Genomic DNA, 255,702 nt, shown 5'->3' on the forward strand with positions numbered 1-255,702 from the left:
CTTTACTTTAATTTGAAAATTGCTACAGAAGGCTGCATCCATTTCTCTAACACGAAACAAAAATTATGATGTTAGTACTAAGTAGCTGTTAACTAGTACTAATCAGCAGTAACGGTAACTTGTACTGTTTGCCAATTATTTACTAGCCACCTCTTCCCCTTCCATACTGATGGCATCACTGCAAGAGAAATGTACAATACTAAATTGCCTCCCAATAAAAGCCCAACAATGTATGAGAAGTTACTTTATTTCCTCTTTTAAATATACATATACAAGATATTTTATTTCAAAAGCACAATAACATTATACAAGTTTCAAATTTACATTTTTGCAGTTAAGGATACCGATATACGCATTATTCAAATAACTTCTTCAGTTTATCTTGGATGGAATTCAAATCAGTGGCATAAGTATCTTGCAATCACTAAATACAGAAAATACTCACAGTGAACCAAACTGCATAGTAATTTATGAAATGAGAAATAACCACACTCATTAGTGATGATCTGGGAGCCCATTCGCTAGAATAAGTGCAAATGTACAGAAAACGATGCAACATTTCTTTCTTTGCCCTCATTTTCCTACCTCTCCCAAGTACTGAAAGACATTTGGGAATGTTAAGCAAGAGCTTGCCTGCTCAAACCAGCCCCTGCCTCTGTATAGCAGTTTAAATTGCTCATTACCAACACTACAAAATAAAGTGATCTTGCTGCATGTCTGTTAGCTGAACTTCATGAGTACAAATTTCTTGCATCATTGAAAGTGCAGGGAGTACTGAAAATATCTGATACATGACTAGATAAACCACAAGGAAACAGTAAGTGAACACAGCTATGAAGTCAGTGCTGAACTTTGTGAAGCACATTTGCTAATTTCAATACAGTGCTTCGGCTGGTAAGCAGTATTATTGGTAACCTTTGAACTAGCCACTGCACGCAAGTCTCCATGGAGCTGGTTTTCCTAACCCAAGGTTTCAATCACAGATTAGACAAGACTAACAGAACTGTTTCTTTGCAGAGGGATTTACCTTCAATTTAAAAAACAGAAAATATCAAAATGAAGAGAGAATTCTTCATTGCAATAGAGGAAAATAGGAAAAGATACTGAAGATAACTATTTACACTGTTTGGGGAAAATAAGCTGAAAAATGAGCAAAAATGTCAAGGACTATTTGAACACTAGAAAATAATGATTTGATATTCCAACTCATTTGAATTTCACTTTTAAATGAGTAGTGACTGCTGTTCACTGAGGACTTCGAGAAACTAGGAGGAGGATTATTATACTTAAGCATGAAATCATGATTTGTGATTCTCCCTCCCACCTGGCATGTCCCCTCACTGCACCGTTTGCATTCTTTTCTTAACGGTGCAGTGAGGGGACATGCCAGTTGGGAGGGAGAATATATATATATATATATACACACACACACACACACAGCGGACCCTTGCTAGAATGTGCGTCCATATAGCGCAAATTTGGTTTTAGCGTGGGACCGCGGATGGATCCCAAATTTAATTACCGTGCCATTGAAATCCATGGTAACGCAGTCCCTGCGTTAACACGGGACCATACATGGATCCAAAATCCCCACGTTTTAGCAGTGTGTGTGTGTGTGTGTGTGTGTGTGTGTGTGTGTATATACACACACGTAAACATGTGCTCTCAAACAGCAGGTCACAAAATTCTTTATAGTCCTCCCTTTCTAAGCCTTAACAGAGCATTAAAAAACAACTCCCCCCTCCCCCACAGAACACACACACACACACACACACACACACACACACACACAAACAGCAAGAGGGGAAAGTAGAACACACAGATCTAAAATGCATTCTCTGGATAGTTCAGCTTTTCAGACAGAGATGGCATTGCCTGGAAAAGTAATAGTTATAGGGAATTTATGTATTTAGAACTTTTACCTGACACATCACAAGATCCCTTCATGTAAATTATTATGGCTAAAATCTGGGAAACAGAACAATGAGCTAATGAAAAATGGTTTAATCACAATATGCCATTAGTTATTGAAAAAGAGACAGACAATTATTTTTTTCCTTTAAGTTACAACGAGCATCTGGTTGGCTTGACTCCAGAAACAGACAGTTTATGGACAGCGCCAAACAGATAACACAAGAATGAAGAGTGGGAAGCCCCTCCAACATGGAGATACAAAGTATTGATTTATGCCTGTGTTTAGTGATTCTAAATAGATAATATTGCCATGCTATCTTCTACAGGATCTTGCTTTTTAATTCAACTTTAAATGGCTTTTATTTTACTGCAGTTTATGTTTTTTGTAGCGGACAGATGGCTAAACCACTGGATCAGCAGTCTAGAGTTTGTCTCTGCACAGACTGTCGAGTACTATTACAAACATAGTAAAGCTGATCACAGCCACACCACAGAAGTGGGGTGCTGGACTCCTTGGGGTAGTCTCCAGAATTCGTAGACTAAAGCTACATTATATAAGGTGCAGTACTGGCAATGCAACAAGCACACACAGTTTAATTTTACATGCACCAAGCAAGATGGAAATGCCCCCACACAATTCACTCCTTCTGCCCCTCTTTTAAAGATTGGATTAGTGGAAACATTATTCCTCTGAAAGCACTCTCCAATAAATCTCAGGGTCTGGCACAGTGCAGGTTTCTGCTGCACCACTTAATGCTTGCTGAGCCTCTTGCTATGGATTAGTAGAGGCCTGGCACCACTTTGCCCTCCGAAAAATATGCTACAGACCTTGGCCATTTTAAGTTCTAAGCCAGGGCTAGGAACCCAGACACACAGTAAGGAGAAGGAGAGGTTGTACATAATTCCAGCTAGACTGTTGTAATTTCAAGACACAAACCATTTCAGACATCACATCACATCAACCCTCATATACCTATTGTACCACATGACTGGAAATATTAACAGCTTCTCTTACTTGGTTCTTTCCTAGCAACACACCTCCAGGTGTATTCCCAGTGCCAGTAAATGACAGTTTGGGACTTCTGATGTGTGCATATGGAAGGCAGGTGAATGTGGGAAGCTACACTCATCTAATCAGTAGAGCCTACAACCTTTGGAAAAAGATATTTCTGTTCCTGAATATTCTACAACAGTCACCACATAGGGTGTTTTTCTTTTTTTTAAAAGGTAAAACCTGTGAAATGAGAATTATTTTGTTTCAGTGCATCAGTCATGTGTCTGAACCCTTAGAGAAGGCTCTGTAATACTCTCCCTTTTCCTTTGTCAAAACATCATCCATAGTCATCGGGATTTAATTAAAAGCTAGGACTCAGAGAAGATGCCAGTTGAATCCAAAGAAGATTTGATTGGTTTCCTGGCTCCTGGCAATCTCCTCTATGATGCAGTGTTGCTGCCATAGAAGATGGAGTTTCCGGTAACGTTCATGACATAAATGCAGGGGGTTGCCTCTTCTTCATGGGAGAAATAATGAGAACATTCATTAGGCACGTTACAACATTACATATCCCCATCTTTGGGCCTTTTCTTTTCTTCTCTCTTTCCTGGTTGACTCTATGACAATGTCAAGTGCAAATAAGTCTAGGCAAAGTGTCTATTAACAGTCCCAGATTAACTACCCATGTTAATAACCATGGAAAATACTGAATGACAGTGTGATTGGCAACCATTTTTCACCACCGGGCTATCAGAAGTGGGGCTGCTCAGAACTATGCAGGAATTGCATGCAGTATAAGGGGAACAACAAAGAAAGGGGGGAAAATTAAGACTCCTAGCAAGTAAAAAGTTAAACATGCACTTACTTCAAGCCTGGGTCTGTTTCTCCATATTCATCGAGATAGGGAGCAGGATATAAGCAGCCTCTGGTTTTACCTTCTATCAGGACTACTTTGCACTCCCTGATTCTGAAGGCAAAAATAATCACATTAAAAATATTATTAACCATATCATTTTGCAGGTACTATTTATAAGCAACCTTAAAGAAAGCTTAAACTTTGACAGGTCTACACACAAAGTTGCACTGGCTTAACTAGAAGTGTTGCTCTAAACAGATTTAGTTAAACTAGTGTAACCCCCTGGGAGAACACTCCTATATTAGTTTAAACCTGGCTTATATTGGTTTAGTTGACATCTGTAAATTAGCTGAAAGTTAAACTGATATAATCCAGATCTAAACCAACATAAAGGAGCATGCACTCAGGGGGTTGCAAGAGTTTAAATTTAAAAAATCTTTTTGAGCTAAACTGGTTCAATTTTTGTGTTCAGATAAGCCCTTACAGACTTTCACAAAAAGCAATAAATATGTAAGTGATTATATTGTATTAGATACCCATGACACAAGGGGCCTTACCATCAGTAAGAATAAAATGGTTACTAACCTGTCCTGTAACTGTTCAAGATGTGCTGCACATGTCCATTCCACTTTTGGGTGTTGGTGTGCCCACTGCACAGCCATCACAAACGTATTCCTCAGTGGTACCTGTTGGGCAGCTCAAGCTCCCCCTGCTGTAGTGCACCATTGCATGCAGGTATAAAGAGCAGAGCTGCCCCTAGCCCCCCCTCAGTTCCTACTTGCTGGAACTTCGATGTAGAGGGGGACAAGAGGGTGGGTCATGGAATGGACATGTGCAACAATAGTTACAAAATAGTGATTGTACATGTGCATTCCAAACTTGGTGACTCACAAGCCATAAGAACAGGAGACGGGATCAGAGTCTATTTCAATAAAGACTCTAGCATCCTCTCTGAAGTCTTGCCTCCCACTGTGCTGTGGCTCAAATGTGTGGACTGAGGTGGCTGCTGCTGTACAAATGTCAACAACTGGAACTTGTGCTAGAAAGGCCACTGAGGCCAACTGCAACCTCACTGAATGAGCTGAGACACTATCAGGCAGAGCAACATTAGCCAAGTCATAGCACATATGTACACAGGATGCGATCCAGGAAGAAATTCTCTGGATGGAGACTGACCTCTTTTTCTGTCTGCCACTGCTATGAACAATTGGGATGATTTAAGGAAGTGTCTGGTTCTGTCCAGGTAAAACGCTAAGGCTCTCCTCATGTCCAAGGTATGCAAATGCTCTTCTCCCTTGCTCATGTGTGGCTTTGGGTAAACTATGGGCAAATAAATTGGCAAGTTTATGTGGAAAGAAGAAACCACCTTTGAGAGAGAATGCAGGTCCTTAAAAAAGATCATATACGGGGCATTAATGCACATAGAGCCCCTATTCTTCTGGCAGAGGTAATGGCCACCAAAAATGCCACCTTAATTGATAGATGCAGCAGAAAGTGGGTAGCTAAGGGCTTTAATGGGGAACCCATATATCTTGACAATACTAAGTTTAGAGCCCACAGGGCAACTTGATCTTGCACCTAAGGGTTTAATTTGACTAAGCCTTTTAAAAACTTTATTGACATATCACTAGAGAAAATAAAGTGATTGTCCACTTTAGGATGGAGTTCTGAAATAGTTGTTTTATGTACCTTGAAGGAACTTGCCCCCAAACCTGGTTTTATGTTTCAGGCCCAGAATATGTTGAACTGTAGAACTTGTCAGTGATAATTCACACTGGTGAGAACAGATGGTAAAACACTTCCATCAACAGAGGCAAGTTACTCTTGTAGAAGGCTTTCGGCTATTCAGCAGGATCTCGATGTCTTTCAAGTAGGCCTGCTCTCTAGTGCCTAGCGATGGAGCATCCCTGCAGTTAAGTGAAAGGACTGTAGGCTCAGGTGGAGTAGGCAACTGTGATCCACTAGACTTGGACTTAATCTCCCAGGAAGTGAAATTAGAAGTTTCACTGATAGTGCCAGGAGAGTGGAGAACCTGCACTGATGGGTCCATGCTGGGGCTCTATGTGTGATTCTGGCCTGACCCGGTCTCATCTTTAGTAACACCTTGTGAATGAATGGAATTGGTGGAGAAGCACAGAGAAGCCTATCACCTGTTATGGAACCTGGACTGACTCTGTAGGGAGTAGAATTAGTGGACACTTTCTGTTGGACTTTGTTACAAATAGGTCTATCTGGGGAAGCCCCCACTGCTGGAAGATGTACCTGGCCATATCTTGCAAAGACATAACTCGTGGTGACTTGTAAATGATCTGCTCAGGTGGCCTGATAGGATCTATCAAGCTGGCAATACAGAGCTCACAGAGTAAAGTCGCTTCTGGACAGAGCGGAGAAGAGCAGGCTCCCCGTTGCTTGTTGAGGTAAAACATTGCCATTATGTTGTCTGTGAGGACTAACAAGCTGCTTCCACTGATCTACAACAGAAATAATTGGCATGCTAGACTGACAGGTTTCAGTTCTCTGACACTGATGTGTAAAGCTGAGTCTTCTGAGGACCAGAGACTCTGAGTCTATTGAGAATCCAGGTGGGCTCACCACCCCAGATCAGAAGCGTCTGTCATTAGCATGAGAGTTGGCTGTGGGTGGGTAAATGGAACGCCTACACATACATTGGCAGAATTTGTCCACCAATCTAGGGAGGTGAGGATATGTGAGGGCACTCTTACCACCGAGTCTAACTGATGGCAGCTTGGCGAGTAGACCAATGCCAGCCTACCATGCAGGGTTCTGAGGCACAGTTTGGTGTATTGAAACACAGAGGTGGAAGGGGCCATATGACCTGAAAACCTCAAACAGTTTTGTACAGTTATGACAGGGTAAGCCTTCAAAGTCTAACAACAGAACAGACTGCCCGAAATCTGGATACTGGAAGAAAGGCCTTGGCTTGAGAGGAGTCCAATACAGCCCCTATAAACTTTATCCTCCGGGCCTGAGAAAGGAGAGATTTTTCTGGGTTGAATAACAATCACACTGCATTGAACATTGATTGGATCAGGTCAACACTGTTCTGTACTTGCAATGTAGACTGGGCCTCTTACAAGCTAGTTGTCCAGATAGAGGTAAATCTGAACTCTCAGTCTTCAGAGTAATGCAGCTACTACTGCCATGACTTTTGTAAAGACTCGGGGAGCTGCTTACTCACTGAAAGCAGTACAGTGAACTGGTAATGATTTTGGATTTACCAGAAATTGGAGGCACTTCCTCTGACCCTGATTGATTATTACATGGAAATACCATCTTTTAAGTTGAGGATGACATACCAGTCCCCAGGATCCAGGGAAGGGATAATAGTTTTGCATGATCATCCTAGCTTCTATCTTTTTTTAAAAGTGACAGAGAGTCCTCTGGCACCTTATAGACTACCAGATCTATCGGAGCATAAGCTTTCGTGGGTGAATACCTGCTTCGTCAGATGAATGTAATGGAAATTTCCAGAGGCAGGTATAAATATGCAGGCAAGAATCAGTCTAGAGATAACGAGGTTAGTTCAGTCAGGGAGGATGAGGCCCTCTTCTCATTGAAGAGAAACTGCTGAGCTTCAGTTCATTTGCAAACTTGACACCATCAGCTCAGGATTAAACAAAGACTGTGAATGGCTAGCCAACTACAAAAGCAGTTTCTCCTCCCTAGGTGTTCATACCTCAACTGCTAGAAGAGGGCCTCATCCTCCCTGATTGAATTAACCTTGTTATCTCTAGACTGATTCTTGCCTGCATATTTTATACCTGCCTCTGGAAACCTCCACTACATTCATCTGACAAAGTGGATATTCACCCATGAAAGCTTATGCCCCAATACGTCTGTTAGTCTATAAAGTGCCACAGAACTCTGTTGCTTTTTACAGATCTAGACTAACACAATTACCCCTCTGATACTTATCTTTTTTAAGAATTTGTTGAGTGGATGCAGGTTTAAGATTGATCTGAAATCCTCCTTCATTTTTGGGATTAGGAAATATCTGGAATAAAACCCCTTCCCTCTGTGACTACATGGAACCTCCTCTATGGCTCCCAAGTGAAGGAGCTATTGTACTTCCTCGATAAGGAGTTTCTTGTGAGAGTGGTCCCTGAAGGACGGGGAGGGAAGGTGGGAGGAGGGGCAGAAACAAACTGGAGAGTATATTCCACTTCCACAGTGCTCAGGACCCTATGGTCTGAAGTAACTCAGGCCCAAGCACAGTGCAAGTGGGACAGACGGTTTGCAAGGGTGAGGTAGTTAGGATCTGAAGAGATGGAGACTGGTATGTCAATCTCAAGTGACCATCAAAATGATTGCACTTCCAGGCTATCTTGAAGGGCCTGGAGCTGGAGCCCTAAGTTCCCTGTAAGCTGCATGTCCGCACAGCAACCTATTTAGCATCACACAGGCACTTAGGGAACCTGCCCAGGGACCTGCTGCAGCTGGGGAAGAGGCGTCCCTCCCCTGGCCCCAACTCACCCTGCGGCCCTGACCTGCTGTGGCCAGAGCGGCCCCAGGCACGGCCCTCCCCTCCCCTCCCCTGGCCTGGGCCTGGGGGAGGGGCACCTATCCTGCAGCCCCAGACCTCCTGCAGCAGGGACAGGTGCCTCTCCTCCCCAGCCCAGGTGCTGCTGCAGGGAGAAAGCGCTGGGGGGAGTCCTCTCTCTCCGCATAGCCCCAGAGCACCCTACTGCACCCCAAACCCTCATCCCCAGCCCCACTCCAGAGCCTGCACTCCCAGCTGGATCCCTCAACCCCTGCACCCAACCTTCTGCCCCAGCCCTGAGCCCCTCATCCCCAGCGCCACCCCAGAGCCCACACCCCCAGCCGGAGCCCTCACACCCCCGCACCCCACCCCTCTGTCCCAGCCCTGAGCCCCCTCCCACAAGAGCTCCTCGGCCCCACCCCACCATATGATTTTTGTTATGTGCACCAATATGAGGGTGATGTGTCACACATCACCTCCATATTGGTGCACATAACAAAATTAATTCCACACATGGGTGGGAAAAATTAGAGGGAACACTGCTGGAGCCGAAGCAACAGGATGGGGAGGCCTATGCATATAACCCCGAACCACTTTTTTTGACAGGTCCTGTTGAGAAGGAGAAATGGAATATCTGTATGTCTGCTGGGGCCAATAGTGCTTCCTGACCAGGGCAGGTGTGTATAGATCTATGGACTTCAAGGGGCTCTAAAGTCTTTAAGTTCATGGAGCTTGCTGATGATCTGAGATAAGAGAAGGACCTTTAAATGGCAAGCCCTGGATAATATTCTGGACTTCATAGGGAAGACCAAAAGACTGCAAACAGGAAGATCTACGCTTGGCAACTGCAGAAGTCATGGCTTCTGTTTGCTGCATTCAGTCCCACCTGCAGTGACATTCTTGCGACTAGTCTGCCTTCACTGACCAGGGGAGAGAATTCCTGGCTACTGTTCTCCAGGAGAAACTCTCTGAACTTCTCCATGGAGCCCCACAAATTAAAATTATACACCCCAACAGAGCCCAATGGTTAGAAGTATGCAGTTGCAGCCCCCATCAAATAAATCTTTCTGCTGAATAAGCCTTGCCTCTTAGCATCTTCTGACTTGTGCATGGCAGCCTGGTGCTCCTGTCATGCCCTCTCATGTGATGACTGATGAGCCCAGAGGTGGGTGAGTCTAAAGGTACTCAAAACGTTGGGCGACTACATTGTACTTTCTTTCTGCCCTTTTAGAGGTGGGAGCCAAAGAGGATGGAGTCTGCCATAAAGCCTTTATAGGCTCTAGTATAGCCTCGATTAGGGACGTGAGGACTCCTTAACCCCTCGACCTGTACACTTAAGTCTTCAGCCACTTTCTTTAACAACTCTTGATAAACTTTAAAATCCTGAGGAGGAGGAGGTGAATTTATCCCAGATAAAACAGCCTCATCTGGAGAGGAAGCCAAGACCGAAAGGGGTAGAATCTCTTCTAATGGCTGTTGCTCTGGTTCTGGAACCTCTTCTTGGTATACCTCTACCCTGATATAACACTGTCCTCAGGAGCCAAAAAATCTTACCGCATTATAGGTGAAACCGCGTTATATCGAACTTGCTTTGATCCACCAGAGTGTGCAGCCCTGCCCTCCCCACAGCGCTGCTTTACCGCGTTATATCTAAATTCATGTTATATCAGGTCGCGTTATATCAGGGTAGAGGTGTACTTCATACTAGGCCTGTTACTGGACTCTGGGGACGGAGCCTCTCGGTGTGCAGATTCTGCCCTTCTAGATGAGGATCTCAAGTACACATGGTGTGGGGAAGATCTGAAAGTTGGGAGAAACCTCCAACTGTTCCAAAACAACCAGTGGTACAGGACAAGGCCCCATTGTACTGGCCACATTCTCATGGCAAGTCCCACTCAGAGGTCATGGTGGTAGGTCGGAAGAGAGGATCTTTGAGGGGCCCGGAGGGTCTTGCTTTGGGGATGCGAGACATCAAATCCCACCTCTAAGCCAGACAACAAAGATTCCCCTTCTTCTGACAATGGCAAGGCTGATCCAGTCGGTGCTGGTGACCAGTTCTAAGAGACTGGTGATGGATGAAGCGACACCATCATTGCATGCTTCTCCTTGGAGGGTACCAAGGGCCCATCTATCCAGAAAGCAGGCAACTGGGGTACTGGAGGTTAAATCGCTGGCAGACGGGGCAGCAATGCAGAGGGATTGGACTCCTATGAGGAAGGAGACAGTCACCGAGAGGCAGAGCAGATTTCTTGCTGCTGCAAGTGCTTCCGGGGTAGTTGACATGGAGGTGATCTCCTGTTGCAGTGCCCAAGAAGTTGACAGTGCCGCTTCTTCCGGCAGGCTTGACAATGCTCCTTGCGGTGCTGGAGTCAACTCTGTCAACTTAGGCACCAATTTGGGGGAGGAGTGTTTAGGTTTCAGGTGTACTCTACTCGACTCCTCCTCGCCCCTCTCATCAGACTTAGAAGGTGGACACCTTCTCCTGGTTGGGGTTTTTCTGGAAGTTTGTATTTCTTCCTCAGTGTGGGCAACGTAGAATGGTGCTGGGATTCCTCTAAAGCTGGAGGCGCTTTTCTCAATAAAGCTGGAGCACTCAGCACTGAGGCAGACTGGGACAGCTCTGACAGAGGCCTGAGCACTGCCTCCATCAGCAAGAATTTCGGCCTAGCCTCCCTATCCTTCTTTGTCCTAGGCTTGAAATCCCCTCACAAGTCCATTATGTGCGCCTCCCCAAGCACTTCAGGCAGCTATTATGCGGCTCGATCACTGGCATAGTCCTTGAGCATGAAGTGCACAGCCTGAAGCTCCATGATTGGGGCATACTCCAGTACCACGAACAGAAGACCCCACAAATGAGGAAATCAAGTTTGAAAAGAAGTCTAACTATCATAACTATGCTGAAGACTGGACTAACAATACACACATGCAAAATATTCACAAAGGCCGAGAAAGAGAACTGTTCTGGTGTTGTAGAGTTCCAACGACTGGCAGAAAGATGGAACTGAGTGGGGCTAGGGGCAGCTCTGCCCTATACACCTCTGCATAATGGTGTGCAGCAGAAGGCTGAGCTTGAGCTGCCCAATGGGTATCACTGATGGAAAAAGTTTCTGACAGCCATGTGCTGTGCACACTGACACCCAAGAGCGGAATGGACATGTGAAATCACTTGAAGAATCATCAGCTATTACATTTCTTTATTTTGTGGACTGCAGTATTCTGTTATCTGGGTATGGTCAGTCAACTGCCTCTTCACTTGGCTACTAGACCATTTTTGACATTTCATAGTGACCCCCCTATGCTAATCTTCACTAACTGGGAGGATACCACTTATACAGAGACTGTGCTAAGTGCTAGCCATGTTTATTAAAACTGTGAAACTTTAGTTAATTACTGCAGTCTTTTAAAAAAATAAATACTGCTCTCCTTCCTTTTCTGTGTCTATGTGTGAGCAAACTCACTCCTGATGGGCAGTGCAAGGAGGTAAAAGCTCAGATGCCAGTTAAATCTGTTTTGAAACCTCCAGGAAATAATTTCCTACTCCTCCAGATGCTCTTGGAGTTCTGTTATTTCTCCCCCTTAAGAGCGCCACACTACAGCAAACCTCTCAGAGGAGGTGTGCATGTTGCTTCCTCCAAAACCACTCGATCCCATGCCTCAAGCCCACTGAACAAGTTGGTCCCACCCCAATGTCAATTCAGCCATTTTTAAGCTACAGAGAACAAAATAGACAAACAGACAAAATAGACAAAAATCAGATTTAGCCCCTTCACAGTACTCAACAATGTAGAAAAAAAGCTGCATTTTTAAAAGTGTAAGTAATTTGTCCATTACATACACTAACAACTTGGCACTAAACATGCATAAAAGGCTAGGATTTTCTAACAAGCCTAAAGGAGTAGGGTGCCTAATACTTTGAAAATGAAAGCCAAATGCAAGATCCTGCAGCACAGACTTGTTATTTTACCTGAAAAGTAGTTACTGTTAATATAGACTTATTGGTTTTGTGGTGTTCTGTAAACACATGACAAAGGGTGCACTGGACATCTTCAGACTATAGCACTGCCCATTGACCAACATTTCAGTTTTACTGCAGGGTGATTTAACCTTTTGGTGGCTTAGAGCTGTGGTTCTCGTACCCCTGGAGGTACACAGAGGTCTTCCAGGGGGTATATCAACTCATCTAGATATTTGCCTGGTTTAATAACAGGCTACATAAAAAGCACTAGCAAAGTCAATACAAATTAAAATTTCATACAGACAGTGACTAGTTTATAGTGCTCTATATACTATACACTGAAATGTAAGAACAATATTTATATTCCAATTGATTTATAATTATATGGTAAAAAGAAGTAAGCAATTTTTCAGTAATAGTGCGCTGTGACACTTTCGTATTTTTTTGTCTGATTTTGTAAGCAAGTAGTTTTTAAGTGAGGTGAAACTTGCAAGACAAATCAGACGCCTGAAAAAGATACAGCAGTCTGGTTGAGAAACAGTGTATGTCAAAATGCTGGCTCTTTCTCCCCAGTCCCAAAGCGTATGAGGTTTTTTGCCCTTTTGTGTCATCTGGCCTTCTTAAGTTATTTTCCTCTCCAAAAAATTACCTACTGGCCAGTTACCTACTTGAGGAACATACACACTCCAGCTCCACACTGGAGAGCATGAGAGGTACAGGCTCCCAGCTTCTCCCCATTCACCAACTCCTGGCAGCAGGTATTCTGGGAGCATAGCATGGTGCCACAGAACAAACACAACATTGGGTGCTTTTGTTCATCGTCAAAAGACCGTGGGCACCTGTAAAGAGAAAGGTGGTAATTATTAAGTGCAGTATGGAACCAAAATAGTTATTGCAAATACATTGAAAAGTTTTTTGTTTTTTTAAATAAATAGGATCAGGTATGCTGTTTTGATCAGAAGGCCTTTTTCAGAAAAGAGGCACCGTCAATCACAATGCTTCCTCATAAGCTATCTGGTAAAATTCGTTCTCATTTTTCTCATAGTGCTTCTCTCTAGTATAGATCAGCTTGGGAGGAGGGGAAAATTGGTATAAATCCAATGAAAGCTTTTCTAAAGTAACTGTCAATTTTGTGATCACATGGGACATTATTTTTCCCAACATTACATCTACCAAGTGATGTTGCAGGGGTTTTCAAGCTAAGGTCTTGCAAAGCATTGCTCCAAGTCCAGGCCTGCTCACATCATAGGAAATGAAGAAGAGAATTACTAACTGCTAACACAACTAAAACTACATTTAATATTTTCCTATTAATTTTCCTATGTAATCAATGGCTGTAGTTGCCATTGGGATCTTATTCAATTGCAAATGGCAGATAAGGTGACCCATACAATTGTGAATGGAAGGGAATGGTTGGCAACAATCTTTCTGTTAAGATGTGGATCGCACTATAAACATTGAGAAACTCCTGCTGTATTTAATGGAAACAAACAAAAGGAGAAAGCTGCATCAGCATATAGACTCCAACAGGACCCAAAGACTGCTAAAATGCATATTAAATCAGCATGGAGTGAGAAAACCTCCTCCTCTCCATGAATAATGTACCTCTCTCCAGTAAATCATGAATGCAGATACCCAATTCAAGAAATGTGCCTCATTAAAACTAAAAACTGAGAAAATGCAGGATTAGGAACTCAATCAAGTCAAAAGTGGAAGTAAATTCAGCTAAATTCTAGCCCATTTATACAAACAACAAAACTGACACACAGGCACAGTACTAGGATGCCAAAGAGGGTAAGGTGATGTCGGTTAGGAGCAGCACTGGCAGGGTGACATAGCATAACTTGCTCGGAGTCTGACTCCTCACTATTCACAGTGGTTCATTTGTGAGCATTAAGTTCACTACAGTTAAAATACAAAACAAACTTCCATGAGCAAAATTCTCTTTAGAAAGAATTAAAAAGCACATTGGACTATATCCATGTTTCCATGCTTTTCCACAGGAAGAATAACTAAAGTGAAATGATATATTTTCACTCTGTCTTCTCTGCTACCAACACTTCATCTGTGGGAAAGGTTCAGTATTCCTATTCAAAGCCGGTGGCAAGCCTCTGGCCCTGGAGTGAGCAATGGTGAAAACAACTGTCAGCTATATCAAACCTACATTTGTTTACTGAAGTGTGTCAGTGCTTTAAGCTGTAATATTTTATATGTGGTCATGATGTGAAAAGTAAGTAGCATCATACTTAAAATGGACTGCTGGTTATTGATGGTTAGGAACAAAACAGTATGTTCACTTCAAATTTTGCAATACCCTTCCCAGACAACAGTTCTTCCTGGATTGATGAGGTGGCAGCATTTGATTTCCATCCCAGAATTGTTTCTGTAACAGTGTAACCCATGTGACACGTGGCAAAACTAACTGCAAGAATATGAAAAGGAGAAAACACTGACAAGATGACAGATCAAACTGCTACTTTTTACCTAAACTGAGAGGCTTGATTCAGGAGGCAGCTGTAGTCTTCTGGAAGCTCTATCAAATTATTTCTTTTCCTTGGATATCTAGTAAATAAGTGGAAGAAGAAATACTGTAAAAAAAATTAATGAAGGATACAGACACACAAGATCACAGCAAACAGAATGGACACATACTGCCAATAATTCACCACTCTAGTAAACTTCCTGTCCTCTCTTTCAAACTCCCAGGGCCCAGAATCATGTCACAACCTCTAACCGACAAAATAAGAGGTACAAGACAAACCATACAGGAAACGTTTCCACAGTAAATGTACAACCAAGGTAAGAAAACTAAGTTTGCATGGAATGGGCATGTATTTTACAACCCAATGAAGGTTATCTCATGTTACCAATTGTTACATTAGCCCACCCCAGAAAAAAGCTGATGTCTGGCTGGAGTGGTAAAATGTTTGATGTTCTGAGAGAATAGTAATTGTTTAGGCTTGATAAAGGAATCCTGTAAAGTCATTTGAAAAGGCGGGTGTGTTTATGGCAAAGGTGCAAGAGGAAAAGACGGTTACTCACCGTTGTAACTGTTGTTCTTCGAGATGTGTTGCTCATATCCATTCCATGTAGGTGTGTGCGCGCCGCGTGCACGTTCGTCGGAGACTTTTACCCTAGTAGGTCGGCTGGGCGCCCCCTGGAGTGGCGCCACTATGGCCGCGGATATATACCCCAGCCGACCCACCCACTCCTCAGTTCCTTCTTGCCGGCTCCTCCGACAGTGGGGAAGGAGGGTGGGTGTGGAATGGATATGAGCAACACATCTCGAAGAACAACAGTTACAACGGTGAGTAACCGTCTTTTCTTCTTTGAGTGCTTGCTCATATCCATTCCATGTAGGTGATTCCCAAGCCTTACCTAGGCGGTGGGGTCGGAGTGAGACGTGGCCGAGTGCAAAACTGCTGAACCGAAGGCGGCATCGTCTCTAGACTGCTGCACCAAAGCATAGCGCGAGGTAAACGTGTGCACCGAGGACCAGGTTGCTGCTCTGCAGATCTCCTGGATCGGTACGTGCGTCAGGAAGGCGGCCGAGGAAGCCTGAGCTCTCGTGGAATGGGCAGTGAGGTGGCCCGCCGGAACATGGGCCAAGTCGGATGCAGGTTGTGAGCCACCATGAAATCCTCTGAGTGGAGATAGGGAGGCCTTTCATACGATCAGCTACTGCCACAAAGAGCTGGGGGGACTTACGAAAGGGCCTGGTGCGATCGATGTAGAAGGCAAGTGCCCTGCGGACATCTAAGGAATGTAAGCGCTGTTCTCGGGGAGATGCGTGAGGCTTTGGGCAGAAGACCGGGAGGAAGATGTCCTGATTAGCATGAAAGGCCGAAACCACTTTAGGCAGAAAAGCGGGATGCGGCCTTAGCTGCACTTTGTCTTTATGAAAGACCGTGTAAGGAGGGTCTACAGTCAGGGCCCGTAGCTCGGAGACCCTGTGGGCCGAAGTAATGGCAACCAGAAAAAAACGTCTTCCACGAAAGGTAGAGAAGAGAACAGGTTACCAGTGGCTCAAAGGGTGGCCCCATGAGCCGGGTCAGTACCAGATTGAGGTCCCAGGTAGGGGCGGGGCGAATGACCGGAGGATAGAGGCATTCCAGCCCCCTGCGGAATCTAATGACCACCGGGTGAGAGAACACTGAGTGTCCACGTTCGCCAGGGTGGAAGACGGATATGGCCGCTAAGTGCACCTTCAGGGAAGAAATAGCAAGGCCTTGTTGCTTAAGGAACCACAGGTAGTCCAAAATGGCCGGAATGGGAACCTGCATGGGTACCAAAGTACGTGACTCACAACATAACGAGAAGCGCTTCCACTTGGCCAAGAACGTGGACTGCGTGGAAGGCTTCCTGCTGCTGAGCAAGACGTGCTGCACAGGGGCGGAGCAGCGCAGCTCAGAGGCGTCTAGTCACGCAGGAGCCACACCGTGAGGTGGAGAGCGGGGAGGTCCGGCTGGCGAAGAGTCCCGTGCTCCTGTGTTATGAGGTCCAGGCAGAGCGGGAGAGTGATCGGTGGGGATACCGAGAGGCTGAGCAACGTGGAGTACCACGGTTGCCTGGACCATGCTGGGGCAATCAGGATCAGGTGAGCCCCGTCTTGCCGGAGCTTCAACAAAACTTTGTGGACTAGAGGGAAGGGGGGAAACACATAAAGCAGGTGGTGCGTCCACTGGATGAGGAACGCGTCTGAGATCGACCCTGGAGAGTGCCCTCGGAACGAGCAGAACGTTTGGCACTTCCTGTTCGCGCGTGTTGCGAAGAGGTCCACCTGGGGAAAGCCCCACTTGCGAAAGATCGTGTGGATAATGTCCGGTCTTATGGACCACTCGTGGCACAGGAAGGATCTGCTCAACCGATCCGCGAGAGTGTTCCGAACTCCCGGGAGAAAGGAGGCCACCAGGTCGATCGCATGAGCCAGGCAAAATTCCCACAAGTGGATGGCCTCTGTACAAAGTGGGGAGGAGAGAGTCCCGCCCTGTTTGTTTATGTAGTACATGGCCGTTGTGTTGTCTGTCAGGATGGAGACACAACGGCCGGACAGAGGCCTGCAGAATGCCTGGCAGGCTAGGCGAACTGCTCTGAGCGCCCGGACGTTTATGTGGAGGGAGAGCTCCTCTGGTGACCACAGGCCCTGGGTGCGCAGATGACCTAGGTGGGCTCCCCAGCCGAGAGAAGACGCGTCCGTCGTCAAGGACAGCGTTGGTTGGGGCGGGTGAAAGGGCAGCCCCGCACAGACCGTGGAGGGGTTCAGCCACCAGTCGAGGGACTGAAGTGCACTCAATGGAACGGTGACCAGGGTGTCCAGTGAGTCTCTGGCCGGGCGGTACACCGAATGTAACCATGTTTGAAACGGGCGGAGCCGAAGCCTGGCGTACTTGGTGACGAACGTACACGCCGCCATGTGTCCTAACAGAGTGAGGCAGGTGCGGACCGAGGTCGTAGGGAAAGCCTGAAGGCTGCGGACAATGGACGTCAACGCCAGGAACCTTGGCTGAGGGAGACAGGCTTTGGCCTGAGTGGAGTCCAAGGTCGCTCCTATGAAGTCCAGCCTCTGTGTGGGAACCAGGGTGGATTTGTCCGTATTGAGCAAGAGGCCGAGGTTCGTGAACAGGGCCGATGCCACTCGCACATGTTCCGCGGTCTGTTCTCGAGAGGCCCCCTTGAGGAGCCAATCGTCCAGGTAGGGGAACACGTGGAGCCCTTGGCGACGGAGGTGGGCGGCCACTACCGCCATGCACTTCGTGAAGACTCGAGGTGCTGTGGAGAGGCCAAAGGGTAGGACTGCGAACTGGAAATGGCGGTGGCCCGCTACGAAGCGGAGGTATCGTCTGTGTGGAGAAAAGATGGCTATATGAAAGTAAGCGTCTTTCATGTCGAGGGCAGCATACCAGTCCCCGGGATCCAAGGAAGGGATAATGGTACCTAGGGAGACCATGCGGAACTTTAACTTTACTAGAAATTTGTTGAGGCCTCTTAGGTCGAGAATCGGTCTGAGACCCCCTTTTGACTTTGGAATCAGAAAGCAGCGGGAGTAAAAGCCTTTGCCCCAGTCGTTCCGTGGAACCTCCTCTATCGCTCCGATATTGAGGAGCGTTCTGACCTCTTGTAAAAGAGGTGCTCGTGAGAGGGGTCCCTGAAGAGGGACTGGGAGGGAGGGCGGAAAGGCGGGGGTGAAGCAAACTGGAGGTGGTATCCGTGCTTCACAGTGTGCAGAACCCAGACATCTGAGGTCAAGAGGGACCACGCCGGGAAAAAATAAGAGAGGCGGTTGGAGAACGGGGGGGGGGGGGGGGGGGAAGGTACATAGACAGGAAAAGGGATGCTGTCCCCGGGCGCGCCTTCAAAAGGACGACTTCGGGTCCGACTGCGGCTTAGAGGAGCCGCGATTCTGGCCGGACTGAGGGCCCGAATACCGTCTACGGCCTCCTCGCCCTCGGCGTCTATTGAAATCCTGACCCCGTCAGGGTACAAAGTACGGACGGAAATGCTGAGGGCGGTAGGTGCGTCGCTGGGTTACGGGAGTGTGCATACCCAGGTTGCACATCGTGACTCTGCCATCTTTTAAGTTCTGGAGTCTAGAATCTATTTTGTCCGAGAACAAGGCACCGCCCTCGAAGGGCAAGTCCTGCAAGGTGTACTGAAGCTCGGGCGGAAGAGTGGAGGCCTGGAGCCAGGCAATGCGCCGCATGGTGATTCTGGTCACTATAGACCTGGCCGCGGAATCTGCCGCATCAAGGGAAGCCTGCAAGGAGGTCCTTGCCACCTTTTTCCCTTCTGCTAGGAAAGCTTTATACTCCTGGCGGGAGTCTGAAGGAAGCAATTCCTGAAACTTGTCCATTTCAGTCCAGGTGTTGAAGTCGTAACGACTCAGCAAGGCATGCTGATTGGCTACGCGCAGCTGGAGGGCGCCCGCCGAGTATACCTTACGGCCCAGAAGGTCCATACGCCTGGCCTCTTTAGATTTTGGCGCGGAGGCCGGCTGGCCATGACGCTCCCTGTCGTTAACCGACTGAACGACCAGAGAAGAAGGAGGCGGATGCATATAAAGGTATTCATACCCTTGGGATGGCACCATGTATTTTCGCTCGACTCCTTTCGCCGTCGGCGGAATAGAAGCTGGCGTTTGCCACAACTTATCCTTTTTTGCCTGGATGGTCTTGATAAAAGGTAGAGCCACCCTGGTAGGCGCGTCTGCCGACAGAATGCTGCAGACCGGGTCGTCGACCTCTGCGACCTCCTCCATCTCGATGTTAATGTTGAGCGCCACTCGTCTGAGGAGATCTTGATGTGCAGCAAGGTCCAGTGGGGGCGGGCTCGTGGACGACGCGCCCACCACCGCCTCATCCGGTGAGGAAGAAGAGGAACCACCGGGTCGGAGGACCTCCTGGATGAGCTCCTCCTGTTGGGGCTCCTGCCCCAGGTGTTCAGGCAAGGTGGTGGTAGGAGGCGGCTGAGCATCCGTACCAGCTGGCGGAGGGCGACTCACTGTTGCCTCTGGGGCCCGACGTTCGGCAGGGACCGTCCGAGATGGAACTATGGGAGCCCCTTGGGCCTGGTGGTAAGCCCAAGGTGTCCAAAAAGGCCACTGCTGAACCGCTTGCGATTCAGAGTGGGAGTCCTGGAATAAAGCCTCCGGCACATCTGCTTCCCGATCTTGGGAGTAGAGGCTACCTGCCTGGGATGAAGCCGAGGGGTGTCAAGAAGGCCACGGTGGAGCAGATAGGCCTTGGGCAGATGTTCCCACTGACCTGGTGCTCTTGCGCACTGGGGAACGGTGCCGTGAGGTACTCCGGTGCCGCGATCTGGTCCGGGACCTGTGACCCGGACGGTGCCGGGAGGTCGACCGTGACCGAGAGCTTTGGCGTCGAGAGTGGCTCCGAGTGGAGCAGTGCCGGTAACAGTGCCGAGACCTGGAATGGTGCCGAGAGTAATACGAAGGCGACCGGGAACGGTGCCGCGAATCCAACCGGCGTCGTGTCAAGGAGCGGTGCCGAGACTGCGAGCGGCGGGACGACTGTGAACGGTGCCGAGATCTTGAACAGCAACGGGACCGTGATCGGGAGCGGTGCCGGTCCGGGGCGCCGACTGATGGTGGACGGATCAGGGCCGGCTTCCCAAGCTATCGGACTACCCGCACCGGCGGTGCCGGGGGTGGCGGCGGTGCCGCATCCGAGATCGCGATCAAGTCCCTCGCCACTTCACAGACTTCTGGCGTGGATGGGACCATCAACTCAACCGCGGCGGGTGCCGGGGAAGATAGGTGCCGGACTCGACGGCCCTTAGCGAACCGGAGTCGATGGCAACGGCTCAGCAGACAGTACCGTGGCTGCAGGCACCGGCCGGTGTGTTGGAGCCGTGCCCTCTTGCCGCACCACGGGCGGTGCCGGGTCGGCAGGGGTCTTAGGCTTTCTCGCTTGCGGCGAGAGTTAGTGGCTGTGGCCTGACTTGGAAGCAGGCGTCCAGTGCCGAGTAGACAATGCACCGGTTCGGCCTGGTGCCGAAGAGCCGCTTTTCAGTTCCGAAGGGGGAGCGCTCAGTGCCGAGGACGGAGGGGTTAGAGCCGCCTCCATGAGGAGTTGTTTAAGTCTAATGTCCCTCTCTTTCTTTGTACGAGGCTTGAACGACTTACAAATTGGGCACTTAGCTGTTAAGTGCGACTCCCCCAGGCACTTCAAGCAGGAGGAATGTGGATCCCCTGTCGGCAGAACCCGCTAACTAACTAAACTATACTAATCAACTAAAACTAACTACTCTATCTAAATTAACAACTTAGAGAACTATATACACAAAGAGAATAGAAAATTGAGAGAATGCTAGGGAGGTGGAGGTCAGCTACGCTGCACTCCACAGTTCCAACGACCGACACGGGCGGTAAGAAGGAACTGAGGAGTGGGTGGGTCGGCTGGGGTATATATCCGCGGCCACAGCGGCGCCACTCCAGGGGGCGCCCAGCCGACCCACTGAGTTGCTAGGGTAAAAGTCTCCGACTAACGTGCACGCGGCGCGCACACACCTACATGGAATGGATATGAGCAAGCACTCGAAGAAGAAGCAAGGAATCCCTAACTGCAAGACTTGCCCTCCTTTAACTACCCAGAGCCCAGCTCCTTCAGCTGTTACAGATCAAAAACAAAGCCCAGAAAAAAATGAAACTAACCTTACTGAAATGTTTTTCCCTTTCAGGAAACTTAGTACAGCAGGGTCAGCACACCACCTATTTCAGACAAATAGACAGATTACATTGTATGAACACTATATATAATTAATAGGCATAACTACACAGATCTAAAAAGAAGTAGTGAAAAATCTTGAAAGTTTATGCAAGAGAGAAATCTGTTTTTAGAAACACAAATTATAAAGATTTCACCAGAATGAAACACACTTAAAAGATGTTCGCACCATCTGCAAATACTGATTCTCTCAGAATGTGAAAGTGGACTATCACACACTGCTTCCCTTGGAATATCTATTGATGAAGGTTGTATATTAAAATATCCTACATTTTAAATGTAGTATTTATTGCTTCTAGTGATTGCTTTTCAAACACTTTTTTAAAATGCACCATTGAAAAATGTTTACTGTATTTATGTTTATAATGGCAAAACATATCCATTTACACAGTGTAGTAAGCTATTGTACCGCCAAGCTGCTGATCACAGGAATGAAATGACTGCTTTGGTATTCTTGCTGAGACAGTTATTTTATATTAAACTTCTACGAAGCAGAAGAGAGAGGGACCTCCAGCAACTGGTCATTTTAGCTGATGTGTATCAGTGGCATTTCTCAAAAACAACTGATTTTATAAACATAAAAACACACAGGCAATAGCGTTATTACGACATAAAAGATCTGGTCTCACATTTGGAATCCTTCTCCTTTGAGTACTATTATGGGGATAATGTGTTCAGCCTCAGCTGGAAGGAATGTCTTGTATTACATCACACACACACACACGCACACACTTTTCCTTATAAGCAACCACTTAATGGACTTAAAAACCCAGTTGCTTACGGGAGGTTGTTCTTCAAATAAATGAAGCAAAATTATATTCAGTATATCTGGGGATAATCTGAGGCAGTATTGAGACAGAAGGTTGGAGTCAATAGGCTCAAAATATCTCCTTGGTTGAAGTATGCTGGACAACACAGAGGCCTCATGATGACAGAGGGCAAGAGAGAAAAAGAGAAGCAGAGAATTTCTCCAGGAACCAAGAAAGCCAATTACTATAACAGAATATATTAACTTTAATATTACACGCAGTGTACTCAGCTGAATGTGGACATTCTTCAAGACAGTGATGTGGAAGTTTAAGTAGTTTTTCTTAGTTTTAACCAATCTTTCCTTTACAGATAGATTTCTACATCCATATTGTTGGGGTAATACCCTACTTTTAACTAGTAGCTCAACTACGGCACCTAATCAGACTCGGTTTTCGAAATCAAGCAGGTATAGCCCAAAGCTAGAACTGGCAGGCTATACTTAATGTCATACTAAGAACCCTGCTTTCAGATACCATCACAGTTGGTGCCTGTCCTGGGGGCAGAGAGGGCTGACAAGACAGACCAATGAGCAAGGAATTGTGTAACACAAAAGCAACGCTCCAGGATAACTTCCTTCATGAATGCTGATCGCAATCCCCTCTATATGCACCAATTCCAAATGCGTCATTTATTCTGGTTTAATACAGCCATGATAAATTATTCTAAGATATTCAAACTGCTTAGTCAGAAGGGACTATCATAGTCATCTAGTCTAACCTCCTGCACAACACAGGCCACGGAACTTCACCCACCCACTCCTGTAATAGACCCATAACCTCTGGCTGAGCTACTGAAGTCCTCACATCCTGATTTAAAGACTTCAAGTTACAGAAAATCCACCATTTACACTTGTTTAAAACCTGCAAGCGACCTGTGCCCCATGCTGCAGAGGAAGGTAAACCGCCCCACGGGGTCTCTGTTAATCTGACCCAGAGGAAGTCCTTCCTGACCCCCAATATAGCTTAGCTGGACTATGAGCATTTTGCCAAGATCTACCAGCCAGACACCTGGGAAAGAATTCTCTGAAGTAAATCAGAGCCTTCCCCTCTAGAGTCCCATCACCGGCTGTTGGGGTTATTTGCTACTAGCAGTCCTATCTCATAGAACTGGAAGGGACCCTGAAAGATCGAGTCCAGCCCCCTGCCTTCACTGGCAGGACCAAGTACTGATTTTGCCCCAGATCCCTAAGTGGCCTCCTCAAGGACTGAATTCACAACCCTGGGTTTAGCAGGCCAATGCTCAAACCACTGAGCTATCCCTTCTCCCCAACATCTTCAGTCTCACTTCTTTTTTCCTTGTTTTCTTTTTATTTAGATGACTACAGAACTTTTTACTATTGGTTTTAATTTCCTTTGCAACATTTAACTGTGCCTGGCTTTTGGCAGTTCTCATTTTTTCCCTACATTTCCTGACCTCCAAGAGGCAGCCTTCCTTGCTGATCCATCCCAACTTCCTTTCCTTGTAGGCTTTCTACTTTCTCTTAAGAACCTGTTTGAGATGCTTTCTCATTGCATTTGGTCTGCACTCCTTCCCTACAAATTTCTTCCCCTTGCTTGGGATGCAGGCTTCAGATATTTTAAGTCAAAGTTGAAGAAACTAATTCCAAGCCTCCTCCACATTCAGATTCTTTAGTTCTTCCGTCCAATCCACTTCCCTAACCAATTCCCTTAATATTTAAAGAAGTTTTCCCTTTTGAAATCAAGGTCCCTAGATGCAGATCTATTTTTGTTTATCCTTCCATTGAGTTTAAATTGAATTAACTCATGATCACTCAAACCAAGGTTGTCCCCTACAGCCAGTTCTTCTATGAGATCCTCACTACTCACCAAAACCAAATCTAAAGTGGCATCACCTCTCATAGATTTGGTGACTTTTTAGTGAAGAAATCTGTCATCTACCACATCCAGGAAAATCTGGGCCCTATTATGACTAGTAGCACTTGTCCTTTCCATAACCACACAATTCCCAGTAGTATTTATTGCAATAAAATTTTAAGAAGGTCTCTATCCATATCCAAATTGGATACTGGGGGGTCTGTAACATACCCATGAACTACCACAGGAGAGCCTCTGGTAGCTTTTTTCCCCATAGTGATATTGACCCCAACTAGACTCTGTGTTATCCATTATATCACTTCTAATTTCTTTATGGTCTACCTCATCATTAATACACAATGCTATTGCACTACCTTTATTTTTATTTCTGTCTTTCCTGAACAGCACATACCCTTCGATATCTGTAATTCAGTCATGACTACTACTGCACCGGGTTTCTCTTATCTCTATAATATCTGGTTTCACTTCCTGCACCAGTAGTTCTAGTTCCTCCATTTTGTTACCGAGGCTTCTTGCACTGGCGTACAAACACCTTAGTTGTTTCTGCTTAGTTTTGCCCAGATTCCTCACCCAATTAGATACAGTCATTCTACTGCTAATATCGCCTACCTGACTGTTAGAATCATTGGTATTGGCACTCTTTCCTCTTAATGTCCATTCTTATACCCATGGCTGTATTCTCTCTCTCTCTCAATTTTCTTTCTGGTCAATATTAGAATCAGGTGTAGAGATTACATGACCATCTCCCCCGAATTCCAAACTCTGTAAGTTGTTCATCAAGCCAATTCTTTTGCAACTGCAATATGGTATTGGTCAGAGCGTAACCAATTATTCACTAATTTCATCTGAAATTCCCTTACAACCATCACAAAATAGAAGGATGGTTTCATTCGCTCCCCCAACTCCATCAAGTACCTTTGGAGCAAGGGGCTTACAGTGCCCCAATATTCCTCGAAAAGCAGGAACAGATTGGTGGGTAGAGATAGATAACTACAGAGTGCCTTGAACTCTCCTTCCTCGGAAACTGCAAAAGAAGGAGGAAGTATTAGAAATACATCAAACAGTTTCAGCCAGTCCATTTTCCTAAAGGTCTTTCTGAACAGGGCACACAATCAGCAGCAGACATAATGGAAAACCAGAATTCTTCTGATTCCATTTGCAATTTATTCATATGACCATCTTAAAGATTTAGGGCAACTTTTCACCTAGTAGAACTAGATGTAGCACCACTGACTTTAAATGGAGCTATGCCAATTTACACTAGTTGAGGATCTGAGGATTATTGTAGAATACACAGTTTATTGTACATACATTACAGCAGCAGGATTCTGCTATTTGAGTATGAAAAGAAGAAGCTACTTACCTTGTACAGTAATAATGACTCTCAGAGTTATGTCCCCATGGGTGCTCCACTATAGGTATGTTTGCTTACCTGTAGTGCTGATGATCAGAAAACTTTGATAGTAGTGTCCACACATGCGCTCTCTCCTTATGCTGCGCCACGAGGCTAGTCAGCGCACATGGGCTAATTCTCCTCTGTTCCTTCTCTACCGCAGAGATATAGACAAGAACTCAGAAGAAGAGGGGAGGAGGGTGGGTTGTGGAGCACCTATAGAGAGACATCTTGAAGAACCATTGTTACTGCACAAGATGAGTAACAACTTTTTATTCTTCGAGTAGTGTCCCTATGGGTGCTCCACTGAAGGTAACTCCCAAGCAGTATCCCTTCCGAAGGGCTGGGGCTTCAGAGTTGGGTCAATTATAGATAACCGTACTCTCAAGCTGAAGATGGCTTCCAAGGTGGTGTCCCCAGAGATCACAATAACATTCTGCAAAAGTGTGGACTGACCTCCATGTCGTTACTCTACAGATCTCTGAGAAAGGGACATTCTTGAAGAAGGCGACAGAGGAGGAGATCAATCTTGTGGACTGTGTATGAATCAAATCATGTTGTGAATTTGGTAACATTGTTGGATGCAAATTTGAGACCCCTTAGAGTGTCTTTGGGCTGATATTGCTGACCCCTTAGATCTTTCCACAATGGATAGAAAAAGTCTAGGGGACTTCCTGAAGGTTCTTGTCCTATGAAGCTAGAAAGCCAGGGCTCTCCTGACATCTAGGGTGTGAAATATAGCCTCCCTGTTGTCTTGATGAGTCTTGGGGGTTAGAAGATTGGCAGGTGAATCAATTGATTCATGCGAAATGGAGAGGTTACCTTGGGAATAAATTTTGGATGTGGCCTGAGCGTAACCTTGCCTGGAAAGAATACTGTGTAAGAGGGATGCACGATCAGAGCTGCTCTCTCTCCTATTCGTCTGGCGAAGGTAATTGCTATTGGGAAGGCCGTTTTCATTGACAGGTACATCAGTGAACAGGTGGCCATGGGTTCAAAGGGAGGTCTAGTCAACCCTTTCAGTACCTTGTTTAGGTCCTACATAGGGGTAGGAAGTTGGGTGGAGGGAAAAGTTTTATTATAACCTTGAAGAACCTTTTAATGGTTGTGTGTGACAGCACCGAATCTCTCTCTACAGCAGGGGTCAGCAACCTTTCAGAAGTGATGTGCTGAGTCTTCATTTATTCACTCTAATTTAAGGTTTCGCGTGCCAGTAATACATTTTAATGTTTTTAAAAGGTCTCTTTCTATAAGTCTAATATATATAACTAAACTACTGTTGTATGTAAAGCAAATAAGGTTTTAACAGTGTTTAAGAAGGTTCACTTAAAATTAAATTAAAATGCAGAGCCCCCTGGACTGGTGGCCAGGACCCTGGCAGTGTGAGTGCCACTGAAAATCAGCTTGTGTGGTGCCTTCGGCATGCGTGCCATAGGTTGCCTACCCCTGCTCTACAGGTTGGTGAATGCTACAGCTGCTAGATGGACCCTAAGAGAGTTTAGGGATAATCATGACTTTAAGGGTCAGAGCATAGTCCAAGGTGTGTGGAAGAGTTGCGGATGTTGGGGAGATTTGTTGTAGTTTGTATAATTGTATTTGGCCATGAGCATCTGATAGTTGGCAATACGGAATTGTAAGGTGGCTGAGGAATATGCCTTTCTGTCAAAGATCAAGACACTTCCAATCCCTGTTGTAGGGCACTGCCCTGGATTTGTGCTGTCGGCTATGGGAATTGACAGTGTCCACCACAATAGAATTAGATGGCGGTGAGAGAAAAAGGAACTTTGATTCCTATTTGGGGACATCATATTTTTTGTCCATTACACATCAGAGATGCCAATTCCAAGGCTTGCCACATCATTTTAGCCAGGTCTAAGATGGCTTCACTAATTAGGAGGGCAATCTTTGAGGACAACGAAGAATGGAGGATATCAAGGAACTGATGATGGGTGTCCTTGATCTTCTCTAGTGGCATGTGGGAGTGTCCACCACACTCTTTACCAGCTCCTGAAAAAGAGGGAAATCGTCTACCAGAGAAGGTGGAGAAGGGATGACTGCTTCATCCAGGGAGGAGGAGGAGATGGCCTTTTGTGTGACATCCTCCTCAGTACCAGCTTCTTGTTCCTCCATCTCCTGAAGCCCTAGATGCCATGGTTGAGGGAGTGTGCTGGGAGGGTTCTCGGGCGAGGCTTGAAGCTGTTGGTGTGCCACCCAAGTGTCCCAATATGGCCATTGTGTTTGCATAGGGCCTGGTGGAGGTGCCCATGTGTGGCTGTACCAAGATGGCAGTGGTGGTGGAGCCATCTGTGGGTACATTCTCAACCCTGTTTTTATTGGGTCTCATATGGAGCTTGGGAGGTGAACTGTGAGACCACCTCCTCTGGCTCACTGTCCAACCCCTCAGTAGACAGTGGAGGGGCATGGCATGGTTGCAGGGATATCCCATGCCCTGTAAAGGCTCAGAGCCGCAATGTCAGTACTGAGAGGCGGGGACTTGGGTGCATCTGTCATGCAGAAGGCTCTGATTTGGTGGAATTCTGCCGGTGCCAAGCTCCCGGTGGTGGTGCCAAGGGAGATGGAGCTCTTCTCTGGACTGGTATTTCTGGTGCTGGGCAGGCTGCCATTGGTGGTACCTAGGATGACTCGAGTACCGGGAGTGTCTTCTTAGGGTGCTTGCCCTTATCTCTTGGTACCAAAGATTCGGTGCTCATGCCCAAAGGATCTGTGGGCTGTAGTGGCTCAGTGTAGGGGCCCTCCCACTCCAGGTCCTCGGGAGGCCACCCCGCCTCACTACGTCACTGATACGTCGGCTGCCGTGGGGAATGAAGCAGTCTCCCCTCGTAGCTGGGGCCCAGGCCTGTGCTCAGGTTGGGTAGGAAACAGTCTATTAGCCCAGGCCCTGGATCAAGGCGGGGCAAAAAGAGTCTGAGGCTCAGGCTTCTGGCCTGGGGAAGGGGAGACTGTCACCCCTGCGTTGGAGTGGCAGTGGTGATGCAGGCCCACCCACTTCACTGTGTCCCGGCCCAGGGCCCTAGCAGTGACAAAATGCTTTGTCACTGGGTCAGCCAGGATCCACGCCACAACATGCTGACTCACTCTCTGTCAGCCTTGCAACCAGATGTGTCTGCTACCCCGGGCCACTTCCAAACTCCCTTTCTTGATGTACCTGTTGCCGTGCGAAGGGTTGATGACAGCTTCCGGGACTGTGAGCAAGTCTTCCGGGGTCTGGTCCATCGGCGGTCTGGGCCAGTTCTATGCTTCCTCCAGGTCTGAATCAGCTAGTGGCCCTGGTGAGCCAGGCCAGTCCTCTGCTCCCTTGGCACACTCCGCCACTTCCCAGCTCAGGAGGCCACAGGAGGCATCTAGTCTCTCCAGTGGTTGCCTCCCTACTGAGCTTTCTGGGCCGCCTTTTATACTTCCTGCCCCTCCCACCCACTTCTTTGGGGAGGGGCAACACTACGGGGCCTGTCAGCAGCACCAGTTACCGATAGTTGTGGTGAGGCATGGGTGCCTGACTGTGGTCTTGGTGTGGACGGTGCCAAGGATACTGAGCGACATGGTGATTGCTTGCGGCTATCTTTAAGCTTACTTAGGGGACTTCCCACTCTCTCTTTACACTTGAGAGAGGAGTCACCAGCCTGCTTCTTTGACTTATTGGCCTTAGAAGTTGAAGGTTGTGGGGAAGACTCACATCCGCCAGGAGTTAAGGTCGGAGAGCTGCCTCCATGAAGGTAATTTTTTGGCAGAGCTCTCTGTCCTTGCGGGATCTTGACCAGAGCTGCTGGCAGAGGGTATGCTTTTGCTGTATGTGGTCCTTGATGAGGCAGGGGATGCACTGAGAGTGCGTATCCACAACTGGGATTGCCTTATTATAGGTGTGGCGCTTCTTGAAGCCCAGGGAGGTGGGTGTACCCCACTATGAGGACGGGTCCCTAGTGGGGAAAGGCAGGAAATGGGTTTTTTTTCCGGAAGGGTGGGAATAAACAGAAATAACTAAAGCTATAATGAGAACTGTGGAAAACTAAGTGTGAATGCAAACAGGAGAAGAATTAGCCTTAAAGGATTCCTAATGGCTCCGTCTTTAATCATGGGCAGTTAAGAAGGAACTGAGGAGGGTTAGCCTGTGCGCGCTGACTAGCCTCATGGCACAGCACAAGGAGAGACAATGCATGTGTAGGCCCAATGGACACTGCTACCAAAGTTCTCTGATCAGCAGCACAGGGATGCAGTCACACCTACAGTGGAGTACCCATAGGGACACTACTCAAAGAAGAACTTTATACTGTGTTTCTAATCATTATATATTTCATTACGTTTTTGGCTTGCAATCATATTCAATTTTGCTATGATCCAGTCAGAATTTACAGGTTAAACAAGCCTGTGTCAGATCTGTACTTGATTGGGAGATTTCTTTGGGCTTGTCTACACAGTAGGGTAATGTACACTATGGGGGGGATAAGATTTCCGTAGCAAATGAACATGTTGCGCATTAATTGGTTGGTGTAGACTCTGCTAGTGTGCATAAAAGGTTTCCTAGTGTGCTTTAACTGTTTCAAACAGCACTACATTAAGATGCTCTATGGAACCTTCGGCACACACCAGCAGGGTCTACACAGACTGATTAACGTGCAGCACGTTAGCGCTCTTTAGAAATCACACCCCCGTAAAGTGCATTCTCTTCCAATACAGAAAAGTCCTCAGTGATAATTAGGGACCCCAGAAAAATGATGCTAATGATTCACCAGGGGACACTCCTTTCTACAGAACCAGTGCTCCAGACTGGTGTTAAGAGGCAACGGAATGTACCATAAAGCTGAGCTCCTGACTTCTAGGCATTATATAATGTTTTTCACAAGCATCAGCGTGTGGTAGGACAGCATGCTAACCACAGTGTCCTAGCCAAATTCAAACTTGAATCTTTAGTTTAAGATTTTATACTTAGTTTCAATAGTTTATAGCACTTTTGTTTTTCACCTCTTTTCAAAATGCGGTGTGGCAGTGCTGCATACGTTTAGATTGTTGCTATGTTTCACTATATTTAAGTAGTGGATGATGTAATCCCTATGTAACATTTGTGTAGTGCTTTAGGATCCTTCAGAGTGAGAGTCAGCACTTTTATAACACAAGATAATCTTACTTTCTAGCTTCTTTATTGGATTTCATTCTGCTCTATCTGCACACCTCTTAGGGGATAGTCTACATGGGAAAGCCTTACAGGTTATAGTAACAGATCTACCAGCATAATCCAAAATGGCTTTTTTCAGTATACCTCAAACTCCTTCCCAAGAGACATAAGCTGAAATTCTTTAGTATAACTAGACCAATTTAAATTCACACATTTGCTTATATTAAAAGAAAAACTTTTCCATATGGGCAATGCCCAGATGATCTAACTCCTCGCTTTTATCCCTTCCACATAAACTGTTTAGTTTTTTCTTTTTAAAGCAATACTATAATGGTATAACTAATGTTAAGAAATCATTCTAGTTCTATTTTGAACATGCTTCTAAAGCTACTGTAAAAACATATATACCTCGTACCTTGAACATTTAAGCACTCCACTATGCAACAAGGAAAATAAGTAAGCAAAACTAAACTTATTACCCTCTTCTACTTACCTAACAGCAGGTCCTCAGGTGGAGACACTCTCAGCATGTAATGGAAAAACAAAGCAGCACAACGAAGGTAAGGTGTGATCCCTTTCTTAACACAATCCCACAAATGCCAGCCTGGAACATCACGGCTAAAGCAGCTATAACACACAAATCAGAAATATCTGTAAAAAGCTCAGTGCACATACCCTCCTGGGCCATAACTATACTGAACATTTTTGGCAATTTTCAAAACAAGGTTAGTTCTGGGTGTTGGTCAATGGCTAGTGCTCCCACTAGGGATGTAAAATGTTAACCAGTAAACTGATTAACCGATAAGCATCAGTCTTATCGGTAAGATATTCCGGTTAACATTTAAACTCTGGCTGCGGGACTCTGCTTCCGCCCCGCCCCTGGCTGCCATCCCCTTCATCCTGGGTCCTGGCTGCCACCCTGTCCCCAGGGTCCCAGCAGCCGAACATGCCGGCAGGGGGCCGGCAGCCAGGACCCGTGGCCAGCAGCAAGCGGAGTCTCCAGGCATGTGGGGAGGAAGCAGAGCTTAACGGTTAAACTTTTAATGGTTTAAACCTTTACTTTTTTTTTTTTAAAGACGTTATTTACATCCCTAGCTCCCACCATTGTTAACCCTGGTGGAGCTGCAGTAGTGTTAGCGCAACAGTAGGAAATTGCTTAAACCCCTCAGTCAGACACAGCCCCCAAGACCTAGTTTCTAATTTTATGAGAGTTAAATTTGTTTAGAACATCTTTGTTATCTGTCAAGTGCTTGCTATTGTTTCTACAAATGTGTTTTTAGTTTTATTAAAAACAAGCAGATGTCCATCTCTAAAAACTGGCTCAAGATAGTTTCATTTAGTTTCTTCACTTTTTTTCCTGGGATTGAGGAGGATGTTGGCAGCTCCAAAGCATGTCATATACCACAATTAAATCATATCATTGTTTTCCTTTTCTTACAGAAAGCCAATGACTTTTTATTGCAAAATTAAATTGGTTTCCATATGCATACACTTAACTTTTTGAAATTCTGTCCAAAACCCCTCAAATCATCTTAGAGAGAAATGGGAATAAGTGTGAAGAAATCAATACCTTAAACTTAATTATGGCAGAGTCACAACTGACAATACAATTGTAGTAGACATGGAGACAAAAAGGAAAGGCTACTAATATTATATGTGAAAAAATCTGGATTATAATCAGCACTACTAACATTCTTGCAATGTATGTTATCAAAATTTAGTCTGGATACACCACAACTCATTTTAAATGTATACAATACCCATATTTTCTTGGGAAAAACACTTCACATTCAGACAGAAGATCTAGATCTTTTCCAGTTTTTAGGAGTGCGGGAAACATTGCTGACGCAGCACATGGATTCTTGGTCTAACCCCCTATAAAGTATGTCTAACCATTTTCTTTTGTATTTCTCAGGTGAATCTCCATGTATTTTTCAAGGCATCTTGTAAAACATTTATTGTTACAACTGAAGTGTTACTTACCCACTCGTGTACTGGCAAACTTCTCTACAGAAAGACTCAGCAGTACGAGCCTCCTCACTGTTATCTTGTGATTGAGCAGTGGGGGATTCTGTGCACACAAAGATTAATCCTGTTGTAAATGCACTTTGATTCTATGTATACAGAAAACAAATCTCCATCTCCATTACTTTCAACTTTGTATATACTAGTTACAAAAAAATGTACATTTCATTTTATTGGATTATTTCCTATTTGTGCTCAACCCAACAAACAAAAATATCCCCCCACAAAACTGCACGATGTAAATGTGGGGACTGCTCATCCTCATTACAGAACTGCTTCCTCTCCGTTATCTTTTGACATTACTCCCTTACATTAGTAATCACATAGGATTCAATATCTTCTTCTTCCATGATATGATGACATTAAATGGGGGTGGGGTTTCTTGGGAAACATAACAAGAGGAGTCCTGCGAGACTACTGTTAGTACTGTTCCATAGCAGTGAGTACATAGAGCAGTGCAACTCCCATTCTAATCAAATTATCAAGTTTCATATTTCACCTCTAAATTCACAGGTCACCACCATGCCAGAAAACCAGAGTCACCAGGTCCCTTCTAAACCTTTAGCTCTGAGCTGTCTGCACTTTGTCAATGCTTTGTTTTCTCTAGGGAGCAAAAAGTATGTGGAATGCTACTAGTCTCATATGGCTGCCTCAGTTAGTTACTGGTATATAAATGGCTACTTTGTTTTGAGAGGCCCAATGCACAGAAGTGATGCATAAACAGAGCTATGCAAGTGAAAAGACTTGGGTTTTTTTAAGGAAACAATTAACACTGAATGTTTATTATTATGATGAAGCTCTTACAACTAGAAGACGTTAACGGTTTTCCACTAAATTGTCGACCAAGTCATTTTGCAAAAACTGAATAAAATGCCTGAAAAAATCTAAAGGTGGAGGTACCCTTACCTGTTGCAGAGGTCAAAAGGATCTGTGTTATGTGTGCCATAGTGACCAAATGGAAGAGGTAGAGGTGATTATAGGCAGAGCTAATAGATGAAGGTTGCAAGTCTACAGTATCCTCCCAATATAAAGATGGGAATGATAACACAGCACCTACCTAGAGTGGAAAAAGACAAAAACAGCCAAAAGTATTGGTGAAATACCAGACTCAGTAGTTCCAGGGGCAAACAAACACCACAGAAACCTGATGAGAAAATAAGTTAACAATCACCTAGGCTTATTCATTAATCCTCTCTAATGGTGGGGTAGTTATTTAGCACAAACCTGTAACATCTGAGACCATGTTTTCAGTTAAATTAGTTTGATTATCTTTCTAGCTCTAAGTCACAAACAAAGCCTACTCATGGAGGTGACACAAAAATACCTATTAATTGATTACAAAGAGCAGCAATTGGATGTGGATCTACAATGGTATTCACAGATAATGCATCAGAGGCAAGATGGTTAAATTGCAAAAATAAACTGAACATGCTTACCAAAATGTGAAACATATCTACATCTAGAATGGATGGCGTGTCTTCCATTTTTAAGTTTGGTAGAAGAACTACAAGAACAAAAGTTAATTACACATTTGATTAAAAATGTTAATTGCTTTTTTTATTGGAATTATAATGGCAGGCTGAGAGGCCATTGTTTATATAACCTCTACCATTCTGAAGGGCTCTGCCTGGTCAGCTACAAAAGCAGTAAAAGCCTCCCCGTGCCACTTGAGTGGGCACATTTTCTGAACTGTGTAACTATCAACCTACCATTACTGTAGTATCTGAGCACCTCAACCTTTAATGAATTTATTGTTACAATTGTGAGGTGAGGTGGTGTTATCCCCATTTTACAGATGGGGAAAGGAGGCACATAAGAGACTAGGTGATGGGAAGTCTGGCATAAAAGGGAATTGAACCCAGGTCTCCAGAGTTCCAGATTAGAACTGTAACCACTAGAACATCCTTCCTCTCTATGCTATATTATTGGCGTTTGCCATTTCCTAAGGAAAGTTTACATGAACATTACTTAAAATCACTGCAGAGATTGGCTAGAAGGGGGTGGAGAACAAAAACAATGTGTTACCTGCTAGGAGACGAACCAGATGTGTCTGAATCAGGCTTTGTGGTGATGTAGTTCTCTGAGCAGCTGCAAACTGCACTAATGCTTTAAGGCCACTGTGCTAGAGCACAAGAAGAGAATGTGGGGCGGGGAAGGGGAAATAAATAATTAATGAAACACAATAGTGCTAGAATACCTCCCCTTTCAAGTCCAAAAGTATAAATGAATCAAGTATGAACCTCTATGCAAGAGTTAGGAATGTATGCTACATCAGACCCATTTTTCAGTTATCAGTCTATGTGGAAAGCACAAATTTTAAAAACTCCAGAGATCATGAGAGAGAATTTCTTTGGACATTACTACTGTATTTGGTGCCAGCAATTCCAAATGTCCAGTGTTTATTAACATTAATTACTTCTTGGATTATCCATACCTGTCTATTTTGCAGAGATCCAAATAAAGATTTGCCCTCATCTTCTAGAAGGTTTTCTTAAAATTAAAACAGAGAAAGTAAGTGGTAAGTTATGGGCTCTTATGCAGACTATTGTAGCTGCTTTAGCTGGTCTTCACATATTCCATCCACTTGTGCTAGTCCAATATCAACCTGTCCCCAGTTACAGGGCTGCTATTAAAATGCAATTTTACTCTGCCAAGCAACTCTGTAAAATTGCTATTGTAAGGTTCCACGTTTATTGTCTTTCCAGGATTTCCACATAAATGTGCTTAGTTTAAAAGTAAAACTAGTTAGAAAAATGAAAGAACAAACCATCTTTCAGACCTTGCAAACTTAACGTAGACTCTAAGGGTCACACCTGGGTTTTTTCCATTTTGTGCGTCAACATTGGTGATAGGATTCTACGGGTCAAACCACATATTCATTACACTTGTGCAATCCCCACTGCCTTCAAAGTATACCCACATTGACTCCTATGCAACCACTTTGCCTTCAATGGGTTTGCGCAGGTATATTTGCTTGGAACTTATGAAAAATTCTTTGTACACAATGGAATAGATTACAGTTTCTTCTCTCTCACAACTGTAATAGGGTAATAGGAGTAAAATAACCCAACCAAAACAAAACAAAAACACTAAAAATCCAACATATTTTTGTCACTAATGCCTCTGAATACACACAGGGAGCAAACCTGTTGAGTGAAGAGGTGACATATTTTACATAGTCATTTTTTAGAGATGATCCACACTTTAAAACCTTTAAAGTGTGAACAAAATTTTCATTTTTTTTAAGACCAAAAGCATTAATTTAGATCTTGTCATCTATGGTTTATTTAAGTTATCTTTACATCCAAAATGTGAAAAGGGGAGGAAGGGAAGAAGAAAACAAAAATGGTTACTTAACTGTTGTTCTTTGAGGTATGTTTGCACACAAGTATTCCACTCAGCTGCGCATGTAGCCCAGCATGCCAGAGCCAGAGAGTTTTGTGCAACAGTATGTGTTGGGGTGGTGCATGTGCCCTGCGCATCCTTGTGGCCCCTCTTGAGACCATAGAAGGGCCATGCCATTCCAACCTCCCACCTCGTTCCTTTTGCACTGGACTATGTTGGCCTCAGGCCTCCTAATGCAGAAGGAACAGAGGATGGGTCATATGCAACCACATCTGGAAGAACATTTACTGTCCAGATATTAATTTTTTCTTTTTCAAGTGGTTGCACACGTGTATTTCACTCAGGTGGCTCACAAGCAATACCATTAGGAGATGGGGCTTGGGGTATATTTAAATAGTGACTGCAATATTGCTTTCCTAAAGTTTGCATCAGATCTTGAAGTTGTCATGATTATATAATGAGTGAAGTTATGCATGAAGGACCAAGTAGCAGCCCTATGAATATCCAGTATAAGGATTTAGCTTAGAAAAGCTACCAAAGTAGTTTGAGCTCTTGTTGAACTGGTCTATAGTCTGTGGAGAAGGGGTGTTTGCCTCCCATACACCGTCATAATACAGAAAGTAATCCATCTAGAAATTGTCTATGGTGAAACTGCTTGCTCTCACTTTCTTTCAGCATACGAAACAATGAGCCGAGGAGACAGCCTGAAAGACTTGATCCTGTTCAGATAAAAGGCCAATGCTCACCTTAGGTCCAAAGTATGCAGATAATCTTCATCCCTACTTGAAAGCGACTTCAGGAAAACCAAAACCAACCAAACAAAAAAATGAATAGTTTGTCTGGTTCAAATAAGAAGCCAATACTGCAACAGTCAGAAATTTAGGATGTAGCCTCAAAGCTACTTCATCTTTAAAAAACAGTTTATATAGAGGTCCAGCCATCAGAGCCTGAAGCTCACTCGCTCTTCTGTCTGACATAAAGGCAATGAGAAAGAGTGCCTTCTGACAGAGGTGGTGCCATGAACAGGTGGGCAAAGGCACAAATGGGGGACCCATCAAAGCAACTAACACGATGTTAAGGTCCAAAGTGATGGGAGGAAAAGGCTGAGCAACCATTTAAAAAATCTAGAGACCATGGGTTGGGAAAAAACAGTTGCTCCTGAACGGGAAGATGGATTGTTGAGATTGCTGCTAAGTGAATTCTGAGGGAGCTTAGAGAAAGACCCAAGGATGAGAGATGTTACAGATACTCTAAAATGTACTGAATCTTAGCTTCTACTGGCTGTATTCACTGAGGAATGGACCAGATTGAAAAACACTTCCACTTAGTGTTCAAATAAGTGGATCTAGTGGTCTGCTTTCTAGCATTAAGCAATAGTTCCTGAACGGTTTGTGAGCAGTCCTCCTCAACTTGATCTAACCACTCAACAGCCAAGCTGTGAAGTGCAGCCTTTTGGGATGTGGATGCAATATCCACCATTGTTGCTTAGAGAGCAAGCCTGGAAGAGGAGGCAGAGGTCATGAAAGCTGAATTGAGAGACTCTGAAGATCCAAGAACCAGCACTGTCTTGAACACGCTGGTGCAGTGAGAATTGATCTTGTTTCAATTTGAGGATAACTTGTGGGATAAGTGGAATAAGGGGTAATGCATACGTGAGACTCAATCCCCACCTCAGAAGAAAGGTACCAGTCAGGAAGCATGGATTGTAACCCACTTCGGAGCAGAATTGATGGCATTTCTTGTTGTCTTTTGTTGCAAATAGGATGCCTGCTGGAATACGTCCAACTTGGAAGATGGTCCTGAATACACTGCTCTTGTGGGACCACTCCGGATTCTGGGAGAATCTCCTGTTGAGGTGATTGGCCAACTGATTCTAGGAAGCAGTTATGCAAGTGGCAATGGAAGTAATGCATTCCTGGATGCAAAAGTCCCACAGATTCATAGCTTCTCAATAAAGATGATTGGATTACGTCCCTCTCTATCTGTTTAGGTAGTACATTGCAGTTGTAAAGTTGGTCAGTATCTGGACCAACAAGCCCTTAATGTGAGAGAGAAAAACACAGCAAAGTTTTGTGAACTGCCTGGAGTTCAGGTGCGGTGATATGAAAGAGTCACTTTGTGCTCTGTTCATAATGCTTGTGTTCACAACCCTTCTAGGTGAGCATCCCAACTTATCAAGAGAAGTGCTGGTGGTAATAACTGTCCTGGATGGAAGCAGGAAGAAAAAGGTACACCCCAGCATAAGTTGTTCTGATCCATCCACCACTCTAGGAAATGTAGGACTGCAGGAGGAATTCAGATCAACTTGTCCAAGGGAATATCTGTTCAGTTGATTGTTACATAAGGGAAGATGTGAATTCCCGTTCTCCTCAAATAGGCTATCATCATCACCCTTCACTTGGTGAACACGGTCAGGACTGACAACAGGCCAAAGGGAAGTACTGTGTATTAACAGCGTTGGGCCTCTACTACGAACCTCAGACTTTCGATGACTTGGCGGCACTGCCACAGGGAAGTAGGTTCCATGGAGATCAAGGGCAGAAAACCAGTCATTGAAATTGAAGGAAGGTATGACTTATGTTAAGGAAACCATACAAAATCTTGCATACATGATGTGCTCGTTGAGATTTCAACAGTCCAATATGGGTCTCAGAGCCTGCTTGAACTTGGGGGATCAGTAAGTATTGAGACTAACACTTTTCCCTAGTGATAAAGTGGAACTTCTTCAATGGCCCTTAGAGTGAGCAGGTGTGATCTTCTTGCAAGAACACTGACTTGTGAGAAGGGTCACTGAAAAGGGATGGGGTAGGAGGGTGGGAAAGGGGTGTGGAGAAAAATTGGATACAATATTTAAGGGCTTGTCTACAGTGGCAATTTACATCACCTCAACTTTCTCACGTAGGGATGTGAAAAAACACCCCTCCCCCCCCTCCGAGTGCAGCAAGTTGCAGCGCTGTGAAGTGCCAGTGTAGACAAGCCCTTAAATATTGTATCCAATTCTTCTGGTAGCTTTGCCCCCTCATGGAGGTGGGTTTTTTAGAGTGCTGGGAGAGCTCTCTCCTAGCTCTGCACTGCGACCACACAAGGCATGTTAAAGCACTGGTGCAGCAGCACTTTAGCATTGCCAGTGTCCCAATGCTTAGGACATATTTGTTAATTGTTATGGTTTGCCAAGCACTGAGGAAATGGGACAATCGGTCCCAATATAGGGGGGAGGAAGGAGATAATAGGAAGATCACTGACACCTGTATTGCTGTCCTCAAAGAAGCAGTCAAATAGGCTGTTTCCCACAGCTGACTGAGGACAAGCTGGAGTTGGAGTGCCTCTTTCTCTCTGATTTGTGCTTCCTTCTAGAAAAATCATGCTGCCTAGGTGGGTATAAATGCTACCTATAGTACTGATGTTGATATTGTTGCAGGAGTCTGTACTGATGCCTCTTGGAGGTTGGGGTATAGAACCCCCACGAACAAAAGGGTAGCACAAGAGTCTAAATGACTGTCAAGTTTCATCAGTTTTATCTGAAAACAAGAACCTATCATCAAATGGGAGGTCCTCTATGGCAGTGGTTCTCAAACTTTCCAGACTACTGTACCCTTTTCAAAAGTCTGATTTGTCTTGCCTACCCACAAGTTTCACCTCACTTAAAAACTACTTGCTTACAAAATCAGAGATAAAAAACACAGAAGTGTCACAGCACACTATTACTGAAAAATTGCTTAATTTCTCATTTTTGCCATATAATTATAAAATATATGAATTTTAGTATAAATATTGTACTTATATTTCAGTGTATAGTATATAGAGCAGTATACACAAGTCATTGTCTGCATGACATTTTAGTTTGTACTGACTTTGCTACTCCTTTTTATGTAACCTGTTGTAAAACTCGGCAACTAGCTAGATGAGTTGATGTACCCTCTGGAAGACCTCTGCGTACCCCCAGGGATACATGTACCCTGGTTGAGAACCACTGCTCTATGGTTTGCTGGATGTCAGAGTTAATGGCCAGAAAAGACCACCAGATCATCTAGTCCGACCTCATGTGTAACACAGGTCCCCAAAACCACTCAGGAGTTGTACACTAAACCCAACAACAGAAGCGAGACACTGTCCAAGGCTACGCCCAAGTTTTGTACCCATGAGGCCATCACTGTACTGCACATGCCATCACTCTAAAACAGTGGTTTTTCAACCTGTGATCCACTGACCCCAGGGGATCCACAGACTGTGTCTAAGATTTCCAAAGGGGTCTGCATCTTCATTTGAAATTTTTTAGGGGTCCGCAAATGAAAAAAGGTTGAAAACCACTGCTCTAGAAGTGTCTGCTGCATCAAGTGCAGACTGGATCAATGTCTAGGTCACCATACAACCTTTTGCCTGGAAAGCCTTATATTCCTCCCTTGCATCTTCTAGTAGTCTGTTAGTAAACTTGGACATTATGTCCCAGTTTAAAAGTTATATTTTGCTATCTGCATCTGGACAGAGGAGGTGGAATAAATGTTTCTCCCAAACAAATCAATTATCTTGGTCTCTTTTTTGTGGGGGATTAATTTACATCCCCCTTGACGTGATCTCCAATTGGCATATGTAACTACCAGGGAGTTTGGGGCAGGATGGGAATAAAAGTACTCAAAGCCTTACATAGATAAATGATATCATATCTCAGTGTATATAGCTAAGGAGGCTGGTGTGTGCCATAAGGTTTAGAAGAGCTTCATAATTTGGGAGGACTATTCTCCCAGAGGTGCCACCTGGAAAATATCCAAAAAGCTTGTGAACATTCTCTTGCACAAACTCACCTTGAGTGCCTAAAGTCACTGCCACTCTCCTCAGCAGTTCTTGATAAGTCTTGAAAATTCCTAAGAACTGGAGTCTGGGATCACTGAGTCATCAGGTGATGAGAAAGACAGGGTGGATCCTCTTGTAGAAGAGCTGGCTGCTCCTCCAGTGGTTCCTCCTGCAGCACTGGCTGCTCAGAGGGAACGGTGTGTCTGCATGCTTCCAACTTAGGTGGTTCTGGAACCTGCTCTGAAACTCTCTGGGAACCTTCCTCTCAATTGGGCAGGTGATTGAGATCTGTGGGATTGCAAAACACCCCAGTAATTCCAAAAAGGCCACTGAGGGAGAGCACATGTCACAGATGTCCAGTAGGTACCAGGCCACAACAATTGGTCCCACTCCCGGTGGTGGGTACCGATGCTCTCCTTCAGGAGGTGACTAAGTGCACCTCAGAGGGGTTGGCAAAGTACTGGAGGATTCTGAAACAGACTTCGAGGAGCCAGAGTATCCAGTGGGCATCGGGAGGTGCAACGCCTGATGAGGTGACTATCTACAGCCCATTGTGAAGAGGCAACCTCAATACTGAGGCAGGGAAGGTAGATGGCACTGCAAAAGCATCCTGAGGTGTTGAGGCGCCATAAATTGATGCTGGGAAAGATGTTATAATCAGGGCTGAAGCACAGGCTATAGTTGGTATCAACTCAGCTGAACATTCTAGCATCAAGCCACAGATGCCAAGCCAGGTAGCATAACTGATACCGATGTCAAAGACTGTACTGGTGCCAATGCCAAAGATGGTACCGTGGAAGAGTCTTTGCAATATTTCTTAGCTAATACTAACACTAAAGTGCTGCCAGTGCAGTGGACTCCTGCACCATAGGAGAGGCCAGGATGGAGAGGCAGAGCAAGTCTTTTACTGCTTCATAAACTTGCGGGGCCACTGATACCAATAACGTCGGAGCTGAAACTGTGTCCCCATTGGTACTGGACTCAGTGGCTATCTACCAGCACATGGTAACAGTCGTCAGGATGCTATCAATATCTTCTTGCCACAGTACTGAAGAGATATAGGCTGATAAGCCAGCCTGAGTACCCGAAGACCCTCAATGATGTTCCAAGTCCTTTTCTCAAGAGGAGGAGCCTTAAAAAAAAAAAATTGAGTGGTTCCAGTCTGTCTTATGGGTCCTCTTTTGGGGAGGTCATGGAGAAGACTGACTCCTCTTTCCCTGGAGAGAAGAGTTGGAGTCCAGGGGTCTGTCTGAGGCCACAGCAGCCATGGTAATGGACTGCATGTGTGCAGTAGGACATTCACTCGAGGGCCCTGGGACCAAAGCAAGTCTCATCACCTGCTTCATAAGATGGGGTTTGAGGCACAAATCTCTGGAAATCTGCATTCTTTTCTTCAAATAATAGCAGATGCACCTGTCAATGTGTCCAATGCTATGGCAAAAAAGGCAGTGCATGTGTGTGTGTCTTGGGAGTCACTATTCAAGATAGACATTCCATATGACGGGCAATGGTTAAAGACCCAGCAAGCACTGCATAACACCAGTGCCTTGCACCAAAAGATAACTATTAAAATAACTTTATTTTATTTAAAGATGAAACTTAACTACTGGGTACTAACTGCTGACTAACTACTTACAGGTAAAGTAGTGAACTAACCTTGCTGACTATGCAGAATTAAAAACCATATGGGGAGTTCTAGCTCTGGTTACAGGTGATGAAAAGGAACTGAGGGGATTCAGGTTGGTGCCACTCTTATATAGCCTTTGGAGGGACCACAAGTATGTGCAGGGCACATGTGTGGCTGACACATATCTGCAGAAAATTCTCTGGCTCCAGCATGCACATACCTGTGTGGAATACATGTGTGCAACCACTCACTGAAAATGCATGTTATGACTAGGTTAAAAAATAGCATGTGTCCCAAGAAACCAAGTAGATAATTTTATTTTACAACTGCATCGAGGCCTGCAGTAGTTTCCCTGTGTTTTACTGCTGGATGTTCCCACATATACTGATCTTCAGAGATTTATGAGAAGGAGGAGAGAGCTTTCAGAAAGGTTGTAAAAATTTATATCTGCTTTGCCTGATCATACATCTGATTTTCTCACTTTACTCCATAGCCTGTTCTACCACTAACATCTGTGAATAACTACCACTTCACTTTATTTCTTTGTTGACAAACAACATGCTTCCTCCTACATGGAGTGTGTCAGACCACTATCCTATTTTGGAGATCAGCTGAATGCAACATGCACAGTAGTTAAGGAGGCACGTTAATTCTAACCCAGTTGCGGGGCTCCCAGTGCTCCACATTTGAAAAGCTGTTGCTCCAGGTGGATCAAGTCCACTATATATTTAGAGTGGACTGAATTTGCATCTTACCAGCTACGTTGAGGCAAAATGGCACATCCAACTAAATATGTTTATGGTGGATTATAGCTATGCAAACAGTGCTAACAGATGAAGTGAGGCTGAAAGCTGAACAATAAATACATTAGCCAGGCAATGCAATACTTTTTATCGGTACAGATTATTTCATCTTTGTAAAAACAGACCTTCCTTCAGGGAGAAACTAGACATCATTTTTAAAATTGCTACAAGGCACCCTCTTAGCATCTTTGCCAGAGAGCAGTTTCAAGGAAAGTTAAGGCAAGTCCACACTGCTTCAATTCTGAGAAAGTTCCATTGGGACTAACACCAAGGAAGTAATGAAAAATACCCTACAATTCATTCAGGGATGATTAAGTGTCATTTTTTGCAACCTAACTCAAAAACTGGTCCAATGAAGAGTCCTCAGGATTTCCCTGTTGTTTCAATTCAATTAGGCATCTCTATCATCCCCACAATTTCTTTAACTATAAAGGCAACCATCATGAAATTCTTCCTTTGGGCAAAATCGAGGGGAAGAGCACTCAACCTCATTTTTAATTCTAACATATTTTGCTAAAGAGCACAAGAGACTATACAGCTTAATGAACCCTGTTGGACAGCTGTCACAGTGTATGTCTACACAGCAATCACGAGGCACAACTGTAGCATGTGCATGCAATATCTGAGCTAGCTTTGATTGAGCTCATTTGTAAAAAATAGCAGTGTAGCTGTAGCAGCATGGGGGATGGCACAGGCTAGCCACCTGTGTACATATACAGAGTTGCGGGTGGGATTGTACTCTGGCAGATCACCTTAGACATTTATCATGACTGGGACTCCAGCTCTCACATTTGAATAAACCCTTATTCAAACTAAAACTTTACCTATACATTGGATAGTAAAAGCACACGTGCTCCAAGTCATCATAGGAATGCGAGGATCAGCCTCATTGGGAGCAACTTTTAATCCAACTCTGTAAACAGTGGTGGCAAAGAGAACCAGCATCTCCTTAATACTGTTTGAGTATTTGGCTCTGTGAAGGAAAGCAAGGACAACTTCAGTTGATGAACTAGTAACAGTGTTTGCAACTTAAAGGTCAATGGCTAGCTAACAAGGTCATTAATAATAAGATAAATGGTTCCTTGTGAAAGAACTACTGAACACCAAGACTGCTTGTCTGAAACAAGGAAGAGACTGTACCCATAAAACAAGTCCTAATGCATCATGGAGAACCAGTACAGATTCTTGCACTTTAGTTTTCTCCTTGGTATACACATGCACTGATTTAGTGACCTCTACAAGCAAATGTCTGAGAACCAAGAAGGATGAGAGCTAATAAGCTGGGGGCAAATTTGGGGAAATATAGGCCTCAGTATTCATGGCATATTATACCCGTATTCAGGAAAAGAGCACAAACAACTATTTATTACAAAAAGTGATACATTGGGGAAATTAACTCACATTGTGGGGAAAGAGAAACTTAATTGTCACATTGAAAACATCTCTCCTCTCATTCATCTCTCATAAAGGACTAGCAATGGGGAACAGAATTTCAAATCTAAAATTAAATTTAAAAATTCTGAAATTTTACTAAAAGAAAGGAACTCCTTAAAGTTAGTATCTGCTTAGTCCTTAAAAGGGACAACTCTGATCAGAAAAGTGACTATGCAAAACCAGCACAATCTGAATGAACAGATCTGCTCTGCGTGTGTTCAAAGTGTAAGCATAAAGTATAACTAACACAACTGTGACACAATGATCTGGACTAAGTTCCAAACAGAATATTTCTTCCTGAAAATGATGCCTGAGCCTGACAAAGAACCCAATTTAGCTTTTTGACCAGAATGCATTTGCTGCAGCAGCAGCTGGGGAAAAAATATTTTATTTGTACTTCAAGCAATTCTGATATGGAACAACATAACAGAAATATGGAACTATTGATGCATTTTTTTTACATTTTTCAGAGTATAACCACACTAAGCTTGGATAGCAGAGATAACACAAGGGGTGAAGAACTGTTACATTATTCAGCATGCTGTGGGCAGTAGAAGTACAGTGGGCAGGTTAGCTGGAGCAGTATATGGAGGGGAGGGAAAAGACCAAGGCATACTGTAGAGAGATCCAAAGCCAAAGAATCTGTCAAGTCAATCTCTCTATCCCAACGGGCAGACCATTTTCTTTTCCATACAATATTAGACATCCCAATCCCATTCCCCACAGTAAATCTGTAACAAACAACTTCACCAATGAAGTACTTTAAAAACATTAATTCTTACAAAACAGAGAAACATGATGCCTGAGAAAACTAAGGCACAGAGCAGTTAAATGCACATGGAGTCAGCGGCAAAGCTCCAGCTACAAGTCAGGAAGTTCTTGGCTCCCAGTTCTGTGCTCAGAACACAAACAACTCTTTTTCCAGTACAAAGATCGAAGGCAAGTTCCAAAATCTTGAGACACATTTATATCATTTTAGAAAACACAGAACAGAGAACTTTCAGATTCCTCCAGCAAAATACAAATGATTGGCAACACTTACGAAGGCTGAACTCCAAAACTAAGGATGGAATGGAATTCTGAAGTAAAGTCTCCCATTCCTTTGTTGATTAAAGATGGAGCATTTTGCTTCTCTCCTTCCAGAAAAAAAAAATTAGATCATATTAAAACACAATTGCATCAATATACACAGACTTCCCTTTTCTTTTAAACTGCTTTTGAAATAATTATAACAGACCACTGCTTTCTCACCAGCCAATCTGTGTTCTAAACCTCCTTCCTAAATAGCATTTTCTTCTAGTCTCAAAAATTTAGGGCACAAAAGCAGTGATTGGCTGGTAAGAAGACAGTGAGAGAAACAGCCAAAGAGAACTTTCCTGCTAAGTATGGGTCCCTGGAATGTGTCAATATTCTATAACTAAGCATATTGATGTTTTCGGCAATATTCATAGATAGATTTATTTTTGGCCTTTCATTTTAAATTCCCCTCTTCATTTTCATAGAATTCCCAGTAAAATATTTTAATCCAAAAAAGCCTGATAGGGTCTTTGGGCTGTGTTCCTGCTGGTCCTGCCAAGTGCATGTTATATGGTCTTCCAAGGGGGTCAGGGAAAGGAGTTATTAAATTTCTGGAAATGTCGTAAGCATAAATATCTGGAAATGTCAGAAGCTTAGCAAAGGCTATGACTTTGCTTCTCAAACATATGGCACCATAAAGCTGGTGATATCCATTGTGGGCACATGGATCAGAGTATGATCTAAGGGGTATCAGGTCTTTTCACATAAATCAAAAGGCTCTAGGGCAATGCAGATTCCTGGTGTCTCCTGGACACCAAGACTTGTTGATACCAGAGCCAGAGTTTCCAGAGTTACTGTACAGGCATTATACATTTTTGCTTCGCTGTGGGTAGTGATGATCTCTAGTTCCAATGAGTTAATGTTAATGTTCTTATTTAAAGCAACAGAGTAATAAGTGTGAAGCTCTATGCATAAGTAGACCTATGCTGCACTACGCGAAAGCACCTCTCCTTTTATTCTGACTGAGTGATTACTCAAACAGAACAAGGTCAAGTTTCACTTTACAGTTCTCAGCACAGTCATATTCACTGAATACCTTATTGTAGAAAGTCACAGTCCTTCCAGTCATAAGAAAGTGGAAGTACACATGAAGATGCCACTCAATAAAGTAAATAGCTGTGCCACTGTGTAATGTAACCTGAATGTTTTTACATAGTGAGTTTCAGTTTTAAAATACTTATCTCACACTGCAAGAGAGTAACCCAAAGATGCCCTTCATTGGAGTGCTGCTTTTAAAGACCTAGACCATGATCTCCTTGAATGTTTTTGAGATAGCTAGGAGATAGCCATGATTGCAGCTAATAACACCTTATTGGAGCTCTCTTCTTATGCTTCAATTAACTAGTGCAGACACATGGCTGGGTCAAAAAAGGTCACTGACTTAAGGGTACTTTGAAAAAGTACATCCATAAGAAATGAATGTATCTAAAAACAGTTTGTTGTATATTACTGACAACTTATGCATGACAGTTACACAGTCAGACTACGACAGAAGTCTGCTCAGATTAGGATTGCCCAGAAAATTAACTGAAAATGACCTCTGTTTCTTTTTGGGATGAATAATTACTTTTTAAGGGGAAAAATGTCATCATCCGCTTTAATAAAATTGTTCAAAGATTTAATGTAGTTGCTCATTTATTTAGAGCTATTTTTAAAGTTTAAGGGTAAATTTCTCAAAAGTATGGAATGACTTAGGAGCCTAAATCCCCTGTAAGACTAAGGCCTGGTCTATACCAGAAAATTTAATTGACTTGACCGTGTCACTCAGGGGTACAAAAAATCCACACCTCTGAACTATGTAGTTAAGCTGACCTAATCTCCAATGTAGACAGTGCCAGTTTGACCGAAAAATTCCGTCCAACTATTTACCACCTCTCAGGGAGGTGGACAACTTATGCCCATGGGAGAAACCCTCCTATCAGCGTAGGTAATGTCTACACTGAAGTGCTATAGCGGTGCATCTGCAGCAGTGCAGGTGTAACATTTCAAGTGTAGACAAGCCCTTGGGCTGCTATATCACCTAAGCATTTTTGAAATTTTTTCCCTTGATTACCATTTTTCAGAACAGAGGCCTTCAGAGACGAGAAGAGATCGTACAATGTGTTTGAATCCTCAGTTCACAAAGGAAAAGTATACTAATACTTTAATTTCTTTTATGTATTTCCTTACAGTGAGACCATATCACTGAAGAATCAAGTAGCAAACTCTGTACCTAAAACACCAGCTGATTATTCTGTATTCAGAACACTTTCTGTTCTACATAAATATTTAAATTTTCTTGCTATAATAATGAAAAATTCAAAGGGTATTTTTCTGGAAATGATCTTAGCGTAAAGCTCAAAAGCTAAGATAACAAACCTTTAGTGTTTTTTGCACTATACCCCGATATCCTGGCCATGACAATCTCCAACCACCTAGCCAGGGACAGAATTTGAGCTACTGCCTCTGCATCCTCACTGAGAATACAAATAAAAAAACAGTGGTTACGTTAAAACATAGGCAAGCAGATGACGTGACGCCTAATCTTTGAAAAACATATAGCATATCTCTGTGACAAAGAACAAGTTCAGAGTTAGCATTTACACAACTATTTAGATAGCCTAAAAGCAAGCATTAAACTAAACTTTAGAATTTATATTAAGTACTAGAAATACTCTCTCATTGGTAAGAAACCTAAGTGGTCTATAGTATTAGAAATTTTTTCCCAAGAACAGATTTTGGATGCCGGAACAGACAACAAGGTGGGCAATCAGTAAGGATTTAAGCAGCCCCATATAGCAGTTGGAAAGATTATTCAAAACTTTCTATCAGAGGTTGGCTCCCCTACAAGCACTAGATAACTTCTATTCTTAGAATCATGAAATAGACTGTCCCTGGAGTTCACCTGTTTATTTTCTGAGTCTGCAAAGGAATAATGGGAATCACAGTGTTGCACAGAGACTTGCAGAGTGGGCAGAGGTACTCGCCATTCTCTAAGTCAAAAATCTGTTCAACATGAAGACGCTGTCGAGAATTCAGTTGTATGGCTTCAAAGTACCTGCAACATTAAAAAGAAAAATCAGCTAGCAAGGAGAATTGCCTCTGTGCAATAGAGAAACAAGAATTTAAAGAGCAAAATGGTATGTCTGGTGTGTACTTTTCTATGCCAACAACCAGACTCCTCTTCTGCTACACAGCTAATACATAGATGTTCCACATGCTTGGACAGCAAAACAAAACTAAATCTTTGAACAGGTATGTGAACCAGGTAATTTCAGAGCACCTTCCAGGCAAGAACAGCAGAGAGCTTTCCCTACTTTTAACCTCCATATAAGTGTGTATTTTATTTAATATATTTACACTCAAGCAATTCTGAAATTTGCTACCCCCACCCAACATTTTAAACTAATGCTACACCATAAAGCACCTCACACATATACACATATTCCTAGATTATAAATTTAAAATTAAGCCACAGCATTCAAAGGTAAATATATAAATATCCTATAAATGCTATTTTAACAACTAATAGCATTTCACGGATAAACGTCCATAAGTGACTTATCTGTTGTGAGGATCCAGTCTCACCACCAGATATAAAAATATATCCTGTTTTTTTGATGAAGTAAAATGGAAGTGGATTATTTATATTATATTTCAAAGATATCCTTACAGAAAATTCATCTTGGATAGACACAGAACTGTGGTAAAAGTAAATTTAAAAACAAAAAACACAATGAAACCCACATTAATTATGCGGTCAAAGGAAAGAAAATCAGTTGTTTAATTGAGATAGTTTTCCCAATAAAGGGTGGGAGCAGATTACTTTTCAATATATATGGGAATACTTTGAGACAGTCTATTAAAATAGGAGATGGTATAATAAGCATGATCTTTTCCAGGTTTCATTATAAATTTTCTCTATATATGCAGTAAGCCTGCAGATTTCACCCATGGTCTCGATGGCCTGGATACCGCCATTAGTACAGAAAGAACCTAATTTTCAAATCTGTTTGCCTAAAGCTGAGCATCTAAAATCAGCACCTATGTGAAAACCAGATACACGAGCAGCTTACAGATGGATGTGTCTGTCTAACTTTAGGTCTAAATTTAAACTAAAAATCTTCTAATTAAAGGATGATTAAGAGCAATGAAGGAAAAGGCATGCAAATCTAACAACGGAAAGATGAAAAAGATCTGAAAAAAATGGTCTCAACATACAAAATTTTTATGAAACTACTCTCTACAAAATCAAAACACATTTTATCTTTCCAAATTATACAACAGGCAGAAGAGTTGCAATAAATGTAAAATGGAAATTCCATAGGTATTCCATACATTCCAAACATAGTCTGTCAGATAAAGTGTATTTTGCAGTATTTTATCTGCTGTATATATATTCCTTTAAAATGTAAGTGGCAGACATCCTTTTGAGTAAAACTAATATATTAATATATCAGTTATGTAGTAAGCAAAAGATTATACTCAAACCTTTTGCAAAATCTAGTATAAGGGAAGAGTCTTCTGTCCATTTCTTTTAATCCTATCTACCCACAGAGTAAGTATCAGACAGACAGCCGTGTTAGTATGTATCCACAAAAACAACAAGGAGTCCGGTGACACCTTAAAGACTAACAGATTTATTTGGGCATAAGCTTTCATGGGTAAAAAACCCACGCGTCTGAAGACGCATCTGAAGAAGTGGGTTTTTTACCCATGAAAGCTTATGCCCAAGTAAAACTGTTAGCCTTTAAGGTGCCACCGGACTCCACAGAGTAAGCTAATTTTTTCTTAGTAAGGGCATGGAAACTGGGTTCTAATGTTTGTTGTTCTATTTAGATGTATGTGGATAGGATCTGCCAAGAATAGAAGTCATTCATGTATAATATTCAAGAAACATTTTTCCATATGATTTTAGGGTGCTTATTTGTTTTATGCTGATATTCACCATAAAAACATTAAAAATAGATAAGCACTGAAAGTATAACTAGACTATTTATAGCCAACTGACACATACAAATATAAAAATCAAAAAGCCTCCAAGATATTGTCTGTATCATGTGATATCACAAAATAACTTATAATAGGGTGATCCAACTCTTCACATCTTTCTGGTACCTCATTGTGATGAAATTTCTAACTTTATTTTTCACAGCTTAAATCAATCTAAGGCTTTTTATCAATATTTGTGTCTCTTTCTAACCAACATGTTACTCATTGTGATATAAAAGCACTGATAGACAAAAAGCCCTTCGTAGTCGTGTCCTTAAGTATTTCTGTCTAGAGGCAATTGCAGTGTCCTGACTTGACAGTTATGATTGGCTTGGGCAGGCCTGCTTTGGTCCTTAAGTGTAGTCAGGCCTGGTCTAGTGACATGCATACATGGTCAAAGATTATGTGCTGTGTAACTCTCCTGGAGATTTATCAGAGTGCCTTGCTGGATACCTTAAGGGCATGATGCAAGTCCCATTTATGAGAGGTGGCTTCTTGCTCTTGACCAGTTTTACCCCACTTAGACTATTCTTTAGGCCAATGGGGACTTGGCTCCTCCTGTTGGTTTTTGAGACTGCTCTTGTACCAGATTTCTTTGATTTTTTCTGGTTGAGTACTTGGACTCGCTGACTTCTTATTTGAACGTCAATATTTTGTACTGTTGTGCTGGTATACTCTTAGAAACTTTAGACACCAATCTGAGATAAAATATGAAAGAGTATTGCAAAGATATCCTCTTACTTCTGCCAGCAGGCTGCATGCATTACATGACCACAGCTTCCTGTATGGGTTCCACATGACAAATCTGGATCCATGAAAAGAGGATCTAATGTATCTGGAAAGACAGAAGGGGAGCAAAAAGATTAAAAGAATACTAGTGTACATTTGGTCAATACAGACAAAAACCCAGCTACGTTTTCATTTTTCCACAGTAAGCACATTCAAGTTAAAAATCTGGTTGTGCAAGCTTCTTTATAATAATGCCCTGACAGGTGAACACTTGCAAAACTATGCTGCCACAGTTCTACTCCTTGTTCCGTCAAGCCCTATCTTAATGGGAAATTACCAAAGAAAGAAAATTAAATCTGAAATCAATTAAATCTGGTCAGTCAATAAATGAACATCCTTCTCTGTTGAATTATCTTTTGGAAAAAGGCATCAGTGTGTTCAATCACTTTATCTGCCTGGGATTTCAGCTGTACTGTCTTTGTTCCAGTATTTGGTGATGGAGGCGCTTTGCTGACTAAGGTCAGCAACAGAAGATTCTCCAAAATGATTACCTACACTTTCAACAGTAGATATCACCAAGTTGATGTGAAAAAAGGGTTACTAGCCTTCCAGAACTGTTGTTTTTTTGAGATGTGTTGCTCAAGTCCATTCCAATGTAGTTGTGTGCTAGCCCCGAGCACTGCCAGCCAGCAGCAGCTCCAGGCACCAGCACTCCAAGTGTGTGCCTGGGGTGGCAAGCTGTGGGGAGCGCCCTGCCAGTCCCTGTGAGGGCCGTGGGACCGGGGATCTACCGCAGGCAAGCCACTGAAGGCAGCCTGCCTGCCGTGCTTGGGGCGGCAAAAAAGCTAGAGCCACCCCTGCCGCCACCAGAAAGTATTTCCCTCAGTGGTATCTGTCGGGTCAGCTCTGGGGCCCCATAGAGTCACTGTTATATAGGGCCCCACTGCCCCCTCAGTTCCTTCTTGCCAGCTAAGTCCAAGAGAGCAGCAGGCGGCGGGGGGGGGGGGGGAACGAGCAACACATCTCGATGAACAGTTACAGAAGGTTAGTAACCATTTTTGATTTTTCGAGTGCTTGCTCATGTCCATTCCAACGCAGGTGACTCCGAAGCAGTTGCACCAGTGGAAGGTTCGGAGTTAATTGGCATGCTGACTGCAACACCACTTGGCCAAAACCCACATTGTCTCTGGCTTGTCGGGTGATGGTGTAATGCAGTGGTTTTCAACTAGGGGTATGGGTTTCTCTAGGGGACTGTGAGCAGGTTTCATGGGGTCCACCAAGCAGGGCCAGCATTAAAAAGCCAAGGCAGAAAGCTGAAGCCCGACTTTATGGGGCTGAAGCCCGGGGCCCTGAGCCCCACTACCCAGGGCTGAAGTCAAAGCCTGAGTAATGTAGCTTTGCAGAGCCCCCTGTGGTGTGGGGCCCCAGGCAACTGCCCTGCTTGCTATCCCCCAATGCCAGCTCTGGCTTTTATATGCAGAAAACCAGTTATTGCTGCACAGGTGGGCTGTGGATATTTTATAGTATGTTGGGTGGGCCTCAAAGAAAAAGGTTGAGAAGGTTGACTGACTACCACGTTGCTGCTCTACAGATGTCCTGAATTGGAACTTGCGCCACAAATGCCTCAGATGATGCTTGAGCTCTTGTAAAATGGGCTGTCGGGAAGGAACCGGGACCTTCGCTAGGTCGTAGCATGTGCGGATACAGGAAGTGATCCATGATGAAATTTCCTGGGCCAAGACTGGACAGTCTTTCATTCAGTCTGCAACGGCTATGAAGAGCTGAGTGAATTTCAGAAAGGGTCGTCCTTTCTATGTAAAATGCTAGTGCATGCTTGGAGTCTCTGTTACTCCTTTTTAGCATGTGGTTTCAAGTCGAAGATTGGTAGGAAGATATCCTGGTTACTATGGAATTGTGAGATCACCTCTGTCAGGAAGGCCAGGTGTGTATCTTGTTCTTGAAGTCGATAGTGTACGGTGGTTCTGAATTAAGAGCTTGGATCTCTGAGACCTTTCTGGCAGAACTAATGGACCAGGAAGGCCACTTTCCAAGACAGGTAGAGCAAGGAGCACCTTGCCAGAAGTTTGAATGGGGTACCTGTTAGCCTTGCCAGCACCAAGTTGAGGTCCCAGGGATGGAGTGGGTGGTATACCTGAGGGTATAGGTGCTTCAACCCTTAAGAAAATGACAACAGATTGCATTCAAGAAGATCACCCACAGGTGAAAGGCTGAGTTTGCAGCTAGGTGAAACCTAATAGATCAGGGGTTCTCTAACTGTGGTCCACAGATGAATGGACCACTCGTGATGGTGGGAAAAGGATCTGCTGATATGATCCACTAACTCGTTCTGCAACCCTGGGAGGTAAAAGGCTTTGAGGTGGATTCAGTGAGCTATGCGGAATTCCCACAAGCAAAGAGCTTCTTGGCATAGGAGAGAGGAGCGCGCTCTGCCCTGTCTGTTTATGTAAAATATTGCTGTTGTGTCATCTGTAAGGATCGACATGCAGTTGCCCTCCAATTGGGCTTGGAATGCCTGGCAGGCTAGGCGCACGCCCTCAGTTCGCTCACACTGATGTGTAACAACAGCTCTTCCATGGACCACAGGCCCTGAGTGTCCTCAATTGGGCTCCCTCTTACCATCACTGATGCATCTGTAATGAGAGACATTGACAACTGGGATCTCAGGACTGGGATTCCTGCACATACTGTCCGGGGTTCTAGTCACCAAAGGAAGGTGGAAATCACCAACGGGGGAAGCGAGACCACCCTGTCCAGATAGTGTCGGCTTGGTGCGTAAACAGACACTAACCAAGCCTGGAGAGATCTGAGCCATAGACAGGTAGAGCAAGGAGCACCTCACGTGATGCCATATGCCCCAGGAACTTTAAGTAGTTCCTTGCTGTGGTGATGGGGTGATTCCTCAGGTGCTCTCTGAGGACCCCCCGAGTTCTGAACTAGTTTTCTGGGGAAAAAAAAAAAGCTCTGGCCTAGGTTGAGTCAAGGATTGCCCCAACAAATTATATTCTTTGAACCTGGGAAAGGATGGATTTCTGCATGTTTATTAATAGTCCCAGATCCTGAAAAGTTGATGGTATTAACTGCACATTTGCCTCCATCTGGGCCTTGGACTGACCTTTGATCAGCCAGTTGTTGAGGTAAGTGCAGACTTGAACCCCTTGTCTTCTCAAGAAGGCTGCAACTTCTATGCGCTTCATGAACACCTGAGCGGCCACTGACAGGCCGAATGGGAGCACAGTAAATTGGTAGTGCATGTAGTTCACAATGAATCATAGGAACCTGCTGTGTCCCCGAAAGATCGCAATATGAAAATATGTATCCTTCAAGTTGAGGGCAGCGTACCAATCTCCTGGATCCAGAGAAGGGATAATGGCAGCCAAGGAGACCATATGTCTCTGCTGTGGCGAGTAGAAGCGGGTCGTCAGTTGGAGCTTATAGTGCTTCCCTGGGGTTCCATAGACTGGCTCCCACCAGGATTTCAGGGTGGCTCTTGTCTTTCAGAGTCTGTTTGCTCAGAAAAGAGTGACTTGCCTTCAAATGGAATGTCCTGCACAGTCTGCTGCACATCATAGGATAACCCCGAGGACATGATCACAGCTGAAGTCATGGATCAGGTTGCAGAATCTGCCATGTCCAAAGCTGCCTGAAGGGATGCTCTTGCCACTGATTTCCCCTCTTCAACTAGGACCGAGAACTCACCCCTGAACTCCTGCAGCAAAAGCTCCTTGAATTTTGCCACTGCGCTCCAGGAGTTGAAATCATACTGGCTCAGGAGCGTTCACTGGTTTGCCATCCTGAACTGGAGGCTGCCAGTTGAGTACACCTTCCTGTCAAAAAGGTCTAGTTTATTGGCATCTTAGGCCTTGGGAGTCAGCCTTTGCTGCTCCGGCTCATTTTCCGCTGAAACAACTGAGCCAAGTGGTGGTGGTGGTGGTGGGGGGAAATGTGTGGACATAAATTCATACCCCTTGGGAGGGACAGAATACTTTTTCTTCATCCTCTTTGCAGTAGGTTGGAGGGACACAGGGGTCTGCCATAAGGCCTTGATGGGGTCCAAAATGGCATCGTTCAAAGGCAGAGCCACATACAATGGCCCTGAAGCTGCTAAGATGTCCACCCGGGCGTGGAAGGATAGTGGGATCTCCTCCATCTGGATACCCAGGTTCTGGGCTACCCTCCTGAGGAGCTCCCGGTGCGCCCTGTAGTCATCCTGGGAAGGTGCTATACTTGTTCCCACCACTGCCTCGTTGGGAGAGGAGGAAGAGGATGCCTTTACCGGTAAGGAGCCTTGTTCCTCAGCCTCTGCACCAGTTAAATACTGTGATGCTGGTTCTTGCAGTTCGGTACCGGGCTTGGTATCGAGGCCTGGTCCCTGCTCCAAGGTAAGTGGCACAAGAGCTCTTGACTCCAATGCAACGGAGTAGGACCTCCTCAAGTGTAGAGCCGGGACTGGCTGAAAAGCCCACCAATTCCAGAATGGCCACTGTAGTGGCATCTGCCACTGCCCTGGTGGTGGGATGCCCTGGTGGTGGGATGCCCTGGTTTATCTCAGCCATTGGGTATTGGCTAAGGCTAAGATTATGTCATGGAGGTTGTGGAAGTCACAGAATCTGTGATTTCCAGTGACCTCTGTGACATTGGGGGCCCTACAGCTGACCAGCCGCTGCCCACAGTGGGGGACCCTCAGCAGCCTGGCTTCCACTGGTGGTGACCCCTGAGCTGCCCAGCCATCGCTGCTGGCAGGGGGTCCCCACTGCAGCAGCTCAGCCCCCATGAGCAGCCAGGGCCCCCCTGCAGCTCCCAGTCACCAGCTGCAGCATCAGAGGGACCCCCGGGCTGATCAGTGGCCGCAGGTGGGGGAAGGGCCCCACAGCTTCCAACCAGCGAAGGCAGAGGGACCCCAGAGCTGCTCAGTGGCCAGGGGGCTCCCACAGCTCCCCAGCCTCTAACCTTGGCAGAGGTCCCCACAACTCCCCTGCTGAACTGGGTGGCAGGGAACCCCGCTCCTCCCGCTCCCAGCCCCACAGGGTGGCAGGGGGACCCCTCCCAGACACTGGGCAATGGGGTCCCTGCAGCGTCCAGCCACTGGAGCCTCTTTCTTCCCATTTTATCATGGATGTTTTTAGTAAAAGTCAGGGACAGGTCAAGGCTTCCATGATTTTGTGTTGACTTTTACTAAACATATCGATGATAAAATTGTAGACTTAGGCATTGCTAAATCGAGTGGTTTCTGCTGCTGCGGGAAGTGTACAACTCCACCTCAGAGTCCAACTTTGAGGAGTCATTTCTTGGTGCCCAGGTGCTGACCAGTGCCAGAGAACAGTACCAGGAGGGAGGAGATCAGTGCAGTGACATTATGGCAGGCTTGTCCTTTGATGGTATATGAGGTCTTGGTGACGTGGCAGTCCTCGCCTCTGGTACCACCGTTGTCAGCTCCTGAATGGCTGGGGATGGTAGCACCAGGGCTGACAAACTCCAGTAGCTCTCTCTTGGTGGAGAGTCCAAAGGTGCTGGACTCAATGGTGTCCTTCCCAGGCTGGAGTCAATTGTACCATATGTACCACTGGCATCTCTGAGTGGCCCAGCACGGGTTGCACTTTGTCAGCGCCTCCATGCCCTGCAGAACTTGGTGTTGGGGAATGCCCCAAGTCAGTTTTTCTCTGACTCTTTCTTGGCACTGGCGATGGAGAGTGCTGCTAAGACTCCCATGCAAGAGTTGGCACCAAAGATGAGTGTCAGTGCTGGGAGTCCCAGGCCATAGGTGCAGAGTCCTCCCTGGGCCCCAGAAAAGCAGAACAGTGCTGCATCCCTCTTAGAGACACCAGGACACTTCTTACTGAAGCCAAAGTACTCAGTGTCAGGTAACATGATTCAGTGCCAAAGGGGGACGAAGTGCTGCTTCCATAAGGAGGAATTTGAGTTTAGTGTCCCTGTCCTCGTTCATTCTGAGCCTGAGACTCTTGCAAATCCTGCAATGCTCCTGCATGTGGGCTTCCCCCAAACACTTGAGACAGCTGGAATGTAGGTCACTAACCAGTATCAGCTTACGGCAGAACGCACACCGCTTGAACCCTGGGGACCAAGGCATACCCCCGTGCCAGGGAAGGGCTAATCTGCTAAACAGAATCCACTACTAACTGAAACTTAAACTCTAGATAAAGATCTATCTACAGATAATCAACAAAGTCCACTGAGAGAGGTACATGCGGGAAAATGCAAGGACAAGCAGCAGTTCCAGCGACTGTCCCAGGCGGTAAGAAGGAACTGAGGGGGCGGCAGGGCCCTATATACCAGCACTATGAGGGTGCGACTCCAGGGGGCACCAGAGCCAACCCGACAGATACCACTTAGGGGAAAACAAAAAAACCAAACAAAAACCACACCACTTTCCAGTGTAGGTGTGTGCTCACCCCGAGCATTGCCACTGGAATGGTTATGAGCAAGCATTCGAACTACTGTACCAAATTCAAAAGCAAAGACTATCTTTTGCTTGCCTTATGCAATTCTTAATATAAAAGAAATCATTGGCAACACCATTATGAAAACTTAACAGATTCTGTTGTGTTGCAATATGCAGTCTGGACACGATTTAATTTTTCACAAAAAGGTGCATTGTACAGAATTGAATGGCAATAGTTCTACCCAGCTTACATAAGGAGTTCTTTCTGTTTGAACACATATGCTTGTACTATAACATGAACACAAAAAGTAGAAAAGAATTTGAAGTAAGACCTCTGCTTGCATGTAATAGTAAATTACACCTTACAGGTGCTAGAAGTCAAGTGAAGAATGTGATAATATAATGCACCCTGGTGTCAGACCACTTTTATACTGGTGTGAACATATACACAGGCACATACACTTTCCCCACTCATGCAGCTCTCCAAGTGTAGGGGGGAAGAGGGGAATCACTTAAAGACCTGTTCCTTTAGGTGAGCTACAGAAGAACTGAATATGCTGCTAAAGGGGAGCTAAAATATCTATCTGCAAGTGGCCTGGGGCAAGTGAAGAAGATTTGTTTCCTTTCCCCAACTACTTTGGTAACCTGGCATCCTATTACAGGAAGGATTTGAGAAAAGTTAGTAGAGATGAGCTTCACTGGATACAATGGCATCTTTATTGGTGATTTAACCTAAATTTTTGGTACCAAGATGTGTTTGTACAGCACCTGGAAAATGGGGTCCTTATCTATGACTAGGGTCCCTAGGCACTAGCATATTACAAATAATAAAGAAAAAACAATTAAAAAAAAGATGTTATTGGTTCATCTTTCTACACACTCCAATGTCTGGGCCATTCTTGTTGTATTTATGATAATAAACTTGAATAAGCGGGATTTGTACAAATGACTGGTTGGGGTTTATAACAAGACAGGGACAGCTAATTAGAAATCAGTTTCTACAGTTGGATCAATATACAATAGGAGAAATAGCCACTCATTTTGTATCTTCAGAGCTAGAATACATGCTCTTTGGTTTAAGGAACAAAACTCAACTGCTTCAGCAAATTAACCTGGAAGATTAATCTGTACTATTTTATTTACTCAAAGTAGAAGTCATGTACACATGGAATTCATCTTTGTTTTACAAGGGAGAATGGCAGTAAATTCTCCTCCACAGCTGATTTTTAGTTTTATGGCAAAGATTTTAAGCTCATCTAAAATACATGACTAAAATTCTTAACTAACTTTTCATTAAAAAAAAAGTAACTATTCAGTAGTCTGATTGGCTGAAAGTGTTAATTAAACATCACTGAAGTGAGTTCTAAGAAGAGAACAGCAACAGCTGATGTTCTTAGCTGAAGAGATATACCTACCACCTGAGAGTTCAAGAGTTTCCCCCCTGTGCTGAGTTAAGGCAGTGGATTTCTGGACACAAGCTGATAATACCATCGCAACACTCTCCAGCCTCACTTCCTGCTCCTCCTGACATAGAATACAGGTCAACACTTCCTTTTCAGTAATAGATGGACCTCGCTTGGGTCCCAAGGCAATTTTAGAAGAATCAATGGCCAAAGGTATGCTGTAAGAACATCAAAGACAAAGATCAACAAACGATTAGCAGACTCCCTGTAAAGAAATAAAGATCCTCTTGAAGGCATCTAAAACTAAAATGTACTGCGTTTATTTAACAGTAACTTTACTGCAAAAACCCTTACATAAACGTACCAGAATTGCTTCAGTCACCACTGAAATGCAACCATCTTTAAGATGGAATGTGGCAGCTTTCTATTATGGTATACTGAAATAAATCCCATTTATTGTTTGATGATACCACAAATTTACTTCCATTTTTCAGGCAAGATGCAATGAGAAATAGTTAAGAGGGTGCTTCCTTACATTTACATGTTTGAGGATGTCTTACAGAACTTGAATTTTTAAATGACAAAGCAGGCAGAAATTACTGTATTGGTTTTTGGTTGTTCATCTGAGTTATCTTGTTCTCTTCCTTTAATCTTATGCACCCTCTTTTTCACAAATCATACATTAGGCTGGGTCTACAGTAGGACTGCTTTGTCAATATAGCTATGCTGGTAATAGTATAAAAGTGCTCCTGGTCTGGACATAGCTTATACTAGCAAAATTGTATTTTTACTTGCATACTTTATTCCAGGCCCTCCTCCCCAAGCAAAATAAGCTACATTGGCTAACACATAGTTTTGACTGTTTAACTGCATCTACAGCAGGAACTTTCACCAGCACAGCTATATCAGACATAAATCATGTCTCATTACAACCCAGATTGACAAATTTTGTAGTGCAAACTCGAAACACACTTTCTCTCTCTGTCTTGCACATGCAGTCACCATTGCTCCTATTCAAGCCTGACAATTCTACTCCTAGCATCAACTAGACACAGTCACTCATGAATGACAAGAGACGCTTCCTATTGTGATTGAATCTGAATTTCAGTCCCCTGACTTGGAGCACATTTTGTTCCCACTAGACCCGCTTTAAAATAATAAAACAAAACCCTCACACTTCACATGACTAAAATTTAGCAGATAGACTATAATGTAACCAGATAGCCAAGATAACACAGGGACTAAAAGAGATGGATAAGTACGAAGTGTTTATTATAAATACTACAAAATGAGGAACAAAGATTGTGCAGTAAAAAGCAGGATTTGCCATACTGGGTCAGATCATTAGTCCATCAAATTCAGAAACTAATGTGGCCAGTATCTGATGCTTCAAAAGAAGGCAAAAGAAATCCACAATGCACCTGGCACCTAGGCAAATAAATGCTGTACAAGAGGACTTTTTTCCTGAACCTTATAGTGATCAGTCTGTGCACTACAGCAGAGGATTTGAGTATCTCTGTCCTGGGATATGTAATTACATGTGATTGCTGATCATAACATTTAAAATATGACTTTTTTTTTAAAGTCTTTATTTCTTTTCCTTCTATAATTATAAAGAGACCAAACAGTTCTGGGGATTAATGATGTACAAAATCACATTCTGAAAAAAAGCAGTTTGGGTTATGAGCGCAATAAGTTTTTTTGTTTGTTTGTTTGTTTGTTTTTTTTCCAATTTACCAGCTTTTGGGCAGGACCTTGTATGTTAAGATTCTGCTGAATTAAACACTCAAATTAGGTCTTCAAAAAGAAAGCCCATTAATCACCTAAACCATAGTAACATCAACTAGAGGTGTTTTATAATGAAGTCATTGTTTTCTGAAATGTTAGGTAACATATCATCTTTTACCTGAAGAATATTTTTCCATAATTCATCTTATGTAGCAAGCAGGTCTGGTGTCTCCCTAACTGATTTGGCCTTCTGACATTAGCATTTAGCTGCTAGTTTACACAGGATTCTCTAATCCAGGGCATTGAAAAATATAAGTAGCAAGAGATACAGGGTTACCGATTGGGATGATGCACTTTATCCATCAACTGTACTATTAAACCTTATGTAGCTATAACCCCTTTTTAGGAAATTAAATTTTTCCATCAGAACTCTGGATATCTGTCTTATCTCACCTCTCCTCCTCCATAACAGAGTCCTCTCTTCCCTGTGTCTCTTGTGTGTTTTCATACAGGAGTTTATGAGTTTCAATGAAATTTCTCTGTAAAGCAGACATCTGGGCCATTATCTTCTGGCGATGCAGCCTGGCAGCTTCTGCCTTCCTCTTCCGTTCAGCCTTCTCTTTGTCTTGAGTGCTCTGAGTCTTATTAGGAAACAGTAGTAAAAATTATAGACTAAGAAGAACAACTAAAAAATACCAAGTAGTATTCTCAAAAGTAGAATTCTAATTGTTCCCATCAAATTTCCCAATAAACTGGGCATCCCATGATGATAAAACAAAATACAACCAAAAAAAACACCCCAAAACAATCTACAAGTTGTAAAACAAATCTTAAAAGCTGATTAGGCTCTCAAGGCATTAGTATAGCATGTCTATGAATTCAAAAATACAGAAAGTTTTAATTAAAACATCTGAAACACCGGTCATCCTTTATTTACTTAAGACCCAAATTCAAAATTACACAATACCCTTGCAAAAGATGAAGTCATCAAAATAACCCGACTTATACAGTGTAATCAAAGCAGCCCAATTCTTGTTCACCCTTTTACCAGCGTTAGCCAAATGTTGAGTAGATCTTACAGTTTATCAAGTCAGAGCTACATTTTGATAGTCTGAAACAGATTAGAAGATTGACCTGCTGATGGCTAGCGTAAATTTTACAACTGTTTTTAAGCGGACCTGTATTTCTCAGCATTGGACAAATACACCACGAAACCAATATTTATTTTCATCCTCTGGACAGATGACTTAAGCTCCCTCACAAATTTCTATCACAATTTCAACAACAACCACCGTCCATTAAACACTCTCTTGAACACTTCCACATGAGCATCAGCTTCAATAATAGAACCCTACAGACAAAATATATACATAAGAAGCCCATATATCACCACACCTACCTTCACAGATCCAGTAACCACCCCCAGAAATCAGTTATCTACAGCCAGGCACTCTGAGCAGAAAGTCCAGGATATACACCTTAATAGCCTCAAAACCACCTTCACCAAAGAAGGCCAATCCACCAGAGAAGTAGATTGCATCATGGAACAGGCCACCCAAATATCTCAAGAGAACCTGCAATACAGAAATAAAACTCCCTCCAACTGCACACTCCAGTTATCACTTGCTACCCCAAACTGGGGGTACCCATATGGGGTATCAAACAACTACAACCTAAACTCAATAGGGACCCCATAATGAAAGAAATCTTCCCCTCTTCTGGCCTTCAAACAACCTCTTGCCCCAACCTCTCCAAGCTCATCATTAGAAGCAAGCTCCCCAGAGATCAGGACGCACCAACTCAAAGCATCAGACACTGCCAGAATAGATGCAAAACCTGCAGCTGTATCTCCACTACAATGATCAAACACCTTCTACAACGCACCTTTCAAGATCCATGAGTCCTACACATGCCTATCACAACATGTGATTTACCTCATCCTTTGCCCTAAATGCCCCAATTACAACTATATAGGTGAAACCAGATCTTGAATGAACTTACACACAAAAATGATAAAAGACAAAAACCATCACATCACCTGTGGGTGAAAATTTTTCACAAAGTGATCATGCTACATCTGAGATATCAGTCCTCATCCTCAAAGAAAACCTGCACAATACTTTCAAAACATGAGCCTGGGAGCTTAAATTCATAACCTTGCTAGACACTAAAAATTATGAACCAAAGAGAGAGATTGGATTTATGGTTTATTACAACAATCTATAACCCACTAACAAACCCCAGCTGCTTCCCCCTGCCCCTCCTTTCCTCCCTATGATGGGAGGGGTTTCAGCAGGCCACTTCAGTTTGATTGGTCCCTTGAAATATGTGTTAACTACTATGCTAAGTAAACTGTTCCATCTTGTATTTAGCTGTGACACTCTGAGTACATTTTCCAGACCTGAAGAAAAGTTCTGCGTAAGCTTGAAAGCTTCTCTCTCCCACCAACATACTACCTCACCCACCTTGTCTTTCTAATATCCTGGGACCAATACGGCTACAACACTGCATAAATCAAACCATACACCACCCCTTACAACTCCACCTATGGCCCAAGGAAACACACATTAAATATCTATCAAATTCCAACTAAATGTTGGCATGCAGTAGAGTTAGTGGTAAGAGGAAAGTGATTTCTTCTTGTTCTTTTGCTGTTGTTGTACTGTAACAAATTCTCTATGGAAACCATGTAGCTATCATTATCAGGGTGAAACAAGTGAACAGTAATCACCTACTTTTCAAACTTGCGTATCTAACTTTGGATTTAAGTACTTAAACCACAGAACCGAAGGGACCTAGAGGAGTCATCTTATCCAGCCCACTGGGCTGAGGCAGGACTGAGTATACCTAGGCCATCCCTGATAGGCATTTGTCCAACCAGTTCTTAAAAACCTCCAAAGATGGAGATTTCACAACCTGTTTCAGTACTTAACTGTCCTTGTACCACAGTTAGAAAGTTTTTCCTAATATCTAACCTAAATCTCCCCTGCTACAGATTAAGCCCATTACTTCTGGTCTTACCTTCACTGGACAAGGAGAACACTCACTCTCCTCTTTATAATGAATCTGAACTGTTTTCAGGTCCCCCCCGCCCCCCGTCTTCTTTTCTCAAGACTCTTTTTTTTTTTTTTTTTAAACAATTCACCATAGGTCAGGTTTTCTAAACCTTTAACAATTTTTTTTTTAATCTTTCTGGATTTCTCCAATATGTCCACATCTTTCTTAAAGTGTGGCGCCCAAACCTGGGCACAATACTTCAGCTGAGGCCTCACCAGTGCTGAGTAGAGCAGGACAATAATCCCTCATATTTTACTGACAACACTCCTGTTAATACACCCCAGAATACCAGTTTAAGACATTATATCATCACTTAATGCCTAAAACTGGTATTTAGATGCTCAAATATGGATTTAGGTACCTACATTTACGCACTTATGTTTGAAAATTGGTCCTTAAAAAACTGTAAATACAAATGTCTCCCTGTGGAGCATTTCATCAGTTCCTTCCCTGCTTGTTATTACCTCATCGCTTTTTGTAGTTTCTGATCCTGATGTAGTTGCTGCTGTTGCCACCAAACTTGATTTTTCTCTCAATCGTTTCACTGTGTCAAACATCTGGGAATAGAGATTTAGGTGTTAAGAGAATATACAATGTGACTGGATTGTGCATGCCGTATAACTGAACCTAAGGGCTGTTAAAAGGTTAAACATTTTTTGAGAATTTCATGTTGGTAAAAATGTACTTGGAACTATCAGAGTATTAAAAGCCTCTACTGAGTCAGTGCAAGTTTTCCCACAATACCAGTGTGCCTCCAACCCCACAATTGGGGTCTATTCAGTCCTTAGCCATTGCGAAAACTACTAACAAGGATGCTAATTAGTGGAAATTAGTGTGATGTTCTGTCATAAGAATCTCTATTCTCTAAGAAATGATCACCAATACCAAATCATTTCATATAGGCTACTAAAGGGACATCATATGGTAATGTTCAGTCACTACCATCCAGCGCATTATTTAAACTAGCAAACCCAGAGGTGAAAGGCTCTCTTAAGAAATTTGTCATGGGTTAAACAACCTCTTCCCTAATCCTCATTTTGCATAGTAATCTCAGTTATTCAGTTTTGGAGAATTAGCCTTAACTTTAAATATCAACGCTATGCTTCTGAAACACTATCAAAAGGATCATTTGATAGACATCCTCAACACACCTTAATATTAAACTACTTTTCCCTTTATGAAACTTGATGCATATTTCTTCTTGCTACTCAATTTCATAAAAAGAATACCAGCTGCTTTCTTTTTGTGGAATGTCAGGTTAGGTTAATGTTATGTTAAAAGAATTTTATAGCAAAGTTTTTTTTGGGGGGGGGTGAGAAGAGGGGGGAGATTACATCTTCAATTTCACATATTCCTAACTTGGAGACATTAGTCTTTTGGTCTGACAATTTCACAGACTGACATTTGACTGAAGGTGAATTAGACAACACTACAACAACAACAAAGAAGTCTACAGTTGGAAATTGCCTCTGAACGGCAGCCTCAAATTTTCGTCTTTTAAAAAAATATATATAGAAAATTAAACGCAAAAAAAACCCCATATATTGATCCAAAATCCCATTAAAAAAAAACAAAAATTGTGAAAGTTAAGGTTGTACTTTTAAGTTTGGATTTTTTGTTCCAACAATTTTCTTATCTTATCAGAAATCTTGAAAGCTCTAATTTAAACACTTTAAATTTAATTTATACACCATTTAAAAACATTGTGCTTTTTATAAAGTAATTTTCCACTTTAGCCATTTAATTTGAAGACTGATTCTACAAAAAGTGTTTAACCCTCTAAAAAAAAAAAAAAAAAAAAAAAGATTTTAACAGACCTTAAAAAAAAACTTTCCAATTTTACTAATACAGACAGATGTCACCAAAGCTTCTTTTTACTTCTCTACTATTTAAAATATCTTGAATAATGAAGTTACAGAAATATGAATACTGAGTTATTTAGGGCAATTGGAAAGTTTTTTTTAGAAAGTCACTACTAAATATTATTTAGCTAAAATTTTGACTTATGCACTGGATTCTGTATTAGCACAAGGTTGTACCTAAGGAAAAAATCATCTCATCTCAGCAACTGAAAAAATAAGCTTTTCAACACAGTAGGATACTGAAGAGATCACGGCAGGTGTGAACAGTGTCTACTGCATTAGCTAAAGCAGTCACAAACTTCTCTCTTTTAAAATGCTGAATTATTAAAGCCAAATCACACTTGGCTTCTGCATTGTTTACCTGCAGTATCCAGTTGATCATATCCTTCTGTGCTTCTAACTGAGGAACTGATTTTAGTTTTTCCAGAAGCATTAGTATGTTCAGAGCATTCAAGGCTGAGCTTCCCATTCCTTCACAAAGAGATGTAGTGTAAATGCGCAAGTTTTCAGAAATACTGGCTAACATTTTTGCTACTATAAACATGATTTAAAATATTGGCAATACACATTATAGTCACTGTGCTGCCTTAGATTTGCCTCAATTCTAGACACATGTAGCTAAATCTTTGTTCTACATAGATCAAACACAGCTTACACTTTAATTTAGGTTCCTTCCAAAAGCAGAAGTATTGATAGCACAGACCTGACTTTCAGATCTATGCTCCTTCCTGTTATTGTAAGTCACGTTTTACCTAATTTGCTGAAAGCTCATCTTATAGAAGCCCATTTCTGTCAGAACAGGTGGTTATAATTCCAGACCTCTTGGTCAAAACTCTGATGGTACTTTGTTGCTAAAAAGTAGCTTTTAAAGAACTAAGAACCACTCCCTTCATTTGAACTTTTCTTACAGCACGTTACAGGAAAAATGAGCAAACTGAATTCTCACAACTTTAAAAAGAGACTATGTCAACCCAATATTTTTTTTCCCAAATCCAACAATTTTGAAATACTCCAGCTTCCAATAGAGCACCTTTTGAATGGTAGGCTCTGGAATTTAAAAAAAAAAAAAAATTAAGAGGATTTTTTAAACAAGAGATTCTGTTTCCCTAATGATGTTTATTAGCGACTTTTCAGCAGGAAAGAAGCTGACTAAGGCCAGCACTGATCTGACAAGTTGCTCAGTTCAGGTGAATCCTTGCATTCATACTGAACTCCATTGCCTTTAATGGTGTTCAACGTGCTGCAGGAGCAGTTTGCAGGATCACAACGTAATTGATTATGCAGGGGAAAACAACAGAATTCACTATACAAAATATGGGGTCATATACAAAAATATGCTGACAAAGAATTTATCCACTGACATTTTTCAGTAATAGTAATCTTTGGTGAAGTTGTAATTACAGTAGGTATTAAAATTTTCCAAACAGAAATGTGATGTTCAATTTGATTGTGTCCCTTTAATTTGCTTGACAAACAAAAAGACATGAATGATAAAAAATGGGGATTAAGAGATAGTGAGTCTGAAAAGTACAAATATTCCCCCTTTTACTGCATATTGTTCATAAGATTGTGATTCTGTCACGGAGGTCACTGAAGTCATGGATTCCATGACTTTCTGCAACCTTCGTGACTCCACAGTTGCAGCGGCTGGTGCAGCTGACCCTGAGGCTAGCTGCTCAGACACCCCAAGGCGACTTCTTGGGCCACACCAGTCATATGGCTGGCCCCAGGGAGCTCCTGAGAGGCAGCGGTCCCAGGGGTGGCTGGATAAGTGGCCCCAGGGAGTGCCCGAGCATCGGTCCCAGGGACCGCTGGAGCAGGCGGCCTCGGAGGCTGTTGGAAGAGTATTCCCCAGAGGCCTCGGAGCAGCAGGCCACTGGGGGCTGTCAGCCTCCACAGCTGGAGCAGGGGCCCTCCAGAGCAATAGTGCCCTAGGAGCAGAGATTTAGTCATGGGTATTTATAGTAAAAGTCATGGACAGGTCCCAGGCCATGAATTTTTGTTAATTGCCCACGACCTGTTGGGATAAATCAAGGGGGGAGATAGCTCTCTTTTATGGACACCCAGCCAGCCAGTTAGCTACAAAATACCTGTTAGTAGCTGTTCTCTACTTGCTTTACCTGTAAAGGGTTAAAAATGCCCATAGGTAAAGGGAAGGGGGTGGGTGCCTGACCAAAAGAGCAAATGGGAAGACTAGAACTTTTAAAAATTGAAACAAGACTCCTCTTTTGTCTGTCTGTTGTTCTCTGAAGAGAAGGGACAGAGCAAAAACAGGGCTGGAACTATGCAGTAAAAAGCTTTAAGCAAGGTATGAAAAATCATTAAATTATACCTAGAACTGACTCATTTGAAACCCCAGACCCGTAAGTAGATCAGGAAATGTCCAGAAAGACGCAATTAGGTTTATCTCCTTATGGCTTGTGCTTTCCTCTGTGCTAACCCTCAAATGCTTTTGTTTTGTTTATAACCATTAAGCTGGACTCAAGAAAACCATTCTTGATGCTTAATTATTATATTTGCTCTTTTAAAACCTAGCAATAGCCTAAGTTCCAGATGTATTTTCTTACTTTTTGGTTTTAATAAAATTTACCTTTAAGAACAGGATTGGGTTTTTGTGTCCTAAGAGGCTTGTGCATATGTTGTTTAATTAGCTGGTGGCAACATCTGATTTCCTTTGTTTTCTTTCTCAGCGTTTCCCCGGGGGTGTGAGTGAGAAAGGGTTGGAGGAATTCCCAAGTGCGCCTTCCTGAATTCAAAGGGTTTTTTTGCATTTGGGTGGTGGCAGCATCTACCTATCCACGGTCAGAGAGAAGCTGTAACCTTGGGAGTTTAATACAAGCCTGGAGTGGCCAGTATTAATTTTAAGAATCCTTGTGGGCCCCCACCTTCTGTACTCGAAGTGCCAAAGTGGGGAATCAGCCTTGATACCTGTCTATGACTTTTACTAAAAATACCCACGATTAAATCTTAGCCTTATTCATAAGGTCAGTGTTTTCAAAAGCTTTAAATAAAAGCCACTTCAGTGGCTTGGATTCATATTTCTAATTTTTGATCCATATCACAGGAGGTAATAATGTTTAGCTTGCAAAAGAGACTCTCTCTATTTATTCTTACACAATGTAGTAGCAACTCTATACAAGATAAAAAGAATTTGGACTCCACCTTCAACCTAAGCAGATTTTACTGCAAGCCAAAGGATCTTCTGGATACAAATGATAAGCTTTAGAGTCAAGGGAAAGAAGCACAAGAGCATGCTGCATATAGCTTATAAGTGAAATCTTGGCTTTTTTCCTGTTGTCACTAGAGTAATAAAACCCCTTAATTCGGAGACAAATTAAGATCTGTCCAAGTCAAAGGGCACAAAAATGTGTGGTTACTTTATTTTTGTCATTTCTCAAGGAATTTCCGTCTTCTCCTTCATGATAATCCTGTAGTGGAAGGAGGATGCCATGACCCAGGATGCCCTCAATATCAAGTGGCAAAAAGTTTACCAGAATATCCTGATTCTGGTATGTACATTCTGGTTCACCAAAGAATATCATGGGAGATCTTAAATGAAAGCCAGAATCACACTGGTAATTAATATCATTGTGAAATGTATGTACAGATGCTATGAAAGGAGTTACGTATGTATGCTGAAAATACGTTCCTATGGTTTGCATCAAGGCAGAGTTGACAAACAGATTTACTGTCAGATAAAAGATGTTTATTCACTTTACTCTCTGACAGCATGTAAATTAAGCATTTTAAGCCAACATAATGGATGGCCTATTTACATACAAAGTCAACAGGGAAGAAGCAGGACTCAGTAAAACCAGGGGGGTAGGGGGAAGGGGAGGAGTTACTGTCCTGAGGACAGACAATGAATGTTGGGGAATATAAGTAGAAGGAAAGGAGACCCTTATTTCATTCATGAAAACAGGCTCACAATCAGACTGGGTTGAAATACTGCAAGAAACATTTGGGTGAGAAAATTCTTTAAGGCAGGTGGTTAGCCTGCTAAATTAAGTTTAGTTGCTAGAAATAGTTTCATATGTAACCTTTTTGTTTTCGTTATCCTTATTCACTAGTTCATGAATCTCAAACCACTGATAATAAACGTATCATTGTTTTCACTATAAATATATCTCAATGTTGTGATATTATACAAGGAGCTGATCCTTAGCTGAATCATTCAAGCTGATGTGTATACTGTTCCCTTGGGGACAGCAGAGATGATATTTCTGTGAACGTTCAGTGGATAAGGGGCTGGACACTACAAGGAAACACTTCAAAGGGCCTTGGAGACTGGAGTACACCTATAATTCTGCAAGAAAAAGTAAGGGCTGGCATAGCCCAGAGGAGACTGGGTAGCTAACAGGTTGGTGAAGTCAGGGAATGGACACCCAATTAAACGCAAGCAAGTCTCTCCTTCACTGGAGGCAAGGGGGTATCAAGGTGACTCATGGTCCTGAACACCCCAAGAATCTAAACAGAGTAATGGAGGCCATTAAGAGGCAAAAAAGCATCCTTTAAAATTTGGAAGTCAAAGCCTAATGAGGAAAATAGAAAGGAGCACAAACTCTGGCAAGTAAAATGTAAAAGTATAATGAGGCAGGCCAACAATGAATTTGAGAAGCAACTTGCTAAAGACACAAAAACTAACAGCAATTTATTTATTTTTTTAAAGTACATCAGAAGCAAAAAGCCTACCAAACAGCCAGTAGGGCCACTAGATGACAAAGGAGCTCTCAAAGAAGACAAGGCCATAGCAGTGAAGCTAAATTAATCCCTCGCATTGGTCTTCACTGCAGAGGATGTGGGGGAGATACCCACATTTGAGTTATTTTTTTGGGTGACAAATCTAAAGTACCGTCCTACACTGATGTGTCTACGGAGTAGATTTTAAAACAAACTGATATTACTGTTTAGTTTAAGTCACCAGGACGAGATGGTATCCACCCAAGAGTTCTAAAGGAAGTCAAATATGAAATTGCAGAACTACTAACTGTAGTATGTAACCTATCATTGAAGTCAGCCTATGTACCAGATGCCTAGAAGGCAACTAATGTATTTTTGGTTTTTAAAAAGGGTTCTAGAGGCAATCCTGGCTATTACAGGCTGGAGAGCTTAATTTCAGTAACAGGCAAAGTGGTAGAAACTATGGTAAAGAATAGAACTGTTAGACACAGACAAACACTATTTGTCGGAGAAGAGTCAACACAGCTTTTGCAAAGGGAAATCATGCCTTACCAATCTATTGGAATTCTTTGAAGGAGTCAACAAGCATGGGGATAAGCAACAAGCATGATCCAGATGATACAGTGTATTTGGACTTTCAGAATGCCTTTGACAAAGGTCCCTCATCAAAGGCTCTTAAGTAAACTAAGAGGATCTAAGAGGGAAGGTCTCATGGATCAGTAACTGGTTGAAAAATAGAAAACAAAGGGTAAGAATAAATTATCAGTTTTCACAATGGAGAGAGATGAACAGCAGGGTCCCCCAAGGAATTTTATTGGGACCTGTCGTGTTCAAAACATTCATAAATCATCTGGAAAAAGAGGGTAAACAGAGATCACAAAGTTTGAAGATAAAAAAATTATTCAAGATAGTTAAATTCAAAGCAAACTGCAAGAAGTTACAGAAGGATCTCTCAAAATTGGATGACTGAGCAAGAAAATGGTAAATGAAATTCAATGCTGATAAGTAATGCACATTGGAGAAAATAATCCCATCTATACACATATAGTGATGGGTTCTAAATTAGCTGTTACCATCTAAGAAAGACATCTTGAAGTCACTGAGGATAGTTCTCTGAAAGTTCCTCTCAATGATCAGCAGCAGTCAAAAAGGCTAACAATATGTTAGGAACTATTAGGAAAGGGATAACAAAAATGACAGAAAATATCGTAATACGGCTTTATAAATCCATGGTGCACCCACACATTGAATACTGTGTCCAGTTCTGCTTGCCCCATCTCAAAAAGGATATAATAGAATTGGAGAAGGGCACCAAAGACCATCAAGGCTATGAAAATTACTTCCATAAGAGGAGAAACTAAAAGGATTAGGGCTGTTCAGTTTAGGAAAGAGATGATTAAGTGAGGATATGATAGGTCTATAAAATCATGAATGGTCCGGAAAAAGTGGAGAGGGAGAGGTGTTATTTATCCTTTCCCACAAAACAAAACCCAGGGTCATCTGATAAAATTAACAGGCAACAGATTTAATACAAACAAGAGGAAGCACACTTTTTCACACAATGCACAACTAACCAATGGAACTCATTCCCATGGGATTTCATGATGGCCAAAACTATAACTGGGTTCAAAAGAGAACTGGATAAGATCATGGAGGACAGGTCCATCAATGGCTATTAGCCGATATGGTCAGGGTTGCAATCTCATGGTTGAGGTGACCTTAAACCTTTGACAACCAGCATCTGGAAGTGGAAAACAGGGTGGATCACTCCATAATTGCCATTTTCTGTACCCTCCCCTTGAAGCTCTGGTATAGGCCACTGTTGAGATAGGATACAGGACAATGGTCTGACCCAATATGGCACCTCTTCTGTAACCCTCACAGAGGGACACAACTATCTTCAATAAGATGGCACCAATATTACTCTTAGCACCTTCTTTGGGACCCAGCACATCCTGTCCTCACTATGCTTGTTAAGACGGAGCATAGACATGTAATTCCTGATCTGGCTTCTCTATTGTTGCAAAGGAGAACTCTAGCAGTCTCACTTAGTTTCTGAATGCTACGATGAAAATAAAGATAAGATAAATCCTTGCTGAACACAATGATTTAACTTTTCTTTTGAGGCTAATATTGTCCTTATAATAAGAAGTTAGCATAATTCATTCCCCACTTCAGAGGAAGTGAAACATACTTGATGCTTTGTGATAGAAGTCAAAGGTCACTTCTTCCTCTGGAGCCTTTTCTAGCTGCTGCTTCTCTTCCAATAAGCCCAGAGAAAGGAGGTGAAGTACCTGTGAAAGATGGAAATAATAAAACTCAATTGCTACTAGAGGGCTGTAAAACTGGACATATTGACAGAACTTAAGGAATATATCACACAGCGCAATAGTGCACGGATCTCAAACAGAAGATTCAATAACCATACACAGAATATACAAGTGTCCTAACTATGCATGACCCCTGCTTTTTCCTTGCATTAAGCTTAGTTGATCCTTACATGTTTCACATCAGCCATATACAAGCTTTACAAGTCATCATCAGCAAAAGTGCACACTCTTAATGAATTAATGTGCCTCAAAGCATTTGCAGTGATGCTCAAACAGCATTATTAAAACAGTAGGGTTTATTAGTCAACTGAACACAACAGAGGAAGTCCTTAGGTTAGCATAGAGAAAAGAAAGTTAAGTCCATTCTGGTTAGCCTACAGCCCGACCAAGCTGTAGCGAACCCCATTGTTCAAGATGTCTGACTCCTTCCAGCAACCAATTCTTATCCTCCCAACCTCACACCTTCCCATTTCTTTGTTCTCAAGCTGGGGGATAGTGCTCAGCTTCCCTGCTGAGAGGTGGAAAAATCTATCACCCTCGGGTCACTGATTGCTAGATGTCCCATCCAGGCTCAGACAGCTAGGTGACATTCATACCAATGTCTCTTGGTCTGCCCTGAGAGTAAACAGTCCTTTTCCACACACTGGGTAACAATGCAGCATACAGGGGAAACTGAGGTACACACACAGGTCATACAAATATTACAGAAAATTCCCACTTCATCACAACATATCAGTGTTACAGAGCCAAGTTATCCCACCTTGCTTCTTTAGCAAGCTTGTTTTTACATGCAGTTGTAAGTCAGAAAACCAGACAGTGCAACTGTCTTGAAACAGCTTTCAGAGATGAGACAAGGCAAGACTGTTAAACACTTCAAGTTATGTAACTGCAATACTTATTTTTGCAAAGTGCTTATTACTACTGTAAATTACATTTAAAGTTTATAGAGGAGGAGGCAGATAATGGGAAACCTTTGCTGGATCAGTAAAATTTATAAAAACAGCCTTTTGGATCAAAGAGGTCCCTTTCTTCCAATTAAAATATTGGTTAACCACATTTATAAGTTTAGAAGTATTAACACAATGTGCCTTTAAAATAAAACTAAACCATGTACTGGAAATGGTAATACTATAAGAGAGAAAGAAAGTAAGATTCTGTTTATCAAGCCTATGCTTATCTACCAAACACCACAAATAACTGACTTTAAAAGTGTCATCCAGTGCCATTTCATTAAGGTGTAATGTAGAATGATTTTCAAATCAAGTCTAGTACGTTATGCTAATGTTCAAGAGATATGCAAGATTACAGTTTACTGTAGTGTGCTGCGTGTTTACATATAAATGGACAAGAGTATTTTAGCATTAATAGTTAACCCAAATTAAGGAGGAAAAATACTAATGCAATCCATACCATCTGGATCATAGCTTCAGTCCATAAGTGGGTCTCCAGTTGTACTGCCCTTTGAAGGATAGTCCTGAGGATATACATCATGATATCACAGTTCAGAACTTTCACCACATTGCTGAATGCTGGGCTGAATTCAGGAGGGGGAGGAGGTGGCAGTGCTAGAAAAGAAGTCACATGCAGGCATATTAATAACGTCCTAATATTTCCTACCAGATTGTGAGCAGGAAGTGGAGACAACAGGTAAACTGCTACCAAGTGCGGGGGTGGGAGAGTCTGAGTATATTTCAGTCAGTGAGCAAGTTTCCGACCACATGCACTAGCCTTTTCAATGAAGTTTTCACCGTTACCTCCATTTAGTTTGTATGTAAAATACAGCGTTGGAAAAAAGTGAGAGTGCATGAGAGACAAACAGTTGCAGATGCTTAGAAATCACAGCTCTGAACTTCTGAAAGTTTCACATAACGATCTTTATAAAACTCAGGCTAACGAAGTATAAAGTTTTAAAAACATGTGCATAATGGTCTTCCAATACATCTGAGAACCAGAATATTTTACCTTTTCACAAGCAGCAATATGGTATACAGAACAGTACAGTTCTTCAGTTCCTTTGCTTCTGTAATATTTGACATTAAGTTCTCAAATTTTTATAGTAGAAATTTGCATGCAAAGCACTAAACAGAGCCTGACACATGCCAGTGAAGGAATAGGAATACGTATTACCTTAGAGACATTAAACTTTACATTTATTTGAATTGCCCAATTTACATGAAATCCAGTTTGACAAAGCACTATATAAAAGTTAGGATTTGAAAAAAAAACATCTTACAAAAATGTATAGTTGTTTTCTGCACTCCTGCTATTTCCAGTAGTGGGGGAAAGTGAAAGCTATTGTATGTAAATGTCAATGTACAAAGTAAACAAACAGGGGGAGGGACAGAGGAGAGGGGACCAACAACAGAATTTTCTCTTCACTGACTTTCCAGTTATATGGATTTTGGGTGTTACTTATAAACAATGGAGATACAAAATTCAGACAGAATGCAATTTCCAAGTCGACTGTGTCCTTTAAACAAGTGTCAGGTTACTTTTCTTCAATCAGCATTTTTCAGTTGAAAGGAAATTGTATAGTGTGCTTTGGGAGCCTAAGAAATAATTTCACACACCGCTGATATAGAACTCTGCAGAGCTGCTTAACAGTACACAATATTAAACCACAGTTTAGAATGGAAAGTGAAGACCGGTGTATCCAGTTGAAAACGTGGGGAGAATAACTAGCCAAATACCATTTTATTACTATACTGGAATTAACAACAGTGGGCAAGACGTTGGTCTTAAACATAATGAAATTGTTCATATGCAAACAACAGCCCAGTGCACCAACAGTTTTTCCCAAAGCTCTTCAATTACAGTTCATGACTTAAATGGTGATTGTGGAATTAAAAAGGGAGGTTAGGGAAAGAGGGGATAATAGTTCTGTTACAACTGAAACATTAGAGTCTTATCTCTAAGTTTCTGACACATGGAGTTTGTGACTTTTAAAGTGAGTTTTGATTGTTTCTGAAAGATATCAGATTTATGGTAGTTTACAATGAAGTCATCCATAGAACAGGCACAGCACTGGCAGCAGCAGTACAATCTTCCCTACACTACCCTACCAACCCTATTCCAGAAGAACCACCTATAAAAGGAGAAAAATTACTTTAGTCTCCTTGGTCTCTCTAGATTGTCAACAAGTTTGCCTGTTTTGACAATGAGTTGAATTTGTGGACATCTGTCCACTAGAAACTGAACTGAGAGCCCTCCCAACTGTTGGAAAAAAAAAAAACCAAATCACCAAAAAGATGTCTGGTGGTAACATGTTATGGTCAATAAAGATTTAGGTCTATTTCCAACCTGTGACCCTGGATTCAACACAATTTCTATCCCATTATCAATCCCTGAGCCACATAAAGTTTTTATTTTATAAGCACAAAGGAAACTGGTGCACTGAACCATAGCACTTGGTCTATCGTCCAGTCCAACCTTTTACCTTCATCTCTGTTTTCTTGTTTTCTTCTCTTCTTCTGCATATGTTCAGCCTGTAAGAAACTTGGCCTAAGTTATTGTACCAACAGCACTGGAGGATTCTTCAGTGAAACCATCAGGGACAGTAGACTAACAAACATAGCAAGATCCACAGATTTACTTTGACACTCCACCAACATTGTATAATACATCAGCACATGAAAACATGTTGTGGGCCTGGATAATAAAACTAGTGCAAACACTACAATAAACCTATAGTAGGGATAAGTTTAACTTTTCTTAGTACTTTTTATAAGTGTGTGGAAAACTACAATTATTCCCTTGAAGTTCTGTGTATATTACCTATCCATTTATACAAATACAAATTCAACATATTCTCTTGTGAACATCTATGAGGAAGTCATTTTTTTTTCCAAAAGAGCCTATGCATTTAAACTCTCCCCTATTACAAGAATGTAAAAAATGTGTTGATCCTGTGTAGTATTTCTTTTGATCAGCACATCTCAAAGAAGGAAAAAAAAACTTGTGAAGATAGCTCTCCACCTAACAAAATATCTTTATGCGTAACCATATTTAATATATTTTGCAAATTTATATTAGTTAGATTTTTTTTTTTTACTTCAATACAATACTGCTCATCCAGGGAAGTCTAAAAGATAGAAAAAAATTGAAAAATAATTTGTAAAGATCAGCTTTGACTTGTAGTGTACTACAAATGAGCAACGCAATTACTTCACTTTGCCCAGTGGTCCCCAAACTTTTGAGGGTCACACCCTCCCCCTTACCTCTGTCCATGTTTCCCCACCGCTGGAGCCAGGGCCAGGTGTGGGGCTGCAGCTTGGGGTGAGGGGTGGATAGGGGTAAGGGGACTGAGGTTGGGGCTGCAGCTGAGGGTGGGGCTGGGAGTGGGACTGAGGCTGGGGCAGAACCACAGCCAGGCTGTGGTGAGGGCTGGTAGTTGGGCCTGCAGCCAGGTTTGGATCCACTCCTGGCCTTGCTCCCAACCTCTGCCCCAAGCTGGGAACAGAGTTGCGGCTGCTGGGGGCTTGTGTGGGGCTGGAAGCGGAGCCATGCCGAGGCTGGGGCCAGGGCCAGGGCCAGGAACTGGGGATGCTGCTGGGAGTGGGTCTGGAGCAGAGCTGGGGGCGGGGAGGGGCTGGATGATGCTCAGTCCTCCACGCCCCCCCTAGTGAAGCACACCCCATACTTTGAGGGCCTCTGGCCCAGGACTAGATAATATTTAAAAAAAAAAAATCTTTTAAATGCACTGTGGAACTATGCACATTTATTTAGGGCCAAATTATGCTTCTCCCCCTGTTTGGATGAGCTAGTATTTTGTCTCTTTTTGACTTGGCATCTTATTTTTCCTAACAGGTATTTTTTACTAGAGCTTAACAGTCTTGTGTGACATCTGGCATCCCAAAGAGAACTAAGTCCTTTTACTGCCATACACAAAAGGAAGCTGTAGTGTGCAACTATAGGTTTAGCTGAACTTAAAACATGAAGAGAGTAAATGGAGATTTCAAACTTCATAGCAGAAACAGAGGGAAAAAAAATACCTGTAATGCGGGGGTAGAGAAGGGAAAACCACATAGGTACTGCTCTTAAAATGCATTGGGGTAGATCCTTAGCTGGTGTAAGTTATCATAGCTCCATGGATTTTCACTGGCAGAGGAGCTGTCCCATCGTGTCTTCACTACACTTACTATAATTTGTTCCCTAGATGGAGTCTGTCTCCAGTATGCAATCTGATAATGCTTTTATTAACCTACATTGCTTGTCACCTGTTAAAAAACTGAAAATTTAGGCTGGAGTTTTCAAAGGGATCCAAGCGAGTTAAGCACTCAACTCTCTCTGAATTTCAGTGGGAGACAGGCACCTAAATGCTTTAGGCGCCTTTCAAAGTTCCCAGCCTAAGTGTTTTGGACTCACAGCATGCATTAAAACGGCTGTGGTTTTTTTTTAAAAGCTACACATACACCAAAAAACCCCACACATTGGTATTTTCCCGTGCTGCATAGGAGCGGAGATTCTCAAGATTATCGTTGTGTTTGTTAATCTGAATAATGTTTTATTAGAAGACTGATGGTAGCTTTTTACAGCTTAATTACAGAAGAACAGTTTTTGTCACATGAAAAATGTCTTCGCTGTCTCCTCTGTCAAAAAAACAAAAGTTAGCTTCCCTATGAGTATGGTTTGAGGGTTAAGTAGAATACATTAATATATCTCTGATTTATTTCTTTTAAGCAGACTCCATTACATCCCTCCCTTCAGTTCACCAGGTTTGTTTAGGCAGAGAACAAAAGTGCGTGCTCTCCTCTGCCCTTCACATTGTCTACCTTGCTGTGCTGGGTCTTGGTATAGTGATAAAAGAACATATTGAACTCTTTCATGCATTCATCCTTCAGTTCATAAACTCCATGGCCTGACACACCCGGTTTCCTAAAAAAACATTTACAATACACAGATTAACAACACATCCTCAGTGCTTATTTATAGCACAAGCAACAAGTAATGTAATTACTTCCTAAGGGAATGTTAAGAGTGAAATAGAACACAACTGGACCTGGCTCTGCATATTTAATCAAGGATGGCAACTTCATTATATTACAAAGTACAAACAGAATTCAGTTACCAGTTTTTAACTACCAGCAATACACTTTCCTATGGATCCTGCCCATTGCTCTCTGACACACGGCACCAGGAGATTATTCACAGATGAATTAATTAAAATTTTCACCTAGAATTTCAGGCATTTGGCCTGCATTGTGCCTCACTGTATAATCTTCAATTCCTTTTCAAGCTAGGCACTAATCTAAGTAACATAATGATATGCTTCCCAGTGAAGTACACTGAAAGGTCTCTTCTTTTAACCCTCATCCTACCCTCAAAACAAAAATCCTAGCCATATTTATGGTTCCCTTTGGTTAAATGTAAAAAGAGAAAGCCACACGCAATTTAGAATAAGGGAGACTACAGGAATTGAATTGGAAGTTTTTGTTGTGTGGGGTTTTTTTTGGGGACTGAATCATAACTGACCAAAATCAATTCAGATGTCAAAGTACCATACACAATGGTTTCCTTGGTTGCCTATGAAAAGGATCTTTTCTACCTACAGCTGGTAGCCAACAGTTTTCTGGCAGAAAAGCAAGTAAACAAGTAAAGAGCAGTCTAAACCAAACATTAAGGGAGATTTTCAAAAGGTAAAAAGGGCAAGTAGCGGTATGGTGGCCAGCTACTACAAAAGAGTTCTCAAATTGAATTTGAAAAAACCCTCAGGCCTTCCATATCCCTATTTTACACTTACATTTGCTTTCATTTGTGTATAGAAAAGTATTTCAAGCTTACAAAACAGGAGAGGAGTTTGTGTAGCATGACCAACAGTCTAACTAGGGTACGTCTATACTGCAATAAAAGACAAGCAGCATGGTTGCAGCTGGCTCAGGTCAGCTGACTCAGGCTCATGAGGCTGACGTTCTGACTCAGGCCAGAGCCTAGGCTCTGAAACCCTGCGAATGCGGTGGGTCTCAGAGCCTGGACTCCAGCCCAAGTGTCTACCCTGCAAATTTTTGCTCAGCAACATAAGCCTCACAAGCCCAAGTCAATTGACCCAGATTCTGAGACTCAGTGCCGTGGATTTTTTTTATTGCAATGTAAATAAATCCTTACAGCTCTCATCCCTTCACCTGAATGTTATCTATAAAGTCATATTAAGAACTTACTTGAATACGGCCACTTTGTTTATTACTTTCTCCAAGCCAGTTTCATTGTTTTCCTGTTAAAACATTTAACACAGAGCATATTTTTACACACACATATATACTACAGTATTAGGTTACAGTCTAGAATATTAGGACTGAAATTTGACAGTTCATAACATGCAGGACTAACCTATCAGTATCAGAATCTATACCAGCCTGTATCTACTCTAATAAAATCACCTCAAATCGATCACTTGTGAAATACGCCATTATTAATGCAACAAAAACCCACGGACAGTTTGCAAGGTAAAGTGTGAAGAGCCATCTAGATCAATTCCATATTTAAACTATGGACTAATGTATTTTGTCAATGCTCATCCAAAATTCAGATATTCAAATTACAAATTTGGTGATGAGTAAAATAATAAGTACTCCCACCCCTGGAATGGAAAATGTAAAAGGATGTCCAAGAGAGAACATCAAGACTCCTTTGCTCACTGAACTACCTTCAGACATAACTTTTATCAGAGTTGTGCCCCATCCAACGAGCAAATTTTTCAAATTTTACTATTAAGGGAAGGCAGGCCACACAGTTTTTAATTCTGAAAGGTTAGTCTCTAAAAATGGCATCCATGGAATCTATGTTTAGGGCTTACAATAATTTTCATAATATACTCAGTTTGAAAGCAAAATGCGGGTTTTTTCTCCTAACTGCCAGCCCTATAAAAATCAGTCTGGGCTATGACAGTTGAAATGAATTCTTTCCATCTTGTTCTTTATCAGAAGTAAATTTTTCAACAGGACAAAACTATACTTTCAACTACACCTGTGCAATTGTTTTCAAATAGATTTGCACAATGGTAATTGATTAGAATTTAGTAAATACTGTTGACGCATAAGATAGAATAGAATTTACCCCTCTTTCAGCTGCACTAGCTCTGCAGGTCCAACAGAAGAAATCATTTAAAAAAAAAAAATTGTCATTTAGGTAGTAGCCAGGGCCGGCTCCAGGCACCAGCTTAGCAAGTATTAGCCGGTATTCGGCGGCTATTCGGTGGAGGGTCCCTCACTCCCGCTCAGAGTGAAGGACCTCCCGCTAAATTGCCGCAGATCGTGGCTTTTGGGGGGGAGGGGGGCGTTGCTTGGGGCGGCAAAACCCCTGGAACCAGCCCTGTTAGTAGCTATGACTAAGAATAAACTCAATAGTCCTGCTCCCTGAGTACCAAAATGCAATCCTTCTACAGTAGTTTTTCAGATTAGAACCATACTATGAATGTGTATATTGTACTAGGACAATGACTGGTTCTAAGATGTTCTTGGCTGCAGGCTGCCAGTCCGAAGGACACAGACACACAAGTAACTGTGGACTGTTACATTTCCCTTGAAGAGCACCATGCATTTATCTTTAACAAGCGGGGGGAAATACTCATCTTACCAAAATGTAGTCATACTTCACTGTAACTCTAAATCCAAAATCTGTGGTTTCCATCAAAAGCAAAAGTAAAACACTTTAATCTAAAGAAACAGGGAGTAGAAAAGGAAAAGAAGAGGGAAGGAAGCAAAAAAAAAAAATAGACTCACATTCTCAGGCAAAGATTTGGCAATAGCACTGTGAGCCATTGGTTCAATGCAGAGCAGATGAATAATTTCTCTCATAGTAATTTCTTCTTTTGTCACACTACTCACTCCAGGCACGTATCTTTCCCCTATCAGGAAGCCATAAAAAGAGAAAAAAGGAAAACACAAAGGTTAAAAATACACTTCTGATTCACTCATACAGAAAAACAGTTACTAACCTGCTCTGTAATTGTTCTTCTTCAAAATGTGTTGTACATGTCCACTCCACTTCAGATGCGTGCATGCCCAGTGCATTAGCGACCCTCAGCTGTACATCAGGTCAGTGCATGCCCTCTCTGATGCCTCCTACTGTTACACAGTGTTACAAAAAGGTGGAGCCACACTCTACCCCAATGGTCCCCAAACTGTGGGACTGCGCCATTCGGGGCAGCAGCCTATACTTGTGCCTGGAGGTCATCTGACCCAGGTTCTGCTCAGGGATAAGCTACTTCAGCATACCTGAGGGCTGAGTCACTGCAGGCTCTGCTTATAGGATGAGTCAGTGAAGCTGAGTTCCTGCAGCAGGTCTACACTACAGCTGGGATCAGTGCTCTGAGATCGATCCACCAGCAGTCAATTTAGTGGGTCTAGTGAAGACCCGCCAAAATCGACAGCAGATTGCTCTGCAGTCAACCCCGGTACTCTACCCCCGACAAATGAGGTAAGTCGATAGGAGCGTTTCTCCCGTCGACCCCTCGTGGTAATTCGACCTAAGGTACATCAACTCCAGCTATGTTATTCATGTAGCTGGAGTTGCGTAGCATAGGTCAACTGAACACGGTTGTGTAGACATAGCCTTAATGATGAGTCACTGCAGGCTCTGTTGGAGGGGCGAGTCTTGGCACCTGAGACAGAAGCTCTGGTCTTACTGCGGGTTTGCCTCACTGGGGTGGGGGGAGCTGTTTAAACCCCTGGAAGGGGAATGATATCTCCACTCAGCACTTTAGGAGGCAGGGGAGATGGCAGCTGCCATAATACAGAGGTTCCAGAACAGCCTCCTTTATTGGGAGCACTTCTCAAGATCCCAAGATATTAACCAATCTGCATGAGCTCTCGTGAATTATTTCCACTTGAATATTTAGCAAGGAAGCCACCCTCTGCAAGAGGTCCTGGTGGGCCCAATAATTGTCTGAAGCAGGTGAGGAAACACCAGATACTACTCGGACAATGAGGAGGAGGAACCAACACTAGTTGGCCAATCCCTCCAAATGGAGATTCACTGAGGCAGGTTCCCCATTTTCAGTACTGGGCTTGGCACTGGGATTGGCTTCCTGCAGTTCTTGCCATGCAGGTTCACAATGTCTACCGGAGAATGTAGAAGGGGAAGGGTATGGAGAGGATTGGGAGACAGCAGGAAAATCCATGAGTTCCAATACAGCCACTGATAGGGCACTGGAGTCCAATTTCTTCCCAATCATGGCTCCCTACTAGCCAGCCAACAGGGAGACTCTGCTAGATACCAAAAGTGAAAACTTCTCACAGGAGACTGAAGGCCTATGTGACGCAGCCATGAAATGCAAGATCCCACTTCTAACTTATCTAGCCAGGGAAGAGAGGTGTCTCTTGGTTCCAGGAGTCTTTAGAGGACAGCACTGGGGAAATCATAGCTGGGTTGCGTATGAGGGGGTACCGGAGTGTCCACAAGGTACCCATGGTATTGGGTACTGAACACGAGTAGCCAGCAAATCCGTGACATTGTCCATCGGTAATGGTCGAGATGTCTGCTGGACTCCCAGAGAAACCAGCACCAAGAGACTCAGAAAATTGCATGCCGTGGCATATCCCTTGGGTGTTGATGGCATCAGGAGGCTCTCTTGATGCTGAGGGTAGAGTGCGCCTGGTGCTGAAGCACTCTGTAGTGCAGATACTATTCTCCTCTTCTTCCCAGTCTGATCACTGGATGTGGACCTTGCTCTCCTGGGATGACAGGTCTCCAATGCTGTTTCTTAGGCACTGGAGAAGGAGATTGGAGCTGAGACTCTCCCATTGCAGTGGGATTGCTCCTGACCAAAGCAGAGACACTTGGTGCCCACCCTGAGCAGGAAGACTCCAAAGGTGAGAACAAAGCTGTCTCCCTAAGATGCTTAGTTTGACCTCCCTGTTTTGTTTTTGTTTTTTTCAGTTCTGGCTTAAAGTCCCTGCAGATTTGGTACCTGTCTCTAATGTGAGCTTCTCCTAGGCACTTCAGGCACCCATAGTGTGGTCGCTGACTGGCACTGGTTTCTTCCATGCATCGCAAAGTTTGAAATCTGGGGACTGAGGCATGCCCTAGCCCTGGGCATCAGAACCCAATCTAGAGGAAACTAGTTATACTAAGTAAACTAGTAAAAAAAGAAACCTAATAGTAGAAAATTAAACTAAACTAAGACTATAAAACAACTACTAAACAATAAAACACTAAGAAAAGGGGAAACACCTACAACAGCAAGATAAAAACACTCCAACAATCATCACAGGCGATAAATAGAACTGAGATAGGTTGGCTCCACCCTTTATACTGTTGCACAGCAGCATGAGAAAAGATACTGATGGGTACATTGGAGGGAAAAATTTCTGATGCTAGTGCACTGGGCGTGCGCACACTTGAAGTGGAATGGACATGTGCAATCAAAGAAAAACTACACCCCTGTACAGATATTTCATAGGACAAGATTTGTGAAACTATCCCCTGAACGATATTTGAGGGCAAAAAGGAGAAAGATTTTTTTTTTAAACTGTCAATTTTTTTTGCTACCCATAAGAACTCCATACTGGTTCAGACCAGTGGTCCTTCTAGCCCAGTATCTTGTCTTTCAACAGTGGCCAGAGTCAGTGGCTTCAGAGGGAATGAACAGTACAGGACAATTATTGAGCCACTGATGGAACCTGTCCTCCATGAACTTATCTAATGCTTTTTTGAACCCAGTTATATTTTTGACCTTCACAACATTCCACTAGCAACAAGTTGCAGAGGTTGACTGTGTGTTGTGTGAAGACGTACTTCCTTCTGTTTGTTTTATACTTGCTGCCTATTAATTTCATTGGGTGACCTCTGGTTCTTGTGTTATGTGAAGGGGTAAATAACACTTCCCTATTCGCTTTTTCCACACAACTCATAATTTTAATCTATCTGTTGTATCCCCCTTCAGTCACCTCTTTTCTAAGATAAACAGATCCACTCTTTTTAATCTCTCCTCATATGGAAGCTGTTCCATACACCTAATAATTTTTGTTGCCCTTCTCTGTGCTTTTCCCAATTCTAATATATTTTTGGAGACAGGGAGATCAGAACTGCAAACAGTATTCCAGGTGTGGCTTAACCATGGATTTTTTTTTTTATCATCAATCCCTTTCCTAATAATTTCTTACATACTGTTAGCCTTTTTGACCACTGCTGATCATTAAGAGAACTATCTACAATGACTCCAAGATCTCTTTCTTGAATGGAGACTTTTTTTTTTTTAAATGGTGTTACATTTTATCTCTGCATCCCATCTGGAGGTGACATATACCCAGTCAATATGGCAACAGTTGAAGTCCCATATTATTACTGGATTTTCTGTTTTTGTAGCCTCTCTAATCTCCCAAATGGTTCCTCAGTTCCTAATACACCTAAATCCCTCCTCCCAACACCATCATCTCATACATGCATTGAATGTTCTGCCTGTCTAACTGGCCCTGCATGTGGAACTGGAAGCATTTTGGAGAATGCTACTATGAAGGTCCTGGACTCTCATCTCTTGCCTCACATTTGACCTCCAATTCTCTCTCCTACCTTTCCCTAAGTATTTATACCTACATGTATCACAACCACCAGCTCCTCCCCAGCACTACACAAGTCTGTCTAGATATCTTGAGAGATCCGCAATCTTTGCACCCAGCAGGCAATTCACCATGTTTCTCCCAGTAGGGTTGCCATCCCTCCAGCATTGTCCTGGAGTCTCCAGGAATTAAAGATAAATCTTTAATTAAAGATTATGTCATGTGCTGAAACCTCCAGGAATACATCCAACTGAAATTGGCAAACGCTATCTCCCGGACATCACAAACCCAAATATTCAGGGTTATTAGTGTGTTCTTATAATAAAGTTTCTGTGGTGAGGTATAGGAATTTGCTTTGCTTTCTCAAGTAGTGTCGTCTATATGGTACAGCAATGTAAATAACATTAGAAATATTTTTAGTTAGTTATATCACATCAGGATAATGGATATCAGGCATAAAGTTAAGAGAGAGGTTCTTCTCTTCACAGTATACCTGAATAACAAATTGTGGAATTATCTAACAGCCTATACTGTATACAAGACACAGTTTCAGATGTCATGTTTGCGTGTCACAGAACCACCTACTTAAGAGTTAACCAGCATCAACCCCAACCATTTAAATTAAAATACAGAGAATTGTCTAATGGAAAAGGTCATCCATCAAGTCTGTCCTTTCCAGCAGCAAATATCCATAACTTTTTAACTACTGCCCTGTAAAGAGGAAAGAAGCTCAATTACAGCCAATCCAAAAAGCAAAAGAAATCCCAAACCACAAAAAACAGATTTCATTTTTACTGTAAACAGAGTTTCTTACCCACAACATAGATGAGAACCTGCAGCATTTCTTCTATTAATATATTATATTGCTTGGTCAAATCCTATAGGTTTATAAAAAAAACAAAAACAAAAAAGTTGCTGGATCAGGGAATAATGCAGTTAAGTGGGAAACCCAGACTTGAAATTAACTTAAGGGTTTCCACAGATGACATTGTGAACATTTGAGCTGAGACCAAATTACTGTTTTAATAGAAAAACCACCCTCCAACCTGAAGCATTATAATCTGGAGAGACTGCCTAGATGATCATCTGTGGGTATTATTCCGTGAATAAAATGCAAATTAACATAGTAGGAAGGGATGTAACTGGGAAAATTGTGTCCTGAATGAAGAGGTAGGTGAAAACCCTACACATCCTGAAGAATTGACAGGAGAAACCAGAAAAACTGCATTCAGAATAAAAAGATACATGAATATGCCTTAAAGGACACAGACATGTTGAGGGGGAAAAGCTTCCTGATTTTTATCAGACAACCTATGAAATAACAGTACTGGTAGAGAGACCTGTTCTATATACAAACAGTAATCCTACTTATTGCATACAGAGGATAAAGGATGCAAACCAAAGACATCCTGAAGCAAGATATTAACACAGAAAGTGGAGAGAATTAGATGAGAAAGACACATTGCTTTTCTTTGATAAAAATCATATGCCATTCCAGTATTAACATTCTTTGAATTGCAGAGTAACTAGCAAGCAATTTGGACAGAGACACTGAAGACAGCAAAACCTATTTGTTTTACACGAAGAACAAGAAAATATCTACAACAGAGGGGAAAAAAATTGTTTAGCTAACCACTGGATCACTTGTAACTTATGTTACTATTTTTGGTATGGTCTTATGATTGCAGTGAAACAGCTACAGCTAGTTTCCTTGCTGATGTTCTGTAACCTTGAAAGAGGAGAATTCATGAATAGTTCCTTTCTGTTTACCTGGTCTTTGGTGGGCATGATCTTCTTGAAGGCATTGACAAGCTCATACCTCTGTAGTATCAGCAACAGGAAAAGGTTTGGATCCATAAACGATGCACCAATCTGCCAGATACCCCACATCCCAAGAGCTTTGGTTAGCATCAAATTTATTCATTAAAGTATGAAAAATATCCCTCTTTCAACATCAATGTTAAATAGGAAATAAAGCTAACAAATTCAGACCTAAGTACCACAGTGAAAGCAGTTCAAGATTTAAAGCACAAAATTATGGGATACACAAATTAATGTTATAAAGTGTTTCAGTTTAAAAATCAAAGCATAGCTTCTTGATATTTTTGGAAGTCTTAACTCTTGAAAGGGAGCTAACAGACACTAAAAACCGCACCCAAAAACAGAACTAAAGAACTGACTTAAATATCTTATCTGGCCATCTTTGTAAGTCACTCATAAGTATATCGTTTTCAACTACTAGGCAAGGAAGAGGATCTGTGTTTTGGGCAAACATGAAATGGGGAAAGTGGGGCAGAGCATACAAGTAATGACAATAAAAATAAGAGAAGAATTTCTACATCGTGTGACTTGCAATGTACGGCTGGGTACTATTGTGCAATCGGTACTATCCAGATATAGGGAAGCTTATTATAATTTGTGTTGCTACACAGCACTAATTAAAATTAAAAGCAAAACCACACAAAATTTGATGAATGAGACAAGAAACTGGAAAGTACTTTGTGTCAGCAGTAATTTAAAAGGTTTCTACCTGCAGCATGATGATGTCTTTATCATACATCTCTTCTCTACATTTAACATCCTGGTAATAGAAAACCTGTGTAAACAAATAATACAAACAAGGCTTCACTAGAGAAACAGTCATCTTAAAAAATTCCTTTATATTTCCTGCACATTCTATTTTCACAAAAAAAAAAAAAAAAAAAAAAAGCTTCAAACATTTGTTCCCAGAAGTTTAAAGTGAGCCTACACTGGGATACTGTGGCTTTCAAGTCCTTGTACAATCCATTAGATTACACATATACTGCTTCTCTCGTTTCAATTCATAGTCTTAGATTAACATGCACCCACTAAATAGGGAAAATAAGGTAAATGTAACATCTTCTGCTATTAACCACTTACTCCTCACCAGTTAAACATCCCAGGTTCTCCAAAGCTGTGGGCATTCTTTTTTCACACTGAAGCAAAAGGAGATTATATCCATGTATCTAAAGGGCAGAATTTTGCCTTTAGTTTTCCATGGCATCTACAAAATACAATGCACTACAGAAGTGATTGTTATTGATAATTAAGAGGTACTCCATTAAGAGTCATTTGGGACTTGCAGATCTTCATTTTTTCACACAATGATAACTCTAGGCTAAGTAGTACCCTGGTATTTACATTTATTATGACTGAGGGTATTCTGTGACAAAAAATAAATAAATCAAGTTTTATTTGTCAATAAATAAATGCAGAGGCTCCAGCATGGCAGTGAGGAGCAAAGGACACTGGCTGCACAAAGGTGGGAGATCACCCTGCAACCTTCCCACCCCTGGGACACAGACTCAGTGGTGAGGCTGCACCCAACACTAACACAACACAAGGCCTGGACTTGCCCCACAAAATCCCTGAGGCCCTGCCCCTCTGTGCCATGTGCAACAGGTGTGGGGCAGGCCGGCTCAACCAGGCAGGATCCAAGTGTGGAGGGGGATCACTATGGGGGAGATCCAGGTGTGGGGTAAGAGGATTCTGTGTGGGACAATCTGGGTGCAGGCAGCTCAGTGGGAGGTCTGGGTGTGGAGGGATCTGGATGCACAGAGGCTCACTGGGGGGGGGGTTCCAGGTGCAGGGGCAATGGGACTCTGCAGGGGATTCTAGGTGAAAGTGGTTGGGAACTCCGTGGAGGGCTCTGGGTGTGGGGTTCTCAGCAGGGGGGCTGGGTGCTAAGGCAGTGGGGCTTGGTGGGGGTCTGGATGTGGGGGTTCAGGGTGGTGCAGGGAGGTGGGGCTTATCAGGGTGGGGATTTGAGTGCAGGGAGCTCAGTTGGGGGTGGTTTGGGTGCAGGAGTGGGGGTCCAGAGGCATGGCGTCTGGATGCAGGAGACTCCAGATGCAGGGGCAAAGGTTCAACGGGGTGGGGTTTGGGTATGGAGGACTAGGGGGGTTCTGGGTGTACGGGGTGAGGCTTGTTGGAAGTGTCTGGGTATGGAAGGTCCAGATGCATGGGGGTTGGGCGGATGGGTGAGCAGCTCCCCGTACAGTCACCCTCCTCATGCAGCTGAGGAACTATGGAGAAAGGAAGCAGGGGAAGATGCTGAGCTTCCTGCAGCTGGGGGAGGTTTCTGGGGGTAGGTCTGACACAGCCTCAGACATTCCTTGCAGGGGAAGAGAAAGTCCCATCCTCTCCTGCCTCCAGCCCAGCTGGGACTAGCAAAGACTCATAAACTTTAAGGTCAGAAGGGACCATTATGATCATCTAGTCTGACCTCCTGCACAATGCAGGCCACAGAATCTCACCACATCCACTTTGGGGGAGGGACAGCTCAGTGGTTTGAGCATTGGCCTGCTAAACCCAGGTTGTGAGTTCAATCCTTGAGGGGGCCACTTTGGGATCTGGGGCACAATCAGTACTTGGTCCTGCTAGTGAAGGCAGGGGGCTGGACTCGATGACCTTTCAAGGTCCCTTCCAGTTCTAGGAGATAGGATATATCCATTAATTTAATTACAAACCCCTAACTTATGTCTGAGTTACTGAAGTCCTCAAATTGTGGTTTGAAGACCTCAAGCTGCAGAGAATCCTCCTGCAAGTGACCCGTGACCCTTGCTGCAGAGGAAGGCGAAAAACCTCCAGGGCCTCTGCCAATCTGCCCTGGAGGAAAATTCCTTCCCAACCCCAAATATGGCGATCAGTTAAACCCTAAGCATGTGGGCAAGACTCACCAGCCAGCACCCAGGAAAGAATTCTCTGTAGTAACTCAGATCCCATCCCATCTAACATCCCATCATAGACCACTGGGCATACTTACCTGCTGATAATCAAAGATCAATTGCCAGATTAATTGCCAAAATTAGGCTATCCCATCATACCATCCCCTCCATACATTTATCAAGCTTAGTCTTAAAGCCAGATATGTCTTTTGCCCCCACTACTCCCCTTGTAAGGCTGTTCCAGAACTTCACTCCTCTAATGGTTAGAAACCTTAGTCTAATTTCAAGTCTAAACCTAGTGTCCAGTTTATATCCATTTGTTCTTGTGTCCATATTGGTACTAAGCTTAAATAATTCCTCTCCCTCCCTAATATTTATCCCTCTGATATATTTATAAAGAGCAATCATATCCCCCCCTCAACCTTCTTTTGGTTAGGCTAAACAAGCCAAGCTCTTTGAGTCTCCTTTCATAAGACAGGTTTTCCATTCCTCGGATCATCCTAGTAGCCCATCTCTGAACCTGTTCCATGTTTAAGAAGGATGAATTCAAACTGGGAGACCAGAACTGCACACAGTATTCCAGATGAGGTCTCACCAGTGCCTTGTATAACAGTACTAACACCTCCTTATCTTTGCTGGAAATACCTTGCCTGATGCATCTTAAAACCGCATTAGCTTTTTTAACGGCCATATCACATTGGCGGCTCATAGTCATCCTGTGATCAACCAATACTCCGAGGTCCTTCTCCTCCTCCGTTACTTCCAGCTGATGTGTCCCCAATGTATAACAACTAAAATTCTTGTTATTAATCCCTAAATGCATGACCTTGCACTTTTCATTATTAAATTTCATCCTATTACTATTACTCCAGTTTACAAGGTCATCCAGATCTTCCTGTATGATATCCTGGTCCTTCTCTGTGTTAGCAATACCTCCCAGCTTTGTGTCATCCACAAACTTTATTAGCACATTCCCACTTTTTGTGCCAATGTCAGTAATAAAAAGATTAAATAAGATTGGCCCCAAAACTGATCCTTGAGGAACTCCACTAGTAACTTCCTTCCAGCCTGACAGTTCACCTTGCAGTACGACCCATTGCAGTCTCCCCTTTAACCAGTTCCTTATCCACCTTTCAATTTTCATACTGATCCCCATCTTTTCCAATTTAACTAATAGTTCCCCATGTGGAACCGTATCAAATGCCTTAATGAAATCAAGGTAAATTAGATCCACTGCGTTTCCTTTGTCTAAAAAATCTGTTACCTTCTCAAAGAAGGAGATCAGGTTGGTTTGGCACGATCTACCTTTTGTAAAACCATGTTGTAATTTATCCCAATTACCATTGACCTCAATGTCCTTAATTATTTTCTCCTTCAAAATTTTTTCCAAGACCTTACATACTACAGATGTCAAACTAACAGGCCTATAGTTACTCGGATCACTTTTTTTCCCTTTCTTAAAAATAGGAACTATTTTTAGCAATTCTCCAGTCATACAGTACAACCCCTGAGTTTACTGATTCAATAAAAATTCTTGCTAATGGGCTTGCAATTTCATGTGCCAGTTCCTTTAATATTCTTGGAAGAAGATTATCTGGGCCCTCCGATTTTGTCCCATTAAGCTGTTCGAGTTTGTCTTCTACCTCGGATGTGGTAATATCTACCTCCATATCCTCATTCCCATTTGTCATCCTACAATTATCCCTAAACTCCTCATTAAAGACTGAGGTAAAGTATTTGTTTAGCTATTGGGCCACGCCTAGATTATCCTTAGCCTCCATTCCATCCTCAGTGTTTAGCTGTCCCACTTCTTTCTTTGTTTTCTTCTTATTTATATGGCTATAGAACCTTTTACTATTGGTTTTAATTCCCTTTGCAAGGTCCAACTCTACATGGCTTTTGGCCTTTCTCACTTTATCCCTATATGTTCTGACCACAATAAGGTAGCTTTCCTTGCTAATCCTTACCATCTTCCACTCCTTGTAGGCTTTCTGCTTTTTCTTAATTACCTCTCTGAGATGCTTGCTCATCCAGCTTGGTCTACAACTCCTGCCTATGATTTTTTTCCCCTTTCTTGGGACGCAGGCTTCTGATAGTTTCTGCAACTTTGACTTGAAGTAATTCCAGGCCTCCTCCGCCTTTAGATCCACAAGTTCTTCAGTCCAATCCACTTCCCTAACTAATTTCCTTAATTCTTTAAAGTTAGCCCTTTTGAAATCAAAAACCCTAATCCCGGATCTATTTTTGTTTATCCTTCCATCTAGTTTGAACTGAATTAGCTCATGATCACTCGAATCAAGGTTGTCCCCTACAACCATTTCTTCTATGAGGTCCTGACTACTCACCAAAACCAAATCTAAAATGGCATCCCCTCTTGTTGGTTCAGCAACTACTTGGTAAAGAAATCCATCAGCTATCACATCCAGAAAAATCTGAGCCCTATTATTATTACTAGCACTTGTCCTCCAGTCTATATCTGGGAAGTTAAAGTCTCCCATGATCACACAATCCCCATTAGTGTTTACTTCATTAAAAACATTAGAGGTCTCTATCCATATCCAAATCAGATCCCGGAGGTCTGTAGCACACCCCAAGCACTCTCTCAGGGAAGGCTCTAGTACCTTTCTTTCCCAATGTGATTTTTGCCCAGACAGACTCTGTCTTATCCATTCCAGCACTTCTTATTTCTTTACAGTTAACCTCATAAAATAAAAAGGTAATAATTGGAGACATACCAATCTCCTAGAACTGGAAGGGACCTTGAAAGGTCATCAAGTCCAGCCCCCTGCCTTCACTAGCAGGACCAATTTTTGCCCCAGATCCCTAAGTGGCCTCCTCAAGGATTGAACTCACAACCCTGGGTTTAGCAGGCCAATGCTCAAACCACTGAGCTATCCCTCCCCCCTCATCATTGATATACAATACTACTCCACCACCTTTGCCTTTATTTCTGTCTTTCCTAAACAGCACATAGCCTTCAATACCAGTACTCCAGTCATGACTACTATTCCGCCATGTTTCTGTTATCCCTATAATATCGGTTTCACTTCCTGCACCAGTAGCTCTAGTTCCTCCATTTTGTTACCTAGGCTCCTCGCATTAGTGTACAGACATCTTAATTTTTGCCGTTTGGCTTCACTGACATTCTTTACCTGGTTAGGCACAGACATTCTACCACCAGTATCACCTATTAGACTGGTATCTACACTACCCTTCCTCCTTATGTCCATTCTTCTGCCCACGGCTGCATCCTCTCTTACTTTGTTTTCTTCCCTCTCAATGTTAAATTCCAGCGTGTTGATTATCTGGACATCTCCCAACCATCTCCCCCAAATTCTTAGTTTAAAGCTCTCTTAATCAGTTGTGCCAGCCTCCATCCTAGAAGTCTATTTCCCTCCTTACTCAGGTGAAGTCCATCCCGAGAGAACAGTCCTCTGTCCATGAATGCTTCCCAGTGGCCGTACATCCCAAAGCCCTCGTTATAGCACCACTGCCTGAGCCATCTGTTGATCGCCATAATCTTGCCACACCTTTGTTGCCCTTCTCTAGGAACAGGCAGAATCCCACTGAAGATCACCGGAGCCTCGATTTCCTTAAGCGTCTTCCCCAGTCTGGCATAGTCTCCCTTGATACGTTCCAGCAAGAATCTAGCCGTATCATTCGTTCCCACATGAAGGACAATCAATGGATTCTTTCCCACTCCAGTTAGGATCCTTTTCAGCCTCAGGTCCACATCCCGTATCTTAGCACCCGGCAGAGAGCACACCCTTCTGTTCTCCCGATCAGCTCTAGTTACAGGCCTGTCTATTCTTCTCAGTAAGGAGTCCCCAATCACGTGGACCGGCCTTTTCCTGGTGACAGTGTGATTCTCTGGTCTATCCCCTGCTCCCACTGGCTGCAAGTCCTCTCAATTCCTATTCATCCTTGCAATCCTCCGCAACCCATCCTGTATCCTCTTGGGGCTCATATTTGGTGTTGTCTCCATTGACTCTTCCCCTCTTCCTGTAGGATTAGCTGCTCTTCTCTTCTTCTTTGCCCTCTCACCTTCAGCGACCACCTGCTGTGCCCCCTTCACTTTCCAACTCTGCAAACCTGTTCCTGAGCTCTATTTCTCCTTCACTGGCCCATCTTTTCCTCTGCCTGGTTCTCTTCGTCACATGCTTCCACTGTCCACTTTCTTCACCCAGCAGTCTCCCCTCAGAATTCTTTGGTCCTGCTTCCATCTGCAAGTCTGAGCTTATCCCTTCAGCCTCCTTATATCTTTGCTCCATCATCTGCTTGGACCCCCTTCTAAACTCTACCAGAGTTTCCACCTGCATCTCCAGTCCTCGGATCTTTTCTTCCATCAGCTCTATCAGGTGGCACTTCATGCAGACAAAACTCTTTTCAGGTACCCCCTCCAGGATCATGTACATGCTTCAGCTTCCACATCTAGTCATCCTCATTGTGTCTTTCACTGTTGCCTCTGTATCGGTCATAGCCTTCCCACCTAAAACCTGTTAGTCCAGGAAACACAAACCAAAACAAACCCCCAACAGGCACCAGAACACCGGCAGAACACCACCCACTCCCTTCACTAGCCTGTCAGTTCCTTTGCCTAGGTCTCTAAGTCTCCCCTGCAACCTCTCCCTGTAAACTCCCACTGAAACTCCCCTGTTCACAGCTCTGTTTGCTGGCGCCTGTGCTGTTGCAGCTGTCTATGCCGCTGCCTGACTGGCTGGCTACCTTTATAGGACCCCTAAGCAGAGAAGCCACACCCCCTAATCAGAGTTCAGCTTCTCTCCCAGCACACTGCCCCTACCAGCCTCCACACATATAAACTACAAAATACAACAACAGCTGATCCCGGCTCAGGGTAGGAGCCACTGGCTGGGGTGTCCCCATCCCTGTGGTGATTTACCTCTCCACCAGCTGCTCTGGGTGCCTGAAACAATGCATCTGCACAGCTAGGAAGTGGTGCATGACTGCTCTTGTAGCTTCCCTTTGCTTCCCTGTCAGAAAGTCATTTTTCTGCGAGGAAGCAAAGAAATCTGCAGAGGACGTGAATTCTGCGCACGTGCAGTGGCACACAATTCCCCCAAGAGTAATTTATACTTATGTTGTGCAGGCTTACCACATGAGCTTCTTCTGCATCAGGTAGATCAGTCATCCTTAGTATCCTTGGGAAATGTTGGCACAACCTAATAGGACACAATCACGAATACATATTACAGAGAGTACCTGGCTTATTAGGGAGAGCCCATTCCTTCTCCACATCTCTGCAGCAACCTGAGCAACCAACACTAGACAGCGCAAAGGGTATTCCATTAGCAGCTCCACTTGGAATTGTTCCTAAAAAGAAATAAAAAAATAAAGAATCAAATTAGTTAAAACTGTCAATAGATTTAAAATAGTAGAAATCTTGATGAATAAAAAAATAAAAATCAATGATTACAATATAATACAAAAGACCTAAACTGGACACAAAAGAAAATAGTACTTCTTAGCACAGAGGGATATTTTGAACTCAGTTTTCCTTTTGGTATCCCCTTTTAAAGCCTTCTGATCTCATCATAATTTATTTTCTACTCTGGTGCTCACCATAGCCCTGATCAAGCAAAACTGAACCAGGTAGGTGGTTATGTGAAGTCTCATAAGTTTAAATGGACTTCACAGGATTGCAGGGGCTCTGCAGCCTCTCTCTAGTATCAGTGCCCATGTTACATTGAGACAATTGCTGTTCTGTAGAGTGAACTAACTAATCAATTCATCTATGTAATCCGAACATCAGCCCCAAAGCAGCCACTGTAAGGAATCCGTCTCTTACTAGTAGGAAAGATAACGCAAATAGGAAAGTAACTCTGAGGCAGACCTTTAAAAATTGTTCCAGGAAACACTAAGTCCCACTCCTACCCCTGAGTTTGGCCACATCACACCCACTGAAGTTCAAGAAACCCACAGAAATATTTGAGCCACCACCTGCAAAGCAGACCCATTCCCTTTCTGGCTGGGAAACCCAGGGAATAATAATATTGCCCACTCCATGGAAATTTTCAACATTATCTTCCAAGAAGTGAACCTTTCAACCTTCCTGAAAAATGCAATAATCTACTCAATCCTCAGGAAGTCAACATTTAACACAGACCAGCATTCTGAATGCTACTCAGTTAGGCTTCAAACCAAGGGACAAGATAGAGGCAGCACTCATAGCACTAAAAGATGTCTTCCTTCTGGCAATAAAGACCACATCTCAATGCTCATACTGCTTGACCTCTCTGCAGCTTTCCATAGAGTTGATCAAAACATATTACTGACCTGCCTACAACATGTCTGGAGTAGATATCTCAGCACTACAGTGGCTCCAACCATTCCTCTCCAAGAGGCCCTCAAAAGGTACACAGAGATCCCACAGCAATCCTTTCCTTCTTCAAAGTCTACATGGAACAACTTGAAAAGGTGGTAAGCCATCACATGTTCCAGTTGCAAAAACATGCAGGTGACACTCTGCTGCATACCTCACTTTCAATATGTAATTGACACCATTGCAAGACTGTACAAGAGAGCAGTTCACAGATGGGGAACAGCTGGCTCAAACTAAATCCAAAAGTGAAGAAATACTGGTCAGAAGGACAAAAACTTTTGAAGACCTAGCTGGGACTTTGGTCTCCGCTTGCATGTAAGGCGTTTGCTCCACACTCCCCATTGATAAAAGTGGTGTAAATCCTCAAGGTCATTCCTAATTATATATAATCAGGCAGCATCAGTGGTGAAAAGTGCCTTCTACCTGCACCTTGATAGGGAACATCACTCCTTCTTCCAGGACAAGCTGGTCACAGTGATCCATACTTTCCTCATGTCTAAACTAAAATGCTGTAAATCACTATCTGGTTGCAAGACAGAAGCTCCAGCTTATACAGAACGCAGCCTCCTCAATAGGAAGGGCCAAAGTAAGCTCATCTCCCCAGTATTCTGATCCCGTCAATGGTTCCTATACATTTCCACTGATGGTTCTAAGCCTCGATCTTCATCTTCCAAGCCATCAAGTCAACCCAGAGACATCAGCAATTTTGTCTCCATCTGTGATCTGTCAAGATACGTGCAATCCTCACAGACCTTGCATCTTATAAAATTCAAGAAGATTTTAAGAGCTGTAAGTAAAACATTTGCAGTTGTTGGAATTCAGCTGTGGACTGAACACACACAGATCAAACTAATCCAGAATGTAAAAATTTCAGGTCACAATGCAAGTCTCTCTTCTTTGACAAAGCATCTCCACCATATTCAACAGTGTTTCGGGCCTCCCTTGGAAATTCTTAAAACATGACCACTGCAGACATAAGCTGTTCCAATAAGCCTCTCCTGGTATATGCAGTCAGTACCGATGAGGATGTCTTAGAAGGCACTGAGATTGTATGAGAGGCACAGCATTTTCCTGGTACTGAGAATGATCCGGAGAATGACGTTGGTACAGACATTACCGGAGGAGTTATAGGTACCACCTTCTTAGAAAAGGAGTGCTTAAACTCCTGAGCTCTGCTTCTGCAGTATAGACAGTCTTGGTATGAAAGCATGTTTGGTGCCTCTGTTCTTAGAAGAGCCTGGAGCCACGCACATGAGGTTAATACTGATAGTACCTGGAGACTCAACAGAACCCAGTTGTTGAGTTGCAGGACACCAAGACTTCTTTTAAGTAGACTCCTTCTGGGGAGAATGGTCACCTTTTTATGGGTCGAGGATTTACCTCAAGTAGATCTAGGTGAACATGCCAAAATCAAAGGGGCACGGTGTTCACTCCCAGGCTGATGTCAGGGGGGTTGTCCTGGCCTAGATCTGAAGCTGGGTGGAGAAAATGCTCCATCATTAAGAGTCTGAGCCTTATCTCATGATTTCTCTTCGACCCTACCCTTAAAAGCAGAACAGCAAGAGCACTTTTGAGAAATATGCAACTCCCCCAGGCAGTGGATATACTGGAAATGCCGATCACTGACCAGGATAGCTTCTCAGCAAGTGAGGCACCATTTGAAGCCTGGAGAGCAAAAGTGATCTGAGGAAAAAGCCCCTCCCCTCCCCCATCCTATAAGGGGGGAAAATGATTGAGACCGAGACCGAGGGAGACACAGAATTTTATTCCTATTTAGTGCATCCTTTAATAAGTGAAAATATAATCACATATTATTAAAACACTGCATGCAACTGAGGAAACCTCCTCCACAAATGATTTCATTAATCAGTGAAGAACCACCTTTAGGACTATATTGGCCTACATGCACCCCACCAGCCTAAGAGTATCGGGGAAGGTCTTATGCATTCTCAGATGTTTCTCCTGATCAATGAACAGAGAGTTAGCTTTGACAGCCAGGTCATGCTCCATGTTAGATTTGCTGTGAACCAACACAGAATCATAGAATATCAAGGTTGGAAGGGACCTCAGAAGGTCATCTAGTTCAACCCCCTGCTCAAAGCAGGACCAATCCCCAGACAGATTTTTGCCCCAGATCCCTAAGTGACCCCCTCAAGGATTGAACTCACAACCCTGGGTTTAACAGGCCAATGCTCAAACCACTGAGCTATCCCTCCCCCCAAACATCTGCAAGGTGTCCTCTGCATCCCTCAACGTTTGCTAAAGGCTCTGGATGGTGTTATCGATTTCATGGACTTTGTTAACAAGCCATAACTGGGTGAATCCCAGCTCAGCTCAGCTCCATGTTTGACTTCTGTGTGAGTTCAGCGACAACGGGGTGGGTGCAGGAGATAGTGTATTTTCAAACAGAAAGGCACTCTAATGATGTGTTGCAGGCAGTAGCAGTTGAGAAGGAACTGGTGTTAGTTCGACCACACGGCCCTATATAGCCTTGGCGCAGGGCACAATGATGTATGGGACACATGACTACTATCAAAAATCTCCAAAGATGCAGCCTGAAGTGGAGCACCCCTGGGGACATACTTGAAGAAGAAAAATTAGTGCCAATTGCTGTAGTAACAATAGAAAATAGTGTAGTACCATTGATCCCGCTACAGTGGAAGGATTTTACTAGGCATTGAATCAGACAACGCTAGGGGTACAAATATAAGAACACAGAGGGAAAAGCAATACTTGTTCAAAACATATAACAGATATCATCTCTTGAGAAAGAGAACAGTTTGAACTCTGAGTCAAAACAGCAGCACATTGTAATGCCATACAGAAAACCTGGGATCAAATGTCATCTAAGGAATTCTAAGCTGGTACAGACAGAACAGTTGACAGGTGGGATACTATTATTTTTCAGGGACTAAGTTAACCACAGAGGATTTAGCACTCTCTCTTGAACATTAGTAATGCCTCTAAGGTAAGGTTGTATGTCCTTTCCTTCCTATAATGTTGATTTAGTGCAGAGGATTCCTAGGGAGCTCTCTGGTATTTAAAAATAAACCAAACCAACCATTTCTTTTTTCTGCACAATTTGTTCTAGAAAACTATTAGAAATAGTGTTTAACCGTCTTTTCTCTTTCCTCACTATTAAGATGCTCACCAGAAAGTAATTCAGCAATAAAAGCCAAGCTCAGTTACCATCTGAAGCAGACACTTACAGAAGGCACAAACTCCTGCAGTCTTGAGATTGCTCCAGTCTTGCTTAATCGTACATGTAGGCCTATAGAACAAAGAGGAGAAAAGTCAACATAAATCAAAGGCAACCAAATTAGCTTTTCAATCAGATTATAAATGCTAGACCAAAGTGTCACAAATCTGAGACAAACCTGACAAGCTATAAGCAGAGTTTGCTAAATAGTATTTACAAACTTACGATTTCTTGTTTAAGTGACAATCTGTGGTCACGTATTATGTAATCAAGGGAGTATTCTCACTAAAGATTACAAGATCTGATACAAGTTGCCTTCGTGGCCAGTGCAGTGACAAGTAATACAGTTTAAGAACGGCATCTGGTTTCATTTGGATTTTACGGACATCAATAGCTACTCACTGCATAGGTCCTTCATGTTCAACCTGAAAATCTGGACTGGCATGAAAAATGGTGGCTTTTTTTTTTTCTTTTTGCAATGGGGCGGGGGGAAGAGAAGAGATGTTGATGGTAGAAAGATATAGGGCAGTGGCTGATACTGCTGAACTCTTTTTCCTTCTCTTCAGCTAGGCACTCTGCAGCATAGAGCTAAATGGTGGTGATGGTCAAAAGAATGTGTAGCTCTGCTGTTTGCATGCAACCTAAATGTAGGAAGAATCTTCCCTCAAAACTAAGTCTGATAGGGTAAATCTATTTGGCTTGTAAATCCTGTGATAAAGATAAGACTGTACAAATGCTCAGTGCATAGACTGCCCTGCTGCCCCACAAAGTCCCTGTATGCGTTGATGAAGTTCCTCTTGACTTATGGGAACATGAAATCCTCAAGGCCAATAGTGCCCAGGAATTTTGCAATCCACATGAATGATTATTCTGAGTTAGCCCAAGACATCCTGACTATCATGACCATAAAGGGATTATCCCAGGTAGTTGTCTGTGCAGAGTCTGCAGATCAACTATGTGTGGCCAGCTTGTGTTTGGGTTACAATAAAAGACTGCAGGATTGGATGTTATACATGCCATGGACTAATTGCTGCCTCCTGTGGTCTGAAGTCAGGGCTGCAATTTCCCTGTCACAGTGAGGGACCTGTTCTGAGGATCTTCCCTCAGGAGTTAAGGAAGTGCTATCATGAATAGAGAGAGTTCCATTCTCCTAAAATTCCCAGCTTTACATCTCCAGTTTATATGGCCCAGAGGATGCAGTTGAGCATCTGTCAGTGTTTAGCAGCAAATGGGGCACAGAAAGAAGTACATTAGCCAAGGCTCAGTCCAGAGAATGGTATGGCGATAATGGTTGAGTGGGGAAAGCAATATGGATGTCTTAGATTTTCAGTGGCTTTTAAATGATCATGTGCACCTAGGATAGCTTCCCCTCACCACCCTCCAGATTAGCACCTAACCACTCCTCTATTTTAAGTGTGGACATAGCTACTGTAATCTTTGTCACTTCAAGATCAGCCTACTGCAATATGCTCTACATAGGGCTGTATCTTAAATCTATTTGGAAACTGAAACTAATGCAAAATGCAAGTGCTTATTTGTTAGGCAGAGGATCTGGTCATGACTATGATACTGGTGCTCCAGCATCTATACCAGTGGAGGGCAACCTGCTGCCCATCAGGGTAATCCACTGGCAGGCCGCAAGACAGTGTTTACATTGACCGCCTGCAGGCATAGCTGCCTGCAGCTCCCAATGGCTGCAGTTTGCTGTTCCTGGCCAATAGGAGCTGCAGGAAGTGGTGTGGGCCGCAGAGACATGCTGGCTGCCACTTCCAGCAACTCCCATTGGCCAGGAACAGCGAACCACGGCCACTGGGAACTGCAGATGGCCATGCCTGTGGACAGTCAGTCAGTGTAAACAAACTGTCTCACGGCCCGCCAGCGGATTACCCCAATGGGCTGCGTGCGGCCCACGGGCCGCAGGTTGCCCACCACTGATCTATACTATTTACCTGTTAGCTTCCGAGGAGAGTTTACAAAGTTGTTGCTTTTGACCTTATGTTCTTATTTAGGGCTGTGTAGAAGAGCCATACTGTGTAATGACAATGATCATGTAGCCCTGTTGTCTGAAGGGACTTCAGTGGGAATGAACAGAACAGGCGATCGAGTGATCCATCCTGTGTTGTCCATGACCAGCTTTTGGGACTAGCTGACTTGAGAGATTGCCTCTTGTTCCCCAATGAAATATGGCTACAGTTGGGTCTATGGAAGTGCTAGTGTCAGTTTCCCCTCAGTTTAGGAGCAAACTGCCAGCACAGCATTCCCACTGCAGTTCATGCTCTCTCCCCAAATCATTTCATAGAATCATAGAACTTAAGATCAGAAGGGACCATTATGATCATCTAGTCTGACCTCCCGCAAGATGCAGGCCACAAAAGCTGACCCACCCACTCCTGAAATAATTCTCTCCCTTGACTCAGCTGTTGAAGTCCCCAAATCCTGATTTAAAGACTTCAAGTAGCAGATAATCCTCCAGCAAGCGACCCCTGCCCCATGCTGCGGAGGAAAGCGAAAAACCTCCAGGGCCACTGCCAATCTACCCTGGAGGAAAATTCCTTCCCGACCCCAAATATGGCAATCAGCTGAACCCCGAGCATGCGGGCAAGACTCTCCAGTCAGACACTCAGGAAAAAGACTTTCAATATCCCAACATTGACCCTCGGTACTAATTACCAGTGGTCGCACGTTATTGACCTATTGACTAAATCACGTTATCCTATCAAACCATTCCCTCCATAAACTTATCAAGCTTAATCTTAAAGCCAGAGAGGTCCTTCGCCCCCACTGTTTCCCTCAGTAGGCTGTTCCAGAATTTCACTCCCCTGATGGTTAGAAACCTTCGTCTAATTTCAAGCCTAAACTTCCCGACTGCCAATTTGGGTTTAAAATAACCCAGACTTCTTGACCTTTAGAGTACAAAGCCCATCTCTTTGTATAGGTCAAGGGGTATAAGATTTGAGATGTTTATGGAAGGTGAGAGAAAAATTTGTTGTTGTTGTTTACTGACTAGGATTTTGTGTGTGCCAAGACTGGCCACTGATCTGTTCATGCTGTTTTTGTCTGCTATGGACTGAATTTTTAACTGCAGGTTAGGGCCCCTAGTTCCTAAGCAGGTGCTCTTTTGAGTTTGTATGTTCATATTAAAATCAGTATTTTTGATTTGCTAACTCTTCCAAACCATCAAAAACCATCCTCTTTCCCTTCCCCCCCGTACACCCCCCAAGACTCAATGTCACAGCAACCTTATAGGGAAGAAGGCTCCCTGACAAAAGAGGGTGATGCAGAACAACGGGGGCAGGGGGCGGAAATTATCCCCTTCTCCTTCCCACAGGTCAGTGTTTCCCAAAGTTGGGACACCACTTGTGTAGGGAAAGCCCCTGGCAGGCCGGGCCGGTTTGTTTACCTGCCGCGTCTGCAGGTTCGGCCGATCGTGGTTCCCACTGGCCATGGTTCGCTGCTCCAGGCCAATGGGAGCTGCTGGAAGCAGCGCCAGTACATCCCTCGGCCCGCGCCGCTTCCAGCAGCTCCCATTGGCCTGGAGCTGCGAACCGCGGCCGCTGGGAGCCACGATCGGCCGAACCTGCGGACGCAGAGGGTAAACAAACCGGCCCGGCCCACCAGGGGCTTTTCCTACACAAGTGGTGTCCCAACTTTGGGAAACACTGCCATAGGTGATAAGCAAGTTGCACTCACTCGCTCTGCAATTTGAAACTCAGGGTGGAGGGGACCAGAGCATTGCCTCTGAAAAAGTTCAAATAACTGTTTTTAAAGTACAGTAAAATGTGAAAATCATTTCCTATGTAGTGAGCTTTCCCCCTCTTAAAAATATACTATAGTCACATGATTTATTCAATATACTTACTCTGATGCTATAAAAACACTAACTTGGGTAACAATTTCCAGAGAAACCACATTTAACTTTTAAACCCAGTATAAAGCAATGGCTATTTTAACAAATTTTAGACTACTTTTCCACATTTAAACTATAAATACATTTTTGGACAATGCCAGAGATTAAATAAGAAACCTGAAGAATGACAAAGAGGAGGTGGAAGATGAAACTCCAATTACAAAAAGCAATTCAAAATATAAAGCAGGTTGACTCTCACCTGCAAGCGTCCTGGACAGTGGCAGGTGTATGCTGACAGGGTCTACTGACACTCTGTAACGTTTGCTTTCCAGAGTGTGCCCACATAGCTGAAGCACTGTCTTCTCCCGTGAATGGGTACTTGTGCTGCACCTCATCACAGCTGTATGGCACTCTTTGTAAGCCTCTAACAACAGGTCTTCCTAGAATTGAAAAGATTTTTATGCAGTTCATTAAACAAAACCCACACACAAATACATCCCTCATCCTCCTGCCATTTGTTTTCATGGTTTAAAGGGGCCACTAAAAATCCATGACAGTTATTTCCTTATGCCTTAGTACAGGTCCATATATTAATGTACATGTAGAAGGCTACAGAAAACAAAGTTTTGCCTGTTTGTTAAACCTATATATTAATCGTTACTATTTACCTGCATAAAATTCCCCACCCTCCTCCCCATCAAAAATGTTGTTTCATCAAAATTTTCCAAGGAAAAATGTGAATTTTTATAAAATTCTTTGAATTTGACTGTCAAATCTGAAATGAAAAATTTCATTTCAAATCCACAATTCAAAGTAAAAATTGTCCATTTTGTTTTGACTTAAAATCTCATTTGGTTTTGATTTTTGAAAACAAAGATTATGACTTTCCCATTTTCAGTTTTTGGATTCCTCCCTCGCCCTTTAATTTTTCATCCCCTTCCCTTCCTGCACTGCTAAATAAAATCAGACAAATAGCAAAGGGCCCATATGTACTATATCTTTCAATGTACTCCAGTAGACTATTTCCAACCTCCACTGTTTGAGAAACTAATTCTTTTCCTGACCCAATATGTTATGTTTCAACCTGAAGTGAGTTTAGTTTTAGTCAAGTTATAAACTGTGAGAAGAGGAGATTACACTGGAAATGCTTAACAGACTTCACTATGGTGGTGCTTAATATCAGGTACAGCTAGAATATATACAGATAATTATAAACTAGTGTCTAAATACAACTATGCTCCCTAACTAGGTTCTTGTACCATACCCACCGTGGTATCAGATTATATTACTATCCAGAAGAGGAATGGGACTCTTTTTTTTTTTTTTTTTTTGCACAGGAACTTAAGTCTCTGCAGGCCTGAAATTTCCTTTCAAAACAAACAAGTAGTCAGGTAACCACGCTGTATGTACTTCATAAAAGAACAAACTGCAGATTGTTAAAAAATAATCTGTTAATAGGTTGGTTTTTTAAAGAAGGGGAACGATAAGGTTCTGTATCATGAATAGTGCAGCTTTTCAGAAAAGCTTCTAGTTCACTAAACAATATACTCAACAGCCACAAGCATAAGAACCACAAATAGTATTTCCTTACATCACAGGCACACCACTCTTGGAACATCAAAAGAATGTTCTTCAGCTGCATCTGGATAGCAATGGCTGCTTCCCAATCCGGGTCCACCTCAATATGTTGACCAATCTGTCTCTGTATCTCCTCCATCCCCTGCAGAAGGGCCCCATAGAATATTCACCAAGGTAAGTGATCAAATGCTTAAACAGAAAATCACAAACAGAAGGGAAAACATAGGCTGTTCACAGATGGCTAAAACAGCTATCCCCATCTACCCAAGATACAGATTTAAGAATCTGTAATCTCAGTTTTGGGTCTGCAACATGCAGAACATTACCATGGAGAGTACTATGTGAACAGATGACAAATATTCCAATATCTTTGGAATGACACATTAGAAAAATATTAAATGTACAGTACCTGCATGCAAGTCAGAATCCTCAGAAAAGACCGGAATCCTTCCAAAAATCGTACCCTCAATCTGTCAGTCCACACTGTAGGCTTAGTGATTAAGATATACCTGTCCCAAAAAATGGCATTGCTCATAGTTTAGGATTTTCTTTTGCCCATATTTATATCTAATGAATTTGAAAACATTCTAAAGTCATTAGCATCGTCACCATGTCACGCCACCATCCATTATCTCAAAAACTCTCAGTAAGACTTCCCAAACTAGCAGAGGTACCAGCTACAGGATTTCAGTGTTTGGAATTACTATAATTTGAAGGCAGAGGTATTATAGGCTGTAGGTATCTTACTCTTAAAATATTAATCTAGTGTGTAAAAAGTAACTTGGGATGTCTCAGGATTCAAAGTACTATGCAAATATAGCGTATTATGAAGTTTTGCCAGGTGTACTAGAATGACAAGGATTAAAGAGTCAAGTTTCCAAGATTGCTTTACTGCAGGGGTATTACTATGTTTTTTATCCATAGAACTAGTTTAAAAAAAAAAAAAAAAACCACAAGGAAGGGGAGTTGCCAGGAAAATTTCATCAACATTTGTCACATTTGTTTTCCATGTAGACCTTTATATTTTTATGAGATAGTTCACCAATAATTGGAATTTCACAAAATTTTTACCAGCTCTAGTCATCCACTGTGCCACTTGAGATTTCTGAATAGAAACAATGCAGCCTATTTCAGGGTAGATACAGGAAAAGATGTTGGTCCATATAATACTTTACTAGTGCTAAATTTCTCTTCACATAATCTTCCCTAACTAAAGGGCTTCTAAGACCTCCAACACTTCGTAGCTGTAAACCATTTTTGCAAGAACATATTATTTAGCTATACTTATTACCCATCCTCAATTTTGGGAATATTTTATACTGAAATATATAAAGGGAAGTAATAAGGCAGAGCCTGGAAGTATAATTTAATAAATTTTGCAGTTTTGTACTTTTTAGTGAACTCAGGATCCATCGCTATCATCTGCACAGTTAATGTATTTTTGCCAAGCCTTTTTGAGCAAAGGCAGTGACAAGTGGTTTATTCACAAAAATATTGATGCTAAAAAAATATATATATTTATTTTCATCTAACACCAACTGAAAATATGCCCTTTGCTTGACCTAACCCAATAGTTTCTAAAAACTAAACTAGTTAGGAGGAAGGCTTTTGGGGTTGCACATCCCAGCAGCCAGAATAAAACTATAGGCTATGTTAGCAGTATCACCACTGTCTGAGTTTAGGGAACTTTGACCTCATTCATTAAGCAATCTTAGCAGTATAAAGAACTAGCATAATGGCCACTCTTCATTCTGCTGTTTTAGATTATGGCCTGAATTAAGTTTTTTACACTAAGAATCATACTGGATTTAAGCCTTCACTGCTGTCACCCAAATAGCTTCAGTAAAGGAACCAGATCCAACTCTCAGTGCATTCAATGAGAATAATCTCATTAGTTTTAAGGCAAATGGGATTGGGCCTTGAAGTGAGATGTATAACAAGGTTCTCAGTAAGTGGAACATTTTAAATAAAAAGATCTTTTTTGCTAGAGAGGAGGTTACACTGTAGGGAAGAATCTTGCATTGGCAAGGACATGGGCTTAAAATAATAGGTCATTTCTATTATTAATTTCTAGTATTACTCTCTCTCTCTGTGTACATATCTATATCTATATAAAAATAAAAATAAAATCAAGGCTGACGAGCGTGCTAGAATAGTTGATTCCTGGAGTTTATCAGGCTAACACTGGGTTTCTCATTGCTGTACATAAAAGAAAAGGATTTTGGAGAACTTGATTGATTTTCAGTTCATATTTTTCTTGCCTTTGTAACACTAACTTATAAAACGTCAATTTTATTTTGACCATTAAACCAAGAATATTAAAGAAAAATATTTGCCATTCAAATAGTTTTATGAAAAAAAAATCAAAGCAATTGACCCCCTTTAAAGGAGCAAAAATGGTCTCAAAGCAGCTATTTCCATTAGCAATGATCCACCAACTGTATCTTTCCATGGTATACTTTCATCATTCTAACTGGTAATATCAATCTATTTCTGAACACAATACACTGTCATGGGTGTTTACAGTTGGGATCATGAGTGCGAATATACAAACAATACCCAATGAGATTTAAATAACTAAAATCTCTTTGCTTAATTTTCTGAACAAATTATGTTAAGAATGACGGGCCAAAGAACGGTAACAAAATTTTATCAACTATTGAACTACGTACTGAACATCTACTCAATAGCCAGAAGAAGTGTGGCATTAGATACATTAACAATTTAAAACCAATCCATCACCACTATGTATCACTAATTTACAATTAGCATGACCTTCACCCCCATGACTATGCTGGCATTATCAAAGACACCACGAAACACTAGTGGAGCCATCTTACGAGGGCAAAATTAAAGATGTGTGTCCACTGGGTTTGTTGCAGTACTGCATTTTTTGCAGTTTCTTTTGATACTTTAAACTATTTGGGATCTACTTTAAAGCATGGTGACAACAAGGAAATCTGTTTGTGGAAGATTTTCCATACTCCCTGCTCAAATGTACACTTACTTGAGGTCACATATGACTGCATACACCCGACCCAGTTTTTCCTGGCTGTAACCCTGGAAGTTGAACTTGTCATTCTTGTCCAGGTACTCTGGCAGCACTTCTAGTAGTGTCTCTGTGATGACGGTAATTACATTTTGCTCTTCAATAAGATGGCGTGCCTGTGTGGGAAATGGTGTTTCAACAATAGGAATCTGCCTGGCTGCAAGAATAGGCAGACTCTCTCTACTCCTATTAATTCATCATTTGGATGTTTGACACTTGTGGCAAAGCAGCTTATAGTTTGCCAAACATTCTCTAGTGCTGTGTGTCAGCTGAGCAACACATGTAGTAAAGAGGATGGTGTCTAAAAACCTATAGTGCCATATTGCAGTTTTGACCCCCTAGTACAGTACGCAATGCCAGGACCTGAATTATGAGACACTAAGTGAAAAAAAGTATCTTAAGCCTTTGATCAACTTCCATACCATTCTCTTCAGAGAAGTGAGATTCCCTTCTATCTGGGGACAGAGTCACCCAGTACAAGTCTCCTGTGGTAGAAAGTTTGCCAAGGGACAAGACAGGCTGCTTTATGCCACTGTAATAGCAGTAATGCCAGGCAGTAGGGCTCTAATAATCCCATCACCTGAAAAATGGATGGCTGTGGCTAGCAGCGAGCGTGGCCAGAGAGGAGGGATGTGTGCCAGTTCAGTGGCTCCTACCAATGAATCTCCTGAAGGTAAGTTAGAGCTGGTGTGAGTTAAAGCTCATGAAAACCTTGAGGAAAAGGTGTAACCACAACACTGAGTGCCCTATGCCAGGGTGAATTCCCCAATCTGCACAGGTGTAATCCCTCCCTATGCCAGCTCTGTTGAATTTGGCTCATTTTCTGTATGCTGGTATTTTCATTCAGTGCCTGACTTGAAAGGCAAAACCGTAAAGGAAAGAAAATGTGTTTGTGTCCTTTGTTTCGCTCTGATGTATAAACTGGCATAAAGGTTTAACTAACACACACACAGCGCCTCATTATTTTTACTTTAAAAATGTTACAAACATCAAATCATGTCTTTTTTTTTTGCGCTAGAAGAACAGAAAACTGGAGTGGGATCTCTGTCATTCTTTTGTTGAAGAGGGAGCAGTGTCAACTTTTTTCACCTAGAGAATCTCTAAGTATTTGGCAAGAGTCCAAGTTACACAGGTGTCCAAAACATTTGTTAACAAACTGAACAAAATGGCTTGCCAACTACAGAACCAGTTTCTCCTCCCTTGGTTTTCACTCAACTGCTAGAACAGGGCCTCATCCTCCCTGATTGAACTAACCTCGTTATCTCTAGCTTGCTTCTTGCTTGCCTATATAAACCTGCCCCTGGGAATTTCCACTACTTGCATCCAAAGAAGTGGGTATTCACCCACGAAAGCTCATGCTGCAAAACGTCTGTTAGTCTATAAGGTGCCACAGGATTCTTTGCTGCTTCTACAGAACCAGACTAACACGGCTACCCCTCTGAAGCTGAACAAAAGTCATTCATTTCAATTGATCATGCTTTACTTCCTTAATAGTTGCAGTGACAAACTACTAGCTCCCCAGTCATCTATTAAGACTTCCTTGAAAGACAAGGCAGAAGAGATCTGAATTTCTAATGTAAAAACCAAGCAGGACCTCTACCTTTGAAACACACACAGATACCCCCTCTCTCCTCCTGTCTTTTAGGGCTTCTACATCTACACCCACACACTTTTTCCCTCTGCACGGAAAAGGTAATCTTGCTATTTACATGAAAAGGTAATCTTGAGCTGCAGACTAACAGAAATTTAGCTGATTTATAGAATGACTGTGTGAAGAACTCCATTTACTTGCATCCCTTCTCATTTCTGTGATGAATTTTCATATAAATTTCAGGCAAAACAACTATTTACCCTTTTATCTTAGCAGAACTCTAAATACCCTTTTTTGCTTTGGTTACAATTGCATGGAAACTGCCTACTAATTAGAGCATCAGTCTACAGGTATGGTATCATGATAATCCACTCCACAATCATGATAGATTTACTGAGGTGCTGGCTATACATACCAAAGTGGGTACAGTGAACATCTGAACTGAGAGAGCAGTCACTGAGAAACTTCTATCATGGTCATCACTGATGTATTCTTTTTGCAATGGCTTGTAATACTGTGAGAAGGAGAACATTGGGAAAATGATTAACAGCTAAAGTTAAATCAAAACAAAAACATTTAATTTAATTTTCACTTGGAAGAAACACTACAGTTAAAATAGATGTCTTTATCGTTCCCCAACAGCTCCAGATCAACACACATGAACTGCACAAAGCCCCATATCTAGCAGAGCACTTAATGTGGTAACTTTATACAAGAGTAGTACCACTGATTCTTCTTGAAGTTAAGTACATGCTTAAGTGCTTTGCTGGATGGAACCTAATTCCTTTATTTCCCACACTGCCATCCTTCTCCAAATAAGGGAAATAAAATACACCCCCCCACCCTCAAGAAGTCAGTCTCTTGGCTCTTGAAATTACAAGAATCAGAAAACAAGTCTTTATCCCCTCCACAGAACAGAATATGGACTGTTCTGTTGAAGACCTGCCACCAAAAGCACTATAGATTCAGCATAATTCTTTCCCTTTCATGTCCATTCCAAAGAGGAACATTGAGTGTCACTCACATTTTTGACTAGTAGTATAAGTGAATTGTCTCTCATAACAGAAAAAAATGTTCTGTTAGCCCTGACTTCATGTCCATTTCTCAAATATTGCATTATCTTTAAAAAAAAAAAAAAAAAAAAAAGTTTCCAGTTTATCCACTACTTCAATGGTAGCAGAAACCTAGCAGCATGTAGTAAAGCAATATATACCGTGATCATCACTGTTGCACATTAGCATGTACATCTATGCATCTGAAGTGGGACTGAAGCAAGGACCCTGAACTCTCACTTTTTTGGCTGAGCTACGAGGGTTGCTAGTGCGCTCCATGTTGAAAGTTCATAAGTTTACAATCAAGACAATTCTCAGTAGTTCTAAAATTAACACCAGAATGGCCAGTCTATGGCTTTTACCATCCATTCCATTAGGTTATGGCTGAACTTGCACCCCATTTTAGATTAGAGAAAGATTGCTGGTTCTCTAGGCCAAATTGCCTAGCACTCATCTCAACTAGTGAATACAGAATACAAGTTTTTTTATATGTTTTGTTTTTTGTTGTATACTAATTTGTATCCTTAAATGGATACAGTATTGCTTCTCAGACACTTCAGCAACTTCTTTCAAGGGTTGACCATGAAGAACTGTTTTGGAGCCAGTATCTACAGAACTTTACTGATACATGTGTAACGTATTCATTATCACATTGTATCTCAATAAGGTTTTGTCAAGGATTATTTAGAATCCTGAATTCCAGATGGACAGCATCTACATTGCATTTCTGTACAAACTGCAAGTTATCTTAAAACGGGTATCAGTACTGATGTGGGGGCGGGGAACCTTTCTGAAATTAGGCCAGTGAACATGCAAAATATTTATAAAAGACCATAAACCGATGGTTTTATGGGGTTATCAAGTCAATCTACAATTAAAGAGGGCATAAACATACCATGTGTTCTCTGAGTAAGCATTCCACTTTCTCATAAATATCTTCCTCGATATATTTTTTAAAAAAGTTAAAATATATTATTAATTATGTTAAAATTCCATGGGCATGGAAGCACAAACAAGAAGAGTGAGGAAATGAAAATCAGTTTAAGATTTCATCCATAATTTTTACTCTCCATTTTTTTTGCTGGTGACATTACTTGTTTAAAATTTATAACCACAATATGTAAGAAAATATGAACATCTATCAGAGGGGTAGCCGTGTTAGTCTGGATCTGTAAAAGCAGCAAAGAGTCCTGTTGCACCTTATAGACTAACAGATATTTCGGAGCATGAGCTTTCGTGAGTGAATACCCACTTCGTCGGATGAACATCTAGTTACCTTCACAAATTCAATAGCAAAAAGTTTTTTGTACTCCATTTCCATGAAAAAACTGCTGAAGATAAGTTCATGAAGGATCTTCCTTGCCCCTGTGAAGATAATAAAATTTGTTTTACTCTTACTCCACTAAAACACTATTTTTTTGGTTTTGTGCAGGAAAAGAGCAGGTGGAAAGAGAAGGAAACTCCATGTCATTAGAAGTATTAAGACAGGTGTAGGGGTGTGTGTGTGTGTGTGTGTGTGTGTGTGTGTGTGTGTGTGTGTGTGTGTGTGTGTGTGTGTGTGTGTGTGTGTGTGTGTGTAATATATATATTATACAGACATATACACACACACATATACACACACACACACACTCAACCCACTGGCAAGTGGCCTGTTATTCATTTTAACAACATTCATTAGGGAACTGCTTCAGAATTCTGGTAGATATAGGAATCCATTTGTCCAACATGGCTCTGTTTCCCCGAAACCCACTTGGGACCCAGTGAGCTCAACTTCCTTTTAGCTTTCTTAGACCTTCGCTCCTTGGCTTTCAAGGACCAGTTTATATTCAGTTTTTGTACCAATTACACTATAAAGAATTTAGAAACGAATAAGCTAACATGCTATGAGCACCGATATACCTGTGTAGCTGCATCCACATGACAGGATTACAACCAATAAACACCTCTACCCCGATAGAACACTGTCCTCGGGAGGCAAAAAAAAAATCTTATCACATTATAGGTGAAATCGCGTTATAATCGAACTTGCTTTGATCCATCGGAGTGCACAGACACCCCCTTCCCTCCCCCCCGCTCCCCGGAGCACTGCTTTACCGTGTTATATCCAAATTCGTGTTATATTGGGTTGCATTATATCCAGGTAGAGGTGTAACTACATAAGTTTCGTATACAGACAAGCCCTAAAACCAGATTTCTTTAAATCATCCAAGTCATGCGTGTTACCCTTAAACAAGGAAGCTAAGAAAATTTAACACATCCTCTTTGACATTTTGTGGGTTTAATCAGTTTGGAAACAGGAGGAATGTTCTAGTTCTGCAGGGTTTGCTTCTCCATTTGTGAACAGTTTCTGGGCTCTTAAATCCTTTATGCCATCATGCATACCATTTTCTCCTCAGACACTTTCTACTCTGGTTATTTTGTATGGAATATTCTACCACTCTCAATAATGAAGGTGCATCTTCCCTTTGTCCTTTACTTAGTCGTTATAGATACGTATATAAACAATTATACTTATGTCACTGCAGTTGAAATGTTATCAGACCTTCTATTTTGTAACATTTTACATTTGAAAACTGAGAGCAGGTTTTCAGAGTCAAGTTATATTCTCAGAGTAGATCCTCCACAATATGTAAATTTGAAAGGAAAGGATACGTATCAAAAAGATCAATCATATTCTTAAACTTCAGCTGCCACAGAATTAAGAACTACATTAAAGACTTAACTTATACTACCATGGCTTTCATTTCAGGGCAATTATTTATTTAGATTAGTTAACAAATATATTAAAGTGGATTGCCACTTCAGTTCAGAGCAACTTACATACATCCACCCACCTTTATGAAGTTTTGCATCCCAAAGCATCAACATGCTTATGAGGCAGGGCTTTTCAGAGTCAGCTTCCTCTTTGAGGCATATTTGACAGAAGATCTGGCGGAAGTCACCTAGAGAGAGAAATACATTAGTATGTGTAATGCCATTGTATAATCAAGGGGTCCACCCAACAAAATACAAGTCTGTTTAACTACTTTTATACAGAAGTTACTTCTGATCTTAAAAACAAAAATCACAGATCACCAATTAATCTTAATATTTCTACACAAGTGTGATCTCATCATAACTTGTTGCTCTGCAGAATAACTTCCCTAATTTCCACAGAGTAGAGTTACCTACTTATGAGAGAAATTCAGGAGGTTGTGGAGGACTGACATTTCACTAGGAAGGGGTCAAGACAGCCTTGCACAGAAAATTCTACACCAGATCTAAACACAGGTGGGCAGGCCAGGTTGGGATGTGACTTAATCTCGTCCAGCCTCTACACAGGGTACTCATACAAAGTTGGATTACATAGGCTTTGTGTAAGATACCAAAATGTCATTTTATATTTCTTTAAAGCTATTGATAAACAAATTATTTGCAGAAGTGGGATGAATGCATTATAGACTTTTTTCTAAAGACAAAAGCATTGGTGAAAGAGAAGAATTGGGGTTATTTAATTAGGAAATGAGCCCTTACATTAGAGGTTTCTTATGTGCAGTGCAATTTCGCAATCATGAAGCAAAAACTTTGGTGATTTGATTGAATTTAATAAGGACTAAACCTAGCATCTACTTCTCTGAGAAGAGAAAGGGGCCTACGAATGGATTTGTTGTTTTATTTTCTAAGCAACATCCTAAATTTGGAAAAATAACGAGCCTGGAGTGGACTTGTAAGAGTCTCTTGTTAACATAGCCAGCCTTTGGGCCTCAAGGAGGGGAATCTGAGTTTTCAAAAAACAATCTAACCATTTTCATTCTGAAGAATCTTGAAAAGAAACACTGAAAGGAGCAAGCACCTGCTTTCTACTTCTGCAGCAAGACACTTCAAAGATCTCTTCTACACACACACACACACACACACTTTTTATGTAAAATTAGTCAGTTAGGTTTGGAATGTTCCTCAGAGAATCAGCACACAGACAGGAAAGCCACCTAAAGAGTCTCCATGAGACGCTGGAGGCGTGGAGGAGAGGGGGCACACTGTAACAGTTTGAGGAGTGAAATGATGAAAAGATAGATATATTATTGCAAGGGAGAAGAGACAGAGATTATTTGTTTTAAGGGGAGAAAATGGGAGTATTTTAAACAAAGGAATATCATGCATTGCTATCTAAGAGATATTTTTTGAGGGTACCTCTTGCTAAAGTTTTGGCAGACCATTACTGGAACAAAATTAATTATATGCTTACTTGAATAGCTCATAAGTTTGTTCAACCAGGAACCAAGGCGCAAGGCAAATTTCTGATGAGCCATAACATCAGCATGCAGAACCTCCACATGAAGTGGTCGTTGGGAGACATTCTCAGAGTGCCTCTTCAAATCAGGTAAAAACAAGAAAATAAAGTTTGAACAAGATAAGGCCCACAAGTTCTAACCTTCTTAACCCATTCACAAACCCTTTTCTCACTTAAGCAAATTTTTGCTGCAGTCACCTAAACCAGCTGACTCCTGATTTAGGACAGTGTTGAACACGTGTATCTAACTTGACCAAAGATGGTGGGATAAAGTGTATCTCAAGGGGTTTAAAGGAAGATTATTAAAAAAAATCTGCATATATTAAGTTATAAAGATTCTATAACAAAAATATAGACAGACAAATTGAGCGAGGTAATATCTTTTATCGGACCAAATTCTGTTGGTGAAAGAGACAAGCTTTTGAGTTTACACAGAGCCTCTCTAATATCCTGGGACCAACAGGCTACAACATCACTGCAAATAACAAAAATAAGTCAATACAAAATTTGGTGTTCTTTGTATTTTTTTTAAGTGAGGAATAAAGATTTCAGGAAGTTACCTTGATTTCTTCCTTTGCTTCCTGACAGGATACATAAGGTCCCTCTTTTACAGCCCTACGACCCTGTTTAAATGAGAGATGAATTAATAAAATATTGAAAAAAACAACAATGTCCCTGCTAGGTGACATTATTCAAAATAAGCAGACAGCACCAGGCAGGTATGGTGAGGAAACAGGTATCTGAAGGCCAATTAATTTTATCTAGAAATTACTAAACAAAAACAATTCAATCAAAGTTGATAAGAGGGAGAAACACAACAATTAAATAGATAGAATAATTAATCACTTCTAATGAAATTAGTTCAGACTATTCAAGAGACTCTCTTAGGTTAAAGTATTAATACTTAAATCAACTTGTAATTACTTATGTAATTCTAAAATGTAAGAGAAAAATCACAACATTGTTTAAATATTGGCAAACTTCTATCAAAGAAGAATAAAACTCAACGCTCTGAGAATCAACAACCATGCTATTCAGTCATCTACCTCAAGGCACTAAATATATCAATGGGTATTTGAACTTCTCTACATGAACTAAACCATGGCAAGCTGGTGTGTGAATCTATGCTGGCACTACTGTGAATGAGGTCTAACCGACCATGTACACTCTGTTGATCTCTGTTAATAGTTTGTTAGAATGCTTTGAGCAGCATTAACACAGGCCATGGCTAGCTACTGCAGGGCAGATTCACACCCTGGCTTGCCATGATCTAATTGTTCCTGTAGATAAACCCTAAGGCCTTGTCTACATTGTCACTTTACAGCACTGAAACTTTCTCGCTCAGGGGTGTGGAAAAAAAACAACACACACCCCTGAGTGATGCAAGTTTTAGCGCTGTAAAGTGGTAGTATAGACAGTGCACCAGTGCTGGTAGCTACTCCCCTACTGGGGGTGGGTTTTTTTTTTTGTTTTTTGTTTTTTTTTAAAAACAGTGCTGGGAGAGCTCTCTCCCAGTGCCGGTGCCACAACTACACAGCCACGTTAACATGGCAGCGCTTTAACATTGGCAGTGAAGACATACCCTTAGTCTCCTACTGAGAGAGACTAATGATTAAGCATCATTAACATTTCAGTAAACTCATGAAGTGTAAAGTAACCACGGCAAATTCAAGTAAAGTAAATTAGGTTACAAAACTACCTAAAAAAATCTCTTAGACTAAAGAAAAATAATAAAACTGGCAAAAATAAATATGATAGTGTTCTTGAGAACAACAACTTAAACAAGACTAGTAAAACTAAATTCTTTTCAACTATCTTAAGAAATCAGAATTCTAGGACTAAACAAAGGATTTAACTAAATGAATTCAAGGTCATGTGACAATTACAGCTCACCATTAATCAATGTTCGGACACAGCTGTCAAGCTGGAAATGGTTGTAATACCACATACTCAAGCTGGGATATAAATCACCCAAGTTAGGAACAGGTAGGGTTCTCTCTTTTTTGGTTGAATTAATAGGCGAAATCTTGGAAATGATGAAAGATAGTAACAGAGTCTAAGCAAGTATTGTGTAAGGTGTCGGCCTCAATTTTACACAAGGCGAAAAGTTTAGAAAAGTTGAGTTAGACGTGAGAGACACTCCAAAAACAGAAAACCCAATAATAAAGGGGATTTCAATTAACACCATATTGACTGGGAACATGTCACCTCAGGACAGGATGTGTGATTTCTGTGACACTAGGAGATGAATTCAAACTTCTATTTTGATATTAATTATATTTTGAGACCCTTTGGTGTGTCACATCTCATTTCTGATTTTAGTGTTTTAGTTTAATGCAGGCTTACTCAAAGTGTTAAAAACAGAAATTTAAATGAAGAGAGCAGGAGAAGGAACAGTCTGGCATGTGTGGGGACACTAAGAGGCATTTGTTTATTTCCGCCCTTACAACCATATATTCCTCTTGAAGATAACAAAATAACATTCATATAGTTAGAAAGGTCTGTTAGCTCATGATGTAGGAAAAAGGGTAATAAAACCAATTAAAACATCTCAGGATTCAACTGATAGTAACTAAAATTGAGGCTTTTGTTAGGGTTTAATACAAGAATACATGATTCAAGTGTCAGCTTTTTCACTGCTTTATTACCTTATAACTTCTCAGTAAAAGAATATTAAAATTGCATAAACTTGGGCCAAAAAAATCAGACCCTTTGTGGTGCCTAGCGTCCATTTAGTATAGTGCTCTAGGAATTCTGAGATAGTAATCCACTTGGTACAAACAAACAGTCTCTGGACAACCTTACCAATTCAAATTAAATTAAAACGGGAAGTTAAAAACAATGCATTCGCATCATCACATAAGAGGAACAAATGGGTGCAACAAAATAGAAGAACTGAACTTCTGCAAAATACTCCCATCCAGAAGCAGTGTCAGTTTTCATCCTAGCAGAAAGTACACTCGTCCTGAACTCTTTTCTTCCAACCCAGACCCTTTGCCTATCAAGTGATTTCTTAGTTCTGAGGATCAGATAGCATGTTCAGAGCAACATGCAGCATCACTCTTAATGGAGTCTGAAACAACGCTGACAAGAACTGTCTGGTCCCAAATCCCAAAGAAAAGAAGTTACAACATGGCAGAATTTGAGAGGAGATGAAGAGAAAGCAATAACTTGCTGTAAACATACTGCCATTACAGCAAAGTAGTACTCCCTGGTACATTTTGTGTAATAAACACCACAATTTCCACTGCACTATAAAAGCACACTCAAGTCAAGTTAGATCTAAATGTTAGGTTTTATTATTAAAAATAACCATGTATATACCCTTTAAAAAAAAAAACACCCTTTTTTAAAGTTACTATGGAGCCATTTTTGGAAGACCGTCTTCTGTAGTGTATGCAGCCCAAGCAACGTCGCATTGTGCGGGCACATGAGAAGCTGAAAGTGAAACTAGACAAAAATAAACTAATTTTTTCATAGTCCAAACAAAGACAAATATTGAAAGTAAACAGCACTAATGGTCAAAAGCAAGTTTTTAAAAATTCTTCCAATTTTAATAAGGGGGTATGTGTGTGTATAAAATCTTTGCCTACGTGTATGTACGTGCACACTTCATGATTTTGTGATGAGTACAGAAGGACACCCCAAGTAGTTTTTGGGCAGATAATTAGGGATGTTTAATGTTGTTCTGAGAAACTAGAAGTGGAAGTGTCAGCATCAGCTTCACCATGGAACTTCCCTGTTTTTAATAACTTGCATCACAACTTTAAAGATTATTAGAGGACAGAAACTGAACCAGAAAAATAAGTATCAGAAGGGTAGCCATGTTAGTATGGATCTGTAAAAGCAGCAAAGAGTCCTGTGGCACCTTATAGACTAACAGCTGTATTGGAGCATGAGCTTTCGTGGGTGAATACCACTTTGTCAGATGCATCTGTTAGTCTATAAGGTGCCACAGGACAGAAAAATAACTGTTCGCGCAATGTAACCTACTATTTTGACCAAATACTATTGAATATGCAAACCAATATATTTTTATTTTAGTGGTATGTCTGAAATGTGTCCTTTCCTCATCCAAGAAGTGCAAATCAGATAAGATAAAACTAACCTTTATAACAAATTTAGAGAAAGTTGGCTGTGTTAGACAACAGATGAAAGTGGATCAACCTCAGGTAAGAAATCAGTGGCTTCTCCCCTCCTCTGGGCCCTGGTTTGTTTCTTGAACAACAAATAAGCATAATACGAAAACCTGATCACCTTCTTTAACAGTATTCATATTCCATGCAACTACCAATTAACGATTAGGTTGCATTATCTGTCATTGTCTCTTTCCATGCTCCAACATCACAGCAACAGTTACTATGATCAGAGAATGAGAGAAAGAATATACAGAAGCGGCGTATAATCCTTAAAAAGAGAATTTCTATTTCACACAGAGTGCACTGACCTCTTTATCTATTGCAGTAGTGTGCAACTGGGCTTCCCCGAGCTCACAACCAAGCGCTCTCTGTAGACTGTAGATGACATGGTCATAAGAATGATGTTCATCATTGAAAAGAACACAGTAGTAGTGGTCTGTCTTCTCTCTAATGGGGAGAAGCCAATATTTAATTAGTTGAGCAAAGAGAAAATGAAAAAAATCTCCTATCCAGATGTAGACAACATAGACTCATAGACTTTAAGGTCAGAAGGGACCATTATGATCATCTAGTCTGACCTCCTGCACAATGCAGGCCACAGAATCCCACCCATCCACTTCTATAACAAACCCCTAGCCTATGTCTGAGTTATCGAAGTCCCCAAATTGCGGTTTGAAGACCTCAAGCTGCAGAGAATCCTCCAAATCACTTGCAAACTCCTGGGAGAAAGTCACAAATATAACCAAGCGACAAAGAGTCCTGTGGCACCTTACAGACTAACAGAAGTATTGGAGCATAAGCTTTTGTGGGTGAATACCCACTTAGACACTGCAATTGACGAAGTGGGTATTCACCCACGAAAGCTTATGCTCCAATGCTTCTGTTAGTCTACAAGGTGCCACAGGACTCTTTGTAGCTTTTACAGATCCAGACTAACACGGCTACCCCTCAAATATAACCAAATAAATTGTAGAGGAAAAATGAGTTAATCATCTTCAGAGTCTGGAAAAAAAAAAAAGGCAAGCAGTTCCACCCCTCACTGAGACAAGAACAAAGCATGGAAACTATGCACTAGCCACTTATTACAAGAGGGGCATCACCATCTTCTTGGTGATACAAAGTAGTAACATGTTTTGTTGGAAATTTGAGACTAAAATATCTGTGAACTACACTTCCATCCCAAATGAAAGTTTTTACATGCTAGTTTTCCTTGCAGTTGATAGCATAAAAATATTGACCTTCTAATTAATGTCACCTAGAAATTTAGTAATTGGGTCTTCACTGTCACACCTAGCTCAAACTGGAGGTCAGTCCAGTGAAGTTTTGAGAACTGTGAACAGATTTAAAGGACACGGTAAACTGTCATTCTCCTATAGGCCTAGGAAGTTTTGTAAGTGCTTCCAGAAACTGTGCAACTACACTGTGCTGCTGACACCAGTGTAAGTGCTAGTATTAGTATATGGATAAGACTCAAGTGTTTTAGCACCACGTAAGGAAAACCAGGCAAAAAAGCCCTGCCCCACCCTACCTCACCCAAGCTGTCTACTTCGGACACTAAGCCAGCCCAAGTACAACAAGATATTTATGTCATCTGCTAATTCTGTAGCTGTTTCTCCTCTGCTCCTTGCACTTTAGGATCCCATTCTGCTCTTGTCACCAATCAAATGAATGGCCTCTTTCCATCTTGGAAGAGGAGGATTTTTGCACAATTTCTATTGTGGTTAATTGGACACTAACATATGCAAAACGTTCCCTGAAGCATTGTACCTTTACAGAGATTATAGTCCAGGAATGTTATAGTTCTATTTAAAGAGATCTGGGCATTAGCAAGTTTATATACGGTAGCAATAAACCTGGATGGAAATTCTCACACTTAGAAATCATTGGCAATATCTCCCACCTGGTCATGAGCACAGGAGACAACTCCTTCTCTTCTTCCCAAATAGTCATATCTACAATGTATTTTAATATCGACGGGAACATCTTCTTTGCTTGTGCCATTAGCTCTTCATTTAACTGACATTCAGAATTCTATCAGAAGATAGGACAAGATATCAATATGGAATATAGAAATACAAAAATGGAAAAAAGATTTGGTAATATAACAGCTGATTATTGTATCCTTGCCATATAATTTAAAGAAACAACAGAAGTACTTCAGAGTGGCAGCCGAGTTAGTCTGTATTAGCAAAAACGAATGAGGAGTCCTTGTGGCATCTTAGAGACTAAAAAATTTATTTGTGCATGGGCTAGCCCATGAAAGCGTATGCACAAATAAATTTGTTAGCCTCTAAGGTGCCAGAAGTACTGAGGTTGATTATATGAAATGCAGAGCTAAAATCATATTACAGTTGTGTGTGTTTGTCTCATTAGAAGGTATAATGATCTCAGGAATAATGGTAAATATATTGCCCTACAATACAGTCTGGTAAAGTCACTTTACACTACAGGGAGCAAGACTAATGAAGCTGAGGAGAATGAACGAGAACTGCACTACCAGAAAGATACAATCTTTTGTACAAGACCAAGCCCCACTGAAGCCTCTTTGTGACATTGGGGAAAGTGAAACGCACCACTTTGCAATTCCTTGCTAACGCTTCCCGCAAGATTTCTCAGAAATAGTCCAACAGCAGTTTTATCCACCAAATCAAACACGATATAGGTGCATTTTTAAAAGATACTAGTTAAGAAAATAAGATACAGAAAAACATGTAAACCTCTCTTATCTAAGCACAGGCTGTGAAAAGCTTCATTAAATGGGTTAGGAAACTTAGGTTACAAAAGTAACAAGATGGTAACATTGCTTCTGACTTATAAGAAGATGTTCGTAGATGACAAATCCAGGCCTGAACTGCAATCCCTGATGTCTCATCCTTTCAGTCTGTTTGCATACTCTCTCAAAACATCTGTAAGTCTCCCTTCCATGAATCACTATGTAACCAAATGTACAGATACAGCCCTCGGCCATAGATCTATTTCACTGTCACCCTTCCCTATGAAAAGAAAGGATTGAATAGGGGGGACCTAAATAATAAGGGACTACTACATCTTTTGAATACATGGAATGGCTTCTTATATTGGTATCCATGTTTAGAGATGTAAATGGAGAAACTTCAGAGATTTGTGACCTAGACACAGAGGCTCATATTTTCAAGGTGGTTAGCATATTTGGACACATTTTCCATTAATGTTAAGGTTGCACTAAACTTCTTGCAAATCTCAAAATGTATATGTTGTATGGGGAGAAAGGGAAAGAAAATGGGGAGAAAAGAGTATTACCAAAACCAAGATCTCAAATCCAGGTTCCATTCACATGGAATAGTATATGGTTTGATAGAAGGGGGTATAACATATTGGTGATGTAGTTTGAAATTGTCAAGAACCATGACTTTAGAAACTTCCTAAAGCAGCATTCAGTTTCACTTAGATCATAAGTTTCTAGGTGGCATTAAAAAAAAATCAAAATAAAACAGCATTCATGTGGTGGGAAACCTGGAACAGAAACGAAACAAGTAATGAACTGAAATGATCAATGGCTTTCACAGTTCCTAGAAACTTTTCCTGTCCTGATGAGCTTTAGAAGAGGAATTCCAAATCAAGGCTGCCATCTAAAATGTCTACAGATGGTTTTAAAAAATGTCTTCATCTGCACCCATGACACTATTTGAAATCAGGTTCTTACAGATCTTGGGAACCAGGGGTCTTAAATATCTGGGTTTAAATTTTTTCCTACTCCAACTATGCTACTTATGTTCTTAAATTTGGAGGAGAAAGGATAAGTGTTAGGCAGAAGCTATGTGAATTGCGCTTTCTATAAGCACTGTTGTGTTGAGTTAAATTTCAGTTAGAGTTTGGCATCTGGAGGGGTAAATTGTACCAAGCACAGACCTTTGGGAAATGGATAAAAACAGGCTGCTGTAGACAAGGATATTCCAAACAAAAGGCAATCAACCCTTAATGAGAAGACTTCCCACCCCCCTCCCACCCCCATCTTCCTCTAGCCTCCCTCATTCAGGTGAGGAAAGTATGCAGATAGAGCTAGATATGGAAAGAGGTGCTCTTTAATAGATACCAAAAAGCTCCTAGTAAATTAATGGTTTCTCTGGGTCCCTAAAAAGGGACTAAAAAAGCCCAAACAAACCCAGAATGGACAGGATCTCTTTCCTCTCTTCCCATTACAAACTTACAGGGAATGAAGCAGAGGATGTGTTCCCTCCCGCAATGGCAGTTTGGTTCCTCTCTTTTCTTTTGGTGAAATTGTGAGAACTGTTACTATAAAGCTTGTGGATAATTAAGAATTAACTGCATAAGCCAGAAAAACACCTGTGAATCCAATCCTGTAATCAATTGTGCAAAATATTCTTCACTTCCTGTGCTAACTTTATAATGTTTATGAAACAACTGCTACATTTCACCCCTGCAACAATTTGTAGGGTAAGTATCAGTTTGTAGAGAACGTTGGAAAGCTTGATGATAAAAGGCAATAAATAAAGATACTATATCGTATTCAGTTACAAAAACTGTATGAAGATGGAATTAAGGTACAGAGTGTCTAGCATTAACTTAAAGTGCAAAAATAAAAAAAAACACCCAGAAGAACTATTAGAAAGTCACAAAACACAAAGTTTAGGTTAAAACTTAAAGAAATGCAAATATCTGAAAGTATGGAAAAACTGTGTTTGGATTTTAAGTTTAAAAACTAACTGATTTTCTTGGGTAGCTAGTAGTCAGGTATTTTTAATCCCTATGATGTTCCTGAAAAGGATTTTACCCTTAAGTTACAGACATGTATACCCAAATTTAATTATCTTAAAGCTTTTCAAAAATGTTGTTACTATTTACAACATGCATTTGATGGTAGGAAGCAGACTACCCTTGGGAGCCTGGGACAGGGGATACTAGGCACCGGGGAGTTCTTCAGGGCATTTGGAGCTGGGAGGCAACAATGAGCAATCAATGCCCTGAGAAAGCCTAGAGGAGCAGAACAACAATGCTTTAGCCACTGTTTGGTTTGGAGCATCTGGGCTCCATTTCCCAGACTTAGATGTCTGAAAGTTTGTGTAGCACCTTTTGATTGCAAGTTCTGGTTTTTGAGGGGTTTGGGTTGGTCCCCCCCTCATCCCAACTCAAGGATACCGCATTTTACATGTGCATGCCTTATATTATGTTGTGAATGCAAGCAACAAACAAGATTTTAAAAAATGCGTCTAGAGGGTTTTTCTTTAATGTAGTGTATTGAACTTGTCCTTTACCATTTAGAAAAGGTCATTCAGCAGACTCAAAATGTAGTCTACCCTTTTAAAAACCAGCAGCCTGATCCTAAGCGCATTTTTTCTATCATCACAGAAGCAGACAAACATACTGCCATCATTCCTTTCCCCACCTTGCTTCTATCCTATCAAGCAGAATATTGAAGTCCCAAAGGCATCCTAGAAAGAAGCATTCTCTACATGTAACCTAATTCTAGGCACACAGGCCTGGACAATCCTGAAAAGATATATTTTTTTGCTGAGCAAATGGTAACTTTTCTAGACAGGTAGGGAGCATGTTACAAAGCTTGAAGATTTACAGACAATATTCAGATCTGCGTTTCTTTATGTATTATTTGTACCGCTTTTGTACTGCTTGCTGCTCCAGGTTCATGGTTAGTACAAAGTGGTCCAGCCTTCCATGCCTCTGTATCCCCACAGTCACAAAACCCTCCTCCAGTGGAAGTATGCATCTGAAAAATTAAGAGGTATTTCAGACATACAAATATGCATAAAAAAAATCAAGAACACAAGAAGAGTGTACATTTTGTCAAGCCAATACATCCACATTTTATGTGCCTCCAACACCGTGATAAATAGCTATGCTGTAAGAAGTGTCATTGTGTAAATCATCTGCTTTTATACTGCAGCATTTTATTTTTTTGTAATTAAGAAAGGGAGAACGTCAGTGGGGTGGAAGATGGGATTTGCTGAAATTATCTATGTGTCTACACATGTGCAGAGAGCAGAGTAGGAACACAGCTGTGTCTTAAACCAGGGCCGCCCAGAGGGGGGGGCAAGAGGGGCAATTTGCCCCAGGCCCCGCGTCCTGCAGGGGCCCCCACGAGTGTTTTCTGGGGCCCCTGCGGTTCCGGTAGAGCTCCCGCAGGCATGACTGCGGCAGGTCAAGCGGAGCCCGGGACGAGTGGACCTGCCGCAGGCATGACTGCAGAGGGGGCGCTCGTCCCGCGGCTCGGCTGGACCTCCCGCAGGCATGACTGCGGCAGGTCAAGCGGAGCCGCGGGACCACGGCACCCGCCGCAGTCACTCGTCCCGGGCTCCGGTCGACCTGCCGCAGGCATGCCTGCGGGAGCTCAACCGGAGCCAAATGCCGCCCCCCACGTCTTCGGCGCGCTGGGGTCTAGAGCCGCCCCTGAGCGGGGGCCCCCCGCCGCCGAAGACCCCGGGCCCCCGGAATTCTCTGGGCGGCCCTGTCTTAAACTTGCAAATTGTTCCACATAGGCAGAACCCTGCATTTGCATGGAGCCACACTGCCTTCAGCAGGACTACGTATTGAACCCCAGGTTACCAGGGGGGTGGAATGAAGAGTGGGACGCTGCAGTATTTTCTGAAAGCTCCCGGTAGCTGCTTGAAGCCAGTATATAAGTGACCATTAAGGGAAGTTCTACATATTTCAACATGCCTTCGACTCTGGGGTAGAGCCATTGAGGGCTTGTGGGCAGATAAGGGAAATATTATATCTAGAGGAGCTAATCAGAGTTCCCCTTAAACTTGACTCAAGGATGGAAGATAGGCCAGGAATGTGACTACTGCCAGGGCAGATCTGAAAGCCTGTAACATTTTGGCTACAGGTAAGTGTTTATGTCAGCCTTAAGACACCACAGAAACCCTTAATAAAAACAATGTGAGGGCCTACAGGGATAGGAGCTTTTATTATCCTTAAAGCCTACAGAAATCACATTTAGTTATCTGCTATATTGTTTTAAATTGAGATTCTGTATCCACGTGAGAGAAAGGAGCACAACTCAACAGATTTGGGTTAGTGATTCCTTATTTGACTAAGTGTGGCTTAGGATGGTACCCTACAGACTGTGTGCACTACAGAAATCCAAGAGATGAATTAATTTGTGTGTGGAATTTCAAAACAGGTAATGTTTCAGCTACAAGCAAGAATTCCTATCAGATAGGGAAAGGGAAGCAAGAGAATCATCCATCAGCATAAGGCTTAACTGCTGCTGAAAGGATATCATGCACTAGAGTTTTCTTTTATATGCTGGAAAGGCATAACTGTTTTTGCTGTGTACTGACTACATTTTCATTTTACCAGAGGGGTAGCAGTGTTAGTCTGGATCTGTAAAAAGTGACAAACAGTCCTGTAGCACCTTATAGACTAACGGAAGTATTGGAGCATGAGCTTCTTTGTCAGACGCATACGTCTGACCAAGTGGGTATTCACCCACGAAAGCTTATGCTCCAATACTTCTGTTAGTCCATAAGGTGCCATAGGACACTGTCATTTTCATTTTAGTGTCTGAGAACTCAATGAAAAGCATTAAATCTTAGGTCCCACAATTAATCACAAGTTCATCTCTGGAAAAGATTTTGAATGGAAGACAGTGTGTGTGCACGAATGCACACACATCAAAAAGGAATGCCAATGTCCTGAAACCTTTACAGTTGTGATGCAGGTTATTAATCATATTTGTTCCAGGGGTACTTTTTACATAAGTAGCAAAAACAGACTGCTATAGAAAGTCTTTATAGACAAGATTACAGATACCAAAGCTGTCTAATAGCTTTGTTTATAAGTATTTCAAAGTACTGTTTAAAATACTTATTCTAGCAAACCAATTATATATATTTGTATACTAAGTAGCTGTGTAGCATTTTCTCTAACCAGTTTTGTGAGATATTAAGACCAAGTTCAGGGTTTAAATGCAATGCCCCAAGTTTGATTCTGCACAATGCTTTCTGAAAAGTCTGAACTGGCCAGTGGTCCAGCATAAAGTTAAGATGAAGTGCAGGAAAGACCAGTAACTGTACATAATTTGCCCTGATATCCCAATTACAAAAGTACTTATAAAATAGTTATTAGAAGGAACAAGTGGCCTTATCAAACAAAATACTTAAAAAAAAAATGTTATTTACTATTAAAAATGCCCCCTCAAATTTTTTTTTTTTAAAAAGCATAATTTAAAGGTTTAGAATATATTTACAAACTGGGGAAACATCACAACCACTTACCTGCTATCTTCATGTTCCAACTACTGTTACTTGGCTTTAAAGAAGTCATCTTAAATCACTGAAAGGATGGGAAGAGAAGACTGGAAACTGAATTCCTGGATTCTATTTATCCTTTTAATGAATCCTTTATGGGAGTCAGTTCATCCATCTCTAAATATATATGTAGCTAAAATATATGGAAGCTACTTATATTTTTATTTACATAGTTCACAGGGATATTGTAAGGCTTAAAGAATACTTGTAATGCACTTTAAAATCACCAGATCAAGGGTTTCACAGAAGTACTTTATCTGGCTGTTCTCAGCACATCTTCTGCCTCATTACCACTCCCTAGTATTTAGGAGGCTCTTTGAACCTATTCCCAAACTGCCAGGTTACCCTACAGAAGAAGAGCTCTGTGTAGCTTGAAAGCTTGTTTCTCTCACCAACAGAAGTTGGTTCAATAAAAGATATTATTTCACCCACCTTGTCTGACTACCCTACTGTCAGGATAAGACACTTAGAGAAGCATGCTTGACTCGATTATCTGTAAAGATGCACTCACTAAATACATGCGTACACACACAGTCAGCACTTTCTCTTTAAAGGCAGTCATGGCCATCTGATGCAGGTAGAAAAAGCCTCTGAGGTGGATGCAATTTCAACAGCCAAAGTAATGAAGCTCAATAAAAACTACTACATTTTTAAACTGTGAAAGATTACAATTAAGTTGAATATATGGTGATTTAGATGCTCTTTAGTGTAACTTTGCTGCAGAGATACATCAGCTTTAAAGGCTCATGATCCCTGTATGCTCCCACTCCATTCACAAAACTAAGCATCTGTTGCAATGGCTCTTGAAAGGGAACAACCACCAGTGAAGTCAGGCAGAAAAGGGGACAGCAGAGGACAGTTCAGGAAGAGAGCAGCCGGAGGAATTACTTAAAATGATCCTTCCCCAAATAAGGGAGCAACAGCTGGAATTTCTCACTGGTCACATGGATTTGACTCAGAGACCATAAAAAGGCTGTCAGGAAGAGAAGATCCAGGTCTAAAGCAATCTCCTACATTTGAAATTTAACATTTGTTAATTTCTCCACCCATCCCCCATCCCTCAAGCCCAAAGCAGTTTAAAAAAAACTAAATAAATCCAAATGCAGAAATAGACAAAACAGTATGTAGATTGCAGCAGCGATCTGACTGGTGAAAAGACTGCATTGGTCCCTGTGCATACATGTTTATTTTGTTACCAGATATGGGCTTGGAAACCTCTTTATCATGGTCAGCTTGCAAACAAGTCATTTTATAAGTACTATTTATAGTACTGTACCAAGCTCTATAAACATGAGCTTTTTAACTGAAATTTCAGCACTGTTACTCTGATTGCTTGTTCCCTTAGTAAATAACATCTCTTATGCATCTTAACAATAATTGTAAGTTATAACAAGGTCTCAGTCCTATGAATTGGATTATCCTCTTCAGATTTGCTAAAAAGTTGCTTGATTAGCACAGCAAAACCAATTAAAATGAAAGAGTTTGAGATATGGCTTTTTGGGAATGTGCAAAAGATAAGCACCCCCAAAAGTTATACATCATTTCAAATCAAGAAGGAGGTTAGAGAGCTCCAGTATTTTCTACTCTTTCAACTAAGAGCTAAAGAAGAGGAGAGGAAAAAGTGCCTTTGCCCACTTATTATTTTGCATGTTTAATGTAATGATTTGCCAGAATCAAAAGGCAGATTCAAATCTCAGATGTGGAGATGGAAATTGACACCTCTACAATAAAACCTAAAAAACCTGCTCCTGCACACCCCTAACCATAGTAATGGAATTGAGACATGCAACATGTGCACTGCATTTCTGAGATTTAAGTCTGGCCTCTATATCTAATAGGCAATCTACCTGTTTGTTAATTTCTTTGGAATAATCTACCAGTTACAAAGATTATTACTATTGCCTATGCAACCTTAGTTCAGCCCGTGTGTGTATGGTCATTAAGGTTAAGATTTTGTCACTGTTTTTAGTAAAAGTCACAGACAGGTCATAGGCAATAAATGAAAATTCACAAGAGACCATGACCTGTCTATGACTTTACTAAAAATAACCGGGTGGCAGGGCTAGGTATGGTGGGAGGAATGACAGCTGTAGTCTCATGGGGCGGGGAATGACAGGCCAAGCCCCCTCGCTATGAGGGGGTGCCGCCACGGCCCCGGCTACAGCAGCTACAGCCACAGCAGGGGGAAGCACAGCCCCCGCTCCAGAGTTGGCCACAATGCAGGGCAGGGCCTCACACTCTCAGCTCCAACCCCAGCCACAGGTGTGTAGCATCGGCCATAGGCAGGGAGGGTGGGACATGCATGGTCCAGGGAAGCCACGGGGCAAGGGCGCAGGGCCCCGGCTCCAGTCACTGACAGCTGAAGCCGAAGAAGTCACAGAGGTCTGGTACAGTCATGGAATCCATGACTGCCATGACCAAATCATACCCTTAGTTATCATATAGTTATTAACTATGTGATCACGTACGGTTTGCTCTGCACACAAAACAGACAGAGTAAGATAGTTGTAGGGAGATGACATTCTCTTCTGTTTAAAGCATTGGACTGGGACTCAGGACAAGAGAGCATAGCTCTGCCACTTACTTACTATGGGTAAGTCTACACAGCCAGGGGTGGCAGGTTTGTAGAAATGTGCTCCTAGGGCCTCTCTCAAGTCCAGGAATCTCCCTCACCTCCCCCTTTATGGGTGTCAAACGGTGCTCCGTGCGCCTCCCTCCCCTGCCGTTGCCCCTCACTGAGGGTGAGGGATGGGGCTGCCTCCTTGTCCAGCATGGGGCAGGAGCAGTGACTGCAGGCGGGGGGGCTGCCTGTGCTGGTGGGGGTCCCGCTGGAAAAGGAAAGGGTCTGAGGTGGAAGAGCAGGCTCAGAGTCAGTCTGCCCTGAAAGTCGATATGGGGGGCGCTAGGACCCTGAGGCAACAGTTGCTGCAGGGAGGCAGCATGGAGCAGCACAGAAGAGACAGGGACTCTCTGCTCCCGGGCCTGGGAAGGCAAGAGGGGGCTGGGGGACACTTGGGGGAGGCGCGGGCGGCAGGTGGGGCCGGGAACACCCGTCCCCAAACATTGGTGGAGCTGGGCTCCTGGGCTCTGAATATTGCTGGTGCCCAGGCACCATGAGGGAATATAACTCGTCGCCTATGAACATAGCGACTAGACACTTGCAGCTGGCCTGTGCAAGCCAACTCGAGTGTGTGCTATGAGGCTGTTTCATTGCTGTGTAGACTTCCAGGCTCTAGTTGGAGCCCGCGAGCCCGAGTTGGCTGGCCTTTGGGTGTCTCCTGTATATGATTTTGGACAAAGCTATCACAATGCAAACACATAAGGGAGTCACATTAAGGTTGTCCCTGCAATTTTAATTCTGCAATTACCTTACTTTTCAATGCTTGCCTTTGCAACTTAAGTTTCCTGAAACTAGTTTTTCAATATGCAAGTATAGTGTTATGAGTTGGATGAAATCTTTTTATGGGTTGAGTCAAAACCTCATAGAGACTGATATGTTTGTTGAAGGGTGAGTTCACACCTAACTGTAAGGATAAACCCTCACCTAGAACAAAAGGAGGGTGTGAACCCACCCAGGGGATTTTGCTGAGTATTGTTTTAGATAGGTAAGACAGGACAGACAAAAAACTGGGAAAGGCATAGAGCTTGTCTACATGGTTGGATAAACTGCACTTACAGGTGTGTGACTTTTAAAGTGCACTAACATGTTGTGCATTAATTGGTCCATGTAAACTCTGCTGGTGTTCCACAGTTCACTTTAACATAGTGCAGTACGACACTGAACACTGCAGTGTGCACCAGCAGTGTCTACATGGACCAACTGGCGCACAAACATGTTAGTGCATATTAACCCATAGGGAGACAAGTCCTCAGAGAGACAGCCTGAAGGAGCAGCTGAAAGCACAGCATCTGATCCTGGAAGAAACCAGGGAAGAGTTTTCTGGGTCAGACATGCAGTCTAGAAACGTGTTCTTGGGTTCTGAGAGCAAAAGAAGCAGTTTCCTGCTATTTGATTTCTTCTGTGTTCAGAGACAGAGGGCTTTGTACAGTCTTTGTAAATAAACAAAATTGCACGTAAATAAATATCTGACTATCACCAATTTCCCCTCCTAAGAGAGCAACCTACTAGACCACACTTTTTTGTTTAACTGCTCTGGTCAAAAGGGATAACAATAATTAGATCTATGAAAGACATGCTCTTTTTTGCTCCGGCACTCATTTCAACAAATTGGTAATTTTCAGGGGGTAGGAATTGAAGTTTCTCATAATCTGTGTGTATTGCTATTCCACACAAGAAAACTTCCCTACAGCAACATGTACAACTTTACAGTACAGATTTTCATACCTTGTAACGATGGTTCTTGTGAATGCTATTCTGGAAGCAGTCCATGCAGAGTACACAAGTTGGATCAATTGCACAGTCTCTGCAACAAAAATATTAACTTGGATACCATTCTAAAATAAAATAATGAAATATTCATATACTAGAACTGCTGCCATAATTAAACCTTTATGGCTGGTGCCAAACTCAATTTCAGGCATCAAATCACAGCTATTCCATGCTATTGATATAGGACAAAGGTAGGCAACCTATGGCACACGTGCCGAAGGTGGCACGCAAGCTGATTTTCAGTGGCACTCGCACTGCCCGGGTCCTGGCCACAAGTCCCGGGGGCTCTGCATTTTAATTTAATTTTAAATGAAGTTTCTTAAACATTTTAAAAACCTTATTTACTTTACATACAACAATAGTTTAGTTATATATTATACACTTATAGACAGATCTTCTAAAAACATTAAAATGTACGCCTGGCATGCGAAACCTTAAATCAGAGTGAATAAATGAAGACTCGGCACACCACTTCTGAAAGGTTGCTGACCCCTGATATAGGATAATGTTCCAACCCTTCCACATTAAGTTTGAACCATATTAACAGCGCTACTGTCCAAACATCCTTAAGCAGGGTTCTATTAAAACCAGTTTGATTACCATTTTCCAACAATAGTTGCTAGTACAGGTGCTCCCTTGCCTAGCATGGACAGGAATTTTAAAAAACAAGATGTTGGTTTGAGCATTGGCCTGTTAAACCCAGGGTTGTGAGTTCAATCCTTGAGGAGGCCATTTGGGGATTTGGGGATTGGTCCTGCTTTGAGCAGGGGGTTGGACTAGATGATCTCGAGGTCCCTTCCAACCCTAATAATCTATGATTCTATGTTAGAGACTACTCTTGGGTAGTTTATAATGTGGTTGCTGAATAGAGTTGTAATCATCTTAACAATGCAAGATGTTGATGCAAAACCTATGTTACACCTGTCTTAGGCTGTAAACATAAAAAAATTTCAAAACAGTTACAATTTATAATATGGAAAGGGTCCCTTTATAATAAAGAACATATGTGTAATTGTTAGTGTAGTTTTTAATGTTGCAAAGTCAAGCTTTCAAGTTAGGAAATGCCAAAATTAATGTTTCCAGTACAACCTGAATTCAGCCCCCTAGTATGTATACATTATGATACAGTCTTAAATTACATGAGCTCATACTATTTTTTTCCCATAGAACCTCTGCCTCATTCAGTGCACTGGATAGACCTGTTCTGGGAATGAATTGTTGTTGTGAAAAGAAGGCTGTCATCTGTAGGACCCTGCCTCATTTATGCAGAACTTGGGAGGTGTGTAGTGAATGAGGCAGGGGATTGCAGCAAGAGAAAAGATGGTCTCATGGTTCAGGCAAATGAATGCTGCCCTGGAGAACTAGATTCTGCCAGTACCATGGAGTTTCTATTGCTGGGAAAGTCACTTAAAACAAACTCTTCACAGCTGATCATTAATGGTGTGTTCCTCATTTTCTGGGTGCTTGACTTGAGACCCTGGGTCTAATTTGCAGAAATGCTGTGCACTCACTGATGCTACTGAAGTCAATGGGAGCTATGTTTTGAATATACAAAGTGCTTCATATTGCTAAGTACACTGAAAAGTCAGGTCATGGTGCCTCAAACTGGGCACCCAAGCTTAGTGGATACTTTTGACCTTAATATCTCCGTGTGTCAGCTCCTTATCCACAGAATGGACATATCATATCCTTACCTCACAAAGGTGTTGTGAAAACAAAATTAACATTTGTTAAGCACTCAGATACTACAGTGATGGCCATCACAGAAAAAGCCCATGAGGAAATTAATAGTCGTCTCTTCAGAGCAGGATTTTAATTATGTGCAGTAAATATGGCCTAGGGCCACACATTAAAACAAAGAGGATAAAACAAATGATTGAATAGATGCTCACCCTGCATACTGAATAAGGAAGATATGCAACTGTCCTTCTCATTTACTGAATGGTGAAGGGATCCAGTGGAGAAAATAGTATGTGATCATGTAACAAATGATATCATAATGCACACCCACAACCATAAAGGTTGTACAGACAACTTTAAATTCTGGCATTTCCTAATATTTGAGTGCTGGACTTTGCAATCTTAACATTATTTTAACATAGGAAATTACGCAAAAAAAGGCTAAGTTTTTAAACATGAGTTGGAACAAAACAAAAACAAACTGGCATTCTGTCATCTGGCATTACAATGACACCCACATGGGTCATCAGTAGGGTTGGAACCTTTAAGTCCACCATACAGACTTCTACTACTTAAGCTAAAGGAGTAATGGATACCAACAGCAGGTATCCTTTACGTGAACCAGCATTGGAGCGAGGGTGGGAAGAGACAATTTGCCACTGGGTTCACAGAGACTTGCTAACAGCAGAGGAATGGAGAAACTCTGGAATCGTGAGATCCATTCCAGGCTCTGAATGGGAGAGTTCTCTAGTGAGCACAGACTTTTCTGCCCTTTACCCCAAAACGTGATCATTTCTGCCCCATACTCTCCAACCTAACCCTATCCAGTCCTGTCTGTTCCCTACCCCTAGCTCCTGAACCCAGTCTCATTCTCCTCACCTAGGCAGTTCCAGTCTCCACTCCACAGGCTTCTCACCCCAGTACCAGTCGCTTTGCCCAGCAACTGGTAGCCTCAAACCTCTGGACTCCCTGTTGCAGTTTCTCATGCACACTCACAGTCCCTTCCCCAACAACAAGTCTCAATTCCCTCTCTCCTGGTTCCGCATCCAATTTCTGTCCCTCCTCCAATAGCTAGCAGTCCCCTTCACCACAATCTCCCATTCCCAGCCTCTACCTACCCCAATTCCCAGTTTCCCTCTCCTTCCAATCCCAGCCCCAGCCACCATTCTCTAGTTCCAGTCATCTTCCCTCCAGGCTCCTTGTCCCAATCTACTTTCCCTGACCCCCACCCGAGTTCAGCTCTTGACCCCTCTGCATTTGAATAAGAGAGCTTCCGCTTCCACTCTAGCTGCGCCCAGCAGAGCAGTTATTGAGATCACAGTAGAGACAGACTCCCTGCTCTCAATTACAGTCCCCAGCCTGACCTGCATCAGCCCAGAGCTACAACTGTAGGGAAAGTCCTGTCCTGTCCCAGGATGAGGCACATTCAGTTGCTCTGTTGGGATGGTCTGGTCACATGTAGGAGTGGTGAGGTGATGGATGGAGCGTGCTCAGAGCAGATGAAATGTTCAGGGAAATGTCAGGAAACCTTATAATAGGCAGTGCTCCTAGCCTCACCTATAATAATAGTTGGCTCATATAATGAAATAGTCATTGAATGGAAATTACTATAAACTAGTATATTTCACACTTTTCTATCTTAAAATTGATTCATCCCACATACCTAATTAGTCTAAATTAAACTTAACTGCTTTTTTGAAATAAAAAATCAGCAAATATAGCTACATTTTACTATTTCAATATTTGCAGCTTGCACAGTTTTGTTTTGTTTTTGTTTTGTTTTTTTAAAGACAGAGGGATGGGGATCTCCCCAGACTAATGCATTGTGGGAGTATGACAAAAGAAGAAGATAGGATAAGAGGATTGTAGATCAAACCATGGAGAAGTTGAAAGACTTCTTGTGCTTTGGGGACTGTGTCTTCTATACACCTACTGACAATTTGAAGTTAAGAAATGTGATATGAGTTGCAAACAAGCCAGTACCACACAGAGAAATAACTTCAATTTTTGCTTATCACATTAACTTAATCTGTGCTCAATTTAAAGTAGATCATGATAGCAAAGCAATTATCATAGCCACTTACCCAAGGATCCTAGCGGGATACATCTAGCAGCAAAAATAATTTTATAAAGTCTATTATTGCTGAGTTACCTCACTGGAAATATTCATGACGACTAGTGCCTTACCTGCAAGAATATGTTGTCTCCCCACTTTTAAATACCTTCCCGCAGAGTTGAGAAGCTCCGCACTGCCGTAGTTTCTCCAGGCAGACATCTGGGTCTTCCCTAAACAAGTACCACTCCAGAGGGTCAAATATTTTTATCTGGGCCATTTCTTCCTGCTTCTCCAGCAAGGGGTCCATTTCAGCAGAGTAGATGTTTGGCACATACTTTGCCAGTTTTTGTAAAAAGGCAGCCTGAAAGTCAACTCTCTCATCCCAGCACTGCAAGAAAATTAGAGTTGGGGTAATATGTCAGTGGAGAAATAAAATTAAGGAAATGAGGCTATCTAAGGAGAAACAATGATTGCTACAAAACCAGGGTCATTTTCCATTTCAACAATCTGAAGTTCTGTGCACCAGGAAAAATGTATATCCACATTTACAGGATAAATTAACAACAGAAAGTTTATATTTAGTTTTAGAACCTTTGAGGCTTTTAGTATTTTGCCCCAAAATATATTTCTGCTATTTGCTCTTATTCTAGCTTTTTAGACTCCTACAGGTGCTCTCCAACTGCTCGATTTCTTTTCTTCAATTCTGAACTTCATGCATTCTTTCATAGTGTTCCCACTCTTTAAAGTGGGAGGCATTTCTAGTGAATATAAGATAAAAAAATGTATCTAGGAGGTAGCTACACACATTTTTCCCATAAATACAAGTTATTTTCACAAATGATCCTCCCTCAATAAAATTTTCTCTAGGCCAGCAAGCAAAGTACAAGTCCATTGGAATTTGGAAAGGGTGGGAGTCTGACATGGAAGGAATAGATTGCTCAACTTGTTAGTGGACTCAACTAAAGAAAATCTGTCACAGGAAAGACAAAAAAACTTCACTTTTAACTTAAAGATAAAACCCAACAGCCATTGATGGACCTATCCTCCATGAATTTATCTAATTCTTTTTTTTAACTCTGTTATGGCTTTGACCTTCACAACATCCTCTGGCAAGGAGTTCCACAGGTTGATTGTGTGCTGTGTGAAGAAATACTTCATTTTATTTGTTTTAAACCTGCTACCTATTAATTTCATTTGGTGAACCCTAGCTTGTGTGTTATGAGAAGTAGTAAAAAACACCTCCTTATCTACTTTCTCCACACCAGTCATGATTTTATAGACCTCAATCATATCTCCCCTTAGCCGTCTCTTTTCCACATCTGCACACAGTATTCAAGATGTGGGCATACCATGGATTTATATAGAGGCAATAGGACAGAAAATATCATGTTATCTGTCCCTTTCATAATTATTCCCAGCAACTGAAGAAAAAAAAAATCAGATAAATCATGGGGCACCATATTGACACCTTCATGGTTCATAAACAGGGTTGGAACATTTAGATTCACCACACAGACTTCTACCACTTGAAGTAACAGAATAACTGGTAGCAGCAGTAGGTTGTCATCCTCTCAGTAGACCAGCATTAGAGGGGGAAGTGTCACACTTTGCCAGTGGATTTCACAGATACGTGCTGACAGCAACGGATTGTTGAGACTCTGGAATCTTGGGTTCCATTTCAGGCTTTGAAAGGGAATGTGCTGTGATGAGTACAGACTCGTCTATTTTCCCCCAAACTTTGATACTTTCTGCTCCTCTCCCCTCCAACTTGTCCTCGTCCGAGTCATATCTCTAGCCCATCCCTGGCTCCTTGTCCCAGTCCCATTCTCCTTGCATACCCACTCCCAGTTTCCATTCCTCACGCTTCTCGTCAGTCTCTTTGCCCAGCCAGTACTTGTCTCCTGCTCTGAGCTCACTGTCCCTTTTCCCAATCTCCCCCTGACTCGCAGTCTCTCCCCACACCCAGATCCAGTCTCCTTGCCCAGCCAGTCTCAGTGTCTTCCTCCGACCCCAAAACCTCGATCCCAATCTCTTTGCTCAACTCCTGGCTCCCAAGTCCTCAGCCAATGTGTCTCTCCATCCCCCACTGGTTTCTAGTCCCAGGCTCCCTCCCTGGACTTCTCATCCAATCTCAGTTTCCCCACTTCTGCCCCTGCCCTGGCTTCTTGTCTCATTCTCTTTGCCTAGCCACCCCCAGTTCTCTCAATCACACCCAAGCTCCTTGTCAGATTTGTCTCCAACTCCCAAGCCCCCAGCCCCAGTCTCACCTTGGCTACTTGTCCCTATTTACTCCTTTCCCTCCCCCTGGTCTGGCTTTTGGCCCCTCTGTATTCAAATCAGACTGTTTCCTTCTCTACTCAACGTGGGTGCCCACAGGGATTCACTGAGAAAACAGAAGAGACAGGCTATCTATTCCCATGCTCATCCACAACCTGGTCTTGAGCAGCTGGGAGCACCCATTACAATGTAGTCCTTCTGAGCCCCCATAGCCCTAAACTGGACCATGCTCAACCCCTTTGTGGGGATGGACCATGTACAGTCAGCTCAGTATTAAGAACTGTGAGGGGCTAGAGCATTCTCAGTGAGGACAGACTCTTGAGAGATTTTAGCTGTTAAGTTCTAGTAAGTCTTTATGCATGTGTAAACTGCAATTTTTTCAAAGGTTTGTAACGTGGCCAAAATTGGGCAAATATTCACAGGGATGGCAAAAGGCACAGCACAAAGTCTGCCGCTAGGCAAATGTCAAGTCCCTGCTCCAAAGCATGAGAGCATTAGAGCATTTCAAAGACAAGAATGTAACATAAACAAAACATTTTTCCCTAGCCTCCTTCTTGGAAACAGCTGAACTATTTTGAATGGAATTTTCCAAAAAATTCAACTTGAACCAGATACCACTGAGAATTTTTCAGCCCAAATGGTAAAAAATAACAAAGTTCTAAGCAACTGAGAACAGGATCTTATGAGAAATGTTGAGCAACCTTAATAATAGGCAATGCTATTAGACCCACCTATAATTAACATCAGACTATTAAACAACATAATTTCCATAAAGTGCCTCATCTTCTCAACATCAGTACACCTATGTCCTTGTCCACGCTGAGAACTTTAGGTGATCTCCCACCAATAGTGCTGGCAGTAGTGAAAGGTCTAATGTACACTGACCACCAGTGTTTTTACCACTGCATAGTCCAGGGGTCTTAAACTTAAATGACCACAAGGGCCATATGAGGTCTAGTGCATTGGCCCGAGGGCCGCATCACTGACACCCCCACCCTCACTGCCCCCAGCCCCGGCCGCACTCCACCCCTTCTATGAGGCCCTGCCCCACCTCTTCCCACCCCTTTCCTGCCCCTTTCCACCCCCTTCCCCAAAGTCCCCACCCCAACGCTGACCCTTCCCTGTCACCAGGGGGTGTAGGAGAGGTGCAGGGTGCGGCAGGCGCCTCAGGGCAGGGAGTTGGGGTGCAGGAAGGGTGCGAGGTGCGAGCTCCGGCCCAGCGCCACTTACCTAGAGCAGCTCCAGGGTGGCAGCGGTGCACATCGGGGCCAGGGCAGGCTCCTGGCCCCATCCTGCGCCGCTCCGCTCCAGGAAGCGGCCGGAACCACGGTGCCACTGGGGGGAAATCCCGCAGGCTGTAATTTGCCCACCCCTGGCCTAGAGGTAGGCCGGGGGGGGGGGCGGGCACAGGGAGCTTGGCGGGCCGCACAGAAGAGCCCCGTGGGCCACATGTGGCCCGTGTGTTTGAGACCCCTAGCATAGTCTAGCTCTGCAGTTAGATGACATAGTGGCAAACAAATCACTGGCCATCATTGTTCTCACCAGTAGAGTTTAAATTATGAGAGATTTCCCTTCAATTTTCATTGTACGCAATCACAGTCATAAGATCAAAGCTGTATTTTAAATGTAACAGGTATTCTGTAAGCTTTCTAGTGTTGCAGTTACTGAATCTGAAATCAAAGCAGACTGTAGTAGTGCAAATGTTGACTTTCAATTGATCTGATCTCTTCTCGCAGAGACCATGGAGTCCTGTTCCTGCTTCTAAGCACAAATCCTCTTGGCCTCCCTGTACTTTGTCAGAGATTCCAATCCCCTAACTTAGCATGTCCAGTTCCTGTGTTTTAGTAATGCAAATGAAGAAAATCAGAGTAGTAGCTGTAAGGAGTAGGGTGACCAGATAGCAACTGTGAAAAAATGGGAAAGGGGGTGGGGGTAATAGGCACGTATATAAGAAAAAGTCCCCAAAAATGGGACTGTCCCTTTAAAAACAGGATATCTGGTCACCCTAGTAAGGAGTCAGAAAAGAGAGACCTATTAGGTAATTCAATACCAGATCCCTGACAAGGCATGGGATCACTTCAGAACAGTTTACTGTTGTAGTGGGCACCATGAACTTGAAATCTAGACAAACAAGAAAACAAAAAAAAAGTAATAATGGAGTCTCAAAAACTTCAGCAGTTTCAAGTACTAAATTTTCCATGAGTTTCCCTACAGTTTACAATCACGTTTCCCTATATTTTAAAAATGTTCTCGCTCCTCTGTTGCTGTGAGAAAAACCCAAGCAGGGAAATGGACCAATTCTACAGGTAAGCAGTGAAACTGAAACTTTTTGTACACACAGTACTATCAAATGAATAAAGTGAAAGTATTATTTTTGCCTTCTAATCGTTCACAGAGAGTGTCTAAACTACAAAAAATGATCGATCTCAAAATGCATTAGCTACCCCAGTTTAACACAGTTTCAAACAACTTTGCATCTAGCATAAACAGCACAAGTTGTATTTAGATATCAGTGGTTAAGTGTACAGAAGAAACTGGAGTCTCTGGGGAGGATTATTATATGGCATTTATTGCCATATTTCCTGGCTTTTGTTAATGCTGCATCTACATCATCATTTTCTTTCTTTCCCTCCCCATTCGGTACTTCCCTCCTTCCAGCATCTGGATTTGGATTTTGGCTATTCCTCCTGAACCCCATGTGCTGCTTTGCAAATGACTAACTTTGGGATTTCTCATTGTGTAACTTTTGTCAAAAGAGCTCAGGCAGAATCCACAGTTTGTTTAGGGCATTTGGTCTGTTCGCTGTAATGAAGCATTAATCAGTCACTTTAGTGTCTCTTTAGAACAGATGTGGGCAAACTACGGCCCGCGGGCCACAGCTGGCCTGCGAGACTGTCCTGCCCAGCCCCTGAGCTCCCGGCCAGGGACCCTAGTCCCCAGCCCCTCCCCCACTGTCCCTCATCCCCTGCAGCCATGCCACTGTGCTCTGGCCCACCGCTCCTACTGGGCAGCATGGGGAGCGCAGCTGCCTCTGACTCGGTGTCACGGCTGCAAGCTCCTGCTCCTGGTAAGGGAGCAGGGGTTGGGTAAGGATGCGGAGAGTCCTGGGGGGCAGTCAAGGAGGAGAGGCAGTTGGATGAGGTGGAGGTTCTGGGGTGGTGGTCAGGGGATGGGGAACAGGGTGGGGGTGGAAGGAGGATTCCAGGAGGGCCTGTCAGGGGCAGGGATGTGGATAGGGGTCGGGAGGGCAGGCAATAACACCATGTCTATTATTTTTCTATTTCATATCCGATTCTGTGATTTGGGGGGCTGAGAGTTGAATGGTATCAGTCAGTTCAATCCTACTGCATTTTACCAATCATGTTAACACACTGCTTTTTCCTGCTGTTCTGTTCCCAACCCACATTAAAAAGAAACTCTTCTAAGGTTGAATTTTACTTTAGTGCACTAAACAGTTGTTTTGCTAGTTAAAGTAGAAACCAATGGAACATTGGAGCCCAGTCTATAGCTCAGAAGACCCTCAGCATTGGACACTGACTACCTTATTGCAGGGGTTCTGAATCTTTTTCTTTCTGAGCACCTCTTCCCCCCCCCCCCCACCCGCTATAAAAATTCTACAGCCCACAGGTACCACCACAACTGTTTTTCTGCATATCCAGTAGATTAAAAGCCAGGGACAGTGTTAGAGGGTAGCAAGCCTGGGGCCCCACACCACAGGGGGCCCTGCAAAGCTAAATTGCTTGGGCTTAGGCTTCAACCACAGGCAGCAGGGCCCAGGCTTTCTGCCCTGGGCCCCAGCAAATCTAACGCCGACCCTGCTCTCTAGTTTATTTTGGCAGACCCCCTGAAAGCTGCTTGCAGCCCCCCACAGGGCCCCAGACCCCTGGTTGAGAACTGCTGCCTTCTTGGGTAGTTCTAAATTCTACTTTAAAAATATAAGATAAATAGGTAATATAGTTACTTGATAAATGTGCAGCTCCCACTTTACTTTCCTATAACAGGACAATGTTGACTATTATGGTTTTAAAAGATTTCTCAAACTAGTGTTTTCAGGCAAGATTTTATGTTTAAGTTTTTGATTCAACACCGTTCCCTTTATTTTCATTTGAAGCCATCAGCTTTCCAGTGTCTGATGAAAGAAAATAAGTTCCAGTTCTATGGGCATATAGACACATACAAATAATAATAAAGCAACAATAAAGAATAAACGGCCCCTAAATGTACCTGCCCCAAAGAGTAAATTCCATATAGCAACCCAGAACTTAAATTGGTGAATATTTGTCCTCCTTCATTTTAAACCTAAATGTAGCTTCTTTGGTGCATGAAGTGTATTACCTCTGAAAAATAGGCCCCTCCCCTGACTTGAGCTGTGCAGATCTAGAAAGATGGGGGGGGGGAAGTGAAATCACAGAGCCTTTCAACAGATTATTCTCCAAGACAACCTTCAGATCAGAATGATGAGGTGGATTATTGAATTTTATCACTTTCAACAACTGACCATATAAAAATATTACTTTTCACTAGTGACCCAAATCTATGAAAGAGATCACCCTTTATTAAGCAACTGCTTGTTTTAACAGCCTGTGCCAAGATATTGCTGAGAGTAGACGACCACAACTCTGCCTTTATTGGTGCATCAGGGCCATTCTTGTCATGCCATTGACAGGCTGCTTAAAGCATATCGAGCAGCCTTTCTGGTATACAAACCCAGGGAAACTTGCATTTAAGCAAAATATCGCCATCATCCCTTATATCAAGCCCACGCAATAAAAACTTTATTCCGCCTGTCACTGAAGATCATCTCTACAAGCCAATCGATGGTCGCTGGTCACCTAACTCAGGCTTAGTAGTAACTACACAGCGCACGGGTGTCACCCTCGCATGGGACTATGCCACCGGGAAACAGCCACTGACCGCAGGGCAGACAATGGGGAAAAGGGGGGTAGGTGAGTCCACACTGAGCGGCACCTCCCCGCCCGGGGCGCTAACCCTCAGCGGATGGGGGCCCTCATCTCTCCTGAGGGGAGGCAACCAGGGCTTCCGCTGCTCCGCCAAGCGGGCAGGGGGTCGGGCTCCCATCCGCTGGAGGCTCCAACCTGTCCGCGCGGAGGTTACCAGGTCACCCCGGGAGGACCCACACGGCAGGAGTCTCACCATGGCCCGCTCCCGGGGCTGCACGAGGACCCCGCCGCTCGCCCCCGATCCGGCTCCTCCGCCGCCTCCATCCGCCATTTTGAGGGCAACTGACACCGCCGCCAAGGCAAGCCCCGCCCCGCCCCTTTGCCACCGAGCCGACCGGAAACAGGTTGCCGGGGCAGACGGGCCAAGCTGTAGCGTCCGAATCCGCCTCCCGACAGTGCGCGCACCTGGCGTCCACTGAGCATGTGCCAGCGATCTGCGCCTGCTCAGTCACACCTGCTGAAGCCGCTGCCCTTACTTGCTCTCAGATCCGATCCCATTTCCCGCTTCCTGGCCAGAGGAGGGGGAAGGGCGGGGGCAGCGCTTCATAGGGCTAGTGGTGGCGGAAGCGAACTTCGATAGGAGCAGCCAGCGGGGGTGGCTAGAATGGGGGTGGCGGGCAGACGGACGGTGCCTCTTCTCGACACCCCTTCGGCGGGGCTGTGGCACGAAAGGCTGCTCGTCTCTTCAGGGCTGGTCCATAGGAGGAAGCTGCACTGTGATGTTAAACCAGGGCAGAGCCCTGTATGGCCACTTGGATTTTGGTTTGCATTAAGTTGATTAACAATAAGCTGTTCTCAAACAGAAATAAGACTGTTTTTACAGAGGTTTGCATTGGTTTAACTAAGGGCTTGTCTACACTGGAAAGTTTTACCAGTCATACGGGTATAGTTAAACTGATACAGTTATATAACTCCCTGTTTGGAGTTTGGACACATATTCTGGAATAAGGCCAGGACTACACTACAGACTATAGAAGCAGCAAAGAATCCTGTGGCACCTTATAGACTAACAGATGTTTTGCAGCATGAGCTTTCGTGGGTGAATACCCACTTCTTCGGATGCAAGTAGAAGAAGTGGGTATCTTCTTGCATCCGAAGAAGTGGGTATTCACCCACGAAAGTTCATGCTGCAAAACGTCTGTTAGTCTATAAGGTGCCACAGGATTCTTTGCTGCTTCTACAGAACCAGACTAACACGGCTACCCCTCTGATACTTGACTACAGACTATGTTGCTCAGGGGTGTGAAAAATCCACATCCCTGTGGGCTTGTCTACACCATGCAGCTTTTAGCAACAAGGCAGTGTCGACTAAAAGTCAGGGTGTGTAAACGCTCTTTGTTGGCACTTTTGCTGACAAAATACTTCCAGCCCGGTGAGCGACATTAGATTTGTCAGCAGGAGAGAGCTCCTGCTGACAAAGCCACGTTCACACTGCCACTTGCATGGCAAAACTTTTGTCTTTGGCCGGGGGGGGGGGGGGGACTTTTTTAAGTACCTCTGAAAGACAAAAGTTTTGTTAACAACTTGGCAGCATAGACATACCCAGTGTAGACAATGCGATGTCAGTGGGAGAGCCTCTCCTGTCAAGGTAGCTACTGCTTCTCGTGGAGGTTGATTAACTACACCAGTGGGAGAAGCTCTCCCGTTGGCATAGGAGCATCTTCACTTAAGCGCTACAATGGTGCAACTGCATCGGTGCAGCTGCGTCTAGTCAGTGTTTTAAATGTAGACCTGCCCTTATTCTGGAATAAGAGTGTTCACACAGGGAGTCATACTGGTATAACATCAGCCATTTACATTCACATCTTATAAGTATAGTTTTCCTGTGTAGACAAACGCTTTATTGCTTTTCAACAGATTTAAATTAAACTGTTGCAAATTTCTCAAATAGACAATACCGGGGCAAAACCTGAAGAGAATGTCAAGGGATAAAGAAAGGAATTTCTCTAACCCAAGGGGTTACCACCTACTGAATTTCAAAGATCTGCTGCAAACAATGGAAGTGTTACAGCTTTTCCACAAAAGGTCAGAAGATTATTTTGTATAATTAAAAGTGTTAGACAACCTAAATTAAATTCCATAAAACTTCCTTAACATTTAGAACAGGAGTACTTGTGGCACCTTAGAGACTAACAAATTTATTTCAGCATAAGCTTTCGTGGGCTACAGACCACTTCTTCGGATGCATAGAATGGAACACACAGAAAGAAGATATTTATACATACAGAGAACATGAAAAGGTGGAAGTAGCCATGCCGAGTGTAAGAGCAGGGGCGGCTCTAGAAAGTAGGCTGCCCCAAGCAGCGCGGAGCGCTGCGCCGCCCTTCCCCGGTCCCGCGGCGGGTCCCCTCTTCCCGCGGCTCCGGTTGAGCTCCTGCCGACGTGCCTGCGGCAGGTCCACCGGAGCCCGGGACCAGCGGACCTGCCGCAGTCATGCCTGCGGGAGCTCAACCGGAGCCGCGGGAAGAGGGGACCCGCCGCAGTCTTGCCTGCGGCAGGTCCACTCGTTCCGGGCTCCGGTGGACCTGCCGCAGGCATGCCGGCGGGAGCTCAACCGGAGCCAAATGCCGCCCCCCCGGGAAACGGCCGCCCCAAGCGCCTGCTTGGCGCGCTGGGGTCTAGAGCCGCCCCTGTGTAAGAGGCCAATCAATTGAGATGAGCTATCATCAGCAGGAGAAAAAAAATCTTTGAAGTGATAATTGAGATGACCCATAGAAGGTGTGAGGAGAACTTAACATGGGGCAATAGATTAAATTAGCGTAATGATCCAACCATTCCCAGTCTCTGTTTAATGGTTGGGTCATTACAGTAAGTTTGAACAAAAGAAAACCAGAAATCCTAGCAAAAGTGTTCCAGAAAGTAAATAATGATGGGACTCAAAGTACAGATGGGGGGGGGGATGGAAATTTTGAAGAAAATGATGAGATTCTAAATGGCTGGGAAGATGATGATAATGTACTAAATGAAAACTTCAGTATGCAGAAACTACAAAAAGCTATAGATAAAAGCAAAAACAACTCTAGATAAAGATAGTATATGCTACCTGAAGGGAGTTGAAAGATTTTATTAAAATTATACAATAGTACACAGGGAAAAGGAGTACTATCAGTAGAATGGAAATATGCAGTGATCATTCCAATAGGGAAGTCAGGCAAGTTACTTATGAGAACTGATGCCTATAGACCAACTGCCCTCACATCTTGTGTGGGTAAAGTTATGGAAAGAATGATAAATGAGAGGCTAGTTGTGTACTTGGGGGAAAATGAGATACTAAATAATGTGCAAAAAGGTTTTAGGAGGAGGAGATGCATGCTTGATCATATTGTAAGATTAGAAACAAATACAAAAAATATGAGGAACAAAGTATTTGATAACTTTTTTGGACATTAGAAAAGCATATGATATATTATGGAGGAGGGTTTGTTATATAAGTTGGTCATGATAGGGCTAAAAGGAAGTATGTTCTGGTGTTTTTTGAGTAAGGGGACTGTACAGGTTAGAGTAGGGAAAATCTTATCAGGAATCTATAGTATTGCCAATGACACTCTGCAGGGAAGCATTATCAGCCCTATCAGCTTAATATTATGATAAATGATTTTCCAAAATGTGTAAGGGCAGGAATAGGCATTACGTTATTTGAGGATGGGTGTGTTATATGGGTTAAACACAGAAGAATTAAAATGGCTGAAGAGACAATCAATGAAGCACTCAAGGAGGTATCAGATTGTGGAGATGCATGGGGACTTAATTTTTCAGTTGTTAAAACAAAGGGAATCATCTTCACTAGAAGAAAGATTAAAGATTAGTGTAATTTATATCTGTATGGAGAACAGGTGCATGTTGTCACAGTTCCTTCTATTTGCAACATTTGTTGCTTTGTTCTTTCTGTTTGCAACCTTTGTTGTTCCTTCCATTTCTGTTCTCCTTTGGCACTAGTTTACTTCTGACACCATGTCATGTATTTTTTGTACATAGTTGTAGGACAGGCTTCTGTACCAGATATGGACTGACTACAGAGCTTCCTCTCTGAGACATACATATCAGATGTGTTTACCATAAGATCCTTTAATGTTCTGCCAGGTATGGCTGAGGTTAGCTTAAATAAGATATGTCACGCACCAGCATAATACATTTTAGCATTCCATTATGCATGTTTTTAACAGTTTTAAATTTCTTGGTGCATTGTTTGATAATAAACATACTTGGGAAAGTCATACAGAAAGTATTACAAATAAATATAAAGATAGGATTAATTTGCTTAAAAGTATTGCTGGGATTAATGAGGAAGCAGATAAGAAAGTGCTGATTATGCTATATAGAGCATTAATAAGATCAGTCATAGATTTTGGCTGTCAAGCCTTTAGTTCTGTGCCCAGATCAGAACTTAAAAAGTCAGAACCAATTCACACTCAAGTGCTATGAATTGTAAGTGGTGCATTTCTTACAATACCTGTGTGTGTAATGCAGGTAGCTATTGGAGAAATGCCTATCAATTTACGAATGAAAATGTTAGATCTGACATTTTGGGCTAAAGTCAATGGAAAAAGCGCAGATAAAAATACTGGACAAATACGTGAGGAATGTTGAGAATTAAGGATATGAAATGTAGCCTGTCACAATAAACTCCCTCATACTCTTAGGGTTAAAGTGTGGGTAAAAGAATTAATTGAAAAGAAAGGATTAGAAAATATTAATATCTATAGTTATGGGTCTGTAAATTATACATGGAAAATTGTCTCTCTGGATGAAGATTTAGAATTATATAATAATAAATGAAAGAAAGAGTCATCCTATATGACAGATAAAGTTTATGAGTGTATATATGGTAAATGGAGTCACCATTGCTAAGTATTTACTGATAGATCTACAGAGGAAAAAACAGGTAGAGTGGGAGCAGCCTTTTGGATCCCTGAGGTTAGAGTTAAGAAATCTAAAAGAATATCTAATTTTGTAGCCATTAGGACAGCTGAATTGATGGAACTAATGTTAGCATTAAACTGGATAAGGAATGTTCAGCCTACCACAGCTGTTATCTTTTTAGATTCATTATCAGGTATACTGGCATTTAAAAAGGGTACTATATCTCAGAAAGCAGAAGTAATCTAAAAAAAATTTTTTTTCAATAGTAAGCTCAGTCATGAACATACTACTAGTATGAATTCAAGCACATGTTGGAATACCTGGGAATAAAAGGTGGATAAAGAAGAAAAAATGCATTAAAAATGGAGACATTGATATACCTTTGAGAAAAATGTAGTTAAAGGATTTAAAAAGGAATGGCAAGAATTGTGGACCAAGGAGAAAAGAGGAAATAGATTCTGTGAAGTATGACCAAAAATAGAGGATAATGCACTACTCCAAAGTTATGAAAGGATCAGTCAAGTACTCATATTTAGACTGTTAGCTGATCACTGTGGTTTTACTAGTAATTTATATTTATCGAATAAACACAAAGATGGACTATGTAACACATGTAAGGTTAGAGAAACAGTTGATCACCTGATATGGGAATGCAGGGCGTATTCCCAGGAAAGAAGAATTTTACATGATTTAAGATGACAACATACTATGAGGGATTTATTGAGAAAATGGGGTGACATTCAAAAAGGTGTGCTGTTTTTTTAAGGTGATAGAGCAGGCTAAGGATATGTCTACACTACGGGATTATTCCGATTTTACAGAAACCATTTTTTTAAAAACAGATTGTATAAAGTCGAGTACACGCGGCCACACTAAGCACATTAATTCGGCGGTGTGCGTCCATGTACCGAGGCTAGCGTCTATTTCCGGAGCGTTGCACTGTGGGGTAGCTATCCCGTAGCTATCCCATAGTTCCCGCAGTCTCCCCCGCCCATTGGAATTCTGGGTTGAGATCCCAATGCATGATGGGGCAAAAACAGTGTCGCGGGTGATTCTGGGTAAATGTCGTCACTCAATCCTTCCTCCGTGAAAGCAATGGCAGACAATCATTTCGCGCCCTTTTTCCCTGGATTGCCCGGGCAGACACCATAGCATGGCAACCATGGAGCCTGTTTTGCCTTTTGTCACTGTCACCGTATGTGTACTGGGTGCTGCTGACAGATGCGGTACTGCAGTGCTACACAGCAGCATTCATTTGCCTTTGCAAGGTAGCAGAGACGTTTACCATCCCTATTGCACCATCTGCCATTGTAAATTGGTGATGAGATGATGGTTATCAGTCATTTTGCACCGTTTGCATTTGGAAATTGGCGATGACGGTTATCAATCCTTTTGTACCGTCTGCTGCTGTCATGGGTGCTCCTGGCTGGCCTCGCTGAGGTCGGCTGGGGGCGCATGGACAAAAATGGGAATGACTCCCTGGGTCATTCCCTTCTTTATGTTTTGTCTAAAAATAGAGTCAGTCCTACCTAGAATATGGGGCAAGTGTACTAGAGAACCAGAGAGTACAGTTGCTCCGGGTCAGAGCCCCAGAGATCCCGCAGAAATGATGAGCTGCATGCCATTCTAGGGGGTGCCCCTGCAACAACCCCACCCGTTGCTTCCCTCCTCCCCCAACCCTCCTGGGCTACCATGGCAGTGTCCCCCCATTTGTGTGATGAAGTAATAAAGAATGCAGGAATAAGAAACACTGAGTTTTTAGTGAGATAAAATGAGGGGGAGGCAGCCTCCAGCTGCTATGATAGTCCAGGGAGTACAGAATCTTCTTTAGACATGAAAGGGGGGGGGCGCTGATGGAGCTCAGCCTCCAGCTGCTATGATGAGGACGGTTACCAAGCCTTCTGTACCGTCTGTCGGGAGTGACCGGGAGTCATTCCCATTTTTACCCAGGCATCCCTGGCCGACCTCACCGAAGCCAGCCAGGAGCACTCACAGGCTGATGATGATGATGGATACCAGTCATTTTGCACCGTCTGCCACCAGGAAGGGGATGCTGGTGTTCAGCGCTGCAGCACCCCGTCTGCCAGCAGCATGCAGTAGACATAGGGTGACATTGAAAAGAGGCGAGAAACAATTTTTTTCCCTTTTCCTTCGGGGCGGGGGAAGGGTGTAAATTGACAACATACACCCTGAAACACCCGGGAAAATGTTTTTGACCCTTCAGGCATTGGGAGCTCAGCCAAGAATGCAAATGCTTTTCGGAGACTGCGGGGACTGTGGGATAGCTGGAGTTCTCAGTACCCCCTCCCTCCCTCCCTCCCTGAGCGTCCATTTGATTCTTTGGCTTTCCGTTACACTTGTCACGCAGCACTGTGCTGAGTCCCTGCTGTGGACTCTGTCTATCATAGCCTGGAGATTTTTTCAAATGCTTTGTCATTTCGTCTTCTGTAACGGAGCTCAGATAGAACAGATTTGTCTCCCCATACAGCGATCAGATCCAGTATCTCCCGTACGGTCCATGCTGGAGCTCTTTTGGGATTTGGGACTGCATCGCCACTCGTGCTGATCAGAGCTCCACGCTGGGCAAACAAGAAATGAAATTCAAAAGTTTGTGGGGCTTTTCCTGTCTACCTGGCCAGTGCATCCGAGTTCAGATTGCTTTCCAGAGCGGTCACAATGGTGCACTGTGGGATACCACCCGGAGGCCAATACCGTCGAATTGCGGCCACACTAAACCCTTATCCGACATGGCAATACCGATTTCAGCGCTACTCCCCTCGTCAGGGAGGAGTACAGAAATCGGTTTAAAGAGCCCTTTATATCGATATAAAGGGCTTCGTTGTGTGGACGGGTACAGGGTTAATTCGGTTTAATGCTGCTAAATTTGGTTTAAACAGGTAGTGTAGACCAGGCCTAAGAGAGTGTAATGACATGAATGAGTGCGGAGTATAGTAGGTGGCAGTTACAGACTCAATAGATGATTCTGTTTTGCCATAAAGCATAAGGAGAAGCTGCTACCTTATGCAGGTCATTTTATTAGTTGTTGTTTATTGTTTCCTCTCTTACGGTTGTTAAGTGTTTTGTTTTCCCTTAGCTTTTCTCTTCCTCTTTCTTGACAAGAGAACTGTGTATTACAGGTAATCTTTAAAATATTCACTGGTAGGGTGGCTATTTACTGCAACAGATGAAGCTCTTAAGTTTGCCCAAAGTCAGCAAGTAAACCAGATACTTAAAATCTGTGTATTAATAGTGAAGAATTTTTGCTTGTTTAAGTAATTGTGAGGATGGAATTGATTGGTAACACAATAATTACAGTTGGTTTCTAGTCTGACAATCTTTAATATTGAAGGTTATTTTTCATACTGACAACCAAATTAAATTACAAAAAAGTGTTAATTTTGCTAATGTTGAAAGTTACATATTTGAATAAAATGCTGTGCCTACCTGACTCTTGAGTGCTTGCTAAATATTACAATCCTAACATATATTCAGAATCCCCTGTGCAGGGTGGTCTTAGCTGTGTGTTTTATTAGCCTAGCAAGAAAACACCGTGCAGAACGTAGGTTGCATGTGGAAGGTGACTTTGTCAAAGTCAAAGTCAAAAGTTTGTCAAATCAAAACCAATTTTCACTTGATTATTAAAAGACATTTCTCTCCAAATAAGGATATTTCTTTGTCAAATTTCAAGTTGCTACCTCCAGCTATTTCACTGGCAATTAAAGGTGACCTGCAAAGGATTCTTAAAACATTAATTTTATACCCTTTATTGTTTCTTTATGAGGTATAAAGGCTTGAAAAATATAGGTTAAAGGTTTGTTCTTTTTTTATATTTGAAATATCAGGAATGTCAAGTATGATTTTGTCTGATTTTTTTGGGGCTCTCAAATATGTTTTGTGTGAACATTCTCACTTTGATTAAAGATGCAAGAGTTTTAAATTTTAACAGATCTCTTTTTCAACCGTGCATTCATTACATACTGGAATTAACAAAAAGAAACAACAGTTTTAAATAGCCTGGCTAAAAATCCCATTTCCTCATAGACTGTCAGTTTATTCGGTTTTGCTCAGTTCAGTCTCTTGTGATGTGATGATTTCACTATTTCAATAACTACAGTCTGTCAAGATAGACAAGATTTTAATTCTTAATGTAAAACAACTAGTAAAAAAAATTCCCATACTTCCAAAAAAAAAAGTCTAGGTTTTCTTTACATATCATAAAAAAAAACAAAAAAGCACACAAGTCCATTCTTTTCCTTTGCAAGTCACCTTTAAAAAGAATTGGAAGGAAAAAAAATGTATCCTGTCTCAAAAAAGGTTAAATTTAATCTTAAGCCTTTTTTCAAAATCACCTTTAGGGATATTTCAGCCAGAAAAGTAAAGGTTTCAGAAAGTAATTTAAATTATAGTGAATGCTGCGACTCCATATTGTTATTGTTCCACCTCCACATAAATCACCAGTTTAACAGAAAAGAGACACACTTAAAGTAGTCAACAAAACAGGCATAGCCTTGCAACTCCTATTTCACCTACATCCTAATGAAGTCAATAGAACTGCTTGTGTTGTTAAGAATTACTCGTGTGAGTAAAGCTGAAGAATATGGCCTTTATATTGTAATTGAGACAAAGCAACTGCACCATATACCTAAAATGGTCCTTTTATTTCAGGCATATCAAACTACTTGTACTCCAGGCATACTAGTATAACAATGACAAATGTGTTTTACTGCCATCTAGCTAACTCCCAACTTAAATGTATCATGACAACCACTAACATAAAAAAAAGGCTCATCCTGATTTTCTTTAATTTACCCTGCAGCAACAGGCTGAAGGTTGTTGAAAGTAAGGGGGTTTATTTTAAAATGGAACATATGGTATCACCATACATTGTGTTGATACTTCATGCAATGAAGTTGCATTTTAATAAATGACAACATTTTATGCAACAAAATTGCCCTGAACAACACAGACTTCTAAAGGTGGTGATCCAGCAAGGGTTAAAATTCAAGTCTTCGCTGCAGTAATGTGCAGAATACACAGTGACTCCAACTACTATGCTGGGGAGAGTGATTTAAGTGAATTTAAGCTGGCCATTTGTCCAGTAAATGACTATGACTCAGACCCCTGTACTGATATGATTGTTTTTGAGAAAAGCTAAAAAAGCATTCCAACTTCAGCACATCTGCCAGTCAAGCAAAGGAAGTCCCCACAAATGTTGCTTTGAAGCAATTCCTTCTTTGGGCCAAGAAAGGGCTATTGCCAATAAATTCTAAAGGAATCTCCATGCAGCCATCCTTTTTCAAGGAGGGTTGTTGCCAGAAAGTAATACAGAAGTAAGAGGGGGTGAATCCTAATATTGCCAACTCCAAGTATTAAAAAATTTAGTCTTTCCCTCTGCCCCCCAATTCATGAGATTAATTTAAAAACTGAGACTAATATATTTTGAATTTTTTATTTTTCTCTTGTCTTTTGAGCCTGTTGGGTGCAAATTTTCAAGTTTTTCAAGGGTTAGAAAGTTACTGCTTTCAAAAAAAGAAGTAAACTGAGATTTCTTTTTCTTCAAGCCCTAGGCTCTAGAGCCATAATACATATGCTAATACAATCAACAAGGTTTTAAGAAAATCATCCACTACCAGGGGAGTAGTATGTGAGCAGCACGTCACAGGGCTCTAGTCAGGGGTGAAAGTAACATTAAGCACTTACTGGTATGGGGGCCTGGCTCCAGGCCTCCAGTGGAAGGGGCGGGGCCTCAGGCAGAAGGGCTGGCGGTCAACCTCCCCCAGCCAGCCCATCCGTGCTGCCTGGCCCACACCACCTGGGGCTCTGGCTGCTGCGGTAGCAGTAGCAGTGGCCGAGAGCCCCAGGCCCTTTTAAATCACCACCACTGGGGCAACTGTCCCTTTTGCCCCCCATCAGTGGCCGGAGGCATATGAGGCAACATTAATGCACTGCTGCGGCAGCGCTTTTAAGCAGGGTCCTTTGCCACGATAGTGCTTTAATGTCGGCTGCGTACAGACAGGTACCAGCGGCCACTTTTTACTGGTACGTCATACCAGCCTGTATCGGCCCACTTTCACTGGTGGCTCCAGTGGGAACAAAGCTGGGACCAACACCTGTGGGGGAAATGTCACACAATGATCAGTGAGATGTTTGAATCAAGGATAAAACATTTGCAGTAAAATCCCTCAGCCTGACAGTGGGGGAGTACATGAATTAAAACATGACAAGTTATATAACAGCCGGGAGGAGGCCACCTTCCTCCACAATATTAACGCTGTGCAAGGCCTGCTGCACTCAGTGCGCTGAGCCTTAGTCCCATTCAACTAACTGGCACCTCTCCCCTCCCCCACTGCCTGCAACGGGAACAGGATGAGCGCAGGGAGAAACAGGAGTCCTCCAAGAAGACCATAGAAGGGAGGAAGTGGCGGCCTGACAAGCCATCGCGCGAGGGCCCGCTCTGGCCGGGCAGATGCGGGGCGGAAGCAGTGAAGCCGGCGGGGTTGCCCGGAGAAGGGCACGCGGCGGCCGCAGCGACAGGTGCTGCCCGGCGTGGGGTGGGGGGGTGAATGGTTGTGGGGCCGGGGAGGATGCTGCGGCTGGCGGCGGGGCTGCTGGCGGCGGCCCTGGCGGCGCTGCTCCTGGACTGGTACGGCCAAGCGGGGCCTCAGCGCCTGGGCCAGCGCCGCCCCTTCGCTCGGGATCCGGCCCCCGGGGCAGAGGCCACCAACCTCTTCTGGGTGGTGCAGGTGAGTGGGGGCGGGGCAGGATCCCGGCCTCCGTGTTCGGGGGCGGTGGCTGCAGCAGGGCGCGCTGCCCTCTCGGTGGCCGCTGGTGCCAGGCAGCCTGCGCGTTACCATGGCGATGTCTCGGGGCGGGGAAGCGTGGCCGTCTGGCTTGGCTTGGCGGCCGCCCACTGGCTGCAGAGGGGTTCCCCTGAAGTAGAGCAACGTGGCAGTGACTGGTGTGACGTTGGGGGAATGTCATAGGCACGGTGATGCACAGTCAGGAGAGCTAGGCACTAGATGTGTCTGGCTGAAATATGTTTCATGTTCAAAGTCTCTCAAAATGTCTATCTGTTTTTGACCTGTTCTCATGGTGATTCTGAGCTGAAGTTGTGTGGCGATGGCCTGACTATATCACGGTGAAATGGCAGTGGTGTGGGGTGTGATGGCCCATTTGCATGTCACTCCCGTTGTACTGGGGGAATGGTGTATCGAAATGTCATCATGGCGCAACGGGCTGAAGTTTTGCGGGCCCTGGAAGTGTTAATACTCTTGTAAGTCCAGGTTCCTGGATGCAAGATCTCTTAGCAGCCCTGAGGTGTTACCAAAAATATCAGCATAGGTGCCAGCCCTGTGTTGGGGTGAGCAAAGTGTGGCACATGGCCTCCTATTACGTGTGGAGGTGTGTGATGTGTGCGTTATTCCTCTAGATCAGTGTTTCCCAAACTTGGGACGCCCCTGGTGTAGGGAAAGACCCTGGCGGGCTGGGCCAGTTTGTTAGCTACCCCATCCGCAGGCCTGGCCGATCACGGCTCCCAGTGTCTGTGGTTCACTGCTCCAGGCCAATGGGAGCTGCTGGAAGCGGCAGCCAGTACATCCCTTGGCCCACGCCGCTTCTAGCTCCCATTGGCCTGGAGCAGTGAACCACAGATACTGGGAGCCGCAATCAGCCGGACCTGCAGATGAGGCAGGTAAACAAAACGGCCCGGACTGCCAGGGGCTTTTCCTACTCAAGCAGTATCCCAAGTTTGGAAAACACTGCTCTAGATAAATGATGAGAGTGTCTGCAGGCTGTTCCTATTTATGCAAGTTGTTGCAGCTCTCAAGCTCTTGGCAAGTTGACAGTGTTGATCTTTCTTAGGCTAAGTTCTGGCATCTTTCCCCTAGTAAACTGGAAAATACTTTCCTTTTCCCAGTCTCTCTCACAATTAACTGTAAGTGATGGGGCTTGACCAGTTTACCAGTCTGGCTGGAGGATTACATCGCTTTGTTTGAAGTAGATAACTGGATGAGCTCCCTCATCTTTCATAAGTCAAGGATTAATACCCTAGTGATACATCCGGAGTCCTTCTGTCCTCAGTGGTGGTGCTGTTCTGGGAATTACATAACTGAGGGAAGTGGTTAAATTCCTTTCTAGCATCAAAAAATATTATTATTACTTCTAAATATAATTAAAAGTTAAAACACTTTTTAATTCATATTGGTTTTTATATAAAACTTTCTAAAAATACCAAATTTAAGATTTTAGTGTAAAACTCATTGATAGCATCTGAACCGCGTTGTCATATCTGAAATCTTTCCTTGGCCTTTATTTTTTCTCAAGTCTCTGTTGTCCAGTGCACATCTATAAGATTATATAAATGTTTAGATCATAATATCATAGACTTTAAGGTCAGAAGGGACTATTATGATCGTCTAGAAGATCCATCAGCACTTAGTGTTTTAATGTGCACCAATTTTTTATGTACTTAAAATAAATTCAGCTGAGATGTTCTGTATTGCTGCTGCTTAGTTATACTTTTCTTTGTAATTATTTTTTCTTTGACTATTTTGTAATGATTCATCCACCTTTCATGTCTATTAATAGGTTCCTGTGGTTTTGTAATAGCTCCTATTTATTGTTGTGTGTTTTTGTTTTTAATTGAGCTATATGTTACATTTGACACTTCACTTTTATTCTGGTAAGTTTAGGGAAAAAATCTGCCCCTACATACACTCAGTAATTTACCAACTTCAGCTGGAGCTCCTTGTGCATAATCAAGAGTGTTATTTTGTCCTCTTATTCTTCCTCCCACTCCTCTTCAATGGGTTTTCTCATATTTTAAGTTTTTAAAGTTACTTTTCTTCAACTCATGTAGGGCTTGTCATCATTGTAGCGTTATCTCAAGTTATAAATCAAGTGCTGCCACAACTCAAGTCCCATCCACATATCAAAAACCTTAAGTCAATGCGTGGTGTTGCTTTTACCTCTGGTGGGCCAGTCACTTTGAGTTATCAGCTACAGCTCAGGTTAGCACAACTTGTCAGCTGCTAACACAGTCACACTATTCAGTAGTCACTCTATAGCTAACCCAGAGGTTCCCAAACTTTTTGCCTTTGTGACCCCATTCTGAGACTTATTGTTTCCTGTTACCTCAGACAGGAACAAAGCAACATAGTTGATGAGGAATCTAAGGAATTTACACATTAAGTACATTAATTAATATGCTGTAATGCAGGGGTCTCAAACTCAAATGACCATGAGGGCCACATGAGGACTAGTAGATTGGCCTGAGGGCCGCATTTATGGATACCCCCTCCCCCGCTGCCATCGGCCCTGCCCCTACTCCACCCCTTCCATGAGGCCCCACCCCTGCCCCACCTCTTCCCACCCCTTTCCTGTGAGGTAACACCATGAAGAGGCCACAGTTCTGTAGAGAAAAATGGTAGCCACCTGGCATAGCGATTGTGGAGAAAGTCTGGCCAGGTTCAGGGGCAGATGGCATTGTCTCACAGTCAACTCTAGCCTGTTGGACCCATGATCCCATCTGCTGATGGCATGACCTCATTTGGGGTCATGACCCATAGTTTGGGAACTGCTGAGCTAACCTCTTGAGTCCCTTCTGGCCCTTTGTTTCTATGAGTGTTATTTTGCAGCTTGGCTGCTCTCACTCAAGCTAGGCTAATTAAAGAGGTGTTAACTCAAATTACCTACACTGAAGTTATCTCTGCAGAGAGAGTTTTGTCTTTAATTTCAATAATATTGAAATGTTCCTGACTTTCAAATATATCTTTACTAAATCTGCAATCTTATCGACCATGTATAAATCTTTAACAGCTGCTTTATCATTAACCCGCTTTGGTTAATTTCCAACTGCTAAATCCAAAATAGCTTCTGATCTTGGGGGGAAATGTGCTTCTGGCTCCCTGGTGATTCCACAAGGCTAATTCCAGGTCAGTGTCTAGATATAAATCCACACAATCAGTATTCTGGCTTTTTTTACAGCCCTTCCTTTATCTGCATGAACACTTCCTGCTTTGCTTTCTCCTGCTATCCTGCAGTTCTGTAAATGTTTTCTGTGACATGTCTTTCATTTCTGTGTTAGTTGTGCACTAGTCTAAACTGTCACTTACGTTATAGATATTTTGAATATGTGGTTTGTTTTTCCCCCAGATGGAATCACCTCCCTTGTCCACATGGTCCCTCCTCCAGTTCAGCTGTCATTTTGGCACATATTGAGATTTATTTCCTTCTCCCATCCCTGCCATCTTCTGTGATTCTCATGGGGTCCTGAGGATCTCCATAACTTTCAAATCTTTCCACTTCATCAACCTCCATACTCCACATTACAGTCAACATTCTTTTAGCTAAGGAGGACTGAAACTAATTCCTTCCAGTGTATGATTATGTCACTGCTGTGTAAGAAAAACACTCCTGCCCGTGCAGCGCTCCCAGGCCCTGTTATATGTTCATGATTATTTTCAAGGAGATAGCAGGGAGTGGTTCTTGTTTGCATTCCAGGGGACATTACGATGTATATGTTGAGTAGGGAAAACTACATTTTTTTTTCCTTACCATAGGTCAGTAATGCAGTGTGTGATAAGTGTGAGGAATACATGCACAAAATGTCAATGTTACATCAACATATTTCAAAAAAATAAAATATTACCTACCTTTAATTTTTCAGCAGATAAGTGACTAAACAGTGAGTCTTCATTTTACTAATATCAGTTATGTCTCACATGTGATGACAACAGGACTAGATGGAGAGAGAACTTTGAATTAAACTCTTATTTTGCAGTATGATTTTTGGATCCCTGATTTAAAGGAAAACTGCAACTTATTTTCAGTAGTGTTATCACTTTATTTAGGTGTAAAAATGAGCAAATTGTAGAATCAGTAGAACTTCACTACTTTGCACACCAAAGATGACAGTTTTGCCGCACTTCTCAGTGAAGGTGTAATTGAGCTGTTGTAGTGAGGTTTCATATTACTAAGACCTCATTACTTTCACAAAATATTTATTAGTATTTAGCATCAAACATAACATGTCAAATAATGACTATGGTATACTTATGATGCATTACCTTTGCTTTTTTATTATGCTATCTCTTTACTCACTAGTTCATTAATTTGCAATCAGCATAACTATCATTAGTACAAATTAGTGAGGTTCATAATATTTTGAAATAGCTATGAAATATAACAATTATTATTTGTTTAATATACATTTATCTGTCTTGGGGTCTGGCTCTGATATAGAGAGAACTCCCATGGAGGTTGGTGGGAGATTTTCTTGTACGAGTACTGCAATATCAGGTCCCAAGACATAAGAATTCTTATCATTGCAGTCTTCCTTCAAATGGCTGAAAAGTAGAGAGGAAGCTATGACTATTTTTTATTATTTTGCACCTCAGCTGCTTTTTAGATTAGCTATAAGTGTTTGTATGAGTTTGGTTCTTATAAAAATGAACTAATAACTTTAAATTAGAGCCCGGTTTATTGTTGGCAAGTACTGTGCAATCTTCCACACAAGGCACTTCAGTCCTAACCTGTCTTATGTACAAATGTCCATGAAGAGCTATGAAATGGACAATCTGATTTTCATTTGTGAGGTATGCAAGATTTGAACACAGGTCTCCTGAGCTGAAAGACTAATGTGTAGTAATCCATTATATCTAGCTTAAAGAAATGTGATTGAAAGTCTTTGCTGACAAAGTAAGCCATAATTCAAACAAATTTGTTCTGTCTGGCCTTTTTTCTGGCCTGTCTAACCTAATGGTTTTCAAATGTGGAATTATTTGAATGTCTTGGTTCAAAAGAAAAGCTGCCTTCAAAATATATAAAAGGTCTAGTAATCTTTTTTGGGTAGCCCTCACATTGATGAAGGCATTTCTAATTGATCCAGTACAATTTTTGTTTAGTTTTAATAACCGTCTTTGTCATTCTTGAGGTAGGACTTGTCACTTGATCTCTGCATGGGTGATTCTTAGAAATCTTTGAGCAAAGCTACCGGAAAATTATTTGGGTCCTGGTCTGAAACTACTAATTTATTTTCAAGTCCTGTTTAGTTTTAGATGGCTCTTGCTTGGCAAAACATTTAGAGTTGTTTCTGGCAGTGATCTTTCCCTAAATATATTTTTTGGTCTCTTCATCTGTGATACAATACCTTTATCCAATATATTCTTTCTGTAGGTATCAGACATTCACATCAGTAGGTTTCGGGATCCCAAACGAGTTCCTGACTTTGAAAAGTTCTGTTCTGAAACAATTGATATAATTCAACCAGTGCTTGTTCTAGTGACAGGTAAGCAATTCAGAAATTATATTTCTTCCTATTGCCCCTTCCTTGGTAATACATTCAGACAAGTAAAATGTCTAGCTCAGGTGTTGGCAACCTTTCTGAAGTGGTGTGCCAAGTCTTCATTTATTCACTCTAATTTAAGGTTTTGCGTGCCAGTAAAACATTTTAACGTTTTTAGAAGGTTTATAATATATAACTAAACTATTGTTGTATGTAAAATTAATAAGGTTTTTAAAATGTTTAAGAAGCTTCATTTAAAATTAAATTAAATTGCAGAGCGCCCCTGGACCGGTGGCCAGGATCCGGGCAGTGTGAGTGCCACTGAAAATCAGCTCGCGTGCCGCCTTCGGCACCCGTGCCATAGGTTGCCTACCCCTGGTCTAGCTTCTCAAAGTAAAATGTCAAAGCTTAAGGCATCTTAATTAATGAAAATTAAATTGCAGCTGAAAAAATAGTTTAGTTAGTCCAAGAAAAGATACTTTCCTACGCCCAGCAGAATTAGCATTGTTTTAATTTATTCTACAGGCGCAAGCAGAAGGTTAATAGTGAATTTTTAGTGCTCATCACCACTGACTGTAACTAGGTGGTGCACATATTGGGTGCATTCTGAAGTTTTCCTTACAGTTCTGCCAATGCATATCAGTACTAGGATCTGTACTGAGACCTATCAACTCATTTCATACACAGACTAAAAAACAAGCACAGATTTGGTGGTGGAGCTCAGTATGTCTATATTCTGAGGGTAAAAAGAATAACCCCTATTCAGTTATGTAACCTTGTTGTAATTGTGAGAACTCATTTTTACTTATTTGCATTGCTCATGTTCTTTTGACCATATGTCATATCAGGACTAATAAAAGAGACATAAGCTGTTTATTTAACTGTTCTACCACAATTATCAATAAGGATCAGTATTTATTAAATGATCTGAGGAGACGTTGCAGTAACAACTGTATGAAAGACTTACAGAATCTAGGTGCTAGCAGGGTCACTAGGTAGAGTTTGTACCGTAAATGAATATCTCATTTGTTGTACGAAATTACTTCCCAGACAGCTTTTTGCATAAATTATAGCAGTTCAGAAACATTTTAATCTATTTTTAGAAATAGTTAAACAATGTGCATCATTTAAGTAAAGGAAGAAGGGTTTAAAATACAGACTCCTAGGAAAAGTAAAATGAAAATGTGAACAAAGGGGTGGGGGGACACCTCATATTTTAATCAGTACTGAAACGGGTGATGGCTGATCTTCTATACCATGAAATGTAGCAGTTAACTTTGTGACAAGATGTTTTCATTATTTGTTGTTGAGGATTCTGCCTTAGTATTTTCAAAATGTAATGCTTTCTTGTAAAATCTTTCTCGCTTATAGGCAAGGATGTGGCATTAAAGAGTGCTGCCATGACATGTTAAGCACAAGTTTGAATGTAACTGATAGCCAAGGCAGGGGCACCTATAGTGTAAGAGGGCTTATTACCTTATAGTAATAAATCTAGTACCAAATGGCAGTAGGCACTAGAATGTGTTCACAGAAGGCCTGTCATTGTGTTGAGCGTAAGGCATGTGCGCTGCATGCTTGCATTATATAGCTCTTCTGTGTGATTTATGAAGAATGTAGCATGTAGTTCAGTCTTGGCCTTGTGCACTTACAGGTGATTTGACAGATGCCAAAACAAAAGATAAACTGGGCTCTGAGCAGATTGAGGTGGAGTGGCAAACTTACCAGTTGATCCTGAAGAGATCAAGAGTCATGGAGAAAACCAAGTGGATAGACATCAAAGGGAATCATGGTAAGAGAGAGACAAGAAACTAATAGTTTAATGAAGGACCCAAATAATCCCAGGGAAATAAGAAACTTAGTCTAGTCAAATGAAAGTTGTAGGCAACCTTCCATTTTAAGATGCTAATATTCATTAAGATACTGGTATATGTTATGAACTCCTAAGATAGGGTTGCCAACTGAGGGCCCAATTCATTGAAGTCAATGGAAGTGTTTTTTGTCTATAGGGATTGTAAGATTGGGCCTTTAGAGATCAAGGAGAAAGGTTTTCCCTTGCTTCTTGCTGCTGTCTGGCTAATAACTGAGTAAAATGTTTAAAGGAGCTCATTTAAACAAACAATCAGATAGGTCTAGCTCCTGACACACAGAAGGGATTTCTGAAGGAGTTTCTGAAACACTTCTGCAGTTTTCACAAATAACACCTTCTTGACCAATTAAAAAACTAAACTACCTTAGTTTCTCTACCTCCACTTGTAAAACATTTAGCTTATGACTACTTTTTTCTCTTTGAGCTTAAACCCAAATGAGCAGTGAAATTATTTCCAATGTTAAATTAACTGCAGCAATAATGGAAGCAAACAAATAAATAAATAAAAAGGTTCAGCTTTCAAATACGGACAGGCTTTCTGATCAGTTTACAAATTTCATTGCACCAGGGATTTTTGTTTGGTAAATGTTTCCTTTAGGTTTCTTATTGTGAGACTAAAACTGTTTTACAACATTGAACCCCAGAAAAACAAATTATACGGAAGTGAATCTTCTGTGAGGTTGTTACCAGAGTGTCTCTTTACCTGCTCCCAGTATGTGAGTCGGTGCTAAGTGAGAGAGAATGAATTCTGTCTTTCCTCTCATATCTACTTGGTTATGCAGCCTCACAATTTCATTAGTTTCTACTTTAGCTCCTTCCTTTGTTCCCGCATGGTAGGATTCCTATGTAGTTAATGAATTTAGAGATGAAACCTGATGTACCTTTCCTCTTCAATGAAAGGGTATTGGTTATATCCCTGGAAACTACAATGTGGAGTCTCAACAACTCATCACTCTCCTGACAAATAAATTCCTTGTGAAGGGAAATTCAGAAACATACTGATCACTGATAAAGGACTGTACTGAGACTGCATGGTGCATTCTTCTCATTATTCCACAGTCTTCACACCCTGAAGGCCCCTCATCATAGTGAATTCCCTTCACTGTGTGGGGCTGGACATGTATCTCTCAGATCACTTTCAGTGCTTTTTCTTCAGTTGTCAAGAATATTGCTAAGGATTAATCTGAGATCACCCAGATTAATTTTCATTGGTGACAAATGTTCCTTCTAATTTATTTTCTGTGTAAGGAATGAGTGTAAGTGCAAATTACATACTTAGGAACACGTGCTCTTTCCCCTTCCATGTTCACATTTGTTTGTTTATTCACTCTCCTCACTTGTTCTTGTTCAATCTCTCCCATTCCTACCCACTCTCCTAAATTCCATTATGTTCACCACTCTCTCCTTTTATCACTGTTTTCCTCTCATTTGCTCATTTTCCCATCCGTTATCGTTTCCCTCATTGACATTCTCCCTCATCTTATCTCTGTCCTCTTTTTCCCTTCTCCTCCCAAAATCAACTGTTGACCAACCATCTCTTAAAGGTTTTTTCTGTATAACTAGTTTTTTTCAGCATAAACAGCCTTGTGCCCATGCACACAAGTTATTTTTTCAGTTTTTCTGGCTTTTTATTCCACTTTAATTAATCCACTTAGGAAGTGACATAACTTCATATCAGAATGAGTTATTTCAGTATGGAAATCAATCCTAGAACCGTGTGAGAAGAAGATTTGGCAAGACAGCCAAGATCTCTTTGTACACCCAACCTGAGCCAGAGACCCAGGCACAGACTGGACCTGAGATGGCTCCTGAGACCCAGGCATTAAGCACCCAGTGTGCCATGGCTCTCATAGAGAGAGCACTATCAGTTGCTGAATGCCTGGCAAACCTTTGAGGGAAGTGAAAGAGGACAAAGGAGGAGATAGTTGCTGACCTTGTGACAGCATCCCAGCAGAGCGCCAAAAAGACAGAAGATCAGAGGGAAGTTTTCATGCTCCAGAATAAAAACGGGAGAGAGGAGGACAGGGATTAGTCAAGGGAATATACAGAGAAAAGGACCATCGAGGAAAAGATGTTGGACATGATCACAGAAACAGACCAACCTATTGGAAAACAATGTGTTGCTTGACTCATGCCCAATACTCCAGCCTAGCCACGGCCTGCAGTCTCTTGAGAACACAGGATATTGGGAACAGCTTTTCAAGCCACAGTTACAAGAGACAGGCCCTTCCCACGCCACTTCATCCCTCAAGAGAAGGAAAACAGCTTCAAACCCATCTACACATTTTTGTGACTCTTTCTGCATACAAATGTTTGAACTCAGCATTTGGAGCATGTGTGCCCTATTTCCAATGGTTTTAACTTTGTTCTGTGTTTGTTTAAATCAATAAAGACTTTTTATTTACAACTCTGCTTTCATTGAGGTACAACTCCTGCTTAATAACATCAGTTCCTAAATAATATCATCACACAAAGAGTATTAATTTCTTTGGTTACATTACGTTTTCCTTTGCTACACCCTGGTTTCAGAGTAGGAGTACAAAGCTTCTTTGACCAATTGGGGCATTTTGCAAAGGCACCATCACTGGATGATGATAATTCTACAAGTCTCTTCACCCCTGCTTTGATGAGGCTCCTTCCCTTGCTCTCATAGATGTTGTGCAAAACAGCAAGCATGAACATGAAGCATATATTTCTCAAAAGGATCCAGCCTTGTCATACGACACCAACACCTTACCTTCATTCTTCCAAATGTGCACTCGGTTGTCGTTCTGTAGCTGCTCAGGAATTTCTTTCTCCTATTCAGGTGTCCAGTAAAAGGCTTCATAACTTCAGAAAGCTGTGTCTCCCAGAATGACAGGAGATCACAACACCGTTAATGTCCATAATGGTCTTTGGAGCAAAAATCCCATTTTTTTCATTGCATAAAGTGGAAATGAATTCTAAAGATTATAGACCTTTTCAGACCATCCCACATAAGTTATATAGCGGCACTAATAGCCCCAATCCTGCAAATCCATCAACCTCGTGGTCATTGCCTCTGTGCATTGATGTGGGGTTACCCACACCCTCTTAATAGCAGCACAAACTTCCATGACAGCAGTCCTGAAAATTGATCTACCAATACCACACTGGTTAGCTACTGATCAGTAGCACTTGGGGGTGGCTACTAAGTGCTGTTAGACATGCATTTTTCTATGCTGATAAAAAATTTGATGTTGGTGTTCCACCATTGCAGCTCTATGGTGAGCTATACACAAATCTCTAAGAAAGTAGTCTTCTGTATCCTGAACTTCTGCCACCACTGCAGGTCATCCTAGTTCTGCATTACTATCTTGTCCTGCAAGTTGGTGATAGTTGGCCAAAAGTGGTGCTCCACTGTGTGAAGCGGCCCCAGGAGCAGTTACTTCTACTTTTATCTTTCTCCTGTAGCAGTATCCATATGGCATCATGGTAGCTATACTTGTGTCTGTCTTCCAGCTTATATAGCTATATTGACTGCCAGTGCATTTAGAGCTCCCACTGGCAAAGAGGGAGATGCTTCAGTCTAGAAAGCTTCTTTCTGTGGCAGGCTCTGCATCTGTGCATGCATGTATCTTGGGACTTGTTTGCAGCAAACTGTGGTATAAATCTAGCCTGTTACAGACTAAGTGTCCATTTGGACCTTGTTGCTATGACTTTGTGTGCTTGCCATGCATACTTGTTTGCTTTGCCATGTACCTAGTGTGTGTTGACCTACCAGGCTTTGTAAAGGGAATAAATTAAAGCACATTGGGAAACTTTTAGCATGTGGCAGCAGGTTCCACACGGATACTTAGTGCATGGCAGATTAGTGCTGGTTAGATTTACATACCAGAATGTCATAAACTAAGTGTTTGTGTAGACAAGCCTTTAGAGAGAAATTTGCTGGTGACCTAACCAGTCTCCAGAGGTGAAAAGCTAGCACACTAGTCTATCACCCAGACAGGTGCTTTGAGCTTGTCAGAGGTATGCTCTGTATCTCCAGATGGATAGATACAAAGAGTTAAGAAGAAGGCTACTGAATCCAGATGATTTCACATGGCAAGCAACAATACTTCATGAATTTCAATGAGAATAGAGAGAAGTTACAGACAGTACAATCTGCCAAAGCCTGCTGAGACTGCTGTCCAACAGTGAGCAATAGAAGACTCAGAGCAATAGTTGGCTTAATCTGAATAGTCTCTTTTCTTTCTCTTTTACTGCAGATTCATTCAACATTCCACACTTGGACAGCATCCAAAATTACTACAGGTACTCTTCTTTATTAATACCTCACTGAGTCCATAAATCCAAGAGCAAAGTGAATTGTGTTGCAGACAAGGAATAGTCTGTTTTTAGCTCACCTCTGCCAAATACACATCATGACCGATTTTTTTGCCAGCATAGGGCTCTGTTTGGTTTTAGTGTCCCAATCTTCCCCTATTATCCACTAACATTTGAATGGGCTGCTACAGGAAGGCAGAGTATCTTTTGCTCACCCTTTTAATCTCTCCCTCCTATATGTTTGTAGCTGTGCCTGTTAACAATTCTTATCCTAACTAGGAAGTGCTCAGAACATCATGTGTTCATTCTCCCCCAGAGCACTTGAGTAACCAACCTGTGTGCCACTGGCATTTTAGAAGGATTCCCTTATCATCATTTTGATTTTCTGGTGTTCCCTTCTGCAGCCTCAAGAATATTTACATCTGCACAACAGGAGGGACCCTACCTGAGCTGGTTCATCAGCTCTGAGGGAGTTAAGAAAATGAATATAGACATAAGTGAGAAAAAGAGATAACTCTAAGGAATAAATTGGAGATTCAAATATAAAGATTTCAGTGGGATAGTTCAGGAAATGTATAAATAGCAGATGAAAGTCAGAAGAAAATCATTCTCCATTAGTAAGTAGGACTACCACAATGCATTGGTAGGCTAGAGATGTGAAAGATACTTAAGTGCTTAAACTCTAATTCTGTCAGCCTCCTGGGTAGGGTCTTCAGTGTTGCATTAGCCTGGGGTCTTATCTGGCTGTTGCCTCCAGGTCCTTCCTGCCCCCACACATAGGGTGACCAGATGTCCTGATTTTATAGGGACAGTCCTGATATTTGGGACTTTTTCTTATATAGGCACCTATTACCCCCCCACCCCCTGTCTTGATTTTTCACATTTGTTTTCTGGTCACCCTACCTACACATCAATCTGTCACCTGAATGTAGTGATGCTTTCAGCTGGGCTAGCTGAAACAGCTGGAGGATGTAGGCTAGAACACAGATTCTAATTTCACTTGGGCTGGAAACCCACCTTCTTTGCAGGGAGAGCACAGGCTAAATCACTAGAGTGTAGATAGCCCTCCAGTGCCTTCCCACAATTCCTTCCATGTTCCAGAAGGACAGGTGAGTTTTCCCCACAATTCAGTGGGAAAGAATCAGAGCAGCTGAGCTTACTGTAGCACAAAAACATGGGATATGTCCTTGTAAGTGTTAGTGAAACACATGGGGGATGCAGCACCATTGAGACCTGGTAGCTTTGGTATGGCTTTGCAGTCTTGCTCCTTACCTCTGGGATAAGCCAGCTGCTCAGAATTGGGAGCAGATCATGCACGCTGCCTCTGCTGTAAAGACATATCCTTACTGAAGGATACTGGAAAAGCACAGAGGAGGAGAGATGAGGTTGAATTCTGCTCTTTAAATTTGAGCTGACTTGTTTTTATGGAATTGTTTTGGCACTGGATAAATTCCTTCTTAAGTAACTGCATTTTGTTCACTTAACAGCAGATTGATATTCCCATATATGTTTTAAGCATATATGTCTCTGACCTCACCTGCTTTACACTAGGACTATATTTGGCCCATACACTGTAAACTCCTTTGGATCTATCATTATAAAATTATGTAAACGTGCCATTTCAGATGGTCAGTTTCTGAACACTCCAGTGTTGGATGTGGAGTGGGGGAAGGAAAAGTTTTTAATCTTTAAATATAAATTACTTAAGTTTTAGTAAATTTTTATAACTATGTTTAGTTATCTTGCTGCTTGTGGCAGGTCCTAAAGATGAGACTCTGGTTGCCTCCTGTATTGGACTGAAAAACTGCACTGAAATCCTTAAACACTGTTAAGCATCAGTAAAAGGCAGGCTGTTATATTGGAGGATGAGACTCATTCATCTGGTGTCCAAATGAAATAATATTAGGATTAAGGGGTGGAGAGGAAGGGAGAAGAAGGAGATGGCAGAGTAGAAGGAAGGATTATGGAGGCATTTTCCTCAAATTAAACAGGACTAGGCAATGATTCAGAACAATAATTCTTTTGTCTGGGTCAAAGGGAGACCCCCATCCCCTGCCTCTGTACACTTCCAGGAAAAAACATTGTTCTTTGTTGCACACCTTATAGTACTGTAGCTTGCAGAATGTTAAAAACAAAAACGGGGGAGTATGTGCTTTCTCAGCATTACATACCTCTGTTAACTGTTCAGTATTAAAATTTGTAAAAGGCAGCAATTGTACTTAAAATGCAAAGGTTTAGCAAAATGATATGATTTTTTTTTAACTCAAGAATGGCAGTGCCTATTATTTCTCTGCCCCATGAACAAAGGGGGTAAAACTCAAATCTGTTCAACATACTTTAAGTGGGAGTAAAAACAAGAGCCTGCTTAGGGTGGTGATATCAAACTCCCAGATTTTTCTTATTGCAATTCGTGAGGGGCTGTGTTAAGGCAGTCCTAAACAATAAGTTTGGTAAAATAGTTTTATGTAGTATTAGAAGATGATCATGCCAATTGCAGTGTTGCTACATGCTCAGTAAACTTATTTTTAAGGTATTGTTATTTTTCTTCAGCCCTAGATTTCTGGCCTTTTAAAATTATTCTAATTGGTGGAGGTTACAAATTCCGTTTTCTGGGTGCATTAATTGAACAGAACAAATTATATTCCATATTTAAATTGATGGACACTTTAGCCTATACATACTGTGGGACTTAGAAAATGTCAGAATTAAAAACAAAAAACATCAGCTAATCATAGAATTTTGCACAATTATAATTTAGATGTCCTAAAAATTTATCAACTTTCATTTGCGCATCTTAATAAATGTCATTGGCTGGAAAATTGACTCCTTGTCCTAATGGAGCAAAGGATAAAATCTCTTTCAAGAAGATGACACTTCCATCAATCTTTATTTAGAACTCAGCAATGTCTAGTGTTAAGGACACCTGTATACCAGGAAGAAACATTTATTCTATACCTCTTTCCTTTATTAAAAACTAGTATAACGCCTTGAACAGGAACATTTATTTCCATCTCTCCCTATTTTTAAAAACCTCTTTTCAGAATAAATTAATTCCAACACTTGTATTAAGTAATGTGAAAAGGAAAGCCAATTTGTTTGTTCCTTCTGCTTCCCATAAGGTCTGGAAAGGTGGTTGGTTTTTTGTTTGTTTTTTAAAATCTGCTTATATTTTACATAAGAAATTCAAGTCTTGTTTTTCCTGTGACTCTGTGGGTGACTGGAGAACTGGTAGGATTATGACAGCACAACAACCAGGAAAGTTAAACTTGAGTGAAAGGGGAAGTTATTTTTATTCATTGTTTAAAAGTTTTGTGTGATGTGATGTGCTGTTTTGTTTTGTTTTGGGGATGTTTAGAAAACACTTAACAATTCAATACCCAATCCTTTCAGCTAATGGCTTACATTTTTTTTATAGTCCATATTAAAATCATCTAGGAAAGAACTCTAGTAACATAGAGAAGACAAGATTTGACATTCCTGATATTTCTAAGGAAGCAAAAAAAAAAAAAAAAATCCCCCCAAAGTCCTTTCAGGCCTTCTCTGTATATCAAAAATAAACACAAGATACAAGCCCAAACTGTTTCCTTTACAGGTCTCCTTTAATTAGGGTTGCAAGTGGCTCTGCTACACTGTCATTCAGATGATTTGCCTGGTGTTGTCCTGCATTTGTTCCTGTCCTTTATCTGTAAAGAGCACCATTTTCACAGGGAAAACATCTACTCTGACCCTTCTTTTAACCATTCGAATGCTAACCTGGTTTTAACTCTAGTATGTGGTACATGGGTCAGAATGTTTGTCCTTTTTGAAGTACAGATCTTCCAATGCCGTTAGATTTTTAGAATGGACTTCACCTCAATAGGAAGATGGAATTTAATGGGAAATCTTACATTTGTTCTATATCCTTTCCCTTTTGCCACTGCTCCAAACTTTTCTGACTGCAATATTTCCATCTTGTTTTGGCAGGAGGTACTCTGCCTGGCATAAGGATGGCTCTTTCCATTATGTGCACAGGACGCCTTTTGGAAACTATTCGTTCATCTGTGTGGATGCCACCCTCAGCCCAGGCCCCAAGAGACCATACAATTTCTTTGGGATTCTAAATATGGTACTGTAGAAGAATTTGCATTCCAGTTCACAAGCTGCTGGTACTTCCTGTAATATATGGTTTGGTATTTGTTTGTTGTTTTTTTAAAGAGAGAAATGTTTCAAACTCTAATATGAGAGACAAAGTGGATGAGGGTAATATCTTTTAAAGGAACTACTTCTGTTGATGAAAGAGACAAGCCAAGTTTTTGAGCTACATGGAGCTCTTCCTCTGTGTACCTTGAAAACTTGTATTTCATCAACAGAGGTGGGTCCTATAAAAGATGTTACCTCACCTACCTTTCTCTCTTATATCCTGGGACCAACACAGCTACAACAACACTTCAGACTCTACCATTCATCTAAAAGATAGTCTTTGTATGTTAATATTGTTTTGTCTTTTCCTTAAGAAAATTAATGTTTCTTACATCATGCTCTAAAAGTAGGAGACAAATTATTTCTTGCAAAAGAGAGGGGGAAAAAAATTGTCATTCCAATACCAAAACACAGATTTTTTTATTTTTTTTTATTTTTTTTTAAAGGACACTGTCAAGAACTTCCTATGTTTTTTGTTTTTGTTGCACATCAATGTTGGTATCAGCCCCTTAGAAGCTTTAAAATAAAAAATGCTTTCCTTCCCAATTCTGTCCTTTTTGATTTGTTAAACATGTTCCTTGTGTGTTTGTTTCTTTTTTGTTTATGTTCTTATTTGTGCACGAGCATCATCAATTATGCAGTCCATGAAGCTTATGTGAAAGATGGTTTGTATCCTAAGTATAGAGATTTGGACCATTTGAATGAGATGTAAGGCTGAGGTCCTGTTCTCTCGTGATCGTTAAAGATGCTATTGCAATATTTGAAAGAGTAGAAATATTAATCCCGATGTTTAGGTCAAATTCCAATTCAAATAGTTGCATTTTGCTTCCCTAAATTCCCTCTCTAGTTTCTGATGGATGTGGTATTCTTTTTCATTTATTCTCCTAAAATGTTGTTTAGTGTTGCTATTTTCTGTTAAACAGATGTCATCTTCTGCCCCTGAGATGACTGCATTCAGTGATGAGTAAAATGTTCCCTAACTTTTACCTACCTCAAATGAGTGTTGAGGCTAAGGGCTCATCTGCACATGCAAGTTATTCTGGAATAATTTAGGGTCTAAATTTAAAGCCAAAAAGCTATTCCAGAATAGTGGACACACTGACTATTCAGTTATTCTGGAATTACTCCATGTATACCTCTACCCTGATATAACGGCACCGATATAACACGAATTCGGATATAACGTGGTAAAGCAGCGCTCCAGGCGGGGGGGCTGTGTGCTCCGGCGGATCAAATCAAGTTCACTATAACGTGGTTTCACCTATAACACAGTAAGATTTTTTTGGCTCCCGAGGACAGCGTTATATTGTGGTAGAGGTGTATAGACAAGCCCTAAGTAAGTTAATGTTTGTAAAGCACTTGGAGATAGTTGTAGGAAAGGTGCTATAGCAGTGCAAAATACAGTATTATTGTTCTTATTGTTTGTTCTAATTCATGCTGGATGCAGTAGCTTTGCAGGCAGAATTCAAGATGAGACTGTTTATTTCTGAGTCTGATCTCTTGTTCTTGCCTGCAATGAATTAAGCATGCTTTTACTTTATGAGCAAGAAACTGAGAGTAAGAAGAGTGTCATTTGCAAACATTTGCACAAAACTGTTGGATTGAGAAAAAATAGGTAGTTCAGGATCAGTGAATATCTGTCACTATGTTGTTGATTAAAGCCACAGGTTTTAAAGATGTATCTATGATTTTATCAGTGACTTGATTGTACACCTGGGATTTTTAACAAGGATGGAGAAAATACACAAATCCTTAAAGGCAAATGAAATATTAGTTGTAGCTACTAAAGCATTGTTACGCTTACCTAATTTGACATCCAGAATTCATCCCATTTTTGTATGATAATAACTCAGATTGTCTCCTCTCCACTCCTGTGTTGCAACATTTACCTTCAGGTGAGAAGGCAGAAAAATATGTTGTCTGTCCTCCTGGACTTTGAAAGGGCATTTGCAAAGGTGGAAAATCAGTGGGCTTGTGTCCTGTTTTGTTTTTTTCTGACTTTTTTACGTGAGAAATTGAGGTGTTATCAATCCTGGAAGTCTCTCTGAACTCTGATAATTGGGGAACTTGTGAAATTTTATCACAAGAGTCAAGAGATTGAAAGCTGAACAACTAAGGGAAGGGAATTTTAGTCACTGTTTAAAACTTTTTGTTTAATATTTTAACTCCAATGTTAAACATTTTGGAGAAAGAATGTCTTTGTTAAAGATTCAGCACCTATGCCCCTTCAATTAAGGCATTAGAGCTGACAGTGCATATTCTCTGAGCCCTTTCATTCCTACAGTAGGTTCCTGGCAGTACCAAAGATGACCAGACTTGATACTTATAAGGTAAAAAAATAAGCAGATTTAAAAAACCAAACCAAACCCAAAGCTTCTATTTTATTTTGTGTAGGTTCTTATACCACACTCATCACCATCGTATTTGAGCACTTTGTGACTAGCAGCTGTCATGTGTTTGTTCTCTCCCCAATAGAGAGTTGGGTGGCTTTTTAAGAAATATGAGTTGCATGTATTTATCTTAGAGAAGGCACTTGGAGAGGTGAGTGATGAGGTTAGTGATGGTCCTTAGTTCCTGGAGAAGTTCATTCCATACTTTCACACCTGCTCCCAACACACTTCCCCACACAACAAGCTTTACTTTTGTTGAAGAGAGTTCAACTGTGCCAGGAGAGTATAATTGTCAACCACTGTTTTCATCCTGGAGCTTTAGGCAAACTTTTAGATATCCTGGGCCCGAGCCATGGAGCACCTTGAAGATAAGGAGCAAGACTTTTAACTTGATTCAAAATTCTATGGGAAGCTAGAGTATGGAATGGAGAATGGGTTTGATGTGATTGTGGTAGCCTGTGTTACTGAGGAGACACGCTGCAGCGTTTTGTACTAGTTGGAGTATCCTCAGTGTTGAAGGTTTTGTGCCTAGGTATATAATGTTACTGCTGAGAGGTGTCAAAGATATGAATAAATAAAGCCAGATCTCCATCTGTTGGGATGGAGCAGAGTCTCATAGCCAATTGGAGATGATAGAAGGCATTACTTGTGGATGCTGCTGTGTGAGAGCTTTAGCATCAGTGAGGAATCGAAGTATAGTCTTAAGCTATGCAATGAATTGGCCAGTGTGTACTTTCAACCAACAGAAGCTGCACTGCAGCTACAAACTCTCCAAAATGCTTCCCTTTACCCATTAGCATCACTTCTGTCTTTCGGATTCAGACAGCTTCTTTTCATCCATGAGCTGATCTCATTTATATTATGGGCCATCTTGATGGTAGCAGTGTGGTCATGTGTAGAGAATAGGTAGAGCTGTGTGTCATCTACATACTGCTGACACTAGGGTCTGTTCACCTAATGGGTCTGTGCAGATGTTGAAAAGGACTAGAGAGAGAATTGATCCTTATGAGACTCTACAAGTGAGGGTTCTAATGATGGAAGTGTAGTTTCCCTTCACTGCTTTTTGGGTGTCTCTCCAGCAGAGTGGATAAAAATCAATTTATTTTTTTTAATCAAAAATATCAGATTTTTTTTATTTAAATCAGATTTTTTTGGTAAAATGCTTTTTGAGGAAAAAACCTATTTAAAGATAGGTTTAATTAAGATACATTATAGCTCAAAGATATCTCATAATGGAATAGAGATTATAAATTCTAATTCTATAGTATGAGACAATATATTAATGTAATGTTTAAGAAAAGTTTTGTAAATTATTTCCAATAGTTCATGGATTAGGGACCCAATCTTATGGGGGTTCCAGGGGCTTCTGTATAGATTATTTAGGTTAATCTTTCTATCTACCCAATGGGACTCAGTGTTCAGTCTAGAACAGGAGTTGGCAACCTTTCAGAAGCAGTGTGCTGAGTCTTCATTTATTCACTCTAATTTAAGGTTTTGCGTGCCAGTAATACATTTTAATGTTTTTAGAAGGCCTCTTTCTATAAGTCTATAATATATAACTAAACTATTGTTGTATGTAAAGTAAATAAGGTTTTTAAAATGTTTAAGACGCTTCATTTAAAATTAATTAAAATGCAGAGCCCCTGGACCCGTGGCTAGGACCTGAACAGTGTGAGTGCCACTGAAAATCAGCTCAAGTGCTGCCTTCGGCACACGTGCCATAGGTTGCCTACCCCTGGTCTAGAAGATACCATCAGAGATGCTTAGTTTTGCAGTTCTCAAACTGTGGATTTGTGTCTCCAGAGATAACATGCTTGTTAACAGCAAAAATGCTTTTAAATAAATAAATAATATATAGAGGTGAGAAATAACAGACCTCAACCCTATTGGCCGTCTGCAAATTTGTGTACACAGAGTCAATCCCTTACATCTCTCTAAAAGTGCAAAGTTTCAAAAAGTTTAATGAATAGAAGATTGTTGGGGGCAGAATAGATCTGGACAAGGAGAAGAAGTCTGGAGATAAATGTGAGAAGGGAGGGACAGGCAGTAGAAACAAAAGTGAAACTGTTTGAGCAGCATATTCCAGAAGTGTTGAGGTCTTTCTGAGTGTAGCCTTCATCGATTTGAGATCTACCATACCATTCTCTCACTAGAAGGGAATACCTATAATGGCAGCAGGCCATAAAAGAGACCCAGTTTGGAAATATTTTAATGAAGTTCCTCTACCAGTGAAGAATATGTATTAAGGTTATAACAACCAACAAGAATGCACTTTTATGTAGAAATCCATGATTAAATCAAGTCTTCCTGATTAGTGATTTAAATCATTATTTAAATCAAATGCACCCTGCTCTCCAGGAAGGACGGTCACCATTTTAGTGCATTCCCTAGGACTTCTGTCACCTCTCTCAACTTGCATGCCTTCTTTACGCTGAAGCAAAAATGGGCAAAAAAACCCTGGGGTGGGGATGGGGAGAATCTCATGCAGATCTTTATGCTGCTTTTGCCACTGCTCAAGTAAAAGGAGTACTTTGACTGCTATGTCGCTTTATTTTTTCCAATGTCTGATCTTTTTATTTTGTTTGAATTGGGAGATATTGACAGCAGTTCTGAAAGTTCCATTTATGCACATGATTCTATAGGAATTTAAAAAAATATTCTTTATAGTTTAAAGGGTGATTTGTGGTGTTTGTTATTTGATTCTTGGATCCAAATAGCCTGAATGCTAATGAAATGCATTTTCAATTTGTCTGCCATTTCAGAGTCAAATGGAAGAGCTGTCTTCCTTGGCCACAGAAAGTCATCATAGCAACCAAACCATCTGGTTTGGCCATTACCCCACTTCAACAATCATCTCCCCATCCTCAGGAGTACGAATGGTAATGAGGTAAGATCTCTCTTCTCTTTCTGCATATTTCCAGCATTACCCCACTTCAACAATCAGCTCTCCTAAGGTGGCATTTTCTTCCCAGTAAAATAATAATCATATTGTTTTTGACTAGTTCTGCCACAGCCTATTTGTGTGGACACCTCCATACATTGGGTGGACTGATGCCAGTCCTGCATAGTCGGCACCCTCAGGGCACTCTGGAACTGGAGCTGGGAGACTGGATGGAAAATAGGAAGTAAGTAAACCCCCAGTGAAAAAGCAAGTGTTATATACAGACACTACCTGGTGAAGTGGTGACCCTTTCTTTTTATTCTTTGTGGAGAGTCTACTCTACTTCCCGTGGCTACTTCACCCCCTCCTAGCCTCTTGCTAGACTCCTTACTCCAGGACAGGATCTTAGGGTTTACTCTCCCCCTGGACTTTCTTCTTGTCCTTGATGACCTCACTCATCCCAGGGTATGACTGGAAACCCTTCCCCTGCAGCCCCCTTATGCTTTCAGCCACCTGGCTTTATAGTCTTGTCCCAGCCCTTCTCCAGCTGGGCTTCATTCTTAAATTAACCCTGGCCCTCCCTCTTGCTTGTGAGGCCAGCTAACCTAATTGGCCTTAGGGTTAATGAGAGCCCGCATCAGGGATGGTGTGGGATGCACACTCTGTCACGCAGGGATGTTGTAATTATCCCAACACCCAATCATTATAAAACTGAGGCAATTCAGAGGTCAAGTTAATTTTAAATGAAATCTGAACATGTTGAGGTGTGGAAATGCACAGTTATGGTACCCAAGCAACCTTAACTTTGTCAAGTAGTGACACCATGCAATAACAATATAATTAAAGCTTGTTAGTATTTGTGGTTTCAGATTAGATTTAAACTAACTTTTAAAAACACATTGGATTTTCCCTTTTTTTGTTCTTACCCTCATTGTATTATTACAATGAAAGGTGTCCTCTTTCAAAATGGCCACCACCTCCCATTGTTCCCAGTGAGAGTGAAGCCAGCAGCCATCCTCATGAGCAGCCTGTGACCATTTCAGAAGGGCATCTAATTGTGGGCAAGTTATGACCTCAGTCCCATTGAGAGCAACAGGAGATGGCAATTGTTTTGAAAGGGGGCAGTTTTACATAGAATTTTCTGTAGTAGAACATAGTTTGTCAGATCCCGCTGAAGAGGAAACTTTCGATTATGAAGAATGGGAGGTCGGGGAGGGTGGAGAAATGAACATTAATCATGTGGTTTTTTTTAAGTCTTCACATGTAGCCTATGCACAAAATTTCAGTGAGTTTTAACTATAACAGAAGTGTGAAGCATCCACCTTAGCCTATTATTAAGATAATTTGTGAGACAGAAACTGTGTGATATGGGATGTAAATATCTCAAAAGGACCCATTTTAATTCCTAAACTAACCCATTTGATTTGTAAATTATCAGAAAATTCATTTTGTGCTCAAAAAGTAAATGCTGTGATTTTAGGGAGGATAACTGTGGTTGTACAGCGCCTAGCACAATGGGGTCCTTGTCCATGACTAGAGCTCTAAGTACTATGGTAATACAAATAATTAATAATAATAGTTCTTCATATATAACAAAATAGTTGAATGCCTGCTACAAGGTGAGATTGTATGGCCTGCATTGTGCAGGAGGTCAGACTAGGTGATCATAATGGTCCCTTCTGACCTTAAAGTCTGTGAGTCTATGAGGTCAAAACTCAACTCAGTCTTAACTATGGGACTGCACATGGCGCTTCCATAATAAGTAAAATGAATGTGAAAGTCTCAGTCTAAAAACTGTATCACCTGCTACTCATTATACACACACACACACACACACACACACACACACACACACACACACACACACACACACACACACACAATTTGGAAAATAAAGTTTTGAGGCAATTTGTGAATTCTCTGCCCTTGCAATAGCCCATATTAACAAAATTGTCTTGTTTTAACCTCTTATCAGGTACCGGATCCTTGCATTTGATCATGACCTCCTTAGCTTTGCAGATCTGAACTTTGAGGAGTGGCCAGCTGTTCTCATCACCAACCCCAAATCATTACTTTATAGCAGCTCTACTCATGAACCACTAGTGAAAATTCTTCACTCCACCCACATCAGGTATCCTGGGGGGGTCTCTTGAAACTTTCAACAAGTTCTTTTACAATTGGATGTTTCTCTGTGACTAAATCAATGTAGATGTGTCTATATGGGTATGATAAAAGCAGGCAAGATAGAGCCACATTACATTTGCTTTATTCATGCAAGTGTTTCCACTGAAGCTGACGGGACTATTTGTGTGATCAAAGCAGGCAGAACTAGGCCCATAATCAGTCCATGATAATAGTTGTTAATCTCTCAGTATATCACTGCATCTACCAATTTCAGTTTTTATGTTTGCTTATATTCATCTAAGTGTTTCTCTGTGTGTTTATGCCTCTGCTTTCATCAGGTTTTTTTAGCCTGCATCTGCCTATTTTCAATTTTTTTTATATAATAAAAAAACCCTCTGCCTATTTCCAGATTTTGTATTTTTAAACTTCTACTACTTATTTCTATTTTTATTTACTTTTAAATTGTTAATATGGCTGGATTTATAAGAATACTGAATAATACAGTTTGTTTCCTGATTACTCCCATTCTCCTGGTCATGCCCTTTCCAATTCCTTCCACAGACAGAGAATTCTCTTAAAACATCCATAGTTATAAAATGATAATGTAACTGGGGCTCCTGAGGGGAGTAAGTACCTTCATAAGCTGTTCCCTGAGAGAGTGTGCTCACCTCATATGAGAGGGGGAATGTGGCTCAGTATCTACTTCTCTGGAAGTCTTTTTAGAAATTAAAAGGAGGGCAGTGATGAGACCTTCTCGTGGGGACCCGGTACACACTGTTGCTGCTTCCTATTGGGAATGCACACACACAAAAAAAGTGGGGGGAAATGAATGGTTTAATCTCCAATTGCCAGTTACTACACACATACACACACAGATGGTTCTTGGGGTACCCAGGACTGAGAGTCACCTTGTTATCCTCCCCCGCCTCTCACATGAGAGAGACTTGCTTGTGTTTTAACTTGGTGTCAACTCTCTGACACCACTAGTCTGTTAGCCACCCAAGCACTCTCCTCTGGGGTATGCCAGCCCTTATTCTGCCTTGCACAGAATAGGGTGTACCCCAGTCCTCGAGCTCCTTTGAAGCATTCCTCTGTGGTGTCCAGTCCCTTATCTACTGAACACTCATAGGAATACCAGAAAATTCCCAAGGGAATAGTGTACACAACAGGTTGTATGAATCAACTCAGGATCCGCACCTTGCTAAATATCACAGCACTGAGATATATCTATAGTGAAAACAAGGATAAGTTTATTACCAAAGATTCAAGAGGTATTGAGTAATGATAATGGAAACCAAAGGTTACATATAAAACAAAATTATAACATGCTTTCTAGACACTAAATTTAACAAGCTAACCTCCTGTCTAAAGAAGTTTACCTCACCTGCCAAGTTCTCTGCATCATTTCAACCAAGGTTGGGTGAGATCCTGTTTTCAGAAATGTAATCAATACTTACTTACTTAGGTGCAAGATAAAGAGGTGTCGTCTACTTATATTTACTGTTCTCAGAGTCAGAATAACCATCCATGGATTATTTTTCCTATGTGCTGCTTTCCTGTTGATTTCACATCTCCCTTTTGACTTTATATGTAAATAGACATTCATTGTGTTAGTTTACAAAGCTTAATTTACATTTCAACAGAGAGAGAAGAGAATAAATAACTCTTGCCTGACAGAAAACCTGTTTGTCAACTCTGCCTTAATACAGACTTTAAAACATATTCTTTGCATAGTATCTGTACATACATTTCACAATGATATTAATGTCCAGAGAGACCCTGGCTTTCATTTGACACCTCACATGACATTCTTTGGTGAACAAGAATGTACGTACCAGAATCAGGACATTCCTGTAACCCCCTTGCCAGGTGGCATTCAGGGTTTCTTGGGGCATGCTCATGGACCACACAGATGGGAATGTTTATAACTTTATATTAGGCAAGAATATAGGAAAATTAACGTTGAAATGGCACATTACAGTTTAATAAAGCAAGAGAATTTGATTGAGGGAATAAAATATGAAAGCTTCTCATTTAGTAATTTAAGAAAGAAACTCTAAATACAACTAATGAGCTGTTGGATGAATTTGGGGAATTACCAGAACCATAAAAAATGAGTCTGCAGCGTATGATGATGTTTCAAGTCTTATTACACATCTGAATCCCAAGAATCCACAACAGATATAAAATAACTTGCAAAAGGTAAGCTTACAAAGGAAAAGAAATAAGAGCTATGAAAAGGCCTTATACCTGCTGAAGTTTCCAAAGCTGTATTTCATCTTAATTTGGTGAAAGCACTTGAAGCAGATAGTTTTACAGAATTTTACAAGTGCTTACTTGCCAAAATTACTACAATCTTATGAAAACTTTCAGCTAGATCATTAAGGAAGAAATCTCTTCTCAACAGTTAACTTTGTCTACAATCTGTATTTTAAAAACAAAATAGAGATCCAGTGAGATGTGCATCTTGAGGAACAATTTCCATGTTGAATCAGGATTCTGACATCTGCATGAAAATTGTAGTCTTAACACTTGAGGAGGTATTAACTTGTACATTGAACTTAAGCAGGCTTTATAGCGGAAAGGAATTGTAGTCAGTATTCGTAGGCTAAGTAAAACTGAGGACTCAGTCAACAAGAAGAGCTATCTGAAGTTTAGACTCCAGGACCTTTGATAGGGTGGAGTGGGGTTTCCTCTTTAAAGCACTACAGTATTTGAATTTGACTCTTTATTTAAATCATGCATGGGTAGAATTAAACATACAGAAATGTGTTGCCCTCTTCAGTTAGGAAGGAGTGCCCAGGCAAAGCTGTCCATTCCTGCCCCCCTCCAATTAGCTGATCCTGTAAGAACCTTTCATCCAACTAATTCAGTATCATCCCAACAATACCTCGTATATTAACTGGTGGAAAACACAACTATATTTCACCATATGTGCATGATAGCCTGCTTCATTTGAGGGAGCCCTACTCTACTTTTCCTATTGCATAATCAGAAATGAAAGAACTTGGAAAGATTTTAGGGTACAAAATTACCATGGGGGAAAAAGCAAACTGCGACACTTTAATTGAAATGGCAACAGTACTGAAGGGAAAACAATTAAAATTGCCTTCTATTGTTTACTTGGGTGTGAATGTTTCTCATAAAATTGAGCTATATAAACCAAATTATTCTACTCCTGTGGGGGGGGGAATAAAAAGAACTTTAAAAAAGGACTGACAAATGTCAGCAAAATCTCTATGCATGTGTGTGCACGTGCGTGTCTGCCTATGTCTGCCAATTGTGGTATGAAATATTTGACATAAATGGATCTCCTTTGGTTTTATGTGGTCTAGCTAAGTCTGTTCCAGTTAGGGTCCTGAGGATCAGAGCCGTAACTAGGGATTTTTGCGCCCGAGGCAAGGGACAGGGGCGGCACGTCCGGCTCTTCGGTGGCAGGTTACTCTCGGAGGGAAGGACCTGCCGCCAAATTGCCGCCATTCTTTGGCGGCAATTTGGCAGCAGGTCCTTCTCTCCGAGAGGGACTGAGGGACCCGCCGCCAAATTTCCGCCCAAGAGCCGGACGTGCCACCTCTCTTCCTTGATGACGACCGGCAGCAATTCAGTGGCGGGTCCTTCAGTCCCTCTTGGAGGGAAGGACTTGCCGCTGAATTGCTGCAAATGAGAGACTTTCTGCGCACCTCACCTTCCGTGCCCGAGGCAAGTGCCTCACTCACCTTTCCCTCGTTACAGCACTGCTGAGGATACCTATAACTTTATCAATTCTACAGTCGAGTTTTGCACCATCTGACCTTGTCAAAGGTAGATTGTAGACAGAGTTTAATACTATAAAAAAGCTTCCTTTTCACAGCCTCTCTCCTTGGGGTTGTCAATACAGAGAGTCAAAAATCCAGGCTGAGAATTGCACTTGAATCTCTTGCATGGCATTGTGCTACCAGTAAGTCACCAATACAGACTTTGATTAAATTTTCATTTCAGTAAAAAGATATTTGAGAAGATCATGTGAATTGATGTCGTGTATAGATTCAGCAGAACTACATATACCATGTGTATTAACGGTTTTGTTAAGATTTTCTTTTTTCTAGTCAGAAAAACTTCTCCTCGTAGACTGTTCCCACTTTTTTGGGAGAGGGCTGCCACATTCCTTTTCACTCTTGGCTCCTAGTAAGTTGATGAGGATGATTAGGGGTATAGCTAGGCAGGGTGTCCCACCTCTTATGTAAATTACAGCCAGGATCTAATATCTCAAGGATTGCCCGCAATAACTCCAGCTCTTCCCTTTTTTAATCCTTTGAACTTTTAGATAATAGGAAGTATAACCTAATGACTTGTCTCCAAGAGGTGGTGGTAAACCTTCCTGCAAATCTCATGATGAACCTGTTTGTTTTTACTTCTTAGAATTTTGGTCTTCTCTCCTTCTTTCATCACCTCTGTGAAGGTCAGTATTGATGAAGTTCATTTGGGGGATGCTCATCATGTGTCTGGTCCTCTCTACGTACTGAAGTGGAACCCTCAAAACTACAGTGAAGGGTTACATCACATAGATGTAACTGTCCAGGTGAGCTGTCTACTGGCATTCATTACTTTAACCTATAATGCCTAAGCCAGCGGTTCTCAGCCTGCGGGCTGCATGCATCGCAGTTAGCACACAGATGTGGCCCAGCTTAGCTGTGTGCTAAAGGCTGTGGGTTCCCAGCTCCACACAGCAGGCTCCTGGGTCCGGGCTGCCCTCTGCCCCCAGCTCTGTGCAGCGGGGTCCGGGTTGCCGGATGCCGCTCAGCCCCACATGTCGGACTCCGGGCTGCTGGCTGCTGCCTGGCCTTGCACGGCGGAGTCCAGGGTCCTGGGAGCTGGCTGTTGCCTAGCCCCACATGGCAGGGTCCTGGCTGCCGGGTGCTGCCTGGCCCCACCCAGCGGGGTCTGGGGTCCCGGCTGCCACCCAGCCCCACGCAGCAAGCTCCAGGGTTGCAGTAGGGTCCGGGGTCAGGGTCCTGACTGACCCCCAGCCCCGTACTGCAGGGTCCAGGGTTGAGGTTCCTGCCCCATGTCTGGCTCTCTGCTCCTGGACCCACTCTGTGTTGGGGCCTCTGGGTGGAGGGCGCTGGCCATAGGGGTTTGTGGGGGCAGAAGGGAGGTGTAGTTAAGTGGTGGGCACTGCGGTTCTCAACTTGCGGCCCTGGTAATACTTTGTGGGCCGTATATGCAGCCCACAGTGATACATTGGTTGAGAACTACTGTCCTAGACTATCAACATACTGCATCATATAAGTAGGGATGAGTTTAGTTTAAATAAATATTTGTACGTTCTAGTTTTGTCTGCCAGGCAGCAGAAATGGAAATCAGATTTATTCAGTGAAAAAGTCTGAATCCCTAACACTGAGACTTTATTTAAGGGTATGTACAAAAGGATTTACACTTGAAACTGAAAATGTATTGATGTCAGATACAAGGGGAGATCAGATCATTGGTAAACAAGGTTTTTCAAATAACAAGTAAGTGTTATTTTAAGATTGCCTCAAAAGAGGGGCACTCTGACTTGGACCAGAAATATGTTAATGTGATGTTTCTTCAAGCAAATTTTTAGACAGTTAAGAAAGAGGCAGTTCCTTGCCTATTAAGGGCAAGGATCCAAATCTGGAGGGCCTTGGAGATGAAGTTGTAGTAAATTGTTTGTTTGGAATTGATCTAAAAATTTGTCAAAGGCTAACACCTAACATGTTTTTTATATCACAGAACACCAAATCGTTATTGACATTATGTTGTTTGAATATAACGTTGTGAGGAACAGTTCTCCTTCTGGCAGCTGTAGTTTAGTATTGTGCCTTTAAGAAGCTCTAACAGAAACTGAGCAAACTCTTCCATCTTTGTATACGTTTATGCATAGAAATCAATAGTATTGAGAAAGTCAATTTCTGTCTCACCATGACCATACATAGCCTACCCAGGCAGCATTTCTACAGGGCAAAAAACTCTCTTCTTTAAGGGAGTCATACTTCAGATTCTGAAATTGTAATGGTTTGTGTAAGTGTACTCATCCATATATGTAACTTTCTCTCTTTGTAACACAGCACGATAAGGACAGTAAGGATTTTCTATAGTCAACTTGCTGTACTGTTAACGTTGGACATCCTAGCTTGTTCTTAACCTTTTATTTTTTCTTCCTAAAGAAAGCATTAAAATTTCAGAACTGATTCTTCTCAAATGAAGCGGGAAAGCCACCATTGTTACAGAGCTCATTTCCACAGTGCCCCCTTGTGGCTCTGTAGGGCACTACTCACTCTGTCACAGGACCTCCAACAGTTGGTTGCCATCTCTCATGAGATCCACTGCAATGGTGCTTTAGCCCTCCAACAAAGACAAACACACTTGAGCCTCATCCTTTCCACAGTACTTGCATCCAAAAATAAAGAAATGCTACAAACTCAGAATCACCCAATAAGTCGTCAGCAGGACCTCACCCTTCTACGCAGGACTTGTTTTCATACACTCTGTCCTTTTGGTCAGTCTCCCTGGGCCTTGTTGTCTCATCAACCAAGAGACTCGCTCAGGTAGCAAGCTGCCTTGGACTCTTGGCTGAAACCAAACTTCCCTCAGCATGAGACAAGCCAAACTCTATTCTTCCTGGCCAGCTGTGAACTGAGCTGGGCCTTCTCCTTTTAATTCCCACCTCCACAGCTGATATCTGCTGCAAGTGTAGTTGGGTGGGGCCAAGTGGGTCAACAAGCCTTCATTTACCCTCCTCCTTGCCAGTGTGGGACCTGTGTGCCCCATCACATACATGCAGCAGCACAAACACAAGATAACATGTAAGTAGTGTTGAGTGGGACTGGCTATCTACGAGTAGTACAGTGTGCAAATATATGCATTTACCACCATTTTAATAGGATGGGGCTGTATAAAAATGAACTTCCAGTCCTCTCCAGTCATACATCACTAACACATCCAGTAACTGAATACTCTGAAAAGCTAATATCCCAGTGGAGGAGCAGAGGGGTCAGGTTTTAACTCTTATTATTTAGCTGGAGAAAATGTGAATACTTGTAATTTTTTCTAATTTGTCTAATATTTAATATTCACAATTTTATGGGACTGTTCAAAGTTTAAATCCTTGTGATCACACCTATATTATAAAACATACTATATACTCCTGACAATTTGATAAATATCCTATTTATTATGTCCTGGGAGACAGGTTCTCAGTGCTACAAATGTATGAACAAAAATCATGGAATTATGTTGAATAAATATACTAGCAGTACTGGGAAGAAAATGCATTACCATACTCTGGTTTATAGTTGAGAGTACAGCAATTACAATTTAGTTAAAGAAAATATCAAAAATGGAACATAACATGGCTCCCAGACTTGTTTCAGAGGTAAGGGTCTCCAGAGTTGAGTGTTACAAAAAAACAAAAAACTGATGGCTGAAGGTAGCCCCCTTCCAAAAGTTGCTGAGTCTCTGAAAGGGTCCCTTTCCCATGCAGCGCTTCCTGATTATAAACTCAGGGCCAAACATTTACTTGCAACATAAAACTACATTGTCATAATTCACCTAAAAAGAATATACCTGTGCAATAATATGTATTTAGTACAGCAATCTGTGTGCATACTAATCAGATATTTCTAGAGAAGTTAGCAGTCCTAGTCTAGAGCCTTAACCTGAAATTTTGAATTATTCTGGAAAGTGGTTTGAAAGACACTTGTTTGGCACAATTTACATCTGATTACTTCTCTGTTTTATTCCCAACCAGGATGCCATTGGGAAGAGCAGCACTCAAGGTCATACATTTGCTGTGAACGAAAACCTCTCTCTTAGATTTGGATTCTTGTCATCTCTCATTCTCCTTACAGACCACTACATCCTGGTGGGTGCTTTCAGCCAAAATAGCTGTCATGCCTACTTTCTTTCTCTAGAGACTTTCGGAGACATTTTTCTACCTCACATTGAGAATAAATTAATTAATGTTTGAGTTGGTCAGATATTACAGTGATGGGGCCATATAAGAACCTTCACAGATCTTTTCAGACTTCAGTTCTCAAGTTGCACCAATCAGAGACGAACATGCACTGATTAGACATGCCAAATACCCTCACATTGCATCCACAGCTGTCCATTTTTTGCACACATGCATGTTTTGTGCATGAATTATGTATGTATTTTATAGGAGCGGTTATACAAAAATGAAGCCACAAAGTGCATAAAAGTGAAGCCCAAACTAAATTTAAAGAAGAGTGAAAATAGATTACTACAGAGGTGCACTAACAAGGATTATAGGAAGAACTTGTACATCATCTGCTCATGTTGTGCTTGCCTTTAACAAAGCTAAAGACCAAACGTGAAATCCTGGGCCCATTAAAGTAGAAAATCCCATTGATTTCAACAAGGTACAGGATTTCACCCTTACAAATGACCAGAACTGGAATAAACAGGAGGATGGAATCTTATAATTAATATATATTAATAGAATTATATGAAGGAAGCTTTATTTTGCACCTGTGACTTTCTCAAAACTCTGATATTAGTTCTCTAAATTTGTAACTCTGATGTTCACCATAGTCACTTAAAAGAAAACTGTAGTTTTACTCAGCACAGCAATCTGAAAATGTATACGGTGATAAGTGTCTTCCTGTGTGAAGTATATTTTAATTTAATTTTTATTTTTTTGTTTATTGATGAAAGCAAGGCATGTGTGTGATACCAATAGCTTGGAAACCCAATGAAACCGACTGCAAAATTCCTCTTCCATTTTGCTTTGATACGGAAACTTAATTACTAGTAGTTCTTACAACTGCTGTACTAATTTGCAAATTATTATAAATGTATTACCACTGTCAATGTTGTTTCACTATGAAAATATTTCTGATAGAAACCAGAACTAACCTGAATTTACTGACTTTTCTCAAGTTCCCCTGTTTCTGAAGTCTCATTGTTACTTTTAAATGTGATGGCACCAGGAATCTCAAAATACCTGTTTTAATTAAACCATTTATTTTTCTCACATTCACACAGCTGTACTAAGAAGATAGCTACCATTTAAAGTTTTGATTTATTGGAATAATTGTGCTTGTTTTCAGACTCGAGTACTGTTTGGGCTGACTGTTCTGGTTCAGATCACCTTGCTTCTTATTTTCAGGTACCTTAGAAAGCCAACACTCAAAGGTAAGAGCCAGTGTTTTGTCTGTATTTTTTAAGAGGATTTTGATTTTTTTCCCCATCCTCTATTCACTATTTTATCCTGTGCCATCAAGACAGCAAAAAAAACAAACCCTAATAATCATTATACTACTGTTCACTGTGCAAGCTTTTGCATGTAGCACCTCTCAACTTGATTCAGTCCCTTGAAGCTGACATTTTGTTTCCAAGAGGGCTCAGAGAACCTCTGATATGTAAAATAAAATATAGTCTCGTCAAGGGGTTCTCAAACTTCATTGCACCACGACCCCCTTCTGACAATAAAAATTACTACATGACCCCAGGAGAGGGGACCGAAGCCTGAACCCACTCAAGCCCCAACACCCTTGGGAGGGCGGGGAGGAGCAAAGCTAAATCCAAAAGGCTTCAGCCCCAGGCCGACGGCCTTTAACCGAAGCCCCACTGCCCAGAGCTTGGCCTTTGGTCCCAAAGGCAGTGGGTCTCAGACTTTGGCTTTAGCCCTGGGCCCCAGCAAGTCTAAGCCAGCCCTGGCGACCCCATTAGGTGACAAATCTGAGGAACTCTCCCAGATTGGGATGTCAATAGAGCAGGTTTTAGAACAGGGGTGGGCAAACTTTTTGGCCCAAGAGCCACACCTGGGTATAGAAATTGTATGGCAGGCCATGAATGCTCACGAAATTGGGGTTGGGGTGTGGGAGGGGGTGAGGGCTCTGGCTGGGGGTGTGGGGCTCGGAGGTGGGGCCAGAAATGAGGAGTTCAGGGTGTGGGAGGGGGCTAGGGCAGGGCTGGTAGGGTGCGGGGGGGAGGGCTCTGGCTGGAGGTGCGGGCTCTGGGGTGGGGCTGGGGATGAGGGATTTGGAGTGCAGGAGGGGGCTCCAGGCTGGGACCGAGGCATTCAGAGGGCAGGAGGGGGATCAGGGTTGGAGCAAGGGGTTGGGGTGGAGGGGGAGTGGCTCTGGGCAGCACTTACCTCAAGCGGCTCCTGGAAGCAGTGGCATTTCCTCCCTTTAGCTCCTATGCAGAGGCACGGCCAGGGGGCATTGCGTGCTGCCCCGTCTGCAGGAGCTGCAGGGATGGCGCTTGCAGGGCCTCCGAGAGCAGGTTTGGGCCCCAGTGAAAAAAAATTTTCGGGCCCCCCAGCAAGGGCGGACTGGCTAAACTGGGCCGACGAAGCCGGGCCCCAAGCCCCCTTCTGGACTGCTGGGCCCCGGAAATTTGTACCGGCTCCCTCCCCACCCCTCGTCAGCCCTGGGCGCTTGGGATGGGGGCAGCGTGCGGAGCAGAGCCAGCTGACTGCCGCTACACATAGGAGCCGGAGGGGGGACATGCTGCTGGTTCTGGGAGCCGTGTGGTGCAGCCCACGACCCTGCTCCCCGGCTGGCATATCAGAGTGGGGCAAGCCCCAGATCCGCTCCCCAGCAGGAGCTCAAGGTTGGGATTAAAACGTCTGGCAGGCCGTAGTTTGCCCACCTGTTTTTAAACAAAGTAATAAACTAACAGTAATAAGTCCAGGACCAGATGGTATTCACCCAAGGGTTCTGAAGGAACTCGTATGTGAAATTGCGGAACTACTACCTATGGCTGATGTAATCTGTCACTTAAGTCAGCCTCTGCACAGATGACTGGAGGATAGCTAATGTAATGCCTATTTTTTTTAATGGGCTTCAGAGGCGATTCTGGCAATTACAGGCCAGTGAACCTAACTTCAGGACCAGGCAAATTGGTTGAAACTACAGTAAAGAACAGAATTATCAGACACACAGATAAACACAATATGTTGGGGGAAGAGTCAATATGGCTTTTATAAAGGGAAATCATGCCTCACCAATCTATTAGAATTCTTTGAGGGGGTCAACAAGCATATGAACAAAGGTGAGCCAATTGATATAAAATTCTTGGACTTTCAGAAAGCCTTTGACAAGTTCCCTCACCACAGGCTCCTAAGCAAACTAAGCAGTAATGGGATAAGAGGGAAAGTCCTCTCCTGGATCAGTAACTGGTTAAAAGATAGGAAACAAAGGGTACAAATAAATGTTCCATTTTCACAGTGGAGAGTGATAAATAGCAGAGTCCTGCAAGGATCTGTACTGGGGCATGTGCTGTTCAACTTATTCATAAATGATCTGGAAAAGTGTGTTAACAGAGGGATGGCAAAATTTGCAGATGATACAAAATTACTCAAGATCGTTAAGTCCAAAGCAGACTGCGAAAAGTTACAAAGGAATTTCAGAAAATCGGGTGACTACATAACAAAATGGCAGATGAAATTCAGTGTTGATATGTGAAAAAATAATGCACGTTGGAAAAAATAATCCGAACTATACATACAAAATTATGGAATCTAAATTAGCTGTTATCACTCAAGAGATCTTGGAGTCATTGTGGATAGTTCTCTGAAAATATCTGCTTAATGTGCAGGGGCAGTCAAAGAAGCTAACAGAATGTTAGGAATCTTTAGGAAAAGGATAGATAATAGAACAGAAAATAACACCTTGAATACTACATGCAATTTGGGTTACCCCATCTAAAAAAAAAAATACTGGAATTGTAAAAGGTACAGAAAAGGGAAACAAAAATGATTTGGGGTATGTAACAGCTTCCATACAAGGAGATTTAAAAGGGTGGGACTGTTCATCTTGGAAAAGAGGTGACTGAAGGTGGGATATGATAGAGGATACCATATAAAATCATGGATTGTATGGAGAAAGTGATTAGGGAAGTGTTATTTATACCTTCACATAACACAAGAACTAAGGGTTACCTGTTGATATTAATAGGCAGCAGGTTTAAAACAAAGAAAAGGAAGTATTTCTTCACACAATGTACAGTTAACCTGTGGAGCTAATTGCCAGGGTATATTGTGAAGGCCAAAAGTATAACTGGATTCAAAAAAGAATTAAATAAATTAATGAAGAATACGTCCACCAATAGTTATTAGCCAGGATGGGGACAACAACCACATGCTCCTGGTGTCCCTAAACCTCCAACTGCCAGAAGCTGAGACTGGATAACGAGATGGATCACTCATAACTGCCTGTTCTGTTCATTCCAGCTGAAGCATCTGGCACTGACCACTGTCAGAAGATAAGATACTGGGCTAGCTGGACCATTGGTCCAACCCACTATGATCATTCTTATGTTCTTAGAGAAGCTGCCTGTTTATTCTCTTGTGTTGGTGCTCAAAACTTACTCAATATTCTGTTAATTTATTTTTCCTATTTTATATATTCTGTTTAAAACAATGTGTAGATTTGTTTTAAACAGGCACATTTTATATGTATCCTTTATGCTCTGAATTAATAATTTTTCTGAACTGCTTCTTTCATTCAGGACCTCCAGGATTAGTAATGCTGACCTCCTTTTCACTTCACATCTTGAGCAAAACAAACACCTTCTATTACTCTGTTCTGATACTGAGTTTGTATACAGCTCTGGGTATGTAGCTTAGAATACTAGAGGATGTAAATTGTAATTTTTAAAATGTGCAGAGGTGTTCAGAGGTTTCTCAATAAAAACTTTAGATTATATATAAAATAAAAAAGTTAGGTGGGTTACAAAGCTGTGTTGTGACTTTAAAAATTCTTGTACAATAAAACTGAAGGCTTGTTTGTTAAATATTCCAAACTTAGAATGTCATGACTTTGTACTCTAAAATTATTCTGTGAACATATAAAACAAATTCACTTTGTTTAACTCAGGGCTCATTCTTTTAAAATAAAAGACTGAGGCCTGGTTATGGCTTGGCAAAGTGTGAGCATATGGCATGTCTATTTCACATTATAGCTTACCAAGGCACCTCAGCTTTGACCTCGAAACACCCTGCTTACTTAGTCTGGTCTTTCCTTAAGAACATGGTACCAAATTATATGGTGACTTGTAACACAGATAAATATCCACTAAAACTGAGTGTGCCAAGCTCACTTTCATTTGTAACCCAAGCCAGATTTAAATCAAGATGTGAAAGACTAGTGCATAAACACACTGTAACCCTGGTGAAAGATCTGTGTTTCAGAAGGATAGTTTCTATGGATACACCATTTCTACCTGCAGCAAAATGTTCTGTGTGGTATCAGAATTGTTAGAGATTAGATTTATATAAAAATATTTTCATTGCAGAGTGTCAGGTGGCATCAGTTGATGATGAACTATGCTTTGTTAGTTTCACCCAGGAATGTTTACCAGGCTCAATACATGGTGTTTATTCTAAAGTGATTCACTAGACAAACAAGTAGTTTTCCTAATGCTAGCTCATGCTTTGGGCTGGTGGAGTAAGTCATCTCTTATTGTATTTACTATTGCTATTGAATTTATTTCCTCCCCTACAGGACCTTGGTTTATTGGCGAGGTGATAGATGGTCAGGTGGGCACCTGTTTTTCCTTTGGGGTAATTGTTGGTGGACATTTCCTGCAAGGCGGCTTGACATTCGTGGTTGGAATTTTACAGGTGAGAATTTAGATGTGGACATTGGCAAGCTGCTTTAGCCTGTGAGATTTTTTTTCAAGATCTTTGAATTTTAGAAATAGTGGAGGAGGAGGGTTGTGGCAAATGGGAGAAGTGACGATATGGTGGTCAAGACTCTGATCTTTCAAACTGAGACCACAGGTTAAGTGGAATTTGGTAGGTTAAATGGAGCACATTTAGTAGCTTCTGCTCTTTGTCTGTATAGCCAATTCAACATAGGTGTTTTATAGTGATATCTGTCAGGAAATCTGTTGTCCTGGAGTCAAAGAGTTAAAAATGTGAGCTAACCCTGGAGCTTTTTTTTGTTGGTGCTCTTCTTTCTTGTATTTTGCCAACAAGGTTCGTTGTTTCCTAGTTGGTTTGCTTAGCTAATTATATCAGTGCTGTTCCTCCTTTCCTGATCATTAGAAAGATTTTTTTTTTCTATGCTTCAGGTGTGAGGTAGGATTTCTTTCATTAGAGTTAAGTATTTTCCTTCCTCCCTTCCCCTTTGCAGTATCAGAGTCCTAGAAATTGTCACAACAGACCCCCAATTTTGCCCCCCTAACCTTGCCCTCAAGTATTTGCCAAAGGGGGACTCTTAAAACTCCAGCATCCCTTTTTCAATGTGTGTCAGTGTTGAAACTCATGCATGACACAGAATACAGCTAGCCATTAGAATTTCCAGAAGAGCATTTGAAAGCTCACCTTTCCCTCCTCTGACAACTTAACTTCTTAGGGACTAAAAACACTATAGAAAAGATCTGCTTGGCAGCATAGTATGCAAATGAATGGGTTTCCCTCTACAAAACTCAACAGAACATCTACTCAAGTGTTTTTCCAGAAACTCAACTTTATTTGCTTTCTTTTTAATTTTTAAATTCTATTTTTTTTTCAGTCTTTGGCCATTGGTTAATTTGCAGTCCTTTTTTCTTCCCTTCAGCTTCCTCTTCCTTCCCTCTTTCATCCACAGAAGAAAACAGAATCCTTCAACAGGCTTCTGGTTCCATTTGGAAGACCAGTGGACCTGTTGCTCTGTTTCAAAGTGTAGTTAGACAACAGGAATCATAGACAACAGATTAAAATTTTCAGCTGAAATATGGATGGGGGTATGCACACTTCTGGGTCCTAGGGAGAGTGGATGTGATGCAGAATGCAGTTTTAACTTGTATCTAGTAGAGTAGCTGCCACTGCCTTAGTGTTAGTTAGCTGTATTATAGAGGTGATATTTTGACACACATAACACATCCAAATCACTCATGCCAGGTAAAGTGGAGAAAGGAACAAGGTTTAGAACTGGCAAGAGAAAACTCCAAATATTAGAACTCCTCAGTGAATGTTCCCCCTTTTTATCAATTTTTGCCCACTCTCTTGTGAAGTTTTGACTTATTGATACTCCTTTGTTTTCCTTCTTAAATATCATCAGTAAATCTTGGCTTCCTTTTAGCAATCATTAATTCACACTACCTCTTCTCTGCCTTAGGGAGGGAGCAGAAAGGAAAAGCAATCTTGCTTCTCTCTCTCAACCTTTTCTTTCTTTTCCTTCCCTCTGTTTAATTTTCCTTTGATTCTTCTGTACACCAATTGAAAGCAAAGGATTTTCCACTTTCTCTTGCTGCAATGCATCACACTTGAGCCATGCTCCAGCCAAGGAGGACTGAGTGGTTAAGATTTTTTGCAAACCCTTCAAATTGGTCATTAGGTTTCACTGTTAAATAGATAAACTCACACTTTCACCAGTCTGAGTTTAATGCCTTCCCAATATTCCGTCACGGACAGTCTCTGTGGAAGAATCTAACTCCAGGAATTATACCCTCTGGAACACTATTGCTGGCTACTACACCAGTCCATGGGATAGTTATTGTGCCCTCCTGTATCTTCCCATGGTCTTACTTGCTCAGTATAACATTCCTGACACATTTAAATCCTCATTTCTCTCTGCTTGCCTTTCCAGATGATATTTTTTAACTTGCCTTTGATGGCTTACCTGTGCTGGTGCCTGTTGCTACGATGCCAGGGGCATAGCTTTTGCTCTCATATCCGTCATGTCAGGCACTTCCTGGCTGTGCCAATCCACCTAACCATGCTGCTCCTGCTGGCCTGGCAAGTCTATTCCTGTTACTTCCTGCAACGGACCTATGGAACTCTGGCTTTCTTCCTCTCCCCAATGAAGACCTGGTTGGTGGTGCTGACTCTAGTTCTGATCCATAAAACCTGGACACTGAGCTCTTCTGAGCTGAGAACTTACATAGTGGAAATGAAAAACTGTCAGAGCTCTTGATGCCTGACGAAGGTATTCAAAGTTCTTTTGAGTTAAGCTGTGAAGTGCAGGTTTGTATGGCTGCATTTCAGTACAGCCCAGGCAATTAAAATGGTAAAATCTGAAGCTGTCCCTGAATTGCTTCAGAACTTTGTGGTAATGCGGTTTTCTGTGGTACAGAGTGGACCTGTGTGTTTGACAGATGGAATTATTTCCTGATTACTGAATGAAAAAAATGTTTTGATTAAATTCCTAATTTTATAACATTGGAAAAATTCAGGAGTGAATCTTTATAATGCATTATTGGAACAGTGCTGCTATTTATTTATTTATTTATTTCAGTGTTTACACATGGGTCTACAAAACTACTCAGTGTGATTAGATGTCATTAAAGACAGTATTGACCATAACAAAGGTCTGCAACCGTGGCCTTCACACTAGGTTTCACTGTGGTTTGTGCTAAAAACACTTCTTGATGTGTATAATGCTGTAACGTATATCATCAACTCAAAATCTAATTGTAATGTTTGTGTGTGTGTCTAAGTCCTGCTCTATTCTTCTTCCTCAGACAGTGCTAAAAAGAGGCAGTATGCTCTGTCTTTGCCTTTTCTGTCCCAACAGTGACCCACACCTGACTAGTGAAAGAGCTATGTTGATTGGTGTTAAAGGGAGGCTCTGTGATGGTCAGAGCGAGGAATCACAGCAGAGAGGAACAGAGGTAGGATTCTTCAGGGATGAAAGATCTAAGTGGAGCAGTGTGGGCCAATGACTAGGGCACAGGAGTGGGCGTCAGGAAACTGGTTATGTGACCTGCTGTGTGATCCAGGGTAAGTCGTTGAACTTTACTGTTCAGTTTCTGCAGCTGGTGGATATAATACACTTTGAGATTTATGGATAAAAACCATGAAGTGTTTCATATTTATAAACTATCCCTTCCCTCCTCCATCCCTCCTGGAATCAGAAAGAGGGATAGTGTAGGTACAGGATTAGAATTGGGAAGTCCCTAATGCTAATCTCAGCTGTGACTCTTTGGATATGTGTTTACACTTCCCCCTGGAGATGTCATTCCCAGCTCAAGGAGCCATTCTAGTGCTCTCTCTTATTGAGCTAGTGCACTTAAAAACAGAACATAGCTGCAGTGGTGTGAGCAGTGGCAGGGGCTACCCTCTCTAGTTTTAAGCATGCTAACTCGCATTGAGCTAGCAGGGTGTGTCTCCACAAGCTTAGAATTACATCCCCAGCTTGAAGTGTAGATAGACCCTTTGTTTATGTCTTTGGACAGCCACTGTGCTTCTTCATGTCACTTTTCTCTATCTTTAAAGTAGAGAGAATACTTACATGGGGCTGTTGTGAGATGCAAAATTTAAGTAACTTGAACACGCTAACTATTAAGAGCACAGATCTCATCTACACAGGTGTTGTGAAGTTTTTTGCTTGTGTACACTAAAGAATCTCCTAATTCAAACAAAAAAAGGAGTAAATGAAGTAGAATGTATAGAAAAATAATAGAATTTGGGGAAAAACACTTTTTAAAAAAACATGGAATGGTTATTTCTAAAACTTGATACTTTTCTGTCTTTTAATGTTTTTCTCAATGACTGGCATTACCAAGGGGAGGGAGAAGGTAATATAAAGAAATCTGAGGAATCAGTTGTACATGTGAAATGTGGTGTTTTGCACACAGTTTACAGCATACTTTCCACAGCTCACCAGTACTGCTATGTAAATCAGCCACCAAAATTAAGAAAGTTTACAGGTCCAGAAACAAAACTTACCTACCATGAGGAGTAGTGAAAATCTAATGATCTTTTTACTCATTGTGCAAAGCCACACAACTAATACTTTTATTATCAGATTAGGGAGAACAGGAAGTGCTGGTATGACATTTCTGCTCTATATCCTGTGGCAAGACTCTGCTGAGTTGACCCTGCTTTTATTTTCATTACAACTCAATAAAACCTTTATGGATTCAACATTCCAGTGTCTGGTTCACTTTTCAGCTCTTGAGGGTTGGTTGGTTGGAATTCAATTACAAGCCTATTAGTGCCGCTCCAGCAGGGGTGCTGCTGAGTGATAAAGAATTATGTACTTCTAGGTGAATTCCATAGCTTTGATATCCCAAGTTCAAGACACCCAGATAAGAATCAGATGCTGAGAAAAGCAGCTGACAGGGTGAATTAAATACCTACATGAGTAGCGGAATACGGAATTTTGAGAGAAAGTGGCATGAGCTCTACTGGGTCCACCACTATCCTGATACCATAGTGATGAGCACATTATAAAAACCTGGACTACAACTCAGAATAGGAAACGCCTCTGGCCTCTGCCCCTGTATAGATATGATGGGGGGGGCGGGTTTAATTGACTGACAGAAAAAGTAAAACTTGATACTGTCAGGAAATCTGGATTATGGCTATTCTACTCCAGCCACCTTGTCCATTGCTATCTTACTAGAAATATATTTACTCCCCTTGCAAGAGTTCATACAGTGGTTCAATTTAAAATGCTCAGTTTGAAAAAAGGTTCCTTAAAAGTCCATTTTTTGAGGCTGAAAGTTCTTGGAAGCGTAGACTGAATATGAGGCCTGGTCTACACTACATGTTTATACTGAATTTAGCAGCATTAAACCGATTTAACCCTGCACCCGTCCACACAACGAAGCCCTTTATATCAATATAAAGGGCTCTTAAAACCGATTTCTGTACTCCTCCCCGACGAGGGGAGTAGCGCTGAAATCGGTATTACCATGTCGGATTAGGGTTAGTGTGGCCGCAATTCAACGGTATTGGCCTCCGGGCGGTATCCCACAGTGCACCATTGTGACCGCTCTGGAAAGCAATCTGAACTCGGATGCACTGGCCAGGTAGACAGGAAAAGCCCCGCGAACTTTTGAATTTCATTTCCTGTTTGCCCAGCGTGGAGCCCTGATCAGCACGGGTGGCCATACAGTCCCAAATCCAAAAAGAGCTCCAGCATGGACCGTATGGGAGATACTGGATCTGATCACTGTACGGGGAGACTAATCTGTTGTAGCAGAGCTCCGTTCCAGAAGACGAAATGCCAAAGCATTTGAAAAAATCTCCAGGCTACGATAGACAGAGGCCACAGCAGGGACTCAACACAGTGCTGCATGACAAGCGTAACGGAAAGCCAAAGAATCAAATGGACGCTCGTAGAGGGAGGGAGGGGGGACTGAGGACTCGAGCTATCTCACAGTTCCTGCAGTCTCCGAAAAGCATTTGCATTCTTGGCTGAGCTCCCAATGCCTGAAGGGTCAAAAACATTGTCGCCAGTGGTTCAGGGAATATGTCGTCAATTTACCACCACCCCCCTCAAAGAAAAGGGAAAAAATCGTTTCTCGCCTCTTTTCAATGTCACCCTATGTCTACTGGATGCTGCTGGTAGACGGGGTGCTGCAGCGCTAAACAGCAGCATCCCCTCCCCTCCCCGGTGGCAGACGGTACGGTACAATATGACTGATAGCTGTCCTCGTCATCATCCTGTGAGTGCTCCTGGCTGGCCTCGGTGAGGTTGGCCGGGGGCGCCTGGGCAAAAATGGGAATGACTCCCGGTCATTCCCTTCTTTAAGCTTTGTGCCCTGGAGATTCAGTCCTGGCAGATGGTGCAATAGGGCTGGTAACCGTCCTCATCATAGCAGCTAGAGGCTGAGCTCCTCTCCCCGCCGCCCCTCCCCCTTCATGTCTAATGGAGATGTCCTGCCTGGAATATCATAAGCTGGAGGCTGCCTCCCCCTCATTTTATCTCACTAAAAAGTCAGTGTTTCTTATTCCTGCATTCTTTATTACTTCATCACACAAATGGGGGGATAACTGCCATGGTAGCCCAGGAGGGGTGTGGGAGGAGGGAAGCAACGGGTGGGGTTGTTGCAGGGGCACCCCCTAGAATGGCATGCAGCTCATCATTTCTGCAGGATATCTGGGGCTCTGATCTGGAGCGGCTGTGCTCTCTGGTTCTCTAGTAGACTTGCCCCATATTCTAGGCAGGACTGACTCTATTTTTAGACAAAACATAAAGAAGGGAATGACCTGGGAAGTCATTCCCATTTTTGTCCATGCGCCCCCAGCCGACCTCAGCGAGGCCAGCCGGGAGCACCCATGACAGCAGCAGACGGTACAATATGACTGGTAACCGTCATCGCCAATTTCCAAAGCAGCAGACGGTGCAATAGGGCTGGTAACTGTCTCTGCTACCTTGCAAAGGCAAATGAATGCTGCTGTGTAGCACTGCAGTACTGCCTCTGTCAGCAGCATCCAGTACACATACGGTGACTATGAAAAAAGACTAAACGGGCTTCATGGTTACCATGCTATGGTGTCTGCCAGGGCAATCCAGAGAAAAAGGGCGTGAAATGATTGTCTGCCGTTGCTTTCACAGAGGAAGGATTGAGTGACGACATTTACCCAGAATCACCCGCGACACTGTTTTTGCCCCATCATGCATTGTGATCTCAACCCAGAATTCCAATGGGCGGGGGAGACTGTGGGAACTATGGGATAGCTATGGGATAGCTACCCACAGTGCAACACTCTAGAAATCGACGCTAGCCTCGGTACATGGACGCACACCGCCGAATTAATATGCTTAGTGTGGCCGCGTGCACTTGACTTTATACAATCTGTTTTTAAAAACTGGTTTCTGTAAAATCGGAATAATCCTGTAGTGTAGACATACCCTGAGTTAGCTGTAAAAAAGTTGACAACTAAATTAGAAGCCAACTGGAAGTACAAATTAAGGAGAATGTAACTGATAGTTTACTGAATCTTAAAGATGCAAAATATGCCTGAGGATATAAAAATCAGAATACCATGAATTTTGCCTTAAATCTAAAGCTGGAGAATTGGTTTAATAAAACAAAATCACAATAGTTTACCATGGAGACTGAAGAGTATCACATACTGCACTGAACTTATTAGCCTTTCAGCTATTTGAGGCAGGGACCATATTTTTCTTATGTATTTATACAGTGCCTAGCTGTGATCCGTGGCCAGGATCCATGACTGGAGCCCCCTCTGTGCCACAACAATACAAATAATAAGAAATGTGATATTCCATAGCAAAACAATAAATGATGTGCATATTAATGTTAATGAAATTCCTCTGACAGAGAACATCACCAACTCTGTGGGTGGACCTGTGCCCACTGGCATCCATACAAAGGCTACTGTGTACTATACAAGTCAGCCAGCCTACAAAGAGCATCTTAGCTAGAAAAAGGAGCAAATCAACCACAGTGGACTGTAGTGAGATGTCCCAATGTTAACAGGCCCCTCCTCTTCCTCCCAAGTTGCCCATGTGAATTAGTTCATTTCAGAGTTAAGCTCTTTTGATCATTGTTACCAGCCTACATGTCTCTTGAGTGGAGAACCTGGCATCAGGGCCGCCCAGAGGGGAGGGCAAGTGGGGCAATTTGCCCCGGGCCCCGCAGGGGCCCCCATGAGAATATAATATTCTACAATATTGCAACTTTTTTTTGATGGAAGGGGCCCCCGAAATTGCTTTGCCCCAGGCTCCCTGAATCCTCTGGGCGGCCCTGCCTGGCATTTTGCTGTAATACATTTGATCATTCTTCAGGCTCAATATAAGATCACACAGTCCTCATGGCATATGATACAGATTTTTCTTCAGTTCATGAATTGCAAGGGATTTGGTTTTTAGTTGTGCAAAAGAATTTTTTTCTGGCATTCATTATTGGTAACACAGTTCTTTTTTCCTTCAACATAATATTGTTTGGCTGTTCTGGGGCAGGCATGAGAATACAACAGTCTTTTGAAATCAAGAACATCCTTGCCAAGCTGTTCATTAGGAGGGGACAGAAGTACTGGAAGAGAGCAAAGCAAAGGACAGACCATGGAAACATGCTGTTAAGTCTTAACACATTGCCAGCAGGCGTCAATACCATGCTGTGACAAACTATTTTTTCCCTGTGAATGTTTCAATTGCGGTATTCTATGATTTTTAAAAAATAACTGTGGAGGAGGGAGGAATGGCGGTAACCTGGCCCTTTATAATCATTAACTTGCATTTGGAACTGTGGATTAAAATGTTAATTTGAAGTGACTGATCTTTAAAAAAAAAAAAAAAAAACCTTTTTATGAGAGCACCTTTTACATAGTATTGTCTGAAAAAAAAAATTAAAAGGCCTTTTAAAAAAGTGTGTATAGTGGTTTTTCTGCTCCTGTTTGTTTATGAAGGGGCTTTTCTGTTAGTCAATGGACTATAGATTCCATCAAATGCACAAAAAGTCTGAATGGAGAATTTTCCTCCTCACTAAGCAGCCTCAGTAATCTTAGGTGATAGAACATTTTCAGATGTTGGTGTCTTTCAAGTTGACTCTGTATCTTTTAATATAATATAAACTTCTCTTCATAAGATAAGGCTTGGTCTATGCATATTTTCTATGCATGTTTAACTATTTTGGCTGTGGGCGGTATGTGTTTTTTTGCACTGTAATAGTTAAATGGGTACAACCCCTACTGTAGACTCATTCTATCCATAGAAAAGTGCTTGCTACTAGCATAACTTATTCCACTTCCTGTATAGGAATATCTGTACAGGGCATCTTTATATTGATATAATTGCATCCACACTATGGCTTGTACAGCTTGAACTGTACTGGTGTAGTTCAGGTGGTACAACCTTAGTATGTAGAAAAGGCCTAACTGCCAAATGCAGGGCAGAATTTTCTTGAATTTTCACCAGTTGTCATCTGTATTGTCCACTCTCTTCAGTGAATAATCCTTTACATAAAAGTAGCAGATCAGATGGCACAACGTACAGTAGAACCTCAGAGTTATGAACACCTCGGGAATGGAGATTGTTTGTAACTCTGAATGTTCGTAACTGAACAAAATGTTATGGTTGTTCTTTCAAAAGTTTACAACTGAATATTGATTTAATACAGCTTTGAAAATTTACTGTATTTGCTTTTTTGGGGGGTGAGGAAGGAGGGGGTGTCTCTGCTACTGCCTGATTGTGTACTTTCAGTTCCAAATGAGGTATGTGATCGATCGGTCAGTTCATAACTCTGGTGTTCTACTAGGAGGGAAAGGCCCCTTCTGGGTACTCTTTGCATGGCACACTTTCACAAAACAACTGGGGCCTGCTTAAGTTAATGGGAGTTTTGTCATTGATTTCAGAGGGGTCATGATTTCACCACTAATGTGAAAAGGCCCTATTTAGCCCCCATGAAATGTAAATGATTCCTATTGACTTCAGGAGGAATTCCATTTTGCCTTAATGGAGCAGAGTCCTTTCCTGCTTCGCAACATATTGCTGGGCTCTTCTCATTATTTTTTTTCTTGGAGAGTAGTAAAGGCTGGTCCTATCCATGGTGTGAACTATCCTGCCATCTTGGACAATGCACTTCAGTCTGAGACACCTGCTATTTCAGTCCTTGATCAAGCTGAGTAGAGACAGCCTCCTATGCCAACACTAAGGAATATTTAGGAAGGCTCCCGCTGGGGATGTGGGCTTTGGGGTGGGGCCAGGGATGAGGGATTTGGGGTACAGGAGGGTGCTCCAGGCTGGGGCAGGGAGTTGGAGTGTGGGAGGGACTGGAGGGTGGGGGGCATGGACTGGGAGGGAGTTTGGGTGTGGGAGGGGGCTCGGGGCTGGAGCAGGGAGGTGGGGTGTGGGAGAGAGTACAGGCTCTGGCTGGGGGTGTGGCCTCTGGGGTGGGGCTGGGATGAGGGGGTTTTGGAGTGCAAGAGGGGTTCCAACCTGGGGCAGGGGGTTGGAGTGTGAGAGGAAGTTCAGGGGTGCAGGCTCTGGCCAGGCAGTGCTTACCTCAGGTGGCTCTTGGAAGTGGCCGGCATGTCTGGCTCCTAGGTGGAGGGACCAGGGGGCTCTGTGTGCTGCCCACACCCACAGGTGTGGCCCCCACAGCTCCCATTGGCCGGGAACCGTGGCCAATGGGAGCTGCAGAGCCAGTGCTCAGGGTAGGGACAGTGTGCAAAGCCTCTCTAGCTACCCCTGCACCTAGGGGCTGCAGGAACATGCCAGCTGCTTTCAGGAACAAGGTGGAGCTAGGGCAGGCAGGGAGCCTGGCTTAGCCCTCCTGTGCCACTGACTGGACTTTTAGTGGCCTGGTCAGCAGTGCTGACCAGAGCCACCAGGGTCCCTTTTCAACCAGGCATTCCAGTCAAAAACTGGATGCCTGGAACCCATATGAGTTAATTTTTAATAATTGGAGATATACTTATCTCCTAGAACTGGAAGGGACCTTGAAAGGTCATTGAGTCCAGCCCCCTGCCTTCACTAGCAGGACCAAGTACTGATTTTTGCCCCAGATCCCTAAGTGGCCCCCTCAAGGATTGAACTCTCAACCCTGGGTTTAGCAGGCCAATGCTCAAACCACTGAGCTATTGCTCCTTCCTCCGTTATAGTATAGCTGTTACATTTGGTTTAAAAAAAAAACATGAGATGATCATCTATCCCAGTCACACATGCTCCATTCTCTTTATGTCCTAATCTCTCTTGTAGCAGTATTTGTGTATTTAGGGCTATAGTTAAGACTGCAGATCTGTTTCCATTCTAACACACTCTATTTTCAGTTTCTTGTAGATTTCCAGAATGTTCACTTTTCTGACTGAAATTTTCCTTGGTTGGTCTCAGTATAAAGAAGAGATTTATTTTTAAAATTTGAGCAGAAGTAGTTCAGTTCAGAATGTATGTAATAAAAAAAAAAGTCAGCAGAAAGTCTGGGGGAGTGTGGGGGAGACAGGGAGGAGGATGTGAAAGTTAAAATCCAAAATGGCGATAGCCCTCATTGAGAAGGACATTTTAGCATTCCAGTGAAAACTGAGTTTAGTTTTACATGGCTGAGCCTTTGAAATGGTGCATGCTCTCAAAAAGCTTGGGAAGAATGGCTATCTCCACCATGTGTAACTTAGATGTAAATTTAAAAAAACATAGGGAAGGAGGACATTGGTGAAACAAGGGCTCTGCACGTAAGATGAAAAGAGAGGGCTGCTATGCGCTCAATTCTGCCACCTAATATGCCTTGAATAGCACACTCAAAGCCCCTGTGAAAAGGTGGCAGAATGAAGCCCTTTGTAAGAGATGCTGAGGCTGAATCAAGGGCTCCTACGAAGCCCTTGCTCTGTCGCTGCAGACTTTGGAAGATGCTAAGGGTTTAGGAAGAGCTGGTGCTGTCTTTGTGCAGTTCACAGAAGGGAAACTCACTGATAGAAACACAAAGAGGCCTCCCCATCTCAGTACTCAAGTTCATGGGAGAGGAGGAACCCCCTCAGCTGTGACCTTCCTCAACTGGCTAGGACAGGGGTGGGCAAACTACACCCCGTGGGCCGTTTTAAGCCAGCCCCCGAGCTCCTGCTGGAGAGTGGGGTTTTGGGCTTGCCCCACTCCAGGGTGCCAGGTTGGGGGCTGCACCATGGGGCTCGGGCCCCCCCTGGCACTGTAGTTGGGGCACCAGGTCGGGGGCTGCACCACGCGTCTCCTGGAAGCAGCTGCATGGCCCCGCTCCAGCACTCTAGCAGGGTCGGGGGCTGCTCCATGCATGGGGGCTGCTCCATGCATAGGAGCTGGAGAAGGGACATGCCACTGCTTCGGGGAGCCGCTTGAGGTAAGCACCACTCAGACCTTGCATCCCTGAGCCTCTGCCCACGCCCCAACCCTCTGCGCCAGCCCTGATCTCCCTTCTGCTCTCCAAACTCCTTGATCCCAGCCCAGAGCACCCTCCTGCACCCTAAACTCCTCATCCACAGCCCGCACCCCCAACCAGAGCCCTCACCTCCTTCCACACTCCAACCCCAATTTTGTGAGCATTCATGGCCCGCCATACAATTTTTATTCCCCAGCGTGGCCCTCGGGCCACAAAGTTTGCCCACCCCTGGGCTAGGGGAAGATTTTCTAGTAGCCTTTAGCTAAATAGTTCCCGGTTATGGAATTTACACCGGCTTGTGTCACCTTTCTTCTGGGCATTGTGATGCTATTTGCGTGTAAAACAATAATATTTTTTGTAGGTTTATTCCCCCTGCTGTTCTTTTTCTGTTTATGGACTGTATAAGGCACCATTTCCCAACTCGAAGAGAACCTGACTAATGTGGGAAGTATGGCAATGGAGATGGAGGAGAGCAATTTAGGAATGGGTAAGACTATGTAACCCTGCATTTGCCCTTCCCCTTACTTTAAATATTAAGTATGGCATGAAGTACTAGACAGCTCTTTGAAAACCAGTCACCTTCCATCTTTGCTCTTGTAGCAAATGTTATTACCTGCTGCAGGAGCAGTTTCTCTGTGTAGGCTGCAGGCTTCCTGTTCCTGTGCCAGTCATGAACCCACGTTGTCTGGCACTATAGAGCCACCACTAGGGCTGAGGAGGAAGGAGCTAACATGGAGGAGGAAAGGAGTGCGCAAACAAACCCAAATCTAATCACTCACATATCCTCACAAGTAGTGTACAGACTTGAGGATTACTTGCCCTCTTCTCTTAAGTGGGAGCTTAGAGACCACCATCCACAGTCTAAGTTAAACCAACATGGAAGAAATCCTCATCCCTTTGCTGTTATTAACTCTGAGTCCTGCATGTGTCCTATGTATCTGTGTAAGTCATCCTTTATTAACTGAGACCCATGTTGGACTATGCAAAAATAGGCTGCTGAAGAATCACATAGTTAGTGTAAGTTAGAGACCTGCAGAAGAGCTCTGTGTAGCTTACAAGCTTGTCTCTTTCACCAACCAAAGTTGGACCAATAAAAGATGTAGACGAACATGGCTACAATATCAGAGGGGTAGCCGTGTTAGTCTGGATCTGTATTAATAGCTTGTAATGTAGGACACTTTCTTTAAACATTTTTCCCTTGTACTGTTTAAGAGAAGCAGCAAAGAATCCTGTGGCACCTTATAGACTAACAGATGTTTTGCAGCATGAGCTTTCGTGGGTGAATACCCACTTCTTCGGATGCATCTGAAGAAGTGGGTATTCACCCACGAAAGCTCATGCTGCAGAACGTCTGTTAGTCTATAAGGTGCCACAGGATTCTTTATGGCTACAATAATACTGCAAACACATACAGTAAGTCATATGCAATTAAAATAAAGACATCTGGATTTGTATTAATAGCTTGTAATGTAGGACACTTTCTTTAAACATTTTTCCCTTGTACTGTTTAAGAGAGAGAGAGAATCAGGATTCATATATGTAAATGTGCTTCTTTATCAGGCTCCCATATACAACTGTGGCACCCTGTTGAGATTTCCTTCAGTCTTCCATTTCTTTGGTTTTTCCTTCTTTAGCCATTTGTGTCTGGTAGCATCTTTATAGGCTAACAGACTGCAGAAATATTGCCGCATCCAAACTTCTTTTTAGAAAGGAAAGGATCAATACTGCAGCATGCTCTCACATTGGATTACCCCTCACTTCATCACCTATTGATAGGGTGGTGACTTGGGTAGATTACTAAGCAGTTGCTGTGAAGCAAGTAGTACAGGGGATTTTCTGTATTATGTTTTATCTCACGTTTGAAAAAATGACTCTCAGAGGAATGTTATTGCCGTAAGATGTGTCAGCTCACACAGTGCCAGATAAACAGCTCACTCTATGGAAATAGCCTTAAGGCAAAAACAATTAATAAATACAAGCCTTGTAAACAAATCCAGCTCTGAGACCAGGAAAAAGGTGAGGCGGCGAGGGATAGGGGAAGGCGGAGGCAGGGGGGAGCCTCTGACATTCTTGTGGGGACCCCTGCGGGGCCTGGGGCAAATTGCCCCACTTGCCTCCCCACCCCAGGGTGGCCCTGATTTGACTGGGCAATACTGACAATATGAAATTCCTGGCAGTTATTTCTAAAGTGTAGTTTAGGATCTGTACATCTTCTCACTGAGGCCACGATGTTACAACCACAGATAAAATATGGGACATTCCTGGCCCATAAGACTTTTCTTTCCCCTTATAAGGTCCTATCTCCTCACTGCAAACTTATGATGCAAGTTGGGATCTAGTAGCTCTGAGTAGGATGATCTGCAGCAACTTTTGGGTGTTGCTTACAATTATACCACCTAGCCTGGAGAACCTTGGCAGGGATAGTATGTATGTGGTTTTTTTCCTCCCACCTCTGCTCCTTTCCCCTGAATGGAGCCCCAAACTGCTGTGGGATCCTGGGGAATGGCACTGTGAGAGCAGCTGAACTCCTTCCATGCAGGGGGACAGGGGAGGGTAACTGAGTAGGTGTACATATAGAAGTTCCCCTCCATGTGTGAATCTAGGGTGATGCTGGTGCCATAATGACTTGTTCCTCACATCTATTCTAAGGAAGGACAGCCTTGTGGTAAGAGATCTACATTCCATTCCTAGCTCTACCACAAACTTCCTACATGATCTTGGATAAGTCCAAATCTCTGAACGTCTATTGCTCATCTGTATCCCAGTTATTCAGCACAGGATTGTTATAAGGGAAACATTTGTTAGTGTTTGGAAGGTGGTTAGATATGATAGAGATGAACACCATAGAAAACCCGATCACTCATTGTCAGCTACTGCTACTTAACCCACAAGCTATCTTTAGTGTGACTGGTACAGCAAAAAACAGATTATACATTTAAGGATCAATAGCAGTGTTATAGATCCGGTTGGGCTCCCCCTGCCAGCCGTGCATCAGACTGCTGTGAGAGGAAATCCAAGTACCTTAAACACACCTGGCCACAGAATCCCACCAAAGGTGTAAGCCTTGTGGGTGACAGCTCTCTCAAGAAGCATTTGGTAGGTGTAGTATATAACATACAGGTACCTTAACTTAGAGTTCTAATCTAATATTGCTCTTTAATCGCATGAGAGTTACACAGATCTATATGAAAAAAATAAATCCTACATGCATTTCCCCTTCCTCTAGCTCACCCTGTCCATGAGAGACCATCTGTGTTCAAGCAGGTAGAGTCCTCTCTCCTTGCCTTTTCTGGCTCCTGCAGAAGTTTCCCTCAACTTACACTGATGGAAGAAGGCTTAAGAGAGAGATCAAACTGAACAGTTTCTGCTTTTTTATCATCTTCCAGCACCTCTATCAGATGACCTCCGGGATCAGCCTCCTCAGGTGAACAGAGACCCCTACCTGGTGAGTTCGTTGCCAGGCAACCTCTCCCTTGATTAACTATTTCTCCTAGGTCTAAGCAGCCCTATGACAGCTGGCAGCATTGAATGGTAAAGTTTGCTGATCTGCATATTGAAAGACGAGATACAGAACTCTGATATGAAGCCTTTTATTTTTTCCCTCTTTTAATCCTGAAAAGCAAATAGAAGTTGAAGATTAAGCATAAGGTTAAATCTAAAGCTGCATTTATCCCTGATGAAACTCACAATGGTGTACAAACTGAAGGCCGGCACTTTGTGTGAATAAAGTAGGATTAATATAATAATGCTCTGTTGTCTGGACTTGTAGGCATGATGTAAAACACCATTATGTAAGGAAATGGACTAAATGGACCAGCGGAAGAGTGTTTCAGGCTATGAAATGGAAGTATTTCAGGTACTATACAGCCTGGCTTCAGATACAAATTTAAGTTTCTCAGTGGAAGAGTTTTTCAAATGTACTCGTGTCCAAAAATCTCTGCTATCCAAGTGTTGCGGTTTTTTAGTTGTTGGTGCCTGCTGTAACAAAAGGGAAGATTAATTTAAATAAAATAATGCTTGTTCAGCAGTCAAAATAAGAGTCAAGTTTATTTTTCCTGTTAGGCCACCCTCACATGAAGAGGCAAAGATTTTTATTCAGAAATTAACACTATCTGTTTTCCAGTGTTGCCTCCAGTCATCATGGACTGGAAAGCCCCTACAAGAGAATAAGAATAATACACATTATTAGGATAATACCAATTAAACATTTATGCATGTAGTACATTTTTTAAAAAAAGCAAAAATATTAGATAAGATCCCGAGAGCCTGCTTTACTGGATTATAACAATGTAAAGAGAAATCATATTTTGGACTTAAAACGTACAGATTCCCCCACAACACAGGAAGTTGAGACACCATAATGTTAGAATGCAACAAGTTGCCAAAGGCAATTTAAATAAAACTTTAATAAATGCGTTTTAACATTTAAAATGCCTGATCAGACCTTTGTTTACAACAATAGCGGTTAATTTTTAATTATTGTATGCCCTGTTAGGATATGCCATGCAGACACAAGAGGCGGGCATATACCTGGCAAGCCTACAGCAAAGGCTTTTATTTAAAGCTTTGGCCATTGGGTGAAGAGGCAGCCTATAAAATATTTATTGCTTCAGAAATAAACATGAAAACTTTACATAAAAAGTAAAGCACAGGTAAACCCAATATGGAATATGGCTGTCCAATTAGCCAAGTCCCTTTAAAACAAATCCATGAAGTGTAGTAAGCTAATGGTTCGAAATTAAACCCAACTTGTATGATTTAGCTAATGTTTTGTTCCCAAGGGTTTTCCTCTGACCCTGGAGGATTTACTTAAGTTTGCTGCTACCTGCTGTAAGAATGCTTGTTTTCAAACCACAGGTTTTGAACGAGCTGGCTCTTTAGCTTTTAGCTTGGGTGTACAAAGCCCCTCTTTTGTTTTGTTTTGTTTTTACTGTTTCTTTTGTTTTTTAGCCACTGGCTGCAGGCTATTTTACTTCTCTTGAAGTGACATTTTGACCTTGTTTAGGCAAATAATTTTAAAACCATATTCTAGGAGAGGGACAAACATCTGAATTGGGGGAAGAGGAAAGGAGAGAGAAAGTTGTGTTGTAACTATATTTCAACAAAGATTATGCTAGAAAATGATGCAACATCTTACCCCCAATGTTTTCCAGGCCTTTTACCACAGTCTCTTTGACCTGTCAATAAGAATAGGTCTTGTTAGTTTTCCCTCCAAAATCAGTGTCTATCTGAAAGGGGCCATACAATTGCCATGGCACTGACCAAAGATTTTAAAGGCATCCTTTTACTCCACAGAGGAAGGTGCTCCGTTTTGGACCTTGCCCTTTGGTCAAAATGAAAGTAGCTACATTGTTCAAGTAGATTGTTTTAAACCTGTAGGCTAATAAACCCTTCAAATGAAAGAGAAAACATTACTGCAGCTCTGGGTGTATATGAATGTGAAGTTCAGTGAGGATGAGCAGATCAGTTGGGGGACCACATAACATCAGTAGGCTTCAGGAGAAAAGAGCTGGACACAGGGCACTTACCCACCATAAAGTAATAAAGGGTGACTTTTCAAGTTTGGATTAGGAACCTCATGTCAAAAAAAAACTAAGATTTGGCTTTCTCTGAGAATGGTAGAATCTAGGCATCGGTTGTGTGCGCTTCTAAAGGACCCAGTTATATTGCTGTAAAACTACATTCTAAGTAGCTATACTGCCCTTTCTAAAACAGTGCTGCTATAAAAAAAGCCTTCAAGTGTGTTATCATTTCACTCTCCAAAGTGAGGCACCAGAGTGGTGGTGATTTTGATATGGGCAAAGAAAATAGACTTCCTGAAAGAAGGCTCATACCTATGAATAAAATATACAGGTTCGGTTCCTACCTTCAGTTTCCCCTCTTTGATCCACTGACAGAGCTGTAGAATACTAGCTTCGTGTTTGTCCATATAGTTTAATACCAGAAACCTCTCCCTGTGAAAGAAAAGAATGGATGATGATTTAATAACTAGAGTGGCTGGTCAATATATTTCAAAAGCCTTTGAAATCTTTTCAGTTTTGTGGGCAAATGTAACAGAAGATTAATAGCTATAGTTAGATGTAGTGCAGACAGCTGCTGAGCAAGCTTGCTCATACAATTCTGTACAATGGAAGCTTTAGATGAAATAATGTGGTCTCAGAGAAGTAATCCTGCCTGTATTTCAAACAGTATTGAAAGGAGGACTAGCAGTCAAGGAGTGCTACTAGAGCGGGGGTGGGCAAACTATGGCCTGGGGGATGTTTTCATCCGGCCCCGAGCTTCCACTCACCGAAAACAGCTCCTGGAAGCAGCAGCATGTCCCCAAACCCCAATTTCATGAGCATTCATGGCTCACCATACAATTTCCATACTCAGACATTTGCCCACCCCTGTACTAAAGAGATCAGCTTAATATGTGACTGTAAAATGCAGGTAATTTTCTACTCTTTTTTTTTTTGTCATCCCAAGTGGAAACCAGCAAACAAAAAAGCTCTCTTCCTGCGCTGCTGCCGCAACTACAGAGCCACATTAAAGCGCTGACTTCAGTGAGGTATACAACTGTAATTAATGCTTAAGGTGAGAGCAGTGGATCTCAAACCAGTATATACACTGTTTATTTCTGAAGCTCATTCAGGTGTAGAATGCTCCAAGGAATGTGGAGATTTAGTGGGTAAGATGGGAGGTGATCCATTAAAGGATTGGAAGTGGTCAACAAAAGACTGAAAAAGTTAGACCTGATGCATTAGTTATCTGTACTGGATGGTCCTAGCAAGGACCATCCTATAGGATCAGATAGGCATATCTATTAATTTCCTGTGATTATCGGGTGCATATAGAGGGGACCTTGAGCACTAGTAGAGTTTGGTCTTTGCAGCCTTATTTTAGTGTAAGCTTAACCAAGAGCCCACATTAATTTACATTCATGAATCTTTTTCCTATATATATTGTGTCATATTTGAAATCCTCTTTCGTAATAAAGAAAATTAGTACTAAAAAGAGTAACTTAAAAAGTGGAAGATGCAGTGATCACAATACCTTCCAAGAAGGATTCAATTTAATTTTTTCTCCTCACACACAACTACACTCAGAGACAAGACACTTGCTACAGAACATTTGGTAACAGAACCTTCTTCTTATTAAAAAGACTGACAGACAGCCAAAGAATAAAACAAGTGACCACAGGTGAGGCATATATCAGCCAACTGAAATTATTTTAATTCTGCAATGTTAGTACCACTTGAAGTCACAATTCTGTGTCCCTTCTGCCCATTTAGTGGCCTCCTCACCAAATGTTTATAATACAAACAGTTGTAAAACACAAAATCACCAGGTCCTTCCCTCTTTTTCAGTAATCCACAGCATTACCATAAAAATGCTTACAATGGATCCAGAGTCCCTCTCCTCAGATCAAATATACTGATAATGTAAACTCAACACCTGTAAATTTGTGTTCAGTGCACCATGAAGCTGGTGGGGAAGGAGAAATATACCTTGTGATATTCCTTGCTTTCCGTATTTCTTCTACTGCAGGAGACAGTGGGGGAGGATAAGGTACATCTTTATTATACTGGGAAATCTGTCCACATAGGATGATATGGCTGTTCTGATTCATCTGTTTGAGACAACATAAAATTAGAAATACTACTTTCTTTGTCCTCAAAAAGACATAAGCTTATTAGAAGTTCATTAGACTATATATGGTAATCATGCAACAAGTCATTTTCCTTAGAAGAAGACATTGGGAGAAGAATTGTATACATGTGGTCATTCAGCTTGTAATGGTGTAGCAGGTGGTTTAAAAACAGTGCAGTAGTGGGAGGATAAGACCCCACTGTACAATTCAACAAGGTGTTAACTGGGTAACAAATATGAGGGATTGTTACTTTACTGAGTGAGGATGTTTATTGTGGAAGGAGGAACAGTGCAAACCAGGGTTGGAAGGGACCTCAGGAGTTCATCTAGTCCAACCCTGCTGCTCAAAGCAGGGCCAATCCCCAGACAGATTTTTGCCCCAGATCCCTAAATGGCCCCCTCAAGGATGGAGCTCACAACCCTGGGTTTAGCAGGCCAATACTCAAACCACTGAGCTATCCCTCCCCCACATACTTAGCTGTGTAATGAAAAATAAAAAACATTCCATGCATCTGTTCTGCAGTCTTACACAATTAAGAAGCGTGAGTTTTCTACTCTATTCTTTTAATTTGTGAAACAGGAGTAAGGAAGACGGTGTCAATGTAGTCTCTCACTCATGAAAATATGAGTCCCCTCAACCACTTATGCATGTGAAGTGCAGATTATTACACTCCCGTGCCACATTCCAAGTTTTAAAATAAAATACAATTAAAATTAAAAAAAAAAACCCTTTCCTTCTCTCTAGCCCAGCAGTAGAATAGCCTCAACAAAAAATGGGAGATCTTTGACTCCTGTTGCTGGCCCACCAAATCCCAGAGGGTACCTGCGCTCAAGGGCTGACAGGAGTCTGAGATTCCTGGAAATGCATAATATGCAGTGAGGGGACAGTGGGTATAAGAAGTGATTTAACAACTGTAATTAACTCTCCCCAACTATTTCCTTGATTGACCCCAGCAGCATTCAGATTACCCAAATACTCTGAAAGGTTCTTCTAGTAAAGCTTGAGTAAGAATGAATAATCCATTTTCCCCCTTCCCAGGGACTCCAAATGATGTTTTCAGGAGGTGGACAAACAATAACCAATTTCTCAAACTGCTAGGCCATCAGGCCAGTTCAGCATGATAGGCTTATGTCTCTGATGTTTGGACAGTTTGACTCAATCACATTCAGTATGTCAGGTATATGTGGGAAGGGAATGTTTTCCTATCTTTCATCAGGTTGGTTTATATTACACTCATTCTAAAAGATGCATGAAGAATTTGGGAGTGGGAGGAGGTATAAACAGGACAGCTGGTATAGGTACCTGATTTATAACTGCATCACTGATGTCTCCACCAACATTATCAAAATAAACATCCACGCCAGCTGGGCAGAGTTCATGCAGCTGCTCTGCCACATTCCCCTTCTTGTAATTGATAGCCACATCAAACCCCATTTCTGAGACCAAAATGGAGCACTTCTCATCTGTACCACAGATTCCTACCACTCTAGAGCAGCCCTCTAGGCGGCCAATCTGCAGAAACACCATAAACAAAACAGTGAGACCATCAATCTGCCCACATTTCAGTACCCTGTAATCACTTGAATTTTAACCAGCAGAATTACAGACACCAGTACTTTAGGGGCTGAATACAATTTAAGACTGCCAAATGTCAAGCACCATTTCCCCTCCAGTGATTGGGTCTCCAGTAAAAAGACTGGAAAATCAAAATGCAAATATACTCTAATTTGATGTATTTGTTCAAATGCTGTGGTGTAACAGTTTGTGTTTGAATTTGACTTGTTTTAAGTTTACTTGTTGAATGCTGTGTATATACACCTTACTCTGGAAAGCTTGGGAGGATAAATAATATTACTACCTTTTTAAAGAACTGTATACCAATAAAATATAAAGAATGGATAGGAAAGGATAGGTCCATCAATGGCTAACCAGGATAGTTAGGGACACAACTCCATGCTCTCGGTGTCCCTAAGCCTGTGATTGCCAGATACTGGGACTGGACAACAGGGGATGATAATTGCCCTGTCATGTTCATTCTCTCTGAAGCATTAGGCTTCAGCCACTGTCAAAAGACAGGATACCTGAGTAGATGCATCATTGGTCTGATCCAGATTGGACATTCTTATGTAATGTTATCCAAAGCAACATATGAAAGTATTTACTATGCTTTTCACTAGCCATATCATCCTAATGCACGGGTGAACACATCAATACTCTAGTACAGTGGTTCCCAAACTTGTTCCGCTGCTTGTGCAGGGAAAGCCCTTGGTGGGCCGGACTGGTTTGTTTACCTGCTGGGTCCACAGGTTCGGCCGATCGCGGCTCCCAGTGGCCACGGTTCACTGCTCCAGGCCAATGAGAGCTGCTGGAAGTGGCAGCCAGTACGTCCCTCAGCCCACGCCGCTTCCAGCAGCTCCCATTGGCCTGGAGCAGCGAACCACAGCCACTGGGAGCCACGATCGACCAAACCTGCGCATGTGGCAGGTAAACAAACTGGCCCGGCCAGCCAGGGGCTTTCCCTGCACAAGCAGCGGAACAAGTTTGAGAACCACTGGTCTAGTAGCCTTTCACACAACTTTTGGTAAGAGTGTACTTTATCATAACGTTCCAAAGTCCGTAAGATTGACAACTAAACACTATAAAAATCTGGTAAAATATTTTTCTATATGAAAATTAGTGTATTAAGTAAACAGGTAGGCAATTAGAAATTGGGGGCAGACTACTATGCAATAAATCAGTTTGTTTACTTTCAAGCCAGTGACAAAGTAATCATCATACTCAACTTCTCCTCCCCTCCCAGTTTCAAGAATCTGAAGTTCAAAACCTAAATACACTCAGCATGAGCCTCACTGTTGACTGTTAGCCAAATTCACAGATGAAATAAGCAGGTGGGTGTAACTCCAGTGAAATCAGTGGCGTTACAAGAAGGCACATCTCACAAGACAGAACTTAGAAGTAATAGCTCATTCTCTTGCAAATCTTAAACCTGTTTACCTGACCAGCCAGAGAACCACAGGCACCAGCAGCCCCACTGACAACCATTGTCTGATTGGCACCCAGAGTCACATGTCCCTTCTCTTTTATTCCTAGAAAGGAGGTCAGCCCAGTAATGCCAGCTGGACCAAGAAAGTAGGAGAGGTGTCCATCAACAAGTTGTGGATCTAGCTACATGAGAAAAAAAAATTAAAGTGAAACTTTGGATTATTATTATTATTATTATTTGTTGACTGCAGATTTTAGGATGACGACATTTTAAATAAACACAAGTACAAAATAACCCAGGATGTTTAGTTCAGACAAAGTATAAACCAGTATTCAGAAGCCTGCTGTAAATCAGCTGTCAGATCTACTATAATACTTCAATAACAAGTTTACAAAAAAGTGAAACATAAAAGCATTTTGGAAAAAAAAACTATTTTAACAAAAAGTCACTCACAAGAGACTTAAGGATTTTTAGCAATTAGAAAGTAAGATGTAAAATTACGCCATTGTCAATACCGGTTCGGAGACAGAAAATAGTTAACAATGTTGAACTACACCCTCAATGACCTCACGAATGCTACAGCAGGGTTGCCATATCTTGGAGTTGAGTCAATGACACCAATAGTCCTAAAACAAATGTTTCCAGAAAGCCAATCTACCCCAAGTTGCAGAAGTTTTCAGTCTATAGTGAAAATGCAATATATATTAAATACTCTGTGTGCAGAGGGGCTAAGTTATAGCCATTACAGAACTGTGACTTTGAATAGCCTTACCTTTGTGGGTGTGCTTGAGATTTTACAAGGTTTCACTAATGTATGCTTTTTGCATTTAATACAAAATGTGTTAAGAGCATAGTAGTAAGATATGTTGGTGATCAGGTGTCAAAAGTTCTATCTGGAGTTTGCATGATTAATGGACAAGCCTTAACAGCAGCCTCAGAGAAAATGCTGATGAATTTAACAATTTCATCAACATTGGATTGTTTAGTGGCAGAAAAAGGAATTCCTAATTGTTTCTTACAAATAAAAGAGAAATTAATGTAGACTTTGCCAAACTTAATTTGATCTGCTTTGTAATAACTGGTTGCTTTATTAGCGCTGCTTTGTCCTTGACATATCTCTAAAATAACAATCAATTGTCACATGCAAACAAAAGATTTTTTAAAAATGGAGAAAAATAGTATACACACTAACTTAATTTTCTATAGTTCAGTATGTTACCTTTTGGAGGAGTCTTCCATCTAGAATGACCTTTGTCTGCCAGGGCCAGTTGAAAGAAGTTACAATATCTCCTTTAGCAAAGTTAGCATGTTTGCTCTCCTCCACAACCCCAATGCCCCCACCATCAGCCACCTCAGACAACTGCCAGGGTAGGAGATAATCAGAACCTGTGTCTTCATTCATGCGGCAGCGCTAAAAGAGAAGGCTCTAATGAGGAGATTCTTGCATGATGATGTACATGAGCTTCCTTTACATGTTCAGTAACTTTGGGGTGGGATGCATTTAATAACAAAGCACAAAGGGCTACTCCAAAATTTTCAGTAAGAACTCCATTTTCACATTCTTAATTATTTATTTCTCCTTTCAATCATGCACTTAGATACAAAGGGAGGAAATTTTATTTTCCTCAGTAGTGTCACCACAAACACACACCCTAAATGCACCACACCACACACAAACTTCTAGCCAATAGGGACTTGATGAGATTCTCTTCAAACCCAATTAACACTACTTAATTGGATGAAGAGAACTTTATAGAGAAACATGAGGTACTCCTCCACTACAAGGAGCCAAGAATACTTCTCTTGCATAATCACAGCTCCTGTCATCCCAGGGAATAAGAGCCAAGGATCAATAATCAAAGCTGGGTCTCCTATATAGGATTGCCAATTTTGGTTGGATGTATTCCTAGAGGTTTCATCACATGACAATCTTTAATTAAAGATTAATCTTTAATTCTTGGAGACTCCAGGAGAATCCTGGAGGGTTGGTAACCCTACTCTCATGTAACCATGCAAATCATTATTAGTAGGCCACCAACCCAGATTCCAGAATGGTTGGTTTAAGATACTATGGGTTTAATATGAAATGTCATGATAATGTTTTGAATATGAATTCCTACTTCTTCTTTCAGTGAAAACATCTGGGCCACTTGAGTTCAGCTGCCCTATCTGACCCTAAATTTATTTATTTTTTTCAATAGAAATTGAGCATTGAAAATGGATGTTGAATCATCAATTGCTGCTGGAAAGGCAGCTGGGCTCTTGGGAGAAAAGAATGCCCCCACCTTTCACGCGTCTCTCCTTCCTCCACATCATTCCTGATCTGCCTCTTCTGGGAGCTAGTTGGGTGGGTGATGGTGCTGCTGCTACCTCCTTTAATGGCACAGATGTGGGATTGACCTTCAGGTTGCTGTCATTGGCCTCTTGCTGTCCCACACCCTAGGCCTAGAGTGCAAGCTGGAGTGAATCCTGATGCCCAGCTAGTTGCGCTAGATTCTGTGGTGGGCTGGCAATACTAACCCTGCTGGATTTTCTATTAGAATTTCTGTCAAATTAACAAGGGACTATTCTATATAGAGCTGTTGCTGCTACTCAGTTTCAGAGCAAAACTGTGGTGCTTCTGAAGCCCATGGCTGTGGGCCCTCTATGATTAGGGGAATCTAGAAATGTCAGGGTTGTCTCATCCTTCCTTTATATACTTAAAAAAAAAAAGAGTATGTCTAGTCCTTTTCTTCATGAAGCTTGAAAATTTTATTTTACAGGCCCATGCAAAAATTGCTAAGGGTGGCTCTGCCTAGTTCCACCCCCAAATCCACAGCACTCCCAACTATATATTGTTCATATGGAAGGGCTTTTGCAGGTATTGGTGAAGGAGCATGAGACAGCCTCACTGGCCCCTCCACAGGCTGTTTGTTTCTTCTTTGCTCCTTCCTACACCATCCAGAGCAGACGAGCACCTAGCACGATATAAGTAAGTAAAAACTGGATAACTACATAGAATTTAAGTGTACTAATTTTATGCTTGGAAATAAGCCCAGATCTTCAAAGGTATTTAGGCACTGTATTCCCATGGAGTTCAGCACCTAGATACCTCTGAGGGTCTGGGCCTACCTGACTGCTTTTTATGAATATCAGGGAATTTTGATTTTTGCTTCTGCCCCACCCCATGACTGGATATATATATATATATATATAAACACCCCATTCTTATTTATAAAAACCTATATAAGCCACAGGCACATTAATGCCAAATTCCCCCCTAATATAATTCCACAGAAGTGAATGGAGTTATATCAGGGATGAGTTTGGCTCATGGTTTGTATAGTTCACACTAAACATCATGGTTGGCACCGAGGTAAAATCATTTTTAGAAAATCTCCTGACATTACCTCAATTCTTTCACTTACCATGTAAGGGTCCACAGAAAGGTAGAGGGTTCGAGCTTGTACCTGTCCATCTGTGATTTTGTCTGGTAGGGGGACCGCTTCTATTCGGAAGTTTTCTGCCACTGGCACACCATTTTTACCTAGAATTATTTTAAAGTGAAGCAAAAAAAACCTTCAAATGAATCAGTGATAAAACCTTTGATCTAACTTTATTTTTTAAAAATTGAGGCCTTTTATTTAAATGTTCTGCCTCCTTTTTTAGTAAATAAATTAAGTGGACTAAAATTCACAAAATTCCAGTTTGACATAGCATTCTTGCATAGCCTGTCTTGATTACTTATTTCTCTGAAACAAAAGAAATAAAAGGGCTTTTCTGTATCCCTGTAAATGTTTCCAAGGGTCTTTTCAGCAAGGGAGAAACTGACTTACAGCTTCATCTTGCAGGGTGGTGAGAACCCTAACCCTTATCCATGCATGTGCTTAACTTCACATTTGGAAGACAGGATACTGGGATAGATGGACCATTGCTCTGACACAATACAGCACTTCTTATGTTCAAGTATCCATGCATTAGTGTTTGCAGGATCACGGCCATAGTTTTTTTGGTCTGAACTATGATGCTCACATGTAGCTTTGCATTTTCTCATATTAGCATTCCAAAAGGTTAACAAGAATATTTTTTAAAATGTAGCATATGACTTTGCACAGAAGGTACATTTAACCCAGGCCTGCACAATTCGTAAAGCGGCGAGGGCCACATTACTCCAAAGAAAACAGCTGAGGGCCGAAATCCGCCGGCTCCACGGAAACACTGCCCCCCAGCACCTCCCGGCCCCGTGGAAACACCCCGCCCCAGCGCAGCCCAGTCCTGTAGAAACAAACCCTCCTTCCCCAGCGCCGCCCCACCAAAACAGCTGTGGGCCAAAAAGGAAGGTTGAGGGTGGGGAGGTGATACTTGATTTTAAATCAACCAGGGGCTACCAGCTGAAGAGGTGGCTGGGAGCCCTCAAGGGCAAATTAAAGAGCCCAGGGCTCTGGCGGCTGGGGGAACCCGGAGCTTTGCGGGGCTGGGGCAGGGATTTAAAGGGCCCAGAGCTCCTGCCGCTGAGGGGAGCCCAAATCCTTTAAATCCCAGCCCTAGCCCGGCCGCTGGAGCCGTGGCCAGGATTCAAAGGCTCTGGGCTGCCCGCATGGAGCCCTGAGCCCTTTAAATCCCAGACGCGGCCGGGATTCAAAGGGCTCTGGGCTGCCCCCGCAGAGTGCGTGTGCGGGGATTAGAATGATTTAACCAATTGGAGGCTAAAAAATTAACCTCCTTAATAAATGAATTATTCTTAGTCATTTTATTCTTATATCAATTTTCTAAATTAGTCTAAGTTTCTATAGGAAGCAAAACAAAGAGAATGTCTAAGTTTTTTTTTTTGTTGCAAAGATAGCCTTGATAACCTAAATCAGTTTGCCTTGCAGAATGGTCTTCAGCCACACACAAACCACAGAAAAGGTAAATTCACCCTTTTCCTCAACCCCATTCACTCAAGTGAGATGTGAAGGTCAATGCCCGCATAGGACAATTTCAGTGCTTTTAAGTAAAGACAGCTGGATTTGAGATGCTTTAAAAATGCTGGTCCCAATTCTGATCTCACACTTATGGCAATGGAATTTTTCCTGACTTGCACTGGTGTAAGTGAGAAAAGAATCAGATCCATGGTGCCTAATTTTGCTCTAAGTTACACACATGCAATACTACTGAATTGCACCTGTGTAACAAGAGAATTATGCTGTTTTTATACTTTTCATTCTGAAATTAGGACATCAAGAGTAATTGAGAAAAATTAAAAAACAAACAAAAACCAATACCCAAACACACTCACTAATTTAACATAGTTTATTAAAAGACATATTAAATTATAATTAAGTGTATATATATATATATATATATATATATATATATATATAAAATTTGGGACAGAATTTATTCATGCTAATATTTTGTACACATAATGTATAAGTTCACTTCACTGTATCACAGTCTGGACAACCAGGTTAGCAAACCAACACCACTCCTAAGTTCTGAACAGCCCCAGAGCTATAAAGTTTTATCAGGGCAGGTTAGAAAAATGAGACAGAGATCAAATCCAAACTTGGCTCATAAAAATTGAGTTGTTCTTCTTTTCCAAAGACAATGACATACTTGCGTAGCGACAAGGGTTCTGATTAGCCCCACACTCTAAAACACAGAGGTGGCATTGGGCCAGTTTCTCTGGTCTGATACAGCCTCTCTGTGCCACTTCCAGAAAGCTGGTGGATCTGGCCAGATGGACTCTATACCACTTCCCTTTCTGGCCTCCCTTGACGCAGAAGTCTTGCCAGGGGAAAAGATGGTGTGGCCAGAGTGCCAATATGTTTTAGATAGTCCTCCCTGCCACAACAGCCCTTTGGGGCCATAAGCAACTGTGCTTAAATTAGAGAAGTCCAGATGCTGTGGTAATTCCCAGGATTGGAGAGCTTCTCTCCAGGGTCTGTGCTAAGTGCACCTCAGCCAGATCTAAGAATTGGGGCCATTTTTAGCATTAACTGCACAAATTTAGGCCACTGATTGATCCTTCACTCGCTGTAGAGAAACACCTATCTACAGAAGATACCACTGTCGTTTTTACCTGCAAAAACTATTTCCAAACTGACAAATATCCAAAAACGTCAAAATGTTAACTAGTTCTGCAGCAGCAAACTAATAAACACTATTCCAAGAGTTGTGCTGACATCTACAGTGATGCAAGTGCATAAGCAAAGAAGTAAACAACAAACAACAACAAAAGCCATGTAAATTTCAAGGTCCTTAGAAACATGGTAGGAAGCGGAGATTCAAAGTTTGCCAAAAGAAAAGGACAAAAGTCAGCAGAGAAGCATATTATTGTCAATCATCTCAGAGTGAATTACAAACAGCAGAGTAAAATGAGAACAAATTTTAAAGCTAAAAAGCTGTAAATGATAGTGTGCCTTTGGCTATTACACCTAACTCTATGATCTTGCCTAAAAGTTTGAAGACTGCATATACAGGCTCAATAACTACACATCTATCATAATAAACCTCTTTTTCTATTGCACATTACTTTCTGTAAAATATCTCATGTTACTTTCCTCCATTTCCCTCCCCATTTAGGAGTATTATGCAATTATACAAAATACACTGATCTTTTGTTGGAAATAAATACATACCAGGACGTGAGTTCAACACCACTCTTTGTATAATCATAACCACTTTAGCAGGAATTCCACACTGTACGTCAGTGACCCTGCAAAGCAAAAGCTGTTTGAAATGCATGTCAAATTTATAGAATTTTCTTACAGAGAAACATTTTGGGGGTGAAGTATTCAGTAATTTGAAACCCAGAGAAAAACAATTTAAATTCCACATGTGGGTCCAGTGGAGATCATAACATACAAATGGTCTCATAGACTGGCTGTGGTTGAAGTCACAACTGACTACAGACAGCTGCATATCTTCTGCTTCTTGAGGTAGGAGAACCCTGCCATCCTTCACTTTTGCTCTGCAACTATTCTGTTAGCAAGGATGATGATGGGAAACTGATAAGGAATACAGCGTGTGAAAGAAGCAGGAAAAGAGCTAAAAGAGAACAATTTACCCAAAATGAATGATTAAATTTTTTAAATTATTGACTTCAATAGGGTAACGGTTTCACTCCCAGTTCCTTTAAACTTATAAATGAAGCCCATGCTTAACTGCTGACAGTTATACCAGATATGTTAGAAAAAACTCTCTCTTTCAGCACAGCTGGTTTGTCTTGACATGAACTGACATTCCATAGAAAACTATTGTTAACATGAATTCAAATTTCAGCAACAAAGGGAGTAAAAAAAGATTAGCTGTGAAGGTCTGACCTCATTTAAGTTAATGGAATTTTGTCATCTACTTTGATAGAGCCAAGATTTCACCCCGTAGCCCAATGGCATCTTCTGGAAAGGCTTTAGGATACAACTAAAGGTCTCAATCCTGCCAATACACATGCAATTTTATATATGTGCATCAGCCCACTCAATTCAATGTCAGATAGTTCAGACCCAAAAAATAGGGGTTGGAAATAGGTTTTATAAAATATATATTATCTGTAAAAATGGAAACAGGTTTTGTTTATATTTAAATATTCCTCTGCAGTGATTGCAACACAAATCCAAACACCACTGTAACAGTATGTGAAATCAGGAAGTAAAACAGCCTAGTCTGCTTTACTTTTTCCCTTCATTCTTTCAGTTTGGACAATTAAACAGCAGTAAAAGTGAAAAACAAATTAGAATTATTTAAAAAATCCAACAACCACAAGCCCTGTTTTAATAATCTCATGTTAATTAGTGTCCCTATGAAAAATACAGAGGTACCTATTCTAATTTCAGTATGGATTATATCCATGTTAAGGGATGGTAAACATACACCCCAACACACAAACATATAGCTAAATATAGAGAAATAAGATTAGATGGCTCATTACATTAAACAACCTAAGGTGTATGTATGTAGGTCTGACACAGTCAAGTAAAAGGTAGACATGTCAGTGACAGCAATAAATAAAAAATAATTACATTGCATTAAAGACTGACATTTAAGATATGTTTTTCAATATGAGATAAGAGACAGCAATATAAGGCAACTCAAGTATTGCTCTCCATGAAGAGGAGAAAGGAAATATCAGGTCTTTGCTTCAGCAGCACATTTTCTTCTGAGAAGGGTCAGGGGTGAGGAAGAATTTTACACCACTAGAACTGTTTTCCTGAGTGGTTTCCCCCTGTATTTCAACAGGTGAATGAAATGGAGGACTGGAAATTTGTGTCCAACACTGATTGAGTCTTTGCTACTGAAAATGCCATGGTGATCGATGTGATATAAACCTAATTAATAAAGAGAAAATTACAATCTCATGGATTTCTAGGATTTAGAATAAAATAATAATGTTCCTATTGCTAACACCTGGATTACATACATACTTCTTGCTCAACTGAGCTCCATAAACATTAACCTCCATAAGCATCAAGGACATTAAAAAAAAAAACCATGATAGCTGATATCTCTGTCATAGTGTTTATTTTGTTGATAAGAACAACTAATCAGATTTAGTGATGATTTTTTCTTTCTGGACTCATCTGTTTAGTTTGGAGTGCTTGTTCGTCTTTATTCTTGAATGTTACAAAATACAAAAAAGAAAATAACTGCGTATATGTATTATATATAAATAAATGGGGTGGGAATGACCGTAACAAGAATATGCACATCTCCTTTCCTAAGTGGGGTAGGAATGAACATATGCAGGTCCCTCTCCCTTCTTCTAAAAAAAAAAAAAATCTACATTTGACATATGCCTGAGGTGTAATATTTGTGTTTATTTGCCGTTATATTTTCAAATGCTGTTTATGAGAATAAAAATACATGGGATCTGGTTTTCTTCTGAGATTTCAATTCCCAAGTGGTGCAAAATTATGAAATGTGGAATTCTTAAACACCAGTTTAGTGAGCTTGCTGTTATGGGCCCTCCGTAGAGTCTCTCCTCTTCAAGCCTCTCTTTTGATCCTTTGTTTTCTCTGTGGGTCACCACTGATCCATCCTCTAAAGACAGTTGGCTACTCTGAGGGTGAAGAAGAAGGTGGCTGATCTGCTACCATAAATGTTACAGATTATTTTAAATGTTTGTATATTGATTTATCAGCCGCTGGTATTATACCCAAGTCATATCTATGAATAATTACACTGTATATGGTAACCCACACAGCTCTCCACAACAAAACCAAGTTAGCACAGTATAGTTCATAACACATAACATCTTTGTAACTTTTGTTATGGCTGCTAGTTTGCCAAATAATGTTACAGTTAAAATCTTAACATTTAAATGTACAGAGATTAGTATTTACGAGAAGGTGCATACATATTGAAATATCCATAGAGTTTCTTAACTAAACATACAGATGTAAACTATGAAAAGAACAGCAGCCTAGTAGCAAGGGTACTAGCCTGGAACTTGGGAGAGCTCAGTTCAACTCCGTACTCTGCCGCAGAGTTGCCTTGATGTGGCCCTCTGCACAATTTAATCCCTAGATAGAATTGGAAAAGGGGTGTCTGCAGGTAGAGTAAATGCACAGTTCCCATGCACCACGGAATAGTTCACCGTGTTACTACTGCATAAACCTTTATGAAGGACTTCAATGGGCATGAACTAAGGAGGAGTCAAAGGATCCACATTTATGCTGATCCAGGGGCCCAAACATCCCATGCAACTAGTATGGAAGGGCTGTCACTTTCATAGCCCATAGGCTGAAATAGCAGCCACAGGAGTCTCTGCAGCAGCCCCACTCAACAGCTCTGGGGTTTGAGTATAAGGAATGGATTTCACCCCCAAAAATATCTCCACACTCCACCCACTTAAAGCCTAAATACACAGGTTTTATGTAGGTGTAATGGATTTTACCCACAGGCATCATGTAGTTATTTTAATATGGGCCTAAGTTAGAGAGAGATTAAGTTTTTATGTGCACACTTTTGACAATCTTTGTAATTCTGAAGTCACTATGCAATTGTATTATGAGAATGGAAAGAGTATTAACAAGGGCCAATTAATAATTCTTAAATATATATGTATTTCTACCCTCCCCAACACCTGCTCTGTATTGTGGCACACAGTAAGTGCAGACCTCAAAATATTCAGCCCCATCTGGAAATTCCAGTATGTTAGTAAGTGTTGAAGTTATTTAAACATATTTTTACCACTTTAGCATCAATGCATTTTTTTAAATCTCTGATTAACAAACAAAAATATTAAAACACAGGAAAACAGCACATTCGCAGTAGTGCACAGGAAGATGAGAGAAAGAAGGGGAGGCATCTAAGGAGCAAAATCTTAGATGACTTATTTGAAGGTCTTAAGTTCTTGGGGGACAGGAATACTGTTAATATTTGAGTTCAGCTTACTGATCTGTTGTTGATAAACTTGTACAGCAATGCCATTTGGAGACCTTCCCTGATACAGTGAGTGGGTGGTGAGAGAATAAGGGGGAAGCTGGTGACTGAAGTGTCACTCTATGGCAGCTGTCACAGTAAAAGATAATTATGGAGATGGACATTTATTTCTCAGTACAACTGCACTTATTCCAGGCTGCAAGCCAATAAACCATTACACAAGTGAAAAATGCTGGACACATTAATATCACAATGTAACATGAAGCACCAATATCTTCCAACATTAAAAAGCAATAGAGACTTCATAAGAAAAAAAATAAGATCACACGTTTTAGTACCATTGGATTATGGGAGTCTTTTGGAGGGACTGAAAGGAAAAATATTTTTCTTTAAAAAGTGAAAAAAAAAAAAGAGTAGTATTTACATTACTGCCTTGAATACTTGTGTCATGTCAATAAATGCCATTTCTAAGGAAAATTGTATAGGTTCAGTTCTTTAGGATAAGATGCTACACACTTTAACACATTAAACTTTTCAAATAATAATGGACTGAGTGTATTAATTGAGAATGTTCTTTTATCACATTCAGAGTATAAATTACGGCAAGGTTAAACCGCCATGACTGAATGCCAGGATCATTTGAGTCATGCTGCAGCAGCAGCAGCATTAGAGAGGGTCACAGCAATATTCCCAGAGGAGTCTCAACTACATTCTCTGTCCTACTTTTACTTTTCCCCATGTCTCTTCCCACTTTTGCAAACAGGCATACTTTCAAGGGACTAAAATATATTAGTGAAGATGACAATGTTGTAGGCTTTATTTTGGGAAAAAAAGTCAATGCTTTTTTGTTTTCATTTGTGTATTGGTAGCACCGTTTATTATTAAGGTTTCCCAACACTTCCCATTATAAGATGGTGCTTTCAATTGCTTATAATTTTGCCAAACTTTAACCACTAGGGTTGAAATGTTATATGCTAGGTGTCTGTCTCAAGCTGAATTTTTCTGGAAAGTTTCAGCCAAAAAGATTCAGCTGTTTCCAAGAAAAAGACTGGGGAACCATGTTTCCCATATTAAAAAGTTCTAGCAACTCTTTCTTGGTGACTCTGCTAGTGCCTCCTGCTTTGGAGCAGGGACTTGAAATTTGGCAGAGGATGGGCCTTTGTATCAGGTATATGCTTTTTGCTGTTCTTAGGGAAATCTACCCAAATTTGGCCAAGTTACAAGTTTTTGAAAAAATCACAGTATGCACATGCTTATTAGAGACATGCTAGACTTTTACAGCTGAAGTCTCCAAAGATTCTGTCTGCTCTAAGCATGCTTCCTACTGGAGCTGAGCAGAGCATTCCCTGCAATTGCCACTCTGGGCTGCTGCAGGCAGTGCCAGGGCCAGAACTGGGCACAAGAACTGAGAGTCGGAACCTGTCTCTTCTGTGCTCTTAAAGCTTCTCCCATCTGGGCTTAGGCAGCACGGAGAAGGAGGGTGCCTGATCTGAATGCAGATGGGACAAGAGCCAGACCAAGTTGGAAGGAATAGATTGTGACAAGGAGCCTCAGGGAGATGCACAAGGAACTGTGATTCGGATGGTGTGTTTTGAGGGGGAGATTAGGACTGGCTAGATGAGAATAGAACTGGGATGAGGAGCCAGGGTGGGGAAGAAAAAGGAATGGGGGATAGCTCAGTGGTTTGAGCCTTGGTTTACTAAACCCAGGGTTGTGAGTTCAGCCCTTGAGGGGACCATTTAGGGAACTGAGGTTAAAAAACTGTCTGGGGGTTGGACTAGATGACCTCCTGAGGTCCCTGACATTCTATGGACAGGTTCAGGAAGACAGAACAGAAGGGGTCAAGCTTTGATGAAATAGGCAGAAGAGTCTGTGTGCACACTACAGCACACATCCCTCCAGAGCCTGGAATGGAATCCAGGATTCCTGAGCCTCATTCCTTTGGAGTCAGCAAATATCTGTGGCAACCCACTAGCAAAGTATGTGTCTCATCTTCATCTAGTACTGGGGTACATAGAGGATGACAACCTACTACTGCTATCAGTTATTCAGTTAGCTCAAGTGGCAAATGTCCACATGTAGATCTATGGTTCCACCCCTGCTGATAAGCCATGTGTAGGTGTCAATATGATGCTACATGATGGAATTTCTATTTGTTCAGTTTGCTTTTTTAAAAACCTAATAAATTGCAACAAAAACCATTTTTAAAAGAATGTTATTAAGATTACAAAGGAAAGCACTCAAATGTTAGGAAATGCCAGAATTATTCTTGTATATGCACACCCCACCCATGGCCTTACAGAGGCACGAGACCTCCATATCAACCTCCTCCTGGCACTGGCAAGATGGCCATCAATCAGACCAGGAGGCATTCCTCCCCCTCATTTGAGGCAGTGGGCCTTAAATTTTGGATGGGCCTATTCCCACCCATCCCAGTATCTGCAATATGTGCACACCTTCCAACTTCTGCAACAGCTGAGGCAGGAGTCCTACAGACAACAGTATTCTTCATTCCACAACCCTTATTCATCCCCAGAGCACAATCTGTCCTGGGCACTAAATGAGGCAGGGGGAAAACAATATGTAATCATGCAGTTAAATTCTGTAATTTGACACAAGGAGGCTGAACTGAAGTTGCACGGGCAACCTTCATTCTGGCATTTTCTCATTTCTGAGTGCTTGACTTTGCAACCTTAGTGATATTCTTTTAACATAGTTTGTGTATGTAATACAATATATATTGAGAAGCACTCACTAAATAATCTCCAAAAATTATGTATGTATTTATTTTACAAATGATAAGCAGAAAATTGTTTGGTGTTTTCTGACTGAAACTAAGGCCTTACATTTTAAGCCACGGTCTAATCCTACATATTCTAACTCACCTACTGAAATCAATAGGACAACTTATGTGAATAAGAGTTTGTAGGACTGGGCCACATATTAGTACCTATTCAAAAAACCAGGCTTAAACAGCATAGCCCTGGAGCATAACCTCCTATGGAAAACTTCACAGAAGGGACACAAAGGAAGGAAATCTCCTTGCACAGGCCCTACAGGCTGGAGGGCAGGGCACTATGTTCCCTCTAAGCTGTGCAGTTGGGCAGCCGCCCAGGTGAGATTCAAGTGCCACCCAGTTGATTAGCAGAGCACATGCATCCAGCAGTGTTCAGGTGCCTCTCCCTCCCACCGCTTTGCAGCTACGTTGCTCCTGCAGCTGCTCCTGGGACCCTCCTGCTGGCTGTGCAGAGTGGGAGGAGGGAGAGGGGCACTGATGTCAGTGTGTCTCCCTCCCCCCACCTCTGTACCCCATCTCCGCAGAGCAGGGGCGGCTCCAGGCACCAGCACGCCAAGCGCGTGCCTAGGGCGGCAAGCCACAGGGGGCGCTCTGCCGGTCGCCGCAAGGGCGGCAGGCAGGTTGCCTTCGGTGTTGCGCCTGAGGAGGGTCCGCTGGTCCCATGGCTTCAGCGGACCTCCCGCAGGCTGCCGCCGAATCCGCGGGACCAGGGACTTCCCGCAGGCAAGCTGCCGAGGGCAGCCTGCCTGCCGTGCTTGGGGCGGCAAAATACCTAGAGCCACCCCTGCCGCAGAGAGGGGAGAAGGAGCAGTCTGGCTCAGGACTCAGAGCTTCTGTGGTCTGAACGACTGGTGCCTCTGGGCGGTGAGTGCCTTTCTTAAAGAGACAGCACACGGTCTCTGAGACTTCCCCAGCAGCCATCTCTCTCTCTCTCTCTCTCTCTCACACACACACACACATACTCCATCTCCACAAAGCGGGGGAAGGGAGACAGGGCTCAGGACAGAGCAGGAGAGCTTTCAATGAGTGCCTTAAAGAGATAGCGCATGGCATCTCTCAGAGACTTCCCCAGCAGCCAGCACAAACACAGTCTGTGTCACACACACACACAGTCTCTGTCTCTTTCACACTCACCTCCCAACACATACTTGTATTATTGTTGTTGTTATTTCTTGGTACTTCCCGTAATACACATATATTCTCTGTAATTTTATTCTTTCAAAGTGTGTTATTTTAGTGTTTTGACTGGTCTATACATTTCATAATTTTTGTTTCTCTTACACTGGCACCTCCCAAGGTCTACATCTCTCTTCTCCTGTACACAGGCTGGGATACAACTTATATGTTACACTGACGCCACTATGCCTAATGTATATTCAGTAGAGGTTTCTCCCCTCTTCCTTATTTGTATTTCCTCATCCTGCTAATGTTGGGGTGGCCTTCTCCTATTAATGATCTCATCTTATTATCATATATGCCATTTTATTGCCATGGCATTCTTGTGGTCAGACATCTGCAGATGTTCCTATCCTAAAATATCCAAAAGCTGGTGTTAGCTCATATTCCTGTGGTTGTCTCATGTTATGTACAAACTTCCCCCTTAAACATTCTATTCCCAGTTCCCAAAACTTAGGGGTGACCATTGGGCTATTTATCTGTGCTAAAGTTAATAGGCCTCAAGCCTTATGCTAACTGCTGAAGCCAATGTCTTACAGGATACAGGCTCCTTGCGTTACTGCTAAATAAAATAAATGCTAATGCTAGCTCTCTGGGCTACAATGCTTTGAGGCTGCCTTCTGGTTCAGGTCCTATTCAAAATCCAGCTGGAGGAGGAGGTGTTACCGCCTACTTTATAACTTTTACCACAGTGGTTAGAGCACTTGCCTAGGACATGGGAAATCCAGTTTCAGTTCCAGCCTTTCTGGCAGAGAGGGGGGAGAAAGTATTTACTGAGCAATGGGATATTTTGATGTGGGGTTCCTTCAGTCTCTCCTGTTGAAGCTGTTTGCACTAGGATGAGTAATAATAGAATGAATGGAGTAAGATGACTGGACCCAGGGTCTCCCACCTCCTAGTTGGGTGCCCTTACCACTGGGCTATAGAATCATTCTCACACATACTATCTCTGGCCCAGCAAGAGTTTGAGAATGACTCTGCAGGGTAACTCCGGCTACACCCACTGCCCATGACAAACACAAACCCACAGAGCACCGAGCCGCACCAGCGCTTCACCCTGTATCGCGATCGGACTCTGACCCCTCCCACGGGACACGTGACGTCGTCACTTTACGCCAGAACCAGGGCGCTTCCACCTTGCCCCGTGCAGCGCAGCCAGGCGCGCGGGGCCCGTCCTAGCACTATCAGACCGTTGTCTCTCGACGGTAATTTCCGACTGAAACACCGCCCCTCCCCCACGCCCGGCTCCGAGCCCGCTTCACCTGACCCGGGCTCTGCGGCCGGGGGCTCGCAGTCACGAGCGCAGTCTATGGAACGAAGAACGGTGCGGAGACGGGCAGGCACCGACCCCGCCTCCTCTCTCCCCCCCGCCCAGCGTGCGTGCGCGCGCGCGCGGCCGCGCGAGCTGACAGACGGTTACTGGAACTCGCGGCGGGGGTCAGTTAGGTACTGAAACGCCCCCCCCCTCCTCATCCCCCAGCGCCCGCGCGCCGGCAGGCTGGGGGTGCCAGCACTCACCGGGACCGAGTCTCGTGCGCACCCACCTAGGCGCGAGATCGGCAGCCAGCTTATTAACCCAAGGCCTGTGCCCGCCCCGCTCGCTCCCCGCACGCATGCGCGTACCTCTGAAAAGAGCCGTGCGGGGCTCGGCTGCTTAAAAGGGCGAGGCGGGCGCGGCCCAGTAGGAGGTGTGCGGTCGGACGGGCTGAGTTTGAAATACGGGGGGGGGGCGGCGCGAGCGATCCATCCCGCGCGGGTGTACAGGGGGCCCCGGTCAGGGCAGTGATCCCGGGATTGGGGCGAGAGGCAGGTGGTAGCGGGGAGGGCGGGAAGGAGCCCAGCTCCCAGGGAGCGAGAGCCCACAGCTCTCTTGGCAGGGAGCCTGTGTGACCGCGGGGCCCACCTCGTCCCTGGCGCGCGTGGAAACCCCGCCCCGCCCCGCCCCCTCGGAAGCCGGGCCAGCGAAGGCTGCTGCAGGCGGCAGGAGCAGCGGGAGCGCGTGTTCCCCGTAGCTCTTTGTACGGGGCGGGGGCCCGGGCTCCCAGCAGGGAGGATTTGTGTTCGCAAGGCGCTCGTTGGAAGGCGCCCGGTTCATTTTTTGTTGGGAAAGACAGAGGGCGAGTTTGTAATGAAACTGGCAGGGGAAGGTGAATAATTATTTGGCGCAGAGATGACTGCGTGCACCGAGCAGGCAGTGAAACACGAGGGATGACCATGTGATTACACTTACCAGCTGTGCACCACGTCCACGGTTGTGTGTGGGGCAGGAGAATGACACGCCAATTGACCTGACGTCTGACACCAGAAGAGTATGGCCATTCTTGTGTGTTGGCTCAGGGCTTGAAGTGTGTTATTATTTTTATAAAATCAGTTCCAGATCTGTGCAAGCACTGGGTGTAACTGCATTAGGTGAGATTTATCAGCCAATTACTACAAAAGGAGTGGATGCATCCATTTGAGGAATAGGTATATTAAAAATGCCCATATTGTTGTGACATCGAGATCATGCAAAATCTAGGGAAAATGGCATATAACATGGCCTACAACTCCTAATAATCTAGGTTAAAATTACATTCTACTGCTCACAAATGCAGAAGTTTTATAAAAGTACCATTTTGAGAAGTGCAGTTACACTACATGCCATCACTTTTCTGTGGTTGAAGTCACTTTTGGTGTGTGAGTATCCCTTATAAACACAAACTTTTATTAACATTTATATTATAATGATGTATTACCATGGTGACCAGAGGTCCTAGTCAGGTACATTGCCATGCTCTGCACTGTACAAATCCAGATAAAGATAGTTATCCCATTGTATGTTATTGATTTGATTGACTGTTATGGTTAAAAACAGCTGAAAACCTGTGGTTTTGATGCCAAGGGGGTTCAAGCAACATTGATGCCATACAGACATTATAAGATTGTTTCAGTGGCTCACTATCCAAGGGAAATGTGGTCTGGCCAGGGGTATGGCCAGTGAGTTCATTCAAAGCACAGACAGGTGGTAGGGATAGGGAAGGGATAGCTCAGTGGTTTGAGCATTTGCCTTCTAGATCCAGGGTTGTGAATTCATTCCTTGAGGAGACCATTTAGGGAACTGGGGTTAAAAATGTATCTGGGGATTGGTCCTGCTTTGAGGAGGGGGTTGGACTAGATGACCTCCTGAGGTCCCTTCCAACCCTGATATTCCATGATTCTGTACAAACACTTCAGAATGTGTATTGACTATGCCATTGGCTGTAAGAGCAGCTACAGCCTGGCTTCATAGAGTTTGAGATGGATGATTTCTCACCCTCACATAGCTGCAGCCAAAGCTCTTTATTCCAGTTTTGCCTATAACATTAGAATTTAGGTCTAAGTAAACAGTTTATATTTATGCCACCCTAATGTAGAATATTGTATGTGAACCAAGCAGGCTAATTAGTTTGTTAATACAGTGCAAGGAATTTTTTAGGGCTGGAGATGCTGCTATAGTATTAAACTGGTATATTATGTAAGCAGGAGAGCTATGTAAAGTAAATAATTAATTGCCTCATTGTGCAATAAAAGAGTATAGCTTCTTATTGCAGGCATAATTACAATTGTTATATCAGAAAACAATGTTACAAATCATATAAGTAAACAGGAAAAGATTATGAGATCTCTATTAATGGAAAACACCCTATTAATTTGGAGGTGCTATATCTCAATGACTAGTGGTGATGGAAATTAAACTAGGCAAAGGTATACAATACATTCGAGTATTTAAATAATGATCTTGTCACTCAGTGCATAAGGACAACCCTTTTGTGGATTTTTTTAAATGGAAACACGCACAAAAGGCATATGATATATACAGCGGTGTAGATTTCTTCTTGTAACCAGGTCAAATATTATATAGTTCACATTATAAAATCTGCATTAGGGTTAACAGGATTTAATTAAATAGTATATTGATTTCAGGCCATGAAAAAAATTTTTTTTTCATTTTTCTACCTCACATTTTCAAAGGAGAAAAAATCTAAAGCTCGTTTAAGAGCTAGCAAATTAGAAATCATTTGAAACTGCGGTAAATAAATCTTTACAAGAGGCACTTTCAGAGTTATACCATTGGCAGTTCCTAGTTCATCTGAGATTAACACATTAACCTGAGCTCCTTCCAAAGCATATGTTCTTATCTTTTAATAATAACTGTATTTGTAACTGCTTGGGGAAGTACAATTACAATTTAAAGAAAATAATTTTAAGGAAAATTATATTGAAGGAAATAGAATAGATTACTCTTATTAACACATAGCATAATACAAGTATAGCAGGTTTATTAAAATTATACTACATTTTCATAAGGGAAATATGAGCTATTTTGGAAAATGGATTCCCTCCACAAAATCACAGTAAATGACACACACCAGCAAAATTCCAAGGATATTTAAGTAACAGAAAAGATTAGTCAACACTCACTATTAGTTCCACCAGCAGCTTCATTCCAACAATGCTTTCTGGCAGTAATAGCCTGGGGAGAGAGATCCCTTGTTTACAACATATCTATCCTGCTCAGTGGCATTTCAGGAGAATGGCTTACCATACCACTTGCATAATGGGTCTTGAATATTCTTGTTGTTGGAGTTTAACTAATGTGATATGTTTCTGGTATATAGGTTTACAAATTGGTGTCGTCATATCTAAACTGCTCCAACCACCAAAAAAGTGAATTGGTATAAATTATAATAATATACAAGATTGAGTGGAATTGAGCTGTGGTATATTTCTCTTAACATGTTCTGTAAAACTACCGAACAAACATTTGAGTAAATGTATGAATAAAATGGTAATTCACAAGAGAAAATCCATGTGGTTATAAAGTGTTACACCTGTCCAGCCATTCAGTATTAAATTAAGAAATCACACAAACCTTTAACCCATCATGTCCAAAACAGGTGGTTGTGTGCTTTAATATAGCTACTAGATCCTGGCTCTGGGGATTATTCACTTATTGCCCTCTCACTCTATTCTGTTGCATTCAGGGATTAAAGTGTAAATTATTTCCAATCTGTTTGGGAGATTGAATTAAAAACTGCTATTATTCCCATATCTGCCCATTGTTCAGGGGCAACTGGCAACACAGTGGTGAGTACCAGGTATCCTCCATTCAGAAGTGTGGGATACGTGGTCTCTGGGCAGCAGGATTGGATATAATCTTACAATCAGTTTTAGAGTCAGAGGTAGAATAGAAAAGGCTGGTGGCTTGTCTGCTTGAATGATTAGTTTGCCGCAGGCTGGGTGTGAATCTACCCCCCACTAGCTTGCTGCAGACTGTGTGGAACCTACTGATGCACATTAACAGTTTATTAGTTTTCTTTGACCTAGTCTCATTTAAAAGAGAACTAAATTAAAGCAAACTAACAGGTTATTAATCCACATCATCAGGATCCTCACAGTCTGCAGCAAGCTAGTGTGGGGCAGATTCACACCCCAACTTTCTTCAAACTAAATGTTCATTGTAGACAAGTCCTCCGTGTCATCTAGTTTATCCCCATCCCGCTTTGTAGGATTGATACAGTATGCACTAATGTATTTTGTCCATAGTCAAACAGAGCAATGTCATCAAGTTGTGACTATAGGCCTTTGCTTTGCTTGGCAAATAATCCAACAGATGCAAGGTTTCCTAAGATTTTACATCTCATCTTGACAGCAGGTTGGGATAAAAGGCTCATGTGATCTGGTGTTTTTAGGATAAAAAGGTAAGATACAATATCTTTTATGCAAAGTCACCTCTTGGTGACATGGGTAGTCTTTGGTATATTAAAAAATAAAAAGTCCATCTGGTTCAGCTCCCTTAAAGTAGGGGAGGGATAGCTCAGTGGTTTGAGCATTGGCCTGCTAAACCCTGGGTTGTGACCTCATTCCTTGAGGGAGCCACTTAGGGATCTGGGGCAAAATCAGTACTTGGTCCTACTAGTGAAGGCAGGGGCCTAGACTTGATAACCTTTCAGGGTCCCTTCCAATTTTATGAGATGGGGATATCGCCATATTAAAAAAAAACAAAAACAAAACACCACTTTCAGAAGTGGTATGTCAGGTCTTCATTTATTCACTCTAATTTAAGGTTTCATGTGCTAGTAATGCATTTTAACATTTTTAGAAGGTCTCTTATAGAGTCTATAATATATAACTAAACTGTTGTATGTAAAGTAAATAAGATTTTTAAAATGTTTAAGAAGCTTCATTTAAAATTAAATTAAAATGCAGAGTCCCCCCAGACTGGTGGCCAGGACTCAGGCAGTGTGAGTGCCACTGAAAATCCGCTCGCATGCCGCCTTTGGCACATGTGCCATAGGTTGCCTACCCCTAGCTTAAACCCTTGTCACCATTATAGGCCTTGGTCTAATCAGTTTCAGTGGAGCAAATGTGGGTAGTGGTAGTGTAGGAATGAGAGTCAAAACTCCTAGTTTGAACCATGGCTTAACCACTAACTTGCTGTTTGTCCATGAGTCAATCATTCCATCATATTGTGCCTGCATTTTCCCCATCTGTAACATGGAAATAATCAAATTTATCTACCTCATGTGGGTGTTGTGAAGCTTAAGTGCTATGTAAGTACAAAATATTACTGTAGATAACACATGATGCATGGATCATATTGCTGGAAAAAAAATAGTGAAAAATGATCTTTTTTAGATGTTCACTTGTTCAAAATAACTCAGATTTTTTGGCAAATATTTCCTCCATACAGTTCCTCATATACCATTGATTACATATTTATCACTTGGCTCTGCAGTTCCTTAAATGGATATCATCTCCATCTATTTGTTATGTTCCCACACACACACACACTTACAATTGAGACACTGATTTATGGCTCCAATCCTACAAATATTTATGCACTTACTTTACTTTAAGCACATGAGTAGTCATATTAACTTCAGTAGGACTAATCATGCTTAAATTGAAGCACATGCAAAAGTGTTTATAAAATCAAGGCTTATAGATCTATATAAAAGTTTAGAATTTTAGCACCTGTCACTGACTGCATTTCTCCATTACTGAGTTTTTCCATTGTATGTGTGTCATACAGTAGTTTCTTCCAGTAATGTGCAGCGGTAGTCCAAAAAGCTAACAATGTTGAGAATCATTAGAAAAGGGATAGAAAATAAGACCGAAAATATATTGCCTGTATATAAATCTGTGGTTTGCCCACATCTTGAATATTGCATGCAGATCTGGTCGCCCCATCTCAATAAAGATGTATTGGAATTGGAAAAGGTACAGAAACAGGCAACAAAAATTATTTGGAATATAGGAGAAATTAATAAGACTGGGACTTTTCAGCTTGGAAAAGAGATGACTAAGGGGGGATATGATAGAGGTCTATAAAATCATGACTGGTGTGGTGCAATTAATAGCAGCAGGTTTAAAATAAACAAAAGGAAGTATTTCTTTGCACAATACACAGTCAACCTGTGGAACTCTTTGCCAGAGGATGTTGTGAAGACCAAGACTATAACAGGGTTCAGAAAATAACTAGATACGTTTATGGAGGACAGGTCCAACAATGGCTAATAGGATGGGCAGGGGATGCAAAACCATGCTCTGAAGTGTCCCTAGCCTCTGTTTGCCAGAAGCTGGGAATGGGTGACAGGATGGATCATTTGATGATTACCTGTTCTGTTCATTCCCTCTTAAGGGTCTGGCATTGGGCACAGTTGGAAGAGTGGATACTGGGCTAGATGGACCATTAGTTTTTTTGTAGTAAGGGCTATCATTTTAATGATTCTTCACAGTTCAGTGGTTAATCTACCCTTTTGATGTGTAATATGGAACTGAACTATGAAGAATCATTAAAATGATAGCCTTTACTACAAAAAAACTAATGGTCCATCTAGCCCAGTATCCACTCTTCCAACTGTGGCCAATGCCAGTTTCAAAGCTGGTGTGAGTTCTGTAATTTGAAAAATAATTGAATTAATTTAACATTTTTTAACCTACTGTTAAATTATTTAAAATGTTTATTTTCTAGCCATCTGTCTGGATAGATTTGAATAATAAAATTGTCAAGATAGTGGCTTCCTGTTTTACTGTTAATTATGTTTAAGACAATTAAAATATATTTTGGGTCTTGATCCTGCTTGCACTGACATGAGTGGCAGTTTTGCCTTTAATTTAAATGGGAACAGAATCAGGCCCTTTGTGATTAGTCTTCTTTGTAATCAGATGTAATGATTATGTGTTTTTTATTATTCTGATGTTTGTGACTTGCCAAAGGCCATAAAGCAAGCCAGCAATAGCTGGGCATAGAACCATATAGTCCTGGTTCCCAGAACTGTGGTCTGTGTTTCAAAACAAACAAATAAACAAAAACAGAAGAGGAGAGCTCAATTGCTGTCATCATTGATAGGCAGAGCACCATCACTGGAGCTGGAGGAGCCTCCCAGTGAGAAAGCAGAGTTGGCTCATGGGACATGCCAATTTCCCTCCCCATCTAAAGAATCCTCCATGTTCCTGGAGGAGCTGCTTTGAGGATAACAGATACTTTGACATTGAGACAACGGTGATCCAAGAGAACACATACAAACTGTTCAACGTTGTGACAGAATACACCCCTATATTCACACCCTACACACTATTGTAATAATTGTTGTACAAGGTATGCCTTGTAGAGTATCATTTGAAAACTCATAATTTGCTGGTCAATATTGTCCTGATAAAATCTGTAGCTATGGGGATAAAGTTATAAGATTTCCTTGTATGATGTTATTAATATGTTCCAAACCCCACAGCCCTGCCTATGCAGAAGTCAGCAAACAGATCTTTCCTAAACAAAGAAATATGTGCTTGCCTTAATTTGCATTTAAGCCATAAACAGAGTCATCAAGCGGGAATGGAAAACAAAGAAAGCCTAAACAAGTGAAAAGGAATATCCAGCAGGGAATATCCTTCTACATTGATTCTTTGTCTCCTGGTTCTCACCTGAAAATGATTTTCAAAAGGAGTACTGAAACTATAAACAGGAAGGGCAAACACCCCAATGAGCCCCATCTCTCTCCCCCTGCTTGTCATGTTCTTTGCACCCGGGAAAACAAAAGGAAATAGCCATTGGATTCCTGATCTGAACAGTTTGGTCAGTACTTTTTCTGGAAGCATGTAGTGAGAAATTTTGCTTGTATCTAATATTGTTTGTTAGGCACTAGTAAATGTTTTATCTTTATTTTTTGTAACCATTGCTAACTTTTATGCTGTATTACTTGTACTCACTTAAAATCTCTCTTTGTGGTTAATAAACCAGTGTGTTTAAGTGTCTGGGTAACTTCATTTATCATGATAATTTGGTGTATATTATTCACTTAAAGGTATAACAAACCTAATATTTTTGGACTGTCTGGGAGAAGGCTGGACAGTGCAAGACATACTTTTCTGGGGGAAAAGTCCAGGACTGGGTGTGTATTGAGGTCATCCTGCAATATAACCAAGACCTGATGAAAGCTAGGGTCTGACTGGCAGGTTACAGTTAAACAAACACATTTGGAAATGGCCTGCATGCTGATGGCCAGTTGTGAGAAATCCAGGTTGGAAACTGCAACAACAAGGCATTGTAAGGAACCCCAGGTTACAGGGCGCAGGTGACACAGGCCTCCACTGGTCTGGATTATACCTCGGTATGTCACAGACATCCTCAGCTCCTTGGTGTCCACAAGAATTGCCATTCCAATCAGTGAAATCCTACTGGTCATCCTAAAAGGTTTGTGGCACACCCTGGCCTCACTTTTTGCAATTTTGAAGCAAGTGGAAAAGCACTACCAAGTCCCATCTAAGGGCTTAAAACATTTCTGTGTGCATCCAGCACTTGTTGCTCATTATCTGAGGTCCAAGACAGAGGGTACGTCTATGTCGGATTGTTTTGCATAAGAGTGTGGGAAACTGACATGCAAGTCTCAAGGATGAGGCTCGTTCTTATCTGCTGGGAGGCAATAACAGGATAATAAATTAGAGGGTTGGCCAGGATGTTAAATAGCCAATGAAGTTATAGCTGTGCTTGTCTGTACCTTATTAACCAATTAGCAATTGCTTGATTGCCTGTATTAATTGTATAAATGAAATATGCTGGAGAGAAATAAATGACTTAGCTGCCAATCATACTGACTGAAGAGCTTTGTTCATGCCCGCTTGAGAGGCACCGAGACGCAACAAATGGTGACCCCGACGTGATTCGTATTGAATCATGATAGTGTCGGGAGCCTGAGCCCAGAGGCGAACGGCCAGGAGCCTGAGCCCAGAGGCGGGAGTGCCTATCCGACGTGATTCGTGACGAATGCTGAAAGTGTCGGTGGCCTAGTCTCGGTGGCCTGTTCCAGGCGGAAGAGCCGCGGCGGGGAGTGCTGGAGAAGGGCCGGCCCCCGGGCGTCCAAAGGAGAGGCGCATCTGAGCTCAGAGGTGAGCGGCTAATATGGGAACCGCTGCATCAGCGGAAGAAAAGATAACACAGAAGCCTTTATTGCACATTATGAAGCGGCAGGGAGAAAGGCTCCCCTCTGATATGTTATCCCACCCGCTGCGGTGGGGACACAGAAGGGGACTTTTCGTTAAACCAAATACAGTCTTTGATAAAACTGTTTGGGAGCGGCTACGCTCCGAGCTTTGGGAGTCGGTGACTCAGGGCGATAAGGAAGCTTTCTCCCTGAGTCAAGTATGGAGTAAAACAAGGAAGAAAATACAGAAGCCTTTATTGCACATTATGAACCGACAGGGGGAAAGAATTTCCCCTGCTGCACTGATTAACTTATTAAGAAGAGAGGGGGAGTTGGGAAGGCTTCTCCCGACCGGCCTTCGGGCACAGGACGAGGAGGTGCTCCGCTGGAAGCGAGCCCTGGACGGGAAGACGTTGGAGTGCACGGCGCAGGTAGAGGCTCGTGCCGTGGCCCCGGAGGTCGTTTGGACCTACAAGCAAGTAAGTTGTTTTGGCAGGAGCCCGGAGAAGGCGTCCCACGCTGGCTGGTCTGAGCCTGGGACAGTGCCGGGAAAACCGTTGTGCTTCTCCAGTATGAGCAGCAACAACTGGGTGTTCTGACACAGGATTTACAGTTTAAAAGAAGCCAAGCAGGGAAAGTAAAAGAACAGCATGAGTTAATCGAAGACAGCTCATTCTTTTCTCGCCCCAGTCAAGGACACTAAGACTTGGCAAACAGCCCAGAGTAAAGAGAGCTTGACTGGGCCCAAAAAAGCTAATGAGAGCGGCAAAATCCTGCCAGGCACTAACGGACTGTGTTAGCTGTCTCCTTTTACAGGTATGGAAGAGCTGCCCAAAGATCCTAGCAGCCCTGCCATTTTTGCAACCAGGAGACTGACTGCTGGGACCCATGATTTTATTGCAAAAGACCCCTTCACATCAGGAGAATTTTCCTACTGATGATTGGTCTAATTTTTTTTTAGTTTCATTGTGCTTTTAAACAGCAGCAAAAAAGGACAGGGTAACGTGCTGGCTAATTTCTCCCTTGTCCGCTGCAGCCCCCACGTCCTGATTATTTCCCCCGTAGAAGCTGATCCACGACGGTGGTGGAAAAGAAGAAAAAACATTCACGTTGTTGATATTGCCAAAGTCCAGAAATTTCTGACTAAAAAGACATTGAGAACTGACCCTGGTGAAGAAGCAAAGAATTATACACTGGCAGGAAGAAATTTGGGACTTCTGCTGAGAAATGTGATGTTAATTGGATTTTGGGATTTATTTTACAGGCTGCGCCCTGTGTTTTGGATATTTTTTTTTTTTTAGCATGTATTGCCCCCCCCCCCATTATGGTAGCCCTTCCTAATTGGATTGTAAATGATATGTCCTTCTTTTATTGAGGCTGAGAAAGCATTGCCGTGGGAGCTAGTATGTTTGAAGTTTTGAATGGCCAGCTGATGGCCATTCGGAGTGATTTTGAGCACCAGGATAGCCCACTGCCCTTACAGATATATTAGGAGTACCATTTGATTTGGGGTTGTAGAGATATATTTGGACACTGTTTGGTTGGAAGTGTGAGTATTTGCAGTGCCCCTCCCCAGCATGTAAACCAGTTGAGTTGGGGGGTGAGGGCTTTTACATACCGAACCCTGCCGGGTTCATGGGGAGGATGATGGTGGAATTAATTGCCCCAGCTTTTTAGAGTTTAATTGTTTTTTGTTTTTCAAGTTTGAGAAAACTCAGCCAAAGGGTTTGTTGAGTATTCTCAAGGGGGGAGTTGTGTGTTATTTAGGCATAAATTTAGGTAATTTGGGAGAATGGCTTTAAATTTATGTGACCCTAAGAATTTTTATGTAAAGTGCCTTTGTTAGTCTATTTAGACTTTTTGTTAATTTTGTGTTATGTGCTGATTATTGGCCGTTGTAGACTGCTTGATATTAGATGTGGCCTATATTATAATAGACAGCGTATTTGGAAAGGAAAACAGGATCGGGCCCAAGCGGACAGGCAACAGATAAGGCTTGGAAAGCTGGCTGAAAAACTCTTGAGGGCGTAGCGAGACTAAAAGTTTAACTCTATGGTTGCCAGAGGGAATAAAGGTTGAATTTTGTAAAAATGCTTAGAGAAAAGTTTTTGGTGTTTTGAAATGTTTGTAAATAAATTTAGGCAAGAAATTAGTTTGCAATTGTTTGGCCATGAATATTTTGTTGCATTAGTTGAAGATTGTATATTGTGCTATGTAATTGTAATTGTATTAGGCTACGGGCATATAAGTGGTGATTTTTTTTTTAGTGTTTAAATTTAGAAGCTAATAGTAAGAAATTTTAAGCTGTGATTAGCTTTGAATTTTAGAAGTAAGCTAGGAAGCAATTGTATTAATGTAAATGATTTACCTGATGAAGTAATTTTTTTTTGTTTTGCCTGCTAGCTATATAGGGTTTTGGTATATTTTAAGTAATGATTAATTGCCCAGTAGGGGTAGTTTTGTTTTTGTTTTTTAGATATTAAAGAAAATTGGTGTTAGCTGTATAGCATTTAATGTACCATGTAATTATTTATAGAGTTTAAATTTATGTTTCATGTTTTATGTTTGTTTGTGATATGTGTTTCTGGCCAGAAAGAATTGTGATGTTGTTAAAATGTTTATGTGGTTTATGTTGTGTTTTTCCTGCTAGGACCCACCCCCCCTCAGTGTCAGTTTGATCACCTGACACATGAGGGATGGATTGGTAATAGAAATTTGTCACGATTTGGTGTGCAATAGAGATTGGGGGAACCCTGCAGAATTTACACCATTTATGTGTTTAATTTTTGTGTATTTATGTTTGTTTTGTTTGATGATGTTGGTGTTGTATGTTATGAATTGCATGGTTATGGATAAGCCTTATAGATTGAGGAAGCATTATTTGGCTTTTAGTTTTGTTTTGCTTAATTGGTTATTGCTAATTTTTTATGTGTTTTTGGAATAGAGGGGAGAATTTCCCTATGCTGCCTTGGTGGAAAATTACAGCTGCGTGATTACGAGAACAGAGGGATGAGATAATGTTGTTATGAGAAAGTAGGGAACTGCCAGAGCGAGGCAAAGGCCAGGTGGCCTAACTGGATCAGATACGGTGCATGGGAAATGGGAAGACAGTAAGCCAGGTGGATTCCGGCGAAGTGGGTCCGGCCTTGGCTGATTTTGGCGCAGAGTGCCATAAATACAATGGCCTTCTGCTTGCTGCCCCATGTTGCTGCAGTGGAAGCCCTTATTGGAAACCTGCTTTGTGGGTGTTTGCATATTGGCAGAACCCTCCTGGCCCCTTGGGCCACTTGCGTTACCTGGAGGAGGGATGTATAGGTAAAAATAGGGCATTGCGGAAGATATTGTTACGGTTTAGTTAGGCAGCTGGTGTTTAGATTTGCTTTTAGTTTTGCTGTGTAATAGATTGTAGTAATGTGATGCTATAAGTTGAAAATGTTTTGCTGTGCCTTCCTTTTTTTTTTATTATGAGAAAAGGGGGGAAGTGTCGGATTGTTTTGCATAAGAGTGTGGGAAACTGACATGCAAGTCTCAAGGATGAGGCTCGTTCTTATCTGCTGGGAGGCAATAACAGGATAATAAATTAGAGGGTTGGCCAGGATGTTAAATAGCCAATGAAGTTATAGCTGTGCTTGTCTGTACCTTATTAACCAATTAGCAATTGCTTGATTGCCTGTATTAATTGTATAAATGAAATATGCTGGAGAGAAATAAATGACTTAGCTGCCAATCATACTGACTGAAGAGCTTTGTTCATGCCCGCTTGAGAGGCACCGAGACGCAACACGTCTACACTACGGGATTATTCCGAATTTACATAAACTGGTTTAGCAAAACAGATTGTATAAAATCGAGTGCGCGCGGCCACACTAAACACATTAAATCGGTGGTGTGCGTCCACAGTCCGAGGCTAGCGTCGATTTCTGGAGCGTTGCACTGTGGGTAGCTACTCCGTAGCTATCCCATAGTTCCCGCAGTCTCCCCCGCCCCTTGGAATTCTGGGTTGAGTTCCCAGTGCCGGATGGGGCAAAAATCATTGTTGCGGGTGGTTCTGGGTACAGCCTCACCCCTCCCTCCCTGAAAGCAGCAGACAACCATTTCGTGCCTTTTTTGCTTTGTGAACTGTGCAGACGCCATAACACAGCAAGCATGGACCCTGCTCAGCTCAATACTGCAATCGTGGATGTTTTAAACACCTCGCACACTCTCGTGCAGTATATGATGAACCAGGACCTTCAAACCCAGGCGAGGAGGAGGCGGTTACGGCAGTGCGGCGATGACAGTGATGAGGACGTGGACACAGAATTCTCTCAAACCGCGGGCCCCTGCACTTTGGAGATCCTGATGGTAATGGGGCAGATTCTATCCATTGAACGCCGATTTTGGGCCCGGGAAACAAGCACAGACTGGTGGGACCACATTGTGTTGCAGGTGTGGGACAATTTGCAGTGGCTGCGAAACTTTCGCATGCGTAAGGGCACTTTCATGGAACTTTGTGACTTGCTTGCCCCTTGCCCTGAAACGCCATAATACCAAGATGAGAGCAGCCCTCACAGTAGAGAAGCGAGTGGCGATAGCCCCGTGGAAGCTTGCAACGCCAGACAGCTACTGGTCAGTCGGGAATCAATTTGGAGTTGGAAAATCCACTGTGGGGCTGCTGTGATGCAAGTAGCCAAAGCAATCACTAAGCTGCTGCTACGAAAGGTTGTGACTCTGGAAAACGTGCAGGCCATAGTGGATGGCTTTGCTGCACTGGGATTCCCTAACTGGGGGGGGCGATAGATGGAACCCATATCCCTATCTTGGCACCGGAGCACCAGGGCACCCAGTACGTAAACCGGAAGGGGTACTTTTCAATGGTGCTGCAAGCACTGGTGGATCACAAGGGACGTTTCACCAACATCCACGTGGGATGGCCAGGGAGGGTTCATGACACTCGCGTCTTCAGAAGCACTACTCTGTTTAAACGGCTGCAGCAAGGGAATTACTTCCCAGACCAGAAAATAACAGTTGGGGATGTTGAAATGCCTGTCGTTATCCTGGGGGACCCAGCCTACCCCTTGATGCCATGGCTCATGAAGCCATACACAGGCAGCCTGGACAGTGGTCAGGAGCTGTTCAACTACAGGCTGAGCAAGTGCAGAATGGGTGGTAGAATGTGCATTTGGCCGTTTAAAGGCGCGCTGGCGCACATTACTGACTCGCTCTGACCTCAGCCAAACCAATGTCCCCTATGTTATTGCTGCTTGCTGTGTTCTCCACAATCTCTGTGAGAGTAAGGGGGAGACCTTTATGGCGGGGTGGGAGGCTGAGGCAAATCACCTGGCCGCTGATTACGCGCAGCCAGACACCAGGGAGATTAGAAGAGCACACCAGGAAGCGGTGCGCATCAGAGAAGCTTTGAAAACGAGCTTCATCACTGGCCAGGGTACGGTGTGACTGCTGTGTTTGTTGATGAACACCCACCCCCCTTGATTGACTCATTCCCTGTAAGCAACTCCCCCTCCCCCTTCGAGTACAGCTTACTTATACAAATAAACTCACTATAGTTTAAAAATCATGTATTCTTTATTAATTCATTATAAAAAGAGGGAGAGAAGTAAGGGTGTGGTTTGGGAGGAGGATAGGAGGGATGGAGAAGTCCACTAAAAAAATTTCACAGTAATGACAGCCTTCTGGTTGGGCTGTCCACGGGGATGGAGTGGGCGGGTGCATGGAGCCTCCCCCCACGCATTCTTATACGTCTGGGTGAGGAGGATGTGGAACATGGTGAGGATGGTTATACAGGGGCTGCAGTGGAACTCTGTGATCCTGCTGCCGTTCCTGAAGCTCCACCAGACGCCGGAGCATGTCAGTTTGATCACGCAGCAGCCCCAGAGTTGCATCCCGCCACCGCTGATCTTCCTGCCGCCACCTCTGATTTTTCTGCCGATCTTCCTGCCGCCACCTCTCATCTCGGATGTCCCTCCTGTCCTCTCACGTTCACTGGCATCTTTCCTGTAATTTGATACCACCTCCTTCCACTCATTCAGATGAGCTCTTTCCTTGCGTGTAACTTCCATAATATCCGAGAACATTTCATCTCGCGTCTTCTTTTTTCTCCGCCTTATCTGGGCTAGCCTTTGGGATGGAGTAGGGAGGCTTGAAAAATTTGCAGCTGCATGAGGGAGAGAAGTATTTTAAAAGATACATTTTACAGAACAATGGTTATACTCTTTCACAGTGAACAGCACTATTCACCTTACATAGCACATGTGATTTCACTACAAGGTCGCATTTTTCATCTTAATACTGAGTGCCTGCAGCTCTGGGGTTACAGATCTCACAGACACAGCTCCGGGCATCAGAATTCAGCTTGCATGTGGCCATGGTAAGCCACTGTCTTTCGGCTTCTGCAGTGATTTACCTCTCCCCCCAACGCATGGCTAATACCATGCAAGCTCACTGCTAATCACCACCCTTCCCCGCCCCCACTGCGTGGCTGGTAGCTGGGAAGATCCCCGCTGACCAAACGCGAAAAAGATCATCAGTATTTCACTCCTCCCCTCCCCCCGCTTGGCTACGTGCAGGAAAGGATTTTTTTTAAGCTGCTGCAGTCCACGAACCCAGTAGGAAAATGGCCATCTCTGTGTCCCCTTACTTAAATTCCTGATTTTCAACCAGGTTACCCTGAACGATATCACTTTGCTGAGGATAACACAGCGAGATAAAGAACGGATGCTTCTTGAATGCCAGCAATCACCACGACCATACGCAGCTATGCTTTGCCATGCAATGATACCTGATTACTTGCTACATGCATGGCGCGGTAAAGTGTCCTACCATGGTGGACGGAACAAGGCTGCCTTGCCCAGAAACCTTCTGCAAAGGCTTCTGGAGTACCTCCAGGAGCGCTTCATCGAGATGTCCGTGGAGGATTTCCGCTCAATCCCCAGACATGTTAAACTTTTCTAAGTAACTATACTGTCTGCGAATGCATCCCAAGTCCTCAGGGCAAATCAATCATTAAAAAATGCTTGCTTAAAAAACAATGCTTGATATTTGCAAAGGTACACTCACCAGAGGTCCCTTCCATGGCTTCATTGTCTGGGATAGTGGCTTGGGAGGGCAGGGAGGGTAATTCCGTCAGGGTGAGAAAAAGCTCCTGGCTGTTGGGGCTCACAGAGTGCTATGTGCTCTCTGCAAGCTCGTCGTCCTCTTCCTCCTCCTCAGCTTCCCCATCCGCATAATCCTCAGCCATGGCAGAGATTACAACCCCCACCTCGGAATCCACGGACAGGGATGGGGTAGTTGTGGCGCAGCCCCCTAAAATTGCATGCAGCTCAGCGTAGAAGTGGCATGTTTTTGGCCCTGCACCAGACCTTCCGTTTGCTTCTTTGGTTTTCTGGTAGGCTTGTCTGAGCTCCTTAACTTTCACTCTGCACTGCAATGAGTCCCTGCTGTGGCCTTTATCCGTCATAGACTTTGAAATTCTTTCAAATACTTTTTCATTTCGTCTTTTGGAACGCAGTTCTGTTAGCACTGAATCCTCTCCCCATATAGCAATCAGATCCAGTACCTCCCATGCAGTCCATGCTGGAGCTCTTTTTCGATTCTCAGGAGACCATTGTTACCTGTGCAGATGAGCTGTGTGTGGTCACCTGTGCTGATGAGCTCTCCACGCTGGGGAAGCAGGAAATGAATTTCAAAAGTTCGCGGGGCTTTTCCTGTGTATCTGGCCAGTGCATCAGAGTTCAGAATGCTGTCCAGAGCGGTCACAGCGGTGCACTGTGGGATACCGCCCAGAGGCCAATACCGTCGATTTGCAGCCACACTAACCCTATTCCGATATGTTAATCCCGATATTAGCGCTACTCCTCTCGTCGGGGAGGAGTACAGAAACTGATTTAAAGAGCCATTTAAATCAATATAAAGGGCCTCTTAGTGTGGACAGGTGTGGCGTAAAATCGGTTTAACGCTCCTAAAACCAGTTTAAACGCGTAGTGTAGACCAGGCCAGAACCTGATCTACTAGGAAGGCCCCAAAAGGAATGTAAGGAAAAACTGAAAGACACAATGAAAGAAAGGTAGATGATACCCAAAACAGTGCTATAAGTGGCAACAGACAAGTCTGATACAGCTACTTGGTCCATGACCAGAGGGGTCATAATGCACAAGGCTTCTTTGCTACAGGAGCCTGAGATACCTAGAGAAATCCAGATGGGAATTGAGGATTTAATTTTGATGGCATGGACCTATTGAGTACCTGACCTGAAGGATTCAATGGGCATGTTCAGATCCCTGAGTATTTATACTCCAGTGCTGTACTACAAGCCTTTCTGGTTACAGTCACCTCAAAGACAGAGAACACTGTCTTATTTCCATATTATCCTAGGAAGCCCTGGTCATCCTCCTCCATTGCACACCAGCCTCCCTCTCAGAGGCATCAGGTTGCCAAGATGGTTGAGAGCTACACCACAACCACCCCAGAGCTGACTTTAAGAAATCTCCTTGCCCACTTTTACTGAGCATGGGCAGACATTGCAGGCTACAAATCGGTGTGGACATTGTCACCCAGGTCTACCCCATCCAATTCCTTTGCCTGCCGTCTCCCTTTCCCATTCCCCCTTAGGGACCTTTCTCACAAAAGCCAATTACAAAATGAAGTGATTTTTTTTGCTTTGTCTAGGAGCCATAAAAAAGATTCCATAGGAATGCACTGCCACCTCAGATTCAGGATATTAAAACTTGCCTCCATTATTCCATCATTTTAGGCTCAGGGCTGGTTTGTGGCTTTTGACTTATAAGACACATACTTCCACATTTCCATCCACCTGGCCTGTAGAATGTACCTGAGATTTACTGTGGGGCCTAATTACTATGAGTACAATGTACTACCTTTTGGGCTCTCCAAGGCATCAGGAGTGTTGCTGTAGTGGCAGAACACCTCAGGGAAAACGGCATCACATCTATCTGTATCTAGATGACTGGCTGATCAGAGGCAGATCATAACAGGAAACTCTGAAAAGCCTCAGCTGTGCCCCTTTTCTGATTCCCCTGCTGGGCCTCCTGGTGAATTATGAGAAATCACCCTTCTCATCCCATTACAGATGATAGAGTTCATAGGTGTCAGGATAGATTCCATGACAGTGAGGGCATACTTAGGACAGATTCTTCTGATTTCAGTCTTTACTGAACGTGGTGATACCTGGCTACAGTAGTATGGACTTGCCTCACACTATTAGGCCATATGTCCACATGTACATATATGATGCCATTTGCCAAACTTTGTCTGAGGCCCCTACAGCTCTGGCTCAGATCAGTCTACTCTCTTACAAAGGATCACTGAGCAAGACAATTTTAATTCCACCTCATATCCTGATGGTGCTGACCTGGTGGTTGCCCCTCAACAATGTCCAAGAAGGGGTACTGTTTGTGACTTGCGATGCAGGGCATTAGTCACAGATACAACAGAGATGGGCTGGGGAGCCCACCTGGACCACATAAATACAAGGGGTATGGTCCACAGAGGACACAAAACTACACATAAACAACTTAGAACCTTGAGGGGGCATTCTTCCCGGTCCTATAATACTCTATAATGAAGATAATGACAGAATATGTCAGCGAAGTATGACATAAACAAGCAAAGGTGGGTCCTCTTTTTTCCCCTCTGCAGGGAAACAATCAAGCCATGGAACTGGTGCTAACTACATGGAATAATTCCAATAGCCCTGCACCTTCTGACAGATTTCCTAAGAAGACAGTCTGTCACCAACCATGAGTGGTCATTGTTGAAATCCATCACCAAGTTGTTATTCCATCAATGGGGGGATTTGGTAATAGACATGTTTGCCACCAAGGGCCATGCCAAGTTCTCACACACTTCTGTTCTAGAAGAGGCATGAGCCTGGTACCTTTGCCAGATGTCTTCCTTCTATAGTGGAATCAGGAACTCCTTTATGCTGTCCCACTACTAATCCCTAGAGGGATTTCCAAGGCCAGACAAGACCAAGTCAAAACTCATTTTCATAGCTTCCTACTGGCTGAGGAAGTTATGGTGGATTGATCTACTACAGATGTGTTTGCAACCATATATCAGGCTTCCAGACTGCTGAGACCTGTTATCACAAGATCAGGGTCAAGTATTCCATCCAGACGCAAAGTTGTTAAAACCGACAGCCTGGACGTTGGCTTGGTGAATACTATGGAAAAGGACTGCTCCTTACTTGTTCAGGAGATACTGGCACAGAGATGGAAGCTATCTATGAGGAAAATGTACTTTTCCAATTAGTAAAGGTTCTCAGTATGGGCAGTCCAGTGTCACCTAGACTCGGTGCATGCCCCGGCAATGGGGACTGTAGACTATTTGCTGCAGAAAAGCATTCACAGTTTTCACTTAGCCCAAATAAAGTCCATCTGGCAGCAATGTCAGTGTATCATCCACTGATATGTTTACTCTCAGTCTTTTCTCATCTGATGATATCCAGATTTCTTAATGCATGCTTACCCATTGGTCACTGAACCTACTTCATCATGGGACCTCAGTGTCGTCCTTCTAAAGTTCATTGCCCTAAAGTTCTAAAGTTCATTGAGACCCATCCCCCTTCCTCCCGGTCAATCCTGTCTCAGAATGTTCCATTCACTATCTTACTCTCAAAACAGTCTTCCTGGTGGCCATCACCTCAGCCAGAAGGATGAGCAAACTTCAGATGCTCCTGGCAGAACCCCCCTTATACCTTCAAAGAGATAAGGTGGTTCTGAGATCTTGTGTGAAATTCAGCACTAAAGTGATTTTTGAGTTCCACTTAAACCAGTCAATTGACTTACCTGTGTTTTTATCAAAGCCAAATTCCACACAAGGAGAGAAGAAACTCCATACCTTGGATGTATCCAGAACCCTGTGGTACTACATCAACAGAACCAAATCTTACAGATTGTACCCATATTTATTTGTGGCTATAGGTGGTTGTTCCAAAAAGTTAGGCCATTTCATCACAAAGACTTTCAAAATGGGGATAGCACATTGTATCTCACTGTGCTGCCAGCTGCTGATGTACTTCTCCTATTGAGTATTAAGGCTCATTGCACCAGAGTCCAAGCTCCACACTCAAGCTGCTTCTGAAATATATTGATATCTGATGTCTGCAAATTTCTGTGTCTTTAACAAGTTGCTTCTCAAATTCTTTCTTGGCCTACTTTACATTTCACTTGCCAGTTTGTGCTTCTTATTTTCCTCATTTTGACTTCCAAATTTTAAAAGATGCCTTTTTGCCTCTAATGGCCTCCATTACTCTGCTGTTTATCCATGGTGGCGTTCTTTTGGTCCTCCTACTGTCTTTTTGTGTTTGGGGTATGCATTTAGTTTGAGCCTCTTTTATGGTGTTTTGAAGTAGTCTCCATGCTGCTTTCAGGCATTTTATCCTGGTGACCTGGTCTTTTTAATTTCCATCTAACTAGCATCTTCATTCTTGTGTAGTTCCCCTTTTGAAAATTAAATGTTACTCTGATTGTGGGGTTTTTTTGTTGTTGTTGTTTTATATGTATATTTTCCCACCTCTAGGTATGCTAAATTTAATTACATTATGATCACCATTACTGAACAGTTCAGCTATTTACCTCCTGGAAAGGATCCTGTGCTCCACTTTGGACTAAATCAATAATTCTCTCTCTCCCCTTGTGGATTCCAGGACTACCTGATCCAAGAAGCAGTCATTTATGGTGTCTAGAAATTTTATCTCTGCATCCAGCCCTGAGGTGACATTTATCCAGTCAGTATAAGGATACTTGAAATCACCCATTATTTTTGCGTTTTCTGGTTTTGTTGCCTCTCTGACTTCCCTTAGCATTTCACAATCACCATCACCGTTAGGTGGTCAATAGTATATTTCTACTTTTTTACTTATACTATTTAAGCATGGACTTTCTATCCATACAGATTCTATGGTACAGTTTGACTCATATATTCACCTTATTTGCCTCTACATAACCTGCTCTATCATTCCTATATATTTTGTACCCTGGTATTACTGTGTCCAGTTGTTAGGAAGAGACAGGCAATAATAATGAGGGATTTGATTATTAGAAACATAGATAGTTGTGTTTCTGATGACTGGTAGAACCACATGGTGAATTGCCTGCCAGCTGCAATGGTAGCAGATCTCAAGAGACATCCAGATAGCGTTATAGGCAGTGCTGGGGAGGAGCTAATGATTGTGGTACATGTGCATACCGATGACGTAGGGAAAGGTAGGAGAGAGGTCCTGAAGACCAAATTTAGGTTGCTGGGTAAGAGATTAAAGCCCAGGACTTCCATGGTAGCATTCTCTGAAATGCTTCCAGTTCTACATGCAGGGCCAGTAAGACAGGCACAACTGCAAGGTCTAAATGCATGGATGAGATGATGGTGTAGGGAGGAGGGATTTAGGTTTACTGGGAACTGGAGAACCTTTTGGGGAAAGAATAGCCTATACAGGAAGAATGGGCTCCATCTTAACCAAAATGGAACCAGACTGATGGCACATAAAATTAAAAAGGTTGTAGAGGATTTTTTAAACTAAGGGCTGGGGGAAAGTTGTCAAGTGCAGAGGAGCAAGTTGTTCAAATAGAGACATCCCTAGGAACCTTTCAGTAGTGCATTAGGTGATGTGACTAACTTATGCCAGATGTGGTTTATTCCCTCTCTCATATATAACAGGGTCTCATCATGATTCTTAGGGAGCCAGTTTGTTTCTGATTTGCATAAACTGCTTCTTATAATTAAATAGTAAAGTTCCTCAAACTAGACAAATAAACTGACCCTTGCTGAAGCCAACAAAACAAATTTAGAGTTTCTGTCTCAAGCTGTTTTTGAGATATGAGGAGCAAAATTAATATTAAGAAACTTTGCAAAAGGTGAAAACAACTCCTTTTTGAATCTGCTCATTTCCAAATACCTTTGTTGATTTGTTTCAAAATTCCCAGAAAAATTCTATCCTAGCATAAAATCACACATGTAATATTGTAGGTGGATTGGTTTAATTCTGATACAGATGGGGAAAGGTGTTGATGTAGGACTTATAATGGAAATCTAGCTTCCTCTGTAATACTATATTCTTAAAAGCATTTTCCATTGGAATAGCACAGATTAAAAGAAAGCTAAAATATTTCATTTTAACTGAATTTTTGTGTTTTAGTATTTATACTTATTTACTCCTAAATCATCAACGTCAAAATTAAACATTAAAAACAGAAATTAAAAACCAAACAACTTTGCAGAAATCTAAGTTATGAAATGCAATAATAATTTGTATTTCTCTATTACCTTTCCTCTGAGGTTCTCAATGCAGTTTGCGTAGACTGCGTAGACTGTTGGTCTTTCATCAGTTGAGACTGAGCCGATCACAACATGACTTCCAATCTTCTCTTGCTCTAGCCATCCTTTGCCATGCTTGGCCATATCTCCTTGTTAGAAAATCATCCCACTTCTTTGGAGGCCGACGGCATGGCCGTTTCTGTTCTTGCATAAGTTTACAATCATTTAATTAAGCCTCCACCTCTATAAAGTAAGTGAAGAAAATAGAAGGAACATTTCTCCCATACACCTGTGAGATGAAACATGTCAACTATTTAACAATGCATGGTGATAACACAAAACAACAGTTTATGGTAGGAACTGAAGAAGAATACCATATCCAATAGAAAATGCAGGGAGAATTTAGGTAGGCAGAATGCAACTACATGCAACTACATGAGTTGGAACTTGGTGAGGACAATAGGGTTTAATACTACTACTCTTGCAGAATGTAATGCTGTTTTTAGGGATCAGAAGTGGACAGGACCTTGATTTTACCTGTCATTCAAAGGATAGCATCTCTGGTAGCACAATATCCTCCCCCACAATGCAGAGGCATTGACTCAGCTCTGACTCAGAGGAAAGAGTGCCACCTACTGAATATCAGCTCCACTTTTGCAGAACACAGGTATATGCTGCAAATCTTTCATCCAAATTCTGACTCAGCATAATTTATTAAGGTTATAAGAGCTGACATCATTACAGCACAAAATATGCCTATACAGCTTAAGAACTTAGGGAGTTTATATGTTTTCTAGGAAATGTTCTCATTTGCTAAGATGTTTTAATTTTGTAATAAAATAAATGATCTAATAGGGAATACATATATATTGAGCTTTGTTGCTGTTATATTGATAGAGTCATAGTTTGACACATACACAAATCTTGCAAATTGTAGCAATAAAGAGGACAGCACAATCACAGCAGTTGCTGCAATGAAAAACTATAATGGCTATGGTTTTGGAGAAAACAAAATTGTAAGAAGTGAAGACTGAGGAGTGGGGGAGCTACGTAATAGTGCACAGTGGCAAAACCTTTACAAAACACTTTATAAAGCCTTACATATAGTTCACCAAAGTAACTAGTGAATAAACAGCCATGTCATGGTGACTTTGAACTTTGTCCTTGTGGTTACTATGTTGCCTTGGCTCTGGGTCAGCAGCTGATAGGTTCAAACTTAGATAGTATCATACTAAGGGGATGGCCATGTTAAAAGACCCCCCAAGAAGATGATAGAGCACATTCATTCTGGGCATTGCAATGTTAACACCTATAAGGCAGGATCATGTCATTTCTGCACAGTGTGACTTTTGCATTACTATGTTGTGGCATTTTCCATTGCAGTTCACAACACAAATATTTTACTTCATTAAACTCAGACAGGTGAAGTGCTATTCACTTATCCTTGCTAGGAGGCAGGGCTGTGTTCCAACTTGGTTTGAGGGCTTAGTAGGTACTGTTTTTCAAATGAGCTGAATTAAACTTAAATCAGTTCTCTACATCTCCATTCACATTCTCCATGAAAGATACAGATCCTATGACACTTTTGCAAAAGAGCAGGTAATAACTCCAATGTACAACAGTACATTGTACTAGTTTGTATTAGGGCAGATTCAACCCTGGAGCCAATGCGTGCACCTCCAATTGCCTTCCGTTGGATTCACCACATTTACAACAGGTTTGAATTTGCTTCTTTATGTATTGGCCTGTGAGCAATTGCTAAGCACATGGGCCCAGATCCAGAAAGGTAGTTAGGCTCCTAGAGACCCCAGACTTAGGTGCCTAAGTTTTAGTTTCGGCTCTGCTGTGATCCACAAAACTACTACCTAACCCTGAAGGCACCTAAATTCAGTTGGTGCTTAAGTTTTCAGGCCAAAAGTTCCCTTGGTAGTTGGCACCTGTGTTTCAGCGACTGAACATACACAGTGCTGCCAACCTATAGGTGTTTGGTCACCCAACTCTCACCTATGCTCCAGAGCAATTCACCAACTGGGTGAAGACAGGCATTTGACTGCCTAAGTTACATGCAGGGCACAATCCAGTGAGTGGGCTCTGAGTATGCCTTTTGGATTGGGTCTCATTTAAACTCTAGCCAGACAAGGAAGTTGTGGCACCACCCACTTTGTAACATTTAACTCTAGTGCTTAGAGCAGGTACTGGGGATATAACAGACCCAAGTTCAATTCCCTTCCCCCCAGGAGAGAAAGGATTTGAACAGGAGGGTGTCCCACCTGTCAAGAGTATGCTCTAAGCACTGAGTAATCTGATATTCTGATGGGGTTCTCGTTCAAGCTCTTCTAATGTGGCTAAATAATGAAAGTGTAACTGGAACAGGGGGACTTGACCCAGGTTCCTAGGTAGATGCCCTAATAGCTGGACTACAAAGTCATCTTTCTCCCTCTCTGACCCAATGACTAATTTAAGTATTTATCCATGGTAGAACAGTTATTGGGCGCATGCACATGAGAGAGAGTGACTGTGGTAAAGTGCTCCAGCAGCTGTTTAGGAAACCCAGCATCTGGTCCAGTTGCTTTGCTCCAATCGCTCATCAAGAGAGGCTCAGGGAACCCCCATACCAGGCTATCCCATAGCTCAGTAGTTAGCACACTTTCCTGAGAAACTGGAGACACCTCTTCAGATCCTTTCTTCCCCTCTAGCAGAGAGAGGGGATTGAATCTGGGTTTTCCACAGCCTGGGTGAGTGCTCAAAACACTGGGCTAAAAGTTATAAAGTGGTGGTGGCAGCAGCAGCTTATTCATTGCCATTTTTGTGCAGAGCCAGGCAGTTGCCTAACCTTTCCCTCAAAAGTACCTAAGCTGCCTGACTCCAGGCAGCTGGTTCCCCTTTGTGGATAACTCAGCAGAGATAGGTATCTCTCTGCTGCCTGGACTTATGTGCTTATCTCTGACAGGGGCAGCTGGGCTTAGCACACACACCCCTGGTAGGCATCTCCCTTTTACTATTTTATGCTGCACCGTGGTTTGCATGCTGGCTTTTGTGGATTGCATTCTAAGGCTCCTATGTCTCATGGATTGTATAGCAGGGAGACCAGGCATGTAACTTGGCTTTGTGGATCACTTCCTGTGATTGTTTTTAGGTTCCTAAAAGTTACAACCTGTCAGGCTCAGCATTCCAACACATAAATCCCATCATGATCCCACCCATAATTCCTTCTGCATTGGATTACAGTCACTGGACTATAATTTCCATCTATACAGCACTTTTGGATAGCAAATATTAATGGTACTAGAGAAAATTAACTTCTATTTTATTTTACTGTTGGTACAATGTTGCATGGCGGGGGGGTGTTGGAACAAGGGATAAATACTACAAACATTTAAATGAGAAAAAATCATTTGCTATTTGGGGAAAAATTTATAACATTAAACCAGGAAATCATAGGTGAAATTCTGTCTCCATTTAAATTAATGAGAGTTTTGCCATTGACTGTAGTGGAGCAAGGATTTTACCCCATGTCTTTAGTAAGAAACTATATGTCATCAGCATGCCTGGATAGAATTACATCCTTTGCATTACATGGTTTCTCATTTTTTTACAGGCATTAAGAGGGAGGCAGCGTGCTCTAATAGACAGAGCACTGGGCTGGGATACCTGAAACCTGGTTTCTGTTCCCAGATCTACAACTAACTTGCTGTGTGATTTTGAGCAAGTCACTTAATTGCCCCATGTCTCAGTTTCTCATATCTATAGTGTGAAGATAATTATACTGACCTACTTTGTAAAGCACTTTGAGATCTATTGGTGGAACATATAATATTATTATATTGCTGTTGAAGAAATAAAAAACCCACTGTAGAGTTGTTTGCCTGTATCAGTTGTACATTATAAACCTATGTAAACTAGAGATGAGAAA

General features: G+C 42.2%; 3 protein-coding genes and 1 long non-coding RNA gene across 17 annotated transcripts; 2 read left to right on the forward strand and 2 right to left on the reverse strand.

Annotated features, from left to right (window-relative positions):
• Positions 1–231: 231 nt before the first annotated feature.
• On the reverse strand, positions 232–143,051 carry UBR1 (ubiquitin protein ligase E3 component n-recognin 1). The gene is made up of 47 exons (XM_039536388.1): positions 142,974–143,051; positions 135,674–135,930; positions 131,762–131,840; positions 124,761–124,871; positions 121,050–121,180; positions 119,458–119,596; positions 115,571–115,633; positions 114,966–115,089; positions 113,575–113,682; positions 112,014–112,102; positions 110,101–110,199; positions 108,053–108,210; positions 105,455–105,554; positions 105,059–105,187; positions 103,727–103,907; positions 99,631–99,692; positions 95,302–95,412; positions 87,924–87,989; positions 87,164–87,265; positions 86,208–86,271; positions 81,617–81,741; positions 80,057–80,109; positions 78,674–78,776; positions 76,339–76,387; positions 74,313–74,467; positions 72,767–72,866; positions 66,254–66,363; positions 64,495–64,587; positions 61,427–61,614; positions 59,258–59,463; positions 51,437–51,530; positions 48,609–48,761; positions 48,083–48,180; positions 45,690–45,783; positions 44,038–44,186; positions 35,085–35,140; positions 34,676–34,772; positions 34,087–34,154; positions 33,557–33,707; positions 32,609–32,696; positions 31,119–31,252; positions 25,023–25,131; positions 21,390–21,446; positions 14,705–14,782; positions 12,889–13,059; positions 3,774–3,875; positions 232–3,425 (listed from the first exon to the last, which is right to left on the reverse strand). Exons 1-47 carry the CDS (start codon positions 143,049–143,051, stop codon positions 3,284–3,286), a joined length of 5,274 nt encoding a protein of 1,757 aa, XP_039392322.1. The 3' UTR covers positions 232–3,283.
• Positions 143,052–154,028: 10,977 nt separating this feature from the next.
• Positions 154,029–199,434, forward strand: TMEM62 (transmembrane protein 62). Of its 5 annotated transcripts, XM_039537872.1 has the most exons (15): positions 154,220–154,383; positions 159,815–159,926; positions 161,575–161,712; positions 166,017–166,062; positions 170,038–170,179; positions 175,406–175,530; positions 175,646–175,768; positions 177,500–177,655; positions 182,047–182,206; positions 185,399–185,512; positions 186,723–186,807; positions 190,132–190,236; positions 191,127–191,245; positions 193,197–194,329; positions 199,269–199,434. In XM_039537872.1, exons 1-14 carry the CDS (start codon positions 154,225–154,227, stop codon positions 193,521–193,523), a joined length of 1,911 nt encoding a protein of 636 aa, XP_039393806.1. In that variant the 5' UTR covers positions 154,220–154,224; the 3' UTR covers positions 193,524–194,329; positions 199,269–199,434. The 5 variants fall into 5 exon arrangements, with proteins under 5 accessions (XP_039393807.1, XP_039393806.1, XP_039393809.1 ...); XM_039537873.1 differs by lacking the exons at positions 154,220–154,383; positions 199,269–199,434 and adding an exon at positions 154,029–154,174 and having other exon boundaries at positions 193,197–193,768; XM_039537875.1 differs by lacking the exons at positions 154,220–154,383; positions 199,269–199,434 and adding an exon at positions 154,749–154,913 and having other exon boundaries at positions 193,197–193,768.
• A 7,731-nt stretch (positions 199,435–207,165) lies between these two features.
• Positions 207,166–229,961, reverse strand: PTGR2 (prostaglandin reductase 2). 10 transcript variants are annotated; one of them, XM_039533222.1, is made up of 11 exons: positions 229,341–229,454; positions 228,787–228,912; positions 220,364–220,440; positions 217,169–217,287; positions 214,981–215,172; positions 213,773–213,943; positions 212,081–212,290; positions 210,636–210,757; positions 209,012–209,099; positions 208,283–208,322; positions 207,166–207,301 (listed from the first exon to the last, which is right to left on the reverse strand). In XM_039533222.1, the coding sequence occupies exons 3-11, from the start codon at positions 220,398–220,400 to the stop codon at positions 207,237–207,239; spliced, it is 1,044 nt and encodes a 347-aa protein (XP_039389156.1). In that variant the 5' UTR covers positions 220,401–220,440; positions 228,787–228,912; positions 229,341–229,454; the 3' UTR covers positions 207,166–207,236. The 10 variants fall into 10 exon arrangements, with proteins under 10 accessions (XP_039389156.1, XP_039389162.1, XP_039389153.1 ...); XM_039533228.1 differs by lacking the exons at positions 228,787–228,912; positions 229,341–229,454 and adding an exon at positions 229,702–229,961; XM_039533219.1 differs by lacking the exons at positions 228,787–228,912; positions 229,341–229,454 and adding an exon at positions 229,597–229,697.
• Positions 216,029–222,176, forward strand: LOC120402822. Its single transcript, XR_005597309.1, has 3 exons — positions 216,029–216,108; positions 216,524–216,732; positions 221,961–222,176. It is a non-coding gene; the product is annotated as an uncharacterized LOC120402822 (long non-coding RNA).
• Positions 229,962–255,702: the final 25,741 nt, after the last annotated feature.

Source organism: Mauremys reevesii, linkage group 4 (assembly GCF_016161935.1).
Source record: "Mauremys reevesii isolate NIE-2019 linkage group 4, ASM1616193v1, whole genome shotgun sequence".
NCBI classification, from domain to species: domain Eukaryota; kingdom Metazoa; phylum Chordata; order Testudines; family Geoemydidae; genus Mauremys; species Mauremys reevesii.

Coding starts and splice junctions, on each gene's coding strand:
- UBR1 (XM_039536388.1), bottom strand. CDS start 143,051: ATGGCGGATGGAGGCGGCGGAGGAGCCGGATCGGGGGCGAGCGGCGGG. Junction 124,872..131,761: donor ACAAGAACCATCGTTACAAG/GTATGAAAATCT, acceptor TTAATTTTTCAG/ATGCATACTTCCACTGGAGG. Junction 64,588..66,253: donor TGATCAACTGGATACTGCAG/GTAAACAATGCA, acceptor CTCTATTCCCAG/ATGTTTGACACAGTGAAACG.
- TMEM62 (XM_039537872.1), top strand. CDS start 154,225: ATGCTGCGGCTGGCGGCGGGGCTGCTGGCGGCGGCCCTGGCGGCGCTG. Junction 161,713..166,016: donor AGACATCAAAGGGAATCATG/GTAAGAGAGAGA, acceptor CTTTTACTGCAG/ATTCATTCAACATTCCACAC. Junction 186,808..190,131: donor TAGAAAGCCAACACTCAAAG/GTAAGAGCCAGT, acceptor TCTTTCATTCAG/GACCTCCAGGATTAGTAATG.
- PTGR2 (XM_039533228.1), bottom strand. CDS start 220,400: ATGATTATACAAAGAGTGGTGTTGAACTCACGTCCTG. Junction 213,944..214,980: donor ATGGAAGACTCCTCCAAAAG/GTAACATACTGA, acceptor TTTCTCATGTAG/CTAGATCCACAACTTGTTGA. Junction 209,100..210,635: donor AAAGCAAGGAATATCACAAG/GTATATTTCTCC, acceptor TTTCTTTCACAG/GGAGAGGTTTCTGGTATTAA.